The 287,581-nt window shown below is 47.0% G+C and overlaps 2 protein-coding genes across 2 annotated transcripts; one reads left to right on the top strand and one right to left on the bottom strand.

Moving 5' to 3' along the window:
• The first annotated feature begins 5,661 nt into the window (after positions 1-5,661).
• Uggt1 (UDP-glucose glycoprotein glucosyltransferase 1) lies at positions 5,662-134,356 on the top strand. The gene is made up of 41 exons (XM_045148663.1): positions 5,662-5,725; positions 8,382-8,517; positions 13,783-13,865; positions 15,391-15,521; positions 27,963-28,075; positions 31,894-32,068; positions 33,661-33,757; positions 37,460-37,538; positions 43,760-43,860; positions 47,380-47,479; positions 49,617-49,677; positions 55,412-55,503; positions 58,615-58,765; positions 62,080-62,199; positions 64,245-64,330; positions 70,578-70,713; positions 72,695-72,826; positions 76,000-76,164; positions 78,251-78,371; positions 81,465-81,563; positions 84,010-84,033; positions 84,935-85,029; positions 89,299-89,505; positions 90,482-90,613; positions 92,483-92,613; positions 95,137-95,232; positions 101,406-101,508; positions 103,680-103,759; positions 106,497-106,686; positions 109,644-109,802; positions 110,619-110,704; positions 113,973-114,057; positions 116,331-116,419; positions 117,432-117,536; positions 118,623-118,707; positions 120,505-120,687; positions 123,618-123,778; positions 125,843-125,957; positions 129,959-130,075; positions 130,786-130,951; positions 132,852-134,356. Exons 1-41 carry the CDS (start codon positions 5,662-5,664, stop codon positions 132,875-132,877), a joined length of 4,677 nt encoding a protein of 1,558 aa, XP_045004598.1. The 3' UTR covers positions 132,878-134,356.
• A 23,422-nt stretch (positions 134,357-157,778) lies between these two features.
• Positions 157,779-206,026, bottom strand: Hs6st1 (heparan sulfate 6-O-sulfotransferase 1). The gene is made up of 2 exons (XM_004668179.2): positions 205,500-206,026; positions 157,779-159,371 (listed from the first exon to the last, which is right to left on the bottom strand). The coding sequence occupies exons 1-2, from the start codon at positions 206,024-206,026 to the stop codon at positions 158,660-158,662; spliced, it is 1,239 nt and encodes a 412-aa protein (XP_004668236.1). The 3' UTR covers positions 157,779-158,659.
• Positions 206,027-287,581: the final 81,555 nt, after the last annotated feature.

Consider the following 287,581-nt stretch of genomic DNA (forward strand, 5'->3'; position numbering starts at 1 on the left):
ATCGAGCCTTGAACTGGGGTCCTCAGGCTTCACAGACACTAACACTGCTAAGCCATCTCTCCAGCCCACATACCTGGATTTGTACATGGGTGCTGAGAATCAACTCAGGTCCTCAAACTTGTGCAAGGAGCACTTGTCTCCACTGAACCAGCTTTGCAGTCCCAGTCCTTAAGTATCATAAAGGAAAAAAAAAATCTAGGCTGGAGACTTAGCCGTTAAGGCATTTGCCTGCGAAGTGTAAGGAATTTTTGTCTCAGAACCCATGTAATCCTGATGCACATAATGGTGCATGCGTCTGGAGTTCGTTTGCAGTGGATAGAGGCCCTGGCATGCCCATTCTCTCCCTCCCTCTCCCTTTCTTTTTTTTATTAACAACTTCCATGATTATAAAAAAATATTCCATGGTAATACTCTCCCTCCCCCCACTTTCTAATTTGAAACTCCATTCTCCCCATCTCAATCAGTCTCTCTTTTATTTTGATGTCATGATCTTTTCCTCTTCTTTTTATTTTATTTTATTTTTTATTTTTATTTATTTGAGAGTGACAGACACAGAGAGAAAGACAGAGGGAGAGAGAGAGAATGGGTGCACCAGGGCTTCCAGCCTCTGCAAACGAACTCCAGACGCGTGCACCCCCTTGTGCATCTGGCTAACGTGGGACCTGGGGAACCGAGCCTTGAACGGGGGTCCTTAGGCTTCACAGGCAAGTGCTTAACCGCTAAGCCATCTCTCCAGCCCCTTTTCCTCTTCTTATAATGGTCTTGTGTAGGTAGTGTTAGGCACTGTGAGGTCATGGATATCCAGGCCATTTTATGTCTGGAGGGAGCACATTGTAAGGAGTCCTACCCTTCCTTTGGCTCTTACATTCTTTCTACCACCTCTTCCGCAATACACCCTGAGCCTTGGAAGGTATGATAGAGATATTGCAATACCGAGCACTCTGGTCTCTCTTTTTCTTTAAAAAATATTTATTTGCTGGGTGTGGTGGCACACACCTTTAATCCCAGCACTGGGGAGGCAGAGATAGGAGGATCACCCTGAGTTCAAGGCCACCCTGAGACTACATAGTGAATTCCAGGTCAGCCTGGGCTAGAGTGAGACCCTACCTTGAAAAACCAAAAAAAAAAATATTTATTTGAGAGAGGCCAATAGAGAATGGGCACCCCAGGGCCTCTAGCCACTGTAAATAAACTCCAGATTCATGCGCCAACTTGTGCTTCTGGTTTATGTGGGAACTGGGGAATTGAATATAGATCCTTAGGCTTTGCAGGCAAGTGCCTTAATTGCTAAGCCATCTCTCTAGCACCCCCTCTCTTTTTATAATATATAAATAAACAAATTAAAATAAAATAATCAACAAAGAAAATATCGATTCAGTAATCCTGGAGCCTCAGGGCTCAAGCCTGGTGCTCAGCATGCCCTGGGGGTCCATGTCACATTCAATTCCTCACAGCTGACCCACATGCAGACCAACAGACACTGTCACAAAGAAAACTGAGGTTCCCTTATGTGGGTTCTTAGTCTTATTAAGAATTTTGAGGGCTGGAGAGATGGCTTAGCGGTTAAGCGCTTGCCTGTGAAGCCTAAGGACCCCGGTTCGAGGCTTGGTTCCCCAGGTCCCACGTTAGCCAGATGCACAAGGGGGTGCACGCGTCTGGAGTTCGTTTGCAGAGGCTGGAAGCCCTGGCGCGCCCATTCTCTCTCTCTCCCTCTATCTGTCTTTCTCTCTGTGTCTGTCGCTCTCAAATAAATAAATAAAGAAAATTAACAACAACAAAAAAAGAATTTTGAAATGGCCTAGCATGATGGTGCACTCCCTTAGAGGTAGAGGTAGGAGGATTGCTCTGAGTTCTGGCCTCAGAGATGAGTGCCTGACACCATGGTTATACTAAATGCTTTCTCACAAACCCAATGGTGTGATGCCCATTCAGGCTGTGGAATCAGGACTTTTTTTTTTTTTTTTTTTTTTTTGTCGAGGTAGGGTCTCACTCTAGCCCAGGGGCTGACCTAAAATTCTCTATGGAGTCTCAGGGTGTCCTCAAACTCATGGCAATCCTCCTACTTCTGCCTCCCAAGAGCTGGGATTAAAGGCGTGTGCCACACCTGGCTCAGGACTTTTTTTTTTCTTATAAAAAATTTTAAACAACTTCTATGATTATAAAAAATACGCCATGGTAATACCCTCCCTCCCTCCACTTTCCCCTTTGAAACTCCATTGTTTTTTTCAGAGAGAGAGAGAGAGAGAGAGAGAGAGAGAGAGAGAGAGAAGGAAGGCGGGAGGGAGGAAGGGAGGGAGAGGGAGGAGAACAAGCACACCAGGGCCTGTAGCTACAGTGCAATTGAATTCCAGATTCATGTGCCACCTCGGGCATCTGGCTTACGTGGGTCCTGTGGAATCGAACCTGGGTCCTTTGGCTTTGCAGGCAAGTCCCTTAACCACTGAGCCATCTCTCCAGCCCAGGGCATGTGAGCATGATATGTGTGCATGTTTGTGTGTGAGAAAGCACATGTGTGAGTGTAGAGGTAAGAGTCAATGTCAGATGTCTTCCTCAGTTCTCTATTACTTTTTGTTTGTTTGTTTTTTCAAGGTAGGGTCTTGCTCTAGCCCAGGCTGACCTGGAATTCACTCTGTAGTCTCAGGCTGGCCTTGAACTCACAGCGATCCTCCTACCTCTGCCTCCTGGATGCTGGGATTACAGGCGTATGCCATTGTGCCTGGCCATTTTTTTATTTTATTTTTTTGCTTTTTGAGGCACACCTGACCTGCAACTCACCCTGTAGCTGAGGTTGTCCTCATACTCACTGTTATCCTCCTAACTCAGCCTCCAAAGTGCTGGGATTAACAGCATAAACTACCATGCCTGATTTTATTAATTTATTGTAAATTAGTAATTTTATCATTTCTTCTCTTAGTTGCTCTTATCTTCTAATTAAAATAGACTGCCTAGGGTTGGAGAGATGGCTTAGTGGTTGAAGTGTTTGCCTGCAAAGCCAAAGGACCTGGGTTCAATTCCCCAGGACCCACATAAAGCCAGATGCACAGGGGCACCTGCGTCTGGAGTTTGTTTGCAGTGGTTGGAGGCCCTGGTGTGCCCATTGTCTGTCTCTCTTCTCTTTATCTCTCTGCTTGCAAATCAATCAATCAGTCAATCAATAAAACAGACTGTCTGTTTCTGATCTTTAGTTCTACTGCTAGGACTTCTAGTTTAGTGTGCACACACACAATTTGTACTATTATTCCCCTTTGAGAGAAATATAAATCCAAGTTATCTTCAGTCATATTTTCTTATTTTTCCAAATACTTGCAAGTTGAATTACCATAATTATACAACAGGAAACCAGTACCAGATGACAGTTTATCACAGTTTATCAGCAAATAGTTCTTTTCTTTCTTTCTTTTTTTTTTTTTTGAGGTAGGGTCTCTCTCTAGCTCGGGCTGTCCTAGAATTCACTATGTAGTCTCAGGCTGGCTTTGAACTTACAGCAGTCCTCCTACCTCTGTTTCCTGAATGCTGGGATTAAAGGTGTGTGCCATCATACCTGGCAATCCTTTGAATTTCTATTTCCCATTTTGGAGGAGGTATCATTATTTCTGAAAACTGCAACTTTCTTTACTAGCTGGGGAGATTTATAGTTTAGATCAAATTTATGTGCTGCTTATCAGAGTGGCTCCTGGAGTCACTTCACCCCATTATATCGAGTTTATCTTGTATATTTATGGCAATGTAAGGGTGGCTCAAGACACTGTGTGTCCTCCTGGTTAAACCAACAATGTTCCTTCTAACCCTTGACTTGGGCTTCCCTGTAAGGTCACTGCATATCTTGGGGAGTTTTTCCAGGCCCTATACCCTGCTGTGTAGGAGGGAAAAATGCCTTTTATCTTTGAGGTCTTCATCATCAGGCACACCCAGAATTTCTAAACTAAAAGGAGCAAGGGGCTGGAGAGATTGCTCAGTGGTTAAGGCACTTGCCTTCAAAGCTTAACGACCTGGGTTTGTTCCCTAGGACCCACGTAAAGCCAGATGCACAAAGTGGCATATGAATCTGGAGTTCATTTGCAGTGGCTGGAGGCCCTGGTGCACTCATTCTCTCTCTGTCTGCAAATAAATAAGTAAATATGGGGCTGGAGAGATGGCTTAGCGGTTAAGTGCTTGCGTGTGAAGCCTAAGGACCCGGGTTCGAGGTTCGATTCCCCAGGACCCACGTTAGCCCGATGCACAAGGGGGTGCACGTGTCTGGAGTTCGTTTGCAGTGGCTGGAAGCCCTGGCACGCTCATTCTCTCTCTCCCTCCCTCCCTCCCCACCCTCTCTGTATCTGTCTTAGTCTGTGTCTGTTGCTCTCAAATAAATAAATAAGTGAACAAAAAAAATTACTGCTTGCTTATGCAAGTGTGACAACCTGCGTTTAGATCCCCAGAACTCAGGTAAACCTGGATGCAGTAAAAACATAACCTTCAGGGCTTAGAAGATGGCTCCATGGTTTAAAACACTTGCATTTCAAGTCTGACAACCCAAGTTTGGATACAAAGCGCCCATAAAATAGTAGACACCTGGAATCCTAAGCAACTGGAGGAGTGAGAATACAGAAAAGCTTAGGGTCAGCTTATTTGCAGAGGCAAACAAGAGAGACCTTGTCTCAAGCAGTGTAGAACATGAGGCCTGACACCCTGAGATTGTTCCGACACAAGTATGTACATGTACATGTACACACGTACACACACGCACACACATACACCCTCCAAAGAGGCATTAATTTTGTCTGAGCAACATTATTTTTTAAAGTTTTATTTATTTATTTGTTTGAGAGCGACAGAGGCAGAAAGAGACAGAGAGAGAGAGAGAGAGAGGGAGGGAGGGAGAGAGGGAGGGAATGAATACGGGCATGCCAGGGCCTCCAGCCACGGCATACGAATTCCAGGAGAGTGAACCCCCTTGTGCATCTGGCTTACGTGATTCCTGGGGAATCGAACCTCCAACGGGGGGTGCTTAGGCTTCACAGGCAAGCACTTAACCGCTAAGCATCTCTCTCCAGCCCCCACAACATATATATATATATATATAAAGTTTTTTGAGGCAGGGTCTCACTCTAGCCCAGGTTGACCTGGAATTCACTATGTAGTCTGAGGATGGCCTCGAACTCACGGCGATCTCGTACCTCTGCTCCCCGAGTGCTGGGATTAAAGGCGCGCGCCACCACGCCCGGCCCCGCAGGGTTTTTCACAGAAGACAGTAACTCGGAGTTGAAATGCAGACAGACACAAGGACGGAATCCGCTTCTGGTGGCACCTTTTTTTGGAGACGCGCTCGGGTCTCAGGCGTCTCCCCCGGCCAGCCCCAGGGCCTCGACAGCCCGCGGCGGCCGGCACGGGGCGGGGCGGGGCGGGGCGGGGCGGGGCGGGGCGGCCCCCAACGACGGCGGCCGGCGGCGCTCTGCCCGCCGCGGCCCTCTCTCGGTGGCCGGAAGTCCTCCGGCCTGCGCCTCGCGGAAGCGGAAGTGGAGGGGCGGCGGGCCGCGTGGGGCCGTGGCTGCGAGAGACCGGCTGGCCAGCGGCGCCGCGGCCGGGCGCGTGTCGGCTTCTCACTGGCGCAGCCTGGGCCGCCGCCGCCCCGCCCCGCCCAGGCGTAGTCGCAGGCGCCGTCGCGGACCGAGCGGGCCGGGCATGGGCGGCCGGGGGCGTGCGAGCGGCGCGGGCGCGGGCGCGGCGGGCGCGCGGCGGCTGACAGGTAGCGGCGGGCGGCGGGCGGTGGGCGGCGGGCGGAGCGGGCGCGGGCGAGGCGACCCTCGAGGCCGGGTCACCTTGGGCCGCCTTCGCCTCCACAGGGCTGGGTTTCCCCCCGCTTCCTGGGTCCTCCTCGTCGTCGTCGCCGCCGCCGCCGCGAGCGCGCCAAGTTGTCCCCGGAGCTGTGGTCGGAGGCGCCCGCCGGTCGGTGGCCGCGGGCTCCCCGCCGCAGCCCTGAGCTTTCGTGCCGGAGCAGGAAGTGCCCTGACTCGGATTCCCATCCCACCTGAGCCTGAGCGGGCGGAGGGCAGCGCCGTGCTCCCCTCTCGCTGCAGGGCTGCTTGGTTGGGGCTTTGTGCAGGTTTCTGCCTGCCCTAAGGTGCATCTCTGCGCGAGCGGCTGCCTGGAAATGGCATGATACGCCTCCACTGTTAGCGCGTTAACTAACCCGCCGGTGTAGATCTTCTTGTGTGCGGCGCCAGTAAGCGCCGGGTGTGCGCTGTTCTTGTTCCTTGACCAAAATCCCTGATCTCGTTTTGCATTTGTTGCCAGATTTGAGGAGATTATTTTCTTCATCCTAAGACCTACTGTAGTTCCTGTCCTTACCTTGCTTTGGTAACCCATCATGCACTTTATAGCCAATTTTAGTATAGAGTTCGCTTTTTTTTGGTAGCAATATCTGGCACACTGCAAAACATTTGAAGATGCTTTACTTTTAATTTTTTAAACAATATTTTATTCGTTACACGGAATGAGTGTGCCAGGGCCTCTAGGCACTGCAAACAAACTCCAGATGTATGTACCATCATGTGCATCTGGCTCCTGTGGGTTGTGGGAAATCGAACCTGGGACCTTAGGCTTCACAGGCAAGCACCTTAACCACTAAGCCATCTCTCCAGCCCTGTTTTATTTAGTTTTTTGTTGTTGTTGTTGATTTGAGACAGGTTTTGATTTAGCTCAGGATAGCGTTAAACTCCTGATTCTCCTTCCTCTGTCTCCTAAGTGCTAGGGCCTGCTCACACCATTATCCCCTGCTGACTTGAAGACATTTCACAGTTTTGTTTTTTTTTTTTTTTTTTTGGTCTTTCAAGGTAGGATCTTGCTCTCTAGCCCAGGCTGACTTGGAATTCACTATGTAGTCTCAAACTCACAGTGATCCATCTACCTCTACCTTCCACGTGCTGGGATTAAAGGCATGCTGATCACCATGTTTAGCTTCTTCTTTGCAGCCGCAGTTAATCCCAGCACTCGGGAGGCAGAGTTAGGAGGATCACTGTGAGTTTGAGGTCACCCTGAGACTACGTAGTAGTGGTGAGACCCTACCTTGAAAAACTAAAAAAAAAAAAAAGATACTGAGTGCTTCTCTCAGTATGACTTGCCTCCTACTTTGATAGATTTCCATTTTTGATACTTTGATAGGTTTCCGTGCCTAGAGGCCTTGGCACACTCATTCTGTGTAATAAATATTCTGACAGGGTGAGTTCTGTCAGAAACCAACACTTAAAAAGCGTATAGGTTGCCAAGGCCACCCTGAGCCTACATAGTGAATTCCAGGTCAGCCTGAGCTAGAGTGAGACCCTCCTTCAATGCCCCCCCAAGAAAAAGCAGCATACAGGTTGTTTAGAGTTAAACATACTCCTACCCTCCTGCTTACCTTAGAATGGTTGGAGCTTGGATACAACTTTTTTTTTGGAATATGTATGTGTGTGCGAGTTTGTGGGTGCACATGAGTGGAGTGTGTGTGCCCACATGTTCTTGTGGAGGTCAATGTTGGTGTCTTCCTCATTCATACTCCACTATATTTAAAAAAATATTTTTTGTTTGTTTTGTTTTTTTTGAGGTAGGGTCTTGCTCTAGACTGACCTGGAATTCTCTGTGTAGACTCACAGTGGCCTCAAACTCAACAGCAATCCTCCTACCTCTGGGATATTAAAAGCATGTGCCACAACGTCTGGCTTATATATGTGTAGTTTGGAAGTTATAATTTGACCTGTCATTTATGTTTATTCTTTTGTAGCTTTATTTGTGCTCATTCTTTATTTGTTTACTTTTTTATTTTTATTTTTTGGTTTTTTGAGGTAGGGTCTCACTCTACCCCAGGCTGACCTGAAATTCACTATGTCATCTCAGAGTGGCCTCGAATTCTTGGCAATCCTCCTACCTCTGCCTCTCTAGTGGTGGGATTAAAGGCGTGCACCAGCACGTCCGGCTATTACTTTTTGTTTTTTGTGGTAGGATCTAGCTCTAGCCCAGGCTGACCTGGAATTCACTCTGTAGTTTCAGGCTGGTCTTGAACTCACAGCAATCCTTTTACTTCTGTCCCCTGAGTGTTGGGATTAAAGATACGTGCCACCATGCCCAGCCTTATGCTTATGCTTTATAAAGTATGGTGTGTTCAGCCTGCTGTGGGACTGGCTGACTTGTATACCTTTGTGGCATCACTCCCTAGAGGGGAAGTAGCTTCTTTGTAGGAAAGAATGTAGCCAACTTCCTGCTTCTCCTGTGTCAATCAGCAATGTCTGTTGAACTCTATAGGGATTAAGTGTTTCCGAAGCATTTCTATTTCTATACTGTAATATCATTTTGTGTCCCTGTGTGTTACGATTGCTTTGTGTCTCTCGTGAACATTTAAATTGTACCTTTTCTTTTTCCCTTTGTAGGACTTTGCTGTAACATGGGAGTTGTGACTGCATTGGCTGCACTGTGGATGTTCTCCTCAGTGAAGGCAGATTCTAAAGCCATTACAACCTCTCTTACCACAAAGTGGTTTTCCACCCCACTGTTGTTAGAAGCCAGGTAACAGACATTTTTCTTGTTTACATATTTGTGTATATACATCAACTCTGCCAGTAAATGGATATGCAAGAGTGAGATTTTGCTTTTCTGGTGCATGTATTAAGCACCCCTTTTATTGTGCTTGCCCTGTGCCATACCAAGGCTATTAGTATGCAGGGCCTCTTCAAGCAGTCCAGGGCTGATTGATTCATAGTCAGGTTTAGGAACTTTGCTCTAAGATCCCAGGAGCATAGCATTCTGCGTGTAGTGGGAGGGAGTTGAGGAAACCATCAGATCTTACCTGTTCTAAGGTACATGTATTCTATATGTAATATCTCCTAGGCTCACAAAATATTTGGTCTCATTGTGACATTTTCTCTTTCTTTCTTTCTTTTTTTCCTTTTTTTGGTTTTTCAAGGTAGGGTCTCATTCTAGTCCAGGCTGACCTGGAATTCACTAGGTAGTCTCAGGGTGGCCTTGAACTCACAGTGATCCTCCTACCTCTGCCTCCAGAGTGCTGGGATTAAAAGCGTGCGCCACCATGCCCGGCTTCATTGTGACATTTTCATATGTTTATACAGTGTATTTTGATCATATTCACTTCTCCATCAGAAAGCATTGAATTAAATAATGAAGGCTAGGGATGTAGCTAAGTTGTTAGAGTGCTTCCGTAGCATGCAGAAAGCCCTAGGTTCTATCCCAGTACCATACACACTGGGTATGGTGGTTCATACCTGTAGTTCTAACACTCAAGAGGTAGAGGCAGGAGGTTAACTCAGTTACATTTTGAGTTTGAGGCCAGTCTAGGACACATGAAGCAGACACTGTCTCAAAAAAAAAAAAAAAAAAAAAGGCTGGAAAGATTGGCATAGCAGTTTAGGCGGTTGCCTGCAAAACAGCTAAAGGACCCAGGTTTGATTTTCCAGAAGATGCACAAGGTGGTGCATACATCTGGAGTTTGTTTGTAGCACATGGAGGCCCAAGTAAGACCATTCTCTCTCTCTCAAATAAATAAACAAAATAATAATAATAAAAGGTATTGCTAGGCATGGTGTGGTACATCTAGCACCACTTGGGCTGTGGCATTTGTTTGTTTATTTTTTTAGTTTTCCAAGGTAGGGTCTCCCTTTAGCCCAAGCTGGCCTGGAATTTACTATGTAGTCTCAGGGTGGCTACAAACTCATGGTGATCCTCCTACCTCTGCCTCCTGAGTGCTGGGATTAAAGGCGTGCGCCACCACACCTGGCTTAATATATATTTTTTATTGACAACTTCTATGCTTACAGGCAACAAACCATGGTATTTCCTTCCCTCCCCCCACTTTCTCCTTCATAACTCTGCTCTCTGTCATATCCCCTCCTCTCTCCATTAGTCTCTGTCTTAATTTTATGTTATCATTCCTTTTCTCCTATTATGATGGTCTTGTGTAAGTATTGGTAGGCACTGTGAGGTCTTGGATATCAAAGCCAAATTCTGTCTGGACGACCGTATGTAAGGAGTGGTACTCTTCCTTTGGCTCTTACATTCTTTTTGCCACCTTTTCTGCAATGGACCCTGAGCCTTGGAGGGTGTGAGATGTTTCAGTGCTGGACACTCCTCCATCCCTTCTTCTCAGCACTACGTTGCCTTTTGGGTCATCTCAGTGGTCATCACCATCTGAAAAAGAGAAGCTTCTCTAACCAGAAGTGAGAGTAGCATTAATATATGAGTATGAACACTAAGTGTAGTGCTTTCAGGGCAATTTGGTTAGAATAATATGTGCATTTATCTAGACAAGATCAGACTTTATGGCTTTATACCCCTAAGGCTCATGACCTCCCCTGCCATAGGCTTTTGATTAGGTTTTCAGTACCAGGCACGTATTCCCTCCCATAGAGTGGGCCTTCAGTCCAATTAGAGAGCAGTTGGTTTCCCCCAGAGTAGACATGCCACTATTGCACTTGTTCAGTCATTTGGCCTATGTGGCCAAACTTGAGGCTTCCAGTGTCCACTGTTTTCACCACTGATGACTTCTGTCTCCCATAAGAGACAGAAGAGCTGCACATACAGCAACTTTTTCCAGCTTTCAGTTGGCTGGACTACAGGGAGAAGGTTTTCTGCTCAGCACCAGCTTGATTTCTCAGTGACTCTGCCACTCAAGCATGTGGAGTCTTCAGCAGTAGCGCCTTGGCAATAGCCTGTAATGTTTTGGAGGCAACAGGGACCTCCCTGGCCAACAACTCACTGGAAAGTATCTCATCCCTGGCACTGAAAATTTTCTTGTAACAATCTAGATTTTTATAAGCCTTATTCAGAATATTTTGAATTTTTTGACCCCCTCCCCCCGCCTTTCTTTTGTACAGTCTCTTCCCCTGACCTTGCTTAGGCCTTTCCCCTCCCTGTAATCTGTTCTTCTACTTATATACAATGCCATTCCCTTAAGACCTTCCCTCTCCTCCCTCCCTTATAGCCTTTTTCTAGGTTTTGGGCCTCTGCTACTGATTTTTGGTTCTAGATCACACACAAGTCTATATACATTTGTAGCTGGGATCCACGTATAAGAGAGAACGTGCAACATTTGGCTTTCTCGGCCTGGGTTACCTCACTTAGTATAATCCTTTCCAGATCCATCCATTTCCCTGCAATTTCATAATTTAATTTTTCTTCACCTCTGAATAGAACTCCATTGTGTAGATGTACCACATCTTTATTATTTATTCATGTGTGGATGGACATCTAGTCTGGTTCCATTTCCTAGCTATTGTGAATAGAGCAGCAATAAACATGGTTGTGCAAGTATCTCTAAGGTAGTGAGAAGAGTTGTTAGGATATATGCCAAGGAGTGCTATAGATGTATCATATTGCAAGTCTGTCTTTAGCTGCCTCAAGAACCTCCACACTGATTTTCACAATGGCTATACCAGATTACATTCCCACCAACAGTGCAGAAGTGTTCCCCTTTTACCACAACCTCGCCAACATTTATTGTCATTTGTTTTCTTGATGGTAGCCATCCTGATGGGAGAGAGATGTAATCTCAAGGTAGTTTTAATGAGAGAGAGAGAGAGAGAGAGAGAGAGAGAGAGAAAGAGAGAGAGAGAATGGGCACACCAGGGCCTCCAGCCACAGTAATCGAACTCCAGGTGCATGTGCCATCTTGTGCGCACATGTGTAGCCTTGCATGCTTGTGCTGCCTTGTGTGTCTAGAGAGTAGAACATAGGTCCTTAGGCTTCACAGGTAACCTCCTTAATCTCTAAGCCATCTCTCCAGCCCTGGTCCTTAGGTTTTGCAGGCAAGTGCCTCAACCGCTGAGCCACCTACCTCTTCAGCCCTGGAGTCACTATTTTTAGGTCATTCCTGTTTGCAAATAGGTGGCTAATGGAACTCCAAAAGTAGCTCTGCTTATTTGAGGCTTCTCTGTATTCACTACTAGAGCTAGCTGAGGCCACAATTCTCTCCTGTGTCTATGATGGGTTTTGGCACTGTCATTCTGGTTGATGATAAAGGGCCAGAGTCTCTTCCTACATACTGAGACACGTAGCTTCTAAAAAAATAAAAATAAGTAACTACTACAATCTAAATTTCCATCAGAAAGCAAAAAATCTGATAGTCATCTTACTTTCTTAGATTTTTATTTCATTTACTAATAAATAAAAAGGCAAGAATAAATCTGGATGTGGTAGCGCATGCTTCTAATCCCAGCACTTGGGAGGCAGAGGTAGGTGGATTGCTGTGAGTTCAAGGCCAACTTGAGACCACATAGTGAACTCTATGTCAACTTGGGCTAGAGAGTGAGACCCTACATCAAAAAAAAATATATATACACACACACACACACACACACACACACGTGTGTGTGTGTGTGTGTGTGTGTGAGAGAGAGAGAGAGAGAGAGAGAGAGAGAGATATCTTTTTTTTTTCCTTTAAATCTTTTTGGTCTGACCTGGAATTCACTGTGTAGTCCCAGGATGGCCTATATCTGAAGTTCTCCTGTGCAGTGGCTGGAGGCACTGGTGCACTCATTCTCATTTTTTTTTTTCTCTCTCTCTGCTTCCAAATAAATCAGTAATTTTTTATTCTTTTTTACTATTTATTTTTATTTATTTATTAGAGAGAGGGGAGACTGGGAAAATGGGTGCATCACGGCTTCTAGCCACTGCAAACAAACTCCAGATGCATGTACTGCCTTGTGCATCTGGCTTACATGGGTCCTGGAGAATCGAACCTAGATACTTAGGCTTTGTAGGCAAATGCCTTAACTGCTAAGCCATCTCTCCAGCCCTTCTAATAATATTTTTAAAAACTTATCTGAGAAAGAGAGGGGGAAAGTGTGTGCTTGCCTTCAAAACCTAAGGACCCATGTTTGACCCTTCAGATCCCACATAAGCCAGACACACATGGTGATGCAAGTACACAAGGTTACACACGCACACAATGGTGTATGTGTCTAGAGTTCAGTCACACTGGAGGCCCTGGCATACCCTGCATTAACCAGATGCACAAGTTGGCACATGCATCTGAAGTTTGTTTGCAGTGCTTAGATGCCCTGGCTCACCCATTCTCTCTCTGTCTTTCTCTCTCCCTCTCTCTGCCTCTAATAAATACATAAAAACAAAAACTTAAAAAAAAAAGCCAAACAGTGGGTCTGGAAAGATGGTTTAGTGTTTAAGGCACTGGCCTATGAAGCCTAAGGACTCATGTGCCACTCTCCAGGTCCCTTGTAAGCCAGTTGCACATGTACACAAGGGGGCACATGTGTTGGGAGTTAGATTGCAGTGGATGGAGGCCCTGGTGTGTCAGTTTTCTCCTTTTCTCTTCTTCACTGTCTGACTCTTGCATAAAAAAAGGGAAAACTAGGAATATTTGAAAACATATTCTTTTTTGAAAAAAAAATGTATGTATTTGAGAGACAGAAAGGAAAAGGAAGAAGCAGACAAAAAGCAGGAATGAGCTTGCCAGGGCCTCCTGCCACTGCAAACAAACTCCAGATGCATGTGCCCTTTGTGCTTCTGGCTTTACATGAGTACGTGATGATTGAGCCCAGTCTGTGAAGCTTTGTAAGCAAGTGCTTATGACCACTGAACTGAACTATTTCTCTAGCTCCCCCATCCCCTCAAGGTAGGGTCTCGCTATAGCTCAAGCTGGCCTGGAATTCACTATATAGTCTCAGGGTGGCCTTGAACTCATGTTGATCCTTTTTCTTCTGCCTCCTGAATGCTGGGATTAAAGGTGTGCGCCCCCATGCCTGGCTCTTGAAGATTTTGTTAAGTCTTGCTGACATATTCATGTTTTTTTCTTTTTTCCAGTGAATTCTTAGCAGAAGACAGCCAAGAGACATTTTGGAGTTTTGTAGAAGCCAGTCAAAATATTGGATCATCAGATCATCATGGTAAAATTCAAACAAATAGTTCTTTGATTTTTTTTTTTTTTCTGGGTAAATATTAGAAGAAATGGTCTCTTTATAGGATGTCTGACAGGACAGCTAATGGAAAACATGTTTATCTTTAATGCTTAGCATTGTGATGCTTGCCAGGAAGACCCAATGAGAACCCAAATGATAGGTTTGGTTTTTTGGTTGTTTTGAGGTAGGGTCTCACTGTAGTCCAGGCTGACCTGGAATTCATTATGTAGTCTCGGGGTGCCCTCAAGGTGGTCTTCCTATGTTTGCATTCCAAGTGCTGGGGCTAAAGGCATGTGCCACCCAAATAGTAGTTTTATTTACCTAATTGCTAGACTGCCTCATACATGCTAAGAATATGCCGTGCCATTGAGCTATATCCCCAAATTTCCATTGACTTTCACCAGCAACTATTTTATTTAATCTTTTTCTATTTTTTGGTATGTATGTATGATCTATGTTCTTTTATTTTTATTTTTTTAAATTTTTATTAACATTTTCCATGATTACAAAAAAAAAAAAACCCATGGTAATTCCCCCCCCACACTTTGCCCTTTGAAATTCCATTCTCCATCATATTACCTCCCCATCTCAATCATTGTACTTACATGTATATAATACCAACCTATTAAGTATCCTCTCCCTTCCTTTCTCTTCCCTTTATGTCTCCTTTTTAACTTACTGGCCTCTGCTACTAAGTATTTTCCTTCTAACGCCCAATCATCTGTAGCTAGGATCCACATATGAGAGAGAACATGTGGCGCTTGGCTTTCTGGGCCTGGGTTACCTCACTTAGTATAATCCTTTCCAGGTCCATCCATTTTTCTGCAAATCTCATAACTTCATTTTTCTTTACCGCTGAGTAGTACTCCATTGTATAAATGTGCCACATCGTCATTATCCACTCATCAGTTGGGGGACATCTAGGCAGTTATATAGGTTATATAGGTACTCGAGTATGAACTGAGGTCCCTAATGCTTGTGTGGCAAGCACTTTCCTGAGTGAGGTATTTTCCCAACCCCATTTTATTTATTTTTTTCTAAGAGATTGGATCTTGCTGTGTTATTTAAGCTGGCCCTAAACTATTTATTTATTTACAAGCAGAAGACACACACACACACACACACACACACACACACACACACACTCAGAGAGAGAGAGAGAGAGAGAGAGAGAGAAAGAGAATGGGCATGATAGAGCCTTCTAGTCTCTGCACACTCCAAATTCACGTGCCACTTTGTGCATCTGGCTTTATATAGTTACTGGGGAATTGAACTCAGGTTATTAGGCTTTGCAGGCAAGCACCTTAACTTCCCCAGCCATCCATTTCTCCGGCCCCAATGTGGTCCCCCCTCCCCCCCAGGTAGGGTCTCACTGTAGCTCAGACTGACTTGGAATTCACTATGTATTCTCAGGTGGCCTTGAACTCACAACAACCCTCCTACCTCTGCCTCCTGAGTGCTGGGATTAAAGGCGTGTGCCACCACGCCTGGCTCCAATGTTCTTTCTTTACAGGAACGGATTATTCCTATTACCATGCAATATTGGAAGCTGCTTTTAAGTTTCTGTCACCTCTGCAGCAGAATTTGCTGAAATTCTGTCTGTCCCTTCGCTCCTATTCGGCTACAGTGCAAGCCTTCCAGCAGGTGAGTCCGCACCGCAGCAGCAGCACTTCGGAGGCTCGCCACACACTCGCGATCTTGGAATGTGGTCATGGAGTTACTGCTCTTTTTAGTCGAATATTTTCTGGTATTAAGCCTTCAGAGTATTACCCCCCTTTTCTCTCTCCCCTTTTTTATTTCTTCCCCAGCTCTGGGGATGGATACTGTATCAGCAAGCCATTCATCCCCCAAATCACACATTTTCAGTTACATAGTTTATGCCTAATTCCGTATGAGAAATGAAAAGGATACCTGCAGCACAAGAAGTGACAGCCTGACGTTATTCATGGGAGAAGATGTGATCGTGCTAAACTAACTTTTCATGATCCTGAATCTTTGTTTTTTTGAGGTAGGGTCTCACTCTAGCCCAGGCTGACCTGGAATTCATTATATTGTCTCAGGGTGGCCTTGAACAATCCTCGGACTTCCTCTTGAGTGCTGTAATTAAAGGCATGCACCACCATACCTGGTGTTTTTGCTTTTTTTCTAGGTAGGGTTTCACTGCAGCTCAGGCTGACCTAGAATTCAGTTTGTAGTCTCAGGGTTTCCTCAAACTCATTGTGATCCTCCAACCTCTGCCTCTCAAGTTCTGGGATTAAAGGCATGTGCCACCACGCCCAGCTCCATGAAAAAAAAAGTAACATATATAGATAGATAGATTTCTTTTTTTTTCTTTTGGTTTTTCGAGGTTGGGTTTCACTGCAACTCAGGCCAACCTAGAATTCACTGTAGTCTCAGGGCGGCCTCCAACTAATGGCAGTTCTCTGACCTTTGCTTCCCAAGTGCTGGGATTAAAGGCGTATGCCTGGCTTCATATTCTTTTTTTATTGTACAACTTGGATGGTACTGTAGATACATTTTATGAACCATGTCTTGTTTATTGTATACTCATGATGTAAGTAGCTCTGTTTCCTATACGTGGGTGGCTGGTTCCAGAGGCTTGATCAGAATTGCATTTCCTTCCTTTGGCAAGTCTACTGGTTGTCCATTAAAGACACCTAATATCTGCTTTCTTTAAAACTTCTCTTCCTCCCACTCCTCCATGCAGTCAGACTTGCATTACTGGCAGAAATCACTGTACCATGAGCAGCTTTCAGGAATAAAGGATTTATTTTGGCTTACAGACTTGAGGGGAAAATGATAGCATAACTGGAGGGTGAACGTTACCCCCTAGCCAGGATGAGGTGGACAATAGCAACAGGAGTGTGTGCCAAACACTGGCAAGGGAAAGCTGGCTGTTATACCCATAAGCCCACCCCCAACAATACACCACCTCTAAGAGGTGTTAATTCCTAATTGCCATCAGCTGGGGAGACTAGCATTCAGAATACCTAACTTTATAGGTGTTGCAGTCAGGTTCTCAGTGCTGGTAGGAATCACCCAACTAAGAGCAGCTTGTGGGAAAAAGAGGTTTATTTTGGCTTACAGACTCAACGGGAAGCTCCACGATGGCAGGGGAAAATGATGGCATGAGCAGAGGGTGGATATCACCCCATGGCCAACATAAGGCGGACAACAGCAACAGGAGAGTGTGCCAAACACTGTCTTGGGGAAACTGGCTATAATACCCACAAGCCTGCCCCCAACAATATGCTCCTTCCAGGAGGTGTAAATCCCCAAATCTCCCATCAGCTGAGAACCTAGCATTCAGGACACCTAAGTTTATGGGGGACACCTGAATTAAACGACTATATTCTGCCCCGGCCCCCATAAACTGATAACCATATGTGATGTAAAATGCAATGCGTTCAGTCCAACTTTAAAAGTCCCTGTAGTTTTAATCAGTCTTAACGATGTTCAAACAGCCCCATAATTCAAGGTCTTTTGTCTTTTTTAACTGAGCCATAATACCAAAAAATTCCCCCAAAACCCATAATAGCACAGAATAAACACTCACACTGCAAAAGATGGCATTAGCCAGCTGTTTTGGGCCAAAGATTTCATTTTTTGTGCCATATATATCCCTCTGCTCACAGCAGTTCATTTCTACACAAAGCAACCCTGCTCAACTACTCAGGACATGGGCATGACAGCAGTCCTCACACAAACTGCTAGCCCAGTCCAAGCAAAGCTCTTTCTCACCCCCATAAGCCAAACCTCACAGTCCATAGTTACTACTGCATTCAGGTCTTTCAACTCTGACCAGAATAGTCCTTCAAGCCATACTTATAGCACTGTAAGGCGTCTCTTAGGCCAAGGTTTCAAATCCTTTTACATTCCTCTTGAAAATCAGCTCCAGAAAGCCACACACACGGGCAGGTGTCTAGCAGCAATCCCACTCCTTGGTACAACTTTACTGTTGCAGTCATGTTTGCATTGCTGGCAGAAATCACCCTAGGAAGAGCAGTTTTTGGGAAAAAAGGATTTACTTTGGCTTACAGGCCTGAGGGGAAGCTCCACAATGGCAGGAGAAATGATGGCATGAGCAGAGGGTGGACATTACCCCCTGGTCTACATAAAGTGGACAATAGTAACAGGAGAGTGTGCCAAACACTGACATGGGGAAACTGGCTGTAACATCCATAAGCCCGCCCCCAACAACATGCTCCCTCCAGGAGGCATTAATTCCAATTTGCCATCAGCTGGGGAGACTATCATTAAGAATACCTAAGTTTAAGGAGGACACCTGAATCAAAGCACCACACCCTCTTGTGTTTTGATTTAACAGCCATTGGTGCTACATGCTTAGTCTGTTAATCCTTCAGGAGTTGTAAAGTGGTGACTCATTCTGTCATTTCTAATGCCTTCGTTTTGTTTCTGGATTGGGAATAAAGCACATTGCTTTATTTAGTATTGTTTGGTGATACTCTTCACATAGCTGAGGCAGAACATAGGCTTGATTCGTTGCTTTTGTTTACCAAGATTCTGAATAAGTTTAATTTCCTAGCATCTTTTTCCTTTGAGCAGTAGGTTTTTGTTTGTTTATAGATGGGTAATTCAGTGGTATTACATGTATCCATTCATCTTCAGAACTTTTTTCTTTTTTTGAGGTAGGGTCTCATGTTGCCCAGGCTGGCCTTGAACTCAGTATGTAGCTGAGGAAAACTCTTGAACTCCTGATTCTCCTGCCTCCTCCTCCCATACACTGCGATTACAGTTGTGCCCTACAGTATAACTATCGGAACTTTTTCATCTTGTAAAACCGAAGCTGTATACACATAAAACGTTAACTGTTTGTTTCCCATCTGTGTTTCCATTCTCTTAGTAACCCCCTTTCTACTGCTGTGTACTTGTCCATTCCTGCTCCTCATATGTGTGCACATTTTCAGTAATTGCCCTTTTGTGATGGGTTTGTTTCATGTAGCACAATGTTGTTAAGGTTCATGCATGTGTAGTGCATTCCAGGATTTCATTCGTTTTCCCTGCGTAACATCCTATTGTATGTATACATCACATTTTGTTTACTCATTCTTTCCCCAATGGACATGGGCTAGTTTCACTTTTTGGCTGTTATCAGTAATGCTGCCATGCAACATTGGTGTACACGTGTCTGTTTGAGTTGCTGCTTCAGTTCTTTTGGTTTTGTGTGTGTGTGTGTAATTCATGCATCATATGGTAATTGTTTTAACTTTTTTTTTTGGCAGTGCTGGGGATCCAACCCAGGACTTTGCACATGCTAAGCAGGTACTCCACTATTGTACTACCTCCCCAGACTCCTGTGTTTAATATTTTAATGAGCCGTCAACCTATTTTTCTTAGTGGCTGCTCTTAATTTTGCATTCCTATCAGTAATCTACAAGGGTTTTAATTTCTGCACCTCTTGAGACACTTGATATTTTTTTTCCTGTTTTTTAAAAATATTTTATTTATTTGACAGGGAAAGAGGGAGAGAGGGAGAGACGGGGGGGGGGGAGAGAGAGAGAGAGAGAGAGAGAGAGAGGGAGGGAGAGGGAGGGAGAGAGAATGGGTGCTCTAGAGCTTCTAGCTACTGCGAGAGAACTCCAGATGCTGTGCCCCCTTATGCATCTGGCTAACATGGGTTGTGGGGAATTGAACCTGGGTTCTTTGGCTTTGCAGGCAACTGCCTTAATCTCTAAGCCATCCCTCCAGGCCCCCCCCCTTTTTTTTGAGGTAGGGTCTCACTCTAGGTCAGTTTGACCTGGAATTCACTTATTTGATCTAAGGATAGCCTCGAACTCATGGCGATCCTCCTACCTCTCTGCCTCCTAAGTGCTGGGATTAAAGGTGTGCACCACCATGCCCGGCTCTAATTTTTTAATTATTTATAAGCAGAGAGAGAGAGAGAGAGAGGGACAGAGAAAAAGAGAGAGAGAATATGGGTACTCACAGGGCTTCTAGCCACTGCAACCCCAGATGCATGTGCCCCTTTGTGCATCTAGCTTAATGTAGGCATTGTGGAATTGAACCCAGGTTATTAGGCCTTGCATGCAAGTACCTTAACCATTGGGCCATCTCTCTAGCCTGACTCTTAACTTTCAGTGTTGGCCATTTTAATGAGAGTGCTGTATCTTACTGTGTGATTCTTTTCTTTTTCTCTTTCTTTCCCTCTCTCCCTCTCTCCCTTCCTCCCTCCCTCATCATCGTTTTTTTTTTAACCCTCTTTTAAAAATGTATTTCTTTGTGTGTGTGTGTGTGTGTGTGTGAGTTTGTGTGTACATGTGGCACAGCAAGCATATGGAGGTCAGAGGACAACCTTGAAGTGCTGTGCTCTTCTTCTACCTTCTGTGAGATAGGCGCTTGCTCTCTCTCTTTTTGTGACTTTCAGGTGGGGTCTCACTCTGGCCCAGGCTGGCCTGGAATTCACTCTGTAGTCTCAGGCTGTCCTTGAACTCACAGCAACCTCCTTCCTCTGCCTCCCTATTGCTGGGATTAAAAGTCAGAGTTTCTTGTTTTGGTTTTTCAAGGTAGGGCTCACTCCTGCTCAGGCTGACCTGGAATTCACTATGTGGTTTCAGGGTGGCCTCGAACTCATGAAGATCTGAGTACTGAGATTAAAGGCATCCACCACCATGCCTGACCAAAAATATTTTATTTATTTGAGAGAGAGTGAAAGAAAGAAAGAGACATAGATTGAGAGAGAATGGGCACACCAGGGCCTTTAGGCACTGCAAACAACCTCCAGATGCATGGCCACCTTGTACATTTGTTTCACATGGGCACTGGGGAATTGAGCCTGAGTCCTTAGGCTTAGCAGGCAGCAAGCACCTTAACTGCTAAGCTATCTTTCCAGCCGCCTTTTTTTTTTTTCTTTTCTTTTCGGTTTTTCGAGGTAGGGTCTCATTCTAGCCCATGCTGACCTGGAATTCCCCATGGAGTCTCAAGGTGGCCTCGAACTCACTGCGATCCCTCTACCTTTGCCTCCCAAGTGCTGGTGTTAAAGGCATGTGCCACCATGCCCAGCTTTTTTGTCTGTTTTGTTTTGTTTTTTTGAAGTATGGGCTCTCTCTAGCCCAAGCTGACCTGGAATTCACTATGTAGTCTTAGGGTAGCCTCAAACTCACAGCGATTCTTCTACCTCTGCCTCTGGAGTGCTGGGATTAAAGGCTTGTGCCACTATGCCTGGCTCAAAGTTGTCTTTTAAAAAATATTATTTATTTATTTATTTATTTGAGAGAGAGAGAAAGAGAGAGAGAGAGAGACAGAAAGAGAAAGAGACGGATTGAGAGAGAGAGAGAATGGTCACATGAGGGCCTCCAGCCACTGCAGGCAAACTCCAGACACGTTCACCACCTTGTGTATCTGATTTATGTGCGTCCTGGGTGATCGAACTTGGGTTCTTAGGCTTCAGGCAAGAAACCTAACTACTAAGCCATCTGTCCAGCTCTCTCTCTCTTTTTTTTTTTTTGCATGTGGCTTTATTTGGGTATTGGCAGGCAAGTGCCTTTTAAGTGCTGAGCCATTTCCCAAGTCTTTTAATTTTATTCATTTATTTATTTGTAAATATTTCATTTATTTGCAAGGAGAGAGGCAGAGAGAATGGGAGCACCACATATGTAGCTACAGTGAATGAACTCCAGACACAGCACCACTTTATGCATCTGGTTTATGTGGGTACTGGGGAATCCAACCTGGGTTGTTAGACTTTGCAAGGCAGAGAGAGGTAGAAGGATTACTGTGAGGTCCAGGCAAGCCTGAGACTACACAGAGTGAGTTCCTGGTCAGTCTGGGCTAGAGTGAGACCCTACCTCAAAACAACAAAAAACAAACAAAAGAGGTAATGGCTGGGCGTGGTAGAGCACATCTTTAATCCCAGCACTTGGGAGGCAGCTGTGAGTTCAAGGCCACCCTGAGACTACATAGTGAATTCCAGATCAGTTCGAGCCAAACTGAAGCCTTACCTAAAAAAAAAAAAAAAAAAGAAAGGTAAGGGTTGCAGAGATGTTGGATCAACGGTTAAAGGTACTTGCTTTCAGTGGCAGGAGGCCCTGGCATGCCCATATCACTCACTCTGTCTAGTAAAAAAAAAAAAAAAAGGGTACAGTGGTGTGCTTCCTGCTTATTTTCCTGCACTTTCATTAAGACTTTTTTTTTTAAATTTTTTATTTATTTATTTGAGAGCGACAGACACAGTGAGAAAGACAGATAGAGGGAGAGAGAGAGAATGGGCGCGCCAGGGCTTCCAGCCTCTGCAAACGAACTCCAGACGCGTGCGCCCCCTTGTGCATCTGGCTAACGTGGGACCTGGGGAACCGAGCCTCGAACCGGGGTCCTTAGGCTTCACAGGCAAGCGCTTAACCGCTAAACCATCTCTCCAGCCCAAGACTTTTTTTTTTAAATGTTTTTTTTAAATTATTTATTTATTTGAGAGTGACAGACACAGAGAGAAAGACAGAGGGAGAGAGAAAGAATGGGCGCGCCAGGGCTTCCAGCCTCTGCAAATGAACTCCAGACGCGTGCGCCCCCTTGTGCATCTGGCTAACGTGGGATCTGGGGAACTGAGCCTCGAACCGGGGTCCTTAGGCTTCACAGGCAAGCGCTTAACCGCTAAGCCATCTCTCCAGCCCAAGACTTTCTTTTCTATTGTTTCTGTCTCTTTTCTATTCGGAGGTGTTTCTTCTTACCATGGGTCTCTGTCCTGGCTTTTGCACTTTGAGGGTACTGAGCAACTACATAACCTCCTTACCCTGAATTTTACCGTGGATAGCTGCTACTCCTTGGATGCTGAATTGGACAGAAGCTGTTGGTTTACTCTACTTTGCAGTAGTGGTTGGTCTGTTCTGAGGCCCTCTTGTTCTGAGGCTCCTCACAGCCTCTTTGCTTCTTCTGTGTGTTCTTGGCATACCTGCAGGTCTTTTGTTAGTATTTCATGTCACAGAGCTCCTTTTTTACGGACTTTTGTGAAATGCAGTCTTTGCACATTTGGATTTTGCATTCTAATTCTATATTCATGACAGAACTTGGAAAGATTGAAAAATATGGGATTGATTACTATCTTTGCAGAATTCTTTTTATTTTAATTATTATTATTATAAAATTTTATTTATTTTCAAGCAGAGAGAGAGCCTCTGGCCATTGCAAACAACTCCAGAAAATGTGCCCCTTCTGCATCTGGCTTATGTGGGTCCTGGGGAATCAAACTTGGTTCCTTTGGCTTTGTAGGCAAATGCCTTAACCAGTAAGCCATTTCTCCAGCCCATATTAAAATTTATTTTAAAAAATTTATTTATTTATTTATTTGAGAGTGACAGAGAGAGCAAGAGGCAGAGAGAAAGAATGGGTGCGCCAGGGCCTCCAGCCATTGCAAATGAACTCCAGACATGTGTGGCCTTTGGGTATCTGGCTAACATGGGTCCTTGAGAATTGAGCCTGTAACCAGGGTTCTTAGGCTTAACAGGCAAGTGCTAAACTACTAAGCCATCCCTCCAGCCCTTTAATTTTTTTTATTTTTGAGATGGGGTTTCACTCCATTCCAGGCTGACATGGATGTAGCTTAACGTTAGCCATGAAGGTGTCGGGCACTGTACCTGGCTTTCCAGAATTCTTTGGATTTCTTTCCCCCCTTCACACTAGTTGGGATTGAGCCTAAGGTCGCATTCAGGCTGGTTGCTAGGTTTGCTCTGCCACTCTACTGCTGAGCTATATAAACCTCAGCCCTATCTTGATTTTTAATTTTTTTTCCCGACGTAAGGTCTCACTCTGTCCAGGCTGACCTGACTTTACTGTATCATTTCTGGGTGGCCTTGAACTCACGGTGATCCACCTACCTCTGCCTCCCAAGTGCTGGGATTAAAGGCGTGTGCCACCACAACTGCTGATTTTTGTTTTTAAGTGTGATAATGATATATTTTTAAAATATTTTTAATTTTTTTTGTTAAATTTTATTTAGTTAGTTGAGAGCGACAGAGAGAAAAAGACAGATAGACAGAGAGAATGGGCATGCCATGGCTTCCAGCCACTGCAAACGAACTCCAAACGCTTGCATCCGTGCATCTGGCTAACGTGGGTCCTGGGGAATTGAGCCTCAAATCAGGGTCCTTAGGCTTCACAGGCAAGTGCTTAATCGCTAAGCCATCTCTTTAGCCCATATTTCTTTTTTTTTTTAATTTTTAATTTTTATTTATTTATTTGAGAGCGACAGACAGAGAGAGAGAGAGAGAGGCAGAGAGAGAAAGAGTGAATGGGCGCACCAGGGCCTCCAGCTACTGCAAATGAACTCCAGACACTTGTGCATCTGGATGACGTGGGTCCTGGGGAATCAAGCCTTGAACCGGGGTCCTTAGGCTTCACAGGCAAGCACTTAACCGCTAAGCCATCTCTCCAGCCCCCATATTTCTTTTTTTGATGTGTATTGAAACATTACAAATGCAGTGTTATTTTAAGTTTTTATTTTTATTTATTCATTTGACAAGAAAGAGTCAGAGAAGGAGTGAGAGAGAGAAAGAAAATGAATGAGTGTGCCAGGGCCTCCAGCCTCTGCAGACGAACTCCAGATGCCTGTGTCTCCTTGTACATCTGGCTAACATGGGTCCTGGGGAATCAAATGTAGGTCCTTTGGCTTTGCAGGCAAATGCCTAAACTGCTAAGCCATACCTCCAGCCCTGCAGTGTTATTTTAAATTTGTGCTAGAATGATCCAATGAAATGTGGTAGAAAGATAGATGAAATAAAATTGACCACAAGTTGGTAATTTGATGGAAACAGTAGTTTATTATTGTATTCCTTTAACTTACCAAAAATGCAGAGATGTGATGAAAAAGTTTTTTTGTTGTTGTTTTGTTTTGCATTTTTAAGGTGGGGTCTTGCTCTAGCCTAAGCTGATCTGGAATTTACGATGTAGTCTCAGGGTGGCCTTCAACTCACTGTGGTCCTTCTACCTCTGCCTCCCAAGTACTGGGATTAAAGCCATGCACCACCATGCCCAGCCAAAAAATTTTAATTTTTTTTTCTGATTTATTTTTTTAGTGAGAATGGGGGAGAAAGAGAGAGAGAGAAAATGGGCGTGCCAGGGCCTCTAGCCACTGCAAATGAATTCTATACGCATGTACTACCATGTGCATCTGGCTTACTTTCTTACAGCAAATTTTCTAGCACTCTCCACATTTCCTTAATTATTTGCATTATATACATTAAAAGAACACATTAGGGCTGGAGAGATGGCTTAGTGCTTAAGCACTTGCCTGTGAAGCCTAAGGATCCCAGTTCAAGGCTTTATTCTTCAGGACCCACATTAGCCAGATGCACAAGGGGGTGCATGCATCTGGAGTTCGTTTGCAGTGGCTGGAGGCCCTGGCGTGCCCATTCTCTACCTCTCCCTCTCTCTCTCTGCCTCTTTCTCTCTCTATCACTCTCAAATAAATAAATAAATAACTTTAAAAACACGTAAAAAAAGAGAACACATTAAAATTTTTTTATTCAAGATAGAGAAAGAGTATGGGTGTGCTGAGGCATCTTGCCATTGCAAACGAACTCCAGATGCATGTACCACTTTGTGCATCTGGCTTTACATGGATACTGGGGAGTTGAACCTGGACAGTTGGGCTTTGCAAGCAAGCGCCTTTAATCACTGAACCATCTCCCCAGCCCTGAAAAGACAACTTAGTATCAACACATTAAATGAATGACAGTGTATATGTCAGTGCTTGTCATACATTCTTTTTGGTTCCTATTGAATACTCACTTTTCTCAAAGTACCTGTTCTTAAAGTTGCAAATAGACTTGTCATCATTTTTCTTGACATTAATAATTTGATTTCATAAGCTGGGCGTGGTGGCGCATGCCTTTAATCCCAGCACTTGGGAGGCAGAGGTAGGTGGATTGCCATAAGTTTGAGGCCACCCTGAGACTCCATAGTGAATTCCAGGTCTTCCTGGGCTAGAGCGAAACCCTACTTTGAAAAACCAAAAAAAAAAAAAAAAAAAATTGATTTTATGTATAAATTCACTTTATGCATGTAGCTTTATGTGGGTACTAGAGAATCGAACCCAGGCTGTCAGATTTAGCAAACACCTTTAACTGCTGAGCCATCTCTCCAGTCCCTGTATGCAAGCTCATATCTCATTTTGCATTTCCCTTGTGTACCTTTTGTGTATGTACTATATAATTTTACATTTCCTTCTGAATTCTTTGTGTTTTTTAGGCTCAGTCATATATATTTATTGAGGAATGGTTTTACTCTAGCCTAGGTTGACCTGGAAATCACTCTATAGTATAGTTCGGCCTTGAACTCATTGCACTGCTCATGCCTCAGTTTCCCAAGTGATAGGATTAAAGGCGTTAGTCACAATAACTAGCCTGTTTTTATATTCATTCTTTTGTTTGTTGTTTTTTCGAGATAGGGTTTCACTCCAGGCTGACCTAGAATTCACTATGGAGTCTCAGGCCGGGCCCCCTACTTCTGCCTCCCGAATGTGGGATTAAAGGTGTGTGCCACCACGCCTTGCTTATTTTTACTTTAAGATGATAATTATTTTTATATGAGACAAGGTGTTCCATGTAGCCTAGGCCTGCCTAGAACTTGTTACATAATCTGTGCTGGCCTCCTGAGCATTGGGGTTCCAGGCAGGTGCTACCATGCCTAGTCCCCCCCAGGTAGGACTTCATTCTAGCTTAGGCTGACCGTGAATTCACTTTGTTGTCTCAGGGAGGCTTCCAATCCATGGAGAGCCTCCTGTCTCTGCCTCCAGAGTGCTGGGATTAAAGGCATTCACTACAATGCCTGTTTTTTTTTTTAATTTAAATTTTTTATTATTGACAACTTTCATAATTATAGACAATACACCATGATAATTCCCTTCTCCCTCACTTTCCATGACTAGGTTTTTTTTTCATTTTTGGCTTTTCGAGGTAGGGTCTCACTCTGGCTCAGGCTGACCTGGAATGAATTCTTAAATTCTAGGCAATCCTCCTACCTCTGCCTCCAAAGTGCTGGGATTAAAGGTGTGAATCACCACGCCTAGCCTCATGACTAGGTTTTTTCAAAAAAAGTATTTCTTATTTAAATGAGGAACTAAATGTCAATTTGCATATTATCCTTAATCTGAACAATGTAGTTATACCTCTGAGTTTAAAATTGACATTTTGAGCTTAGGTTTTATTTGATTTATTTATTTATTTGTTTTTGTTTTTCAAGGTTGGGTTGTGCTCTAGTTCAGACTGACCTGGAATTCACTATGTAGTCTAAGGGTGGCCTTGAACTCACGGCGATCTTCCTGCCTCTGCCTCCCGAGTGCTGGAATTAAAGGTGTGTGCTACCATGTCTGGCTATCTTAGATTTTTAATTTTATTTATTTGAGAGAGAGAGAGGCAGATGTAGAGAGAAAGGGCATGCTAGGGTCTATAGCCACTGCAAACAAACTTCAGATGCATGCACCACTTTGTGCATCTAGCTTTATGTGAGTACTGGGCAATCGTACTGGGGTCATTAGGATTTGTAGGCAAGTGCCTTAACTGCTGAGCTCTCTCTCCAGCTCTTGAGCTTATGGCTTTATAAGATACACTCTTTATTCCCTGGATAACTTTTGATAACCTCATAAGATACAGAATTTTAGCTTTCTGGTGCAGAATAGCGTCACCCACCTCCTGGAGGGACTTGGAAGGGACTGAGTGCCGTAATCAAGGAGAAGACAGGCCTGGAAAACTGACCTGCTTGACCCACAGTGGGTATCCCATGCATGTTAGTTTTTGCCTTTATTATTGGTGGATTACTATAACTTAGTCACATGTTTAAACCTATGTTTAAATATGTTGCTTAATTATTTATTTGAGAGTGGCAGAGAGAGAGACAGACAGAGAGAGAAAATGGGTGCACCAGGGCCTCTATCCACTGCAAATGAGCACCAGACGTATGTACCATCTTGTGTATTTGGCTTATGTGGTACTGGGGGATCAAACTTGGGTTCTTAGGCTTCTCAGGCAAGTGCTTTAACCAGTAAGCCATCTCTCTAGCCCTGACCTGTGTTTAGAACATATGTTTTCATCTTATTTTTATTAGAAATGGTGAACAATGTGTTTTTTGTCTTCTGTGCAGATAGCAGCTGATGAGCCTCCACCAGAAGGATGCAGTTCCTTTTTTTCAGTGCATGGAGAGAAGACATGTGATATTGAAACCCTGGAGACTCTTCTACTGAGTGCATCTGAAAGGTAGGCTGTATTTTTTCATTTAAGTGTCATGCATTTCTCTGTGCTTTTCTGTAGTAGTTAGCCTACCTTCAGGTTGGTCCCTCCCTCCTTTATTTCTCCCTTTTCTTCTTTCTTTTTTTGGGGGGCGCAGGGGGAGGTTCACAGTAGGGTCTTGCTGTAGCACAGGCTGAACTGGAATTCACTGTGTAATCTCAGATTGGCCTCTAACTCACGGAGATGCATCTACCTGAGTGCTGGAATAAAGGCATGCAGCACTATGCTTGGCCTTTTCTCTTTTTGCTTCAAAATGGAGATAAGTGTATTTGATGTATCTGTTGAGTTATTGTTCTGTCTGAGAAATGATGTAGGCTTTGTTATTAGCTTTTGAAGTAGTGATCTGTCAGGATATTATTAGTTTTAGACAAAGGAGAATATGTACAAATAAGTTCAAGCTCATTTTAATATTAAATAGGTAACGGGTGTGTGAGCTTTTTTCTGGAAGAAGCTTAGGTTTTCTAGAGGCAGCTAGCAGAGATACTCCTGCGGGGAGCTTTAACAGCAGCTTCTATGTCTTCCTCTCACACTGCTGTCAGTGAGCTGTGGCATCTGCTCTGCTAGAAAGGCTAACAGCAGTTTTGGTGGAGTAAGTCTTCTTTAGGGACATGGTCTGGCCAGCAGTGTCCTCTCTGCCAAGTAAATGGCATTAGTTCCTCTTACTCAGGGTGGCAACCAATAAATACACTGTACATTCTAGTCAGCTCAGAGTCACGATTGGATATCTGTGCATGGTTATGTGGTAGTGTGTTTCTCCTTTGGGTATAAACACAATTTGTGGTGGGCATGCTGGCACACACCTTTACTCCCAGCACTTGGGAGGCAGAGGTAGGATTATTGTGAGTTTGAGGCCATCCTGAGACTACAGAGTGAATTATAGGTTAGCCTGGACTAGAGTGAGTCCTTACCTCAAAAAAACCAAAAAGAAAAAAGTAAAAATAAATAAATAAAAGCTACTTTTTACAACTATAATGTAGACTTACAAAGGAAGAATGATGGCATCTCTTCTTCTGAAATGATACCTACTTTTTTAACAGTCTGCCATTTATCGTGTTATACTTGTTTTTTTGGAGGTCGGGTCTTGCTGTAGCCCAGGCTGACCTAGAATTTACTGTGTAGTCTCATGTAGGCCTCGAACTCAATGCAGTCCTCCTCCTCCCTCCCAAGTGCTGGGATTAAAAGTATGTGCCACCACACCTGGCTCTTATACTTTTTTATGGTTTTCAATTTATACATGTAAGGAGATTTCTTTTTTTTTTCTTTATTTGTTTCTTTTTATTTTTTTCTCAATTTTTATTAACATTTTCCATGATTATAAAAAATATCCCATGGTAATACCTCCCCTCTACTTTCCCCTTTGAAATTTGGAATTTCAAAGGCGATTTCTTTTTGTTAGGAAGCATCTTTCCATTTAGTACATGTAAACAAGTGTCTTAACTGCTGAGCCATCTCTCCAGCCCTCAGTATTTTTTAATGTATTTTTTATTTGTTTTTGTTTGTTTGTTTGTTTATTTGCAAGAAGAGAGAGAGAGAAAAAAGAGAGACAGACATAGAGAATGGGCATGCCAGGGCCTCTAGCCACTGCAGAGAGACTCCAGATTTATGCACCACTTTGTGCATCTGGGTTGTTAGGCTGTGTGGACAGGCACTTTAACTACTGAGCCATCTCTTCAGCCCCAGCATATTTTTTTAAAAATGTTTTGTGTTAATTTTTTTTTTTTAAATTTATTTGAGAGCAACAGACACAGAGAGAAAGACAGATAGAGGGAGAGAGAGAGAATGGGCGCGTCAGGGCTTCCAGCCTCTGCAAACAAACTCCAGACGCGTGCTCCCCCTTGTGCATCTGGCTAACGTGGGACCTGGGGAACCGAGCCTCGAACCAGGGTCCATAGGCTTCACAGGCGAGCGCTTAATCACTAAGCCATCTCTCCAGCCCCAGCCCCAGCCCCAATATTTTTAACATAGACATAGTAGCCTATGTATGAATGTCTTACTGGAGATTTTAACATTGTGTCAGCTTTCCTATTATAATGCTATAATGACCAACTTTTATTTTTATTTCTGAGAGAGAGGAGACAGTGAGACAGGAGAGAGAATGAAGAATGGGTACACCATGTCCTTTTGCCACTGCAAATAAACTCCAGATGCATGTGTCCCTTTGCATCTGGCTTTACATGGGCACTATGGAAATGAACCCATGGTGGTAGGTTTTGCAAGCAAGTGCCTTTAACTGCTAAGCTGTCTTTCTCTCCAGCCATATCATGAACATCTTTATTCATGTGTTATCTTCTTTTAAAAAAAAATTTGGTGGGGGGAGAGAGAGGGAGGTAGGGAGAGAGAAAGGGAGAGAGAGGGAGGACATACCAGGGCCTCTACAAATGAACTCCAGACACATGCTGCGCATCTTGTGCATCTGGCTTAAGTGGGTACTGGAGAATAATCAATCCTGGTTTCTTAGGCTTTGTAGTCAAGTGACTTAACTGTTAAACCATCTCTCCAGCTCTCATGTATTATCTTTTGTTGAATAGTTTATCACAGAGGAGATTGGTTTGGGTCAGGCATCAAGATCTTAAAGATCTTAAAGTCTCTTCTTTTTTTCAAGGTAGGTTTTCCTTCTAGTCCAGGCTGACCTAGAATTCACTACAGAGTCTCAGGGTGGCCTCAAGCTCATGGTGATCCTGCTATCTCTGCCTCCCTGGTGCTGGGATTTAAGGTGTGTGCCACCATGCCTGGCAAGATCTTAAAATCTTTTCTTTTTTTTAAAAATACATCTTTATTTCCTTCAAGCAATGCAACAGATTTATCTTTATTTTTAATACTTTTTATCTTATTTTTAAAATTTGCATTTATTTATTTATTTGAGAGAGAGAAACTGGTGGGGGAGACAGAGAGGTAATGGGTGTACCAGGGCCTCCAGCCACTGTAAACAAACTCTAGATGCATGCACCCCTCTTGTGCATCTGGCTTATGTGGGGCCTGGAGAATCGAACCATGATCCTTAGGCTTTTCAGGCAAACATGTTAACATTGAAGCCATTTCTCCAGCCCCAAGATCTTAAAATCTTATGACACCCTTAGGAAAGTTTTTACTTTTATTTTAGAAATTTAAAAAATGCATGAGGGTGACTTTTTTGTTTCTTTTCTCTGTCTCTCTCTAATGAAATAAAATAAATACATGAGGAAGCTGGATTTGGTGGGGCAAGCTGTAGGATTGCTGTGAGTTTGAGGCCAGTGGGGGATCACAGAATTCCAGGTCAGCTGGAGCTACAGTGAGACCCTACCTCCAATTAAAAATAATAATAACAATAATAAATAAAACCACAAAAGCAAAACAAAAAATGCATAAGATAAGCTGAAATGTTAAATTCATTAATAGGACGATTATAATAATAAAAACGGCAGAGGAGGGAGACTTATGGTGATTGACAAGTTATATGTCCAGAATCATCCTCTACTTTTTGTGTTACTTGTACTCACATTTCCAGATAAAAGTACAGTCATACTCTGGTAGAAAAATATACTTTAGATTTAATACTGTGATATTTGGCTATATATTCTCCATTAAGATAAGTCTTAATTTTGTAAATAGTAATTATGTAATTTGCTTTTTTAATAATCGTGAACAAGACACAGTTGCAAATATTCTATGTGGAAAGTATTTAAGACTGTGAAACCGTTGATACTAAGATACTTTGCTATTTACTGAAATTATCATAGGTATGTTACTTATTTGTGTTTAAATATTTATTAAATTGAAAATTTTAAACTTGTAATATTCACTTGCAGACCAAAACCTTTGTTGTTCAAAGGAGATCACAGATACCCATCATCTAATCCTGAAAGTCCAGTGGTGATTTTTTACTCTGAGATTGGCCATGAAGAATTTTCCAGTATCCACCACCAACTTGTATCAAAAAGCAATGCAGGCAAAATAAATTATGTACTCAGACATTATATATCTGTAAGTATAGATTTGTTGAAATTTTTTGAGTATTATTTGTCCCTCATGACTTTAGAACATATTCTATTTTTTAAAAAATATTTCACTTATTTATTTGCAAGGAGAGAGAAACTGAGAGAATAGCCACTGCAAATGAATTCCAGATGCATAGCCACTTTGTGCATCTGGCTTTATGTGGGTACTGGGTCGCTAGGCATTGTAGGCAAGTGCCTTACCTGATGAGCCATTTCTCTAGCCCCATGGTTTTTTTTTTTGTTTTGTTTTTTTTTGACACAGTGTCTGATGGAGCCCAGGCTGTCTTCAAACTTGTTATGTAGCTGAGGCAGGTTTTGAACTCCTGCCTTCAATTCCCAAGCTCTAGGATTACAGGACTGTGCCACTATGCTTGTCCCTGAACTGTGCTTTTGAGAAATCCAGCACTTTTCATAAGCTCTTTTATTGTCACCTAAATATGGTCTTGCTTGGTTTATGAAGAAATGTAAAATAATTACACTAGCTGGGCATGGTGGTGCAAGCCTTTAATCCCAGCACTTGGGAGGCAGAGGTAGGAGGATTATTGTGAGTAGAGGCCAGCCTGAGATAACAGAGTGAATTCCAGGTCAGCCTGGGCTAGAAGGAAACCCTATTACGAAAAAACTAAGTAAAAATACTAGACCGGGGCATGGGGACTAGAGAGAAAGAGGGAAGTCATCAAAACTAGATTTTGGAGCCAGGCATGGTAGCTCATGCCTTTAATCCCATCATTTGGGAGGCAGTGGTAGGAGGATTGCCTTGAGTTCAAGACCACCCTGAGACTACATAGTGAAATCCAGGTCAGACAGCGCTAGAGAGAAAAGCGGGGGGGGGGAGGGGGAAGGTCTAAAAAAAAATCTCAATTTTAGCTAGTTGTGGTGGTGCACACCTGTAATCCAAGCACTTCGCAGATAAAAGAGAATCAGGAGTTCAATGCCAACCTCAGCCACATGAGGTCAAGGCCAGTTAAGACTACATAGTTAATTCCAGGTCAGCCTGGACCAGAGAGAGACCCTACCTCAAAAAAACCAAAAAAGGGCTGGAGAGATGGCTTAGCAGTTAAGCGCTTGCCTGTGAAGCCTAAGGACCCCGGTTCGAGGCTCAGTTCCCCAGGTCCCACATTAGCCAGATGCACAAGGGGGCGCACGCGTCTGGAGTTCGTTTGCAGAGGCTGGAAGCCCTGGCGCGCCCATTCTCTCTCTCCCCCTCTATCTGTCTTTCTCTCTGTGTCTGTCGCTCTCAAATAAATAAATAATAAAAAAAAAAGAAAGATTTTCTAGTGGGGCATGGTGGTGCAAGCCTTTAATCCCAGCACTGGGGAGGCAGAGGTAGGAGGATCTCCTTTAGTTCAAGGCCTCCCTACGAGTACATAGTGAATTCCAGGTCAGTCTGGGCTAGAGGGAGACTCTGCCTTGAAAAACAAAAACAAAAAAGGAAAAAAAAGAAAAAGAGTTTCATAATTTCTTTTGTGCAGAATCTTAAGTGTTGCTAGATGGAACATTGCTAACAAGGCCGTTTTGAATATGCTGTGACCTGCATTGAGCTGTGTGGTAATGGTGGAATACTTGCTCTGTTTGCAGAACCCTGGGAAGGAGCCAGTTTACCTTTCTGGCTATGGCGTGGAATTGGCAATTAAGAGCACTGAGTACAAGGCCAAGGATGATACTCAGGTGAAAGGTGAATTTGTAAAAATAAGACCAATGTGTTTGCTTTAAATATCAGTTAATGAGGAATTTGTGCCCACATTGAAAATATGTCTCGGAGTATGATGAAGATGTAGAGAATCCTAGTTCTCTTTCTGTCTGAATGGATGACCTTTTAGTACATTTGTAGTTCCTAATTTTTTGTTCTCTAAAGTTAAAGCAACTATATATTCTTCTTTAAATATCTGGGAAGAGCAAGAAAGATACTTAGGTAAAGAATTTAGTGTGGTTGCTGAGGCACACATCTGTAATCTAAGTACTCAAGAAAGTGAGGCAGGAAGATAGTAAGTTTAAGATCAGCATGACCAGGTACTGACTCACATACTGTTTCTTACTGTTATGCTTTTTTTTTTTTCTACTACACTTTTTTGTTTGCCTGTTTGGGATAGTATCTCACTCTACCCTAGGCTGAATTGGAATTCACTATGTGGTCTCAGAGTGGCCCCGAACTCACACTAATCCTACTTCCTCAGTCTCCCGAGTCCTGGGATTAAAACTGTACACTTTTAACTTGTGAGCCATTTCCCCAGCCCACATTGGACATTTTAAGTGGTGTAATTTTCAGGTGCTTCTTACATTTTCTTTCTTTCTTTTTTTTTTTAAAAAAAACTTTTTTATTGACAGTTTCTATAATTATAAACAATAAACCATGATAATTCCTTCCCCATCCTCATCTTTCCACACATATTTCCACCCCTGTCTCATTTTATTTTGATGTCATCCTCTTTCTGTCCTATTATAAAGATCTTGTGTGATAATATAAAGATCTTCTGTGAATAGTGCCAGACACTGCAAGGTCATGGATATCCTAGCCATTTTTTGTCTGGAAGAGTGCATTATAAGCAGTACCACCCTTCCTTTGGTTCTTACATTCTTCCCACTACTTCTTCTGCAATGGATCCTGAGTCTTAGTAGGTATGACTGAGATGTCTCAGTGCTGAACACTCCACTGTCATTTCTTAGCACTATGGTGTCTTTTGGGTCATCCCAAAGGTCACCATATCTTTTTTTTTTTAATTTTTATTAGCATTTTCCATGATTATAAAAAAAATATCCTATGTTAATTCCCTCCCTCCCCCCCACTTTTTCCTTTGAAATTCCATTCTCCATCATATTACCTCCCCATAACAATCATTGTACTTACATATATACAATATCAACCTATTAAGTACCCTCCTCCACATTTTCTTTCTTTATTAAATTTAAATTTTTATTTTTATTATTATTTTTTATTAACATCTTCAATGATTGTAAACAATATCCCATGGTAATGTCCTCCTTCCCTCCACTTTCCCCTTTGAAACTCCACTCTCCATCATATCCCCACCTCCTCTCAGTCAATCTTTCTTTTATTTTGAGGTCATCATCTTTTCCTCCTATTATGATGGTCTCGTAGCATCAGGCACTGTGAGGTCATGGATATCCAGGCCATTTTGTGTCTGGGGGGAGTACATTATAAGGAGTCCTACTCTTCCTTTGGCTCTTATATTTTTTCTGCCACCTCTCCCGCAATGGACCCTGAGCCTTGGAAGGTGTGATAAAGATATTGCAGTGCTGAGCTCTCCTTTGTCAGTTCTTTTGAGTACCATGATGCCTTCTGAGCCACCCCAAGGTCACTGTCATCAGAAAATTCTTACATTTAAAAAAAAATTTACAGTTTATTTACTTATTTTTAAAAATTATTTTTATAGGCGAAAGACTGAGATTGAGAGAGAAAGAATTGGCATGCTAGGGCCTCCAGCCATTGCAGTTGAACTCCAGGTGCATGTGTCACCTTGTGGGCACATGTGACCTTGTACGCTTGCGTAACTCTATGTGTCTGATTTGCATGGAACCTGGATAGTTGAACGTGGGTCCTAATGTTTTGCAGGCAAGCACCTTAACTGCTAAACCATCTCTCCAGCTCTAGTTTGTTTGTTTATTATTTTTTAGAGATAGACAGAGAGAGAGAAAATTGGTGCACCAGGGCCTCAGTCACTGCAGTCAAACTCCAGATGCACCACCTGTTGCGCATATGCGACCTTGTGCTTGCATCACCTTTGTGTGTCTGGCTTATGTGGGATTTGGAGAGAGATCAAACATGGGTCCTTTAGGCTTTACAGGTAAGTGTCTTAACCGCTACACCATCCCTCCAGCCCTATTAATCTTTTTAAAAAGTATTTTTTAGGGCTGGAGAGATGGCGTAGCGGTTAAGTTGCTTGCCTGTGAAGCGTAAGGACCCAGGTTCAATTCCCCAGTACCTACCAAAGCCAGATGAATATGGTGGTGCACACATCTGATATTTGTTTACAGTGGCTAAAGGCCTGATGTGCCCAATTCTCTCTCTCAGTCTGCTCATTTTTCTCTCTCTTAAATAATTAATAAATAAAATATTTTAAAAATGTATTTTTATTTACTTATTTCCAAGCAGAGAGAGAGGGAGAGGAAATGGCACTTCAAGGCATCTAAAGGGACTCCAGATGCATGTGCTACTTAGTGCATGTGGCTTAACGTTAATCAAACCAGAGCCTTCAAGCTTAGTGAAAGGACCTTTGACTGCTGACCATCTCTCCAGGCCTTTAGCTTATTTATTAATTATTTATTTTGAGGCAAGACCAATAGACTGGCCTTTTTATGCAAGAGAGTGAGATTGAGAGCAAGACAGAGAGAAAATTGGCATGCCAGAACCTCCAGCCACAGTAATCAAACTCCTGATGCATGTGTCACCTTATGTGCATATATGACCTTGCATGCTTGCATCATCTTGTGCATATGGCTTATGTGGGATTTGGAGGGTTGAACATGAGCCCTAGGCTTTGCAGGCAGCACCTTAACCGTTAAGCCATCTTTCCAGCCCTAGTCTTCTTTTTTTTAAGTGTTTGGAGGTAGGGTCTCACCTCGCTGTAGACCAGACTGACCTGGAATTCACTGTGTAGTCTCAGGGTGGCCTCCAACTTTTGGTGGGTCTCTGCTTCTGCCTTCCAAGTCCTGGGATTGAACATGCACTGCCACACCTGCCTTTTCTTAGGTTTTTTTTTTATTCCATTATTTGAAAGAGAGAGAGAGAAAGAGGAAGATAGAGAGAATGGGTACACCAGGGCCTCCAGTCACTGCAGACAAACTCCAGATGGATGTGCCACCTTGTTCATCTGGCTAACGTGGGTCCTGGGGAATTGAACTGGGGTCCTTTTCCTTAGTAGGCACACACCTTAACTGCTAAGCCATCTCTTCTGCCCAAGATGTTTTTAAATTTTAATATTTCTATTTATTTATTTGCAAGGAGAGAGGGAGAATAAGGGAAATGGAATGGGCATGCCAGGGCCTCTTGCCACTGCAAACGAGTGCCACTTTGTGCATTTGGCTTATTTAGGTACTGGGAAATCCTACTCCGGCTCTCATGCTTTTTAGGCAAATGCCTTTGACTTCTGAGCTTTTTTAGTCCCAACTGACTTGTGTTTGTTGTTGTTTTTCAAGGTTTTACAAGAGTCTTACTGTAGCCCAGGCTGACCTGGAATTTACTATGTAGTCTCAGGGTGTCCTTGAACTTGGTGATCCTCCTATCTCTGCCTCCTGAGTGCTGGGGTTAAAGGTGTGCACATCCACCTGACTCTTTTTAAGCAATTAAATTTGATGAGGTTTATAACATTCTTATTTTCATTCTGAGCCTGTAGATAATGTGTTTACTACATTTTTATAGGAGCTGAGGTAAACACCACTGTAATTGGTGAAAATGATCCTATTGATGAAGTTCAGGGATTCCTTTTTGGAAGATTAAGGTATGTATGTGTATTCATTTCAGGACATCTCTTTCATGCTCTTTAACCCTTCAGCTTTCCTTACATTCTTAGCATCATCTGTGTCATTACTGTCTGAGAGATCTAAGAACACTTTATATGTAATCTACTCCTTTATCTTGTTGTTGCTAGGGATTGAACCCAGGGCCTCTTGGATGCTGCATAAGTATTCTATCTCTGAGTACCATTCCCAGTGCAATGGATAAACTCTGTAGTAGTTACTTTATTCATTCATTGCTATTACCAGATTTCTGACAAACTTAAGGAAGGGTTTAGTTCAGTTTACAGGGAATACAGTTCATCATGGCAGGGAAGGCTTAGCAGCAAACAACCAGCTGGTCACATTGCATTCACAGTCAGGAAGCAGGGTGTGAACAGGAAGTACAACTGGGCTATAAAGCTAGAAGGTCTCCCCAGTATTTTCTCCAAGTCTCTACCTCCTAAAGGTTCTTTAATTTTCCAAAGTAGTGTCACCAGGTGGGGACCAAGTGTTCCAGTACATGAGTGTAGCACACATTTGTTATTGAAACCACAACAGGCATGCTTTGTTACTTCTATTTACTCTAAGACACATTATTATGTATATGCTGTAAGCTACCTGCCTACATCTTAAATTGATTATCTTCTCAGTTGGTGGCATAAAGTAGCATACCATTTTTTTTCTTTCTTTTTTTTTTAAGTAGGGTCTCACCATAGCTTAAGCTGACCTGGAATTCACTATGTAGTCTCAGAGTGGCCTTGTATGGCTATCCTCCTACCTCTGCCTCCCAAGTGCTGGGATTAAAGGTGTGTGCCACCACACCTGGCTCCATTTTTTCTTTGTTTTTTGATTGAATAATAGGATAAATCAAACTTTTTCACTTAATGTTTTTCAAAATGGGAGGGTTTTTTTTTTGTTGTTTGTTTGTTTTTACCATTTATTTATTTTGGATTTTCAAGGTAGGGTCTCAACTCTAGCCCAGGTTGACCTGGAATTCACTCTGCATTCTCAGGGTGGCCTAGAACAGAGATCCTCCTACCTTTGCCTCCTTCGATTGAAGGTGTGCATGTCCGTGCCCGGCCAAGATGGGAGTTTTAAAGTTAGAGTGAACATCGTAATTTCCTGTGTTAAATAGTCCTGTGGAAAAAGACGGCAAAAGTTGTGTAGTAACCTTAAACATTCTTTTTTTCCCCTGAAGTAATGTTTCACATTAGCCGAGGTTGACCTGTAACTCAGTATGTAGCCTCAGGGCAGCCTCGAACTCACGGTGATCTTCTTCCCTCTGCTTCCTGAGTGCTGGGATTAAAGGCGTGTACCACTATGCCCAGCTAACCTTTAAATGTTCTTAATTAGAATATATTTTATTAGACTTTGCTTTACCTTATGAAATGGGCTGGGAAATTTTTGTTTGTTTTACAAAGTAGGGTATCGCTGTAGCCCAGGCTGACCTGGAATTCACTCTGTAGTCTCACTCTTGCCTCCCGAGTGCTGGGATTAAAGGCATGCGCCACCATGCCCATCTTAGATTAGGTTGTGTTCATCTTAGATTAGATTGCTGCTGGTTCTCCTCCTTTTCTTCTCCTGCTCCTTCATTCCTGTTTTCTCCTCCTAAATAGAATGGGGTCATTTAGAAACAGTATATGCTAGACTGAGTTTTATTTACTTCAGCTCTGACATCTGTCTGAATGAAATACCTAATGTAGGAAGTTACAAATGAGTTCAGTGTTGAATTGCAGTTGATAATTTTTTCATTATTTATATTGTGTGCATGCATGTGTGTTTTTGTGCATGCACATGAGTGGAAGCCATAGGTTGATATATGGTAATGTCTTCCTCACTTTCTGCTTTTTTTGTTTTGTTTCTTGAGGTAGGGTCTTGTTCTAGCCCCCACGTAGTCTTGTGCTGGCCAAGAACTCACAGTGATCCTTTGCCTTCTTGCCTCTTGAGTGCTGGGATTAGAGGCATGTGCCACCATCCCCAGCTCCACCTTGTTTTTTTAGTTATTTATTTTTTTAACTTACTTGAGAGAAAGGGGGGGGGGGGAGAGAAAGGAGAATAAGTAGAAGGGAGAGAGAATGGGCATACCAGGGCCTCCAGCCACTACAAATGAATTCTAGACACATGTGCCCCCTTGTGCATCTGGCTTATGTGAATACTGGGGAATCAAACCTGGATCCTTAGGCTTCATAGGCAAGTGCCTTAACTCCTAAGCCATCTTTCCAGCCCTTTGTTTGTTTGTTTGTTTTCAAGGTTTTTGAGGGTTTTACTATAGCTGACCTAGAATTTACTCTGTAGTCCCGGGCTGCCTTCAAAATCACAGTGATCTCCTACCTCTGCCTCATGAGTGGTGGGATTAACGGCATGCACCATCAAATTTTCTTTTTGAAAAAAAAATTTTTTTTTTTGAGGTAGGGTCTCACTCTGTCTCAGGCTGACCTGGAATTCACTATGTAGTCTCAGGGTGGCCTCGAACTCACGGCGATCCTCCTACCTCTGCCTCCTGAGTGCTGGGATTAAAGGCGTGCGCCACCACTCCCGGCTTTCTTTTTGAAATATTTTATTTATTTATTTGAGAGAGAACGACAGACATTGTATGCCAGGACCTCTAGCCAGTGCAAACGAACTCCAGGTGTATGTGCTAATCTGTGCATCTGGTTTTACCTGAGTACTAGGGAATCGAACCTGGGTGCAGTTTCTTTCTTTCTAACTTTTTTTTGGTTTTTCGAGGTTAGGCCTAGCTCTAGCCCATTCTGACCTGGAATTCACTATGTAGTCTCACGGTGGCCTCAAACTTATGGCGATCCTCCTACCTCTGCCTCCTGAGTGTTGGGATTTTTAAATGTGTTAGGGAGAAACCTTAGGCTAGTGCTGCAAGCATTTTTACTTGCTGAGTCATCTCTTCAGCCCCCTCATATTCATTTATTTTCTCTTTCTTTCTTTCTTTTCCCTCCCTCCCTCCCTCCCTCCCTCCCTCTCTCTCTCTCTTTCTTTCTTTCTTTCTTTTTATTTTGTTTTTTTGAGGTAAGGTCTCACTCCAGCCCAGGCTGACCTGGAATTCACCACTAAGTAGTCTTAGGGTAGCCTTGAACTCATGGCAATCCTCCTTCCTCTGCCTCCTAAGTGGTAGGGTTAAAGGGATGTGCTATCACAACTGGCTTTCATTTTCTTAGTTTTTTTTTTTTTTTTTAAGATGGCATTCTTTTATATATATTCCCACCCCAAAGGCTTCATGTAAAATATTGAAGATGTTTTACATTTTGGACATTCAAAATAGTTAATTAGCTACTTAAAGTGTGTTGACTGTTTTTAGTGTATTTTCTATGGTGAAATTTGTAGTAGTTGATTAAAAATGGATTTTTTGTTTTGTTTTTTCGAGGTAGGGTTTCACTCTAGCCCAGGCTGACCTGGAATTCACTGTCTTTTCCCTGGGTGGCCTTGAACTCACAGTGATCCTCCTACCTCTGCCTCCCGAGTGCTGGCATGAAAAGCAGTAATGGATTTTTTTAAAATTATTAATTTTTTTAGTTTTATTTTTTGAGGTAGGGTCTCACTCTATCCCAGGCTAACCTGAAATTCACTATGGAGTCTCAGGGTGGCCTCGAACTCATGGCAATCCTACCTCTGCCTCCCGAGTGCTGGGATTAAAGGCATGCACCACCAAACCCGGCTTAATTTATTTTTTATTTTTTATTTTTTTTTAAATTTTTATTTATTTATTTGAGAGTGACAGACACAGAGAGAAAGACAGATAGAGGGAGAGAGAGAATGGGCGCGCCAGGGCTTCCAGCCTCTGCAAACGAACTCCAGACGCATGCGCCCCCTTGTGCATCTGGCTAACGTGGGACCTGGGGAACCGAGCCTCGAACCAGGGTCCTTAGGCTTCACAGGCAAGCGCCCAACCGCTAAGCCATCTCTCCAGCCCTTAATTTATTTTTTATTAACAACTTCCATAATTGTTAACAATATCCCAGGGTAATGCCCTCCCTCCCATAGTAAGGATTTTTTGGGAGCTGAAGGATATGAGTGGAAATTTTTATTCATGTACGTGGTATTTAAGAAACTTAACTAAGATTTTTTAAAAAATGTATTTTATTTATTTATTTATTTGAGCCTGGTATTTAAGAAATTTGTGGGCTGGAACCTGCTGTTAGGGTGTATACCTTTAATCCCAGCACTTGAGAAGTGGAGGCAGAAGTTGAGGCCAGGAGAACCTGTCTCAAAAAAAAATAAAACAGGGCTGGAAAGATGGCTTAGCGGTTAAGCGCTTGCCTGTGAAGCCTAAGAACCCCGGTTCGAGGCTCGGTTCCCCAAGTCCCACGTTAGCCAGATGCACAAGGGGGCGCATGCGTCGAGTTCGTTTGCAGAGGCTGGAAGCCCTGGCGCGCCCATTCTCTCTCTCTCCCTCTGTCTTTCTCTCTGTGTCTGTCGCTCTCAAATAAATAAATTTAAAAAAAATAAAAAACAAATAAAAGATCTGGGCTGGAGAGATGACTAAGATAAAGTGCTTGCCATGCTAGTGTGATGACCAGAGTTTGGATACCCAGCAATCTCATAAATGCCAGTAGCCATGGCTACCCGTACTCCCACAGTTGAAGAGGTAGAGATAACTTCTTTCGAGTTAGCTGGTGTTGCACTCAGGTTCGCACTGCTGCTAGAAATCACCCCACCAACAGCAGTTTGTGGGACATAGAAGTTCATTTTGGCTCACAGGCTTGAGGGGAAGCTTCCCGATGGCAGGGGAAAACGATGGCATGAGCAGAGGGTGGACATCACCCCCTGGCCAACATCAGGTGAACAGCAATGGGAGAGTATGCCAAACACTGGCAAGGGGACACTGACTATAACACCCATAAGCCCACTCCCAACAATACACTTCCTCTAGGGGGTGCTAATTCCCAAATCTCCAGCTGGGAACCTAGCATTCAGAACACCTTAGTTTATGGGGGCCACCTGAATCAAACCGCTATAGCTGCCTGGCTAAGCTATATGAATTGGTAAATTATGGGTTTAAGTGAGAGACCGAGCTTCAATAAAATTGGTGCAGCATGATCAAGAAAGGCACCCAGGTCAAGTGTGGTGGTACATGTTTTTAATCCCTGGGAGGCAGAGGTAGGAGAATCACTGTGAGTTTGAGGCTCCTCTGAGACTACATAGTGAATTCCAGGTCTGTCTGAGCTAGACTGAGACCTTACCTGGAAAAACAAAACAAAACCAAAAACAAAAAGGAAAGGCACCCAATTTCAACCCCCTCTCCCACATGCATGCACATTGCACATACCAGCATACCAAACCATTAAGTTACAGGGCTGGGAATGTAATTCATGGTAGAGTACTTGTCTAGCACGCACAAGGTCTTGGATGCAATCCCTAGTGCTAAAGAGAAAACTGCTTACGTTTGTAGCATGTAAGTTAACAAACTCAATCTCCCAATTCTACTTTCATTCTATCCTGTTTTCCCTTATACCCTCTCCCTGTCCTTTTGGAGAGTCTTCCATGAGACTGTCTGCTATGGACCTCTGAGATTACAGGCATGAGCCACCGCAGTTGACTCCTGATACTGTATTTCAGGATAAAACTTATAAAAGTGGTTAGTCTGAGTTGTACTCATGTGACAAAGCATTTCAGCATTTAAGTTGAAATAAATTATCTGTACAGTTCTTTTGGTATTTTATTTTGAGAAGTTAAGAAGATCCAAAAAACTATTTATGAAGTTTTCTTTCAGTCCCCAAATATAGCCTCTTAAAAACAAACAAGCCAGGTGTGGTGGCACACACCTTTAATCCTAGCACTGGAAAGCCAGAAGTAGGACAATCACAATGCATTTGAGGCTACCCTAAGAATACATAGTGAATTCCTGGTCAGCCTGAGCTAAAGTAAGACCCTGCCTTGAAAAGCCAAATCAAATAACAACAAAAAAATCAAATAGACTGGCAAAAACACAGCTGGGCCTGGTGACATGTCTTTAATCCCAGCGCTGGGAAGGCTGAGTGAGGTAGGGGGATTGCTGTGTGTTTGAGGCCAGCCTGAGACGAACGAATGAATCTGTACAACTTACAATTTCTGTATTAACTTATTTTTAGAGACAAACAATTATACCTTAAATTTTTCATCTATATTAAATTTCCTTTATGGTTGGGAGGGATAAAGTAAGATAAAATATGAGTCCCTCTAAGTATCCTGTGACAAAAGGCAGTGAGAATGATTCATTTTATCTTTTTGCCAGGGACCTGCACCCCACCTTGAAAGAACAGTTGAAAGAGCTCAGAAAGCATCTTGTAGAAAGCACCAATGAAATGGCACCTTTGAAGGTTTGGCAGTTGCAAGGTAAGAAATTCAGAGATCATTGATGTTTTTTCAATAGATTTTTGTGGTATTAAAAAAATTATGCCAGACTTCCAGGCGTGGTGGAGCATGACTCGAATCCCTGCACTTGGGAGGCAGAGGTATGAGGGTTGCCTGGACTTCAAGGCCACACTGAGATTACAAGGTGAATTCTAGGTCAGTCTGGGCGATAGCAAGACCCTACTTTGAAAAAACAAAACCAAAAAAAACAAATGCAGGGGAGATGGCTCAGCAGGTACTTGCCATTTAGCCTGAAGGCTTCAGAAAGCCTGAGACTGGCCAGGTACATATATTTCCCTAGTTGGTGCAGGGGAAAGATGGACACCCTTGAACCACTGGGGTACCCTAGCTTGGCGTTGTGGTAAAGATTCTGGCTTAAGGAGATACATGGAATGAGGGGTGGAAGAGGACACCCGATGCTCCCTTCTGGTTTATTCAAGTATGCACACAGGTTGTGTGCATGTGCACACATGCATGAATGTGTCACACACATTACACATATTCTACACACACATAAACATAGGGCTGAGGATATATCTCCATTGATAAAGTAATTGCCATGTAAATATGAGGATTGAGTTTGTTCCCTAGGACCCATGTCTAATTGTTGGAAGTGGTTGCATGAAACCTGGGCTGGGGAGTCAGAGACAGGAGGCAGACTCCTGGGGCTGACTGGCTAGCTATTCTTATCTAATTAGCAAACTCCAGGGTAGCGAGAGACATTGTTATCACAAAGGTGTGGGTGGTGTTTTTTTTTTAAATTAATATATTTGCTTGTTTGTTTAATTATTTGAGAGGATAGTGAGGGCAGGCTGATAGAGAGGAAGAGAATGGGTGCACCAGGACCTCCAGCTGATGCAGGTGAATTCCAGACATGTGTACCACCTTGTGCATCTGGCTTATATGGGAATCCAATCTAGGTCCTTTGGCTTTGCAGACAAGTGCCTTAACCACTAAGCCAGCTCTCCAGCTCTAATTTTTATTTTTTTTGTTTTCATTAGCATTTTCCATGATTATAAAAAAAATCCCATGGTAATTCCCTCCCTCCCCCCACACTACTTTTTTCTTTTAAGATATTTATTTATGAGAGAGTGGCAGACACAGAGAGATAAGGAGAATATGGGCATGACAGGACCTGTAGTCACTGCAAACGAATTCCTGATGCATGTGCTTGTGCATCTGGCCTTATGTGGGTACTGGGGAATTGAGCCTGGGTCCTTAGGCTTTGCCAGCCAGGATCTTAACTGCTGAGCAATTTCTTCAGCTAGGTGTATTCTGTTTCTGAGGATAATACCAAAGGTTGTCTTCTTGGCTTCCATACACATGTGCATGGACATACATACATACACACACACACACACACACACACCCAAAGAGGTACACACATGCACAAATGAAAAATTTGGGCTGGGGATGTAGCTAAGTTGGTAGAGTGTCTAGCATATACAAAGCCCTCAGGTTTATCCCCAGTGCCAAGTAAACCAGACATTGGGGTACATGTCTTGTAATCCCAGCACTTGGGAAGCTAAGGAAGTAGTATACTGTCAATTCCAGGTCAATCTAGGCTTCAGAAGGGGAATCTGTTTCAAAAACAGAAAGGGGCTGGAGAGATGGCTTGGCGACTAATGCACTTGCTTGCAAAGCCAAAGGGCCCAGGTTTGACTCCCCAGTGGCTGGAGGCCCTGGTATGCCCATTCTCTTCTCTCTGTCTCTACCTGCCTATTTCTGTATCTCCCTCTTGCTCAAGTAAATAAAAATGAAGTATTTTTTAAAAAAACAAAGAAAATGCAGAACTTGAATTAAATTGGTTATATCTACATGAATCTGAGGGTACCACAAATTTTAAAAATAGATTATGTTAATCAGAGAAGAATGGAAGTCTTTATTATGTTGAAAGTTATATATACATACATACATAGATATTTGTCTGGAATTAGACACATAATCTTATATATTAGGTATATGTGTCTGATTTTTCTGTTTCTATACATATGTTTTGTTTGGTAAAATTTAAATGTAAATATTAAAGTTTTTTTTTTTGTTTGTTTTTCAAGGTAGGGTCTCGCTCTAGGCCAGGCTGACCTGGAATTCACTATGCAGTCTCAGGGTGGCCTTGAACTCATGGCGATCCTCCTACCTCTGCCTCCCAAGTGCTGGGATTAAAGGCATGCACCACCATGCCCAGCTTAATATTAAAGTTTTTTATAGTTTTCTTTATTTATTTGCAAGTAGAGAGTAGTAGGTTTTTTGTTGTTGTTGTTTGTTTTTTGTTTTTGTTTTTCGAGGTAGGGTTTAACTCTAGTTCAGAGTGACCTGGAATTCACTATGTAGTCTCAGGGTGTCCTTGAACTCATGGTGATCCTCCTACCTCTGCCTCCCAAGTGCTGGGATTAAAGGCATGTAATAGAAGAGAGACAGACAGATTTTGGGTACGCCAGGGCCTCTAATGTTTGCTAATGAACTCCAGATGCATGCACCCCTTTGTGCATCTGAGTTTATGTTTGTACTGGGGAATTCATTCATGGTTGCTGGGCTTTTCAGGCAAGAGCCTAAACTGCTGAGCCATTTCTCCAACCCAGTTTGTTCTTTGTCTTTCTCAGATAGGGTTTCACTCTAGCCCAGACTGATTTGGAATTCAGTATTTAGTCTCATGGTGGCCTCAAAAATCACTGCACTCCTCCTACCTCAGTACCCTGAGTGCTGGGATTAAAGATGTGTGTCACCACACCTGGTCTAATTTTTCAAATTTTAATTTGATGTTTTCTTTTGATGGTTCTGAGAGTTAAACCCAGGGTCTCACATGTGATGCAAGCTCTCTACTATTTAACTATAATTATACTTTTTTTTAAAATATTTTTTGTTCATTATTTATTTATTTATTTATTTGAGAGCGACAGACACAGAGAGAAAGACAGATAGAGGGAGAGAGAGAGAATGGGCGCGCCAGGGCTTCCAGCCTCTGCAAACGAACTCCAGACGCGTGCGCCCCCTTGTGCATCTGGCTAACGTGGGACCTGGGGAACCGAGCCTCGAACCGGGGTCCTTAGGCTTCACAGGCAAGCGCTTAACCGCTAAGCCATCTCTCCAGCCCTAATTACACTTTTGTATGCACTTCTCAAACTTCTTATGTCTAGCATATTGAAGGCGTGTAAGAAGCTTTTATGTGTACTTTTTTGTTGAAGTTACTTTCAAGGGTAATTTACAAAATGACTTAATGCTGTGTTTTGCAATATATTGTAATTCCAGGAAAGGGGAAAGGTTGAGGCTCAGATTTGCTTCTGCTGCTAGCATGTTTCCTGGTGTCTTACGCAGGTAGACCAGGAATGGCTTAGTGAAGACTCTAGGGGTCCAGGAAGTGACTGCAAACCATAGACACTCTGGAATGGTTGCATCCTAAGATATTCTTTATTACCACCCACACAGTGGCTACTAAGTGTAACTTGAGAGCTGAGTGTTGTTGCATTAGGTTCTTACTTAACATGACACTTGGCATTGTTGCAGATCTCAGCTTCCAGACTGCTGCCCGAATACTGGCTGCTCCTGTGGAGTTAGCTTTGGTGGTGATGAAGGATCTTAGTCAGAATTTTCCTACCAAAGCCAGGTAATAAACAATAAGGTTCCTCTGCATTCCAAGTCATGTAACTAAAATATAAAAATGCATGGAAAATGAAAGTTCTCTATTTGTCACTAGACACATAGTAAGGGGAGAGAGAGGTCTTGTCACCATTACTTATTGGTGGTGTGATCTTTGCAGATGAACAGGCTCTGTTTACTTCACTTCCCTCAGCAGAGAAATGGAAATAATGATACTTGCCTTTCAGGACTGGATGAGTCACAAATGCAGCATGTCTCAGTGTAATTGGTTTAGAGTCTGGCATGGAGGTAGCTTCTCAAAGGCTGTATTTGGAGATTATCATCTTTTGAATACTGATAAAGGAACTGAGAGTCAGAAGGGTTGAGTAACTGTTCATAGTGACAGGATAAGATCTTGAATTTTCTGACATTGTCCTGTCTGGTCTATAATGTTACTCTATGTTTCATGAATACAAGACAAAATTGTCTTTAAAGCAAAAATTTTAGCAACTGTTGACAGCATTTCCAGTCATTGTTTTGAGTTACTGAATACAGTGTTTTCACTTCTGATGTGAGATGTTTTATAAGAAAGCTTATTTTTCCCCAAGTAGTTTATAAGTCCTAGCCTAGAGTTCTTAGCCCCCCTGCAACTTGAAGACATGCATGGAGGGTTCCTCCTCTACCACAAGTGCTTGCACAGAACCAGCACTCTGCCTGTTGCAGGCAGGTTCGCATTGCTGGCAGAAATCGCCCAACCAAGAGCAGCTTCTGGGAAAAAGAGGTTTATTCTGGCCTACAGGCAGGGGAAAACCACAGCATGAGCAGAGGGTGGACATCACCCCCTGGCCAACAAAAGGTGAACAATAGCAACAGGAGAGTGTGCCAAACACTGGCAAGGGGACACTCGCAATAACACTCATAAGCCCTCCCCCAAGAATACACTGACATCAGGAGATATTAATTCCCAAATCTCCATCGGCTGGGAACCTATCATTCAGAACACCTGAGTTTATGGGGGGGGCACTTGAATCAAACCACAACACTGCCTTAGCCTGTTTTACACCATCCGTTTGTCTGCAAGGAGTAGGTGCATATATAGGGTTAGCTTTCCATAGTCAGTGAAGAAAAAACTTCACTTGCTTTCAAATAGTGCTCTTTAGTTATTTATATATACATTTTTTGTTTGGTTTTCAAGGAAGGTTCTTGCTGTAGCTCAGACTTAACTGAAATTCACTGTTTAGTCTCAGGGTGGTCTTGAACTCACAATGATCCTCCTACCTCTGCCTCCTGAGTGCTGGGATTAAAGGTTTGTGTGACCACATTTGGCTACTTTTTATTTTTAATGAATTAGTTAATTAATTTTTTTGGTTTTTTGAGGTAGGGTTTCACTCTAGCTCAGGCTGATCTGGAATTCTCTATGTAGTCTCAGTGTAGCCTTGAATTCATGGCGATCCTCCTACTTCTGCCTCACGAGTGCTGGGATTAAAGGTGTACCACCCCGCCTGGCTTGGCTACTTGAAAAAAAAATATATATATATATTTAATTAATTAATTAATTAATGACAGAGAGAGGCAGATAGAATGGGCCTGTAGCCATTGCAAACATATTCCAGACTTATGTGCCACCTTGTGCATGTGGCTTATGTGGGTACTGGGGGATAAAACCAGGGTCCTTAGGCTTTGCAGGCAAGCACCTTAACTGCTGTGCCATCTCTCCAGCCCCTGTCTTTTTATTTATATTTATTTATATACATATATGTATATGTATATTATATATACATATGCATATATATAGTATTTTTTTTTCTTTAGTGTTTCAAGGTAGGTTCTCACTGTAGCTTAGGCTGACCTGGAATTCACTATATAGTCTCAGGGTGGCCTTGAACTCATCGCGATCCTCTTACCTCTGACTCCCAAGTGCTAGGATTAAACATGTGTGCCACCATGCCATCTCTGTCTTGCTATTTTTTGTTTTGGTATTATGTCTTAGAATGATAAAGCTATATACATCTGATGGGAGAGATTGATTTATCAATTGTATAGGTTTGAGGTTTTGTCTGTTATTTCCATTTTATTGATTATTATGTTTCATACCTCAAATAAGGAAGTTGACAACCTTTATATCATATGGCAAACCAAGCATTGCTCATTTGTTTATTCTTTAGAGCAATAACGAAAACATCTGTGAGTTCACAACTTAGAACCGAAGTGGAAGAGAATCAAAAGGTATTGATCATGGAAAATATGGATGAAGTCTGATGTAATTATGGCCTTGGATAGCATTAATATTCTTTGATCAAAGGTGGTAATGTTTTGTTCATTCCTATAATTTGTGTGTATATATTTTTAAAAATCTTTATTTTATTTATTTACTTTGGGAGACAAAGAGAGAAAGAGGCAGATAGAAACACAGTGGGTGCATCAGGGCCTCTAGGTGCTGCGAATGAACTCCAGACGCACGTGCCATCTTGTTCATTTGGCTTGCGTGGGTCCTGGGAAATTGAACCTGGGACCTATGCCTTTACAGGAAAGTGCGTTGACCATTGTGCCATCTCTCCAGCGCCTGTGCCACTTTTTTGCATTGGGCTTTATGTGGGTTATTAGGGAATTGAATTTAGGTAGGTGGACTTTCAAACAAATGCCTTTTACCACTAAACCATCTTCCAGGCCCGTAGCCCCCCCTTTTGTTTTTGGCTTTTCAAGGTAGGGTCTCATTCTAGTCCAGGCTGACCTGGAATTCACTTTGTAATTTTGGATGGCCTTGAAATCACAGTGATCCTCCTATCTCTGCCTCCTGAGTGCTGGGGTTAAAGGCGTGTGCTACCATGCCTAGCTATTTTAAATTTATTTATTATTATTATTATTATTATTTGTATTGTTTTACTTGAGAGAGGGAGAGAATGGGTGCTCCAGGACTTTTAGCCACTGCAAAGGAACTCCAGATGCATGTGCCAACTTGTGCATCTGGCTTATTTGGGTCCTGGGGAATCCAACCTAGGTCCTTGGCTTTGTAGGTAAGTGCCTTAACTGCTGAACCATCCCTCCAGCCCTGTTTTTAGTTTTTAATCAGGGAATGTAAATTGAAAGTGACACCTTCATTAGGAAAACTGCACCTCCTCAAGTTTTCCTTCCCAGACGCACTTACTTTCAATTCCTTTTTTTTCTTTCATGAGATAAGAGAACTGGTGCACCAGTGCCTCCCGCCACTGCAGTTGAACTCCAGATGAGTTCGCCCCCTAGTGTGCATGTTCGACCTTGCACTGTGTCACCTTGTGCTTACCTTGGAGCTGGAGAGTCGAATGTGGGTCCCTAGGCTTCGCAGGCAAGCTCCTTATCCCCAAGCCCATTTCTCCAATCCTAAGCAGTCGTTTGTTAGCCTCTTAAAAAAAAAAATACACACACACACACATTTTTATAAGTGTGTGTGTGTGTATGGCAGGAGAGTTGGCTTGGCGGTTAAGGTGTTTGCCTGCAAAGCCAAAGGATCCCAATTCAATTCTCCAGGACCCATGTAAGCAAGATGCACAAGGGTGCATGTATCTGGAGTTTGTTTGCAGTGGCTGGAGACTCTGGTGTGCCCATTCTTTCTCTCCCTCTCTCTTTCTATTTCTCTTTAGTTTTCTCTCTCTCTTTCAAATAAAAATAAAGTTAAAAAATATATAACTAATTTATTAATTTGAGAGAGAGTGAACATAAGTCTACCAGGTAGGTGCTCCAGCCACTGCAAACAAACTCCATATGCATGCACTGCCTTATGCATCTGGTTTTGTGTGGGTATTGGGGGAATTAAACCTGGGTCCTTAGGCTTTTAACTGCTAAGCCATCTCTCCAGCCCGACACCCCCCCACCAACGTTTCTTTCCAGATAGAGTCTCACTTTAGCTCAGGCTGACCTGAAATTCTCTATGTAGTTTCTATGTAGTCTCAGGTGGCCTTGAACTCACTGTGATCCTCTTACCTCTGCGTCCCGAGTGCTGAGATTAAAGGAGTGCGACACCATGCCCGGCTTCCCTTTTTTCTTTTCTTTTTTTAAAATTTTTTAAAATTTTTATTTATTTGAGAATAACAGAGAGAGAAAGAAGCACAGAGAGAGAGAGAGAGACAGAGGGACAGAGACAGAATGGGTGTGCCAAGGCTTCCAGCCACTGCAAATGAACTCCAGATGTGTGTGCCCCCTTGTGCATCTGGCTAATGTGGTTCCTAGGGAATCGAGCCTCAAACCAGGGTCCTGAGGCTTCACAGGCAAGCGCTTAACCCCTAAGCCATCTCCCCAGCATCCCCCCTTTTTCTTTTGATATAGAGTCTTGGTCTAGCTAAGGCTGACCTGAGATTCACTATGGAGTCTCAGAGTGGCCTCAAACTTCCATCAATTCCTTTATCTCTGCTTCCCAGGTGCTGGGATTAAAGGTGTATGCCACCATGTCCAAATCAATTTTTAAAAAGAATTTTTTTTGTTTTGTTTTCAAGGTAGGGTCTCACTCTGTCCCAGGCTGACCTGGAATTCACTATGTAGTCTCAGGGTGGCCTCGAACTCATGGTGATCCTCCTACCTCTGCCGCCTGAGTGCTGGGATTAAAGGTGTGTACCACCACACCCGTTTAAAAAGAAATTTTTTATTTGGGAGAGTGACAGAAAGAAAGAATGAATATGATTGGGTAAGCCAGGGCTTCTTGCATCTGCAGACGAACTCTACACGTTTACACATTTGTGCATCTGGTTTTATGTGAGTCCTTGTGTGAGGAATTGAACCAAGGCCTGTAGGCTCTGCAAGCAAGAGCCTTTAACCACTGAATCATCTTTTCAGCCCCTCAGTCGAGTTTTAGGGACAGAATATGAACTTTATTCACCCCAGACTTTCTTTTTCTTTTTTTTAAAATTATTTATTTATTTGAGAGAGAAAGAAGCAGATAGAGAGAGAATGGGTGTGCCTGGGCCTTCAGCCACTGCAAGTGAACTGCAGATGCATGTGCTACCATGTGTATCTGGCTTACATGGGTCCTGGAGAACTGAACCTGGGTCCTTTGGCTTCGCAGGCAAGTGCCTTAACCACTAAGCCATCTCTCTGACCCTTTCCCAGATTTTCTTAGTCTGTATGTACTAGCTAATGAAAGCAATCTGAGCAATGAATAGCCAACATTTCTTCAATACTTATTAAGTTAGCAAAATTTAGTAGCTTATTTTTAATTTCCAGAAAAACAATTTTATTTACTTTTAGTACTTTATTATTCCCCAAGGAAGGAAGAACATTTCATTGTGCAGAAGACTATATTGCAATTTCATGGATTCTTTTTTTTTTTTTTGCTTTTTGAGGTAGGGTCTCACTCTGGTCCAGGCTGACCTGGAATTAACTCTGTCATTCTCAGGGTGGCCTCGAACTCATGGCAATCCTCCTACCTCTGCCTCCCGAGTGCTGGGATTAAAGACGTGCGCCACCACACCCAGCTTGCTTTCTAAGTTTTTAATAAATATATTTTACTCAAAAAGATTAAGAATCCAGGAGGATTGCCATGAGTTCGAGGCCAGCCTGAGACTACACAGTGAATTCCAGGTCAGCCTGAGATAGAGTGAGACCCTACCTCGAAAAACCACACACACACACACACAAAACCCATGTAGAAAGCGGATGTAATGGCACATGTCTTTAATCCCGGTACTGGTGAGGCTGAAGTAGAAGATCACTGTCAGTTTGGGGCCAGCCTGAGAGTATGTAGTGAGTTCCAGGTCAGCCTGGGCTCGAGTGAGACCCTACCTCGAAAAGAAAATGTAGAAAATTAAAGGTTGGGGAGGTCATTAAGAGCACTTTGCTCTGCAAGCCTGGGAAGGCCTGAGGTCAGTTTCCAGTTCCCACATCGACAGCTAGGCCTAATCATGCATTCTGCAACCCGGCTCTGTGGTGTTGGAGGGAGTAGAATAACTGGGACTTGCTGACAAGACACACATCCCAAAGAAGAAAAAAGAAAAACCAGCTGCAAGTGTTAGCTTTGGGTTGAGAGACTCTTTTCCAGTACAAAAGGCAAGTAAGTGAAAAGGACATGTGATCCTTCTCTGTCCTCTGTACATGTGCACATCAAACGTACATGCATGCATGCAAAAACAAGAATAAAATGCATACATACAAAATATAAGTACAAAACACAGAAGTGTGCCTAAGTCTTGAGTGTGGTGGACGTTCACAGAGTGCTGGCTCTAGAAGCAGATAGAGCTAAATCTATAAGCGGTCTTTCTTATTTACCAGCATTCAACTGCTTGAGGGTGAAATTTTTGCATAAGTGTCAAGTTTTATTTATATTTTCTTTTTCTTGAAATTCCAGGTGTTATTTATTTAATTGACAAGCAGAGGGAGAGAGGGAGAAGGGGCATGCCAGGAGCCTCTAGTCATTGCAAACAAACTAGATGCATGTACTATTTTCTGAATCAGGCTTTACCTGGGTACTGGGGAATTGAACCTGATCCTTAGGCTTTGCAGGTGTCTCCTTAACTGCTGAGCTGAAATTCCAATTTTTATTTACTTCAGCCCTGACATTCCAGTTTTTAATGAATACAACTCTCCATTATTCTCACTGTAGCCCAGACAGCTGACCTGGAATCACTATGTAGTCTCATGGTGGCCTTGAACTCACAGCGATCCTTCTATCTCTGCCTCCCAAATGCTAGCATTAAAGGCATGCGCCACTATGCCTGGCTTCTTGTCTTTTCTTTATTTCATGTCCATTCTTTTTATTTATTCATTAGAGGGTGAAGGGATAGAATGCGCACACCAGGGCCTCTAGCCACTGCAAATGAATTTTGTGTATGTGTATATATATATATATATTTTTCTTTTACTTATACTGAGTTTGTTTTTCTACTGATGGTTTCTTTCTTTTTCTTTTTCCTTTTCTTTTTTTTCCCCAAGGTAGAATCTTGCTGTAGCCCAGGCTGACCTGGAATTCACTATGATCCTTCTCATGGTGATCCTCCTCCTCCTTTTTTTTAAAATTTATTTTTATTAATTTATTTGAGAGGGTCAGAGAGAAAGAGAGAGAGATTGTGTGTGCTAGGGCCTCCAGCCACTACAGATAAACTCCATTGGTCATCCTGTGCGTCTGGCTTACATAGGTCCTGGGGAATCAAACCTGGGCCCTTTGGCTTTGCAGGCAAGCACCTTAATCACTAAGCTATCTCTCCAGCCCAATGGTGATCCTTCTTACCTCTGCCTCCAGAGTGCACTACTATGCCAGGCTCCTCACTCCTCCCTTCCCTCCTTCCTTTCTCAAATAATTTTTATTTATTTATTTGCAAGCAGAGAGAGTGAGAGAATGAATATGGGCACATCTGGGTCTCCAGCTGCTGCAAATGAACTTCAGATGCACATGCCACCTTGTGCATCTTGGCTTCATGTGTGCCTGGATACGAACTTGGGCAGTTTCGGGTCCTCATTCTTGTACAGCAAGTGCTATTAACTGCTGCACCATCCCCCTACACTTTGTTCTGGTGTTTTGAAGCATGATTCTTGGCATATCCTTCCATACCAACATTACAGGAAATAGTTGTGTCATCATAAGAGTAAAGGAGGAAAGAGAGGGAAGTGGCTGTCCTAAAGGCCAGCAGCTTTATTCAGTGTAGAAAATGGCCTGGGGAGAACATGGAAGGAAATAGAAAGTGAAGCTAGAGTGTCAAAATGTATGTAGATGAAAAGCCTAGAAACTCAGAAAGCTTTGTTAACATCTTCTCACTGCTTTATTTATTTTAAAATATTTTATTTATTTATTTGAGAGAGAGAGAAAGGAAGAGGTAGAGAAAGAGAGAATGGGCACCCAGGGCCTCCAGCCACTGCAAACGAACTCGACACACGTGCCCCCTGTGCATCTGGTTTACATGGGTTCTGTGGAATTGAACCGAGGTCCTTAGGCTTCGCAACCAAACACCTTAACCATTAAGCCGTTTCCCCAGCCTTTATTATGTTTATTTATTTTTTTCAGTATTTCAAGGGAACTCTAGGATTACAACCTGGAGATTCAGCTCTCTTCATCAATGGACTTCACATTGACTTAGATACACAGGATATATTCAGGTGAGGATAATATTTTTTTAATTCTCTTTCTGTAAGGTTTTATAATGTATAGTTCCTGGTGATGTTTTCAGCTTGTTATTCCTCCTTGATTTGGAATGAGCAAAGGCTCATGGCATGTGGAACCTTACCAAGTGTCTGGAAGTGGACTGAGGAGGGCAGCATGTTCTATACACACCCTGTAGAAGGCATTTGTGAGGTTCAATTGTTTTTCTCAGATGTCTCTTTGGAGATGTTTTCCTGTTAACATAGAATTATTACAAAGAGTCGGAGCTGGGCGTGGTGGCGCACGCCTTTAATCCCAGCACTCAGGGGGCAGAGGTAGAAGGATCACTGTGAGTTCAAGGCCACCCTGAGACTACATAGTGAATTCCAGATCAGCCTGAGCTAGAGTGAGGCCCTACCTCGAAAAAAAAAAGAAAAGGAACTGGGCATGATGGTGTGCGCATTTAATGTCAGCACTCGGGAGGCTGAAGTAAAATGATTGTCTTGAGTTTGAGGCCACCCTGACACTATAGAGTGAATTCCAGGTCAGCTTGAGCTAGAGTGAGAACCTACTTTGATTAAAAAAAAAGTATTATTAAAAAGAATGGATTCATTTGCTTCTAGGAAATATGAAGTAGGTTTATTCATACTATCTCTGGTGTTCCAGAAGCCATGAATTTTTGAATCTCTGCTTTTTTCCCTCATTTTAAAAAATACTATTTTGTGTAACTCAGGCTGACCTCTAATTTGCTATGTAGGTGGGTAGCTGAGTATGTCCTTAAATTTATAATCCTTCTTGCCTCTACCTCCTAAGTGCAAGAATTATAAGTGTGTGCCACCATGCCTGACTCTGAATACTTGCTTTTTATTGTTTTTCTTAAAATGTAGTTCAAGATTTAAATAGCCCTAAATTGTCATTTTTTTTGGCGGGGGGAAGAATCAGTATAGTTGATATTGTGGCTTTATAATAATGAAAATAAAAGCTGTTGCTAATGCTGTAGGAGAAGTAGTTTCTATAGTAAGATGCTTTAAAGTGATTTTTTAAAAATTTTTAAATTTTTATTAACATTTTCCATGATTATAAAAAAAAATATCCCCTGGTAATTCTCTCCCTCCCCCCTGACACTTTCCCCTTTGAAATTCCATTCTCCATCATATTACCTCCCCATCTCAATCATTGTACTTACATATATACAATATCAACCTATTAAGTACCCTCCTCCCTTCCTTTCTCTTCCCTTTATGTCTCCTTTTTAGCTTTTAAAATTTTTTTATTTTTATTTATTTTTTTAAATTTTTATTAACATTTTCCATGATTATAAAAAACTATCCCATGGTAATTCCCTCCCTCCCCACCTCCACACTTTCCCCTTTGAAATTCCATTCTCCATCATATTACCTCCCCATTACAATCATTGTACTTACATATATACAATATCAACCGATTATTAACTTTTTTTTTTTTGAGGAAGGGACTCACCCTAGGTGCACTCTAGCTGAGGCTGACCTGGAACCTGGAACTCACTCTGTAGCACGAGGCTGACCTTAGACTCACAGTGATCATACTTCTGCCTCCTTCGTGCTGGGATTAAAGATGTGTGCCACCATTCCCAGCTGCTTGCTTTTTTGTTTGTTTGTTTGTTTGTTTGTTTGGTTGGTTTTTTTTTGAGGCAGAGTCTCACTATAGCCCAGGCTGACCTGTCTCAGGGTGGCCTCAAACTCATAGTGGTCTTCCTACCTCTGCCTCTCAAGTGCTAGAGTTAAAGGCATGAGCCAGCATACCTGGCTATTTGAATTGTTTTAATCAAGGCTTTTATCTGTTTTTTTGGTTTTTGAGGTAGGGTCTCACTGTAGCCCATATTGAACTGGAATTCATTCTGTAGTCTCAGGGTGATCTTGAATTCACAGTGATACACCCACCGTAGCCTCCTGAGTGCTGGGATTAAAGGTGTGCACCAAAATGCTCAGCTTTTATGCCATTTATTCTTTTTTTTTTTTTCCTTTTCCAAGGTACGGTTTCACTCTAGCTCAGGTTGACCTGGAATTCACTATGTAGTCTCAGGGTGGCCTCGAACTCACGGCGATCCTCTTACCTCTGCCTCCCAAGTGCTGGGATTAAAGGCGTGCGCCACCACTCCTGGCCCATTTAATCTTTTACCTACCTATGACTGTTAATATTTTTTTTTCATTATCGTGTAAGTTTATTGAAAGGTAGGGTTTCATAGTTATTCTTATTTATTTATTTATTTTTATTTATTTGAGAGCAACAGAGAGAAAGAGAGAGAGAGAATGAAAATGGGCATGGAAGGACCTCCAGCCACTGCAAACGAACTCCAGATGCATGTGCCACCTTGTACATCTGGCTTATGTGGGTCCTGGGGAATATGAGCCTTGAACTGGGATCCTTAGGCTTCACAGGCAAGCGCTTAGCCACTAAGCCATCTCCCAGCTCCATTCCTTCTTTCTTAAACTGCACTTATACTTAGAGATAATATACATTGAAAATTTAAATAAACAGGAGTCAGGAAGTACTTCCTGTAACTGTCTTGTGTACTATTACAAGGTGAAACAAGGAAGAAATTCAGTTTTCAGTTCAACTGGTCCACTTTGGCATTTCGTTTGAATTAATTTTTTTTCTGAGGTAGCATCTCACTCCAGCCCAGACTGACCTGGAAATCACTCTGTAGTTTCTGGCTGTCCTCACACTCACAGAGATCCTTCTACCTCTGCCTCCTGAGTGCTAGGATTAAAGGTATCTGCCACCATGCCTGGCTGAACTAATGAAAAAACTGATAAAAATTTTTATTTATTTGTTTATTGGTTTGTTTGAAAGAGAGGTGGGGAGTGAGTATGAGTGCACCATGCATGTACAGTTTGTGCATTTGGTTTTACATGGGTACTGTGTAATCAAACCTGGGCCATCAGGCTTTGTAAGCATATGCCTTTAACTGTTGAGCTATTTCTCTGGCTCTGAACTGATGAATTTCAAAAGTTTAGTTTTTCTTTACTAAATACTATCAGATTTGTCTTGGTGCATTGGGGTTTGAGTCCAGGGCCTCACACGGGTGCGCTGCCACCATATGAATTTCAAGCCCTCAGCTAATGATGCTTTGTTTGTTTGTCTTTCAGTTTGTTTGATGTGTTGAGGAATGAAGCCCGAGTAATGGAGGGCCTGCACAGGCTGGGGATAGAAGGACCTTCTCTACATAATATTTTGAAGCTGAACATCCAGCCTTCTGATGCTGACTATGCAGTAGACATTAGGAGCCCTGCCATTTCAGTGAGTATGCCTTTGGGGTGGTCCAGATGCATCTGGCCGAACATCTTACTATAGCTTTGTAAATTGTGTTTGGTAACAATTATTTCCTTCTCTTTTGATGTTATCAAAGAGTGTCCCTGTACCTGTCCCGGGTTTCAGCACCATATTTTAGGGAACAAAAAAGGGAAATGAAATGAGAGAAGACTCAGCTCAACAGCAGAGATAGGCTTTAGACAGGAAACCTGATAGAGGCTCTGGCCAGGCATGTCAGAAGTAACTTCCCTTACAGTCTAGGGAGTACTTAGGAGGCAGTGGGGTCAGTGGAATTCTTTGGTTGCAGAGCAGTCCACCTTGCTCAGGGCTTCGCCCACTATAGAGAAGTGGTAGTTGTACAGGTGGTTTGGGCCATTTCAAGAAAGTGATAATGGAGATGGGTGGTCTGGGTCATTCAAGAAAAGTGATAATTGGGAGAGGGTGATCTGGATCATTCTTGGGAAACAGAGAGTTACAACGAAATGACACTCAGAGGCTTAAAATGGAGACATTCTGATTCTGACATTAATTTATTATGGTCATGTTCATTACCACTCTCATCACCATTCCACTGTCAGTGAACCCTTCTTCCCAGCTAGTCTCCTTGTGTTTCCCTCTGTTGCGTGACCTAGTGGTCTCCCTCCTATGTTCACGTCTTTTTCTTTTGAGTGACCTCTGATTTAATTAATTACGAGCATGTTTTGGGGCATTTTTACTGAATATGGACAACTTACCAGTGGTTAAACCAGGAGAAAGGACCCTCCCTTCCCGGCAAACACTAGCTGCTGATAGCTCCTGTGGCAGGGTGGGGGCTCGTGATGAAATGTTGATGGCCCCAACCTTGTGCCTGTCTTGTGCAGGTAAACAAGCCTCTTCATGAGCGTGGGGACACGTCATGTCCAGAATACAGCATTTTATAACTCTTCCCTATTTTCTCCCTCTCAAATTCTTCCCTTTTCTGTGATGTCCCCCGAACCTTTGAGGAGATGATACAGATGTCCTATTTAGGGATGAACACTTTGACCCATTATGATTCTCTGCACTGTCACCCACTGCAAACCAAGGCTGAAAGTAACGTTAATTGATAGGCATAAAGACACTTATTTAAAATTTGTTATTGTTAACTTCCATAATTATAGATAATAAACCATGATAAGTCCCTCTACCCCCCACCTTCCCTTTCACAACTCCACTACATCATACCCCCTTCCCTTCTCCATCAGTTTCTTTTTTTTATTTTGTTGTCATCATGTTTTCCTCCTCTTATAATGGTCTTGTGTAGGTAGTGCCAGGCACTGTGAGGTCATGGATATTGAGGCAGTTTTGTGTCTGGAAGCATGCATTGTAAGGAGTCCTACCCTTCCTTTGGCTCTTACATTCTTTCTGCCAACTCTTCCACAATGGACCTTGAGCCTTGGAAGGTATGATAGAAATGTTTCAGTGCTGAGCACACCTCTGTCACTTCTCAGCTCTGTAGTGCCTTCTGAGTCAACCTAATGTCACTGCCATCTGAAAAGAAGCTTCTGTAATCAAAAGTGAGAGTAGCAGTAATATATGGGTATGAACATTATGAGAAATGCTTACCAGGCTGTTTGGTGAGCATAATATATGCATTTAGCCAGACACCAGCAGGCATTACACCCCTAGGGCTCATGACTACCCCTGTTGTAGGTTGTCAGTATCAGGGATGTATTCCCTCCCTTGGAGCAGGCCTCTAGTCTAATTAGAGAGCAGATGGTTTTCCCTATAACAGACATGCCACTAATGCACCCGTTGGCTCATTTGGTGTGGTTGGCCAAATTTTAAGGCTTGCAGTGTCCTTTATTATCTTCACTAATGACTTCTCTCTCTTCCATGGAGCTGCATGCAGTGTAGCTTTTTTCCAGCTGGTCTACATGCAGGAGGTTTTTAGCTCAGCTCCAGCAAGATTGCTTCGTGACCTTGCCACATAAGCCTATGGAGTCTTCAGCAATAGGGTTTTACCATCTATTCCTGTGGGAAACCAAGAGCCTTGGCAATGATGTGTAATGTTTTGGGGGCATCAGGGACCTCCCTACCCAACAACTCACTGGAAGATATCCCATCCCTGGCACTGAAAATTTTCTAGTAACAATCTATGTCTGCTGGGTGTGCCATTGTCCAAACAAGTGGTTTCCATATGACTTATTCATACCCTCTTAGGTTTTGAGTAACCTTCCCCCTACCCTTCCTGTATTCAGTCTCTTCTTCAGACCTCACTTAGGCCTTTCCACCCCCAGTAATCTGTTCTTCTATTTACGTATATACGATGCTATTAACAGAGATATTTAGGAGGCAGTTTGACATGTCCATTTAGTAAAACAACAGTAGTAGATTTCTTCCTAAGGACCTTTGATCTCTCCAGGTATTGACTGTCAGTCAGGCTTGCAATACCAGGCATGAATTCCTTCCTGTGGAGTTGCCCTCAGATCCAGTCAGAAAGCAGTTAGCTACCTCTGTATCAGTTATGCCACTACTGCACTAATGCAGTTTTCCTTGCAGGTTGGTGTTGTGGCACGCGGGTGCTACAGCTGGGTAAAGACTGTTGATGATTGTTTTTCTTGTTTTCAAAAGACTGTCATTATTAGCTGGGCGTGGTGGTGCACACCTTTAATCCCAGTACTTGGGATGCAGAGGCAGGAGGATTGCCAGTTCGATGACACCCTGAGACTACATAGTTAATTCCAGGTCAGCTTGGACCAGAGTGAGACCCTACCTTGAAACCCCCCCCCCAAAAAAAAGTCATTGTGTATTTATTTATGAGAGATTAAGTGTGTGTGTATGGGTGCACCAGGGCCTCTTGTTGCTGCAAACAAACTGCAGACACATGTGCAACGTTGCTTCTGGTTTTATGTGGGTACTGGGAATTGAGCCTGGGTTGGCACCTCGCAAGAAAGTGTCTTTAACTGCTGAGCCATCTCTTCAGTCCAATTATTTGTGTTGTTGCTATTTTCTTTTGAAGTAGGGCCTCACTGTAGACCAGATTGACTGGAATTTACTCTATAATCTCAGGGTGGCTTTGAACTGTCAGTGATCCTCCTACCTCTGCCTCCCAAGTGCTGGGATTAAAGGTGTGCATCACCATGCTCGGCTTTTTGTTTCATTTTTGTTTTGAGACTTCAAACTGTATATAGTCTAGGTTGGCCTTGAACCCGTGGTACTTCTATGCCACCACACCCATCCCCTCATGTGCTTCTTAGTATTATAAAAGTAAGAATTGGCTACAGATTTTTCATTTACTATTGATTAAAATGTATGTACCATGTTATATTATTTTTTTCAAGTGGGTCAACAATCTGGAAGTTGACAGCAGATATAATTCATGGCCTTCTAGTCTACAAGAGTTGCTTCGACCTACTTTTCCTGGTGTTATACGACAGATCAGAAAAAATTTGCATAATATGGTGAGTAGAACTTTTTATTCTCTGTCTGTAATTGTTTCTCTCCCTTGCTCTGTTGTCTACTTTTTCAGTCACATAGAATATACACTTCTCTTTTTTCCTACCTGCCCCTGTTTACTTCCACTACCACATACACCCCTTTTTCATACAGAAGGGCTTTGGAATGTGTTGACTTTTGTGGGTGGCGCTGTGACTGATTCTTATAGTGCTGCGGCATGCGTCGCTGTAGGAAGAATCACTCTCCATCTGTAATGAGGGTTTAGACTGTGCCATTTTAATTTTTCTGTTTGTTTTTTTCTTTTAATATCTTTAGACTTTCTTTTTTTTTTTTTTTTTTGGTTTTTCGAGGTAGGGTCTCACTCTGGTCCAGGCTGACCTGGAATTAACTCTGTCATCTCAGGGTGACCTTGAACTCATGGCAATCCTCCTACCTCTGCCTCCCGAGTGCTGGGATTAAAGGTGTGCGCCACCACGCCCGGCTCTAGACTTTCTTTTTCTAGAGTAGTTTTAGTTTTACAACAGTGTTATGTAAATAAGTTTTAAGATCTTTCAAATCAGAAAGCATATATTAATAGTTTTTCTTTCTCCTTTTTTTTTTTTTGGTTGTTCAAGGTAAGGTCTTACTCTAGTTCAGGCTGACCTGGAATTCACTATGGAGTCTCAGGGTGGCCTTGAACTCTCGGTGATCCTCCTACCTCTGCCTCCCGAGTGCTGGGAAACAGTTTTTCTTTAATATCTTAATCCCTCAAATTTAATGGTTCAACTTTTTTTTGTGTGTTTTGTTTTTTTGAGGTAGGGTCTCATTCTGGCTCAGGCTGACCTGGAATTCACTCTGTAGTCTCAGGGTGGCCTCTAATTCACGGCGATCCTCCTACCTCTGCCTCCCAAGTGCTGGGATTAAAGGCGTGCGCCACCACACCCAGGTAATGATTCAACTTTTATTCTTTTTTGTTAACAGTACTTGTTTTTCCTGCTTTAAGAGACGTTGGGAAAGAAGTTTCTTACCTGGTCCACATTCTCCCTCTCATTTCTGTCTTTTCTCATAGCTGTAGAAGAGTACGTGGAAGCAAAGACAGCTGGAATGTGCATGAGAAGCAGTCTTCTGTTCTTTTCCTCATTCTCAAAAGCCACCTTTCAGCCTACAAGACATCAGCCTCTCTTTCTTACCATATTAAATGAGGGGGATATACAAATTGCTTAGCACACCATGAGGGCTTAATACATAATAGCTATTGTTATGCCCTACAACTTAAATTCTAAAACAATTCTTATTTATTTATTGTTGTTTTTTTCAAGGCAGGGTTTCACTCTAGTCCAGGCTGACCTGGAACTCACTCTATAGTCCCAGACTGGCCTTTAACTCATGATGATCCTCCTACGTCAGTCTCCTGAGTGCTGGGATTAAACAAAGTGTACCCCCCATACCCACCTAAAAGAATTCTTAATTGAGAGATGTTTAGAAATGAATGTACGAAAAAGACCATCTCTGTTTTCTAATGTGGGAGGCTTGATGAAACTTGGGCTTTGTTTCATTTATTAGAATTGGTGTCATCACATAAAAATAAAAGAGACTGATTGAGAGGGGAAAGGGATATGATGGAGAGTGGAGTTGGAAAGGGCAAAGTGTGGAGGGGAATTACCATGGGTTATTGTCTATAGTTATGGAAGTTGTCAAGAAAAAAAAAAGCTGGGTGTGGTGGTGCATGCCTTTAATCCCAGCACTCAGGAGGCAGAGTTAGGAGGTTCACTATGAGTTTAAGGCCACCCCGAGACTACATAGTGAATTCCAGGTCATCCTGGGCTAGAGTGAGAGCCCAACTCAGAAAAACAAAAACACAAACAAACCAAAAGTCCATGGGTAAATCACCTCACCTTTTACCACCACATTCTTTGAACATGGAAGGAGGCAGCTGTTGTTTTCCTAGCCCCTCTTTTTTATGTAGTTCTAAGAATGTTGGCTTCTTGTTCAAGGCTAATGGCATTTCTCTTGGCCTAGGAATGCCTGAATTAATGTCATCTCATGGGTTCTTTTTCTTTTCCCTTGGCAGGTGTTCATAGTTGATCCTGTACATGAGACAACTGCAGAGCTCATTAACATAGCTGAGATGTTCCTCAGTAATCACATACCTCTAAGGTAACATTGGGATTGATTTGATAATTTAGCTCATTTTGGTGAGGTTTTCTTTGTCATTCTGAAGTACATATCTGGCTTTACTGATATGTAATATAATTAATAGTAGGGATCACTAGTGGCAGTTTTTTTTTTTTGTTCCGTTTGGTTTGAGTTCATTGTCTTTCATGCTGAGAATTTAATTCCTAATAAATAGACACTACCATTGATTTTTATTATTTTATTTTTAATTTTTGTATTTATTTATTTTGAGAGAGAGAGAGAGAGACAGGTGGGGGAGAGAATGGGCATGCCAGGGTCTTCATCCACTGCAAACAAACTCCAGATGCATGCGCCACCTGCATCTGACTTATGTGGGTACTGGGGAATTGAACTGCGGTCCTTTAGCTTTGCAGGAAAGCATCTTAGTCACAAAGCCATCTTTCCAACCCTATATTTCTTGTTTTTTTGAGGTAAGATCTCACTCCAGCCCAGGCTGATCTTGAATTCACTGTGTAGTCTCAGAGTGGTCTTGAACTCATGGTGGTCCTCTTAGTTCAGTCTCCCAAGTCCTACTGGAAGAGTTGCATCACCATTCCTGGCCCTCACCATTGAATTATTAATAACTAGTCTGTATAAAAATAGTTTGTGGTCTTCACTGGTTTCCTAATGGGAGTTTTCCTAGTTGTTTGTCAATCTCACAAAATCTGTTTGTACTTTCAGCAGCGATAGAATGCTTGTCAGTGGCTGCTGTTAGATTGTCAAGGACTAACTTTGAAATCTTGCATAGACCCCTGTTGTGTGTGTGTGTTGTATGCACATGTGTATATGTGCAGATGCACTTACTCTATATGCACATGTGCAGAGTCCAAGGAAGACACCAGGGTCCTCTTGTCGCTCTTCTGCATTATTTCCCTGAATCAGGGTTTTTCACTGAACCTGAAGCTCATACGGGCCCCAGAAATTCTGTCTCTGCCTTCCTCACCACAGTGTTGCCGACTCGTGCAGCCATACCTGGCTATTATTATTATTAATATTTTCATTATTTAATATATTCATTATTGTTATTATTATTTAATATTTTCATTATTTGTGAGCAGAGAGAATATGGGTGCATTGGAGCCTCCTGCTGCTGTAAACTACAGACACACATGTTACTTTGTACATCTGGCTTTATGTGGATATGGGGGAATTAAGACCAAGCCTTCCCCCAGCACTCGGGAGGCAGAGGTAGGAGGTTCACTATGAGTTTAAGGCCTCCCTGAGACTACATAGTGAATTCCAGGTCATCCTGGGCTAGAGTGAGAGCCCACCTCAGAAAAACAAACACAAACAAAAAGTCCATGGGTAAATCACCTCACCTTCTACCACCACAGAGGGGGTGTTTGCAAAGAAGTGCCTTTACCCACCGAGCCATCTTTCCAGCTCTCCCCCCGCCCTATTTTTTTGGATTTTTGAAGTATGGTCTCACTGTAGCCCAGGCTGACCTGTAATTCACTATGTAGTCTCAGGCTGGCCTCAAATTCCTGATGGTGGCCAATCTGACAGGAGTGAGATGGAATCTCAATGTAGTTTTAATCTGCATTTCCCTGATGACTAGTGACGTAGAACATTTTTTTAGATGCTTATATGCCATTCGTATTTCTTCCTTTGAGAATGCTCTATTTAGCTCCATAGCCCATTTTTTGATTGGCTTGTTTGATTCCTTATTATTTAACTTTTTGAGTTCTTTGTATGTCCTAGATATTAATCCTCTATCAGATATATAGCTGGCGAAGATTTTTTCCCATTCTGTAGGTTGCCTCTTTGCTTTTTTCACTGTGTCCTTTGCGGTGCAAAATCTTTGTAATTTCATGAGGTCCCAGTGATTAATCTGTGATTTTATTGCCTGAGCAATTGGGGTTGTATTCAGAAAGTCTTTGCCAAGACCAATATGTTGAAGGGTTTCCCCTACTTTTTCCTCTAGCAGTTTCAGAGGTTCCGGTCTGATGTTAAGGTCTTTAATCCATTTGGACTTAATTCTTGTGCATGGCGAGAGAGAAGAATCTATTTTCATCCTTCTGCGATATATGTCCAGTTTTCCCAACACCATTTGCTGAAGAGTTTGTTTTTGTTTTGAGGTAGAATCTCACTCTGGCCCAGGCTGACCTGGAATTCACTATGTATTCTCAGGCTGGCCTCGAACTAATGGCGATCCTCCTACCTGTGCCTCCCAAGTGCTAAGATTAAAGGTGTACGCCACCATAACCGGCTTGAAATTTTAATTCTTTGCAATGAGAAACTAAAGAAGCAAAGAAGTCTTCGGTGAACAAAAATTCCCATATAGAGCTGGAGAGATGGCTTAGCAGTTAAGCACTTGCCTGTGAAGCCTAAGGATCCCGGTTCGAGGCTCGGTTCCCCAGCTCCCACGTTAGCCAGATGCACAAGGGGGCGCACGCGTCTGGAGTTCGTTTGCAGAGGCTGGAAGCCCTGGCGCTCCCATTCTCTCTCCCTCCCTCTATCTGTCTTTCTCTCTGTGTCTGTCACTCTCAAATAAATAAATTTAAAAAAAGTGTGGACCTAGCTAAGAACATCTTAAAAAAAAAAAAATTCCCATATGTCAGGGCTGGAGAGATGGCTTAGTGGTTAAGGGACTTGCCTGCAAAGCCAAAGGACCCAGGTTTGACTCCCCAGGAACCACTAAGCCAGATTCACAAGGGAGCGCACATATTTAGAATTTCTTTGCAGTGGCTGGAGGCCCTGGCATGTCCATTCTCCCTCTCTCTCTACCTTCCTATTTCTGTATCTCTCTCAAATAAAATTCCCGTGTGTTCCCTGACTAGCACTGACCAAAAGAGATGCTATGGGTATTAATTAAGTTATGTACCTTCTTGGAACCAAACTTATGAACACTTCATGAAGTTATTGATCAAGTCTTAAGTTACAAGTGCCTTATCAGGGAAACTAACAAGCATAGACTGATTTTTTAAGATATACAATACAAAGTGAGCCAGGTGTGGCAGCCCATGCCTTTAATTCCAGCACTTGGGAGGCAGAGGCAGGAGGATTACTATGAGTTCAAGGCCACCCTGAGAGTGCAGAGTGAATTCCAGGTCAGCCTGGGCTATAGTGAAACCCTACCTTGAAAAGCCAAACAAGGAAAAAAAGGAGGGACCTGAATATAAAAGCAAGCATCAAGGACTGGAGAGATGGTTCAGCAGTTAAAGGCTCTTACTTGCAAAGCCTGATGGCCCTGGTTCAGGTCCCAAGTTCCTATCTAAAGTCAGATGCACAAAACGACACATGCATCTGAAGTTCATTTGCAGTAGCAGGAGGACACTGATGTGCCCATTCTCACTTTCTGTCTATCTCTCTTTCTGACTCTTTCTCAAACAAATAAATAAAAATATTTTTAATGTTTATTATTATTAACCTATTTTATATGGAAAAAAATTGTTTTTATTTTTACTTATTTGATAGTGACAGACAAAGAGAGAAAGAGGCAGTGGGAGAGAGAGAGAAAGGGCACTCCCAGGCATCCAGCTACTGCAAATGAACTCCAGATGCATTGTGCATCTGGCTTACATGGGTACTGGGGAATCGAGCCTCAAACCGGGGTCCTTAGGCTTCACAGGCAAGCGCTTAACTGCTAAGCTCTCTTTCTAGCTCTGGAAAAATATGTATTTATTTATTTTTATATATTTCAAAGCGACGGATAGAGAGAGAGAAAGAGGCAGATAGAGAATGGGTGCGCCAGGGCCTCTGGTCACTGCAAATGAACTCCAGACTCCTCCGCCCCCTTGTGCATCTGGCTAACATGGGTCCAGGAGAATTGAGCCTCGAACCAGGGCCCCTAGGCTTCACAGGCAAGCTCTTAACCACAAAGCCATCTCTCCAGCCCTGGAAAAATATTGTTTTGAAAAAAAAATATTTTTTTAAGCCGGGCGTGGTGGGGCACGCCTTTAATCCCAGCACTTGGGAGGCAGAGGTAGGAGGATCGCCATGAGTTCAAGGCCACCCTGAGACTCTATAGTGAATTCCAGGTCAGCCTGGGCTAGAGTGAAACCTTACCTCGAAAAACCAAAAAAAAAATTTTTTTTTTTTATTGTTTGAGAGAGAGAGGGGTAGAAAGAGAGAGATAATATGAATGAATGGTTATGCCAGGGCCTCCAGCCACTGCAAACTCCAGACACTTGTGCCCCCTTGTGCATCTGGCTTATGTAGGTCTGGGGAATTGAACCTGGTTCCTTTGGCTCTGCAGGCAAGCACCTTATCTGTTAAGCCATCTCTCCAGCAGCCCCCCCAATATGTTTATTTATTTATTTATTTGAGAGCAAGAGAGAGAGAGAGAGAGAGAGAAAGAATGGGCGTACCAGGGCCTCCAACCACTGAAACAAACTCCAGATGCCTGCACCCCCTTGTGCATCTGGCTAATATGGGTCCTGGGGAATCGATCCTCAAACTCGGGTCCCTATGCTTCACAGGCAAGTGCTTAACTGCTAAGCTATCTCCCCCCCCCAAAATACACACACACACACACACACACACACACACACACACACACACATATATTCGAGGTAGGGTCTCACTCTAGCCCAGGCTGACCTGGAATTCACTATGTAGTCTCAGGGTGACCTCGAACTCACGGCAATCCTTTTACCTCTGCCTCCCGATTACTGCCAAAATAGTTTTTAAAGAAAGCAAGAATTAGCCAGGCATGATGGCACATGCCTTTAATCCCAGCACTTGGGGGGCAGAGGTAGGAGGATCACCTTAAACTGCTCAACATATCTCTAATTTGCATACAGCTCAAGTACCTTCTCTCCTTGCCTTTGTTATCTGAGGAACACATCTTTCCTGTCCCTCAGAACAATTCAGTAAATGTTTCACCAGTCCTCACTGTATACCATAAACCAACTTACATGTTCTCAGATTTCTCTTTCAACCAAAGCATAACTATGGCTTTAATTTAGCAATGTATTATTCTTGCATCTTACCTGGTAGCATTCTATCATATATATATAAATTTCATTATGGGCTAGAGAGATGGCTTAGCGGTTGGGGCACTCAAAATACCTGCTTTTTTGGTAGTCAAAACATTGCTCAGCCAGGCATGGTGGTGCACTGTCTTTAATCTTGGGAGACCAAGGTGAGAAGATTGCTTTGAGTTTGAGGCCAGCCTGAAGCTACAGTCAGTGTCAAGTTATGCTGGGCTAGAATAAGACCCCACCATGAAAAATAAAATAAAAATAAATATATTAAAAACAACCCTTCCTCCATTTTCTTCAAAGCTTGAAACCCAGCTTCTTCCTCAAAGCTTTGTGTGTCTTTCTTTTTCTTTTTCTATTTTTTAAAGGTTATATATAGGTATTTGAGCACATATGTGCCATGGTGTACATGCAGGTCAGAGGACAACCTTGGGTTTATAATAATGGGGAATTAAAACAGGCTGGCAGGTTTGCAAGGAAGTGCCTTCAGTCACTGAGCCATCTCCCTAGGTCTCCCATATTAAAAAAATAATTATTTATTTTGAGAGATAGACAGAGGCAGAAGCAGATAGAATGGGTGTACCAGGTCTTCCAACCTCTGCAAACAAACTCGGCACATGCACCACCTTGTGCACATGGCTTTATATGGGTACTCAGGAATCAAACCTGGGTTGTGAGGTTTTATAGGCAAACACCTTAACTGTTAAGCCATTTTTCCAACCCTGAATTGTGTTTGCTCAAATTTTTGCTTCCTGGCAGAACAAAATTTCTTACTACAGCTTGAGCAACAATTTTCATGTCAGTAACAGAATCTTTTCAACACTCATTTTGGCTTACATTATTGAAAATCCTGAACTGCTTTGAGAATCCTTCCCCTTTCAGAATTTATTCATTTATTGAGAAAGATAAGATAATAGATGGATGGATGGATGGATGGATGTGGGGGTAATATCCCAGGGACTCCTGCTATTGCAAACAAATTCCAGACACACGCACCACTAAGTGTGTCTGGCTTTATGTGGGTACTCGGGAATCCAACCCAGGGTATCAGGTTTTACAAGCAAGTGCCTTAAGCCCCTGAGCCATCTCTCCAGTCCCCAAAACCACTTTTTTTTTACCACTTTTTTTTTTTTTAAATAAATGATGTGTATTTCCCTTTGCCAGCCTGGCCGAGTTGCCTGGACGCTCACTGTGACCCCAGGCATGGTTGTCCTGTCAGCCGCAGCACACGGCGGGCGGCGCGGTGCGAGCTCCCTTCCGTTGTTCCGTTCTCTGAGATGCTCCCTTTCCTTCTCCCTCTCCAGAGTTGGTTTCATCTTGGTGGTTGATGACTCTGAAGATGTTGATGGGATGCAGGATGCTGGAGTGGCTGTCCTTAGAGCATATAATTACGTTGTTCAAGAGGTGGATGAGTACCATGCCTTCCAAATTCTCACACACGTATGTCTTCGCTAAAAGTGGCAAATGATGTGGTAAAAATTTAACTTATGCTAGAATTTGTAGAGAGGTTTCTATGCTATCAATAGCAAAGGTAAATTTTTTAATATAAACTCTTTTTTTATATTTATAATTGCTTTTCCTTTACTGATTCACAGATGTAAATATTTTGTACTTTGTCATGTTTCAACCAAGATGGGCATGTCTTACTCTTCTGCCCTTTTGTGATTTGAAATCATTAGCTAGTGCCTTTAGGCAAATGTTCTATTCTTTTCTTGTTTGAAATTAAGTTTACTTTTTTTTTGTTTGTTTTTTTGTTTTTTGAGGTAGGGTTTTGCTCTAGCCCAGGCTGACCTGGAATTCACTATGTAGTCTCAGGGGGCCTTTGAGCTCATGACCATCCTCCTTTCTACCTCTACCTCCCAAGTGCTGGGATTAAAGGTGTGTGCCACTATGCCCAGCAGTTTTTTATCCTTTTTTAAAAAAAATTTTAATTTTTAAAAAATTTTTTAGAGGTAGGGTCTCTCTCTAGTCCAGGCTGACCTGGAATTCACTATGTAGTCTCAGGGTGGCTTCGAACTCATGGTGATCCTCCTACCTCTGCCTCCTGAGTGCTGGGATTAAAGGCGTGTGCCACCATGCCCGGCCTCCTTTTTTTTTTTGTAAATCTCCTTGAGAATTAAATTTTTTTTTGGTAGTTGTTGAAGCTCAGGCTGTCCTCAAACGTATGTCCTGACACCCTGGTGGATTTTTTTTTGTTGTTCGTTTTTCTTCTTTCCTTGAGTTGTGGTCTCACTATGAGGCCCACACTGTATCTCAAACTCTGGGTCCTCGTGCCTCAGCCATTCTGGTGCCAGGATCACAGGGGCCACCATATCTGGCTTCTGATATTTCTAAAAATTTTCCCGTTTACATTTGTCACTTAATATAACTCAGTTCTTGTTAAGAAGTCTTGAGTTTCTGGGACTGGGGAGATTGCTTAGTGGATAAAGTGCTTGTGTTGAGTATCTGTGCTGAGATTCCCAGACTCCATGCAGAAGCTGCAGCAGGCTTCTATGAGTCTAGTGTTACTTTGTCAAGAGGGAAGGCGGAGACAGGAAAATTTCCTGGAATCTCACAAGCAGAGTAGTGACCAGTGAGATACCCTGCCTCAATCTAGGTGGAAGGTTAGGCCCAACCCAGAGTTGTCCTCTGACCTCCACGCCTGGGCAGCGGCATGTGCACACCAGCAAATGCACACACACATAAATAAATACTTTTTATGTGTGTATAAAAAAAGAAAGAAATATAAGCCAGGCATGGTAGTGTATACCTTTAATTTCAGCACTCGTATGGCAGTTAGGAGTATCACTGGAGTTTGAGAACAGAAGAGGCCCTACCTCGAAGAAACAAACAGACAAAGAAATATTTCTGGGCATGTTGATGTATGCCTTTAATACTGGCACTTGGGAGGCAAGGGTAGTAGGATCTCTTTGTGAGTTCAAAGACAGTTGGGCACTACAGAGTGAGTTTCAGGTCAGCCTGGGTTAGAGTGAGACCTTATTATTTTTGAGGTAGGGTCTCACTCTAGCGCAGGCTGACCTGGAATTCACTGTGTAGCCTCAGGGTGGTCTCGAACTCACAGTGATCCTCCTACCTGTCTCCCAAGTGCTGGGATTAAAGGTGTGTGCAACCATGCCTGGCTTCTAAAAATTTTTAACATTTGGCCTTAAAAGTGAGACCCTACCTTGAAAAACCCAACAACCACAAAAAAAAGAATTAAACTGGGTGTGATAGTGCAAGCCTTTAATCCCAGCACTCAGGAGTCAGAGGTAGGAGGATTGCTGTGAATTCGAGGCCCTCCTGGGACTACCTAGTGAGTGCCAGTTTAGCCTGGGCTAGAATGAGACTTTACCTCAAAATAAAACAAACAACAACAACAAAAATTAAAGAAGAACAAAAAAAATTAAAAGTATAGTTCATTACACTGTTTTTCTTTCTTCAGATCTATAACAAGGTGAGGACTGGTGAAGTGGTTAAAGTTGAACATGTGGTCAGTGTTCTGCAGAAGAAATACCCGTATGTGGAAGTGAACAGCATTTTGGGGATTGATTCTGCTTATGACCAGAATCGAAAGGTAGAAAACATTCTTTGGTACTTCTCATTTGACTGCTGAATTGTACTGTGGTTACTTTGCTTATAATGGGTGATGGTTAAACCATCAGGAAAAAGTGTCTATTTCATATCCTTTACTAGTTTGTTTCCTGGCACCTTCCTGCTAAGAAATCTCTTTTGTCCTAGAGAAGGAAAAAGATTGGATTTAGAATATTTTAATCCCCCCCCCCCCACTTCTTAGAGTAGTTTGTGCATGTTCATGGTGTGGGTATTTGTGTAGGCTTGTGTGTATGGTTGCATGTGCACATGTTGGTGTGTGGAGGCCAGAGGTTGATGGCTGGTGTCTTCCTTGATTGCTTTTCTTCTTCCAGTAATTTTCAAACACTGCTTCCTCCCAAACCTAAAATTTATTTTCTACATATGTGGTTTCTTTTTTAGTGATATGTATCCTTATTTATTTATCTAGGTACAAGTATTTCAGAGCATTCTGCCTAGGAACAAGTTTTTTTTTTCCTTTTTTGAGGTAGGGTCTCACTGGCCCAGTCTTACCTGGAATCACACTGTAGTCCTAAGCTGGCCTTGAATTCACAATAATCCTCTTTCCTCTGCCTCACAAGTGCTGGAGTTAAAGGCATAGGCCACCATACCTGTTGTTATTGTTTTTAAATCTGTATGTGTGATATGTGTTTGTGAGTACAAACGTGCATATGATGGCAAGTGTGGACATTAGAGGACAACTTCTAATATTGGTCCTCACCTTCTACCTTGTATGAGACAGGGTTTCTTGTTAACTGCCGCAGATGCCAGGCTAGCTGGCTTGTGAACTTCCTGGTTCTCCTGTCCCTGCCTCCATCAAACCGGAGGAGCCTGTGATTACAGACGTACTTACTGCTCATGCTTGCATGCTGAGTCTTTATCCACTGAGCCATAGTTCCAGCCTTTCATTTTATTTTTTTAATATTTTATTTTTATTTACTTGAGAGAGCTTCAGAGAAAGAGAGAATGGGCACGCCAGGGTCTCCAGCCATTGCACACGAACTCCAGATGCACGTGCTACCTTGTGCATCTGGCTTATGTGAGTACTGGCAAATTGAACCGTGATTCTTAGGCTTCGCAGGCAAGTGCCTTAACCAATAAGCCATCTCTCCAGCCCCTCATTTTATTTTTTGCAACTGAGTCTTGCTGTGTAGTCCAGATTGACTTGAAACTCATGATCCTCCTTCCTCATCTCTAGTGCTGGAATTATAGGTATGCATCTCCAGTGTCTGGCTCTAAGAGCATTATTAATTTATAGTAACTGATAGCTGATCTGTGCTGCCTGGTATCATGGTCACTTGTTTCATGTGTGTATTTAAATGGAAATTAACTAAAATTAGCTGAGAGTAGTGGCGCACACCATTAATCCCTGTACTCGGGAGGCAGAGGTAGGTGGATCACCATGAGTTCAAGACCACCCTGAGACTACATAGTGAATTCCAGTTCAACCTGAGCTAGAGTGAGACCCTACCTTGAAAAAATCAGAAAAAAGGGCTGGAAAGATGGCTTAGCAGTTAAGCGCTTGCCTTTGAAGCATAAGGATTCTGGTTCGAGGCTCAACTCCCTAGGACCTATGTAAGCCAGATGCACAAGGTGGCACATACAACTGGAGTTTGTTGCAGTGCCTGGAAGTCCTGATGCACCCGTTTTCTCTCTCTTTTTCTCTCTGTCACTCTCAAATAAGTAAATAATTTAAAAAAAAAAACCAGAAAACAAAAATAAATAAATAAAAGGTTCAGTTCTTTTTGTTTTGTTTTGTTTTTTTCGAGGTGGGGTTTCACTCTAGCTCAGGCTCTCCTGGAATTCACTGTGTAGTCTCAGGGTGGCCTTGAACTCATGGCAATCTTCATACCTCTGCCACTTGAGTGCTGGGGTTAAAGGCGTGCGCCACCACACCTGGCTTCAGATTTAGTTATTTTGTTACAGTAGCCAGATTTAGGTGCTCAGTGTTCACATGTGGTGAGTAGTGATTACTGCAACAGGAACTTATTCTGACATCTACCCAGTAGGGTATTCACTATATTAGTTTACTTTTGTTTTTATTTATTTATTTTTAAACGTTTTTATTTATTTGAGAGCGACAAAGAAGTGAAGAGAGGAGGAGTGAGTATGGGCATGCTAGGGCCTCATACCACTGCAAATGAACTCCAGATGCATGTGCCGCTTTGTGCATCTGGCTTTATGTGGGTCCTTGGCAACTGAACTTGGAATATCAGGCCTTGCAATCAAGCACCTTTAACTGCTGAGCCATCTCTCCAGCCCCTATTTTTATGTTTAAAAAATACTTGTCTATTTGCACTTGTGTTTGCACCAAGGTCTCTTGTTGCTTGCTGCAGATGCACACCAGATGCTTGAGCCAGTTTTTTCATCTGGCATCACATAGGTGTAGGGGAACTGAACCCAGACTGCAGGCTTTGGAAGCCTTTAACTGCTGGGCCCTCTCCCAACTCTAATAGCACTTTTTTTTCTTCCTTTTAAAAAAATATTGTTTTTATTAACATCAAAATAAAAGAGAGACTGATTGAGATGGGGAGGGGATATGATGGAGAATGGTATTTCAAAGGGGAAGGGGGGGGGGGAGAGGGTATTACCATGTGATATTTTTTATAATCATGGAAAATGTTAATAAAAATTGAGGGGAAAAAAAGGGAAATACCAGGCTGGAGAAATGGCTTAGTGGTTAAGGCACTGGCCTTTGAAGCCTAAGGACCCAGGTTTAGTTCTCCAGTATGCACTTGAAATCAGATGCACATGGTGATACATGTTTCTGGAGTTCATTTACAATGGCTAAAGGTCCTGGTGTGCCCATTCTCTCTCAAATAAATGATAAAATATTTTTTAAATGGGAAGGGCTGGAGAGACGGCTTAGCGATTAAGGCACTTGCCTACAAAACCTAAGGACCCAGGTTCAACTCTCCAGAACCCACATAAGTCAAACGCACAAGGTGATGCATGCATAGACGTCACACATGCGCACAAGATTGTGCATGCATCTGGAGTTTGATTGCAGTGGCTAAAACCCTGGCGCGCTAATTCTTTCTCATTTCAAAAACAGAAACACCCTTCTTTCCTTTTTTAAAGTTTTATTTCCATTGAATTCAATTTCTCTTTGAACCAAGCACATCAGAAAATGTGCTGTTTTTGTCCCTTGTTTCCTAGGAAGCAAGAGGCTACTATGAGCAGACTGGCATTGGCCCACTGCCTGTGGTTCTCTTCAACGGAATGCCTCTTGAGAAGGAGCAGCTTGACCCTGATGAGTTGGAAACCATCACAATGCACAAGATCCTGGAGACGACCACCTTCTTCCAACGAGCTGTGTACTTGGTGAGTGGCATTGTAAGGCTGAATGTGAAAGCCAACAGCCTGCTTATGTTTTTAGTGTGTGTAACAGGCCATAAAATTCTTCCAAGTATCAATACCTCACTAGTGATAGGTTTTTATGCTCTAGAAAGTTTTTTGTTTGTGTGTGTGTGTGTTTTTTGAGGTAGAGTCTCACTTTCTTTCAGGCTGACCTGTAATCTGCTCTGTAGTCTCAGGGTGCCCTCAAACTCATGGTGACCCTCCTACCTCTGACTCCTGAGTGCTCGGATTAAAAGTATGTGCCACCAGGCCTGTTTTTTTTTTTTTTTTGGTTTTTTAAATTTATTGTTTTTTTTTTTATTATTAACAACTTCTGTGATTGTGAACAATATCCCATGGAAATGCCCTCCCTCCCCCGACTTTCCCCTTTGAAACTCCATTCTCCATCTTATCCCCTCCCCCTCTCAATCAGTCTTTTTTTTTTTTTTTTGATGAGAGAGAGACTAGGTTTGGTGGTTCATGTCTATAGTCCCAGTACTCAGATGGCTGAGGCAGGAAGACTGCTGTGAATTCAAGGCCACCTTGGGCAAGACCTTGTTTCAAAAACAAACTTCAAAAAGTCCTTGGCTGAATGCCACTGTGTCTTCTAAAATGTATAAAAATAGATCTTTTTTTGTTTGTTTGTTTGTTTTTGTTTTTCGAGTTAGAGTCTCACTCTAGCCCAGGCTGATCTAGAATTCACTATGTTGTCTCAGGGTGGCCTTAAACTCTACCTCCTGAGTGCTGGGATTAAGGGCCTGTGCCACCACACCTGGCAAGAATAGATCTTTTGCACAGATGGCGCATGTATCTGGAGTTCGTTTACAGTGGCTGGTGGTCCTGGTGTGCCCATTCTCTGTCTCAAATAAATAAAGAAAAATAAACAAAATAATTTAAAGAAAAAGAATGGATATTTGTACTTAACTCCTTTGTATTAAGGAATTTATTTTGTGTTTCATAGAGCTACTGGAATGAGCACAGAGGGTTGTTGTTTTTTTTTTTTTTTTTTTTTTGTGGACAGGTGTCAAAATATTTTATGTAGGTTGGACTAGAACTTCCTAGATGCTCTATGCTGGTCTTGTACTCTAAGTACAAGACCAGGATAGAGTGTCTTTTTGCCTTAGTGCTAGAAGTATATACAGGTACCATCATACCTGGTTCCAGATGTTTTTTTTTTCCCGAGGTAGGGTCTCACTCTGGTCCAGGCTGACCTGGAATTCACTGTGTAGTCTCAGGGTGGCCTCGAACTCAGGGTGATCCTCCTGCCTCTGCCTCTCCTCCCAAGTGCTGGGATTAAAGGTGTGCGCCACCACACTTGGCTGGCTCCAGAATTTTTAATGAGTTTGAATTAATTTTCTAAAGTTACAATAGACCTAGAAGAAATGATAATTATTTTCATTTAAGTGATATAAATTGACAAACTGTGTTCTATCCTCCTTTTTAAAAATTAATTAAAAATTTTTAAATACATATTTATTTGAGAGGGGGAGAGAGAATGTTCACACCAGGAACCTCTAGCCACTGTAAAGAAACTTCCAGATGCATGTGCACCTGGCTTTACATGGGTACTGGGGAATTGAATCTGGGTCCTTAGGCTTCACAGGCACCTTAATTGCTAAGCCATCTCTTTACCCCCTAAAAAATTCAATTTTTATTCAGTGGTCTTATTTGTTTTGGGGTTTTTCTTTGTGGGTGGTTTTTTTTTTTGAGGTAGAATCCCACTCTAGCCCAGGCTGACCGGGAATTCACTATGTAGTCTCAGGCTGGCCTTGAACTCATGGTGGTCCTCCTACCTCTCAAGTGCTGGGACTAAAGGTGTGTGGCACCACACCAGGCTTTTTTTGAGACAGGGTCTCATGTAACCCAAGCTAACCTTGTACTTATGTAGCTGAAGAAATTCTGCATACTGTTTCTTAGGTTTCCTTGGTTCTGGCTAGGTCTACCTGTAGCATCTGTCTTTATTATCAGATAAGACTGTTATAAAGCTGATATATTTTTTTTTTCCTCCAGGCAGTTACTGTTGATGATACTCATTTAATCCTCCTGTACTCTCCCCACTTTTTTTCTATAGGGTGAACTGTCACATGATCAAGATGTGGTAGAATATATCATGAATCAGCCAAATGTCGTGCCACGGATCAATTCGAGAATTCTGACAGCTGAGCGAGATTATCTGGATTTAACAGCAAGTAGTAAGGAGCCTTACAGAAAAACCTTTTGACTTTCGGATTTTGGATTTGTGCTTCACATTCTTTGCGTTTATTATATTGTAATGTTAAGAATATATAGTGCTGGAAGGATTGCTTACCACTTAAGGCGCTTGCCTGCAAAGCCTAAGGACCCAGATTTGATTCCACAGGACTCATGTAAAGCCAGATGCACGCAGTGGTGCATGCATCTAGAATTTGTTTGCAGTAGCTAGAGGCCCTGGTGTACCCATTCTGTCTGTCTGTTTCTCTCTCTCAAATAAATAAAATAGAAGTAAAAGTTAAGCTGGAGGTGGGCATGGTGGCTCACCCCTTTAATCCTAGCACTCGGGAGGCAGAGATAGGAGGAACACTGTGAGTTTGAGGCCAGCTTGAGAATACAAAGTGACTTTCAGGTCAGCCTGAGTTAGAGTGAGATTCTACCTCGAAAAACTTAAAAAACGAAGAAGAAGATACACCTGAGGGGCTGTGGGCATGGCTCAGCAGGTAACAGCGCTTGCTGTTCAAGTGTGAGCTCCTAAGTTTCATCCCCAGCACCCAAGTTAGAAGCGGGGCATGGTCCTGTGTGCCTATGAGCCCAGTGCTCAGAGGGGAGGACATAGGAGAATTGCTGTTTCTCCCTGATCAGCCATTCTTGCTGAAAAATGAGGCATTGCAGGTTCAGTGAGAAACTGACGCAGGGAAATAAGGTGGAAGAGAGATAGTGGACGTCTGACATTCTTTTCTGGACTCTGCACAGATGTGCATATACAAACTATACACGTTCCACTTTGTGCATCTGGCTTTATTTGGGTACTTGGGGACTCAAACTTGGATCATTAGGCTTTACAGGCAAGCACGTAACCACTGAGCCATCTCTGCAGCCCCTTTCCAAAAGTTTTGGTAGACCAAGGCAGACAGTCCCATTATGATTTGTCCCAGTGCTGTGTTGTTTCCATAGGTGTTTTTGCTTTTTCTAGGTGGTGTCTCACTCTAGGTCAGGCTGATCTGGAAATCACTCTGTAGTCTCAGGGTGGCCTTGAACTCATGGCAATCCTCCTACCTCTGCCTCCCGAGTGCTGGGATTAAAGGCATGCACCACCACGCCCACCTCGTTTCCATAATTCTTAATTAAGCTCGAAGGGGAGGCTAGGTGGTGGTGCATCCCTGTACTCCCAGCACTCAGGTGTAAGAGGCAAAGAAAAGACTGAGAGTTGAGGCCCAGCTAGGCTACACATAAATGACAGGCAAGCCTGGACTACATCATGTCATTTACTTGTCTTCCAAAACAAAACAAATGCGGCTGGAGAGATGACTTAGCAGTTAAGGTATTTGCCTGCAAAGCCAAAGGACCTCAGTTTGAGTCCCCAGGACCCACATAAACCAGAGCACATGATGGCGCATATGTCTGGAGTTTGTTGCAGTGGCTGGAGGCCCTGACACACCCATTCTCTCACTCTTTCTGCCTCTCTTTACCTTGCTTGCTCTGTCAAATAAATAAGAAAGAAAAAGAAAAGCCAAAATAAACAAAAATCTTGAAGGATAGTCTTCGGAGTGCCTGTGCTTATGGTGTTTATCAGCAGTGATGTGCATTTGGTTGCATTTCCCATTGAGTGCTGTCATTTTGTGCCACAGGGTCATATCTGCTGACTGTTACTGAACCTGGTGCAGAGATCACTGGGGAAGACCAGACAGCTATCATGTGGTCTTCTATGGCCTTCATCGCCCTCACCCCAAGACCTTTTTTTTCCCCTCAATTTTTATTAACATTTTCCATGATTATAAAAAATATCCCATGGGGGCTGGAGATACGGCTTAGCGGTTAAGCACTTGCCTGTGAAGCCTAAGGACCCCAGTTCAAGGCTTGATTCCCCAGGACCCACGTTAGCCAGATGCACAAGGCTGCGCACGTGTCTGGAGTTTGTTTGCAGTGGCTGGAAGCCCTGGCATGCCCATTCTTTCTCTCTCTCTCTCTGTCTCTCTCTCTCTGCCACTCTGAAATAAATAAATTAATTAAATAAAGAAAAAAATTTTTAAATTAAAAAAACAACAACAAAATCCCATGGTAATACCCTCCCTGCCCCCAAGACCTTTTGAGAAGTGTTAGATTTGGGTTGGAGAGATGGCTTAGTGTTTAAGGCACTTGCCTGTAAAGCCAAAGGACCTAGGTTTAATTCCCTAGAATCCACAATAAGCCAGATGCACATGGTGGCACATGTGTCTGTAGTTTGTTTACAGTAGCTGGAGGATCTGTTGTGCCCATTCTCTTTCTCTCTGTCTGGTTCTCTCTACCTCTTTAAAAATAAACAAAAAAAAGTGTTAGTTTTGCATTGCAAATACTTTAGAACTATCAATTTAAAGAGAGGAATGGATTGTTTTTGTTTAAGGATGCTGCTGAGGTTTCATTTTGTGGCTGGTTGGCTTCATTATTTTGGGGCCTGTGGTAAGACCCAGCATTATTACTGGGAACATGGGGACAGCAATATAATGGTGGTTAGAAATCAAAAAGAGGGGCAAATAGCTTGCTGTGGTGGCACATGCCCTTTAATTCCAGCACTTGGGAGGCAGAGGTAGGAGGATTGCTGTGAGCTCGAAGACAGCCAGAGACTGTGGTGAATTTCAGGTTAGACTGTACTAGAGGGAGACCCTACCTTGAAAAACCCAGCATCGCTTTCAGGGGTACGCCCCAGCATTCTAACTTCCTCCCAGTAAACGTAGAACTTAATATACTTCCCTTACATTATTATGTTTCATTTTTTTAATGTCTAAAAGAAGTTTTAAAATTTATTTTTATTTGAGACAGAGAGAGGGGGAGGGGCCAGAAGGAAGCGAGAGAAAGAAAATGGGTGCTACAGGGCCTCTAGCCAGTGCAAATGAACTCCAGATGCATGAGCCACCTGGTGCATCTGGCTTTTCATGGGACCTGGAAAATTAAACCTGGGTACTTAGGCTTTACAGGCAAGTATCACTAAGCCATCTCTCCAGCCCTTTTGTTTCTTATAATAGGGTCAAACAGGCTGTCAGTTGAATATTAACAGTAAGTGGATTGAACTGGGACATTACTTGTGCGTTTATTTACTTATTTTTCTTTTTTCCCAGATAACTTCTTTGTAGATGATTATGCCAGATTTTCTGTTTTGGATTCCCAGGGCAAGACTGCTGCAGTAGCCAATAGCATGAACTACCTGACAAAGAAAGGTAATCTGCTTGGGGCATATCTTTGATTTAGTCTTTTATTTTTATTTAATTTTGATTTTGTTTATATTTATTATTATGAGAAAGAGAGGAGGAGTAGGAGAGAGAGAGAGAATTGGCATGCCAGAGCCTCCAGCCACTGCAATCAAATTCCAGATGTGTGTGTCACCTCATCCTCATGTGCAGCCTTGCATCATTTTGTGTGTCTGGCTTATGTGGGACCTAGAGAGTCAGACCTGGGTTAGGCATCCTAGGTCAGCACCTTAACCACTAAGCCGTCTCTTCAGCCCCAATTTTGTTTTTGTTGTTGTTGTTTGTTTTTTTGAGATAGGGTCTCACTCCAGCCTAGGCTGATCTGGAACTCACTCTATAATCTGAGGCTGATCTCAAATTCAAAGCTGTCCTCCTATTTCTGGGTGCTGGGATTAAAGGCATGCACCACTATGCTGGCATCATTGCCTTTTTTAGCAGGAGAATATTTAATCCATTCAAAAAACACAAAAAAACAAAAGAGGTGAAGGAGGTCATTGTAGAAAAACTATCTACCTATAACACAGGAAGTTACTGGCTCCATGATTTTATTCCTAGAATTCTAAGGCTTGATATTTGGAAGGAGTTACTGTCCTTCGATACTCACAGCAACTCAAATGAGTTGCATCCATCTTTCAGAGTTCTGCCTGCTAAGGTGGGAAGGGAGCTAGAGGAGAGGGGAAAGGAGCACCTTCTAAGCAAGCACTGAGACCACTGAACAATCTCTCTAGCCCTTAATGAGCAGCTATACTGCACTATTCAAAGAACTGGGGACAGCACTGGGCCACAGTCGGCAGCTGAATGTTGTGGTGTAACCAGAATCTAGAACAGTTGGGCTGGCTGGGGATCTCATAGCCAGGCCATTTTTGTCTGTGGCTTTGGTGGGTTTTTTTGTTTTGTTTTTTTTCCAAACAGATACCTTTAACTGTTAAGCTATCTTTCCAGTCCAATTTCTGTTTTTTTTTTATTATCATTATTATTATTATTGACAGCCTCAATACTTACATTTTGTTTTTGAAGCAGGGTCTCACTGTAGCCCATGCTGGCCTGGAACACATAATGATCCTCCTACCTCAGTCTTCTCAGTGCTGGATGAAAGGTGTGTGTGCTATCACGCCTGTTGGATTTAGCATTTTTATTATTTGGTGTTTTCAAATATGATTCAGTCTTTTTTTTTTAATATATGCATTTTTTTATTTTATTTATTTATTTCTTATAAGCATTTTCCATGATTATAAAAAAAAATCCCATGTTAATTCCCTCCCTCCCCCCCACACTTTCCCCTTTTGAAATTCCATTCTCTATGATATTTCCTCCCCATCTCAATCATTGTACTTACATATATGCAATATCAACCTATTAAGTACCCTCCTCCCTTCCTTTCTCTTCCCTTTATGTCTCCTTTTTAACTTACTGGCCTCTGCTACTAAGTATTTTCCTTCTCACGCAGAGGCCCAGTCATCTGTAGCTAGTATCCACATATGAGAGAGAACATTTGGTGCTTGGCTTTCAGTCTTTTTTAAATTTATTTTTTTATTTTTATTTATTAGAGAGCCAGAAAAAGGGGGCGGGGGGAGAGAGAGAATAGGCATGCTAAGTCCCTCAGCAACTGCAACAGACTCCAGATGCGTGTACCACCTTGTGCATCTGGCTATGTGGGTCCTGGGGACTCAAATCTGGGTCCTTTGACTTTGCAGGCAAGTGCCTTAACCATTAAGCCATCTCTCCAGCCCTATAATTCAATCTTAATATATTTTGGGGAAAGAAGTTGCATAATGCCTTTTATTTATTATTTATTATAATGCTTGAAGTTAAGAAAATACCTAAAGTCTAATTCTTTATATATACTTAAGGATTCAAATGTTTCCTTTATAAATTTTATATTAGCTATTAAAGTTATAAAAAAAACTTCCATGGTTCAAAATGGAAAAACATTTATTAAATGAAAATGGGTTAATGGGTTGAAAATTGATTTTGTCTGTCTCTTTGGTGAAAACATAGGGCTAATTTTAGGGTTTATGAGATGAACTAAATTCTAGAAAGCCTTGCGTAATTTTTTGAGTTCATTTTTTGTCAAGAGTTACTTAGTTAAGCTACAGGTGTGTAAAGTGAATCTTCTCAGTGACAAGCAGGTCTTTCCCCTTCTCATGCTTACTAATAAAGCACTGGCCATCCTTTACCCTTGCTCTGGTCTTTTCCTGGGTGGAACTTCTGATTACCCAGGTCCACATAAGTTAGACAATTAGTCAGCTGGGTTTCTCAAAGAAGTTGTTTCTGAGGGATCCTGGTACAGTGCCAGAGCATTGCTGGCACCAGAGCAGAAAGAAGCAAGGTTTTATTAGCCATGTGTAACCTTTTGACTCTTCCAGTGGGCATTAATAATAGAAATGACATTCTCTTTTCCCTTGCCTTTGTCCAGGAATGTCCTCCAAGGAAATCTATGGTAATTTAAAACTTCAGAAAGATCTTTTCTTTTTCTTAATTATCTCATGTAGTTTCAGGGACCATTGTTATTCAGAATTTATTGACACTTAATTGTGATGTTATTGAAACCTGTGGGTAATGGTAGAGCATCTCAGTTCAGATAAGATTAGTTTTGCAAGCAGTACTTTTTTAACCACTCACTCATCTTCCCACCTTAAATTTAATTTTTTCAAAGCCTATTCGTACATGTGTATACGGGTGTTTGTGCCACAGTGCAATATGGGGGTCAGCTGACAGCTTCAAGGTGCCGTTCCACCTGCTTTGAGTCAAGGACTCTTGCCACTGCACATGAATAGCAGACTAGCTGATCTGTGGGCTTGGGATTTTCCTAGCTCCATTCTGTCTCTATTGCTCCCATCCTTGTAGGCACAGTGGAATACAAGTGCATGTAGCCCTGTAACATGGGTACTGGGGAATTGAACCCAGGCCAGTAGGCTTTATAGACAAGTGCCTTTAACTGCTAAGTCATCTCCCCAGCCCCAACATAACTTTGTATAAATGATTGCAAAGACTACTTCAGAAAGTTAAAAATTAATGTGATTAATGACTATACTATATTACCCATATGTTTCATTTTATATACTAACAGATCCCTAGATCTTGGGGATCTGTTAGTTAATGCATGTTCCTAGTTTCTAATTGAGCTATATGGGAAGTTATTTTGCTTCATTTTAGTAGAGAAGTTTCACTACTTTTGCTTTGTATTTTTATTAACTGGTCATTTTCTGTCTTTTCTTATCTTTTTTTTCTTTCTTTTTCTCTTTTTTGCATGGTTTTTAGATATGATTTGGCTCAGCAGAAATCTTAAAACATAGGTTGTTGCTTTTTCTCTCAGTCAACTTGTTTTTGTTTTTCTACAGATGATTCTTTTATTAGGCCAATAACCTTTTGGATTGTTGGGGATTTTGATAGCCCTTCTGGACGGCTTTTACTGTATGATGCTATTAAACATCAGGCGAGTATCTGAGATGTTTTTCTGGGTGTGTTATTGTTTGGCTTCTCTTGAGGCTGAAGTTGTCCTCCTGAGCATGTCTGTGCTGATGTGAGTATTCGGGTGGTTTTGTGAGTTCTGCTTTCTTATTGTGGAGGGAAAGGAACATTGTGTCTTCAGAGGTCTGTCAGCTCCTAAGAGCTTATATTAGTAATGCTTAAAAGCTTTAAATCTGGTGTTTTCTGTACTTGTCACAGTGTTAGACTGTGTCCTTTAAACACCCTCCTGCAACTTTTTCAAACTACTAAATTGATATTTCTTTTTTTTTTCCCAAATATTTTATTTCTTTATTTATTTGAGAGAGAGGAAAAGGCAGAGAGAAAGAGAGAATGGGCACACCAGGGCTTCTAGCCACTGCAAACAACTCCAGACACATGAGCCCCCTTGTGCATCTGGCTAATGTGGGTCCTGGGGAATCAAACCAGGCTCCTTAGGCTTTTCAGGCAAATGTCTTAACCGCTAGGCTATTTCCCCAACCCTGAAATTGATATTTTTTGAAGTCTTTTAAGTTTGTGCTAACAGATCTTCATTTTAAATAGAATACTTTTATTATTTTCTTCTTCTTCTTCTTCTTCTTCTTCTTATTATTATTATTATTATTATTATTATTATTATTTGAGGTGGGGTCTTTAGCTCAGGCTGACTTGTAATTCACTATGTAGTTTCAAGGTGGCCTCGAGCTCACAGCATTTCTCCTATCTTAGCCTCCCTGGTGCTAGTATTAAAGGCATGTGCCACGATGCCTGATGGTTTTATTTATATATATATATGTATTTTCCTTGAGGTAGCTGAAGCTGACCTGGAATTCACTATGTTGTCCCAGGGTGGCCTCAAACTCTTAGCAGTCATCCTACTTCTGCCTCCAGAATGCTAGGATTAAAGGCATGCACTACCAAGCCTGGCAAGCTGCTTTTCTTTCTTTTTCTTTTTTTTTTTTTTTTTTTTTCTTTTTTTGAAGGTAAGGTTTCACTGTAGCCCTGGTTGACCTGGAACTCACTAAGTAGTCTCAGGGTGGCATTGAATTCACAGTGGTCCTCCTACCTCTGCCTCCTGAGTGCTGGGATTAAAGGTGTGTGCCACCACACCCAGAAAGCTGCTAAATTTTAAAGAGAGTTTTTTGGGGCCACCAAATATTTGTATGATGTAACATAATAGATGGGAATGTTAATCACTGCTTGACTATGTTAGTAAAGTTGTTTATTAAAAATAAAAAAGGTTAGAGACTACATGGCCTGGTTTATTTATCTAATAGATTTATATGGAGAAAATATGAGATCCTCATAACTGTTTTTTGCATGACTGTGTGCTTTTGCTGCAGGAACTTGTCATGTGTAGGAAGACACCAAGACATCTTCACACCAAGAGGGTCCCACACGTTGGGCAGAACCATGCAGGGAGGGTGGTGTGTTTTCTGTAGAAGAAATCTAGGCTCTCAGAGGAATATTCACACAGATGCTCTGAAAGACCTTGTACATGGTCAGTGGGATTTGAAGGAATTAAGGTGCTGAGTTGCTGGAAAAAAAAAAGAAAAAGATTCTTTTGGTGAATATTGTCAGAGGATCAGGCATTACTATTATTTTTCCTTGATGTTTTCAGTTTACAACTTCCTATAGAATTCACAATTTTCCTTGTATCTCTGTACACTCTGAGCTCCTAGGTAGCTCGCTCACTGAAATGAGGAAATATCCATGGAGTTTCAATTTCAATTCGATGCCAAATGCTAAGGGAATGGATACTCTGACCAGTTAGCTGTTAAGTCAGAGCAGTTAATGGTGATGGGTGATAGATGCATGAGGTCGTCCAGTGCAGACTGCTACATTGCTCAGATGGTGCTGCAGTGGGGGAACCAGATTGCAGTCTAGGTTTATTTTTTATTTTATTTTTTTTGAGGTAGGGTCTCACTAGCCCAGGCTGACCTAGAATTCACTCTGTAGTCTCAGACTGGCCTCATACTCACAGCTATCCTTCTACCTCTGCCTCCCGAGTGCTGGGATTAAAGGCGTGTGCTACCATGTCCGGCTTAGGTTTCTAAATACACATTTTTCATGGGAGTAAATTAATACGTTCATGAACGTGGTGTTCCAAAGTGAACATATCTGTGTGATCATCACCTGTATCAAGAATTACTCAATCCCGGGCTGGGAGAGATGCCTCAACAGTAAAGCATTTGCTTGCAAAGCTTGACAGCCTGGGTTAAATTCCCCAATACCCACATAAAGTGATATGTACAACTTTGTGCATACATCTATAGTTCATTTATAGTGGTAAGAGGCTCTGGTGTGCCCACTCTCTGTCTGTCTCCCTGCTTGCAAATAAGTAAATAAAAATATCTTTCAAAAAAAGATTTGCTCAGTCCCTGAAAACCCTTTCCTACCCATTCCCTGGTCACTGTCCCCTTCTCATGTTATGGAGTAGGTATGTATTCTGCTTTATTTAATTGGGTTATTGGAATATGTATTTGTATTTGGTTTCTTTCTTTTTGAAGTTTTATTTTTATTTTTGAACTGGGCTGGAGAAATGGTTTGGTGGTTAAGGCATTTACCTGCAAAGCCTAAGGACCCAGGTTTGATTCCCCAAAACCCACATAAGCCAGATGCAAAAATAGCTCATGTGTCTGGACTTTGTTTGCAGTGGCTAGATGCCCTGATTTGCCCATATTCATTCTCTTTCGTAAGTAAGTAAATATATATACATACATATATATGTATACATAGGTTTTTTGAGGTAGTGTCTCACTCTGGCTCAGGCTGACCCTGGTATTCACTATGTCGTCTCAGGGTGACCTTTACCTCTCGGCGAGCCTCCTACCTCTGCCTCCCGAGTGCTGGGATTAAAGGCGTGCATCACTATGCCCAGCTTCCAAAAATATATATTTTTTATTTGAGAGAGAGAATGAGTGCACCAGGATCCCTAGCCACTGCAAGCGAACTCCAGATGCATTCTCCACCATGTACATCTGGCTTATGTGGGTTTTGGGGAATCAAACCTGGGTCCTTAGGCTTCACAGACAAATGCCTTAACCGCTGAGCCATCTCTCCAGCTCTGGGGTTTTTTTTTTTTTTGGGGTCTTTGTTTTCTTTTGTATGGAATGTGTTGTGTGCAGATCAGGTGTCCTGCTTCATTATGCTTTTTACCATTCTTACTTGAGTTTGAGTCTCGTACTGATCTCATATCTTAATATTTTTTCATGTGCTCTGGAGAATTTTCTTGGAAATGTCTTTTGATGTCCATTTAATATAAATTTATGTTGCTTATGCTCTTGATACAAGCCCTGTGTTGTTTTTATGGGTTCCAGATTATCTTCTCTCACATGTGCTCCTGTTTATTTATTTATTTATTTTTGGTTTTTCAAGGTAGGGTTTGGGTAGTCTAAGGGTGGCTTTGAACTCACAGCAATCCTCCCACCTCTGCCTCTTGAGTGCTGCGATTAAAGGCGTGTGCCACCACTCCCAGCTATTACTGTGTTTTTAAAAAATGTTTTATTTATTTATTTGCAAGCAGAGAGAGAGAGAGAGAGAGAGAGAGAGAAAGAATATGAATGGGCATGCCATGGCCTCCTGTCACTTCATATGAGCTCCAGGCACATGAACCACTTTGTGTATCCTTTCCAAATTCCTGTGTGTTTAGCCAGCGGGAGACTTGTTAATAGACAGCTGGAAAAACCAAGTCACTAATGATTGGTGTGAACAGTGCTCTGAGGAATTGTTATAACTCCAGATAGGTAAGATGGGCTAGGGAGATGGTTCAGTCTTTAAAGGTGCTTATTTGCAAAGCCTAACGGCTTGTGTTCAGTTCCTTGGTGCCCACATAAAATCAGATGCGCAAAGTGACATATGCATTTGGAGTTCATTTGCAGTGGCAGGAAATCCTGACACAATGCACCCATACACACAGACACATGAAGGTACAAATAAATAAATAAAAATGGACTGTAGTTAAGGTCTACATGCCATCATGACCTGTTAGAAGGTAGATAAGGCTTTGGTGATTTGGAGGTCTGCTGTATTGACAAGGTGATATGAAATGAAGTTAGAAAGGAAGGTTAGAGCCATTTCATGCAGGATTGTGAAGGCCTTTCTGTACACAGCATTTGCATTTTATTTTGAACACAGAACAACTGAAGACTTTTAGTAGCTATTATTTGCTATGTATGGAACGTGACTGTTGTTAATGTTGCCCTTTTAAAGTTGAAAATATCTACCATATAATTGTTATGCCCCATCTTGTACATAGAAATCCAGTAACAATGTTCGGATAAGCATGATCAATAACCCAAGTCAAGAGATAAGCTATGAGAACACTCCAGTATTCAGAGCAATCTGGGCAGCTCTCCAAACACAGACGTCCAACTCTGCTAAGAACTTCATCACCAAGATGGCTAAGGAGGAGACTGCAGAGGCGCTGGCTGCAGGAACTGACATTGGGGAGTTCTCTGTTGGGGTAAGGCTCTGTGTGTTTTGAGGCTGTCCCAATCATTTGTTTGCCATATTGTTGCCTCTCTGGGCTGATGTGTCCTAGTGCCTAGTTCTGAGTCTAGCCTCTGGGTTGTTTTTTTTTAAGTTGTCAGAATCTGTCAAAGAAATAATTCTGTATTACCTTTTACTTTTGAACTTGAGTAGGCTTCAAGAGCTCGAGAAAAGTCTTAAGTACATGGCTTTTGGTTTTATATGGTTTTTAGGACATAATATTTGCTTTAGTTATAGAATAATTACACAGATTTGAGCCATCTATGAGTTTGGGTGTTCATGTTACCAATAAAGATCCGTGTTTATTCATTTATTTTAATATAACTTATTTTTGGTAGTAGTATATAGTTTTAAAATCTTTTAAAAATCATGAGTATTCCCATGGAGCCATGAAGAAATTGGAAATTAAAACTTCCTGGAGGCAGTGTATTGTTGGGGGTGGGTTATGGGTGTTATAGCCAGTTTCCCCATGCCAGTGTTCGGCACACTCTTCTGCTTCTGTTGTCCACCTTATGTTGGCCAGGGGGTGATGTCCACCTTCTGCTCATGCCATCGTTTTCCCTGCCATCATGGAGCTTCCCCTCAAGTCTGTAAGCCAAATAAACCCTTTTTTCCCAAAAAAAAAAAAAAAAAAAAAAGAATCATGAGTATACAGTTTCAATTAGGGAAATGGCTGTCATTTGAAATCAGCAAGATATAAAAATGCAAATGAAAGTTATAGAAAATAGTGCCAGTTGGGCAAATCATTGGTAAAATAGGAAGATGTAATAAGCAGTTATTTTATAAGGAAGGGAAAAGGGAGGGAGAACAAGGAACTGAGACCTTGTAATGTAATTATGAAATCAAGTTATCTTTGTAAGAAGCATTTTATGGCTTAATCATTATGATAATTCATTTATATGGTTTGCTTAATAACAGTGACTTTTCCTTAAAAATGATTACTCTCCTAGGGAATGGATTTCAGTCTTTTTAAAGAGGTCTTTGAGTCTTCCAGAATGGATTTCATTTTGTCTCATGCCATGTACTGCAGGGATGTTCTGAAGTTGAAGAAAGGACAGAGGGCCGTGATCAGCAATGGAAGGGTGAGGATTGTCTAGCAGAGATGAGCTTGACTTCAAGTGGGCGCTGTAGTGGTCTTTGTTCCTTTGAGGCAAAGAAGTCTTCCCATAGAGCCCCCTTCTTTCAGAGGTGATTAGGGCTTCTGAGTGCCAGCGATAAACAGTTCTGTCCTTTCTATTCCAAGGATGTGTACTTTTTGACACATCTTTCATGGGGAATTCCCTCCTGCCTTTTGTGTCCTGCAATTGTGGAAAGTAGTGAGTGTGGTGGCTCTAAGCCAGAAATCAGCAGAGCTCCTTATATGCAGAGTGCGCTTTGTTATTGATACCCAGGGAGAGTTAGTAAAAGCTGTATTGCTAAATTTGTGTCAGACTTTGCTTGCTTATAAAACAATATATGATGAACAAGTGTGGCCGGGCGTGGTGGGGTACGCCTTTAATCCCAGCACTCGGGAGGCAGAGGTAGGAGGATTGCTGTGAGTTTGAGGCCACCCTGAGAATACATAGTGAATTACAGGTCAGCCTGAGCTGGAGTGAGACCTTGCCTCAAAAAAGGAAAACAATAAACAAAACAAGATGAACAAGTCTGTACTTTTATCTGTGAGAATTACTAGGTAAAGAAATAACTAAAGCTGGGCGTGGTGGCGCACACCTGTAATCCCAGCACTGGGGAGGCAGAGGTAGGAGGATTGCCGTGAGTTCAAGGCCACCCTGAGACTCCATAGTGAATTCCAGGTCAGCCTGAGCTAGAGTGAGACCCTACCTCGACAAACCAAAAAAAATAAAAATAAAAAAATAAATAACTATGTTGGACTGGAGAGAGGGCTTAGCGGTTAAGCGCTTGCCTGTGAAGCCTAAGGACCCTGGTTTGAGGCTTAATTCCCCAGGACCTACATTAGCCAGATGTACAAGGGGGCGCACGCGTCTGGAGTTCGTTTGCAGTGGCTGGAGGCCCTGGCGCACCCATTCTGCCTTTCTCCGACTCTTTATATTGCTCTCAACTAAATAAATAAAAGGTAACAAAAATTTTTTTTTTATTTATTTTATTTTTTTTTAAATATTTATATATTTATTTATTTATTTATTTATTTCTTTGAGAGAGACAGACACAGAGAGAAAGACAGATAGAGGGAGAGAGAGAGAATGGGCGCGCCAGGGCTTCCAGCCTCTGCAAACGAACTCCAGATGCGTGCGCCCCCTTGTGCATCTGGCTAACGTGGGACCTGGGGAACCGAGCCTCGGACCGGGGTCCTTAGGCTTCACAGGCAAGCGCTTAACCGCTATGCCATCTCTCCAGCCCGAGGTAACAAAAATTTTAAAAAAATTACTATGTTGTTTCTGGCTGTACTTTTTTTTAAGGTGAGCCCAATAGACCTTTTTTTTTCTTATGTATATGAGAGAGAATTGCCATGCCAGGGGCTGTAGCCACTGTAATCTAGCTCCAGACACTTGCACCATCTTGTGTGTATGTGTGACCTCGTGCACTTGCATTACCTTGTGGGTCTGGCTTATGTGGGACCTGGAGAGTCAACCATGGGTCCTTAGGTTTCGCAGACAGCTGCCTTAATCACTAAGCCATCTCTCCAGCCGTACTTTATATTTTTTTCATTAATTTTTTTCTTTTTTTGGTTTTTCAAGGTAGGGTCTCACTCTAGCTCTGACTGACCTGGAATTCACTGTGTAGTCTCAGGGTGGCCTCAAACTCATGACAATCCTCCTACCTCTGCCTTCCTAGTGCTGGGTTTAAAGGCATGCACCACCATGCCCGGTCAGCTTTTTATTACTTTTTAGACATTATTTAGACATGTTCCAGGCTTGGGTCTGCCAGCAGAGGGTCATGCTGGCTGGTGCTGGCTGTTCTCCTACTGTGACCCATTCTTCTTTACCTCACAGATCATTGGGCCACTGGAGGATAGTGAGCTCTTTAATCAAGACGATTTCCACCTCCTTGAAAATATCATCTTGAAAACTTCAGGGCAGAAAATAAAATCTCATATCCAGCAGCTTCGGGTAGAAGAAGATGTGTAAGTTTTTCTGTAGAAAAAACTAATTATTTCATATCATAGAAGTTGTATCAATTCATTTTTCCTCACTGGTCAAGGTGAGGATTATTTATATATTGTCATACTACCTAGTCCAGTAGGTTTTACTTCTAATATTACTATAATAATACTCAAGTTTTAATTTATGTTTCTATTGAAACAACCTCATGTGTTTGTAAACTGCTATTTAAAGAACTGAACTAGGGTCAGGGGAGATGGATTTAATGGGTAAAGAGCACCAGGGTTTGGATCCTCAGTACCCACATGAAAAAAACGGATTCTGTGGCAAGTGTTTGTAATCACACCTATGCCTATAGGCAAAAAGGGAGACAGGAGAATCTGCTGGAATATCAGGGGCCAGCCAGCCTGTCAAAGACAGCGGTGAACAATGTGAGATCCTGCCTTAAAGGAGGTGGAGGGCCAACACCCACATGTTGTTATCGGACCTCCACATGCCTGCACTCACATGAATGCCCTCACCCAGTGCAAAAACACACAAAGTGCCAGGTGTGGTGGTGCATGCCTTTATTTCCAGCTCTTGGGAGACAGAGAAGTGGTAGGATTGCTGTGATTTTGAGGCTACCCTGAGATGACATAGTGAGGTGTTTGTGTGGATCCCAGCTCCCAGGTAGCTCACTTTAGCTTTGCAGGTTTTAATTTGATTATTTTTACCATTGAAATTTTTCACATTGCTTTAATGCATACACAGTATATAATGGAATATGGCGAGGACTTCTGTGGTGACCTGCCAGGCAGTGTGATTCATGGGGATGCCATACTTCATGCAGCTTTGCCCTCTAGTCAGAGGGTTCCCCACTTCATAGGTGGACATAGCTGCACTGTTTATCCTCCAATTATCTGAAACATTTGCATCAGTTACTAGTTTTCTGAAAACTAGGTGACCAGTAAATGTTCCCCAGACACATGAATAGAACTGACTTTGGTCCAAGCTCAGCCATTTTCCTGCAGGGACCCAAGATCTATATTTTAATGACTTATGCCATGTGTTACAGGGAAACATTTGTGCTGTGCTGGGGGTGGAGTTCAGGGCTTCTTGCATACGAGGCGAGTGTTCTACAACTGAGCTGCCTGCCCATCCCCTGAGAAGAGATCATTTCATCTGAGTCCATATGGGGGTCACTGATAAAGGGGTTCCTGTGACTGGGGAGATGGCTCGATGACTAAAGGCACTTACGTGCAAAGCTTGTCAGTCCAGGTGCAAGTCCCCAGCACGCAATGTAAAGCTGGAAGCAAAGTGGCACCTGCACCTGTGACCCTAATGACAGTGGAAAACAGCACCAGGAGAGTCATAAGCCTGTGGGCCAGCCAGTCTGACACTGCTTTACAAGCCTTCTCTTCATTTGCATCAGTGAGAAGCTGTGTCTTGGGGCTGGGAAGATGGCTCAGCAGTTAAATATGCTTACTTGCAAAGTCTGACAACCCTGGTTTTGTTCCCAAAGCACCCACCAAAAAGTGGCAAAAGTTTCTAACATTCATTTGTGGTGACAAGAAGCCCTGACATCCATACACATACACACATACAAATAAAGAATTTAAAAAGTGATCCTGTCTCAGAAAAGTGGAGCACAGACACCTTGGAGTTTTCCTCTGATCTACACACATGGACCTAGCCCATGTGCCCAAATACACACACACACACACACACACACACACACACACACACACACACACATACAAATTATATACTTTTATAAAAGAGGTTGGCTCTTGTTCAGTGGCTCTCTAGTGCTGCTCCTTTTCCTAGCCTGTGAAATCCTTCTCTGATACCAATAGGGCAATTTTGCATAAATTGAAGCAAGTATGTCACGATGGCCTTGGGCTCTCTTTCTGTGGCTCCTTTGACTTGGCTACAAGACTTGGTTTTTACTGACCAGAGATGATAATTGATCTATCTTTTTCTCAAGAACTAAGGTATCACAGAGCCACCAAGAGGTTGATGCTAAAACTCATAAAGTTCTTAGAATTTTTTTGCCTGGATTTTCATTTTTTATTTTTGGATTTTAAAAATTATTTATTTATTTGAGAGATCAAGAGAGGGAAAGAGGCAGACACAGAGAGAGACAGTATAGGTATGGCAGGGCCTCCAGCCACTGCAGATGAACTCCCAGATGCATGTGCCACCTTGTGCATCTGGTTTATGTGGGTCCTGGGATATCGAACCAAGATTCTTATTTTTCCATGAAAGATTACTAATTCCAATAAGTGATATTATTTAAAGAGGATGAAGACTGTAAATACCTGTAGCCTGTAGCAGTCAGCTCTGAAATAGATACTGGTATGTTTAGCAAGTACAGTATGTACAAGAGTGCAAACTGGGTATTTTCTGTCTTTCATATATGGTAAAAGAGTATATGAAAGTTGTTAGACCTGAAATAAAAACAGTTCTTTTCTTATGCCTGTTGGTGTTCAGGTTGATGGCTTGCTGCAGTATTTAGAAAACTGTCAGTTAAATTGATGCTAAGATTTCATAACTTCATCTTCCAGAGCAAGTGACTTGGTGATGAAGGTAGATGCTCTCCTGTCAGCTCAGCCCAAAGGAGACGCAAGGATTGAGTACCAGTTCTTTGAAGACAGACACAGGTATGCGCACATTACTGCAATTAGGCTTCTGGGTTTGCCTTTGTTTCACCTCTTATTTTTCCATATAAAGTTTGTATACAGGGCTGGAGAGATGGCTTAGTGGTTAAGTGCTTGCCTGTGAAGCCTAAGGGCCCCAGTTTGAGGCTCAATTCCCCAGGACCCACGTAAGCCAGATGCACAAGGTGGCGCATGCGTCTGGAGTTTGTTTGTAGTGGCTGGAAGCCCTGGTGCACCCATTCTCTCTGTCTTTCTCTCTGCCTGTTTCTCTCTCGGTCACTCTCAAGTAAAAAAAAAAAAAAAAAAAAAAAAAGTTTGTATATAGGCTGTTTACAGGAATGGGAAATTTGGTGTGCAGTTTTGTACACATGTTAGTGTTCACATGTAAAATTTACTTTGTTTATAAAATTCAGTTGCATTGGGCACATTGGTGCATGCCTTTAATCCCAGCATTCGGTAGGCAGAGGTAGGAGGAGTGAGTTTCAGGTCAGCCTGGGCTAGAGTGAAACCCTACCTTGAAAAACAATTCAATTGCATGAAAGTTGACATTTATTTCTAAATAACATGAAATAAATCTGAATATATCCTTTATTATATGATAGCATTTGATTAAACAGACCACTTGTGAGTTTCTGATATTTTTCCCCTTCTCCTTCACTTTCTTCCCCTCTCTGCTCCTTCCTTCCAACCGAAAACCTCATGCATGCTGGGCAAGTGCTATACCACTGAACTACATCTCATCCCCAGCACCTCTCTTAATTTCTTATGTCACCATTGAGTGGAGACTTCTGTGGCTGTCAGTAATCCTTCTTGTGTTTTGCCCTCCACACCCAGACTGTACCAAAACTGCACTTTTCTCTCAGTATTGCATACTTTTAGAAAATAACTAACTATCTACAGGGCGTGCTGGCACACACCTTTAACCCCAGCACTTGGGAGGCAGAGGTGGAGGATCAGGATCACTGTGAGTTAGAGGCCACCCTGAGACCCCGGGTCAGCCTGGCCTAGAGTGAAACCCTATTACCTTGAAAAACCAAAAGAAAAAAGAAAGTAACTAATTAAACCAGCCATGCTGCACACCTTTAATCCCAGCACTTGGGATTCAGAGGTAAGAGGATAGATGTGAGTTTGAGGCCACCCTGAGACTACATAGTGAATTCCAGGGCAGCCTGGACTAGAATGAGACCCTATAAAACCAAAAAGGGGAAAAAAAAATACAAAAAAGAACTAATTATCTAAGCAAGAATTGTATTTTTTTTTTAGGATGTTATTTTCTCTATGAGCTCCATGAGTTTTACATAATTAAAATGGCTCAATTACAAATTCTGTTATGACACAAGGGGAAGTGTTACTTGTCTTAGTTAGTTGAATGTTTGATTGATGGATTATTTTTGTTTTCTGAGGTAGGGCCTGGCTGGAATTCACTATGTAATCTCAGGCTGTCCTTCTGTGTTCTTGGAGTAAAGACATGCACCACCACACCTGGAAACCAATATTCATTTATTTTGTTTGTCTGGTCCCCTTCTCTTGTTACAGAGTGTGGGGGTGAGATGCTCTTCTAGTCTGGGCATGCCTAATATGGGGGTCACCTAAAAGTGCCATATGGACATAACATGAGCATGCCATGTGAAACTGCCCAACCCTGGAGTGGCCAGATCATTGAGCCTTCCTGGAGAGCGGGCTCGTGTTCCCTCTAAGAGTCCATAGATACACTTCTCTAATGAACTCTTCTCTTAGAATTCTAGAGTAGCCCAGAGCTACAAATTATATATTAGCGTGCAGATTTTGGCTCTTTCTTAAGAGTTTGAGTGCAGCTCATTGGCCCCTGCCCCTAGAGTGTTTGGGTTGGGCCTGACACTTGGCTTGTAGCAACTGTGCAGGTGAAGCTCATTCTACTTGTCTGTTAAGAACTATTTGTTGTTGTTTTGTTTTTCAAGGCAGATTCTCAGTGGAACTCATGGTGATCCTCCTACCTCTGCCTCCCAAGTGCTGGGATTAAAGGTGTGAGCCACCATGCCTGGTTTAAGAACTTTTTTTTTTTTATTGGAGTAATCTCTCTGGCAGCCGATTGAATCTGGGATTGTTGATTTATTCATTATGTTTTTTCTTTGTGTTGTACTTTTCACCCCCACTGGGAAAATGCTCTCCCGCTATAAAACTTAATGTCAAACAAAGCTAGTTATGCTTTTGGAAAAGTTTTAAATATTTCTCAGTTAATGTCATTTTGTAGTAGAAGCCCTGACTGATTTAAGTCTTTTAAATCTGAGGGGTCCTTGCAACAGGGAGTTTCATGTGCATAAGCCATGCTGGTCTTCCATAGGACAGCTGTTTGTCATTGAGGAATGCACTCCCAGCTTTCAGAAGGCTGAGGAAGGAAGATTCCAGTTCTATGCCAGTTTGAGTTATATAACAACACTCTATCTCAAAAAGTCAAACACTTTTTTTTTTTTGAGGTAGGGTCTTACTCTGGCCCAGGCTGAAAACTTAAGCCGGGCGTGATGGGTCACGTCTTTCATCCCAACACTTGGCAGGCTGAGGTAAGAGGATCACCGTGAGTTTGAGGCCCTCCTGAGACTAGAGTGAATTCCAGGTCAGTCTGGGCTAAAGCGAGACCCTACCTGGGGGGGGGGGGGAACACCTTAAAAACTCAAATAGACAAAAGTAAATAAAAAGAAGACAAAGTGTGTGGCTGCAAGCATGATGAGATAATGAACAAAACGCTTTGGGTTGTGTAAATAGTTTTAGCTGTTCAAGAAAAACCATTGACATCACATGTCAGCTTCAATAGTATTTGTATCCTAGAACAGTGATTTCCTGTCTAACATGTCTTTGAATATGGGAGAAGTTGGATGTACAAGTTGTTGACAGGTTAAAAGCTATTTAGAGCCAGGTGTGGTGGTGCAAGCCTTTAATCCTAGCACTTGTGGGGCAGAGGTAGGAGGATCGCTGTGAGTTGGAGGCCACCCTGAGACTACAATGTGAATTCCAAGTCAGCCTGGTCTAGAGTGAGACCCTACGTCGAAATCCGCCCCCCCCCAAAAAAAACTATCTAAATGCCTGTCAATTAAAAAATAGTTTAAGGGCAGAGTAAATGGCTTAGCACTTAAAGGCACTTGCCTGCAAAATCTGCCAGCCTGTGTTCTATTCTCCAGTTCCCATGTAAAGCAAGATGTATAAGAAATTTATTTTATACTATTTATTTATTTATTTGAGAGAAGGTGGGGGAGGGGGAACAGAGGTAGGGAGAATAGGTGCTCCAGGGTCTCTGTCCATTGCAGATGAACTCCAGATACATGTGCCTTCTTCTGTATCTGGCTTTATTTTGGTACTGGGGAATCAAACCTGGATCCTTTGGCTTTGCTGGTGAGCATCTTAACCACTAAGCCATCTCTAGCTGGATTTTTTTTATTGACAACTTCCATAATTATAGACAATAAACCATGATAATTCCCTCCCTTCCTCCACTTTCCCCTTCACAAATCCATTCTCCATCATATCCCCTCCCCTGCTCAGTTAGTCTCTTAATTTGATATCATCATCTTTTCCTCCTATTATGAGGGTCTTTTGTGTAGGTATTACCACACACTGCCAAGTCATGGATATCCAGGCCATTTTGTGTCTGGAAGAGTGCATTATAAGCAATCCTACCCTTCCTTTGGCACATTCTTTCAGCCACCTCTTCCACAATGGACCCTGAAACTTAACAGATGTGATTGAGATATCTCAGTGCCAAACACTCCTCTGTCACTTCTCAGCACTATGGTGCCATTTTAGTCATCCCAGTAGTCACTGCCATCTGAAAAGAGAAGCTTCTCTAGCCAAAAGTGAAAATAGCATTAATATATGGGTATGAATTTTTAAAAAGTGCTGATAGGGCTGTTTGATGAACATAATATATGCATATAACCAAGCACCAGCAGGCATTTCACTCCCAGAGCTCATGACCTACCTACCATAGGATTTTGACTGGTTTTTCAGCACCAGGCATGTATTCCTCCTGTGGAGTGGACCTCCAGTCCAGTTAGAAAGTGGTTGGTTTCTCCCAAAACAGATGTGCCACTATTGCATCCATTGGCTCATTTGGCCTGGCTGTCTAGACTTAATGCTTGCAGTGTCCAGTGTCCACTGTTGTTTATCACCAGTGATGACTTCTCTCTTCCATAGAGTTGCATGTTTTTTCCAGCTTTCTGTCAGTTGGCCTACAGGGAAGAGGTTTTAGCTGATCTCCAGCTTGATTTCACAGTGTCTTTGTAGCCCAAGCATGTTTAGTCTTCAGCAGTAGGGTCTTACCATCTATTCCTGGTGAGAAACCAAGAGCTTGGCAATGGCCTGTAATGTTTTGGGGGCATAACAGACATTCCCTGCCCAACAGCTCATAGGAAGGCATCCTATCCCTAGCACTGAAATTTTTCTAGTAACAATCTATGGCTTCTTTGTGTGCCATTATCCAAAAAAGCAGGTTTCCATATAGCTTATTCATAACATCTTAATTTTTTTTTTATTTTTTTAATTTTTTTATTTATTTGTTTGAGAACGACAGACACAGAGAGAAAGACAGATAGAGGGAGAGAGAGAGAATGGCATGCCAGGGCTTCCAGCCTCTGTAAATGAACTCCAGATGCGTGCGCTCCCTTGTGCATCTGGCTAACGTGGGACCTGGGGAACTGAGCCTCGAACCGGGGTCCTTAGGCTTCACAGGCAAGCGCTTAACTGCTAAGCCATCTCTCTAGCCCAACATCTTAAATTTTGATTAATCCTCCCCTCACCCTTCTTTTACTCAGTCTTTTCCCCTGACCATTCTCCCCCGGTAATCTGTTCATCTACTTACATATATACGATATACCTGTATATAATACCATCCCCTTAAGACCTTCCCTCTCTTCCCTCCCTTATAGCCCCTTTCTTGTTTAGGGCTGGGGAGATGGCTTAGTCGATAAAAGATGCTTGCTTGCAAAACCTAGCCTGGATTTGCTTCCCTAGCCACCCACATAAAGCCAGATAGGCATTGTTTGCAGTGGCAAGAGACCCTTTTTTCTGATTTTCAGAGTTGTTTTTATTGTATTTCATTGTTCTTTTGTTTTGTTTTTTGAGATAGGGTCTCTGTAGCCTAGTCTAACCTTGAGTTCACTATGTAGTGTCAGGCTAGTCTCAAACTCACAGTGTTCCTTCTACCTCTGCCTCCTGAGTGCTGTGCCACCACCCTGTTTTTTAGGTTTTCTGAACTATTATTGCATTCAGTTTGTTAATTAATTGATTGTACTGTTGGGGATTGAACACAGAGCTTTGTGCATACTAGGCATACACTCTACCATTGAGCCACATCCCCAGAACTTTATTACTGTTACTTTAATGGTTTATTACTCCTCGTGCTCCCCTTACCTGGAAATAAAAAACGGGTATAATGTTCAATAAATGTCAGAAGGTTGGGCTGGAGAGATGGCTTAGCGGTTAAGCACTTGCCTGTGAAGCCTAAGGACCCCGGTTCAAGGCTCGGTTCTCCAGGTCCCACGTTAGCCAGATGCACCACAAGGGGGCGCACGCGTCTGGAGTTCGTTTGCAGAGGCTGGAAGCCCTGGCGCGCCCATTCTCTCTCTCTCCCTCTATCTGTCTTTCTCTCTGTGTCTGTCGCTCTCAAATAAATAAATAAATAAATAAATAAATAAAAATAAATTAAAAAAAAAATGTCAGAAGGTTATATCAGGAATTTTTAGCATCTGGGCTCAGTGACACAAACCTGTAATTCCAGCTAAGTGAGAAGCTGAGGCAAGAGGATTGAAAGTTCAAGGCCAGCATGAGCAACTGATTAAGATACTGTCTCACAATGAAAAATGAAAAAAGGGTGTTGCTTAGTGGTAGAGTCAGTTGCATGTGCAGAACCCTACATCCAACTAGAAAGGAAAGAAGTTTTTAGCAGTTTGTTTTTTTAAATACAGTTTCAACCTAATTTTCTTGTTTCACATTAATTTTTCAATTCTTATTAGGTGACTTTGAGTGGTCCTGGGTTTTATTAGCTTTGGTTTTAATCTTCTAGTTGACCATTATTGTAGCCAATGCTAAGAGGGATAGAGAGCCTTAGGTTAAAAAAAAACAAAATAAAACAAAAAAAAACCCCACAGCTTAATTTTGTTTTCTGTATGCTAATGTTTTGTTCTTTTGATTTTTTTTTTTTTTTTTAGTGCAATTAAACTGAAGCCCAAGGAGGGGGAGACGTATTTTGATGTGGTGGCTGTCATTGACCCTGTCACAAGAGAAGCACAGAGGCTTGCCCCCTTGCTCTTGGTAAGACTGCTGGAGAGGCAACTCTCATCTTTCTCTGTATAAATAGTCAAATGCCCTGTGATTCTCTGGGCACTTTGTCTTATAGCCATCTTCCTAGAGGCATTAGGAAATGCCTCTAGTCCTCCTCATAAAAATTGATAAGCCAGGCGTGGTGGTGCACACCTCTGATCCCAGCACTTGGGGGGCAGAGGTAGGAGGATCACCATGAGTTCAAGGCCATTCTGAGACTCCATAGTAAATTCCAGGTCAGCCTGGCCTAGAGTGAGACCCTACCTTAAAAAACAATACCAGGGCTGGAGAGATGGCTTAGCGGTTAAGCGCTTGCCTGTGAAGCCTAAGGACCCCGGTTCGAGGCTTGGTTCCCCAGGTCCCACGTTAGCCAGATGCACAAGGGGGCGCACGCGTCTGGAGTTCGTTTGCAGGGGCTGGAAGCCCTGGTGCGCCCATTCTCTCTCTCTCCCTCTATCTGTCTTTCTCTCTGTGTCTGTCTCTCTCAAATAAATAAATTAAAAAAAATTCTTTAAAAAAAAAAACAATACCAAACAAACAAACAAAAAGAGCGATAATGGCTCTGAAAACAACTTTATTACTTTAGCAAACTGATACAAATTGTGTTAGCTATGAATGTTTGATATTTATACATTTAGAGCAAAATTTAAGTTGATTCAGGCTGGAGAGATGGCTTAGGAGCCATCTCTTGCCTGCAAAGTCTAAGGATCCAGGTTCAATTCGCCAGGTCCCACATTAGCCAGATACACATCATGGTACATGCGTCTGAAGTTCATTTGTAGTGGCTAGAAGCACTTCCATTCTCTTTCCCCTCCCCCTCTCTCTATTTCTTTCTGCCCCTGTCTCTAATAAGCAAATTTTTAGAAGAAATTTAAAATTTTAAATTGATTCATGCTATAATTTAGTTTATAATGGTAAAGAGATAGGCCAAAAGGGTAGACAAATTCCCCATTTTTCATTTTCCTTATAAACATCATGGGCTTTTTTTGGTAGCATATATTTTAAGTATGTATAAGATGTTACCATTTTACATACATTTAAAAGAACTTTAGGGGCTGAGGAAATGGCTCAGTAGTTAAAAGTACTTGCTTGCAAGCCTACCAGCCTAAGTTTAGTTTCCCAGCACCTATGTAAAGGTGGATGCAAAATGAGTGGCACATGTCTGTGATACCACCATGCTATGGCAGTATGGGTCACAGTCAGGAGAACCTGGAAGCTCATGGGCTAGCTAGGCTGACACACAGAATACAGCAAGAGCAGGATAGACCCTCTCTCCAGCAAGGTGGAAGGAGACAGGCACCCTGAGCTTTTCCTCAGACCTCCACCAGTGTGCTGTAGCATGCTTGAAGATAACACTGCCACATTTAGTTTAGTGATTTTTTTTTTTTTTTTTTTTTTAATGCTAGGGAATAAGCATAGGACCTTAAAATGCCAGGTGGTCATTTTATTGAATGAGCTATGTACCCAGCCCTAGTTGGTTTTGGGGAAGTGGTAGTTTTTTTTTTTTTAAGTGGTAAATATTTTATTAAAGTATCATCTCCTAATCTTTTTATTTTATTTTATTTGAGAGGGAGAGACAGGAAGAGGCAGATAGAGAGAATGCCAGGGCCTTTAGCCACTGCACATGAACTCCAGATGAATGTGCCACCTTGTGCATCTGGCTTACATGGGTACTAGGGAATCAAAGATGGGTCCTTAGGCTTCCCAGGCAAGCACCTTAACTGCTAAGCCATCTCTCCAGTCCCACCTAATCTTTTTTGTAGATACTGTTTCCTATAGTTTTTCATACATAGCAATATGAATAGCCACAATGAACCCTTGCATTTTCCTCTTTAGCAAGATGTCCCATCATTTACTTTGTTTCCTATCTGCTGTGGGTTAAACTTTATGTAAGGAACAATGATCTGCAGTAGCCTACTTCCCTTTTCTTTGTAGCCATATATATGATTTAGATTCTGAATTGAAGGTGTGGTTTCCAGAAACTTCTTCAATGTAGACTTAAGGCCATTCATTATCTTCATAATCATTCTTAAGAAATGTTCTTGAGCTGGGCATGGTGGCATGTGCCTTTTATCCCAACACTTGGGAGGAAGAGGTAGGAGGATCATGGGGAGTTCTAAAGAGAAAATTTACATCTTTTGCCATCTGGTTTGTTCTTTTAGGTCTTGACGCAGCTGATAAACATGAATCTAAGAGTATTCATGAATTGCCAATCAAAACTTTCGGACATGCCTTTAAAAAGGTAAATAAGACAACAGTGAAAAAATGGCTCCAAATGCAAAATTTAGTCCTGATGGCTAAAGAGGTAGCTTAGTGGTTAAGGCACTTGAATATGAAGCCTAAGGATCCAAGTTTGACTCTCCAGAACCTAGTAAGCCAGATGCACAAGGTGAAACATGTGTCTGGAGTTTGTTTGCAGTGGTTAGAGGCCCTGGTGTGCCTATTCTTTCCCTTTCTCTCTCTCTCTGTCTAATAAATAAAAATAAAATACAAACAAGAATTTTGAAAAAAGCTTAGTACTGAATGCTGAAGAATTTAGTGGATTTACAAGGTTTTTGAAAAGTCATTTGCTAAATATTCAGTTATGTCAATTTTTGCTCTAGTCATAAGTTCTAATAACATAGTATAGGAGAGTTCTCATGAGTCCAGGCAACTTGCTCATGTGCTTGTCACTTCGTCAAGAAGAGTGGTAACAAGCTGCCGTGTACAGGAGACTTGCTTGTGTTCATTATCATGTTTCTAGAGCAAGTGGAAAGACTTGACCGGATCTGCCGTGAGCACTGGGTGACCATGTATGAAAGAAGTAGCATCCTGATAGTGGTAGTAGCAGTTCAGTGCATTTTCTGTTAGTGATAGCAGCTTTCCTTATGTTCTCTTCATTAAAAAAAAACAAGCTGGGCTTGGTGGCGTACTCCTTTAATTCCAGCACTTGGGAAGCAGAGGTAGGAGGATCACAGTGATTTCCAGGTCAGCCTGGATTAGAATGAGACCCTATCTCACAAAAACAAAAACAAACAATAACAAACTACATATATGCTCTGGCTATTGAAAATTCCTTAATTGATGATATGCTGTGTACTGTAGATTAGATTCTAAATGGGTTAAAAGTTTTGCAGGGATGGGAAGACAGCTCAGTCAGCAGAGTTCTTATGCAAGCATGATCCCCTGAGTTTAGATCCCCAGCACCCACACAAAAGCCAAGGATGGGAGTGTGTATCTGTAATCCCAGCACTCAGGAGACAGAGACACCAGGATCCCTGGGCCTTGCTGGCTTGCTAGTTTAGCTGAATTGGTGACCTCCAGATTCCGTAAGAGACGCTGTCTTGAAAAATGACTTGGAGAGCGACTGAGGGAGACACTCAATATGACCTCTGGCCTCTACATGCATGTACACCCTTATGCATGTGCACCTACACTTACATGCATTCATTTTCCACATTCACCAATACATATGTAACCCTATACCACACCAAAACAAACCCACAAAGAACACACCTTTAATCCCAGCACTCTGGTGGCAGAGGTAGGAGGATTGCTGAGAGTTCGAGGCCACCCTGAGACTACATAGTGAATTCCAGGTCAGCCTGGGCCAGAGTGAGACCCTACCTTTGAAAAAACAACCCCCCCCCCCAAGAAAAAAACCCACCCAAAACAGAAATTGCAAATAACCAAAGGAACCTCGGAGTTTGCATTATTGTTTTATGAAGATTTTTTTTGGGGGGGGGATTCCCGAGTGCTGGGATTAAAGGCATGCAACACCACACCCGGCTTTCTGAAGAAATTATTTTATTTTATTTTAATTTTTATTAGCATTTTCCATGATTATAAAAAAAGTCCCGTGTTAATTCCCTCCCCCCACACTTTCTCCTTTGAAATTCCATTCTCCATCATATTACCTCCCCTTAACAATCATTGTACTTACATATATACAGTATCAACCTATTAAGTACCCTCCTCCCTTCCTTTCTCTTCCCTTTATGTCTCCTTTTTATCTTACTGGCCTCTGCTAGTAAGTATTTTCCTTCTCACGCAGAAGCCCAATCATCTGTAGCTAGAATCCACAAATGAGAGAGAACATGTGGCGTTTGGTTTTCTGGGCCTGGGTTACCTCACTTAGTGAAGAATTTTTTTTTTTTAATTTTTAAATTTTTATTAACATTTTCCATGATTATAAAAAAAATCCCATGGTAATTCCTTCCTTCCCCACCCCCACACTTTCCCCAAGAAATTTTTTAAAAAATATTATTTGTTTGTTTATTTGCAAGCAGAGAGAAACAAAGAAAGGAAGGAAGGGAAGAAGCGAAGGGAAAGAAGGAAGGAAGAGAATGAGCACAACAGGGCCTCCAGCCACGGCAAATGCACTCCAGATTCATGCACCACTCTGAGCGTCTGGCTTTATGTGGGCACTGGGGAATTGAGCCTGTGTTGCTGGACTTTGTCTGCAAGCACTTCAACTGCTGAGCCATCTTTCCAGGCCAGAAAATATATAAATTACTGCATATGGTCTTTTCCAGGCTAGCCTAAGAACCAAGCTCCATTTATGACTCAAATTTTAAGAGTAAATTGGAGGGAGGGTAGTGCTGAGGACAGTGCCTCCTCCTTTCTTCACTTGTGTCTACAACAGTCCTTGGAGACATCACTTGGCCAAGAGATAGTCAATATTTTCCCAGTCTGGAAGGATACGTCTCCAAATATAGTTTTCTTACTTACGAAGATACTTGTAACGAGTTGTGATTGCATAGAAAAAAAATTTAACCCTCAAGCTGGAGAGATGGCTTAGCAGTTAAGGTACTTGCCTGCAAAGCCTAAGAACTCAGTGCCCATGTAAAGTCAGATGCACAAGGTGACACATGTGTCTGGAGTTTCTTTGCAGTGGCTGGAGGCCCTGGTGCACCCATTCTCTCTCTGTGTCTGTCTCTCTCTCTCCCCTTCAAATAAAAAAAAATTTTTTTAATCAAACACTTTTATTTTTATTCTAGCTTTTACCGTTACGTCTTAGAACCGGAGATTTTTTTCACCCCGGACAATAGCTTTACTAAGGGTCCAATCGCAAAATTTTTGGATATGCCACAGTCTCCATTGTTCACTTTGAATTTGAACACACCTGAGAGTTGGATGGTGGAGTCGGTCAGAACGCCATATGATCTTGATAATATTTATCTGGAGGAGGTAAGCATTTTACATTTACTTTTGTAAAGTCCTAGTGTATAATAGGGCTATTGGTGACCGATGCTGATGGACTAGTGGTGGACATCATTGTTTGCCTTCTACGTACTTTGTAAAGCAGCTTTGTTCAGAGGAATTCATGCTCAGTCAAGTTTACCCTTAGACATGTAATGCTAGAAGTTTTGGTACTCATAGAGCTGCTAGTCCCACTGTCTCAATGTATTTTGTTCCCATCACCCTCAGAGGAACCTCCATGCCTGTGTCATTACTGTTCTGTGTCTAGCCAAATCCATGACAAAAGAAAATGTAACATGAGGGAGGGAAGGTGTCTTTTGGTTCATGGTTGATGACATGGTCATGACAGTCTGTCATGGCAGGGAAACACAGTGGTGAGAATGGCTTGGTCTCTGGTGCCAACCAGGAAGCATATAGAGGGGAATGCTGACATTCAGTTTGCTTTCACCTTTGTCCCTTTTTAATCATTCCAGGACTCCAGTCCATGGGAATGGTGCTGCCATGTTCAGGGTGGGTCTTCTCTCTTTAGTTAAACTGTCTGGAAATACCTTCACAGGCATGCTCAGAGATGTGTCTGCTTGGTGATTCCAAATCTAGTCAAGTTGACACTGAACATTAACTATCATAATACTAATTGATAATCATTCACCATGTACTTTGATAGCCACTGATGTGGTTTCTGTCTCTATCTGATATTGTGCCTGAATACAGTCACATAATATATGGACTTTTGTGACTGGTTTCTTTTACTTAACAAGTTCTTTTTTTTCTCTTTTTGGTTTTTCAAGGTAGGGTCTTGCTCTAGCTCAGGGTGACCTGGAATTCACTATGTAGTCTCAGGGTGACCTCAAACTCACCTCAATCCTCCTACCTCTGCCTCTCGAGTGTTGGGGTAAGGGTCATCCATGTAATATAAATCAGTATTTTATTTTTCCAGATAACATTCCATTGTATGGATGAACCATATGTATCAGTAATGATGATATATTGTGCACAAATTTTTTTATTTTGTTTTTTCCTCTTGTTTTTCGAGGTAGGGTCTCACTCTGGTCCAGGCTAACCTGGAATTAACTCTGTATTCTCAGGGTGGCCTTGAACTCACGGCGATCCTCCTACCTCTGCCCCCCTAGTGCTGGGATTAAAGGCGTGCGCCACCACGCCCAGCATGTGCACAAATTTTTATATTGATCCATTATTATAGGATGTAGATTCTTTTCATTTATTTAGGACCTTAATTAAAAAAAAATGTGTAGAGTCTTCTCACCTATATTTTTGTAGTGAGTTTAAATCCTTTCTCCCTCCAATCCTGTTTTGTTTGTTTGTTTACAAGCAGAGAGATAGAGAGGTGGGAAGAAAGACACACACACAAACACACACACACACAGAGAGAGAGAGAGAGAGAGAGAGAGAGAGAGAGAGAGAGAGAGAGTGTGTGTTTGGACACACCAGGGCCTCTCACCACTGCAGACAAACTCCAGATGCATGTGCCACTTTGTGTATCTGTCTTTTACATGGGTACTGGGGAATTAAACCCAGGCAGTTAGGCATTGTAGGCAAGCACTGCTGAGCAGTTAACTCTGTGTTTTGTTTTGTTTTTTGCTTTGCTTTGCTTGTTGTGTTTTGTTTTTGGAGGTAGAGTCTCACTCTAGCCCAGGCTAACTTGGAATACACTCAGTCTCAGGGTGGCCTTTAGCTCACAGTGTCCCTCCTGCTTAGGCCTCCTGAGCTAGGATTAAAGGCATGTGCCACCACACCCAGCTTCTCAACCCTGTTTTTATTTTTTATTTATTTATTTTATTTATTTATTTATTTTTGGTTTTTCGAGGTAGGGTCTCACTGTAGCCCAGGCTGCCCTGGAATTCATTATGTAGTCTCAGGGTGGCCTCGAACTCATGGTGATCCTCCTACTTCTGCCTCCCAAGTGCTGGGATTAAAGGCATGCGCCACCACGCCTGACCTGTTTTTATTTTTATTTATTGTTTTTATTTTATTTATTTGAGAGAGAGAATGGGTGTTCCAGGGCCTTCAGCCACTGAAAATGAACTCCAGATGCATGTACCCCCTTGTGCATCTGGCTTATGTGGGTCCTGGGGAATTGAACCTGCTTCCTTTGGCTTTGCAGGTAGATACCTTAGCCACTAAGCCATCTCTCCAGCCCTCAACCCTGTTTTTGTAATTAATTACCATCCTAATCATGATGCAGAACAGAGGCTGGAGAGCCGGCTTAAGGACCCAGGTTTGATTCCCCAGAACCCACATAAGTCAGATGCATATGCTGGCATATTTGTCTGGAGTTTGTTTGCAGTGCCTAGAGGCCCTCGCATGCCCTTTCTCTCTCTCAATAAATAAAAGTAAAAAAATTTTTTTTAAAAAAAGATACATAACAGGGAGAGATAGCTTAGCGGTTAAGGCACTTGCCTGCAAAGTCTAATGACCTGGATTCAATTCCCCAGTAACCATGTAAAGTCAGATGCACATCAGTGCATGTGTCTGGAGAGCAGCTGACTGGTGGCACGTGCCTTTAGTCCCAGCACTTGGGAATCAGAGGTAGCAGGATCACTGAGTTTGAGACCAGCCTGGGACTACAGAGTTCCAGGTCAACCCTGGCTAGAGTGAAACCCTACTTCAAGGGAAAGAAAGAGAGAGAGAGAGAGAGAGAGAGAGAGAGAGAGAGAGGGAGGGGAAGGAAGGAAGGAAGGAAAGAAGGAAAAAGGGAAAGGGGAAAGGGAAAGGAAGAAGAGGGAAGGAAAGGAAAGGAAGAAGAGGGAAGGGAAGGGCGAAGGGCAAAAGGCAAACAGGTTCTGTATCATCTTTGCATGAATTTCTTAAAATAAGATCATATAGGTACAAGTCCTTTCTTTCTGCTTCACTCCCTTGGCAAGGTGCACTTTGAATTTATACACATTGTTGAATAGTCTTCAAGTGATTTAGTTTTGATCTTTCAGGTGGATGGCATCGTGACTGCTGAATATGAGCTGGAGTACCTGTTATTAGAAGGTCATTGCTATGACATCACCACAGGCCAGCCCCCAAGAGGACTGCAGTTTACATTGGGAACCTCAGCTAACCCGGTCATGGTGGATACAATTGTTATGGCTAATCTGGTAAGTAGTTAGTCCCTCCAGCGATAGTGCAGTCACTACTTTATGATGAACTGTCAGTGTTCTGACTCTAAGAGTGAAGGCAGAATTCAAAATTGACTGAATTTGATCAATGTAAAAGTCATTAACATGGTTAAATTTGGAGATTCTAGCTACGTGCCCACTTCAGCAGTAGAAGTGCCTCAGCGCTGTACTGTATCTGAACCGGCCCTGAATGTGCGAGGCCGCTACACTATTTAGTCTCCAGTTTACTCACCTCACGCTCTGAATCTCCCCGAAGCACTCGTTTAACAGGCAGGCTTCAGGGCTTGGCTGTGTTGTACTAGAGGTTTTAGAGTGTTTCATTTTTCTAGGTAGGGTCTTGTTCTAGCCCAGGCCGACCTGGAATTCACTGTGTAGTCTCAGACTCACTGCCATCCACATACCTCTGCCTCCCGAATGCTGGGATTAAAGGCGAGTGCCACCACGCCCAGCTTTTTATTTATTTGTTTGTTTGTTTTTACTTATTTATTTGGGAGCAGCACAGAGAGAGAGAGAATGGGATCATCAAGGCCTCCAGCCACTGCAGATGAACTCCAGATGCATGTGCCACCCTGTGCATCTGGGTTACATGGGTACTGGGGATTAACCGCTAAGCCATCTCTCCAGCCCCTTGTTAATGATCTTTCAAATTATCAGTGCAGCAAGGCCCTGAGTTCCATCCCTACCACCACCAAATAAGCACTGTCAGATATGTCATATACTTCAAAAGATGTCTTTCAGGGAAAATGTCTTGATATTCTAAAGAGAACTAAATTTTGACTTTTCTTTGTGTCGTAGGGCTACTTTCAGCTAAAAGCCAACCCAGGAGCTTGGGTCCTGAGACTAAGGAAGGGACGCTCTGACGATATTTATAGAATCTACAGGTAGGAATAAATGATGTAGCTGCGTTTTAAAGAGAATTAGCTCTAATGAATACTATCTGACATTTCCCCAGGCATCATGCATTCAACTTATAGCCATGTGTATAATAAAAGCAAGCTTTCCAGTAAAGTAAGTATAAACAAATTGCTAGAGAAGAGTGGATAATATGAGATAAATGCGTTTATTCTCCAATGGTTCCTTTGTGTTAACACTGTCCCAGAGTGAAATATTTCTGTCACACTTGACAGATAAGACATTTTGTCTGCTTGATCTTGTCAGAGCTCAAAAGCTTAGCAGGGTCAGGCCTCACGGTTACTTAGATGAGACAATGTGTGTCTTGATCTGCATGGATCAAGCTTGTATAATGCATGTGAGCTTTGGCCAAGAAGCCTTTTAGTTAACAAAAACACCATTAAAAGAGCTTTGATCTTAATTGTATTTAACACAATTTAAGTTAGTCCTAAGCTGTATGTCAATTTATTTAAAGCACGTGGATTAGTGCTGTTTACTTTAAAGTATTTTTATTTGTTATTTATTTGAGAGTAGAAAGAGGAGGGAAAGAGAGGGAGAATGAGAATGGGTGTACTAGTGTCTCTTTGATACTGCAAACTACAGACACATGCACCACTTTGCTTATCTGGTTTTATGTGGGTGGATACTGGGGAATTGAATCCGGGCTATCGGGCTTTGCAAGCAAGTACCTCTGATTGCTGAGTCATCTCTCTAGCCCCGACCCACTTGCCTTTTCTTAAATATAAGATTTTGTAGCCGGGTGTGGTGGCGCACGCCTTTAATCCCAGCACTCGGGAGGCAGAGGTAGGAGGATCTCCGAGAGTTCGAGGCCACCCTGAGATTACATAGTGAATTCCAGGTCAGCCTGAGCCAGAGTGAGACCCTACCTCGAAACCCCCCTCCCCCAAAAAAAAGATTTTGTTATGTTGCCCAGTTTAGCCTTGAACTCCTAGCCTTAGGTTGTCTGTCCTTCTGCCTTAACATCCTGAGTAGCTGGCTAAAAGTACAGACATGTGCCACATGCCTGGCTGAGAGTAAATTTCAGGAGACTTTTGTGTTATAACAATGTCTTTATTGTAAATAGTATATATTCCTCCAAACAAGTCTTTTTCCAGGTAACAGGTCACAAAATTTTAATTATATTTCTAAATTCTTCTTTCTTTGTGGCCTTGTCCACCCTCCTCCTCCCCTAGGCCTTAGTGTCCATATCTTCTTGCCTGTCTAGGGTTCTTGTCCACCTGTGCCACAGGACTATCCTCTAACTCAAGAATGTCTCATACTTCATATATTTCCCCATCAGAACCCTCCTTTTGCCTGAGTAGATGCAGTGATTTCATGTTATTATGGTGACTTTCTGTACCTTGAGATTTGGTGACTGGGAATTATAATTAGTAGGAAAATGTTGCTGTGAGTTTTTCCCTCTCCTGCTATCTGCCTACAAATAGAGCTGTTTATAGTCCTTTCTAACAAAGGTACCACATGGAGTCCAGATCAGATGTCTATACTTGGCTGATTGTGTCTGCCTTCAGACAAGGATGGATTTTACTTTTTTGGGTTTTTTGAGGTAGGGTCTCTCTCTGGTCCAGGCTGACCTGGAATTAACTATGTAGTCTTAGTTGGCCTTGAACTCATGGAGATCTACCTACCTCTGCCTCCCAAGTGCTGAGATTAAAGGCATGTGCCACCACGCCTGGCTTGGATTTTACTTTTTTATTCCAGTTTTGTTTTAAATTTTTTTCAGTGTGTCTGTCTGTGTCAGTGTGTATGCTTATGAGAGTCAGAGGACAACTTTTGGGGCTTAGTCCTCACTTTCCATCTTGTTTTGAGGCAGGGTCTCTGGTTCTTGTTGTTCACTGCTATATTCACCAAGACAGGTGTTTCACGAAGTTCTGGAAATTTTTCCTTGTCTGCACCTCCCATCTCACTGTCTAAGCTGGGATTACAGAGTTCTGTCTGTCATAGCTTCTGCCTTTTACATGAGGTCTGGGGATACAAACTCATACACACTTTCATAGCAAGCCCTTTATCCACTGTACCACCTCCCCAAGTCCCTCCCCCACTTTTAAGTTATTTTGTCTTTAATATTTTATTTTATTTTTATTTTTATTTTATTATTTATTTGAGAGCAACAGACACAGAGAGAAAGACAGATAGAGGGAGAGAGAGAGAATGGGCGCGCCAGGGCTTCCAGCCACTGCAAACGAACTCCAGACGCATGTGCCCCCTTGTGCATCTGGCTAACGTGGGACCTGGGGAACCGAGCCTCGAACCGGGGTCCTTAGGCTTCACAGGCAAGCGCCTAACCGCTAAGCCATCTCTCCAGCCCTAATATTTTATTTTTATTTATTTGAGAGAGAGAGAATGGGCACTCCAGGGCCTCCAGCCATTGCAAACGAACTCCAGAAGCCTGTACTCCCCTCCTCTTTGCATCTGGCTTACATGGGTCCTAGGGCATCAAACTTGGGTCCTTTGGCTTTGGAGGCAATTGCCTTAGCTTCTAAGCCATCTCTCCAGCCCCACTTTTAATTTTAAAAGTAAGTTTTATACTGTACCCCAGACTGGCCATGAATTCACAGTACTCTTAGTACTCATAGTACTGCCTCAGCCTCCCACTGGTGCTGGTATTATAGACAGGTGTGAAGACCCACCTTTGGCCTAGAGTAGATTTCTTTGCACAACTGTTCCAGTTAAGGAGTAGAAGTGCCTGATGTGGTGATGCATGCACATCTTTAATCCCAGCACTTGGGAGGCCGAGGTAGGAGGATCGTTGTAAGTTCATGGCTAGCCTGAGACTCCGTAGTAGATTCCAGGCTAGAGGTGAGAGCAAGACCCTACCTTGAACAAAAACAAAAACAACAATAAGAAGAGTAGAGGTGACATGGTTCCAGGTGTTGGTTCCGAGTGGCCCAACCCCTCTTGCCCTTCTGTACTCGAGATGGTATGTGTGGCCCAGAACTACAGACAAAAGTGCTTGTGTAGGGCCTGCAATGTGCTTGTCATGCCTGGGAGGCTGACCTGAGGGTCCATAGACATGGCAGGTAATATGAAGGAATCTTTGGGAAGAAAATCAGGTCACTCATCTTACATACAGACAGATTGCTACGAGTGCTGTGTACTGTGAAGGGGCTTCCTTCAGGTTGTGAGTAAACCAGGGGCTCTGAAAGGCTCCTTTATGAAACAGATTGCAGTTGTAGTTTGACCATTTACTTAAAATGGGGGATTGTGATTTGTAATGTCTGTCTTGTCTTTCTCTCTAAGCCATGATGGTACAGATTCACCTCCTGATGCAGATGAAGTTGTTGTCATCCTCAATAACTTCAAAAGCAAGATTATTAAAGTGAAGGTGAGTTTGCCATTGCACAGCAGCCTTTTGGTAGTTAGTAAAGCAGCCTCATTAGGTAGTTATGATATAAGAATATAGACAGCAGCCGGGCGTGGTGGCGCACGCCTTTAATCCCAGCACTTGGGAGGCAGAGGTAGGAGGTTGCTGTGAGTTTGAGGCCACCCTGAGACTACACAGTGAATTCCAGGTCATCCTGGGCCAGAGTGAGACCCTATCTTGAAAAACCAACAAAGAAAGAAAGAGGGAGGGAGCAAGGGGAAACAAACGAAAAAGAAAAAGATTTCTTCTGTTTTCCTCAGCATTTTAAAGTTTTCAGTGGCTTTAAATATTTCAAGAAGGGTTGGAGAGATGGCTTAGTAGTTAAGGCACTTGCCTGCAAAGCCAAAGGACCTAGATTTTTTTCCCCAGTACCCACATAAGCCAGATGCAGAAGGTAGCACATGCTTCTGGAATTCATTTGCAGTGGCTGGATGCCCTGGTGTGCCCAGTCTTTCTTTCCTTCTTTCTTTCTATTTCTGTTTCTCTCTTTCCCTCTCTCTCTCAAATAAATAAATAAAAAATAAAATATTTTTAAGGGCTGGAGAGATGGCTTAGCAGTTAGGTGCTTGCCTGTGAAGCCTAAGGACCCCAGTTCGAGGCTCAATTCCCCAGGACACACGTTAGCCAGATGCACAAGGGGGTGCATGCATCTGTAGTTCGTTTGCAGTGGCTAGAGGCCCTGGCACGCCTATTCTTTCTCTCTCTACCTCTTTCTCTGTCACTCCCAAATAAATAAATAAATAAATAAACAAACAAACAAACAAACAAAAAACATTTAAAAAATAAAATATTTTTTAAAAATCAGAAAAACAAAAAGAATAAGATGATTTCTTCTGCTTTCATCAGCATCTTGAAGTTTTCAGTGGCTTAAAATATATCAAGGAGGGTTGGAGAGATTGTTTAGTGGTTAAGGTGCTTTCCTGTAAAGCCTAATGACCCAAGTTCAGTTCCCCTGTACCCAGAAAAAAACAGATGCACAGGGGCGCATGTGCCTGGAGCTCATTTGCAGTGGCTGGAGGTCCTGGTCTGCTGCTCATTCTGTCTCTCTCCTGGGTGTGGTGGAGCACATCTTTATTTATTTGAGAGAGAGAAAGAGAACCAGGTTCTCCAGCTGCTGCAAACTCCAGACACATATGCTACCTTGTGCATCTGGCTTACCTATGTCCTGTGGAATCGAACCTGGGTCCTTCGACTTTGCAGGCAAGTGCCACAACCACTAAGTTATCTCTCCAGCCCTGGAGCACACCTTTATTCCCAGCACTTGGGAGGCAGAGGTAGGAGGATTGTTGTAAATTCAAATCCAGATTGGAAGTAGAGTTTCAGGTCAGCCTGAGCTAGAGTGAGACCATACCTCAAAAAAACAAAATATAGTATATATAAAAGTAATCATTCCACATAGTAAAACTTAGTGTTAGTAATTTTTTTTTTCAATTTTTTATTTATTTATTTTAGAGCAACAGACACAGAGAGAAAGACAGATAGAGGGAGAGAGAGAATGGGCGCGCCAGGGCTCCCAGCCTCTGCAAACGAACTCCAGACACGTGCGCCCCCTTGTGCATCTGGCTAACGTGGGACCTGGGGAACCGAGCCTCGAACCGGGGTCCTTAGGCTTCACAGGCAAGCGCTTAACTGCTAAGCCATCTCTCCAGCCCGAGTGTTAGTAAATTTTAAAAACAGGCCATGACTTGAAATGCTTTTCCTGGCAGCTCCATATATTACACTCTTTCCTAGAAACACTGTTAACTGGATGAAATGTGCTTCTGGGTGTACTTAGTGTTTTTATTTGTTTATCTTTGTGTTTTGGTTTTTCTAGGTAGGACCTTGCTCTGTAGCCCAGGCTTAGTTGGAATTACTATATAGTCTCAGGTTAGCCTCAAACTCACAGTGCTTCCCCTACCTCGGTCTCCCCAAGTGTGAGATTAAAGGCGGGTGCCACTGTACTTGGCTCTTACTCCGTGTTTTCTATATAGCTGAATTTATGGCCCTTTGCTCTTGTGTCAAATGAGCATTGTTATTAGAAGAGATGGCTAGCTCCTCCCTGAGGGCTTTAGTTAGGGCTTCCTATGGCTCTTCTGTTGAATGCTGGCCGACTCTGAGCGGGTGGCGCTCTTGCTCGTAGGCGTGCTGGTTGGGTGTGTCCTGTATTGGCAGTATTCAGTGTACATCCAGTGCAGGTCAGATCCGTTCCTGTTAGGCCTGCTAGGAGGAATAAGATCTGCTTTATGCCATTGCAGGTTCAGAAGAAGGCAGACATGGTGAACGAAGACCTGTTGAGTGATGGAACCAGTGAGAACGAATCTGGGTTTTGGGACTCATTCAAATGGTAAATTGGCATCATAAACCGAGTTACATTTTAAGGAAAAGCTGAGAAAAAGTGCCATCTACCCACCCTCCTTTTGAGTATAGTAATCCTTTTTGGGCTCTTCATTCTGCCTCAGGCAGCCAGTTTTGCACTTAAATTGGGAGTACAGGAATGTTGTCCAGTTGACTACCTAGAATCGGGTTACATGGCCTGCTCACTTTGCATCGGCTCCACCCTCCCTACTAATTGGGCTGGGCCTGCTCTTGGGAGTAGTGGTGTTAATTGTCAGCTTACTTCCTAAGGAACAAATCCTGTTCTGAGGAGTAGCTGTTTTCCAACTGGCCCTAAAATAACATAGCTTGGGTGAGCATCCTTCTGGTTTTCCTGTGAGGTGGCGTTATCATCCCTGTATCTCCCAAAAGGCTACTAGGGAGCTTAATGGGAAGGCACTGTTGTCTCTCCTCTCTCCCTAAAAGGCTCTGTCTAGCTGGGTGTGGAGGCGGAGATAGGTGGATTGCCATGAGTTCTAGGCCACTCTGAGACTACACAGTGAATTCCAGGTCAGCCTGGGCTACAGCAAGACCCTACCTCAAAAAAAAAAAAAAAAAAAAACCCAAAAGGCTGTGTTGAGGCAACATTGCATTGTAAGTGGTCCCCCCCTGTGGTAGTTTGATTCAGGTGTCCCCCATAAACTTAGGTGTTCTGAATGCTAGGTTCCCAGCTGATGGAGATTTGGGAATTAATGCCTCCTGGAGGGAGTGTATTGTTGGGGCAGGCTTATGGGCTTTATAGCCAGTTTCCCCATGTCAGTGTTTGGCACACCCTCCTGTTGCTGTGGTCCATCTTATGTTGGCCAGGGGGTGATGTCCACCTTCTGCTCATGCCATCGATTTCCCCTGCCATCGTGGAGCTTCCCCTCGAGCCTATAAGCCAAATAAACCTCCTTTTCCCAGAAGCTGCTCTTGGTTGGGTGATTTCTAACAGCAATGTGAACCAGACTGCAACACCCCCTTTTTTATATCTCTGGTTATAGGGGCTTTTCGGGAGGGCAGAAGACTGAGGAAGTGAAGCAAGATAAAGATGACATCATCAACATTTTCTCTGTTGCATCTGGCCATCTCTATGAAAGATTTCTTCGGTTAGTTTTGTGAACTATCTGCTATATGTAAATGAATTTGTTGCAATATTCTTGGGAGAAAATGTTTGCTCATTTTATTTGTGTGTACTTGGATTACTCTAAGGGCTATGATTGTCTTGCCACACATAATCTTACAGTTTCAGTCTGGTCATCTCCATGAAGCCAAGCTAGTTTGTGTGTCTGTGTGATTGTTACAAAGCTACCTGCCTTTAATGTCTTTTGCACACCTTGTAGATAATAGATGTTACCTGGCCATCGAATACTGCTTAAAATAGAAAATAGGGGGTTGACATAGAGAGTAGACCAGAACCACCTATACCTGACCTCCTTCTACAGGGTCAGGAGGACCTGCCTGGGTCTTGTTGCCAGAGGGAAGATAATGGCGTAGGGTAAAGCTCTCAGGAGAGGCTTGTCACCATGCTAGCAGCTCAGCTTTGATGACACAAGATTAGCTGAAAACCATTGTCCCAGTTTCCATAGCTGTTTTTTCTTGTAGTTTTCACTATAAATCTGGTAGGAAAAAAAATCATCAGAATGTCATTTTACTTATTTTTTTTTTGTCCTCCTGTTTCCAATAACTATCTAACTGAAAATGACAATTGTAAAGTAATTAAGTGGATGCTTTGGCCCACAAATCTTGAGCCTGTGTGTGCCCTGTAGTCTCTTCTTAACCTTTCCTATCCTTCCTCAAGGGCCGAGGGAGGCCCTGTGTATATCCAGTCTTTCCTTAGCACTAGATGTTGCTGTGGCTGGAGGGGTATTTGGAGATGGACATTGTCATTTCTATAACCTCTGGTACTAGCTAGCACTCTAGTTGATATATCAGTTTATAAGGTGATTTATTTAAAGGTAGAACACAATATCTTCCTCTGCTGGTTAGGAATATGTTTATAGAGAGATTTGTCTTCATCTCATTCACAGATAACTTTATAACTGGAGTAAGTGCATTTTCCATTATTTAAGGTCTCCTTTGCTTAACTGAGCCATGAGCTCTGCAGTCCATCTTGTGACTGACTCTTTAGTTAATGCTGAAGTTTAGTTAATGTTGAAGGCATTAAACAAGTGTCACTTCTTTTTGTCTGGCAGCATAATGATGCTATCAGTGCTGAAGAACACCAACACACCTGTGAAGTTCTGGTTCTTGAAGAATTATTTGTCCCCTACATTTAAGGTTTGTTTCACAGGAAAAAGGGAAACATTAAGGAAATGTTTAAACTATAGTATATCCTTCACTACTTTCTTTTTTTTTTTTTACCTGTACACTTATTTCTTCCCCTTTTACTTAAACACCCTAATTCAATTGTGTTTTTAATTATCTTATTTTGTTGGGGTTTTTTATTTTTATTTTTCATTTTTTGGAGTGAGAGAATGGGCACACCAGGGCCTTTCAGCTGCTGTGAATGAACTCCACAGATACGTGTGCCCCCTTGTGTGCATGCATGACATTGCATGCTTGCATCACTGTTATATCCTGCTGTAGGTGAGATCTGGAGGATTGTAACAGGAGTCCTTAGGCTTTCGGGCAAATGCCTTAACTGCTAAGCCATATCTCTCCAACCCTGTTTGTTTGTTTTGTTTTCTTTTGTTTCTTTGTTTGGGTGGGATTTTTGTTTTGTTTTGGTTTTCTTGGAGGCAGGCAGAGTCTCCCTCTAGCCCAGTTTGACCTATAATTCACTCTATAGTCCTGGCTGACCTCAAATTCACAGGGGATCGTCCTACTTCAGCCTCTGGAGTACTAGGATTAAAGGCATGAACCACACCACTCTAGCTAGTTGTATATTACTTTTTTTTTTTTTTTTTTGAGGTAGGGTCTCACTGTAGCCCATGCTGACCTGGAATTAACTATGTAATCTCAGGGTGACTCATGGTGATCCTCCTACTAATGCTTCTCCCCCCACCCCCCCCGCCCTCCAGTGCTGGGATTAAAGGCATGCGCCACCATGCCCAGCCTAATTGCTATGTTCATTTTTCTTACAGATTGCTATTAGGAGTAACAGTTGTTAGAAAACCAAACACAAAATCAGAACCTATTTGAAACTTGGATAGTATAGGATACCTTCTCTAAGAAGCAGTGTTTTAATGAAAGAACATTTCCTTGTACTACTTTGATTTAGACAGCACGGAAGTGGTTAATTTTCCCATGACCTGCCTTGAAACAATGTGTGGAAGTGCTGCTTCCTCTGTGTCAAACAGAAAGCACACTTGCACACTGTCCTGCCTTATTGTATCAGCAAGGATGGATTTTTTTCTTTACATCTTTTTTTTTTTTTCTTTCCTATACAATTTAGTGAACCTTTATGTGCTTACTGGTATCTCTTCTAGATAAGTCATTTCTTTCTGGTACCTTGAAGGTAGTGGTATTTGATATCTGCAAAATGTGTTGATAGCAGCAAATTTACCTAGAGTTTTAGCTTGGCCTGGATTAGACCTAGCCTTAAAGCATGTGTGTGTGTGTGTGTGTATGTGTGTGTGTGTGTGTAATCAACCTATAAAAGATACTTTACTACAAATACGTTTAGAGGGCTGAGGAGAGGGCTCAGTAGATGCTCAAACAAGGCACTTAGTTATGAAGCCTACTGGCCTGGGTTCAATTCCTCAGTGTCCCCATAAAAGAGGTCCTGGTGTGTGTGTGTGTGTGTGTAAATAAATAAAAGGCCTCACTTACTGATATCTGTCATTTTATGTGGTAACCAGAAGTCATGATTCAGGCCTGGCATAGTGGCTCATACTTGTAACCTCAGCATTAAAAGTCACATTTGAGCTGGGTGTAGTGGTGTACCTTTCTTTAATCCCAACACTTGGGAGACAAAGGTAGGTAGATTTCTGTGAGTTTGAGGCCACTCTGAGACTACATAATGAGTTCTAGGTCAGCCTGGGATAGATTGAGTGAGACCCTACCTTGGAAAAAAACAAACAAACAAAAATGTCAATTTTTTAAATGATTATTATTCCCTGTTTCTAAAAATAGGAGTTTATACCTTACATGGCAAACAAATACAATTTCCAGTATGAACTGGTTCAGTACAAATGGCCGCGGTGGCTTCATCAGCAGACTGAAAAGCAGCGCATCATCTGGGGGTACAAGATCCTCTTCCTGGATGTCCTTTTTCCACTGGTGGTCGACAAATTCCTGTTTGTGGATGCTGATCAGGTAAGCTCTTACTGGCCGGAACTTAACAGTTTGTATTAAACACAACAGGCTGCATTTGCCTTTTCTGTTTTAAGTGTGATTTATCCAGCTGTGGACAAGCTATGAAAAAGTACCTACATGTGTCCACTCATATTTCAGAAATATGTAAAGATGTTACTCAGATGTGATAGCTACTTTTTAAAGCAAATTTAATTTCCATCAATTCACCTCTTTTTTGGTTACTCTTCTTAACAGTTATATCATCTATGCAAAATGATATCTTACTTAATACATTTAATATAAAAATTAAGAATTAGAAAATTAGGGGAAGGGGATATGATGGAGAGTGGAGTTGTAAAGGGGAAAGTGAGGGGGGGAGGGAATTATCATGGTTTATTGTCTGTAATTATGGAAGTTGTCAATAATAAAAAACAATTAAAAATAATTAGAAAATTAAGATGGTTTTGTTTGTTTGGCTTTTTGTTTTTTGGAATAAGAGGTTAAGTTTTTTGAGGTAGGGTCTCACTCTAATCCAGGCCAATTTAGAACTCAGTAGTCCTAGGCTGGCCTCAAACTCTCATCCTCTGTTTCTTGAATCCTGGGATTAAAGATATGCACCACCCCACCTGGTGGAAATTAATGTTTAATAATACATGACTATCATCTTTAGTTATGTGTGCACAGGTTAGGTGTTTCATTGTTTGTTTGTTCATTTTGACATTTGTTTTTTGTTTTTGTTTTTTCAAGGTAGGGTCTCACTCTAGCACAGGTTGACCTGTGCCATTCTGTAGTCTCAGGCTGGCCTTGAACTCATTGTGAGCCTCTTACCTCTCCCTCCCAAGTGCTGGGATTATAAGCATGAATCACCACACCTGACCTTCATTCATTCATTTTGAGACATCTTACTGTTTTTTGCAGGTTGGCCTTGAACTCTCCATCCTTTTCCCTCAGGCTTCCTGAGTGCTGGGATTACAGGCTTGTTCTATCATACCCAGCTAAGATAGGTGCTGAGTTCAGGGTAATACTTGCTCTGATGATAAGGAATAGTGTAGATAGTTTTCTGGCTTTCAGAAATTGATTTCATTACACTCCAACAGTATGTGCACTTCCATCCTGCTGCTTCTACCTCATTCTTAGCCGGAAGCCTGAGTTAATTGCTGCAAAGGAATTGATGTCTTATGTATAAAAGTCATCTGGACAAAGGTTTTGCTTACCACTTTGTAATCCCTGCTTCAGGTGGATGTCTCCACTCAGTGCCTGCAGCTTTCCGTAGCAGCCATCCCACACTCCTGTGGGCAGCCGTTGCAATTTAGGCTTTACCCCGTCAGCTTTATGTTTGCACAGCAGCTCCATGCATGCAGTCTGACCCTGCTACACATTACCTAGTCTCACAGACTCGTTTTTCTAGAATCTTGATACAAGCCTCCATGGTCTTGTAACTCTTCTGTTCTTGCACGGTAGTCCGGGTTGATGTTGACTTTCCTAGGTAGCCTAGGCTGGACTTCTCTTGCTCAGCTTGTAGCATGCTGGGATTACAGGAGTGGCCAGCACACTGAGTGTAGGCACTCTCCATTCAACTGAAAGCCTCACCCCTCACACCCTATTCTTTCCTGAGGTAGGCTTCACTGTAGCCCAGCGTGGCCTTGAACTCAGGGGTGCTGGGATTAAGTGCCACCACACTCAGCTCAACTGAGTCTTTTAAATATGTTTCCCTTTTTATACACTGGAGCCTTTGATGGGCGGGTTTTTATCCTCAGGGCAGCTTTCCTATTGTCCTAGCTTAAACTGTATATTTTCTCCTTAATGTCATTAATCTGTTTAACAAATGGCCACTTCCTTGTGCACCAATTTAAGTGTTATGTTGTCTTGAAGTTTCCTCTGCTGATAGTTTGTCCCCCCCCCCCCCCAAGTAGGGTCTCATCTACTCTAGCCCAGGCTGAACTGGAATTCACTATGCAGTATCAGAGTGGCCTCAGACTCACTATGACCCTCCAATCTCTGTGTCCTGGGTGCTGGGATTAAAGGCATGCGCCACCACACCCAGCTAGTTCACTACTTTGCATTCAGCTAACACAGGAACAGCATAGGTAGACTCGTGGCCAGAGTATCTCATAAATGCACTCTACTCCCAGTTCCCTATAGGGTCATTGCTTCCATCTGAAACCTTATGAGCACTGTCTTTACTGTTCATATTTCTGTTGGTATTTTGGTCTTTCCAACTACAACCAGAATAGCCCACATCTCCAAACTCTTCCACAAACCTATGTTAGAGGCCTATGAGCCACATGTCCAGTTTTAATTACAGCAACATCCCACTCTTTTTTTTTTTTTTTGTAAATTATCTATTTATTTAAGAGAAAGAAAGAGCAAGAGAGAATGGGAGAGAAGGGAAGGAAGGAAGCCTAGTAACCCAGGTTCAATTCCCCAGTGCCCCATAAAGCCAGATGTACAGAGTGGAACATTCATCTAGAGTTCATGTGGAGTGGCAAGGTGCCTTGGTGCATCCATTCTTTCTTTCTCCCATTGGCTAACAGATCCATAAGGGACAGTGTGGTGAGGAGGCAAAGTGGAATGCCCCAGTGTATCGGTGTGTGGAAGTGGGAACATGGCAGCAAACCAAGAGTAGAAAATGAACCTTAAGCGAGACCAGGCTATAACCTTCAAAGGCTTAACCTGAAAGACCTACTTTGATCAGCTAGGCCCTTGCTCCACAGCTTTCAAAATAATAACATAGCCACTTGGGGACCAAGTATTCAAACCATGTGCCTGTGAAAGCCATTTCAGATTAAACTGTACCTGTGAGCAACTCCAAGGTTGTATACTGGAGTCTGATTTGTTACTCATCAACATGCCTTCTCTTCCACCTTACATAATACACTATGTACTGGAGCGTTTGCGTTGGAGCTGTCTGCATGCTCATCAACAAATGATTTGACTTTTCTTTCCTTCAGATTGTACGGACAGATCTGAAAGAGTTACGGGATTTCAACTTGGATGGTGCCCCTTACGGTTATACACCTTTCTGTGATAGCAGAAGAGAAATGGATGGCTACAGGTTCTGGAAGTCAGGGTACTGGGCCAGTCATTTGGCTGGGCGAAAGTATCATATCAGGTACTGAAAAAGAAATGTTTCTAGTAACCTTGTTTTTTTCTGTTTTTTAACATTGTATATTTAGCATGGTGTGGTGGTGCACGCCTTTAATCCCAGCACTTGGGAGGCAGAGGTAGGAGGATTGCCATGAGTTTGAGGCCACCCTGAGACTACATAGTGAATTCCAGGTCAGCCTGGGCTACAGTGAGACCCTTCCTCGAAAAAAAAAATTGTATATTTAAAGTTGTGAGATGATTGGGCTTCTGCATGAGAATGAAAATACTTAGTAGCAGAGGCCAGTAAGGTAAAAAGGAGACATAAAGGGTAGAGAAAGGAAGGGAGGAGGATACTTAATAGGTTGATATTGTATATATGTAATTACAGTGATTGTAATGGGGAGGTAATATGATGGAATTTCAAATGGGAAAGTGTGGGGGTGGGGAGGGAGGGAATTACCATGGGATATATTTATATATTTTATAATTTTATATTTTATAATTTTATAATCGTGGAAAATGTTAATAAAAATTAAAGAAAAAAAAGTTGTGAATGGAGGGCTGGAGAGATGGCTTAGCAGTTAAAGTGCTTGCCTGCAAAGCCTAAGGACCCAGGTTAGATTTTCCAGGTCCCATGTAAACCAGATGCACATGGTGGTACATATGTCTGGAGTTTGTTTGCAGTGGTTAGAGGCCCTGGCATTCCCATTCTCTCTCGCTCTCTCTTTCTCTCCCTCTCTCTGTCCCTGATAAATAAATAAGAATAAATCTTAAAATATTTAAAGTTGTGAATAGATGTGTTAGTGTGGCTCAGAATGGAAAATACTTCGATCCCTAAGTATTTGGTCTTATTGAAGCCAACACAGAACTTGCTGCTGTTTTTTTTTCTTCTTAGTGATAAAAATAAAATACTTACAGAACTAAAAAAATATACTTCAATCCTGTCTGTCCCTTTTACCCAGAACCCCCCCCAGCCAATAACGTCTATTAATTTACTATCTGTCCTGCTGACATAAGTAACTCCAGATGTATATTTTTCATATAAACACATACCATTTTCTTTATACTGTTATATTTGAGCTTTTAAAGATTTACTCTGGGGGCTGGAGGGCTGGCTTAGTGGTTAAGGCTCTTGCCTGCAAAACCAAAGGGCCTTGGTTCAATTCCCCAGGACCCATGTAAGCCCTGGTGTACCCATTCATTCTCTCTTTCTCTCTCTCTTTATCACTCTGCCTCTTTCCCACTCTCTAAATGAATAAATAATAAAATAAAATTAAATTTTAAAAAATACTCTGAGCTGGAGAGATGGCTTAGCAGTTAAGGCACTTGCCTGCAAACCCAAAAGACCCAGGATGTGTTCGTCAGGAGCCATGATGTACAAGATGGTACATGTGTCTGGAGTTCATTTTCAGTGGCTGGAAGCCCTGGTTTGCCCATTCTCTCTGTTTCTTTCTCTCTGTCAAATAAAAAATTTACTTTTTGGTCATGGTGGTGCACACCTTTAATCCAAGCACTCTGGAGGCAGAGGTAGGAGGATTGCTGTGAGTTCAAGGCCACCCTGAGACTACCAAGTGAATTCCATGTTAGCCTGGGCTAAAGTGAGACCCTACCTTGAAAAAAAACCAAACAAACAAAAAAAAAAAACAAAAACTTTTTTTTTGTTGTTGTTGTTGTTCTCATTGTAGCATTGGATTTTTTTGTTGTTGGTTTTTGAGGTAGGGCCTCACTCTAGCCCGGGCTGTCCTGGAACTCTCTCTGTAGTCCCAGGCTGGCCTCAGACTCATAGCAATCCTTCTACCTCTGCCTCCGGAGTGCTGGGGTTAAAGGCATGTGCCACCATGCCTGGCTCTTCTAAATTTTCTAGAAATCTTTTCTCAGAAATTGTTCTTTGGAAGGTAATTAAATAAGGAACAGCCACCAAGGCAAACTGTTACAGCAGTTTGAGGTTTGTAGACTTCTTAAGCAGTCATACAACCTTCATTTCTATTCTTCTGCTTGCCTTTGCAGAGAAAAGTTCCCAAGTTTGGTTCAGTTGGTTTTCTTCCATAAATCCATGGTTTGTTTTAACAAGTGGGTCTTCTCTGTTCAGTGCACTCTACGTCGTGGATTTGAAAAAGTTCAGGAAAATAGCTGCTGGTGACAGACTCAGGGGACAATACCAAGGGCTGAGTCAGGATCCCAACAGCCTTTCCAATCTTGATCAAGTAAGTGACCATTTTTTTATGGTTAATAATTTTGGACATGAGTATAATTTTGTACCATGAGATGCAGTATTGTGTCTCATGGGGCTCTACCCCCCACAGAGGTGTTTCTTCACAGGAAGGGGTGTGATCTATATCTGACTGGAAAGAAGTATTAGAGACTGTTGCTGGCTAACTAGAGACAAAGGAAGAATGTGCCTTTCTGAACCTTGGCCTTGGCTTTTCCTTTTGCTCTCAACCTCTTCTGATAAGTTTGCTTCCCTTTGCTTGCAGGGTCATTTGTTATAGTTTTAGAAATTAGCCTCAAATTTACAATATGGAATATAACAATCACAATTCTCATTCTCTCTCTGTCTCTCTCTGTCTCTCTCTCTCTCTCTCTCTCTCTCTCTCTCTCTCCCTCCCTCCCTCTGTGTGTGTGTGTGTGTGTGTGTGTGTCAAAAACCTTGTCTGCTAAATGACTTTATTAATGCTAAGCATTTTTCAGAGTTTAAGACTATAACTTTAGATATTTTAGATGCATAGTTTCACATACTTTAAGCATTTGTTTTATGTCTTAAAAATCTTAAGGTCTTTACTGGGATATATAGCATCTATAAAAGGTGCATAAAAATATGAAAATGTAGTTGGGCATGGTGGTGCACACCTTTAATCCCAGCACTTGGGAGGCAGAGGTAGGAAGATCACTGTGAGTTCTAGGACACCCTGAGACTATGTAGTGAATTCCAGGTCAACCTGGGCTAGAGTGAGACCCTACATTGGAAAAGTAATATACGTATCTTCCTGTATATATCCAGGCATTGTTACAAAGCAAATGTCTATAAGCCCAGCCCTGCTGAGGAAGTAGAAAAGTACTAGCATCACGGAAGCCGTCTTCTCTGACAAAAGTGTCCAGCTGCCCAATTTTTATGGGAATCTCTCCACTTGCTTGTCTTTATAGATTTACTAAGGGAGCATATATTCTATACTTTTTTATTTTATTTTATTTGCATTGCTGGGAATCAAACCCAGGGCCTTCTCTTTTTCTAATATAACTTATTTATTTGAGACTGAGAGTAGGGAGAATATGGGCACACCATGGCCTCCAGTCACTGTCCCAAATTCCAGACCCATGCACCACCTTGTGCATCTGACTTATGTGGGTCCTGGGGAGTCGAACCTGGGTCTTTTGGCTTTGCAGGCAAGTGCCTTAACCGCTAAGCCATCTCCCTAGTCCTGCCCAATATAATTCTTAATGAGACAGAATTTACACCTACCATTTCCTGTTTATTCTCCCTATTATTGTGTTGTATCTTTTGTATCTTCAGTTCCTATATTACTTACTGCCTTTTTTGTATAAATAGGTATTTTCTAATCTATCATTTTAATTCCTTGGTATCTAATAAAGATAATAAATAATAAATTTGTGTTTGTGGTGGTAATTGCCATTAGTATATTCGTTATGGCAGTAAATTGCAGTAGTCTATAAAACTATACTCCATTCTGTGAAGCCATTGATTAACTACACAGAAGCTACCAGGAAAAGGTAGAAAGCAAAGTAAGCAAAAAATCCTTATTTCTCTTATTCTGTATCTAAAATGTATTCAGTAACATATTCCATAAGGATTTAAGGTGTGCTAGCTATACTAAAAGACTGTGATTATGGGTAATCATAGGGAACTTTTTGAATAAAATGTAGCTGTTCTGAAAAGAAAAAAAACAAAACAAAACTATACTCCATTCTGTTATCACCTTATGTCTGTATTCATTATATACCGATCAACATAGATTTGTAAGTACATTTTGTATTGTCTTTTTTAAAAAAAAAAAAGTTTTTGTTTATTTTTATTTATTTGAGAGTGTGTGAGAGAGAGAGAGAGAGAGAGAATGGGTGTGCCAGGGCCTCCAACCACTGCAAATGAACTCCAGATGTGTGCTCCCCCTTGTGCATCTGGCTAATGTGGGTCCTGGGGAATTGAACCAGGGTCCTTAGACTTCACAGGCAAGCACTTAACCAGTAAGCCATCTCTCCAGCCCTTGTCTTTTATTTTTATTTATTTATTTATATTTTTGGTTTTTCAAGGTAGGGTTTCACTTTAGCCCAGGCTGACCTGGAACTCACTGGGTAGTCTCAGGGTGACCTCAAACTCATGGCAATCATTCTACCTCTGCTTCCCAAGTGCTGGGATTAAAGATATGTGCCACCATGCCTGGCTTAAATTTTAGAAGTTTTTAACTGGGTATAGTTGTGCACACCTTTAATTCCAGCACTTGGAAGGTAGAGATAGGAGGATCACCATGAGTTCCAGGCCAGTTTGGGCTAGAGTGAGAGACTTCCTTGAAAAAAGGAAAGTTTTCATTATTCATATTCTCTCAACACTTTTTTTTTTTAAATTTATTTATTTGAGAGCAACAGACACAGAGAGAAAGACAGATAGAGGGAGAGAGAGAGAATGGGCGCGCCAGGGCTTCAAGCCACTGCAAACGAACTCCAGACGCATGCGCCCCCTTGTGCATCTGGCTAACGTGGGACCTGGGGAACCGAGCCTCGAACCAGGGTCCATAGGCTTCACAGGCGAGCGCTTAACCGCTAAGCCATCTCTCCAGCCCTCTCTCAACACTTTCTTACCCTGTTTTACCCTTCCCCTCTCTCTCTGTAACTCCCTCCTTTTGGGCTCTCCCATTGTTTTTTGTTTTGTTTGGTGAGAGGGTCTCACTCCAGCCCAGGCTAAACCTGAACTCACAGTCATCATCCTGCTTCAGTCTCCCAAGTACTGAGAGTAAAGGCGTAAGCCACCATGCTTGGCCTCTCCTGCTACTTCTGTGTGGCATAGTTGATGGTGGATTGTCATGTGTCCCTGAAGCTGTGTCATCCTCCCACCTTTCCTCTCCTTTTGCCCACCTCTGTTCCTTCATCTTTCTCCTTCGATGCCGCTGATTTCACCCTGGCCTCATGCCTCCAGACAGCTACATCCAGCTCTTTCCTCTTGCTTTCTGCCCTTGGGCAGACCTGTCTTCAGGCTTGCCCATTGTCTTCTGCTTCTTGTACTCCTCAGTGAATTGTTCATTTTAGTTACTGTGTTTTTCAATTTCAAATTATGTTTCTTTTTTTTTAATCTTATGTAAAACTGTCAGTTATCAGAACTACCTATTTCTACCTAGCTGAGTTTCAAAAGTGAACAGAGGTCAGGCATGATGGCACATGACTTTAATCCCAGTACTAAGGAGGAGGAGGTAGGAGGATCACTGAGTTACAGGCCAGCTTGAGACTACAAAACAGAATTCTTGTTTATTTTATTATTATTATTATTATTATTGGTTTTTGAGGTAAGTTCTCACTCTAGCCTAGGTTTAATTGGAATTTACTGTGCAGTCTCAGGCTGGCCTCAAACTCAAAACAGTCCTTCTACCTCTGCCTCCCAAGTGCTGGGATTAAAGGCGTGCACCACCACGTCTGGCTTCAGAATCATTTTTAAAACAATATTTTTACTTATTTTATTTGTCAGAGAGAGAGAACAACAACAAAAAAAGAGGCATATATGAGAGAATGGGCGTGCCAGGGCCTCCAGCCACTGCAGACAAACTCTATACGCAAAGCACTACCATGTGCATCTGGTTCTGTGTGGATACTAGGGAATTGAAACTGGGTCCTTAGGTTTTGCAGGCAAGTGCCTTAACCTCTAAGCCATCTCTCCACCCTGGAATCTCCTTTATAGTTGCCTTCATCCAGGGAAGTCTCCTTGAGTTGTTTGTTGTTTTTTTTTTTTTTAGTTTGAGTGGTAAGATCTCACTCTAGCCCCGGCTGACCTGGAATTCACTATGTAGTATCAGAGTGACCTTGAACTCAAGGCAGTCCTTCTATCTCTGCCTCCCTAAGTGCTAGAGTTAGAGACTGCATGCCTAGCTAGCTGGTTTTAGTTTTTCTAACTCTCTGGTTGCTTGTTATAAGAGAAGAGGCTTGGGTTGCTTATTTAAATCTCCTCCAGAGCTGTAGATCCATGTGTTTTATTTTCTCTACCAAACAGGATTTGCCCAATAACATGATCCATCAGGTGCCAATCAAATCACTCCCACAAGAATGGCTTTGGTGTGAGACATGGTGTGATGATGCCTCCAAGAAGAGGGCAAAGACCATTGATTTGGTGAGCTGCCCGCAGTTGCTGTCCCGCATCATCCGGCTGTGGCGTGTGCCTGAAGGCTTGCTGACCTCAGAGCTTCTCACAGCCTTTTCTGTAAATATATGGGGCTGTGACCCCTTCCGCTCCTCTCCTCTGGGCTCTTGGCTTGCCACTGGAAGCCCAGTCCGTGAGCAGCAGTGCGGGCAGGGAGCTGCTTTCACCACTTGCTCTGCCCACTCACTGCTTGTCTCCAGCTCATCTCTCTGCCCTGCATTTTCCATTTAGTCACTTGCTATTTGTGGTTTGTTTGCTTGTTCGTTTTTGTCCATTTAGGAATTTTGGGAGCGGGGGGTTGAGGTAGCCTAGGCTGACCTGAAATTCACTATGTAGTCACAGGGCATCCTTGAACTCATGACTATCCACAATCCGTCTGCCTCCCGAGTGCTGGGATTAAAGGTGTGTGCCACCACGACCAGCCCATTTAGGACTTTTAATCCCAAAACGGTTATATTTGCCACACATACTTGGTTGTTTTGAAAATGTGTCTAGTACTGGCTGGCATTAAAGTCCCCATCTTCCTGCCACAGCCTCCTGAGTAGCTGGGATGACTGGCCTAGAGCACCATGCCTGCCTAGGAACAAACACCTTGAGTTTTGTACAGTGGATATTTTCTTCCACATGCCTGAAGTGTGCCTGTGTGTGTGTACGTGTGCGCGCACATGTTGTTTTCACAGTGTAATAATCCAATGACCAAAGAGCCCAAGCTGGAGGCGGCTGTGCGGATTGTCCCCGAGTGGCAGGACTATGATCAGGAAATCAAACAGCTGCAGATTCTCTTCCAGAAGGAAAAAGAACTGGGAACACTCTATCAGGAAAAGACAAGACAGCCTAGCCAAGAAGGTAAGTGGGAGCCTTTAGCTTCAAATAAGTCCTTCCCTTTGTGTTTCTCATTGCCAAAACAAGAAAATAGTGAGTAAAAGGGCTTAAAAAAAAACTTTAATCCTAACACCAACCCGGCTATACTTTTTACTTTACTTTTGGGGCTGGTCTAAACAGTACTTTTACCAGGCATGGTGGTGCATGTTTTTAATCCTAGCCCTCGGGAGGCAAGAGGTAGAATTCCTGAGTTTGATTTGAAAAAAAAGAAGTAACTCTGTAAAGCAGGTATATTTCTTTTTTTGCATGTGTGTGGTATACACGCATGTGTGTGCAAACATCCTTGCACATGTGTGGTGTAGAGGCCAAAGGTCGATCTCAGTTGTCTTCCTCTATCATTCTCCACCTTGTATTTTGAGACAAAGTCTCATGCCACCACACCCATTTTTTTATGTGGATGCTGGGGATTGAACTCAGGTCCTCATGCTTATGTGTCAAGCATTTTACCCACTGATGCATCTCATGGAGCTTGGGCTAGCCTTCACCTCCCAGTTTTCCTGCCTCTACCTAATCAGTTCTAGGGCTGAGGGCATGCACCAGCACACCTAGGTCCCTGGAGCTGGGGATAGAGCACTGGGAGATGGAGCCAAGGGGATCCAGAAGCTTGCAAGTAGCAGCAGCAAAAGAGACCATGTCTCTCTCAGGAAAGTAGAAGGAGACACCCTGCATGTCCTCTGACCTCCACACACATGTGCACCCATACACACACACACACACACACACACACACACAAATGTGCATACTCAAATAATGTGCATACTCAAATAATGAAAATTGAATATATATATATTTGGTGGGGAGTATTTCAAGGTAGTGTCTTGCTGTAGCCCAGGCCTTTAATCCCAGCTCTTGGGAGGCATAAGTAGAAGGATTGCTCTGAGTCTGAGGTCACCCTGAGACTATAGAGTGAATTCTAGGTCAGCCTGGGCTACAGTAAGACCCTACCTTGAAAAAAACAAAACAAATGCAATAAAACAGAGTAGACAGGACTGGAGAGATGGTTTAGCAGTGAAGGCTCATGCCTGTGAAGCCTAAGGATCTTGGTTCAATTCTCTAGGTCCCAAGTAGGCCAGATGTACATGGTAGCACATGCGTCTGGAGTTCGTTTGCAGTGGCCACAGGCCCTGGCATGCCCGTTCTCACACACTCTGTCTCTCTCCTTCTGTCTGTCTCTAATAAATGAATAAAAATAAAATCTTAAAAAAAAAACACAGCTGGTCATGGTGGTGCACCCCTTTAATCCCAGCACTCGGGGAGGCAGAGGTAGGAGGATCACTTGGAGTTCGAGACCACCCTGAGACTACATATTGAGAACTGGCAGTCATTGGGGCTGGAGAGATGGTTTAGCGGTTAAGTGCTTGCCTGTGAAGCCTAAGGACCCTGGTCTGAGACTCGATTCCCCAGGACCCACATAAGCCAGATGCACAAGGTGGCACATACATCTAGAGTTCATTTCAGTGGCTAGAGGCCCTGGTGCTCCCATTCTCTCTGTCTCTGTCTGTCATTCTCAAATAAATAAAAATAAAAAATTTTTAAAAGCATTGAAGGGGAAAAAAAGGCATTGCATTACAACATGGGTTTTCTCTTCTGTTAGATTTATATTTATCTACTTATTAGAGACAGACAGAGATGTGGGAGGGAGAGAGAGAGAGAGAATGAGCGCAGCAGGGCCTCTCGCCACTGCAAACAGACTAGATGCATGTACCACCATGTGTATCTGCTTTATGTGGGACTTGGAGAATTGGTCCTGGGTCCTTAGGTTTCACAGGCAAGCTACCTTAACCACTAAGCCATTTCTCCAGCCCTTCTCTCTGTTTTTTATAGCTTGAGTTCCACGTGTCTTATTTTCTATTCTTTTTCATAGGATTTCAGAAACGTGAAGAATTATGATCTCTGGAGGAAAATAGGAAATTATACTATTGACAGTTTTTATACTAAATGCTAGATTTTCTGATCTGCCTATACAACTGCTGATGAACTGACTGGGCAGGTGTCCACACCTTTTGATTCTGAGCATCTGATTTTGACTTCTGCACACTGGTGGGTGCTGGATCTTTGGGGTGAAGGCTCTGTTGGATTTGTACCTCAGAGGAAGACAAGTGACTCATCTTTTGTAACTGTGAAGAGTGCTCTTCTCATTAGAAGGAGAAATGGCAGCAGCAACTGGAAGAAGCCGGGTCCTTAGGTGCCCATATCTGTGAGCACACATTGGCTGCACTGTTACGGAAAGCTGGACAACAGAGCCACCATGTTCTTCCTTACCTCAGTTTACCTGCAGCCCCTGCTGTGCTGCAAATTCCCACCTTGCACTGGGGCAGGCCAGCAGAAGCTTCATTCAAGGTCCACGCCTGGAGGTCGAGGCCAGCATGCTTCTCATGTGCCTGCCCCACCCTGTTCCCAAGCATTTGATTCAGTTTTTAACTGAGAATCAACCAATAATCATGCGTCTTCAGGGTTGGCTCGATGCAGTGGTTTGGGGGAGGGGGAAGAACAGGTATTAGAGGGCTCTGGGGTATTGGAGTGTAGAAGACTAAAACTTGTCCATTCTCTTTTATAAACCATCAGTACCACTGTGGCTGATTTGAAAGGAAAACATTTCTATTCCCTACCCAACCCCAATGAACTTTCTAGATAACTTTTGTAAACAATGTTTGTATTTATGAAAATGTTTGCTTTCTCTTCCTGCTCTCTAAAAAATAATTGGTTATCAGTATCCTGCCTGGGTACAGGCATACTAACCCCTCAGTGATCCATCTCGGGAGGGCTCAGGCTCCATGGAGATGCCACTACACAGTTGCCCTTTGTCTTATAGTTTTCTCTCAGACCCAGTAGATAGCTTGCCTTGTTCTCATCCCTGAGACCAGCAGGGACTGACTCAGAGCTCATGCTTTCCTGTGTGCTGTCCTGGGTCCTCTGACTGCAGCTCTGTGAGCTGCCGTGTGCTGGCAGGACTTGCCAGAGCCCACTGCGGTTCTGACAGGACACTGCTGCATCGTGCAGTGCCTCGGCCCTTTAGTCACCGCTTCTTGAGTCTTCTCGGTGACAGCACCTCATCACCCTTTGGGACCAGCCTAGACTATGGACTCCAGGGCTCTTGTTCGCCTGGGCAGACATGTGGCGCCGTCTCCATCCAGGCTGCAGGGTTTTGTGGCATGAGAACTGGCAGGTACCACCCCTGCCTCCCAGTGCCCAGGTCATTTTTCTTTCCCATTTTACTGTTTGTGAAAATAAGAAGGGGTTGGGAATGGCTTCGTGGCAGAGTGCTTGTCTAGTGAGCAAGTGTAGTGGATGGCCAAGTCCTCACCCTTCTAAGCCAGGTGATGCATCGATACGCCATCTTGTTAAAAAATAAAGACCTTAATACAAGTATATCAAGTAATTAATTTTTTCCCATTTTCAAATGCAAACGTTAGCATACAAGCCAACATTTGTTTGGGCTTCACCTGCAAGTTTAAGCTTTCAGAAATGATACTGCAGCTGCTGTCTACAACTGTAGGCAGGAATGTACATTTTCCCAGGGTGCCACCTGGGCTGTTGAGCATGTCACTGGCATGTGCTTTTAAATGCTGGGTCTCACAGCCAGTTTTTTCCTTGTTGTTCAACCAAGACTCATGCATGCTCTGCAGAAACGGAAGGTGCAGAGTGAGCGTGTTATCTGCTAGGTGCAGAGTTGCCCTGTATCCCTCAGCTCCTCCTGTGCCTCCACCTGACAAGTTGTTAATGGTTGATGCTGAATGATGCAGGACCTCTTGCTTTTGAAGTGGTCTAGGCTTTTCCTTCTGCTATTTTCTTTCCTTGCTTTGTATGGCTTGATCGCCTCTCCCAATTAGCTCACTGTCCTGGGAAATGGTGTTGCTAATGTGGCCCAACCAGCTTTAGTTTCTACTAGGAGAAAGCACACCAGGGGCTCAGGAGACAGCTGTTGTCTCTACTATAAGAAAGCATACTGGGGATGTGGAGATGGCTTGGTTAGTAAAGTACTTCCCCTGTAAGTTGGGGACCTGAGTTCAACCTCAGTACCCATGTAAAAATGCTGGATGAGGATTGCGTGTGCCTATATTCCTGGTCTAAGGAGATGGAGACCCGAATCTCTGTGGGCTTACTGGCCATTTAGCCTAACCCATTTAGTGAGCTCCAGGCCAGTGAGAGACCCTATCTCAAATGAGATGGGTGGTGTTCCTAGGGATGGCTTCTGACTTGCCCTCTAGCCTTCACACACATGTTCATGAACATGCACGTGCACCCATACACACACATATGCCAAAGGGGAGAGTGTATGTATGTGTTTTTGTGATGAAGAAGAGAGGAAAGGTAAAAGAAATGTTTTCAAGAAGCAAGAACTAACTAGCTGGTTACATAAATGTTCAAGTCAGTGAACAGCTTAGTGTGCTGGGCTTCACCAGCTTGTTTACATCATGGATTTTTTTTTTTTCTCTCTCTCGTCATGCATTAGTAGAAAGTTTCCTGTCTGAATCAGTTAGTACAGGAATATGAAATAATATGACATGTCAAAATGACTTGTATCAGTGTGAGCCTATTTTTATGTTCAGTGAACAGTGGCATTTGATTGAGAGCTGGGGTTGTGATGGCATACCATAGTCAAGAGTGTCTGGTCTCCTTGGTTTGGTTAGAAGTGAGCTGAATGCTCTTCACTTTAAGAGTAGTGGCTTTTCCATAGATTGGGGACAGTGAATCTATCAGAATGTTGCTGGGGTTGGGGCTTAGTTGATAGAGGGTTTACCTGCTATGCACAGAACCCTGGGTTCAATCCCCAGCAGCACATAAACCAAGCATGGCAGCACAGGCCTGTAATCCCAGCACTGGAGAGGTGTAGGCAGGAGGATCCGGAGTTCAAGATCATCCTCTGCTACATAGAAATTAGATGCCAACCTGGGCTACATGACACCCTGGCTCAAAAATGAGTTTAGCTGGGCATGGTGGTACCACTTTTAATCCCAGCACTTGAGAGGCCCAGGTAGGAGGTCACTGTGAGTTCGAGGCCACCCTGAGACTACATAGTGAATTCCAGGTCAGCCTGGGCTAGAGTGAAACCCTACCTCGAGAGAAAAAAAAAAATACAAACAAAAAACTTGTTCCTTTTTTTTTTTAAAGAATACAATGGATAAATTTAACCACAAATTAGACATTTTAAAAGATAATTAACGAACAAAGAGGCAAGTTAAAAGAAATGTTTGGCCTGGCGTGGTGTTGCACACCGCTAATCCCAGCACTTGGGAGGCAGAGATAGGATTGCTGTTAGTTCGAGGCCACCCTGAGACTACATACTGAATTCCAGGTCAGCCTGGGCTATAGGGAGATCCCACTTCAAAAAAGCAAGACCAAAAAAAAAAAAAAAGACAAAAAAAGGAACATCCGAATGTGCATCTACCAGCATACGCCTCGTTCTGGGCTGCGTAGCCAACTGTTTCCCTGTCCTGTAAGGGACCTCCTTAAGGCTCTGCTGACACCTTTTGTCTACTTTTGGGACTGAGTTCCTGAATAAAATGCTGGGACCTAGGGACGGGTGTAGTCTTTGGAAGGGATTAGCCCTTTGTTTTTTTTCAAGGTAGGGTCTTAACTCTAGCCCAGGCTGACCTGGACTCACTCTGTAGTTCTAGAATGGCCTCCAACTTATTTTCTAAAATTGCTGTTCTTAATTTGGTCTGAGTGATTCAAATAAGTAATTCAACTGGGGAGTTGGGAGAGAATTCTAGTACATTTCTGGACGGATTTCATGAAAATGACTATGCATTGTGACAACCTTGAGCATATAAGGGGTGCCAGTTGCTTACACATGTGTCCATTGTTCTCAGCAGGCTTTTAAGTGATTGTGCCAGACATCATTGTGGTGTGATCAGAGCTAGTCAAATACAGCTTATGTTTCTACTTAGGTGGGGTAGCAAGTTTTTTAATTTAAATTCATCAAGTCCCATACTCTCTGCCTTAAGGTGGTGAGGAAAAAGTCTTATTTAGGACTTTGGTAATTACTTGATTGATTCAAGCACATTAGACATTAATTGCTCAGGAAGTTACTGAAATTTCAGTGTCTGGAGGATCCTCATTTCTCACTTGTTACTGGGGCTTGGTTTCTCTCTCTAATGCAGAAATAGTGAGGTGATGAGCAAGGGCCCTCATTCACTCAGGGTCCTGGTGCGTGTTGGCAGTCTACAAAATAAATTGCCAAGTAGTGTGAAGCAGAAGTCTTTGTATTTTAAACGCCGTGGCAGTGACTGCAAGCAAGATGTCCTTGCCCGAGCCTCCTAGCTCTCCAGCAAGGCCAAGAACAACGTGGAGGGTCTGAGTGGGTCAAGTTAGGGCAAGGAGCTGACGCCTTCCTCCCACTTACCTTTTATGAATTTCCTCACTTGTCCCCATTTAAAGTGGCAGAAATGGGCAAGATTCCTTTATCGAAATGCAAATGCATTAACCTAAGATTGGCAATTTGGAATTAAAGATTATTAAGTACTGCTTTCCACACAATACTCCATGGAAATGAGGGAAAATGGAGACAAAGTTTAGGACTTTTAAAGAAGCCATGTAGTTAGAGAAGTGTCCTACTTCGTAAGTGACCTACCGCGCTGGGCTCTCCACTCAGTGCAACCCTGTGTCTGGTGCTGCCCTGCTTGGGACCTGCATTGGGGTTCAAATGTCTGCAAACGCTGCCTCCAAAGGAAATTGAGAACAAATTTCCTGGTACTACCGTGAAAATAAGGTCTGCTCAACACAATAAACTTTTTCCTCTCTTGAAAACTGTCTGGTCAGTCGTTGAGCTTCTGTGTGTAGGAAGGGAGATGGATAGAGGGTGAAGCCCAGCCCTTCGTTGGCAAAAGTCACAAATTCTGACAGGTTGGAGGGGTTTCCCTGGAGAGCTGCCCCAGTCAGAGCTTGAATGACAAGCTAGCCCTGGCGGCACCAACCATGATGGGGGAGAGGGAGGGACCTAACTGAGTTCTTCACAGACACATGGGCCAGTTCTCTGAGGAGCTCTGGAGCGATATTTAAGTACTCAGTGGCCACTGGCCTGGTGGGACAAGTGCTGCTGCTGAGGTGGATGCCTCGTGGCTGCGTGGAGGAGGGACACAGTACTTCAGTGGAAGCCTGAGGAGGACATGGGAGCTCTCTATCAGTGTGAGGGGGGGTCATGTACCTGTGTGGCCAGTCAGACTGGGAGGGAGTTGGGAACATGAGAGCCCTGAGCCTTTAAACAGGATGTTTATCTAATTACAAATTTTGGGAGGAGGCGCTGGAGAGAGGCTCAGTAGTTAAAGGTGCTTGCTTGCAAAGCCTGACAGACTGGGTTCCACTTTTCAATACCCATGTAAAGACAAATGCACAAAGTGGCACTTGTGTTGAGCTTGCAGTGGCAGGAGATCTGGAATGCCCATCCTTACTGATTCCTGTAAACAAAAATAATAGCTGTGATGGGCTGGAGAGATGACTTCGCAGTTAAGGCACTTGCCTGCAAAGCCAAAGAACCTTGGTTCGATTCCCAGGACTCATGTAAGCCAAATGCACAAGGGGGTGCATGCATCTGGTGTTCAATTGCAGTGGCTGGAGGACCTGGCGCACCCATTCTCTCCTCTCAAATAAATAAAGTACTACTAATAATAATAGCTGTGTAAAGTCCTTAAATTCTCTGTGAACTGTTTTATGGTAACAGAAGAAAAACTCTAATAAGCCAAGACAGCACTGTTTTCCCAGAGCGACCCTAAGGAGAAATGTGAAGGGCTGCTGCCAAGAAGCAGAAGAGGTAGGAAGGAACGCTTACATCTGATGTTAATGAAATCTCCAGATGTAAATATCGATGATACGAGGCAAGAAAGCAAGCTTAAAAGGAAGAATGGAATCTGGGGATATAGTTCAGGTGCAGAGTGCCTAGCCTGCAAGAGGGCCTGGCTTCAGCCCCAATGCCAACACTGCCAACTAGGTGGTGGGATGCATGCCTATAACCTCAGCATTTGGGAGGTACAGACAGAGCAGTCAGAGGTCCAAGGCCAGAGTTGAGGTTCCTGGCACCTATGTGAGTGCCAGACGGCTTGCTGGCCTGCCCATAGGGCCCACGGTCCTACCTCTGCCTCCAGAGTGCTGGGTTAGAGGCGAGGGCCACATGCAGAGTTGTAGGTGCCCAATGCCCGTGGGATGTGTGGTGTGTGTGTGGTGTGTGTGTGTGTGTGTGTGTGTCCATGCAGCTATGCTCACCTGGGGCAGAATAAGCGTGCCTGTGTTGGTTGGAGGGGAACGTTGTGTGTCTTGCTTCATCGTTGTGCTCTTTTTACTTGAGCCCAATTCTCACACAGATCCCAGAACCATCTTTTTCAAGTCCAGTTTCTGCTCCCCACAGGATTGGGGCTACAAAAACGTCTGACCATGCCCAGCTGTTTTTTCAGTCCCTCAGGTTCTCATGCTGGCCCAAGAAATTCCTTTTTTTTTTTTTTTTTTTCCCTTTAGTTTTTTGAGGTAGGGTCTCATTCACTCTAGTCCAAGCTAACCTGGAATTTACTATGTACTCCAGGGGTGCCCTCAAACTCACAGCGATCCTCCTACCTCTGCCTCCCAAATGCTGGGATGAAAGGCATGCGCCACCACACCTAGCTTGCCTTTTTTTTTTTTTAATGAGAGAGTGAAAGAGATAGAATGATAGAGAATTAACATGCCAGGGCCTGTAGCCACTGTAATTGAACTCCAGATGTTTGTACCAACTTGTGCACATGTGCAACCTTGCACGCTTGTGCCACCCTGTGTCTGGTTTATGTGGGACCTGGATAACCAAACATGAGTCAGGCTTTGTAGACAAGCACCTTAGCTACTAAGCCATTTCTCCAGCCCAAGAATTTTTTTGTTTTGTTTTGTCTGTTGGTTTTTCAAGGTAGGGTCTCACTCTAGTCCAGGCTGACCTAGAACCCACCCTAGTCTCAGGGTGGCCTCAAAGAACTCACAGTGATTCACCTACTTCTGCCTTCCAAATGTTGGGATTAAAGGTGTGTGCCACCACACCCCGCTTACAACTTAATATAGACTGTTTTAAATTAAAAATTAATTGTTTCATTTTTGGCTTCTGCTTATTGTCAACAGAAAACACAATTCACCTCAAAGAGAATAAGAGGCAAATATGAGTGACTGCGGTCTAGCAACACAGATTTAGGTTACCCCAAATTTTATGTTCTGAAGTGTTAACAACTTCATGAGTTGTTTTTTTTTTTTTAATGTTTATTTGCAAAGAGAGAATGGGTGCACCAGGGCCACCAGCCTTTGCAAACGAGCTCCAGATGTGCCACTTTGTGCATCTGGCTTTATGTGGGTACTGGGGAATTGAACCTGGGTCCTTAGGCATTGTAGGTAAGGACCTTAAACATTGAGCCATCTCTTCAGCTCCTTATGAAGTTTTTATAGTTACAGAACAAAAATCATAAGCCAAGGCACTTTTCAAATACATTGGTCAAAACATCAGATTACAGCAAAACAGGGACATCTCTGTTGTAGTCCCGAGGCTAACTGATGACATTTTTTTTTTTAAGCCCTTGGGTTGATGGAAACTAAAACTGGTACATTCCAAAAAGGTTTCATCTGATAGTCACCAGGATGTTAGATCACACAGAGGTAAGCAATAAATAAGGGGCTAAAGGTGATTTGGCTCTGATCCTGCAACATTCCATCACTGTGATCAGTCCATTTGGCATTGTTCAAAGCAGATACAATGCTTTTCGAGAACCTTAGCTTACATCATGTTGTCTTAGGAAAGGCTCCCCCCTTGGAACTCCCACAGGACATAAAGCATCTCCCTAGTCCTTTGTTTTAGTCTGCTTTTTATGCTTGGAAGAGTCTTGACACAGTTGAAGTGTCCCCAGCCCTGCCCCTCTGTGAGGCTGGCTGCAGCCGCTGTTATGCAGAGCAAAGGTGGTCCTGGCGCATAGCCTCTTGGCCCCCCAGGCATCCCACGTGCCAGCCAGTGTTTTCTGGCCTTGCTAACCACACCCACCTTTTGTGATGGTTAAAGGTCCCCCTGTGGCTGGAGAGATAGCTCAGCGGACAAAATGTTTGCTCTCAAGCATTAGGACCTCAGTTTGATCCCCGGAACCCACGCTCGCCATCCCAGCCAGGACAGCCAGTCTAGCCAACTTGGTGAGCTCCAGGACAGCGAGACCCTGTTTAAAAAAAGGCGTACATGAGGAACAACATGTGAGGCTGTCCTACAGCCTCCACACACATTGCACCTCTGTTTGCCCATGTGCAAACACACCCAGATGCTGATCAGATGCTCCAGTGATGCAGCCACTGGAGATGGGAGGCTGCGAGGCAGCAACTTTCTTCCAAGTTGGAAGGTTCTCTGCAGTCCTGGGTACTGCTGCTGCCCTCCTATTCCATCTGGAGGCCTCAGAAGCCCTGCTTCAGAAGTCAGCCATCTTAGAGGAAGAGGAACCCTGATTTGAGAAACATCTCCAGGCCAGGCGTGGTGGCACACGCCTTTAATCCCAGCACATGGGAGGCTGAGGTAGGAGGATCGCTATGAGAGTACATTGTGAATTCCAGGTCAGCCTGGGCTAGAGCAAGACCCTACCTAAAAAAAGGGGGAAGAGGTCTGGAGAGATGTCTTAGCGGTTAAGGTGTTTGCCTGGAAAGTCAAAGGACCCAGGTTCGCTTCTCCAGGGTCCATGTCAGTCAGATGCACTAGGTGGCACATGCATCTGGAGTTCATTTGCAGCAACTAGAGGCCTTGGCACACCCATTCTGTCTTTGCCTTTCTCTTGCTCAAATAAATAAGTATTTGGAAAAAACAGTGAAGTGAGCATGGTGACACACATCTTTATCCCAGCACTTGAATACGGAGGTAGGAGGATCGCTGTGAGTTTGAGGCTACCCTGTGACTGCATATTGAATTAGGTCAGCCTGGGCTAGAGTAAGACCCTACCTCAAAAAAACAAAAATAAAAAAGTGAGTTGTGTATTTTCCCTTTTTTTTTTTTGGCATAGCCCATTCTTTCAAACGTCTTCATAATGCATCTGGGGGTTCCCAGCTCCCTCCAATGCCTCTCTAACCCTAACCCCGGGGCTGTGCACAGATCCGTAGCTGCATGGTGTGCCTGAGGCCGGTCGGGGTCAGCTCCTGGCCACTACCGGCCCCCTGCCCGTCCCAGCGCCGCGTCCTGCAGCACCGTGGACCCACGCGCTCTCACGGGCATCGCCGCGCGGCCGTGAGTGACAGCCCTGTGTCCCAGGCCTGGGGTCTCTGGAGCACGGCTCCTGCTCCTGTGGCTCTGCCAGGGCCAACCACAGCCAGGCTCCTGCCTGGGTCCCGGGCCCGCCTGGAGTCCTCCCTTTCCTGTCTCCAGCGGGCCCAGGGGGACAAGGTCCGAGGGCCAGCACCGCAGCTGCCGGAGGTGCGCAGGCGCCGTCTGGCCGGGCGGGGCTCTGTTCCGAGGGGCACCCGGCGCCCTCTGCCGGGCGCGGTGGGGACGGCTGGCACCCGCCTAGGTCGCTTTGGAACCTGCAATGAGGGTGGCGCCCACCGGGACCCTCGCATCCCACCTAAGCGTAGTGAAGGGATGAAATCGTTCTCTTGCAACCCACGCAAGCGGCTTTCTCAAACAGCTGCCGTCACTGGCTTATCAGTTGCTTGTGAAGTGATGTGGGCCCAGCTACTTAACTAACGAGCCTGTGCGTGTGTCCTGTGTCCTAAGGTCTGACATTGTTCTGCAATAGCAGAGCTCCAGGAAGCGAGAGAGTGTGAAAACGTCAGTTCCCTGCAGCCCCAGCTTCTAGTCTCACCGCCCCCCCACACCAGGAGAACTGAAAATTATCATTTGTCCTCAGAAGAGGAGTGCCACAGTTGTGTGGTCAGCAGGCAGCTCCCCAGGGAGAAGCGGACAGCAGAGCTACCACCTAGGTTTGGGTTGTCTCCGCTGTCCCTGAACTGAACGACTGCGGTGTGTGTGTGTGGTGGATCGGTGGTGGTGGTGTGTGCATGGTGCATGCGTGTGCCTATTAGCACGCTCTACATCCATGGAGTGCGAGGGCCTGTGTGCCTGTGGAGGCCAAAGGTTGACGCCAGAGCACCTCTTTATCCCGTTAGATGGCATCTCTCCGGCAACGCAAAGTTCACCAATTTGGCCATACCAGCTAGCCAGTGAGTCCAGGGATTACCTGTGCCCCCGCTTCCTGGTGCTGGGATCACAGGTGGCCACCATGGTGCCCTGTGTTTACGTGGGTGCTGGAGATCTGGTCTTGGGTCCTGGTGCTTGTGCTGCAAGTACTTTTCCCATGGAGCTGTCTCCACGCCCTTCGCAGAGATTTCTCTGCAGCCAGCAGAGTTAGGCGGCCCTGAAGCTGAGCTGAGCTTGAACAAGGGGAAGACAGACAGGCGGTAGATGAGTCAAAGGCTTCACATTGACCTGTGCTAAGTGCATGGGGCCTGGGGCACACTGGGTTCCTTGCAACCAGTGACAGTCCTGGCACAGGGTACAGACCATGTATCCACAACAAAAAACAGCTCAGGTCTTCCCTGGGCTGTGCGTCAGGCCCTCTGCCAAGCCGTTGGGCAGCATCTGTTAAAATTTAAGTTGCATCTATCCTCAGGCCAGCAACACCACAGTACATATGGATAAATTCCAAACGAGCAAGGTTGCATGTGCAAGGACTTACTCCTGGCCGAAATGGATTAACAGGATGGCCTAGGACAGAGAACTGGGTGAGTCAGTTACTGTCACCTGCACCGTGGATTATTATATAGCCATGACAAGACCCAGAGAGGGCCAGGTTTTGGGAGGCTTTCTACAAGGCATCATTTAGTAGGGAGATCTAGAGGCAGAAAAGTAAGTAACACAGGCTTCCACCCAAGCCCTCCGCGTATCGTGCAATCAGGTGGCCACTTTAACCACTATGCGTGTTGTAGACAGCTTCACGTTGCTGGGATGAACATCCAAACCAGACACGTTTATGGGAGGAAGGGGTTTAGTTCAAACTTACAGATCCGCAGGAAGTTCCCTTCATGGCTGAAGAAGCTGGCTCCCACTCCCACTTCCAAGCAGAGAGAGAAACCAGCAGCCGCGCCGGCACACACCAAAAGCAGCAAGCAGGAGTCCAGGGTTCAAACCTCTCTGCACACCCTTGGGCTGGAATTCAGATTCACCCCAAAACATTTTTGGACTGGACCCTGGGATCTGTTCCTAGTGATACTTCCTCCAGCCAGGAGACTGAAGACCCAAGTTACAAGCTTTAATAAAACACCTGAGAGCTGGGCGTGGTGACGCATGCCTTTAATCCCAGCACCTGGGAAGCAGAGGTGGGAGAATCTCTGTGAGTTCAATACCAGCCTGGGACTACATAGTGAATTCCAGGTTAGCCTGGGCTAGGGTGAGACCTTGCCTCGAAAAAATAAAAAAAAAAACACTTGAGTTGAGGCTGGAGAGATTTCTACTGGTTACGGTGCTTGCCTGAAAAGCCTAACAATGCAGGTTCAATTCCCCAGTACTGATATAAAGCCAGATGCACAAAGTGACACATGCATCTGGAGTTTGTTCACAGCAGTTAGAAGCCCTAATGTGCCTATTTGCTCTCTCCCTCACTCTCTCTCTCTGCTTACAAATAAATAAATAAATAAATAATATTTTTAAAACACCTGAGTCGAGCTGGGCATGGTGGCACACACCTTTAATCTCAGCCCTTGTGAGGCAGAGGTAGGAGGATGGCTGTGAGTTCGAGGCCACCTTGAGACTATGTAGTGAATTCCAGGTCAGCCTGAGCTAGAGTGAGACCCTACCTTGAAAGCCAAAAAAAAAAAAAAAAAGAAACTGAGTCTATGGGGAACATACATTCAAACTAGCACAATGCACCTACGAGCTTTGCTGTTGCCGCATGTGAGTGTGGAGGAAATCATGGACAGCATGTAGACTAAAACTGAGGTTATGATCATGGGACACGTGAGAGCAGGAGGTGAAGCTGGCGTGGCAGTCAGACCTGTAATCTCCGCTGCTCAGAGGCTAAGGTGGAGGATGGAAAGGTCAAGGGTGGCTTAGGCTACAGGACTAGAGAACAAACAGATAGATGGTAGAGGAAGGGGAAGTGTGAAACTAAGCAAAAAGGAAACAGGAGGGCTTAGGATATAGCTCAGTGGTAGAGTGTGTTCTTTGAAGCTAGATGCAGATCAGATGAGTTAATTAGCTTAGAAAGAAGCATAGGGAGCTGGAGAGATGGCTTAGCTGTTAAGGCCCTGGAGTTCATTTGCAGCAGCTAGAGGTCCTGGCATGCTCATTCTCTATTTGCCTCTCTCTCTCAAATATATACATATACATATACATATACATATACATATACATATACATACATATACATATACATATATATGTATACATATGTATATACATATGTATGTGTATGTACATATACACATACATATACATATATATGTATACATATGTATATACATATGTATGTGTATGTACATATACACATACATATACATATATATGTATACATATGTATATACATATGTATGTGTATGTACATATACACATACATATACATATATATGTATACATATGTATATACATATGTATGTGTATGTATATATATGTATATGTATGTATATGTATATGTGTGTGTATATATATATATATATATATATATATATATATATATATATATATATGTCAAACGGTGTGATTCCAGCACTTGGGAGGCAGAGGTAGGAGGATCGCCATGAGTTCGAGGCCACCCTAAGACTACATAGTGAATTCCAGTACTACCTGGGTTACAGTGAGACCCTACTTCCAAAAACCAAAAAAATAAAAATAAATGGGGGGGGGTGGCTGGAGAGATGGCTTAGTGGTTAAATGTTTGCCTGTAAAGCCTAAGGACCCCGGTTTGAGGCTCAATTCCCCAGGACCCAAGGTGGCACATGCATCTGGAGTTCATTTGCAGTGGCTGGAGATCCTGGCTTGCCCATTTTCTCTCTTTCTCTCTCTCTGCCTTTCTCTCTCTGTCACTCTCAAATAAATAAAAATAAACAAAATTTTTAAAAAAGATAAAAAACAAAAAAAGTATAGATCAGCACATCCTGTTAGCACTCAGTCCTGTGGGGCAGCCCGAGTTAAAAGGCTCTGGGGTTGATCATTCTGACAAGGTGGTTATAAGGCTGGAGCTGGGAGGAGAAAATTCTAACCGAGAGAGACAGTGTGCTCAGACAGAGGCCCGGGGGACAAAGCCTGGCTTCCCAGGCATGTGTCCTTATACAGGGGCTAGGGAATACTGTGGCCACTTTTGTAAGAGCCAACCCCTTGGGATCCCTCAAAGAACAATGACAGAACTCTCTGACTTCGAGAAGCCAAAACTGGCTGATCCCTGACCCTTGGGCACAGTTCTGTGAGAAGGAAGTTGTAGATTTTGCAATGCAAGCTGAGATCCTCTTTGTTTGTTTATTTTTCTTAAGTAGAAACTTTGTAAGGACCCACCATGTGTAGGTACCATCATTTTCCTCCCCCCTACCCCCACTTCACTGAGGGCTGTCCTCAGGGGGAGTCATGAGAGCAGCAGTCAGTTATTGGAGGGGAGTCAATGCCTCTGTTAGTGCTTTTATTTTGCAGCAAGAGAAATGTCAGCATTTTTGTCTTCCAATTATCTAGGATTTTGCTCCTTTGTAAATCAAGCTTGTAGGAAGCCAGGAAGCTGAACGATAACCCAGGAACACCAGCGTCCAGCAGCCAGGACTCCGTAGTCCCTGCATGGTGGAGCTGCCCTTCGCCACTGACATCCGCCATCCGCCGGTCTTTGAGCTTCTGCCCAAATGCCCTAGTTACTGCTAGCTCTGAATAGACAATCTTAGCTCTTCTCATATGGTTCTAATTACAGGGTTTGTGGGGAGTTCAGGACAGTCCTTGAACTCCAAACCCTTAGTTCGTGTCTGCTTTTAACCAAAGAACTGGAAAAAATAAGACTGAGGAAGATATTTATTAAATTATTATATTTATTTAGAAAAGTACAAAATTAAGAGAAGGAAAATAGATACTCCCACATGGTGGTCTGAGAGCCCACATGGTGAGCCTGGAAGAGATGTAAAAAGAGAGTTAGAAGGGTGGAGAGATGGTTTAGTGGTTAAGGTGCTTGCCCGCAAAGCCAAAAGACCTAGGTTCAATTCCCCAGGACCCATGCAAGCCAGATACACAAGGGGATGCATGCATCTGGAGCTCGTTTGCAGTGGCTGGAGGCACACCTTCTCCCTCTCTCTCTCTACTTGCCTATTTCTGTATCTCTCTCTCTCTCTCTCTCTCTCTCAAATAAATAAATAAAAATAAAATGTTTTTTTTTTTTTTTTTTAAAGAGAGAGTTAGAGGGGAAAGAAAAGAAAATACAATGAACTTCTGCCATGTGAGGGCAGGAGGGGGTACAGAGCCCATGTGTGGGGGGCCGGGGAGATTCACCGGACTTGGAGGTTCAGGAGTGATCAACTGGCAGCCACGAGAGCTGAGCTCCCACTTAGACATATTTGTAACCTTATGATGTTGGAGCCTGCCTTTCGGCTCAGGTGAGACAGAGAGACAGCTGAGTGGTCTGGGCTAGCCGCTGGTTCAGGAAGACGCTAGCCATGAGGCCAAGTTCTGGGGGCTGAACTTGACCAACCATGACGTCAGGATTAGATTTAAATTCTAGGAAAGGAAACCTCCCTACCAGGAGGGGCTCAGGTTGTTGGTGGAAAAACAGATCTAGGGAAGAGATGAGAAGTCAGATCATATTTTGATTTCTAACAAAGTATAGTCTTCAAGGATAGGCTTAAAGACATTCCTGCTTTTTACTTTCAGGGGCCCAGTCACCCCAACTGCCAAACAAAGCTACCTCACTCCCTCTTAGTTCATCTTTGTTTATTCCCTCAATGTGATGAATACTTCCTTCTCGGGCTGGAGAGACGGCTCAGTGGTTAAAGGCATTTGCTTGCAAAGCATGATTCACCTGGTTCCCCAGGACACATGTAAAGCCAGATGCACACGTGACACATACCTCTGAAGTTTGTTCAGTGGCGAGAGGCCCTGGCACGCACACTTCCTCTCTCCTGCTTGCAAATAAATAAATAAAAATATTATAAAACAAAAAGGCTGGGCGTGGTGGCGCACGCCTTTAATCCCAGCACTCAGGAGGCAGAGGTAGGAGGATCACCATGAGTTCGAGGCCACCCTGAGACTACATAGTGAATTCCAGGTCAGCCTGGGCTAGAGTGAAACCCTACCTTGTAAAAACAAAAAAGAAAAAAAAAAAAAAACAACTTTCTTCTGCCAGTTGTGGTGGTACACGCCTTTAATGCCAAAACTCTCAGAGGTAGGAGGATTGCTGGGAATTCAAGGCCACCCTGAAACTACATAGTGAATTCCAGGTTAGCCTAAGCTAGAGTGAGACCCTACCTGAAAAAACTAGAAAAAAAAAAAAAAGGTAAAAGGAAAAAACTAGCTGAGCATTGGCATTCTCTGTTTCCTGATTCGATGCAGTGCGACCAGATGCCTCACACACCTGCTGCTTGTTCTCCTCCTCCTCCTCCCCTGCAATGTGGGGTTATGCCCTCAAACTGGGAGCCAACATAAACCCTGCCTTCCTTCCTTCCTTAAGTTTTTTTTGTTGTTGTTCGTTGTTTTTTTTTTTTTTTTTTTTTTTGCCATTGTTGTTTTGTTTTTCGAAGTAGGGTCTCCATCTGGCCCAGACTGACTTGGAATTCACTCTGTAGTCTCAGGGTGGCCTCGAACTCACGGTGATCCTCCTACCTCTGCTTCCCGAGTGCTGGGATTAAAGGCGTGCGCCACCATGCCCGGCTTGGATCTCTCTATTTTTTTTTAAGTTTAATTTTTAATTTTTATTTATTTATGTGTGAGAGAGAGAAGGAGAGAGAAAGAGGCAGATAGAAGAATGGTGTGTTCATTCTCTTATTCTCTCTCTCAAATAAAGAAAAATTAACAAAAGAAAGAAAGAGCAAAAGAAAACCAAACCCTAAATCCAACCTCGGGAGGACAGATAAATAACTGACAACAGCTTCTAATAGCACACAAGTCCCTCGTCATGAGCACGTTTGTGCTGGAATTCAAGGTGTGTGTCACTATGCTTGGCTGCCCGCCCCGACCCCCCCCCCCCCCCCCGCTAATGCCAAAAGAGTGTTCCATCTGCCAGCACAGAGCACTCTTGGCAATGACCACGCCAACATCACCACAGAACAGCCCGGGGCTCCAGTGCCTCCCCACTAGTAAAGGCGTGATGGGGGTCCACGCTGATGGGGTGGGTGAGCGAAGGCGCAGCAGGGGCTCGGGGGTGCTCCCCCGCCGTCTGGCTGCGCGCGTGGGTTTCGACCTCTGCCCGGCAGGTGTGAGCTCCCTCCACTTCTGTCAGCAAGCGTTGGGAAGCACAGGCGGTTTCAATGAGATCCAGAAGGGAGGCAAGCAGTTCAGCTGATGGAGGGCTTGCCTGCCATGCACCAAGTCCAGGGTTCAAGCTCAGGGTTTGCTGTGATGCCTTTAGAGTGGAAATCCCTTTCTTGGTAGACTGCCAGCTGCAAACGGGCAGAGACCTCAGGTCCAGTACATTGGGAGAACAGACTTAGCCTGCGCTGCCAGCTGTTCCTAAGTCAGCGTGGAGCTTTTCCTAGCTTGAAAGCCCAGGGCCCCAGGACGGCCCCGCTAGGCAATTCTGAACGTGGCTTTGTCCCATCCCAGCTTTTCCCTGCGTGTGAGAGCACCCTGAATCTAGCCAGCTTTTCCCTGCGTGTGAGAGCACCCCAAATCTAGCCCTCCAGCCCTCAGGAGCCGCTGGCAGGCAAGCACTCCCTGGCCAAGGCACTGGAGAGGGCGGGGTGCCAGCAAGACAAAGAAAGTTCCAGAGCTGAGGCCAATTCTCTGAGGCACAGGTTTCTGTGGCTTGATTGCTTGACTTTTCATTGGAGAGAGAAAAGTGCTTTCCAAAGTCCTTTTAGGCTGCCTGTCACGCACACACTAAAATCACAGGGTTCTGAGGAGCCAGAGAGGTGCCAGGGGCATGTGGAGTCAGGATTGCCAGAAGCCATCAGGGGGCAGGGAGCTAGGGCCATAGGCAGTGAAGAAAGGATGTTGGGGAGCCTCCAGGCCCTGCCAGGGCTAGGCACCCAGAAAGATACTGGGTGGGGAGGGAAGCCGAGAGGTGAGTCGCATGGTGCTCTCTGGAGGCCCGGGACTCTGGCAGGCCATTGGCAGAGCAGACAGGTGTCAACTTTGCTTGCCCAGCTGAGCCCGTGGGGTGGGAAGATCTCTGGGAAATTGAGCTGAGGTCGGGGCTCCAGGACAGAGCATCCAAAGGGCCAGGTCATGTGCTTCCCCTGAGCAGAGCCCCACCGCCTTGACATCCCCGTCCTCAGCGAGTGTCCGTCCAACCTGGGGGCACCCTGTCCCTGCTGCGAGTGTCCTCTGGGGTCAGCTACTGAAGAGAGAGGGGACATCGACGCCCCGCACTGGGTCTGACCACTTGAATGGGTAATTAGCAGCAAGCAAAGCAGGGAGTGCGGCAGTCTGAAGCTGACGGGGAAGGGGAACCGCTTGCCACAGGGTGTGGCTTGGCCCGCCTGGGTGGGTTCCCGTGAGATTGGCTGCTCCAGTAGGCCTGCTTCAGGGACCCAGCTCTCATGGTGGCTGAGGCTGGGTCCCCCTGGGGGAAAGTCAGAAAGTAAGCTGGCATGAGGAGATGGGAGCCGCCTCAGCGGTTGATGAGGATGTGGGAAGAGGAGGAGGAGGGCCCTTCGTGGGTGCCCACAGGAGAGACTGGGCCTGCGGGGTTTGCTGCCCAGTGGGCACGCGGCAGGTATGATTTGGCTCCTTGGAGCTTGTTTGTCCCCAGTTGAGGTTGGCAACTGCCTCAGGGTGAGTGGGGCTCAGTGAAGGTCTTACCAGGGCCTGGCTTCTACTCGGGACACAACCGCACCCCATTTGACAGAGGAAGCCAGCAGGAAGCCAGGTCCAAACCTGTGCCTGGCGGAGCTGCTCTTGAAGGAAGGGTCTGTGTTGTCATAGCATGTATGGGGTGAGCCTAGACCTCCCTCCCGAGAAGAAGGGTGAAGCCTGATGAACTTTTCTTTCGGAAAGAAAGAGATTTCACACGGTCCTGACAATTTGTCACCTTGCAGGGGAGACTGGAGCTTAGACTGATGCGTCAATGGTGGGTGGGACCACGCCAGGACCGGGGCTGCTTCACTATGGATATCTCCTATCCTCTATTGAAACCCTCAGCCTGGGCGAGAGGGACACTGTTTCTCAAAAACAAACAAATGAAACACACCCAAACCTGTCAGGACCATGGACTTTGGGGAGGGGGTTGTCACTGGTTCTTTGTCCCTTTTCCCAATGTGGCCACATTAAATAAATCTCGTTTTTCTGTTTTTTGCTATTAATTAATGTACCTTTAATTGTACTTTAAAAATTATATATATATATGCTTTAGAAAGAGCAAGGGAGAGACAATTGGCATGCCAGGGCCTCAGCCACAGCAATGGAATTCCAGACGCTTGCATGTGCGACCTTTTGCTTGTCTCACCTTTGTGCGTCTGGCTTATGTGGGATCTGGAGAGTTGAACATGGGTCCTTAGGCTTTGCAGGCAAGTGCCTTAACTGCTAAACCATCTGTCCAGCCCTACATTTTTTTAAGGTGTGTGTGGGGGGGTTCTCACTTTAGCCCAGGCTGACCTGGAACTCTCGATGTAGTTTCAGGGTGGCCTCCAACTCATGGTGATCCTCCTGCCTCTATTCCCAAGTACTGGGATTAAGGGTGTGTGCCGCAGCACACCCGGCTAATTGTACTCTTTTTAAAATATTTTTTTGTTTATTTTTATTATTTATTTATTTGAGAGTGACAGACACAGAGAGAAAGAGGCAGAGAGAGAGAGAGAGAGAGAGAAAGAGAGAGAGGGAGAATGGGTGCACCAGGGCCTCCAGCTACTGCAAACGAACTCCAGACGCGTGCGCCCCCTTGTGCATCTGGCTAACTTGGGTCCTGGGGAATCAGGCCTTGAACTGGGGTCCTTAGGCTTCACAGGCAAGTGCTTAACCGCTAAGCCATCTCTCCAGCCCTAATTATACTCTTGAGGATGGGTGGCCTGAGGACTTGTTAGAGGGCTCTCAGGGCCCAAGCTCTGACCCCTAACTCCGATAACAAAGCTAGGAGATGAGGTGGAGAGGAAGGAGCAGGAAGGAGGCCCAGCAGACCCCTACGGCCTGGTGGCAGCAGGCTGGGATGCTGGCCGCCTAGCAGCTGGCCTTGAGGAGGCGCAGGCGGAGGTGCCTTGGCCTCGACACAGGGGCCAGGAGGCATGGCTCCGCCCGTGCCGCAGGCGCTGCACCCTGCCAGGCCGCACTGGCCTCGTAGGTTGGCTCATGTAGACTTCGACTTTACCTTCAGCTTCTTAGAAAATAGAAAAGATAAACATTCCATTTTCAGGGGAGGTGTTTTCAGTACTGACCTCCCCTTTGATCACAGCCCTTGCTCTACAAATCCAGTTGGGGCCACTGAGATGTGGAGGCCACTTCCCTCCTGGGCTCTCTGAAGGGAGCCAGGCCGAGGGCTTGTCCATGGTACTCCAAAGAAATCTGTCAGTGAAATGTTTGGGTGAAGGGCAGAGCTGATGGGAAACTTGAGATCTTTCTAGACGTATTCCTTTTAGATTCTTGCTGCTCCTCCCTCATGTGGATTCATGTGGTCAAGAACAGATGTCTGAGCCCTTTAATCCCAGCACTTGGAGGCAGAGGTAGGAGGATCACCATGAGTTCAAGGCCACCCTGTGACTACTCCAAGTTAGCCTGGGCTAGAGTGAGACCCTACCTTGGGGAAAAAAAAAAAAGTGAGATTGGAGTCCTACTGGGCCTGGGTCTGGAACTTTCCAGAAAGGTTCTGGTCAGTATTAAAGGGTTACCATTTACCAATGGAGCTACTTACGGTACAAACTGCCAGCTGATTAGCTTCTGGGGGTTCTGTGGGGTGGCCTGGGCTCCCCATGGGAGGACTCTGCTTCTTCCTGCCTTAGGACAGAACCAGCACCCGGCAGCTCCTGACTGGTGCCAGGCCCAAGAAGGTTATTAATCCAATCACATCAGGAGGAAATCTTTTAAGACACTGGTGCCAGGTGCAGTGGGTGGCTCACATCTGCAATCCTAGAATTCAAGAGACAGAGGTAAGAGGGTCATCATGAGTTCGAGGCCAGCCTGAGACTACATAGTGATTCCAGGCTAGCCTGAGCTAGAGTGAGACCCTTACCTTGGAAAACCAAAAAAGAGCTGGAGAGATGGCTTAGCGGTTAAGGTGCTTGCCTGTGAAGCCTAAGGACTCAGATTTGGCTCCTCAGAACCCACATAAGCCAGATGTACAAGGTTACGCATGTGCACAAAGTCACACATGCACACAAGATGGTGCACGTGTCTGGGGTTTGACTGTAGTGGCTACAGGACCTGGTGTGCCAATTACCTCTTTCTCACTCACACATAAGAAAAAATCAGAGAGAGCGTGTGGGGTTCTATCAGTCAACAATAATGAGACGTAAACTGCAAGGTGTGTGGGACTCTGGTAAAGCAAGACGGGTGAGCCCAGGGCGCACTACTTGGTCCTAGGTTATAAAAACCTGAAGCCAGGCATGGTGGTGCGTGCCTTTAATCCCAGTACTCAAGAGGCAGAGGTAATAGGATCTCTGTGAGTTCAAGACCACCCTGAGACTACATAATAAATTCCAGGTCATGAAACCCTACCTTGAAAAACCAAAAAAAAAAAAAAAAAAAAAGTACTTATGTGGATGGAACAATGGGAAACAAAGCGGACATGTCCCATTCCATAACACCCCCGCATCATGTGAGGTTTGGGGGAAGGCACAGTTGATGTTATTCTCAGGAGGCACACGTGCAAGTGAAGAGATCTAATGGCTATACAGTTTCAAATGTTTTAGGAAAGTTTGAGTGTGCATGTTTGTGCAGAGAAATGAGAATAAAGTACAGTGTAAACTAATGTGCAAAAACTTTACCTCAGCAGGGCGTGGTGACAAACACTTAAAAACATTATTATTTATTTATTTGAGATGAGAAAAGATACTAGGGGTGGGGGCTGGGGAGACAGAGAGAGAGAAAGAGAGGGAGGGAGGGAAGGAGAGAGAGAATGGGTGCTCCAGGCCCTTCAGCCACTGCAAACAAACTCCAGACGCACACGCCACCTTGTGCATCTGGCTTATGTGGGTCCTGGGGAATTGAAGTGAGGTCCTTTGGATTTCCAGGCAAACGCCTTAACTGCTAAGCCATCTCTCCAGCCCTGGTGGCAAACACTTCTAATCCCAGCACTCAGAGGTCAGAGGTAGAAGGATCACTGTGAGTTCAAAGGCTGCCTGAGACTACATAGTGAATTCCAGCTCAGCCTGGACTCGAGTGAGACCCTGCCTTGAAAACCCAAAAAGAAAAAACAAAACAAAACCAAAAAAGAAATCTCCAGGTAGCTGTTAAGAGCTCGCTATGGTTTGGGTATGGATGGAGTGTCCTCTAAGGCTTCGTGTGATGGAGTCTAATTCCCAGTGAGTGGTCATCACAGGTGGGGACTCAGCTCACAAAGAGCAGAGGTGGCTTCACTTGGGATGTTACCAGGACTAGAGAAGGTGATCATGGAGTCTCATGATGGAATCCTGGTGGCTTTATTAGACGGAGAATAGACACACACACCTGTGATTCCTTTCATTTTCATTTTTTTTCCCTTTTTTGAGGTAGGGTCTCGCTGTAGTCCAGGCTGACCTGGAATTCACTCTGTTGTCTCCAGCTAGTTTCAAACTCATGGCGATCCTCCTACCTTGGCCTCATGTAGCCCAGTTTGGCCTACAACCTTGATCTGTTGGTCCTCTAAATTCCATCTGCCAGATGCAGGGATTACTGGGATATACCCGCATGCCTGTTTTATGTGGTGCTGGGGATCAACCTAGGGCTTTGTACTTGCTAGGCGGGCAGTGTATCAACTGAGCTACTCCCCCGGGCCCTCATTTGAAATTTTTCCAAATTAAAGTTTAGGAAGAGGTCACTGTTGATGGCAATGCCATTTCCTGTTGGTATAAATGTTGGTAATAAATGATTCATTAAAGTCACTAGTATTTATAATGATGACTGTTTTTATTTATTTATTTATTTATTTATTTATTTATTTATTTATTTTTTGTTTTTCGAGGTAGGGTCTCACTCTAGCCCAGGCTGACCTGGAATTCACTATGGAGTCTCAGGGTGGCCTCGAACTCACAGCGATCCTCCTACCTCTGCCTCCCGAGTGCTGGGATTTATTTATTTCGTTTTTTGAGGCAGGGTCTCACTCTAGCTCAGGCTGACCTGGAAATCACTATGGAGTCTCAGGGTGGCCTCAAACTTATGTGATCTTCCTACTTTGATTCAGGTGTCCCCCATAAACTTAGGTGTTCTGAATGCTAGGTTCCCAGCTGATGCATATTTGGGAATTAATGCCTCCTGGAGGGAGTGTATTGTTGGGGGCGGGCTTATGGTATTAAAGCCAGTTTCCCCTTACCAGTGTTTGGCACACTCTCCTGTTGCTGTGTCCACCTTATGTTGGCCAGAGGGTGATGTCCACCCTCTGCTCATGCCATCGTTTTCCCCTGCCATCGTGGAGCTTCCCCTCGAGCCTGTAAGCCAAAATAAATCTCTTTTTCCCAGAAGCTGCTCTTGGTTGGGTGATTTCTTACAGCAATGCAAACCGGACTGCAACACTACCTCTGCCTCCCCAGTGCTGGGATTAAAGGTGTGCGCCACCATGCTCAGCATCTCTTGGGTATTTTGCCACAATGACAGAAAGTGGATTATTATAATATAATATGATCTATTTTTCTGAATCATTTTAGGAGGCTGTGTGCATCATGCCCTCAATACTTCTGGGTCAATTTTCAAATATTATTTATTTATTGTTTTTCTGAGGTAGGGTATCACTCTAGTCCAGGTAGACCTGGAATTCACTATGTAGTCTCAGGGTGACCCTCCTACCTCTGACTCCCAAGTGCTGGGATTAAAGGCGTGCACCAACATGCCCTGCCTTTTTTGAGGTCAGGTATGTAATCTTAGGTTGGCATCACATTCAGTGATCCTTCTACCCCTGCCTCCTGAGTGCTGGGTTTAAAGGCATGTGCCACCATGCGTGGCGATAGCCTTTTTTCTTTTCAAGGTAGAGTCTCATTCTTAGCTCAGGCTGACCTGGAATTCACTCTGTAGTCTCAGGAGGGCCTCGAATTCTCAGCAATCCTACCTCTGCCTCCCGAGTGCTGGGATTAGAGACGTGCGCCACCACGCCTGATGATCCATTTTGACTTGTCCAGTTCCTCACGTTAGCGCCGGCCACCTCGATGGGCTGTACTCACGCAACAACCCGCTGTCACCCATGCCCAAGCTCAGGGACACTGTTTGGAGGACTGCAGACCACCCAGCAAGGCTACGCACCACAGACCACAGCACACAGTGTCCTTTTCAGTTTTTATTTCATCTGCTAAGGTTCATTCTCCACCTAGACAAAAACAATTCGACGACGATCACCTGCCTTTCCATCAATTCGTGGGTTTTTTTTTGTATGAATAACCAAAAGATTTCTCAACACTTTTTTTTTTTTAATAAGAAGCTATAAATAAATAAAGCTTTAAAGCTCCTGGGTTCAAGTTAAACAGTTCCAGTTCCGGAAAGGTTCACAGTTCCACAGCCCCTGCTGCCCCCAGGGGCAGGGGTGTCCACATGGCTGCAGAGCGCCTGGTGACTGAGTTGTTAAGCTTGCTGCCATGGCCTTTTCCCTCAGCCCCGGGGGAGGGGGTGGTGATGGTGCTGGGAAGAGTCCTTGGAACTGGGGGGAGGGGCACCCCATCCCGACTCCCTATGAGATGCTGTGGGCACAAGGAAGCTTTGCCCCTCAGTGGGTGGCCTGAGCGGAAGTGCGGGCTAAATAGCTGAGGGACTGAGGGCACCTCAGCCTGGCATTGGCCTGAGACGGGACTAGTTTCCAAATGCAGCAGAGAGACTAAGAAGAGACCCGTGCTTCCGTGAGAGTTGGGGTGGCGGGGCATAAGTTAAAACATTTCAACATGTACAGAACAGATCCCAGGTTCGGGTCACATATACAGGAAGCCGTGACAAAGGGTCACCTGAAGACAGGGTGCCCATTTCCTCCCAGAAGACCCCACAAAGCCTGTGAAGACCTCAGGGCTCCCCAAAGACCTCGCTCTCTTCCCAGGAGCGCAGGCACTCCAGGAGATGAGCATCCCGCCAGCTTTCCCTCTGGTGACCTTGACTTCCTTTTATAAGCGCTGGACCACTGACTCACCTCAGGGCCTACCTTCTCAGTGGGACCACTCACCAGGGAGGTGGCCCTGGACTGGCCAATGCCAGTGTGGGAGGCCTGAGTGTGGGACCCTAAGTGACAGAGACTGGTGAAGGCAAAGCCGCTTGCTCCAGGGCACCCTGGGCCACTGTTGTGCTAGATGCCCCCCCCCCCCCCCCCCCCGGTCTGTGGTGATGACCCTTTCACAACTAGTGTGGCTGCAAGTGGGAGCAGGGAGGAGGCCCAGTTCTGCCTCAAGAGTCAGCTTGTTGCCCTTGACCACATGCACATGGCCTATGGGGAGCCAGGGCACCCTCACTCCAGGGTAGGCCCACCCAAGGTTTCCTAGAGTGCATGTGGACAGGGTGCCGTGCAAGTGCTTACAATGGATATACAACATGGCTTCTAATAGGACCACTGGCCACCTGTGGGGCTGCTGGAAGCAGCTTGACCATCCTCTGTGAGGGGCAGAGATACAAAAAGAGCCAGAGTGGGTGGGCTAAGCATATGGGACCCAGAGGGACCACCCAGAGATTTTTATTCCAACCTCAGAAGAGAATCTGAAAGCCCGAGTTTACTTTCTGGCCACCCAGAACCACCATGGCACTAGGGCACTGCTGACGGCAGCAAATGTGGTCCCAGCCAATGGGCACGCCTACCACGGGGCTATGGGGTTGCTGGTATGGTGGGATTGGTGCTACATGAGCCCTTGAGTGCATGTCCCAGCGATGGGGTTAGGGGCAGCAGATCAGAAAGAGTAAGGATCAGGGTTCTTGGTGTTCATCCCCCTCCTGTCTGAGCCTGGGCACCCCAAAAGCCAGGCTGGATTGTGGGTTTTGACCATGGCTCAAAGAGTGCAGTGGATTAGTCAGTGGCCAGTCAACTTGCTTCAGCTGGGGTGGTCCCTGACCTTCAAAGCAGTTTCGGATGGCTGAATGAGGCCCGAGAACACCTCACGGGCCCGCTTGTATTCTTGGGGACAAGGCTTCCCAGGTTTGGGGTCTCAGGGTCTCCAGAGGCCAGAGGGGCTTGGATGGGCTGTTTGGAGCCGGTCACCGAGGGAGCGGGGGTAGTGTGTGCATAGTAGGTATGGGACTCGCTGCGGGACAGGCACGTCCTCTCCAACGTTGGTTTCAAACCTTCAGCTGCTCTTTGCCAGTGACACGGGGGCCCGGGGAGAGCGGGGATGTCACTTGCCCCACAGGTCCTAGCCAGCCCACCATGTCCGGGGGCGGGAGGCGGTGGGAGGCCGTCCCTGCAGCGTCCTTCACCTTGGGCTGCGCACGTGGGGGAAACAGCCAAGCATGCCGCCGCCCCCTCCCCAACCCTTCTCCCCGTGGAGAGGCCACGGCCCGCCCCCTCCGCGACCCTCGCGCCGCCACTACCACTTCTCGATGATGTGGCTCATGTAGTCCTCGGTGGGCACGCGGCCCGGCTCCTCGGCCGCGTCGTCCCGCCGCAGCGCCTCCTGCGCCCGGTGCAGCAGGCGCTCCTCGCGGCTGCGCAGCCGCTGCTCCCTGCGCTCCAGCTGCCGCTTGTACTGGTAGCGCTGCTGGAAGAGGTCCTTGGCGTAGTCGTAGAGCTGCATGTCGAGGTCGTTGAGCTCCTCGATGCGCCGGATGGTGTCCTCGCCCACCTCCACGCCGCCCGCGCGCGTGCTGTTGTACTGCATGAAGGGCCGGATGAACTTGAGGTTGAACGTCCGCTCGAACAGGTACTGCGTCTTGCGCTGGAACTCGGTGAGGCCGAAGAAGGCCATGCCGCGCAGGTTCTTCTTGGCGCTGTCCAGCAGCAGCTGGGCGCGCTTGCCCTCGGGGATGAAGGACAGGTTGTAGCAGCCCACCAGGCTGAGGTCGGCCAGCATGCGCACCTGGCGGTTGCTGGCCAGGTTGTAGGGGCAGTCCATGAACTCCTGCAGCGTGCAGCCCGACCAGTCCGTGCCCTCGTAGCACGGCGGCAGCTCCTCGGGCGTGGGCGTGCGCCCGTCGCACATGTGCAGCGACGTCTTCCACGTGGCCCCGCGCTGGACGTGACGCCACTCGCTCAGGTAGCGCGACACGGGGTCTCGCAGCAGCGTGATGTAGTAGAACTTCCTGCAAGGAAGGGCCGGGAGGACAGGTCAGGGTGGTAAAAGGGCCGAAGCTCTGCCTGCTGACACGCTCCCCGGACAAGGGAAGTCACCTGGTGCCACTTGCCCAGTGAGCCATCAACCCTGGGAGAAACCCTCCAGGTTGGGAACCACGAGATGGATGGGTGCCTTTTTTTTTCAGAAGTAGGGTCTCACTCTGGCCCAGGCTGACCTGGAATTCACTATGTAGTCTCAGGCTGGCCTCGAACTCATGGCAATCCTCCTACCTCTGCCTCCCGAGTGCTGGCATTAAAGGCGTGTGCCACCACGCCCGGCTGAAGGGCGCCTTTTGCAGTGCCTGCCCGCAGTGCTTCCTGCCCCAGCTCCCCAACCTGTCCCCTGCTGGGGAAGTAGGGCTGCCGTGTTCTTCAAGCCCAGGGCGTGCCCAGCAAAGCGTGGGTAGACGGGGTCGCTAGCCACTGGACAGACCCCCACTTCAGGGGCCTGCTGGTCTGGTGGGGAACTGGGCACCACAATTCACGGAAGGCTGTAATGCATACATGTATATATAAAAGCCCACTCATAGATACATGTAACTCATATGCCTTCCTAGGTGCACTATACCCGCCGATTGGCCTGCGGCATCACAAGCAGGTAAGATGTGGTGGCTCCTTCCACCGCAGGACCCCCCAACAGTGAGCGTAAGTGTGCCCACATGGCTTTTCTCACCTAATCCCTGTGTGTCCCCCTCCTGTCACCCAACTCTGCCTGGAGAGAGCTGTGGGAGCACCGCGCACCTTGAGGGATGGACTGGTGGGCGCCGGGCCGCACGCTGTCCAGGCTCTCTAGTGCCTGGAACACTACCTCTGCCAATCATCCCAGTTTGGCACAAACAGCCTGAGCGCCCCAGAGCATGGCAGCTTTAACAGAGGGGTGAGCCCCTCTGATGTGCAGAGGAAGACCCAGAGCAGTTCTTGAGCCCCAGTGTTGCTCAGGGCCCCTGTGAGTGGGCAGACCCAGGCCCTACCCTTGATAGGCTCCCAGGGAGAGGACCCTGGGCAGAGTATCCCGGGAACAAGGGCTTCCGAGGTGTGCATGAGCCATTAGAGGGCGTGGATGCCTGCTCCTCCCTGGGGGTCTGCTGGTGGCTGCAGCCACAAGAGGCTGGGACTGCGCAAAGCCCATCTGGCCCGAACTTGGGTTCTATGCACTTTCCTGTTTCCTGGTATGTCCCATGGTGGGTGGGAACCTTTTGAGGATGACACTGTCAGGTGCCAGTGAGAACCAAGCAGGTGGTAGTTGTCCAGGGACCAGACTGCCTTTTAAAAAATTTTTTACACACACACACACACACACACACACACACACACACAGAGAGAGAGAGAGAGAGAGAGAGAGAGAGAGAGGGAGAGAGAGAGAGAGAGAATTGGCATGCTAGGGCCTCAGCTACTGCAATCAAACGCTAGACACTTTTTCCACGTAGTGGGCATGTGCGACCTTGCACTTGCCTCACCTTCGTTTGGCTTAGGTTGGATTTGGAGAGTGGAACGTGGGTCCTTAAGGCTTCTCAGGCAAGCACCTTAACTGCTAAGCCATCTCTCCAGCGCAGGCCTGCCTTTGTTAAGAGCCAGCAGTGCCCGGCCTCTGTGCTCTACGCCTGAGCTTCCTCACCCCAGGGCACCCAGGTCCCTCCCTGTGCATCTTAAACCCACTGTCTGCTTTCCATGCCAAAGGCAGCTGCTACTGGGCACATGGAGCCCCAAGGACCAGGAAGGCAAATCATCTTGTTGGTCCATCCTGGTTACCTGGGGCAAAGGTGCCCTTCCCGACTTCAGAGGAAGGCCGGATTTGGAGACCCAGACCAAGCCAAGAGGAAACAGCACACTGGCGAGGGTGCTGGAAGGTGCCACAGCCGCTGGATGGGTGTCCTGCCAGCTGCCGCGAGGCGGTCCTGAGCCAGCGGTCACAGCTCAAGGCCTTCCTCCAAGCTGTCCCGAGGAACCGGCGTAACAGTGCATCGGGGGTCCTGACCTGCCAGGCCCACTCATGCAGGGTGGTGGCACCCTACGTCCATGGGGTCAGTGTCCCTGGACTGAAGCGAGTCACACCTATGGCCTCAGGCACTGTGTTGACCCTGGTGGGGAACTGCAGCTCAGGGCCGGGCAGGAGAAAATACTTGGAAAGAGGGTGCATGCCCTAGACTGGCCAGGCAGATCTCTCTGCCCCCCACCCCTGGCTGTTTTCAATCACCCTGAAGATGTCCATCGGGCCCTCTGGAGGATGGCAGGGACATTGCAGTGGCCTTGGGATACCTCTTGTCTGCCCTATTCAAGAACAGACCCTGTGAGCCACGGGTAACTTGAGACTGGCTTTGCCCAGCTAGAATGCGCAACAGCTGCGGGTCAATACCCTTGCCCAGGACTGGGCTGAAGTAAGAACTGCTAGGCTGGCAAGTGGGTCCATCCATGATGTTGCCAGGAACTCATGGCCACAAGACCTGCTGGAGATTACTGACCTCTTCTTATATGTGTAGCCCAAGCCTGAGGCTCAACCCAGCTCTGCCCCTTCTAGACAGGCAGCCTTCCTTGATCCCAGGGCCAGTACTGCCCCCAGGTCCATGTTTGCATGCCCCACAGGCTGGCCTGTCCCCTGGGTACTGAAGCCTTGCGATATCAGCACCAAGGTTGGGCACTGCCTGTCCATTTCTCACCAGCTCCAGCTGCCCAAGGGAAGCCTCAGTTAAGACCGGCCTCTGTGTGTGTGTGTGTGTGTGTGTGTGTGTGCTGGTAATAGGACCAATCAGGAGTAGGCAATGCCAGAGGGTGGTGGACAGGGAGGACCTGGGGGCTGGATCTTGACCAAGGCACATGACGAGCCACGCCCACTTGCGTGTCACATGGGGCCATGCTGTGTAACAGAGCCAGCCCTTTATGGCAGCTTGGAGGTGGCCCTGTGGGCGTTGCTTAGGAGTGTGGGTCTGAGCTCCCACGGGACTATTTGTGGTACAGTGGTCTCCTCCGGATGGGGGCAAGCCCTCTTGGAGGGAAGGAAGGCTCCTGAATCTCACAAGACTTTCCAGGTCCCCAGGGTCACACAGGCAGTAGGCACTGCTGGGGGAGGAGCCGCCGACCTTGCCCAGCTCTGCACAAGCCGATGGGTGAGCTCGGCAGTGGCTGTGCAGCTCCTGTGAGTCACCAGCGATGCTGGGGTGCAGCTGCCCTTGAGTCATCCATGCGCCGGTAAGTAACCCCAGAGCACACTGTTGTAACCCAGCCAGGTCTCTGGCTCTCCAGGTTGGTGTCACCTGTGCTTACCTGGGGCAATTGTCCTGTGTGCATTTGCGTCTCCCCGGGAACAGGCTGAACACATTAGTCCACGTCTAGTGTGGTGGCGGCTGCCTGCTGCTCCCTGCCTCCTTCAGGCTCCCTGCTCGCTCCCTAGCTCGGTGACTGATGCAAAGAGCATGCGGGCTGCAGAGATGGCTTAGTGGTTAAGGCGCTTGCCTGTGAAGCCCAAGAACCCAGGCTCAGTTTCCCAGGACCCACCTAAGCTAGAAGCACAGGGTGGGCGCACGCGTCTGGAATTTGTTTGCACTGGCCAGAGGCCCTGTTGTGCCCATGCTCTCTCTCAAATAAATAAATGAATAAATAAAATATTTAAGAAAAAGGAGTAAGTGCTGCAGCCTGCTGGGAATGCCATGCCTCGCACACGGCCTGGGCACCCGTGGAAGACCCGTCCTCCCAGGATGGATGGGCATGACCGATGAGATGTGTGGAAGCGCAGGCCAAAGGTCAGCTAGCACTGGTGTGCTCTGCGGGTGTAGGAGGCTGGGAAGACCCCAGGGTGCCTGTGGGGGCTCCGGGCAGTGACCCCACCCTTACGTTAAGGTGGACAGCAGGGCTACAGGTCCTCAGTGCTCTGACTTCACACAGACGTGATGCAGGTTTGTCTTTACTTATTTCTTCCACACGTGTGTATTGTCCATGTATGGATGTGCATGGGGGCCTGAGGACAACCTGGGGTGGTGTTCCTCAGGCAAAGTTACCAGTTTTTTTTTTTGTTTTTTTTTTTCCGAGGTAGCGTCTCACTCTAGACCAGGCTGACCTAGAATTCACTATGTAGTCTCAGGGTGACCTCGAACTCACAGCCATTCCCTACCTCTGCCCCCAAGTGCTGGGATTAAAGGCATGCACCACCACATCTGGCTCTAAATTTAACAATTTTCTGCTGCTTCCGCAGTGCTGAGAGTATAGTTGCCTCCCCCCCCACACTTTTTTTTTTTTTGGTTTTCCAAGGTAGGATCTCACTCTGCTTCAGGTTGACCTGGAATTCACTATGTAGTCTCTGGGTGGCCTTGAACTCATGGCAATCCTCCTACCTCTGCTGGGATTAAAGGCATGTGCTACCATGCCCAGCTCACACCTGACTTTAAAAACATGTATTTATTTATTGGGGGGAGGGAGAAGGTGGGTGCAAATGGGCCTCTAGCCACTGTAAACGAGCTTCAGGCATATGTGCCACCTTGTGCATGAGGCTTACATGGGTACTGGGGAATCGAGCCTGAGTCCTTAGGCTTCCCAAGCAAACACTTTAACTGAGCCATCTCTCCAGCCCCACACCTGGCTTTTTATTAAGTGGATTCTGGGGATTAAACTCAGGTTCTCATGTTGTGAGGCAAGAACTTTACTCACTGAACTATCTCTCCAGCCTGCAATACACTTTTTTTAGTGTGCCCCAAACATTTTGTGACAAAGAAGGCATTTTAAACAAGGGGAGAAAGACAAAACCAGAGTTCTCAAAGGCAGAACCAGCCTCCTTGCCAGAGCAGGAGTCTCAGACGCCACAGCTCCCTCCGCCCACACTACCCTCCACCATATCGTATCTCACCCTTGTCTGCCTCCCTCCTCCCCCTCCATGACGGCTCTGCTGGGGAACGCCAGAGCTGCTGTGGGTCTCAATGCGGATGGACATCGCCCTCTGGGGACAGTGAAGGTGGCTGGTTTCCAGGCTAGTGGGGCTGTTTTGTGGTTTGTTAATCTGAGTGCTAATGAGCCTGGCTGCTCTGTGGCTTCCCTGGGAAGGAACCACAGGTCCGGCTGAACCCCAGCATCCGGTTGGGGGTTGGCATTGTCATTCCTGTTAGGTTGGGACAGGCTCCGAAAATGGAGTCACCATGTGGTGACAGAGACATAAGGAAGTAGGTTATCCACATTCCTCAAGAAGCTGCCCAGCCATTGTCCTTTCCTTGCCTAACAATGGCCCACCCCAACCCAGGTCATGATTTCCTGTAAGTCACCAGGTCACAGTTCTGGCGTCACACCCTGGCTATCTCTGATCTCCCCTCAAGAAACCTTCCTCACCTCCCCCCACTGAAGAGCCCTGTACGGCGCATGATCTAGAATCTCAGGCTGGCTGTGCCCGCTCTTGAGAGTCAGTCCTGGCAGCTTGTGCTTTTCCCGAATAAAAGCTTCCATCTTTGCCTGGAGTGGTTCCTGTGGTCGTGGTCACGCCCGAGCCTGACATTCTGAGGGTGCGAACAGCAGCAGTCTTACCCCTGGGGCTCCTCCACAAAAGATGCTTGCTTAGGGTACTCCTGTGAGCAGTATTAAACTGTGGTTCTGGCCTACAAGATGCCAGACGCTTGACGACCTCCAGGGCAGGTGTCTGTGGACACCTACGTACCCTGCACTGGGACGGGCAGGCGTCAGCAGACCTGGCACGCTCTGGTCACCTAAGGGTGACAGGGAGACCTTAGCGCTTCTCCGTGAGGCAGTGCTCATAGCTGTGACTGCCGCTGGGGGCCCGAGTGCCCTACCCCTTGCCTTCTTGGAGGTCCTGGTAATTCCAGAACAGTTCGCACTGCCCAGGGCCACGGGGCGAAGAAACTGTGAGACTTCTCGCCATCTTCAGAGCCCTCCCCGTGCCATGCTCAGCAGGACCACCGGAGAGCATGTCTGGTGCCCGCGTGAGGCACAGGGCCGGGCAAACGTGGGCTAAATGGCAAGGGAGCTTCAAAGGTGATCCTAGTTGGGACCCTTGCGAGGAGAGTCCCATGGGAGTCCATCCTTCCCAAACTTCCACAGCTGTGCCTCACAGGTGCCACTTAGTGTCTGACTGCTGCTCATGGGAACCTGGGTCAGATCCACCGGGAAGGGCCCAAAACTCTACAGAACCCTCAAAAACGGACACGAGCCGGGCATGGTGGTGCACGCCTTTAATCCCAGCACCCTGAGATGACATAGTGAATTCCAGGTCAGCCTGAGCTAGAGCGAGACTGTACCTCGGGAGAAAAAAACAAAAACAAACCCCACAAAAACAGGAAAAAGGGACACAAAATGACATCCCCTACTCCCTAACAGCAGTTATGGTGACTCTGGTCCACAGCCAGCCTCAGGAGGGGCACAGGGCTCCATGCCGCCATCTCAAGTATTTTGGCCTGGGTGGGTGGGGCCAGGGAGGTGCCATTTCCAGCAGTCCCAGAAAAGGCAGGGCAGGGTGGCTTCTCAGAGGACAGTGTGCACACGGCTTTGACTCCAGAGGGGGTGTGGTGAAAGGCTCAGGCCAGGCCAGACTGGGACTGAAGAGTCGGCTCATGGAGACAGGGCACAGGGATCGCTGAGAGCTTGAGGCAACACGGAAACCACACAGTAATTTCCAGGTCAGCTTGGGCTAGAGCGAGACCTTGCCTTGAAAAGCCAAAAAGAGGGCTGGAGAGATGGCTTAGCGGTTAAGTGCTTGCCTGTGAAGCCTAAGGACCCCAGTTCGAGGCGTGATTCCCCAGGACCCATGTTAGCCAGATGTACAAGGGGGCACGTGTGTCTGGAGTTTGTTTGGCTGGAGGCCCCGGCGCACCCATTCTCTCTCTCTCTCTGTCTGTTGCTCTCAAATAAATAAATAAAAATAAACAAAAAATTAAAAAAAAAGAAAAACCAAAAAGATTAACATATGGAGAAGGCAGTTGAAGCCCCTTCTCACCTGGGTTCCCTGTAACAGGAGAGCAGGCTCCAAAAAAACCAGACTCATGGCCGAGAGTCTTCAGTGTGTGCTCCCAGCTCACCAACCCATTCCTAGTGCTTATTTATTTACATGTAAGCAGAGAGGAGAGAAAGAGAGACTGAGAGAGAGACAGAGAACACACATGCCAGGGCCTCCAGCAGCTGCAAACCAACTCCAGACACATGTGCTACTTTGTGCATCTGGCTTTACACGTGGGTACTGGGGAATCAAACCAGGGTCTTAGGCTTTGTAGGCAAGTGCCTTAACCTTTGAGTCATTTCTCCAGACCATCCGTTTCTATTCTTAGGAGTGACTTTTCTCTTTCTTAGTAAACTATATCTATTTCTACTAACTTAACATGTGTCCGAGGTACAATCTTTGTTCTGAGACATGAGAATTGGAAATAAAAACAAAAGAAAAAAAACCCAAATAATTGGGAATCCTAGCATCCCTGCCCCAGCTCAGACCTGCACCTACTGTGCAATCATAGGATCTTTCGAGAAACTATCTTCTGCGCTGGAGAGATGGCTCAGCAGTTAACTGTGTTTCCTGCACATGCATGAGGGCCCGTGACTGGCCAAATTTGAATCTCCAGGTCTCTCTTGAACAGCCTGGCCTGGCCATGCATGTCTGTAACCTCAGGCCTGTGCGGAGCAAAGACCAGACAATTACTGTGGCTTGTAAGCGGCATCAGTAAGTCACTCCACGGCAAGGAAAAACAGACAGAAGGGAAAACAGCCAGGTGAGTACATAGGAGGGAAGGGGACATCTGACTTCTGTGGCCACCGCAGGCAAGCCCACAGGGCACATATACGTGTACAAACACCACACCCACCACACATACATCCTATGCACATGGTGGGGGGAGTCAAAGGATTCCTGCTAATAACAGTTCTACCCTGTGGAGTGGGCTGCAGCTTTCTGACAGCCCCTGGGACTTGCTGCCTGGATTGCTCATTTGGACGTCCAATTATGGCTGGCTTAATGCTTTTTGAGACACTCAACTGCTCTAATGTTTCTGTGGGCACTTGTTTGGTGGGCCCAACAAATCATGTACCATCTTAGGGGGCCAGAAAGGCATTTTCTTCTGGAGTCTGTTCATAAAAACAATGGGAAAAGCCAGGTGTGGTGTGGTGCATGCCTTTAATCCCAGCATTCGGGAGGCAGAGGTGGGAGGATCAGCGTGAGTTCAAGGCCACCCTGAGACTACATAGTGAATTCCAGGTCAGTCTGGGCCAGAGTGAGACCCTACCTCAAAAAACAAAACCAAACGACGGGAGAGCTTTGTTTTGGATTGGGCCCCTGCACTGGACCCAACTAAAAATCACAATGGAATCTAAGGTGTTATACTGGTGATCCAGTAAACACATTTCCCTAACCGGTTTAGTCAGTGGGCAAGATAAAGTTTTCCGTGTCTTAAAACTTGCAGAAAAGTAACCAGAGGCTCTGACTCCTATCCCCACCCTACAAGGAAAGCAATTTTGTGCATTTGGCTTTGCATGGGCACTGGAGGATCAAACCTGGGCCAACACGCTTTGCAAGGAAGTGCCTTTAACTGCTGAGTCATCTGTCTAGGGTCGTTTGAATAAATGTCCCCCAGTAGATTCAGGAGTTTTTTTTTTTTTTTTAATTATTTATTTATTTATTTATTTATTTTAGAGTGACAGACACAGAGAGAAAGACAGATAGAGGGAGAGAGAGAGAATGGGCGCGCCAGGGCTTCCAGCCTCTGCAAACGAACTCCAGACGCGTGCGCCCCCTTGTGCATCTGGCTAACGTGGGACCTGGGGAACTGAGCCTTGAACTGGGGTCCTTAGGCTTCACAGGCAAGCACGTAACCGCTAAGCCATCTCTCCAGCCCAGATTCAGGAGTTTTAATAAAGCTTCTTAGATTTCCAGCTACCTGGCTGGAGGAGGTGTCACTGGATCCTAGAGTCCAGCCCTGAGGTGTGGTGGTGGATTTGGAATTCCAATATAAAGATTGTGAAATGCCTGAGCTCCGCCTGGAATTCCTAAGTGTGCTTGTGTGTGGTGTGGCTTTTTTTTTTTTTTTTTTTCCCCTTATGGCTTCTCTCTCTGTTTGGACCTGTGAAAGCAGGCCAACTTTTTCTGCCATTATGGAACTTCCCCAGGGTCTGTAAGCTTCAATAAATGCCATTCCTCTCATAAACTGTGTCTGGTTTGGAGGTTCATCTCAGTGATCTGAAGCTGTCTGCTACAGTAAGCAATTAAAAAATATAGTTTAAGCCGAGCATGGTGGTGCACGCCTTTAATTCCTTGAGAAACCAAAATATATATATATATATATTTTATTTATTTGAGAAAGAAGGAGGGAGGGAGGGAGGGAGAGGAGAGGGAGGGAGAGAGAATGGGCACACCAGGGCCATCAGCCACTTTAAGTGAACTCCAGACTCATGAACTACCTTGTGCATCTGGCTTAAGGGGGTTCTGGAGGATTGAACCTGGGTCCTTTGGATTTTCAGGCAAGCGCCTTAACCACTAAACCATCTCTCCATCCAGGGAAAGCAGTTTTGAGAGGCTGGAAAGATGGCTCAGCAGTTAGAGGAAAGCAATTTTGAAATGAGCAGTGGGCTGGGGAGATGGTTGGTAAAGTAGTTGTCTTGCAAGCATCGAGGACCTGAGTTTGATTCCCAGAATCCAGGTAGAAAATGTCAGGTGTGATAGTGCATGCCTGCAATCCTGGTCTTAGAGAAGTGGAGGCAGGAGGATCACTGCAGCTTGTTGGCAGACAGTCTAGGCAAATGAGTGAGCACACCTGCACACGCATGAACACACTGAGAAGTCCCCTGTGCCTTCATCCCTGTAGAAAGTGATGCCAGGGGCTATGGAGATCGCTTTGAGAATAAAGAGCTTACTGCACAGCTCCGAAAAGCTGAATTTGGATTCCTAGGCCCCGTGCAAACCCTGGAAGCTGCGGCAGGCTGCTGTAATTGCAACGTGGCCGCAGCAAGAAGGGAGGCAGAGACAGAAGAGTTTCCCTGAAGCTCATGAGGGAGTGATCCTGCTCTGCCTCAGAGCGGTGGAAAGTGAGGACATATCTCAAAGTCGCCCTCTGACCTCCACGGTGGGCCATGGTACCTGTGCACCAGCACCCACACACGTGACCATGCACACCCAATAATTCCTTTTTTTTTAAAAAAAAGAAAGAAAAGGGATTAGGAAGATGGCTTGATGGCTAAAGGTGCTTGTTTGGAAAGCCTGCTGGCACCCGCATTAATTCCTGTTTGGTCACTGTGGGGCTGGGAAGATGGCTTAGTGGTTAGGGCTCTTGCCTGCAAACTCAAAGGACCCAGGTTCGATTTCCCAGGATCCACATACGCCAGATGCATAAGGTGGCACATGCGTCTGGAGTTTGTTTGTCGTGGCTGGAGGCCCTGGCATGCCCATTCTCTCTCTATCTGCCTCTTTCTGTCAAATAAATAAATAAATAAATATTAAAAAAAAAGTAATCCAGAGTTATTCAAATATTTTACTGTTCTGTCTCCTGTCTGTCTCCACCCTACAAGGAAAACAGCCTGGACATAACCACTACCCTCTGTTCTGTTTCAGCTTTCTTCAGTCCTTTGCTGTCAGATCACGAGAACATTCATTCCATTTACTGGAATGAAGGCCCGTCCCATTAGAGACTGAAAAATAAGCCCAGTGGAGAGGTTTAGATTAGATTAGTTGTACTTTTGTGTCTTGGTAGTTCTGAACACTTACGTTAGGGAGTGACTGGCTTTAAAAATTTGAGTCTATTCTGTTTTTCTTTTCCTTCCATTCTTTTCTTTTCTTTCTGCAGTGCTGGAGATGGAACCCAGGGCCTCAAGCACCAGTGCACCGTGAGCCACACCCAAGCCCTCGAGGTTCTGTTTTTTTGGGGGGGGCAGGTAGGGTCTCACTGTAGTCTAGGCTGACCTGGAATTCACTATGTATTCTCAGGGTGGCCTCAAAGTCACAGTGATCCTCCTACCTCTGCCTCCCGAGTGCTGGGATTAAAGGCGTGCGCCACCACGCCTGGCTCGCCAGGCTGTACTCTTACAGGACAATTTCAGTACTGGCCAGGGACCCATTCCACTGAAAATAAACACAGGGAGACTCTGGGGACATCACGCAAGTGGGTGAGCTCTGTGCTTGTGGTGGTTTGATTCAGGTGTCTCCCATAAACAGGTGTTCTGAATTCTAGGTTCCCAGCTGATGGTGATTGGGGAATTAGCGCCCCCTGGAAGCAGTGTACTGTTGGGGGCAGGTGTTATGGCTAGTTTCCCCTGGCAGTGTTTGGCACACTCTCCTGTTGCTGTTGTCCACCTGATGTTGGCCAGGAAGTGATGTCCACCCTCTGCTCATGCCACCGTTTTCCCTGGCCATCATGGAGCTTCCCCTCGAGTCTGTAACCCCAAATAATCACTTGTGTCCCACAAGATGCCCTTGGTCAAGTGTTTTCTGGCAGCAATGAGAACCTGACTGCAACAGGGCTCTTCCTGGGAGGGCGTGGTCGGCTCACTATGAGGCCGTGGGCCGCAGTCCCTGGCCCTCGGGGCTCTGCGCTCAAGGAGGTAGTAGAGCCTGGGGTGGCGCTGTCCTCCCGTAACCCCAGCACTGGGGAGGATCACGAGTTTCAGGTCATCTTCAGCTGTCTAGCAAGTTCCAGGCTAGTCTAGGTTATAGGAGGCCCTGTCTAAAACAAACAAGGGCTGGGGAGATGCGCAGTGGATAACGCGCTTGTGTGTAAGCGTGAGGAGCCCCGGCAGCCACGTCAAATACTGGGCGCAGTGGTGCTCATCTGTAATCCCAGGGCTGAGGAAGCGGACACAGGAGGATTCCCAGCTCTTACTGGCTGGTCTAGCTGCGTTAGGTTCAGTGAGACCCTATCTCAAAATGTCAGTGGAGAGTGACTGACAGACACCTCAGTTGACCTCTGCGCTACACACACACTTTTACCTACCACTGACCTGTGAGGATAGTGCAAGACAGAGCCCAAGACATGAACCTATTTAGGTGACGCTTGCATTACTCGTAAATGTCTGGGACTGTGCTCAGAAAGGACAGAGAGGCAGGGGACTGATCTTGGCTAGAGCAAGGCCCCCGTGCTGATAACCGCTTAAAAAAAAATCAGACACAGTCTAAATGTAATGACAAGGGCTGGAGGGATGAGGGTATGAGCGATCAGAGAAAAAAAAAAGTTAATCAGTTAACAGTTTAGGGCCAAGGGCCAAGTCTACAAGGGACTACTTTCGAGGTCCTGAACATTATGTTAACACCCTGACTCGAGTCTCAGCGTATTAGCAGCAGACACCTGCCACCATGCCTCGTTTACATATAAACTCCCGGCCCATCATCCAATCCAGAAACAACGCTCACTTCTCCCTATGACGCATGGTTCTCTTAGCCCCAACCCCCCCCCACAAGCACAACCCTGACCCTCTCGCGTACACACGGTGGAGGTTCCGTGCAGACAGTTTATGGCTCCCTCCCCAGTGTTAGGATCGCAAACACACGCCACACACAGAACAAAACGTGAGTTCTGGGGACCGAACTCAACTCCTTATGCTTGCAAAGCTCTCTCTCCAGCGGTGTCCCTGCTCTGAGACAGCAAAGCGAAGCTAATGAGGCTGGCCTTGGACTTACAGTGCCCCTGCCTCGCCTCGGGCGTGCTGGGATTCAAGGCAGGGGCCTCCGTGGCCTGATTCCCTTACGTATTCCCGTGTTGTTTGCCATCACTCACTGGGAGCTGAACATCCCCAATATGAAAACCTGAAGTCTGAGACAGCATGGGCGTGAGGCCACACATCCGACCGCAGGGGACAGGCTGCAGGCGCGCCCAGGCACTGACAGCGACAAAATCTCCTTTATCCCCTGTGCACGAGGTGTGTCCGTGAGTAACCGAATTCTAAAAATCTAATAATAACTTGAAGCCCAAATATCCCAAACCTTTGTATAAGAGATCCTCAACCTGTACATACATAATTAAAATCATGTCACGGTTGCAGAACGTCCATTTCCTGGGATGGGGTGTTGGGGTACAAAAGGGCCCCTCAAGAAGCAACATGGCAAGTTCTGCCTGCATTTCTCCTGCGCGAGAGAACACGTTTCATCAGGACAAACACTTTGTCAGCCTCTCCCAGGCTGGGCCACTCTGCAGGACCAACCGGAGGCGTTTAACAAAGAGGGTTATAAAGAGCCACAAATCTTGGGCTGGGGAGATGGCTTAGCAGTTAAGCACTTGCCTGTGAAGCCTAAGGACCCCAGTTCAAGGCTCAATTCCCCAGGACCCACGTTAGCCAGATGCACAAGGGGGCGCACACATCTGGAGTTCGTTTGCAATGGCTGGAGGCCCTGGCGCGCCCATTCTCTATCTATCTGTCTCTTTCTCTCTGTTGCTCTCAAATAAATAAATAAAAATAAACTATATTAAAAAAAGAGCCACAAATCTTGAATTCAGACCCTAAAACGAAGGTGGGGTTTTCCTCCGGTGCCAACCCAACTATAGCTCCTGCATCTCTCTGTGAGTGAACTGATGATGCGAAGTCTCGCTGTGCAGCCAGGGCTGCTCTGCAGCGCCCTCTGTATGTAGCTCAGCTATCTTCTTGCCTCAGCGTCCTGAGTGCTGGCATTCTCGGTGTGCCCCCCGCAACTGTAACTCGTTTTTAAGCCCATATGACTGCATCAGTACTGCATCCGTTCTGCATTAGCAGACAGCACGGCTCAGGAGCAGAGCCCCTGGCACTGGCTTCAGCGCAGCAGCGCAGTAATGAGTGCACCACCGCTTGCTACCCCCCAAGACAGGCTCTGCAGGGCCAAAGTGGTGGGGGGTGTGTGGGGGGCTACATGAGCCCCCCACTCCAACTGCACATATACTCTGGTCTCCCAAGTTCCTTCATGAAGACAAGGCTGGATGTAGACAGTTGCTTTTTAAAATCTGACCCCAGGGCACATCAAGTTCAAGGGGCCCACATGGGCGACCTGAGAATGCCCAGGTAGTCAGAGCTCACAGTCATGGGGTCTGCTCCCTGGCCCCACCCCAGGCTTGCGGGGCGTCACGCAGCAGGGCAGCGATTCTGTGTGTAAAGCAATCAGACCTTGTCTGGGTCCTTGTCAAGGAAGTAAACGGCAACGCTGGGAAGGCTGCCAATGCTGTGGTGGGGGGAGGGGTGGCTGGCATACAGCAAGTTAGCTAATTCGTATCAGCTGCCAGCCCCCCAGGTAGCAGCTATGTCTTTTCTTCCCTTTCTTTCTTTCTTTCTTTCTTTTTCTCCTTCCTTCCTTCCTTCCTTCCTTCCTTCCTTCCTTCCTTCCTTCCTTCCTTCCTTCCTTCCTTTCTTTCTTTCAACTTTTTAAGTATTTCTGAGAGAGACAGAGAGAGAGAGGAATGAATGGGCATACCAGGGCCTCTAGCTACTATAAACAAACTCCAGATGCATGTGCCGCCATGTGCATCTGGTGGGTTCTGGGGAATTGAACCTAGGTCCTTAGGCTTCACAGGCAAGTGCCTTAACTGTTAAGTCATCTCTCCAGCCTGCAGCAGCTATTTCTACCCCACAATGGCCTTGGGTACCCATGCCCCCAGCAGCATCAAGAGTTGGGTTCTTGCTAGTTCCTTTGAAAAATAAAGTGTGAAGGGGCTAGAGAGATGGTTTAGTGGTTAAGGTGCTTGCCTGCAAAGCCAAAGGATTCTGGTTTGATTCCCTAGTACCCACATAAGCCAGATGCACAAGGGGGCACATGTGTCTGGAATTCGTTTGCAGTGGCTGAAGGCCATGGTGTGCCCATTCGATCTCTCTGCTTCTCTCTCTCTCAAATAAATAAATAAAATTAAAAAATGAAAAACATATTAAAAAAAATAAAGTGGGAAGATTGCAAGAGCCACAGAGTGGATAGGACCAACCTGAGGCACAGTGAGCCCTGCCACCCCACAGGGACTGACTGAGGCCTCTGTGACCCTGAGGAGGAACCCCAGGGTAACGGAGACAGGGGCAAGGGGGTAAGAGATTATAACCTGTTCTAGCTCAGGAGGCAAGGTGGGAGGATTGCTGTGAGTTTGAGGCCACCCTGAGACTACAAAGTGAATTCCAGGTCAGCCTGGGCTACAGCGAGACATTATCTTGAAAAAAAAGTATAACCTGTTCTAATATGGAGAATGGAATTTCAAAAGGGAAAGTGTCAGGGGGGGGAGGGAGGGAATTACCATGGGATTTTTTTTATAATCATGGAAAATGTTAATAAAAATTAAAAAAATCAAATAAATAAAAATAAAAAAATATTTAAAAACATATAAGGGCTGAAGGGATGGCTTAGTGGCTAAAGCCTGCAAAGCCAAAGGACCCAGGTTTGATTCCCCAGGACCCACATTAGCCAGATGCACAAGGGGGCACACGCATCTGGAGTTCGTTTGCAGTGGCTGGAGGCCCTGGTGTGCCCATTCTTTCTCTCTCTCCCTCTCCCTCTTTCTCTGTCAAATAAATAAATAAATAAATAAATAGTAAAAAAATAAATCAAATAAAAGTGCGACTTTGGAATCAAGGCCCATTGGGTGGCGGAAGCCATGTGGAGCTGGCTTCCTCCTCCTCTTTCTGGTAGAAGAAAGGGACTCCCAAGGACTGCAGCATCCTGGAGGAGACACCAGCTCTCCCAGAGGCACAAAGAGGTGACTGCCATTTGCCAGAGAAGCAAACAGGCTCCTCAGGCTCTGACCCGATGCCTGCCCCTCCTCTCCTTACGCGTCCCCTGTGCAGACAACCCTTCTCAGTGCCTGCGGGAAAACCCGCCCTGTCAAGTCTGAGCCCTATCAGCAGCTGCAGAGAACGTGGGTCGAAGGCCACCCTCAGCTCACCTCTGCTGAACAGCAGTGGCTGTTTCTGTTGATTTATTAAATCTGTTTCTAAAAATACTTAGGTCCAGCCCTAAGGCCTCGTGGCATCAGGGGTCAGGTGCTGTGTGGGCATAGGAATGGGCAGCCCCCACCCATGGCCTTCCTGGGATGGTTGTCCTGCCTGTCCTTGCCCCAAGGTCTCTCTGGCCCCAGGATGCTGAGGACAGTGCCCATAGTGGAATACTAGAATGGAGGCCTGGCATGAAGAGTGGGCACAAGGGCAGCTGAGGCCTGGGCAGCACTGATCAGTGACCTGTGAAGTGTGCTGATATTCTCAGCTGGAGTGATAGGAAGTCAATAGACATACAGAGAGAGGAATGATTGGGCCAAAGTTGCCTGTCCTCTGAAGGACCCAGCCCCAGCCCAGCCCCGGTACACCGATCCTCCTGTCGAGAAGAATCAACAGGGTTTGCTAAGGCCCTCCAGCAGGGGCACAGGTGCTGTGGGTCAAACAGCTGAGGCCTTGGGCCAGGGTAGGACTGAACAGTTGGGCTGCTTGGCTCCTATTCTCTGCTTCTGGCCCAGCCTGCCTCCAGCATGGTGTGGGAAGAAGGCTTGCAAGGAAAGGCAAACTCTAACAGGGGCAAAAGCAGTCTAGCTATGGGGAGCAATGCTCGTGTGTACCCTTGTTTGAATGTGAAATGCCCCTCATAGGCCCATGTGCAGGTGGTGGTGCTGTTTGGAAAGGGGGAAACTTTAGGAGATGGAGCCCTCTGCAGGGAGCGGGTCACTGGGGAAGGACCTTGAGGGTCCCCTCCTCCCAGGGTAGTCTCACTGTAGCCCAGGCTGACCTGGAACTCATTCTATAGTTGCAAGTTGGCCTCGAGCTCAGTGATCCTCCTACCTCTGCCTCCTGAGGGCTGGGATTAAAGGCGTGCGCCACCACCCCGCTGGACCTTGAGATGGTGTAGCCCGGCCCCATTTCCTGTTTCTTCTCTCTGCGTTCTGACTGTGGATACAACGTGGCCAGTGGCCTCCTGCTCCTGACACCGAGGGCTGTGTCCCCGCAAACTAAGCCTACGTAAGCCCCTTTCCCCTTCAACTGCCTCTTGTCAGGCATTTGGTCACAGCAATGAGAAAAGTCACTAATCTCCAAGGCAAGCTCAAGAAACAGTGAATTCCCAAAGAGGAAATATGCCAGGAGGTGAATCCCAGCCAAGTGTGGCTAAATCTGGTCAGCAGGATGTCATGGGAAACACCCTTCTTTGTCCTCCGTTCCTTCCGCTCTCTAGAGCGTGGACATGACTGCTGAGCAACTTTATAGTCTCCTTGGACCACGACGCAGAGTGGCTCCCGGAGTCCTGTGCCGGGTTTCTTCTCAAAGGGAAGGAAGCTGGCACCCTGGTTTAGTGTCTGAACCTAATCTATCAGCTCAAGGCCAGCGCGTGAAGGACCCGGTGTGTGAGGGTAAGCCCCCGGGGGCGGGGCCACAGGACCTGGGGGGCAGGAAGGTTCCAACAATACCAAATGTATTGATTGACTGAACTGGAGTGGACGACAGGTAGATATGTCCATCTGCAGGGTGTGCCTGGACACCTTGCTGACAGCTGTCCAAATCGCAGTCCATAGTGGCTCACATGAGCCATGCAATGTTTATGAGCCAGAGAGAAGGAAACTTATAGCTAGTCCTGCAGGAGAAATGCACCGTCCTGGGCCCAGGAACTGTGTGTGTGTGTGTGTGTGTGTGTGGGTGCCTGGTCCTCTGTGTGTGGGCTCACGTATGTGCGGGTGACGTCGGGTGTTATTCAGTCGCTCTCACCGATTTGGCCAGTCTAGCTGGCCAGCTTGTTCTGGAGATCCCCGTCTCTACCTCCTGAGCCCGGGGATTACAGGTGCAAGCTGCGGGGTCTGCACTCATGGCCACCTCCCCAGCCCTAGGTGACTATTTAAATTAAATTAAATATTTTTATTTATTTATTTGGCAGAGAGAAAGAGGGAGGGAGGGGAGGGGGGGGAGAGAGAGAGAGAGAGAGAGAGAGAGAGAGAGAGAGAGAGAGAATGACACCAGGGCCTCTAGGCACTGCAAATGAACTCCAGACACTGTCACCACCTTGTGCTTCTGGCTAACATGGGTCCTGGGGAATTGAACCTGGGTCCTCAGATTAGCTAAGCCATCTCTCCAGCCCCAAACTGAGACTTTTTAAAAGAGAAATTAGGGTAAAGCTGTGAGCACATGGACTTAAGAGAATGTGAGTTTTTTTTTTTTTTTTTTTTTTTTTTTGAGAGAGAGAATGGCGCACCAGGGCCTCCAGCCACTGAAACAAACTCCGGCCTGTGCCACCTTGTGCATCTGGCTTACATGGGTCCTGGGGAATCGAACCTGGGTCCTTTGGCTTTGCAGGCAAATGCCTTAACTGCTAAGCCATTCCCCCCCCACCAGCGCCCTGAGTGGCTTTATTTATTTATTTTAAAAAATATTTTATTTATTTGATAGAGAAAGAGAGAGGGAGAGAGAGAGTGGGTGTGCCAGGGCCTCCAGCCACTGCAAACAAACTCCTTGTGCATCTGGCTTAGGTGGGTCCTGGGGAACCGAGCCTCAAACCGGGGTCCTCAGGCTTCACAGGCAAGCGCTTAACCACTGAGCCATCTCTCCAGCCCAGCCCCAGACTCTTATGGCCAGATCGGCAACTCCGCCGGCAGAGGGCAGCCACCGTGGCTCAGGCGTCTTTGTGTGACTGACCCGCCTTTGGTTTCTGTCACTGGGAGACTGACACACCGGCACCCACTCCCTCCAGTCCCTCCCATCTGTTGCCATCTGTCCCCAGTCACACTTGGCCCTCGGTCTCTGCCATCTGTCTTCCACACGACAGGTGTGCCCCAGCCTGTGCCCCGAGCATACCAGTGCCTACTCACAGGAGGCACAGGCAGCGCTCTCTCCCTAATGCTGAGCCATGGAGCAGGGAGAAGCTGTGACATGAGCGGATGTGAGTGAGTGGGCAGATGCGTCTGTGGTCCTTTTGCCCTTGGTGTGCTGGCCAGCCAGCTCTTCCTGAGGGCGCACTGGGATGCCCTCTGGCTATACCTGCCCCCAGCAGCCCTGGCCTGGGAGGAGGGGGATGTACCCAAGACAGCAAACCAAGAGGTCCCAGTGCCAGGATGACAGACAGGACACTGCCAGCTGTCTTCCTGTGTGGCCTGAGGTCAGTCACCCAGCTCCTGTGAAACAGATCTACCTCCTTCTACACAAACACTTGGCGGGGGATGGGTGTTAGAAAGGGCCCAACAAAGCTGGGTGTGGTAGGAGGATCGCTGTGAGTTCGAGGCCACCCTAAGACTACACAGTGAATTCTAGGTCAGCTTGGGGTAGAGTGAGACCCTACCTTGAGAAACCACACACACACACACACAAAGAAGGTGGAAAGTGACTGATTAAGACACTCATGTTGACTTCGGGCCTCTATGTGCTTCATGCACCCACATACATTCACACACACGCAAACACCATATACATTCCACAAAGAAAAAAAAAAGGTGAAAGTACAGTGACCGAGAGGCAAAGGATCTCCTCATGCTGACGCCAGGAGCCCCGGGGCGAGGACAGGTATGGCGTGAGTGGGGGTCTCCGGTCTCAGCTACCTGTCTGCTCTGCCCCTCTGATCCCTGCCTTCCTCATTTGTGCAGGAGAGGGCGGGGCTCTGCCGTAGAAACACGAAGCACCAGGAATGTGGCCACCCAATACCCACCAGAATGAAAGATGCTACAGGCTGGGTCCTGAGGCACGGGGCTGCCGCAGCCAAAGGGCAGGGGGAGTTTTCCAGGTCAAGCCCGGGGGTGAAGTGGGGGGGGGAGGAGAGGCCCAGGCGCTCACAGCAGGTCAATGAGCCCATGACTTCAAAGACAGGACATGGTTATAGTAAGTTGGGGGAAAGATGAAATTCCCTGTCCTAGTTTCAAAATATCACTTTATGAAAAAGATGTGAGAAAGCAAAAAGTCATTCATTTAGGTGTAGGAGACACATGTGCAGTTTCCGTGGGTGGGTGAAAGCTCTGCTCACTTTACAAATGAAGCCTGCTGCTTTACCAAGAGGTCTCACCCCCCCCCCACACCTACCCAGAGAAACTGAGGTCCTGCGTGAGAACCTGAGTGGTCATATGAGGGTCTCCAAATGGGCCATCCCTCTGAATGCACCCTAGGAGCTCAAAGCCCCTCTTCTCACCGGGGTGGGGACAAATGATCAAGGACAGTGGTCCCCCATATGTGGGGGACATCAAAGCTATTTCTGCAAGGTTTGCTAGGATGTCCCTGGCAACTCATCATCCCATAGCTCAGGCCACGCCCACCACACCCTTGACGTCCAAACCCAGCGGGCAGGGCAGGGCTAAGCTCAGCTCAGCTCAGTATGGTGTGCTGGTCGGGTCCATTTCTGACCTCAGTGACGTCCTGTGAGGGCATCTCAGAGGACATGCTCAGGACTCAGGGTCCTTTTCCATCAAGGCAACAGGTGACACACTACCCAGCCTTAGCTGTGGGGACAGACCCTTCCTACCCGGCAGGCTGACAGAGACCCAGAGCAAGTCCCTTGTTGGGGCACAAAGAGGACTGGGCCAGGGCTGGGACCTCAGGCCCATGACTGCCCTATCAGGCAGGTGGTCAGGTGTGGCTGGTGTGACTCAGGGGATGCTCTGAGGAGCCCTCACTCAGGGGGGAGCTGCAAGGAGGTATTGCCAATGACTCCCAGTCCCTGGCCTGGGGTCCAGACTTGGGGTGCACTCCACCAGCTGTCTCCCTGGAGGAGGGCTCAGGTGGCTGGCTTTGAGGGTCTTTCCTGTTGTCTGCACCCAGCTGGGCTGCAGCGCTCCGCCCAGGGCCTCTGGCAAGCACAGGGAGCCCGCGACACCCTCGGCTCTTTGGGCTCCTGCCTGGGGCTCCCGGGCAGGGCTCCAGCGAGTGGGCCCTGGTGAGGAGCGGCTGTCAGGGGCTGGGTGCGAAGGGTGGCTTGCCTGCTGCAACTCATTCATATTTCACACCCACCCTCCTGGTACTTTCTGGCTTCTGATGGCGGCCAGGCAAGATGTCACGTCCGCCTGAACGCACGCACTCACACCTCGGGGGTCAGGAGAAGGTGACAGATCGGAGCTTGGTTCCGTGCTGGGGAGGCAGGGCGGAAACCCGCCTCCAGAGCTGCCTTTGTCCCTGCCCGGCTCCCTTTCTCTTTTTTCTCATCTCCAGGCCCCAGGGGCTGACTGTTCTTTTCTGCATCCTCACTGCATGCACCGCACCGAGCTCCCTTGCCCCCAGGCTGCCAGGCCACCGGGGAAGTGGCACTGGGCCCTGCAGGGTGTGCACGGCTGGGTGGAGGCACCCCACTGTGGCCAGCCTCCGCCTGCTCCCGTCCCTGGCCAGGCACATATATGCTCCACCCAGAGCCACGACCACACAAGGCACTGAGGAGCGTGCCACAGCTTGGCGGACCCTGCCCCTTGCCAGGGCCTACATGCTGGAGGCTGGAGCATAGATTTATGCCCCGTGATTCCATGGCAGTTGTGAGGCACAGGCCTCCTGGAACCCCTGTGGCAGCATAGGAGTCTATTTTGTTTGCACTGTGAGCAGAGACACCACCTCAAAGTTCTTGGGTACAAGCAGTGGCCGGCCTGGAAAGCAGAAGAGCCAGAGAAGGGATGGAGCAGGCTCACGGCACAAGCCGGTGCCTAGGAGGCTGTGGCCTGATGCCCTGGCATGTTCTCCCTGTATGCTTCTAACTTTATATAACCAAATTAAAAATGTCCACAATCTAATTTGATTTATTTTTTTACGTTTTTTATTTTTCGAGGTAGGGTCACACTCTAGCCCAGGCTGACCTGGAATTCACTATGTAGCCTCAGGGTGGCCTCTATTTCCTGAGTGCTGACATTAAAGGTGTGCACCACCATGCCCAGCTTAATTTGATTTTTTAAAAAATATTTTCTATTTATATGAGACAGAGAGAGAAAGAGAGAGAGAGAGAGAGAGAGAGAATATGGATATGCCAGGGCCTCCAGCCACTGCAAACAAACTCCACACATGCACCCCCTTGTGCATCTGGCTTATATGGGTCCTGAGGAATTGAACCTAGGTCCTTTGACTTTGCAGGCAAATGCCTTACCTGCTAAGCCATCCCTCCAGCCCTGATTTTTTTTTTTTTAAGGATAGGAGTCCATTTTTATTTACTTATTTATTAGAAACAGAAAGAAAGAGAGAGAAAGGGAGAATGGGTGAGCCAGGGCCTCTAGCCACTGTAAATGAACTCCAGATGCATACGCCATCATGTGCATCTGGCTTACGTGGGACCTGGAGAATAGACCCGGGTCCTTAGTCTTCGCAGGCATGCACCTTCACCGCTACGCCATCTCTCCAGCCCCTAATTTGATTTTTGAAGGAGGTGTAGGCCCAGAGTCTCTCTAATAGCCGCTCAGCATGTGTTACAAGCCACTGGGCGGCCTGCTCTGTCACCTTCCTGGAGTCAGACAGGCCGGAACGGGTCTGAAAACCGCGTGGGGTGTTCTGGGAGCCCTCTGGGCTTAACCTGGGGAACCAAAGCTGGTGGCTGACTCCACATTGGTAGGGCCACATCACCTCGCCTCTCCCACTATCCCAGAAACACCTCCCGCCTACTATGGTTCTCAAACACAGCTGCAAAAGAGGGCTGACACCTGCTTCCCACAAACACTCACTCGCCACAGGCAGAGAAGGCCAGAAGAGATGGCCCTGGGTGTATATATATATATTTTTTTTCCCTCAGCAAAACTGCAACCTTGACAGCACATTCCAGAAAGAAACCTACCCAGGCCCACATTAACTGCAATGAATGTCCCACTTTCTGCCGGCTGACTTGGCCCTGACCACAATGAGAGTGGCCGCTTTCTGTCTGTGCACTGGGAAAGTGGTCACTTGCGATGACCCGCAGTGCTGGGGACTACTGGCTTCTCTAGGGCAGGACTCCTCCCCCACCCCAGCCAGCCACTTCCGGCCCCCATCCACTACCCTTGCAGTTGGCGTCTCAGAGGCAGGCAGGGCCTGGCAGGGGTCTGCTGGCTCTATTCCTCGTCACCACTCTGAGAACCCCTCTGCGGATGGGCAAACTGAGACTTCCAAAGGCATCTGACATCACAGATCATGCCTGCCACTGACGGAACCCAAAAGGCACCCGTGGGAACCAAGTGTATCACCAAGACAGGTCTCTCCCTTGCTTGAGGGCTCTGCCACTGAACAGCTGTGCGGCTGTGACAGGTTCCCCAAAGAATACCTCAGGCACCTGTTTCCTCTCACAGCCTGTGACTTCTCAGGGCCACAGTATGGCGCCCAGCATAAGGAGGGGCCCAGCCCAGCAGGGAGGGAAGGAGGGGAGACAGCCAGAATGCACTTACCTGTTCTCCGCGGTCAGCAGTCAAGGGGCGAGGCACCAGGAGAAGAACATGAAAGAGACAGAGAGAAGCCATCAGTCAAAGATCTTGCATAAAATGTCCAGACGTAAGAGTCACAAAGGCAGCCAGAGCCGTGGTTAATCTTCCTGCCATCTGCTGGGTGTGGCGATGCATGCAATCCCTGCGCTTGGGAGGATGAGGCAGGAGGATCGCTAGTTCGAGGTCACCCGGGGCAATCTAGGGAGGCTTTTTCTCCACAAACAAAATGACCCACCGGCCCAAAACTTCCTATAAGTTTGGAGGAAGACCTGTAGCTTACTTTCAGATATATATAATTATATATTTTTTTTGGTTTCTTGAAGTAGGGTCTTGCTGTAGCCCAGGCTGACCTGGAATTCACTATGGAGCCTCAGGGTGCTCACGACGATCCTCATACCTCTGCCTCCCGAGTGCTGGGATTAAAGGCGTGCGCCACCACGCCCAGCTACTTTCAGATATTTCTGCTAAAAGCAACCACACATGTGTCTATACCCACACGCATGTGCATTCATAGCGCACATCTGTATTTATAAATGAAGAAAGTACAGCAAAGTATTAACAGCCAGGTGAAAGGTTAAACTCTTTTTTATTGCTATTTCAACTACTTTGAAAAATTTCAATTATTTTTCCTTTTTTTTTGTATTTTAGTTTTTCAAGGTAGGATCTCACTCTAGGTCCAGGCTGACCTGAAATTCACTCTGCAGTCTCAGGCTGGCCTCGAACTCATGCCAATTTTCCTACCTCTGCCTCCTGAGTGCTGGAATTAAAGGCGTGCGTCACCACACCTGGCTCGAATATTTTTCAAAATAACAAAGCAAGTCAGAGCCAGGCATGGTGGTGCATGCCTTTAATTCCAGCACCTGGAAGGCAGAGGTAGGAGGATCGCCGTGAGTTTGAGGCCAGCCTGGGACTACAGAGTGAGTTCCAGGTCAGCCTGGGGTAGAGCGAGACCCTACCTTGAAAAGAAAAGAAAACAAAACAAAACAAAAGCAAGTGGGAGCTGGAGAGATAGTACAGTGATTAAAGGCACTTGCTTGTAAGGCCTGACAGCCGGAGTTAGGCTCCCCAGTTTCCATGTAAAGCCAGATGCACAGAGGGGTGCAAGCCTCTGAAGTGTTTGCCGTCGCGGGGGGGGGGGGAGGGGTTTGCCTAGTTCTCTCTGTCTGTGTCTAGCTCTCTGCTTGCAAATAAATAATGAATAAAAATAGTTTTAAAAAGCAAGTGATAAATTTCCTACAAAAAATGCCAGCCTAGATAACAGAGGAGAGAATGTTCCACAGGCCATTTTACGCCAAACTCACAGACGGAGTGAGATTACAGTCCATTTCACCAGTCAAGATGTCAAACATCCCAAACAAAACTCTCACCCAGTTATCTCACACAGATCACAGTAACAACAATGTCAGGTTACCTCAGGTGAACAAGATGGCTTGGCATAAGACCATCAACAGATTATATACTGGATATTCAGAAGCATTTGCTAAACCCAATTCTGTTCATATTGTAAGTCTTTACTTAGTAAAGCAGGAGCAGAGAGCCCCCTTCATATGTTAAGATATCCCTCAATCTTGGGCTGGAGAGATGGCTTAGTGGTCAAGGTGTATGCTTTGCCTAAGGACCCAAATTTGATTCTCCAGGTCCCACATAAGTCAGCTGCACAAGGTGGCACATAGGTCTGGAGTTCGTTTACAGTGGCTGGAGGCCCTGGCACACCCATTCTCTCTAACTAAATAAAAAGGCACAAGTGACATCGTCACGTGAAGGGTCTAGGGGCACGACTGTCCCCAGGGTCCCTCCTATATTTGGGTACTCCTGGGCTGGGGGCTTTGCACAGAGTCCCCAGTCACGGGGAGGATCACTTCAACACCACGGCCCTTGTCCTGGGTCCCCAGTGCCCAACAGTTGAGGCTGAGGGCATGCTCTCTGAGGGCTGTGGGGCCTGGAAGCGCGAGGTGGCAGTGGGCAACGGGGCCTCTTTGGTCATCTCTCTGTGCTGGCCTCCTGGGCACCAAATAAGCTCAGCAGTGCGTCAACCAGGGCAGTAACTTGGCAGTGCTCAGCAGCCCAAGACTCTCGGCTGCGTGACCCATGGTCTCCAGGGGACGGTGGCCCTCCTGGGAGTCCTGGCACTGAAACGTTCCCTGCCTAGCACAAGAGCGTGTTTCAAGGGCATGCCCATGGGCAGGACCTCTCCAAGCCTTGGCTGCCTCATTTCCTATACCAGCCCTGCCGTCTTTCTCCTTTGGTGAGAGAGGGCCTTGGCTCTGTCGCTTGGCCGCATACTCATTGGCTCTTGCGCCCCAGCACACATTCACTTGTTCCCCGCAGCGGTTCTCGGCCCTTCTCCATGGCTCCACCGCCCACCCCCCCTGGCAGGACTAGAAGAATCTAGACACATTCCTCCTGCTGCTGTCAGGGTGACCCCTCCCTCAAGTTCCTTGATCCCAGGGTGACTGTGGCCCAGGTCCTTGGATGTCAGAGCGGGGCAAGCCTTAGGGGGAATGGCGTGTCGGGAGCTGAAAGAGCCTGGTGGTCCAGCAGGGCTTAGCAAGGTCAGGGATTCCGTCCTGCCCCGCTCCAGGCCCGCCCACTGCCACTGAGGTACCCCAGGGGTGGCAGAGGGGACCCAGAGGGATCCAGGCTGGCCAGGGCAGGCGTGGTTTGGGCAGGTTGGGGCTCTGTGGCCTTGACCTGTTCTATGGAGAGCAGGTAGCTCCTGGGTCCTCCAAACACTTCCTTGGGGACAGATACACCCACACTGACCTGGACAGGGACACAGGCTTGAAACTTACCCAGGAAAGGCATATATGCTCCTCACGCAGCAGGCGTGGGGCTATGTTTTCTGGAAGGAAGCAGGCTCCTTGGTGGGGCCTTTGACCTGAATGCCTCGGGGAGAGTTGACAGTCTCGTAGGGAGACCGGCACAGAGACAGATGGATGTGATAGCGCCAGGGAAGGGGTGGCGCTTTCCTGGGGAGGCGAGGGGCCCCGAAGGCTTATGGCCAAGGCGTGGGGCCTCAGAGTGGGGTGCTGGTGACTCACTAGGGCAGCAGGAGGGGGGTGTCAGCTGATGGGCTCCCACTGGAGAGGCTTGACTCACTCAGGAGATGCCTGAGACATGGGAGGAGGGAAGCGTCCAGCTGAGGGCTGTGGCCCGGCCTTCATCCGTCTCTGTCTGCTGGTCACTACTAATGTGTCTGCTGGGATGAGATCATGGCCACCAGCATGAACAGGTGCCACCGTGCCTTCCGGTGGGGTGGTGACAACAGACGGTAGCTCAGAGACAGCGCGGGTACACGGGAACCCAGCAGCTGGTCCCTGTTTCACAAGGAGGTGGGAAGCCTAGTGGAGGGCAGAGTCCGGTCATGAAGCAGGCTGAGTACCACGGGGCCCGGACTGCGCTGTGTGAAACATCCACGTGTCCACCCCAGGCCGCAACGCCGAGGAGCTGTCGTTCTGGGTCCTCCTCTCTGCTGTGGCCACACAGTCCCTCTGTGGACCTCAATGGACTTGTACAAGTCCTTATGCTTCAGAGCGGGGGGCCGCGGGCTGCTGCTCGTGAGTCCTGGTTCACTTAGCGTAGAGGGTAAGCCCATGGCACACCCTGCCCCCCCAGCGTTTCCGAGAGGCTCTGCAGGGCACGGCTGATTTCCCTTTTGTGCCCCAGCTCTGCTATTGGGAACTACTGAGCCTCGTGTTTGTTGAGGAATTCACATCACTGCTGTGAGGAGGGGGCAAAGTAGGCCAGGGCACTGCTGTCATTGCCCTGACCAGCATGCCGGGCCCACGGGAGGGGCACTTTGGGACCTCCTCCCACCGATCTGCTTCTCCCCAACTCTGCTCCTACTCCTGACGCAGAGGAGATTGGGGGTCTCAGAATGGCCAGAGTGCTTATCTGTGTACACCCATGGTTTCTGTCCTTGGACCCGATGGGGCTGCTTCAGCCTGGTTCGGAGGGCGCCCAGTGCTGTATGCATCACTCCTTGCCACCCTACTGTGGAGCCCGCCCAGGTCATGCTCTACAGTGTCCCACCCCACACGCGGTCCCCTTGTGCAGGAACCTCATTCCCAGGCACAGGCCACCTGAGGGCCATGGACATGCCAGGCAGTGTGTGGCTTGTCTCCCCAGTGGCCTGGCTCTACGGGGTCCGCAGAGCAGTCAGCTAAGGCTTTGAGGCATGGGATGGTGCCACTCCGCGAAACGGAAAGCAGAATTACTGGCAATGACTGCGGGGCCATCATCACCCAGACATGGAGGCGGAGCTCTGAGTGGCCACAGCAGCAGAGATGCAGAGCAGAAGGCACCCTCCTCCCAGGCCAGCAGAGGGTGGGGCCTCTCCAGGTGCTTGGGAGAGCCAGAGCAGCAGATGTGGCAGGGAGCCCAGGCCTGGGGGACAAACCCTCCTTCCTTCTAGAGCCTCAGGGTGAGCGACGACAGCCTGGGCGCACACGAGATGGCTCAGTGGGTAGAGTGGCCGCCTCACAAGCATGAAGACCCGAGTTCAGACCCGGGCTGAGTGGAGTTCCTGGAGACCCCCTGCTGGGGAAATGGAGCCGAGCCCAGGACCTGCTGGGTAGCTGGTTCAGCCAATCGGTGGGCTCTATCTAGGGTCAGTGAGAGCTCCTGTCTCAAAGAACAAGGTGGAGAGGGGCTGGAGGAGGCATGTGCGCACACATGAACCTGCATGCACATGCACAACAGAAAGGAAAATGGCTCTGCAGAATCTCCATGCAGCTTGAAGACTAGAGCACTGAGTGAGAAATCCTCTCTCAAATGAGGTAGAGGGCAAGGACTGACCCCTGAAAGCTGGCCTCTACACGTGGGCATGCACAATCCCCCAAATACATAATAAATAAATAAGAATCTTTGTACATTCCCAGTGGGAATATAATACGGTGTGGTTAGTGTGGATAAACAGATACAGAATTACCGTATGATTCAGCAATTCTCCTTTTGGACACGTGCCCGGCAAGCTGAAGGCAGGGGCTTGAAGAGACATGTGTACACCCAGGTACGCAAAACAGAACCATTCACAGGAGACGACGGCACCCAGGTGACAACTGGTGGACGAATGTGCGCGCAAGCTGTTGTAGACACACAATGGAGTGTCGTGCAGCCTTAACAGGGAATTTCTGGCACATGCTACAACATGGATAAAGGTGCAAGACATTAGACTAAGCCAGACACAAAATGACAAACGCAATACGGTTCTGTTATACGAGCTACTCAGAGTAGGCAAATTCCTAGAGACGGAGTCAACGGTGGTTTCTAGAGGCCAGGAGGGAGAGAGCGGGAGCTGTGGTTTGAGGGCTCGAGCCTCAGTTTGGGAACAGAAGCAGTTCTGGAGGCAGAAGAGCTGAGGGGCACTCCACATGAAGACACTTAATGCCAAAGTGGCTGACGTTAACTTTATGTGGTGCATACCTCATGACAATTCCCACCCAGGGCTCTCCCACAGACCAGCGTCTGGAGCCAGCTCTGGGCAGGGCAAGTGCTCAGGAGCAGAGCCTGCAGGCCGCCAAGGAAAGATAGCTTTCTCTGAGTGATCGGGGAACCCTCAGTGACTGAGGGACATTTGGGGTCTACCTGGTCTACACCTGCCCTTCCTCCTACTCCTGACCTCTTTTGGAAAGAATGAATCACAGAGAAGGCTGAGGGGACACACCCTTCGACTTGGTTCAGGACTCAGTCTGGCGGGACCTGGTTGAGAACGTCATTTCTCTCCCGCCAATGTGCGTGCGGACGTGCACGCATGCGTGCCAAAGGACAGCCTTGGTGTTGTTCCTCAGCAGTGCTGCCCATCTTTTCTGAGAAGGGTCTCTCACTGGCCTGGAGCTTGCCAAGTAGCCTAGACTGGTTACCCAGTGACCCTCAGGGGTCCTCTTGTCCCCCTTCTGCCAAACCCACTGTTGGCCTGCCCCTCTGGACACACTCAGAGTTTATGGGTGGTGGGGTGTCTTCCCAGACACTACGTGCTCGGGGATTCCTGAGGGTTTTGACCCCCAGATGAATGAATGGCTCCTGTAATCACGGGCCTTTATTTACTATCAGGTCACCAGAGAGGGCCCCTTTGGGCATCTGGTCTTATATGGATGCTGCCATCAGGCATTTACAAGCAAGAGTCTTTTAATTGCTGAGCCATTTCCCCAGCCCCATTCTCTAATGGCTCTCTGAAGCCAGAGCTGGCTGGTGCAGGTGGCGGGTACTCTGCCAACTGTGCCCCCTCTCCATGCCCATACCCCAAGTCTCTGTGCTGTGAGCTGACCCCACAGTCATTCCTTGAGGCCACCCCAACAGGAGGAGCCTGAGGTGGGGCCTTGGGCCTGTCCACCCAGTGAAGGTTATGACCGTCAGGGTCTGCCTGTGCCTGCTCCAGTCTTGGTTCACTTCCTTCCAAGGGTTGATCACAGGGGCAGCAGCTGGGGAGGGCAGGTATGAAGCACACATAGGGTCCCATCCAGCACATGCCTTGCTAGCCAGTCTAATAGACGTGTGACGGTTAATTTAGATGGTCAACTTGATTAGATGTAGGGTCACATGGAAACGAACCTCTGGGCATGTCCTTGAGGGCGTTTCTAGAGCAGGGTGACGGTGACTGAGGTGGGAAGACCCCTCACCCTTCGGCATGAGCTGAAAGGAGAAGGTGGAGCAGTGCCTCTGCCTCCTACTGAAGCTGCAGTATGACTGGGGGCATCAACTTCCTGCCAGCACACCTTCCCCAGGATGGACTGGACCCCAGACTGAGAGTCAAAGACAAGCCCTTCCTGCCTTAAGTCGCTTTTGTCAGGTATTTTGTCACAGCAAGGAGAAAAGAGAAGAAATGGCTCCCCCAGGTTATACCATCCAGAGTCTAGGTTCTTGGACATAACTAGCAGTAGCCACTTGGGCTGGCAGGGGACGGCAGCCTCCCTGTCTCTGTAGTGACAGATCGCTCATGAAACACATCTCCTCCCACATCTTGGCTCCCTTCTGAGGGCTTCTGAAGGCCCAGGGTGCAGGAGCAGCCCAGCCACCAAGTGGAAAACGGCTCAGCTCTTAGCGGGTACAAGTGGGAAGGCATTCCAAACAGGAGGAAATGTCTCAGAGTGCCAACCACTTGTAAGAACAAATGCGACTCTCATTCCAGAATGTTTGAGTCACCGCTGGCCGAGGAGCCCGAGCCGCTGTGGGGGTGTGCATGAGCAAGTGCGTGCTACGGTCCGGGTGTGGGCCGGCCCCGCGCAGCTCGGCCGGGCTCTGGGACCTTCCCAGCCTCTTGCCTTGGGGACACACGTGCAGGTGAGACCTGTGGCTGACCTGCTCTAGGTCAGCCCCCCATGGCTGCAGGTCCTCGGTGCTTGAAGGGCCTGTTCCTCTACTGGACATGATCAGGTGGGGCATGGTGCCATGCACCTCTTGGGCCCGAACACCACTGTCCTAGCAAGATCTGGAGAGGGAGAGAGAGGGCAGAGTCCTCTGCATAAGGGAACAAAGGCAAGGCCCTCATTAGAAGACCCTTCTGCCAGAGCCACTGGGCCAGCCCTCCCTGAGGACGCTCAGCAGCCCATCAAACGCCACTGGGCACCCATGTTGCACAGCGAGGCTGCAGAGCCTACCCCAAGCACCGTGGCTCTAGACATGCCTGGGCCACAAGCTGGTGCTATTGTCTGAAGGGCCTGAGGCCTGGCAAGGGAGGACACTTGGTCCTAGTGCCCACCAGTCACTGGCCAGCCGCTGACCGGGAGGCTGAGGATGGTGGGGCAGGCAGGGCTGCCCGGCCAAGCCCACAGTTGAGAACACCTGCTCGTGCAGCATCCCCTGCCCGGGTGCCCGTGGCTCCTCAGGTGCGTGGGTGGCAGCTCCCCAGGGAATAGTCTAAGGCCTCCTCACTGGCCCATGGAAGGCACTACGGAGGTGGCTGGCCCGGGGCTCCCGCACGTGTGCCGTCGCCAGCTCAGCCTCCTTACCCCACTTGTTCTGTTTCCTGTGCCCGTGGGCCACGTCATGGAGAGGCCACTGTTCTACACAAACAGGGCTGACCTCCTGGCCTTCCAGATCAGATAAGCCCGCACGTCAGCGCTTGACAATCTTACGCCATCTCCCAAGTGCAGGGAGCTGCGAGGGAGCTCGAGAAGGAAGGTCTGGGCCACGTTTGTAGAGCCCCTCCCTGTTCCTTCCGGACCCGCTCCAAGTGCTGAGCCACGCCACCACGCTCCCTGGACCTCCAGCCTGCAGAGAGCGCATTTCAAAATGCTACACTGGGGCTGGAGAGATGGCTTAGCGGTTAAGCGCTTGGCTGTGAAGCCTAAGGACCCTGGTTCGAGGCTCAATTCCCCAGGACCCATGTTAGCCAGATGCACAAGGGGGCACATGCGTCTGGAGTTCATCTGCAGTGGCTGGAGGCCCTGGTGCGCCCATTCTCTCTCTCTCTCTCTCTCCCCTTCTCTCTCTGTCTGTTGCTCTCAAAGAAATAAACAAAAAAAAGTTAAAAAAATGCTACACTGTCTAGAATCCCGTGTGTCAGCATCCGTAATTCCCCTTTCTTCTGGTTACCTATCTATAGTGTGCAGGATTTTTAAAAAAAACATTATGTATATTTTTATTTAGTTGAGAGAAAAGGCAGATAGAAAAAGACAGAGAGAAAGACAGAAAGAGTGAGAGAAAGAATGGGCATGCCATGGCCGCCAGCCACTGCAAGCTAGCTCCACACTCACGTGCCACACTGTGCAACTGGCTTACATTGGTCCTGGGGAACCTAACCTGGGTCGTTTGGCTTTGCAGGCAAGTGCCTTAACTGCTAAGCAATCCTCTCTCCAGCCCGAGGACCTTTGGAAGAATGAATGCAGCCACACCTTGGAGATACCACTGGTCACGACCACCTTCCCAAGGGTGCCCGTGCTTCACGTGGGAGCAAACGGGGACAACGGGTGGGCCAGGCTGGCAGAGGAAGAAGAGGGCCATGAGGCCCTCAGGGCAGAGCCCTCTGCTGTTGCAAGCGCGGGTGCAGGTTTGCTGCAAGTGGAAACAGCAAGAACTTGCTACAGGCTACAAAGACTGGGGTCCCTGGAGGGGTGCCCTGGCAACAAATGTCAACACCAGTCTTCACCAAGACTCATGGCCGGGGAATGCTGGCGTCGAGTGGGAAGCAAGGTGCTTTCACCCCAGGGGGCTCAGGGCCGCGGGTCCTGGCTGAGCAGGCACTCACAGCCCAGCAGTGGCCGCCGCCCTCCAAGAGCACCGAGCAGCCCAGCAGCTATGTGCCTCTTGTTCCCTCTCCTGTGACCAAGCGAAGCTTGTGTGGCGCTTCACAGGAAGGGCAAACCCCTTGCACACCTGCTGCTCTGTGAGGGCTGTGTACAGCCAACACCGTCTGTGGCCCCATCCTGGCCAGAAGACACGGGGTAATGAGACCAGAAAACCCAGTGCCCAGTGGTGGAGGAGCCGAGGCTGGAGGAGGATGCAGAGAACGAGGGTGGCACAGCCTGCAGGAGTCTGCCCAGCTAGCAAGTCAGGCCCACCTCTCCAGCCACTCGGTTCCTCACCTGGGAACTCCCCTGCCAGGTAGGCATGGTTCTCCCATTTACTTGCGGATGGGGCCACGTGGAAAGTGCTGAGGCCAGGGGAGGGGGCCACAGCGTGGGAGGGGACCCACAGCCTGGGCTGCATGGCCTCTGCTCCTTGAGTCTTCTAAGCAACCGATGGGCCAAAGCCAGGGACCCCTCAAGGCAAGAGAGGGTCCCATGTTGCATACTGAGTCAAAAGCACTACCCCCAGGATTTTCTTTCCTTCCTTCCTTCCTTCCTTCCTTCCTTCCTTCCTTCCTTCCTTCCTTCCTTCCTTCCTTCCTTCCCTCCCTCCCTCCCTCCCTCCCTCCCTCCCTCCCTCCCTTCTTTCTTTCTTTCTTTCTTTCTTTCTTTCTTTCTTTCTTTCTTTTGAGGTAGGGTCTCACTCTAGCCCAGGTTGACCTGAAATTCACTGTGTAGTCTCAGGGTGGCCTCCAACTCTCAGCAATCCTCCCTCCTGAGTACTGGGATTAAAGTTGTGTGCCACCACACCCAGCTGGGATTTAAAAAAAATATTTATCTATTAATTTGAGTGGCAGAGAAAGACAGAGAAGAGAGAGAGAGAGAATGGGTACATCAGGGCCTCTAGCCACTGCAAATGATCTTCAGATGCATGCGCCACCTTGTGCAACTGGCTTACCTGGGTCCTGGGGAATCGAACCTTGAACCAGGGTCCTTAGGCTTCATAGGCAAGTGCTTAACTGCTAAGCCATCTCTCCAGGCCCACTTCTGGGATTTTTTTTTTTTTGGGGGGGTAGGGTCTCACTCTAGCCCAGGCTGACCTGGAATTCACTCTGTAGTCTCAGGGGGGCCTGAGACAGTGAGAACTGAATGCGGGAGGTCTGGCAGTGGGTCACAGCTTCCACGTGCCTCAGCCAGATGGTTTGCCTCAGTTGCCCAGCTGGCGGGAGGATTTGGTCACACTGTGACCAAGTCTTCCCTGAGGACCAGGATTCAGATAAGGTCTGTGTCAGACCCTTCCTCTACAGAAAACCCTTCCCATGTCTCCGGGGTGACACAACCTCCAAGTTGGCAGTCCCTGTTTCCCAAGGACACCAAAGCTCCAGAGAGAGAAATATTTACGTGTGAGTTTTATTCCTCGTCACACGCGGGGAGATGTTCCCCTGCTGCCCGTGGGCCGTGAGCACACGTTCGCATGTGTGTCTGGGGCCCTGCCAGCCCCACGGAAAGGCTCCCCTGTCCCCGGCTGGCGGGGCATGGCGGCAGGGTCTGGGCACGGGTGGGGTGGAATATGCTCCACAGCCAGCCCGGCTCCCCTCCTGGGCAGGGAGTGGAGTCTCGCCCACACTGCGCATCACGCAGGGGCAGGTCTGGGTGTGGCCTCAGCAGACTGTACAGATGCCCGAGAGGGCGAGTACCAGGTGAGACACAGACAAGCAGTACCCACACCTTGGCCAGGCTGGTGGGCAGCATGGGTAGACCTGCCCCTGGGAAAGGCTCTCTATATCCATAGGGAGGGCCCCTGTGACTTCAAGCTTCCAGGCTCCTGTTTTATTTAATTTTTACACACACACACACACACCCACACACACACACACACACACACACGCACACACACGCACACACACACACGCACACACAGGGAGAACTGGCGTGCCAGGGCCTCAGCCACTGCACTTGAACTCCAGACGCTTGTGCCACCTAGTGGGCACGTGTGACCTTGCACTTGCCTCACCTTTGCATGTTTGGCTTACGTGGGATCTGGAGAGTAGAACGTGGGTTCTTAGGCTTTGCAGGCAAGCGCCTTAACCACTAAGCCATCTCTCCAGCCCCAGGCTTCTGTTTTAGCTACAAGATCCTTTATTCCAATGCACTCCCATAGATGGGGTGGGTGGCAAGAGGCCCTGCCAACTCCGTCTGAGGAAGGCCCCTGAAGTGTCCACATGCTGCAGAGAAGACAGTAATCAGGCAGCCATCTGTCTCCACCCTTTCAGCTGTCTGCAGCGCTGGCCGAGGTCCCTCCACCAGCAAGGTCCCACAGGGGGTGCAGAGGTCAGTGAGCCCCTCCCCCCCAATGTGTATTCACAGTCCCAGAGCAAGGACAGGGAGTGCCTGGGATGGCCCCTACCTACCTACCTGGTGTAGGTACGCTTAGTGAGCCACAGAGTGTATGGACCCATGCAGGAGGTGACAACTACTGGGCAGATAACTCATGGAACTTGGCACAAGGACACCGAGAGAGCTACCAACCAACAGGCAAAGAACAAACAACTCCGCAGACCACAGACATAGCTGAGCAAAGCGCACCAGGCACTGGGCAGCTGTGTACCAGCACACTCAAGTGTGCAAGGCTCACCCACCGGGACGGGGCAGAGGGGCTACAAGGCTGGGGACAGACCACCCTGTGGCCCACAATGAGGGTCACACAGTACTGTGGCAGGCACAGAGAAGCCCCCTCCAGGCTCTCTCAGAACAAAGCTGAGGTAACAGGAGTTAAAACCCGTCTAGACGACCATAAGGCTGAATCCAGTGGTGGGTGGATTAAATATGCGTGTCATGAACCAGCGTGGATACAGCTCAGAAGCCGGCTGAGTGCAGCAGCAGGTTGTAGAAGGTTAAGTACAGTTGGATAGAGATTCTAGGAAGTTTACAACTTCAAAATAGCATGGTGTATGGTTCAAGGGAGACTCTTTAAAAGGAAGTGTAACACGACACAGAAGATACATGGATGGCCAAGACACTGGGGTGGGCGTGGGGGGTCTCCACCCCGGGCCTGCTGTGGGGAGACAGGTGAACATGCCCCAGGTGCCCTGATGCACCCCTGCAAACTCATGTAGCGGAGATCAGGGCCAGGCCTGCCCCACTGCCGATAACCTGAGGAGCAAGGCCTCTATCTCACACCACGGTCACCCCCTCCTCCCCCAGACCTTCAGTTCTTCTCGGTCAGCTAGGGGTGGAGAGGACATCAGGCTAGACAGGCCTGCCTCCACATCTGGGCTGCTTGCCAGTGGGAGCAGGACCTTTCTGGAGACCCAGGACATGAACAGACCAAAGCCCTTCCAGCGAATGGGCAGGAACCCTGCCGCAGCCCCGGGTAAGAAGACCCTCGGGCCCAGAGCAACGGCGCAGCACACCTTACCGAGGCCGTCGATTCGGAAGGCCAGAGTTGGGCTGGGATGCAGGCAGGAGGATCAGAAGTTCAAGGCCATCTTCAGCTACATAGTTTGTGGCCAGCCTGGGTTACATGAGTCCCTGTCTCAAACAAAACAAAACAAAACAAAAACCCCCCCACACACCTGAAAACAAACAAATAATGCTCCCCCCCCAACAACAGAGTTTTAGGCTCAACTGCTGTCCCAGGAGGCCACCAATTCTTGGAGCGAGGTCAAAAACCAGCCTAGCTGATTCTGCAAGCCTCTTCCTTCCTTTCTTTCTCTCTTTCTTTTTTTCTCAAGGTAGGGTCTCGCTGTAGCCCAGGCTAATCTGGAATTCACTATGCAGTCTCAGCGTGGCTTCAAACTCCTGGCGATCCTCCTACCTCTGCCTCCCGAGTGCTGGGATTAAAGGCGTGCACCACCACGCACTGCCTACTTTTTTTCTGTTTTCTGGTGTGTGGACTGCGTGTTTGTGGGCACCTGTATGTGGAGGCCAGAGGCTGATGCTGGTCGTCTTTCTTGCTTGCCTCCTACTTACTGAAACCAGGTCTCTCACTTGAACCCGGAGCTCTCAGATTCAGCAAGCTTGTCTGTGGAACCCCATCTCCGCACCACCATGCCTTCCAGGCATTCACGTGGGTGCTGGGGATACAAACCCAGGTCGTGATGCTTATACGGCACGCGCTTTGCCACCCGAGCATCTCCCCAGCGCTGAAAGCCCCTTTCCTGCCCCTGCAGTGGCGAGCCTCACCACACAGCCTCCTGTAGAAATGATCCTAAAGTGGAACTGCGTTCATAAGCCCAGGCCTCTACCCCAGTGGCAGGCACTTTCAGGGTGCCCACTCTTGGACAGGTGGGCAAGAGAAGTGGCAGAACATGTCAGAGGTAAAGCTGGGATCACGCTCCGTGGCTGGACCAGCTCCAGGCCTGGGCCCCTTCTCTGCTGTCTGTCAGTCCAGTACGATCCTGGGGACGCAGGACTCTGGGGCAACCCACGCTGTTCAGCCTCCTGCTTGCCCATCTCCCCAGCTGGCTCCCCTGCTGCCAGGTGCCCAAGACACTTTCTGTCCTTACTTGGTATATAGAGATGCATGGAACTAATGGAGTGGATCCCCTGTTGGGCTCTGCTACTCCTTAGGAAGCAGGCAGAGAAAGCAGTCCAGGCCACATGCATCCTAGCTGGAGCCTAGATGGTCCAACTCCAGAGCCCGGTGCTGCCAATACCCACCTGACACACTGGCAAACAGGTTCTGAGGCATGGCCTCGCTTGTCTGTAGAGGACCCTAACCCAGGGCAGCCTGACCTGGGAGGCCTAGTCTTGCTACCCCCCCCCCCCCGCCAGGGGTCTTGCTGTGGGGAGGAAAGAAGGGGCCAGCTCCTGCCCTGGATCAGTGGGGGTTGGTGACCCTTGCCACTGACCTCTGTGGGCTCCACAGCTCTGTAAACCATTAACCCTCCACTTTTAATCTTGCCAGGCAGCTACTGATTTGTTCTGATGTCCCCCGTTGGGCCTTTCAACATTCTCCACGTACACAAACCAGGGCAGCTGCGCAGCTCTGGCCCTTCAGCGCCAGGTCAGATGCAGGGCCACGGGGAGGGGCGCTTCCCTGAACGTGAGCCCAGGACCCTGCTCGGCGGTATTTCAGACGAATCTGGTCCTCACCAAGGGGTCATGCATAGCCACAGTTCCCACAAGACGTGGACATAATTTGGGGCAGGAGGCACGCTAAGGTCAACCGATACTTCCCTAGAACCCAGTGGTAGACAAAATCTCCATTCTAGATAGGGAAACTGAGGCACTGGCCATGAGAGAGGAGAGGCGAACTCAGGACTCCTTTATCCTTTCTGAATGGGCTTTGCAACCTCATACCTCAGAGGTCTGAGCAGCCAGTTAGGTCTCTGAGTGTCCCCTCCCCTGACGCCTTGGAGCCTAGTCTCCATGGAGGACTGGGGAACCCTCATGGAACTTGGGGGGCGCTCCTCGCGGCAGCCTGCCCGGGTCGAAGTCCGCGGCTGCGTGAATGGGGGGATGAATAGGTGTGCATAGGGCTGAGCCCCGAGGGAGGCTCAGAAAGGGCGTGAGCCGGCCACGCAGCTAGAAGAGGCCACGGCAGAGGGTGCGTTTCTTCAACCAAGCGCCCCGCACCCACACAACGGGCCTGGCCTCAGAGGAGCTTGTGGCAGGGGCTGAACAGTGTCCTCTCTCTGGGTCAGAGGCTAGGAACAAGCTTCGTGTGTGCATGTGCAAGTGCGTGGGTGTACAGATGTGTGCACATGTGTGTACAGACAAGAAGTCATGGGTCTCAGGAAAGCTGCCCATCCATTTTGAGACAGGACCTCTGTGGTGCTTTTGACAGTCAATGTCTGCATAGCCTCAGGTATTTTTAAATTGAGTTTCTGGCCACAGCTGGGGGAGGCGTGTCACGGGGGGGGGGCGGGGGGGGGGCGTGGATCTTGAGTCTAACTACTTACTGTGTGTTCAAGAGCCAGCGTGGGCTCTGGTTCTCTTTGTCTCTCTGCTGTGCATGTGTGAGGAAGTAAGCCAGCTTCTCCAACCATGAGGAAGCCTCCCCCGGAAACTGTCAGCTTGAAATAAGCCCTTTCCTCCCGTAAGCTGGGTTGTTTGTCTCCGCAACAAGACGGTCACTGCGCCAGCTTCTCACTAGCCAATCAGCCTCCTGCTTCTGCCTCCCCAGTGCTGGGATTACAAGGGTGTGTCGCCATGCCTAGCATTTTTTACATGGGCTCTGGGGCTCAAGTTCAGGTCCTCAGCACTTTGCTAGCTGAGCCATCTCACTAGCCCAGGGGTAACCATTTTAGCTCTTCCTGTGTATGGGATTGTGCATGTCATTCATATCTTCTCAGAATTGACAGACCCTGTGCAACGGGCACTTGGAACCATACCACGCAGGAAGAGAGCATTGTACCCACCGATGAACAGGCCACTCGTGAGACAGCCAGGAAGTGACATGCTGGCATCCAAATGCAGATGGGACCAGTGCCACTGGGGCCTCTGCCAGCCTCTCCCCATCTCTGCTGTTTCCAGGGCCTTCTCTCACTCTCTTTCATCCTTGGGACCAGCTACAGGTCTTGGGTGATGACGTCTGAATCTAACTGGGGTTGCTTCCTGTCTAAACTCCTATTCACCCTACAAAACCCTATAGGTGGGAGGCTTTCCCACTCTGTCAGGCGCTGCACACCTCCCCTCCCAGCATCATGCATGCGCCTGCCTGTCAATGTGCCTTGGATGATATTACCCTGCCTTGGGCAAAAAAGAGTTTTTTTCCCCCCCCAGTCAAACACACAACACATAGGGGGCTGGAGAGATGGCTTAGTGGTTGAGGTGTTTGCCTGCAAAGCCTAAGGACCCAGCTTCTATTCCCCAGAACTCGCAGAAGCCAGATGAACATGGCGGCACACATGTCTGAAGTTTGTTTGCAGTGGGTATAAAAATAAAATATTAAAAAAAAAGATAGGGGCTAGGAAGATGGTTCAGGGGTTAAAGGCGCTTAATTACAAAGCCTGTTGGCCTGGTTCAATTCCCAAGCCACCCAGGTAAGCTGCATGCAGGAAGTGGCACCGCTGATTGGTGTTCATCTGCGGTGACAAGAGGTCCTGGTGCCCACCATACCTGCCTGTGCCTCGTGCAAGTGAAGAAGTACATGAAAAATCCCTAATAACATCTCACCTGGAAGCTGGGAATATGCAAGTGTGAGGACTGGGGTTTGGATCCCCAACACACACACACACACACACACACACACACACACACACCCCTTATTTGGAAGAGAAAAAGGCAACTAAGTTCCCAAAATCAGTAACAACAGTCTTAAGAGATAAAAGCATTTTTTCCCCCTGCAGCATCACCTCATTAATGAGTGTTGGCAAGGAGCGGCAGACGTACCAGTCCCAACGCGTATCCATATAATGTGCCCACTGGTGGCTGCATTGCACAGCCCCTCGGCTGGAGCCCGCCCTGACGGACCCGACCCCTGCATTCTGTCCTGGCAACTGCTCCCCAAAGCATCGCCTCTGCTGCTCAACCCAGATGACCCACCGGCGGAGGGAGGAGCTGGGCCCCAGCCCCTTCCTGTGGCCTCTGCCAGTCCACACCTGCTCCGGAAACACCCTGACATCCTTCACCTGGGGTTCTGGTCCCCAGACAACCAAGCAGGAGCACCAAGGAAGGATGGCAAGGTACCAGGCTTCCTGCCTCACCCACCCAGCACTGCCACCCACATGAGTGATGCCTCTTGCTAGGCCAGAGGGAGGAGGTGACGGTTCTGGGTCTGAGGAGAAGTCTCTGTGCAGGGAAGCCTGGCACGTGCCGGCCATGCTGGGCTACAAGCTCTCCAGCATCACCATGGGGGGTAGAGTCTGCTGACTGCCGCCAGGCCTTGCCAGTGCTCCCTTCTCTGCTAAGAAAGATGCAGCTCACAGTACGTCTGGTGATGCAGGCGTCCTCTGTGTGTGTCTGCCCGGGTCTGGGAAGCCAGCACAGGCTGAATCCTGTGGCCATCTTTTCTCCGGGGGGGGTGGGGACAGTTCTCCCACTGTGTGTGTGGGGGGGGGCAGGGGATGGAATAGCAGAGGATTGGGCCAGGCACAGGATGCCCACATGCTGGTTCCTCGCCCTCCAGGTTTAGATAATCTGACAAGTTCTACAACTTCTTTGGGCCTGTCTTCATATATCTGCTTTACAGGAGTGTTAAGGACTGCCTCAGTCTGTTTTTCATTGCTGTCAGGAAATCCCCGAGGCTGGATGCTTTATAAAGAAAGGCTTATGAAGCTCATGGTTCTGGGAGGTCCAAGGGCGCGGTGCCAGCAGCAGCTTACATCTAACCAGGGCCTCGTGGTGCCTGGATGGCGTCAGCAAGGGAGCGTGTAGGAGACAGGTCACGTGAGCCTCAGTAATCAAGGAAGGGCCAGGCTTGCTCTTGCATAACAATTCTCTCAAGAACACCCTGGGGGGCTGGGATGCAGTTCAGGTGATAGAGTGCTTGCCTGGCAGGCAGAGGTCCCGGGTTCAGTTCATACTGCTGCCCAAGCCCAAGTGTGGCCACAGACACTTGCTCACTTAGCACTTGGGAGGTGAAGACAGGGGATCAGAAGTTCAAGGTCATCCTATATGAAACTGTCTCAAAAAGAAAAACACACGGGGCTGGAGAGATGGCTTAGTGGTTAAGGGCTTGCCTGTGAAGCCTAAGGATCCCAGTTCGAGGCTCGATTCCCCAGGACTCACGTAAGCCAAATGCACAAGGTGGCGCGTGCATCTGGAGTTCATTTGCAGCCCATTCCCTCTCTCTCTTTCTCTCTTTCTGCCTCTTTCTCTGTTTGGCACTCTATCACTCTCAAATAAATAAAAATAAATGAAAGAAAGAAAGAAAAACACACAAGTAACTGGGGTCTCCCTATCCCAGGAGCTGCATCAGTTCTTTATGAGGGCGGGGTCCTCAATGACTAAATGACCTAGGCCCCCCCTTAAATGTTTGCGACCTCAGCACCATACTCCCAGGACGTAAAATCAAGTCACAGCGAGGACAACGGAGACAACTTCTCCTAAGTGTTCATCGAGGGCCTGGGAGCAGGTCGGGCGGCACGGCTCTCAGCCTGTTTGCCTGGAGCCGCGCTCTCCACAGAACAGGAGCGAGAGCCAGACACCCCTGGGCAGTGGGGAGGCTACGAGGGCTGCAGGGCACATGAGCCACTCCCTGTCCCTTCAAGGCTGTGGTTACCCCACTGACACACGAGTGGGGCAAGGCTTTGCAATAAAAAACCGTAAGATAAATACTTTTTGCTGATTAAAAAAACCCAAACAACACCCCCCTCACAAAAAAAAAAAAAACAGAAAAAAACAGGGCTGGAGAGATAGCTTAGTGGTTAAGGTGTTTGCCTGCAAAGCCAAAGGACCCAGATGCACAAGGTGGTACATATGTCTGGAGTTTGTCTGCAATGGCGGAAGGCCCTGGCACACTCATTCTCTATCTGTCTCATTCCCTCTCAAAAATTTATTTATTTTTGTGGAGCCAGGTATGGTGGCTCATGCCTTTAATCCCTGCACCTGGGAGACAGAGGTAGGGAGGATCACACTGCAAGTTTGATACCAACTTGGGACTACAGGGTGAATGTTGAGTCAGCCTGGGCTAGAGTGAGATCCTACCTTGGGGGAGGGGGGGAAGAGAGAAAAAAAAGAAATACAAAACAACAAAAACTCTTTGGGATGGCTGGCTCAATGGTTCAAGGCACTTGCTTGCAAAGCCTGCTGGCCCAGGTTCAATTCCCAGATGCATAAAGTGACGCATGAATCTGGAGTTTATCTGCAGCAGCAAGAAGTCCTGATATCCCATACTCACCCTTTCTCAGATAGAATAAAAATACAAAAAAATTTCTTTGAAACAGTACTTTTCTTTTTGATTTGAGACAGGGTCTTAGGTTTTAGTCCAGACTGGCTATGAAGCCGATGATCACCTTGGACTCCTGATTCTCCTGCCTCTGCTTCCAAGTGCCGGGTGACAGGTATGTACCACCATGACTGGTTTTATGCAGTGCTGGGGAACGAATCCAGGGCCTCATGCACGCTAAGCAAGCATGCTACCAAGTAAACGACTTCCCCAGCCCAAGAGAAGCTTTTCAAAAGCCCAAATTGTGCCCCTCCTGAGGCTGCTGCCGGCCAGACTGGAATGTGTGAAACACAGACCTCCCGGAGTGGAGTGGTGGCTACCGCAGATGCCTGTGGGGCTGAGACACGCCGGGACACCTTGACACACACATTCCACGCCGAGGCGAGGGAATTTTCCAAAGGAAACGAGAGCTATGCAAAATCTTCGCACACAAGGATGTCCACGCAGTGTTCATTCCTCACAAAAGCCAAGGAGTGGAAAACAGGCATGCTCAGTGTGCCAATAGTGGGCACCCAGAAGGGCACAGCTGCTGCAGCTGGAACCGTGAGTTTTTCTCACACCATAGTTTCTACGGATCCTGAACTGGAAGGTTTCTCTTTCCTCCTTTCACATTTTCTCAATCACAACAACAAAGGAAGGCACATGGGAGAAAAAGACTCCAGTCCCTTACTGACAATGCCACGCACCTTCCCTTCCCTCTCTATTGGACCTCTCTCCAGACCCAGTAGGGTGGTGGACTGCCGGCCACTCCCCCGGATGGCAGCCAATCCTCCAGACCTCCCGCTGAGGTCGCTCCTGGATTGAGCCACAATGACCAACTCTGGTGGGCTTCACTGGCTCCCGTGGGAGGGGTGCTGTGCCCACCAGAAATGGCTCTCTGGCCCAGGCTGCACATGGGCATTGCCTGGGAGGGTGGGAAGCCGTGCGTGACCTGTCTTACCATCTGCAATGCCTGGTACCAAGTGGTCCCTGGCTGCTGCCTGTGGGCAGTCACACCCATCCAGGTCTGACAGCAGCCTTCCATCTTTCTGAGCTGCTCTTATCAGCAGCCAGGCTGATGTCAGCGGGACAGACACCCCCACATAAGACCGCAGCCCCACAGGACATAGGACCATGGGGAGCGGCCAACACCTTGCTCACGCACCTGTTTCTCTACCAAGGCGGAAACATTAGCAGCTGCTGGACATTCCAAACCCTATTCCAGAAAGGCGCCAAAAACCTGCCCATTTTCGTTTGTGACTGGAATGTGTGCCCAGCTCAGAGCAGCCTCAAGCAGATGCTATACAATGGGGAGGCTGGAAGCTGGGCAAAGCCCAGTTCACCTCTTTGGGACAAAACGGCTCTGCCCCATGCTGTGGATGTTGGTACCAGCTGTTGGGCGAGGGAGGGCTTAGTGGAAGGGGTCCAGAAATGTGTCTTGGGGTAGACAGGCCTTCTGTCTAAGTCCCCCAGCGTTCTGAGGCACAGTGGAGGGAGACCCACCATACCCCGTTCACACAGGACCCGAGGAGGGAAGGCCAGCCAGGGTGCCATCAGTCTCCTTCCACTGGGCGGCATTCAACACTGCCCGCCCTGCCATCGTGGGCTGGTCCCGGGCAGATGGGAAGAGTCCAAGCCCTGCCTGGGGCAGCCCGCAGCAGGAAGCCAGGTGCAGCTGAGACTAATGGACAAAGCCCAGAGTATTGCATTGCCTTGACACAAAAGCCACCTAACCCAGTGTCTGGAACAGGAGGAACAAAGATGGAGAGGTGGGGGACAGTGAGGTGGGGGCCCCCACTGTCACTTGCGAGGTGGCGCGGCAGAGGCCTCAGAAGGGACCCGGGAGCTCCTCCCCCACGGCTGCTGAGCCAGCAACTTCCCGGCTGTGTGGCTGGCGCGGGCCACAGTCCATGCAGCAGGAAGCTTCGGCTGACCACGCACGGTGAATTTTCCATTCTCTGCCCCACACACCCTTGCCCGGCGGGCGGCAGTGAAGCCCTCCTTCATGGAGCTCCTGGGACCCATCCATCTCCCCTGCGCCTCCCACTGCTGGCTGTGAGGCCACCTGAACCTCTGCTCTGGGATGAACTCTGGAGAAGGGACACTGGGGTCCTTTGCTCTGGAAACCCACGGGCTGCAGGAAGAACACGCTGGCTGTCATTGTGGCCGAGCCGGACCCCGCTGGGTAAGGTTCTCCTCAAAGCTGTTAAGCCTTTCTGTAGCCCCAGAAGCAGTCTGCACACATCCCTGGGTTTCTGAGATAGAAGCCCACTTCCTCAACCCCATCTCCTGCACGGCGGGAGGGCCCGCTAGGGTCTGTGAGTGGCCAGCACCAGGCTCCTGCAGCTTTGGCCAGGCCCAGCTCTGTCTAGCATGGCGTGGCTGGACCACGGGAATCGGTCCTGGACCAGGAACGTGTGTGTGTACACACGTGTGCAGCAAAACCGGTGCTAGGTAGGGAGCCATTTCAAGGGGGCTTTGTAGCCCAAGTTAGGTCCTAGAACATCTCTTGAGGCTGGGAGCACATGGCACAGGCAAAAAAAAAAAAAAAAAAAAAAAAAAAAGAAAAAAGAAAAAGTGGTCTCAGGTTCAGGAACCCAGTGTTCAGACAATCTGAGAAAGACCATGGGAACTGGAGACTTTGTGGTGATGCCTTGCCAGGGGCCTGATGGCTGGACCCTGGAGGATTCTTCCAAACCCACTTGAGAACCCACACCTTCCTGTCCCCAAGAGTGCCAAGCAAAACACCTACATCAGCCACAGACTTGCCCACGCCCCCCAGGCGGTCTGCAAATTCAGTCCTAAGGAGAATATGGAAGAGAAACAAAAGGCAGGCAAGGAGCCCTCGCTCCCAGCCCTTACAAACCAATACATCTGGGAGAAGGTGCCACAGGGGCCATCCGGGCAGGAAGAGTGGGAACCAACGGGAACAGAAGGAAAACAATAACAACTTTAAATGTGGCAGCCCAGGCTGGAAGGTCATCTGTTCCAGCGTGCTTCCCGGGGAACTGTCCCAGGACCCCTACCCCTAAAATACATCAGCCCCGTGGACATGGGGGGAGGATGGAGGGCCTTGGAAGAAGGTATCTGGTTGCACAGGTACCCCCAGCCCCCACCAAGTCAGCTACAGGCAATCTGGCTGGTGGGGTGCATGGAAGCTCTCTAACCAGAGCTTTTTTTTTTTTGTTCCACTGCAGGCTATGGAGCCCAGGTAATATTACCTTCTCCCCACCCCCAGCCCCAGGTCACCCAGGCCTTTGTTCTACCTGCACACACCGGCAGGCAGAGCCCACCCCTTCTCTGGCAGCTCCTCCCCATCCTCCTGGAGGCCGCCTGGCTGGCACTGGAGGACCAGGGGCACCACAGGTGCAGGGGGAAGAGGGGCCTTCGGTCTTCTCTGGCTCCACTTTCGGCTTAGGCAGCAGTAAGCCAGCCAGCCGGCTACTCCTACCCCTACCCAGGCCCCAGAGCTCGAACCCGCTTCTCCACCCAGAAGACCCAAGGCTGGAGCCTTATCCCCCCGAGGTTAGCTAGCTAGGTCTAACGCAGGCCAGCAGGGCACCGCAGGTGGGGCGGCCAGAGGGCGTTGGGCGGTGACCTACGAGGAAGTCCGTGCACTGCACAGCCAGGCTAGCGGGCAGCAATAGCGAGGCACAGACGAGAGGGTGAAAGGAAGGGTCAGAGGTCGGGGGTGACAGCCTCAGGAGCAGATGAGATGGGGGCTTTGGGCATCGGTAGATTGGACGGGGCCCCAAGAGAGCAAGGAGGGCAGGGCTGGCCCTGGCACAGGCCGGGTGCAGCTGTTGGTCAGGGGCTCGGCAGCGGCGCCCCCTTTGACTCGGACCACGCTCGCCCGCAGCGGGCACTCACCTGGGCGTGCGCAACGCGGCGGGGTCTCGGCGGTCCAGCACGCCGGGCACACAGTTGGTGAGTTCGGTCCAGTCGGCGTGCAGCCCGCAGCTCCAGCCGGTGGAGAAGCGGGAGAAGAGCCACGTCTCGCGGCGGTTGGGCCGGTAGCAGGTGCACTTCTTCTGTCCGGGCCGGCAGTCGCAGGGCACCTCGAGGCGCACGTTCTGCACGAGGTGGCGGCCGAAGGTGGTGCCGCCGGTCTTCTGGATGTGCAGGAAGACGATCACGTCGTCGCCCTTCATGTCGAAGTGCAGCGAGCGCTCCAGCTCGCGCACGGGGAAGTAGTACTTCTTCTCGTAGTGGGGGTCGGGCGTGGGGAAGAGGTCCAGGTCATCGGGGGGCGCGCGGCCGCCGGGCGCGCCCAGGCTCAGCCCCGGGCCCGCGTACTGGTACAGGATGAGCATGAAGCACGCCGAGCCCGCCACCACCAGCACGAACTTGCTGGCGCGCTCCACCATGGTCCTGCCGCCGGCGCGCCGCCGCCGCATGTGTCACCATCGCCGGCGGCCCGGGGCGCGGGGCGCGGGGCCTGGGGGGGGGCGGGCGGGCGATCGGGCGGGCGTGGGGTGCGGGGACGCGGGAGCAGCCGCCTCCGCCTCCTCCACCGCCGCCGCCCGCGCTCCGGCCCGGCCCGGCTACTCGGCGCCCAGGCTGCCCGCAGTGGCGCGGGCCCCGGCTCCCGGTGGCGTCATGGCTGCTCCCCGCCCGGCTCCGCTTTCCCCGCCGACCTCCGGCTCCGATCGCGCTCGGCCCGGCTCCAGCCTGCGCCCCGTGCCGCCGCCGCCGCCGCGCGCGCACCCCCTCGGCACCCGCCCGCGCCGCTCCGCGCCGAGAACGCTCTGCGCCCGCCCGCTCGCCAGCTCGCCCGCCCCGTGCGCCGCCGCCGCCGCCGCCGCGTCTCCGCAGTCAGTCGCCCGCCCCGCCCCGGCCCGCCCCCGGCCCGCCCCCGTGGCGCCTCTTCTCGTCGCCGCCCGCTCCGATCTTTGGCTCCGCCTCTGGAGCGCGCCTAGGGGACCCCCCCCCCACCAACACACACCCGGGGCACCCGGAGTGCTGAGCGCCGCGGCGCGTGTCCCCCTGGCCGTGCCAACGCCGACCCGAGGCCGGCTGCTACCGACCGGGGAGCTCGGGACAGCCCGCGGGGGCGGCGACCGGGGAGTGCGGAGTCCTGGCGTGAGCAGATCTTCCAGGCCTGGGGTCACAGCGATCGGCGTCTCTGGGTCCCTGGGTCTCCCCCGCACTTTCCCAGGTCCATTTCGGGCGGTCTGCATCCCGCTCCCCCATTGGAGGAGAGGCCTTGACCTTGCACGCTCAGCGCTCCGAAGTTCCAAATAAGAGAGGGCCGGGCTGCACCACACGGGTTGAGGGCTACCCTCAAGGGCAGAGGAAGGAAAATGAGGATTGGTGGTGTGCCCCACCATCCCGGGGCTTTGGGACAATGACCTCGAACCCCTTAGTGAAGATAACACCGACATGTCTGCAGAGGCCTGTGGACTGACTATGCAGTGCGCATCATTTCACTAAATGTTGGCACGCCATTGAAAACATTGTGACAATTGGGACAACATTTAAAAACCATGAGGGATGGCCAGTGGCCTAGCAGTGGAACCCAGCCTGTGGCACCTGGATGGTTCCACAGCCCAGTCCGGCACTCAGGACTGGGTCCCCTACCTGTACACAGAGCGCAGTCTCTCACAGGAGCAGGGGCCTTTGGGTGTGAGATAAACAGTCCAGAATCCCACAGTGGCAGTGGATGGGCTGTGAACTTCCTCCCTCCCCCAGGTAGGGTCTCGCTCTAGTACAGGCTGACCTGGAATTCACCATGTGCTCTCAGAGTGGCATCCAACTCACAGCAGTCCTCCTACCTCTGCCTCCAGATTGCTGGGGCCAGCATGGCCTCTGGTGGAAATCCTTCTGTCAGGCCTGGTTCAAATGCCTACAATTATCAAGACCTGTTGGATGGCGCCTTGAATTCCTCACCTGGGAAGAGGGAGGGCATTTAGGTATCCTGAAGGTTTATTACATGTCAGCTATTCCTCAAAAATAAGTAAGATCAAACCAGGAAGTCTTCCAGGAAGGAGACCCAAAGAACGGGGTGGTGGTGGGGGAACAACAACAACAAAAAAAAAAAACACCGATTCCCCAAAATCCAACTAAAAGGGATCATGCAGTTTTTCAAAAGAGACTGAAGACATACATTGTGGTCACATGAGTGCACAGTAAACATTGACTTAGAGCCTGAAGAACTATGCGTCCTTGGTGAGATCCAGGGCCCCTAAGCCCCTGTTCAGCTCATAAGCTGCTTTGGAACTGTCTTGGGTCCAGGGAGACTTGAGGACAGCATGGTCAGGCTTTCCAGGTAACTATTTTTGCTAGGCATGGGGATTCAGCCGTGTGCTTGGGGCTGCCTGCCCTCCCCTGACCCTGCCATGAAGGCTGGGCAGTATTCTTGTATGGGGCTGGACATAGCAGCCCAGACCTGCATGATTAGCGTCGCGTTAATTCACCAGGCATCTTTATCCAGATGGGAAAGCGTTGCCAAGAGGCAGATTATAATCAAAGCTTCTCTCTGTCGGGGCCCTGCGTGACACTGCAGCTGTGTCATTCCCAGTCTCACCAGCAAGCACAGTACCCATTTCACAGAAGAGAAAATTGAGGTTCTGGCTCCAGGTCTGGCCAGGCTCTTCTCTTATCCCTGTCTATGTGGGTCTGCCTCCCAGGGCTCCGCCCTTATCTCCTCTGGTTGTTTCAGCTCCCTGCAGGCCAGAAGTAGGAGCAGTGAGGCTCTAGGGGGCCGCCCTCCCACTCCTGAGGATGGTTCCTATTGCCAAGTGGGCCTGTGGGCCCAGAGCACACCAGAGAAAGCCAGCAAAACCATCTGGCTTGACTGTGCCAACGGGGAAACTGAGGCCTCAAGAGAGAAGAAGAGTGTGATGTAAATCTCAGGTAGGTGGCTGCCCTTGCTGTATTGGAATTCAGAGCCGTGAAGGAGTGAGGACGTCTCTCCCGGAGAAGCTATTCAATCAGACTCCATTCCTGCCAGCATGGCAGAGGCCCCTAGGTAGCCAGGAAGCCCTCTCTTTCTAGAATTTTCTTAGGAAGAAGAGCGTTGTCTTAGTTGCCTACAAGGTTTTACTCAATTTTCTACTTTAAACCCAGCATAAGGGCCAGGGGACATGGCTCAGTGGTAAAGATGCTTGCTTGCAAAGCCTGCTGGCCCTGGATCAACTCCCCAGTACCCACATAAAGTCAAACGCACAAAGTGGCAATGGGCCTGGGGTTTGCAGCGGCAAGAGGCTCTGGTGCAGCCATATTCTCTCTCTCTGCTTGCAAATAAATTAAAAAAATATTTAAAAAAGTTAAACCCAGCATGAGGACCGTGAGAGGCCCCACCAGTGTGTGAGTGCTCGTTACCCCTAAGTCATGAAAGCGGAGATCCCAGTCTTTGGTCATCTTGCGACCATGAATACATGATACCGGGGGATGAGATGGTTGCCTGCGCTGGACCTCCGTGGCTGGGCAGCTGTCACCAGGCTAGTCCCAGTATGGAGCCTTTGTCTGCCCCTGAAACAAACACGACACACACGTGCCACTGAAGGACTGCCAGTGAGCTGTCACCTGGCCCTCCGTGAGGCTTCCGTTTGCTGTTTCCTTTCCCGCCCTACTGGACCTGCCTGGAAGCTAAGGTTCCCTAAGAGTGCCCATGAGCTCACGGCAGGCTAAGCGTTTGCTGGAGGCAGCGCCGGGTCCAGTGTGAGAGAGGTCAGAGCCCTTCTGCTCCGTGTCCTCCTTCGTCCCCTAAAGACACACTTCGTCGTCTTTTTTTTAAAATGTAATGATCTCTGAGCTAATGTCAAGGGGAAAGAAAAGAACACAGCTAGTGGCAGGATGTGATGATCCAGTAAAAACGAGTCACTGTAGTACTGCTCCACAAAGTGCCAGCCTTGGGAAGATTGAGCTTTCGGCGAGCAGACCTAATTCCTTACCCACCCCACGTCGTCTCCGAGTCCGAGAACCAGGAGATCAACCGCTGCGCCCCGCTCCCCCGGGCGTGTGTAGTCCCGAGACCGGCCGCGCGGGGGCAGAGTCGCGCCCGCCGCACCGCGCCCCGCGTCCCCGGTTGACAGAGCCAAATTGAGGGATTTTCCACACTTGCCTCCCTAGTTCTCCTTGCTGGCTGTCCATTGTTTCCGCGGAACTGGAGCGGAGCAGCCCTGCGTCTGTCCTCCGAGCCTCTTCTGGGACAGAGAGAAAGAGAGGGAGGGAGGGAGGGGCAGATCTTGGATGAGGACAAATTTTAAAATTATTGAGGTTATTTTTAAGTCTGAGAGGAAAGGAAAAAGTCTCTGTGTGAGCTTCATTTTGTTTGTTTGGTGGATTTTATCACTCACTTTGTCTTTCTTTTTTCTTTTTATTTATTTATTTTATTTTTTCTTGTTTTTCGAGGTAGGGTCTCACTCTAGTCCAGGCTGACCTGGAATTCACTGTGGAGTCTCAGGGTGGCCTATGAACTCATGGTGATCCTCCTACCTCTGCCTCCCGAGTGCTGGGATTAAAGGCATGCGCCAGCACGCCCAGCTTCTTTTTTTATTATTTATTTATTTATTTTTGGTTTTTCGAGGTAGGGTCTCACTCTGGCCCAGGCTGACCTGGAATTAACTCTGTAGTCTCAGGGTGGCCTTGAACTCATGGCAATCCTCCTACCTCTGCCTCCCGAGTGCTGGGATTAAAGGCGTGCGCCACCACGCCCGGCTTCTTTTTTATTTTTATAAAATTTTTTTTAATTGACAACTTCCATAATTACAGACAATAAACCATGATAATTCCCTCCCCTTACTTTTCCCCCTTCCCAACTCCACTCTCTATCATATCCCCCCTCTATTAGTGTCTCTTTTATTTTGATGCCATCATCTTTTCCTCCTATTATGAGGGTCTTGGGTAGGTGGGGATAAGCTTTTAAAGGGGTCTTGAGCCACTTGCAAGTAGAGGGTCCTGGAGGGGTCTACCTGTCCCTAGATCTGGGAGGGTGGGCTTCGAGGGACAGAGCTGGGCCACTTGAGCAATTGTCATGGACCCTAACCCCACACTGCTCAGACTCTTCCCCGCAGACCCCATCCTCCTCTTCTCGCCCCTGTACTGTCCTCTGCTGCCTGGTCACTTGGGTGTCCTTCCTTGGCACCCACAGTGACACCCACCTTCTGCTTCCCTCTCAGCCAGGACCCCCAGTGGCTACACGCCATAGTACTGGTGTCCCTTCCTCAGCCTGCGGAGGCCTCCCGGGCCCTGGGGACACGCTGTCTGCCTGTGCCCTGGGAGAACCCCCGGGACTCTGGTTGCAACCATCTCCAGCTGAGTGTTTGAAGGACCTGCTGCCTCCTGTGTGCCAGCCCGGGCAGGCAGGCTGCCCCCAGGGAGCCACTCTCTCTGCCCTGAGGCCTGACAAGTGTGCTTGAACTGGGGAGCCTGGCTTGGCCACCACACCCGCTCCACCCCACTCTCTTTAGCTGTAGGAAATTTAATTTAAAACCCATTACCCTCACCTTGGAGTGAGAGTGCAGCCCACCCTTCCAGAATGCATTCCTGCAGCTTGTGGTTGGTTGGCTGGACAGTGCCAGGCTGGGTGTGGCAGATGTGGCTCAGTGAGGCATGGCTGGACGTAATGTTGTCCCCGGGCACTGCCCTGGCCCTTTAGCTTGGAACAACTGCCAAGGCACACCTTGTGAGAAACTGCAGAACAAAGTGGGCTCACACTCCCAGCCCTGTGTGTGCATGGTCTATCAAGGTAATCTTCCAGATACCTGGCATTGCTTTCCTCACCTAAAAGGAGCTCTGACCCCCCTAGGGTGGGGACAGCCACCAGAGAGGACAGTGGGTAACTTGGGAAGAAAGTGTCGGTCCTCAAGGGTACAAGCTGAGACCGCGTGCTCTTGCCACTCTCTGGAGACACCCAAGGTTGGGGAAGGAGGCCTCTGGTCTGGTCCGAATGCCACACAGAGTCTAGGGAGGGGTAGTGGCAGTCAGCACCCTACATCCACCTCCATTCACTGTGTGGCTGTGACCAGCTCACCACTTCTGGGTCTTGCAGGCAGCTGACCCCTCCTCTGCCTGTGACAAGAGTCTCACCCTCCAGTGCCTCCCATGTGGTGGGGCGGGCCTTCCTGGAAGATGGCGTGTCCCCTCCCTTATCTGGGCAGCTCTTCTTAGTGTCTTATCTTCACTGATATTAACGATTGTCTATCCTGATAGGTTAATGTCAGCTGGGACAAGTCCTTTGACTTTTCTTTTTTTTAAAAATTCTTTATTCATTTATTTGAGAGAAAGAGAGAGAGAGAGAATGGACACACCAGAACCTCCAGCCACTGCAAACTCCAGAAGCTGCACCACCTTGTGCATCTGGCTTATGTGGTCCTGGGGAATTGAACCTAGGTCCTTTGGTTTTGCAGGCTAGCGCCTTAACTGCCAAGCCATCCCTCCAGCCCCTGTTGACTTTTCCAATGGATACTGTTCCCCTGAGCAGGGCCTAGGTCTCAGGAGCTGTGGGGAGGGGCACACCTACCCTGAGCCCAACCTGGCTGGTCACAGTACTAATGATCACCTACTGTTTATTTACTGAATTTTGTTTTTCAAGATAGAGTCTCACTCTAGCCAGGCTGACCTAGAATTAGACTCAGGCTGGCCTTGAACTCGCAGTGATCCTCCTACCTCAGCTACGCCTGGTTGCCTCCTCTTTTTTTTAAATGTGTTTATGTGTGTATATGTATGTATGTATGTATGCATGTACATAAGGTGTGCCTGTTTGTATGTGGGTGCACATGTGTGCACCTGAGTGTAGAGGTCAGATATGGGTCAATAGAGGTCAGAGGTCAATGTTGGGGAAGTCTTCTTCAGTCGTTGTTTACCTTATTCTTTTTTTAAAATATATTTTATTTATTTATTTATTTGAGAGACAGAAAGAGGGAGAGAGAGAGAGAATGGGCTCGCCAGGGCCTCTAGCCACTGCAAATGAACTCCAGATGCATGTGCCACCTTGTGCATCTGGCTTACATGGGTCCTGGAGGTTCGAACCATGACCCTTTGGCTTTGTAGGCAGACGCCTTAACCGCTAAGCCATCTCTCCAGCCCAATTGCTGTCTACCTTATTCTTTGAGACAGGGTTTCTCATTGAACCAAGATCTCACCTGTCAGCTAGAATAGCTAGCTATCCAGGTGAGTCCAGGGTTCCACGTTTGCACCTCAGCACTGGGATTGCAGGCATATGCCACTATGCCTGGCATTTTACATGGGCCCAAGGGATCCAAATTCAGGTCTTCATGCTTGTGTAGCAAGCACTTTACTCACTGCGCCGTCTCCTTGGCCCTTCAGAGCAGCGTTCTTGCCATTCATTGGTGCATACCTTGCTGCCTTTAACTGCCCTCCCCTTACGAGTGGATTTCACGTGCGGCTCACCTGGCCCAGGAACTCGGAGCAGTTTGAGGGGGCCGCTGGTGACCCACTCTGGGCCAGAGAAAAGACTTGGGCATCTAGGATAATCCCAGCATCTCTTTTTTTTTTTTTAAATTATTTATTTATTTATTTATTTATTTGAGAGTGACAGACACAGAGAGAAAGACGGAGAGAGAGAGAGAATGGGCGCGCCAGGGCTTCCAGCCTCTGTAAACGAGCTCCAGACGCGTGCGCCCCCTTGTGCATCTGGCTAACGTGGGACCTGGGGAACCGAGCCTCGAACCGGGGTCCTTAGGCTTCACAGGCAAGCGCTTAACCGCTAAGTCATCTCTCCAGCCCAATCCCAGCATCTCTTGAGCCCCACAGCCCCCAGGGACAGGTGACTGTAAATATGGGGAATGTCCACCCAACAGAAGGCCTGTGCTGGTGACAGGGCCCTTTCATGGAGGTGACAGGGCCCTGCTGTGTCAGTGGCTAGCCAGCCATGTTCAGCCCTCACAAGCAGTATTGCCTATAATGCAAAGGGCTGCTCTGTGGGTGGGACCTTCCTTTTTTCCTTGAATCCTGGCACTCGGGAGGCAGAGGTAGGAGGATCGGTGTGAGTTCGAGGCCACCCTCAGACTCCATAGTGAATTCCAGGTCAGCCTGGGCTACAGTGAGACCCTACCTCGAAAAACAAAATAAAAAACAAAAACAAAACCCAAAAAACAATAATAAGTAAATAAATTTATAAGAGACAGAATGAGAAAGAGCATGTGGGTACAACAGGACCTTTTGCCACACTGCAAGCAAACTCCAGAAGCCTTCGTCACTTTGTGCATCTAATCAAGCCTGGGCCAGGGCGCTTTGCAAGGCTGCACCTTTAATCGCCGAGCCACCTTCCCAGCCCCCTTATCTCCTCTCCACAGACAGGAAAGTGGCCCCAGAGACTCTGAGTCTTTGATAAGGTCACAAAGCCTGCAGCAGACCCAGCTGTGAAAAGCCGTTGCGATGGAGATGGCAACCAAAGCCTCCTGTGGGTTCTTGGCCACCAGGCTTGGCTATGCTGGACTGTGGCCACCTCACAATGGGGGGCTGTGCTTCTCCACAGGTTCACACCCATCCCTGTGTCTCCTCACGCCTAGGGCTGTGGCCCTCCAGAGGTTCACACTCACCCCTGTGTCTCCTCACCCCTAGGACTGTGCATCTCCACAGGTTCACACTCACCCCTGTGTCTCCTCACCCCCAGGGCTGTGCTTCTCCACAGGTTCACACCCACCCCTGTGTCTCCTCACCCCTAGGACTGTGCATCTCCACAGGTTCACACTCACCCCTGTGTCTCCTCACCCCCAGGGCTGAGCTTCTCCACAGGTTCACACCCACCCCTGTGTCTCCTCACCCCTAGGACTGTGCATCTCCACAGGTTCACACTCACCCCTGTGTCTCCTCACCCCCAGGGCTGTGCTTCTCCACAGGTTCACACCCACCCCTGTGTCTCCTCACCCCTAGGACTGTGCATCTCCACAGGTTCACACTCACCCCTGTGTCTCCTCACCCCCAGGGCTGAGCTTCTCCACAGGTTCACACTCACCCCTGTGTCTCCTCACCCCCAGGGCTGTGCCTCTCCACAGGTTCACACCCACCCCTGTGTCTCCTCACCCCTAGGGCTCTGCCTCTCCACAGGTTCACACTCACCACTGTGTCTCCTCACCCCTAGGGCTGTGCCTCTCCACAGGTCACATTCTTCTCCCTGTTGTGAGGTTCCATGGGGTTTTCCTTAAATCCAGAATTTTTTTCAAGGTAGGCTCTCACTGTAACCCAGGCTGACCTGGAATTCGCTCTGTAATCTGAGTGCCTCGAACTCATAGTGATCCTCCTACCTCTGCTTCCCAGGTGCTGGGATTAAAGGTGTGCACCACCTCGCTCGGTCAATCTGGAAAATTTGTTGCCATAGTTGTCCTTGAATCATTAAAAGGAGACCAAGCGGTTCAAAGGCGAGTTTCGCAGGTCACTCTCAGAGACCAAAGCCAGGTGCTCTTGGCAAGAGGAGTGACATCTTGGCTTCGCTTTAGAAGGCTCGCACGGCGGTCTGGGTGAAACCTGGTGGGTCGCAGCTCGCCGTGGGCACCGAGGAGGAGCAAGTGTGGTCACGATGTCGCCTGCCTTGCCTGTGTGTCCGAGTGACTTTCCACAAACCAAAGCCAAGACACGGAGAGGACGGATCAGGCAGCTCAGCGGGCGGACTGCGCCAGGTTTGCTTTGCTGGTCAGCGCGCGGGCCCGGCTACGCGGAAGCCGATGGAGACAGCGTGGCCGGGGCCCATTTCTGCTCTGGGCAAGGCGCTGTAGGCCCGCGTTCCCTGCTGCCCCTGCTTGATCCTGGACAGGGCAGCAGGCCGGCAAGGCGGCTGCGAGGCGGGGAGCGTGGGGCAGGCCTGGGCCCCGAGGCCTGAAGAAAGGCCGGCCAGTGCGGCTGCGTTTCCACCGGGGCTCCCCGTGCGCCTCCCCGGCGGCCCTTCCTAGGTGGAACCCCGGGGGTCACTCCCAGGTCTCACCAGGGTGGACTTTCCCAGTTGGCTCTCCGAGGGGCATCCCCCGGGCGCGCTTCTCCGTGGGGTGGACCTCCGCAGGTGCCGCGCCCCGAGCGCGTGCTCCCCCTCCTGGCATGGAGCCTCTCCACGCACACCTTCCTCGGTTGCGCCTCACCAGGTAATCCGGCAATGCTGCACACCTGAAGCTCCTCTGAGGAGTTGTGGGAAGAGACCCTGGGTTGGAGGGGGGAGGAAGGGGGTGCACAGAGGCTCCCACTCGGCCCCCTGCTTCACGGGATTGCTGGACCACGTCTAGATAGCGCCCCTGCCCACGCAGAGCGGCTTAGCCACGCATGCGCGGGTGCCAGTTCACCCACCTGGGAAACTCAGCCCTCCGACGCCAGCAGCGACCCTTGGAAGGTCCAACAGAACCAGAGAAGCCACACAGAAAACAAAAAAAATTCTGGAAAGGCTTTGGAAATGAGATTCTTTTATTTACTTATTTATTATTTATTTATACAAAGGTCAAAAATGCGATTCCTATAGAGCCACAGACCACCAAAGTGAGCCATGCTGCCTAATGGGGGGCTACGTCTGAAATAAAATAGTTAATGGAATTTACAGTCTCCTAGCATCACAGAAAACATGCCAAGGATAAAATAAAATAAAAAATCACTCATCATGCCAAAAGCCGGGCAAGTTGCTACTTGAATATGAAAATCAAACCAATCGATGCCCACACAAAGATATATCAAGTGATGGAGTTATCTGGAAAGGATTTTAAAAGTAGCCATCCTAAAAATGCTTCAATAAGTCATTACAAATTATCTTCAAACAAACTTAAAAAAATTGAAAGATACGAGCCATGAAACAGAAGTAATAAAAACTGTAGTTGAAAAAGATACGATAATATGGAGATGGCAGGAGACAGAATCGGTGACCTTGAGGACGAAACGACAGAATGTTCCCAATCTGAATAACAGGAAGTGGATTTCAGAATATAAACAGGCTAGGGAGATGGCGTGTGGGAAGAAATGAGTCTGATGTCCAGAACTCATGCAAAGAGACAGTCACTGGTTAGAATTATCAGTCTTGGAGTCTTGTCACTGATTAGCGCTGTCAGACTTGGAGCTACAGAGTTTGTTTACCCTGCTTATTTTATATCTTGTATTGGTTGAATATTCCTTTGCTATGCCCATTGCCCTTTTGCAGTGTAAATGTTTATTCTGTGCCATTATTATTATTATTATTATTATTATTATTATTATTATATCATTGGTATTATGGCTCAGTTAAAAGACCTTGGACTACGGGGATGTTTGAATATCATTGGGAATGATTGAAAACTATGGGGACTTTAATATATATATTGTTTATTTTATTTGTTTGATAGTGACAGACAGAGAGAGTAAAGAGGCAAATAGAGAGAGAGGGAGAATGGGCACGCCAGGGCCTCCAGCCACTGCAAACGAACTCCAGATGCATGCAGCACCCTTGTGCATCTGGCTAACTTGGGTCCTGGGGAATCGAGCCTTGAACCGGGGTCCTTAGGCTTCACAGGAAGCACTTAACAGCTAAGCCATCTCTCCAGCACACTATGGGGACTTTTAAAGTTGGATGAATGCATTGAACTTTATATCATGTATGGATATCAGTTTATGGGGGTCAGGGACAGAATGTGGTGGTTTAATTTAGGTGTCCTCCATAAACTTATGTGTTCTGAATGCTAGGTTCCTATCTGGTGGCAATCTGGGAACTGGAGCTTCCTGGAGATGATGTATTTTTGATGGCAGACTTATAGGTGTTATAGCCAGCTTCCCCTTGCCAGTGTTTGGCACACTCTCTTGCTGCTGTTGTCTACATGATGCTGGCCAGGAGGTGATGTCCACCCTCTGCTTATGTCATCATTTCCCTGCCACCATGGGGCTTCCCCTCGAGTCTCTAAGCCAAAATAAATCCTTTCTTTCCACAAGCTACTCTTTTGTGTCAGCAACTTGAAGCTGACTGTAACAACTATGTAGTCTCAGGCTGTCCTAGAACTCACAGCAATCCTCCTACCTCTGCCTCCCGAGTGTTGGGATTAAAGGCGTGTGCCACCATGCTCGGCTCCCCCACTTTATTTATTTATTTATTTTTTTTGAGAGAAAGAGACACACAGAGAGAAAGTATGAGTATGTATGTGTCAGGGCCTTCTGCCCCAGCAAACAAACTCCAGACACATGCACCACTTTGTGCATCTGGCTTTACCCGAGTACTGGAGAATCAAATCTGGACCATCAGGTTTTGCAAGCTAGCGCCTTTAACCACAGAGCCAACTCTACAGTTTATGATCCAGTATTTCTTTTTTAAAATATATTTTATTTATTTATTTATTTAAGAGAGAGAAAGATTAAGAGAGAGAGGAAGAGAGAGAGAGAATGGGCACACCAGGGCCTCCAGCTACTGCAAACAAATTCCAGATGCATGTGCCACCTTGTGCATCTGGCTTATGTGGGTCCTGGAGATTCGAACCGGGATTCTTTGGCTTTGCAGGCAAGCACCTTAACTGCTAAGCCATCTCTCCAGCCCTGATCCAGCATTTCTATCATTGGAGTCCAACCAGAGAACAGGGTGAAGCTGAAAGGCATTTGGAGAAATATGTATGGGTAGGAACATTTCACACCCAGTAAAGATTAAATAAATATCCTTCAATGGGTGACCGGTTAAACAAACTGTGGCACATCTATACACTGAAATGTCACTTAAAGAGGAAAAGGAATACATTACAGGTACAAACACCAGCTTGGAACAATCAAAGGAACTGAGCTGAGTGAGAAGAGCCAGAAGTTACTGTATGGTCCCTTAAGTTCTTGAAATGACAAAGTGAGAAAAACAGAACAGAAGAGTAGTTGCCAGTTTGTAGCTGTAAAAACACAACAGAGGAACCCCTTGGGCTAGTGACACTGTTCTGTATTTTGGCGGTGGTGGCAGATTCATTAACTTATTCACTAAAATGTATGAAACTGGCTGGGCATGGTGACACACCTTTAATTCCAGTGGTAGGCTGAGGTGGGATTGCCATGAATTTGAGGCCAGCCTGTGCTGGAGTGAGACCTTGCTTAACAACAGTAACAAACAGCAACAACAAAACTGTATGGGGGGGGGAGGCTGGTGAAATAGCTTAGCGGCTAAGGCATGCGCCTGTGAAGCCTAAGGACCCCAGGTCAATTTCCCAGGAGCCATGTAGGCCAGATGCACAAGGGGGCACATGCATCTGGAGTTCGTTTGCAGTGGCTGGAGGCCCCAGGTGCACCGATTCTCTCTTTTTCTCTATCTGCCTCTCTTTCTCTCTCAAATTAATTAATTAATTAATATTTAGGAAAAGAATAAATAAATAAATAAAAATGTATGGGGTGATGGTTAGGTGGTTAAAAGCACTTGTTTGCAAAGCTGGTTAGCCAGGGCTCCATTCCCCAGTACTCACGTAAGGCCAGATGCATAAAGTGGAGTTTGTTTGCAGAGGCAAGAGGTGTGGTGCACCCATACTTTCTCTCTCTCTGCTCACATATTAAAAAAAAAAATGTTTTAGCTGGGCTTGGTGGTGCACGCCTTTAATCCCAGCACTCAGGAGGCAGAGGTAGGAGGATCGCTGTGAGTTCAAGGCCACCCTGAGACTCCATACTAAATTCCAGGTCAGCCTGGGCTAGAGTGAGACCCTACCTTGAAAAACCCTCCAAAAAATAAAAAATAAAAAAAGTTTTAAAAACTATACGGGACTAAATAGACACGCATAGTGATGTAGAGAAATCACTGGACTATTGATTGTGTCCGTGCTAATGTCCTGTTTAGGGCACTACACCGTACTTCTGCAAGTCATTTCCTATGTTGAACTCAAAGTGCTCAACTGTCTGTGAACCTATAGTTGTCTCAAAATGAAAGGTTTAATTAAAAAAAATTAGTGGGAGTAGGAGGGGAGAAAGAGAAGATAATGTATGACAGTAAATATGATCAAAATATACATATGCACTAAATTGGCAAAAATAAGTGAATTTGGGCTGGAGAGATGGCTTAGCAGTTAAGTGCTTGGCTGTGAAGCCTAAGGACCCCGGTTCTAGGTTCAATTTCTCAGGATCCACGTAAGGTGGCGCATGCATCTGGAGTTTGTCTGCAGTGGCTGGAGGCCCTGGCGTGCCCATTCTGTCTCTCTCTGCCTATTTCTTTTTTAAAAAGTGCATCTTATTTTATGAGAGAGAGAGGGAGAGAGAGAAGGAGAGAAAGAGGGAGAGGGAGACAGAGGTAGGAGGATCACCATGAGTTTGAGGCCACCCTGAGACTACATAGTGAATTCCAGGCCAGCCTAAGCTAGAGTGAGACCTTACCTTGAAAAACAAACAAACAAACAAAAAAACCAAAAAAAACCAAAAAAAATTATTTGAGAGAGAGAGATAGAGAGACAGAATGGGCACACCAGGGCCTTCAGCTACTGCAAACAAACTCCAGATGCATGCTCCACCATGTGCTTCTGGCTTTCGTAGATCCTGGGGAATCAGACCTGGGTCCTTTGGCTTTACAGGCAAGTGCCTTAACTGCTAAGCTATCTCTCCAGCCTGATATTTGTCTTTTTGAGACTAGCTTAATTCATTTAATATGAATATTTCTAGTTGCATCCATTTTTTTTTACAAACAACATAATTTTGCTCTCCTTTATCGCTGAGAAAAATTCCATTGCATATATTGTGATGGCTTATATTGATTGTTAGCTTGACAGCACCTAGAATCACCTGTGAGGCACTGCCCAGAGCCCATGGGCTGGGGTCCTGGACTGTATGAAAAGGAGAGAGCTGGCTGAGCACAGCAGCCACAGCTGTTTCCTCACTGTGACTGAATGTGGCCAGCTCCTGCCACCATGACAGACTCACTGTCACCTGAACTGTCAGCTCAAATAAATCCTTCCTCCATGAAGCTAGTTTCTGTCAGATGTTTTGTCTCAGCAATGAGAAGGTAACACACACACATACACACACACACACACACACACACACACACACACACACACCCCACATATTCTGTTTCCATGCCTCTTTAGCTATTGTGAATAGTAAAGCAGCAATGATTTTTGTTAAGTATGGGAAAAAATTACAGAAAATACAGAAAAGTGAAAACTTCTGGTAAGAAAAAAATGGTAGCCACTTGCAATTCTCATGTAGAAATGAATGGTAATGATTTTATGTCTCTCTGGTCTTTTTTCTTTGCACACATTGAGGCACAAGCTAAGTGTGTGCTGTTCATGTAGAGTGGAGCCCTCCATATCTCTTTCAATATTGTATCCCAAGAATTTGTGTAGCCGGACATGGTGGCGCACACCTTTAATCTCAGCACTCGGGAGGCAGAGGTAGGAGGATCACCAAAAGTTCGAGGCCACCCTGAGAAGACATAGTGAATTCCAGGGCAGCCTGAGCCAGAGTGAGACCCCATTTCAAAAAACCAAAAAAAAACAATTTTTTTTTGTAAATTATCAAGAAAAACAATAGATACAGCCTCTGACGGCACAAAATTTCTAATATCGGCTCTTACATAATTTGCTTCATAGTTTCCTTGTCATTGAACTTTTGACTATTTTTTTATTTTTTATTTTGTATTTCATTTTCTGCTTCTGCTTGTCTGTTTTCCCCTAGCTAAAATAATTAATGTGATGAATGTTTCCATTCACAAATTGTTGTCTGCACTTCAGGCTATCTTCTGGGGATAGTTTAGTAAAATGCATTTGCTGGGCAAGGAGGAAGAGCTGTGTAAGAATCATAATTCATTCTGCCGAGTTCCTCCCAGGGGAAGACCAGCTTCACCCTCTGCCAGCAGTCCAGGACAAGGTGGCACTGCCTTCTGTCCAGCTCTGAACATTGTCAGGGTTTCATTTACTTGGCTCATGTCCTTTTTTTTTTTTAGGTAGTGCCTCTCTCTAGCCCAGGCTGACCTAGAATTCACTGTGTAGTCTCAGGGTGGCCTCGAACTCCTGGCGATCTTCCTACCTCTGCCTCCCGAGGGCTGGGATTAAAGGTGTGCACCACCACGTCTGGCTACTTGACTCATATCTTGGGGGAAGTAAAAAAAAAAAGTTTTAGTTTTCTGTTTAGTCAAATTCATCCATTTCCTTTAGGTTTTATTATCTAAATGACTACCTTTTCAACATCATTAGTATATGCAGGTCTTATTTATGTTCCTTCAATATAATTATCATGTACATATATGTATATGTGGTAAAACCCATGTGGTATATGTGTGTGTGTGTATAACTCTATACTTTTCTGTTCTAGCAATTCAACTCCGTATTTCCTACACTCTAGGTAAGTGCTCCACCACTTAGCTACACCCTTGACTTTATTGTGTCTTTTTATTTTTTATTTATTATTTTCAGTATTTAAAATTTGACTTTAGCTAGACTGTATTTTGCTGTATGAAAAAGTGTCATTTTTTTCCCCCAAGTCATGAGCCACTGTTCTCAACAGCATTTTCTCTTGCTCCTCCTTCTCCTCTTCTTTTTCTTCTACCCAGGCTGATCTGGATCTTCTGACCCTCCTCATTCCACTCCTTGCTTGCTGAGATTACGGATGTTCAGTTTGCTGCGCTGGGACTGAACTCAGGGCCTTGTGCATACAAGGTAACTGAGCTACATCCCAGCCTTCAATAGCGCTTATCAGTTCTTGCTACCAGTGAACATAGAGGACTACAAATCCATAGTTTTAAGAAATCCATCAAGGAGCTGAGGGGCATAAAAAAAAACCCACCAAAAAACCTTAGCCAGGTGTGATGGTGCACACCTTTCATCCCAGCACTCAGGAGGCTGAGGTAGGAGGATTGCCATGAGTTGGAGGCCACCCTGAGACTACATAGTGGACTCCAGGTCAGCCTGGGCTACAGTGAGACCCTATCTTGAAAAACAAACAAACAAACAAACAATCCCCCCACCAAACAACAGAAAAAAAAAGCACCTTAAATTAAATACACTGAATGTCAGAAAGGGAATGAAGTCTGGGACTGGTTCTCTCCTCGGTAGACTGGGGAGGGAGGGGGTGCCTCTTGTAGAGGAAGGACGAAACAGCCAACATCTGCATGTGCCCTGGATAGCCGCACATGGCTAGTCAGTGCCCTGGGAATGCCCACTGCAGGTTGAGCCCATGCAACCTGCCAACCACCTCAGCTGCATGAAATCTAACTCCCGTGGGGCTCTGCGTCTCAGGGGCTGCTCAGAAGAAGGGGTGTCTTTCACTGGGGACGAATGTCGTCAACTTCACTCTCAATATTATTTTCAGACAAAGTCTGGTGAACCAAGTGAGGATGTACACAAATCATCAAATGTGACCACGGCCAGCAGAGGCAGAGGCAGACATGGGTCAGATGTTGGGGTGATCAGAGCTTAGTACAGTTACGGGGAACGTGTTGAAGGGCTCATCAGGAAAGGGAGGCAGAATGCATAGGTGTGTGGACGCACGACAGCCCAGAGCCAAGCCTGGGTATGGAGGTGCTCATCTGCAGCCCCAGAACTCCGCAGGCTAGAGCCAGAGGTTTATGAGTTTGAGTTCAAGGCCAGCTTCGGCTCTACGGTGAGACTCAATCTCGAAAAATAAACACTGGGTTTATTGATAGCTTAGAGACAGCAGAGGGAAGAATCACTGAAATTGAATTCCATCAGTGAATTGAATCAGAAATTATCCAGACCGAAACACAAAAGGGAAAGAATATAACCAGATGTACGTGCAGCACTTCAGGTGAAAGAATGGGCGCGGGATGTACTCACAGTTTAAAAACACCGACGAAAGACTCTCAATGAACTTTAAGTGAGATAAGCTCAAATCAAGCCACTCCTAGGGACTTCTTTCTCAAGCTGCTGAATCCCAAGGACACAGATAAAATCTGGGGCTGGGAAAAATGACTCAGTGGACGAAGTATTTGCTGTGTGACTCCGAGTACCTGAGTTTGGCTCCCCAGACCCCAGGTAGCAGCCGGAAGCTGTGTGGAGGTCTTCTGTTCCCAGTGTGCCTATGGTGAGAGGGAAGTGGGGGAGAGAATTCCCCAGAAGCTGGTGGACCAGCTGGCCTGGTGAATGGGGCAGCGAACAGTGAGAGACCTGCCTCAAATGAGGCAGAAGGCGAGGATGTACCCTGAAGTTCCCTCTACCTCCTAAGTGCTGGGATTAGAGGTGTGCATCTTTACACACACACACACACACACACACACATACACACACACAATTTTTTTGAGAGAGAGAGAGAGAGAGAGAGAGAGAGAGAAAGAGAGAGAGAAAGAGTGGGCATGCCAGGGCCTCACCTAACTCCAGACACTTTTTAGGCTGACTTTTTATTAGAATCAATGTATAATAGCTAACAATGGAACAGGATTAAGTTTTGAATGAAAACCAAAAATCCTTTCTAAGAAACCTACATTCAGAAATAAACATCTTGCTGGTCATGGTGGTGAATGCCTTTAATTTTAGCACTCGGGAGGCAGAGGTAGGAGGATTGCCGTGAGTACAAGGCCACCCTGAGACTACATAGTGAATTCTAGGTCAGCCTGAACTAGAACAAAACTCTACCTAAAAACAAACAAACAAACAAACAGACAAACAAACAACATTTTTCAAAACTGAAAGTAAGCCAGGAGTGGTGGTGCACACTTTTAATCCCAGCACTTGGGAGACTAAGGTAGGAGGATCGCCATGAGTTCAAGGCCAGCCTGAGACTACATAGTGAATTCCAGGTCAGCCTGGACTAGATTGAGATCCTGCTTTGAAAAACCAAAAAAAAAAAAAAAAAAAAAAAAAAAACCCCAAAAACCCCACCAAAACCAAAACCAAAACCAAAAAAATCAAAAAACAACCCCCCTCCCCCGGCAAACCTGCAGGTAGCTGGGGGTGGTTGCACACGCCTTTAATCCCAGTACTTGGGAGGCAGAGGTAGGAGGATCACCATGAGTTCAAGGCCAGCCTGAGACTGCAGAGTGAATACCCAGTCAGCCTGGGCTATAGCAAGACTCTACCTCAAAACAACAATACAAAAAAGAAAAAAAAACAAACAAACCTGAAAGCAAATAAAAAGTTTCAGACTGTGAGAATCTCAAGAAATGTTTAAAGCTTTTGAAGTTGAAGAGAAACAACGAACCTCAGCTCTGCAGGAAGGAAGGACGTGCGGGGCGGTGTGTGTGCACACTGCTTTCGAGATAGAGTAGACGAAGACAGCCCTGTTTTGATGGAAGGAATGCGCAGACTAGTTGGGGCATTGGAAAAACACAGCTATCAATAACACGGCGCAAGTCCTTGAAAACACTGGCCACTGCACATGCACAGAGCTGTGCTCACGTCACCACAGAGCAGAAGCATTCCACATCTACCACGTGGCGCACAAAATAAACAATTTTTTTAAAATTTATTTTATTTTTAAAGTTTTATTTATTTGAGGGAGAGAGAGAGAGAAAGAGAGAGGGAGAGAGAGAATGGGCGGGACCAGGGCTTCCAGCCACTGCAAACGAACTCCAGACGCATGCGTCACCTGTGCATCTGGAGAATCAAACGGAGGTCCTTTGGCCTTGCAGGCAAGTACCTTAACCACTGAGCCATCCCTCCAGCCCAAGGTGCCATCCCTCCCGAGTGCTAAAATTAAAGGCATTCACCACCATGATTTTTTTTTTATTAATTAATTTATTTATTTGAGAGCGACAGACACAGAGAGAAAGACAGATAGAGGGAGAGAGAGAGAATGGGCGCGCCAAGGCCTCCAGCCACTGCAAACGAACTCCAGACGCGTGTGCACCCTTGTGCATCTGGCTAACGTGGGACCTGGGGAACCGAGCCTCGAACCGGGGTCCTTAGGCTTCACAGGCAAGTGCTTAACCACTAAGCCATCTCTCCAGCCCTCACCACCATGATTTTTATATAACCCAGCTATGACATCATACTTAGCAACATAAGAGAATAAACTATTGATACATTCAGTTACCATGGCTGGATCTCAGAAATATTGTGCTGCTGAAAGGAACTAGATACAGAGTTCACATTGTACATTTCCATTCACTTGCTATCTACCATAGATGAAACTAATCTTGTGATAGAAGTCAGATCAGTGAGCAATTCTCTGTGTGGGGCATCAATAGGAAAAGAGCATATGGAAACTTTCTGGGTGTGCTGGGAATATTCTAGATCTTGATTTGGGTGTTTGCAATGGTAAAAATTCACTGAACCCAGCACAGCATACTTATATGTTTTGTTGTATGAAAATTATACTTCAAAGCCAGGCGTGGTGGTGCATGCCATTAATCCCAGCACTCAGGATACTGAGATAGGAAGATTGCCGTGAGTTCGAGGCTACCTTGAGACTATGTAGTGAATTCCAGGTCAGCCTCGGCTAGAGTGAGACCCTACCTCAAAAAATAAAAAAAAATTATGTTTCAAATTACAAATACAAAATTAAAACCGCACCATGGAGGGAAATAAATATCTCTTCATATTTATTTTTATCACTGTTAAATATAATACTTAACTATTATATTTTCTCACTGATGTAAGCGATTTTATTGTTAAAGTCTCTCAAGCTTTTAATAAGACATTTTCTTGCTATCAAAACTTGATAAAACAGGGCTGTAGAGACAGTTCAGTCTGCTAAGTACTTGTGCTGTAAGGGTAAGAACGTGGGCTTGATCCTGAGCACCCGCATAAAATACCAGTGGGGTTGTGTGTGTTTGTAATCCAGGGCTGGGGAGGCAGAGACAGGGGTCCTTGGCTATCCTATCTAGCCTAGTTGGTGAGTTCTAGGCCAATAAGAGACTGTGTTTCAAAAACAGTTGCATGTGTACCTGAGAAACAACACTTGGGGCTGTTCTCTGGTCTTCACATGCAAATGCATGCACACACACACACACACACACACATACACACACCCCTTGTTAAAGACACCATACACTCATACACAAAACTAGAGACTAGGGCTATGGATAGAAAGATGGCTTAGTGGTTAAAGACACTTGCTCTAAGCTTGCCAACTACAGTTCAAATCCTGAGCACCCATGTAAAAGCTGGACTTGCAGTGTCTAGAACTGTAGTGTCTATAATCCCAGGGCCTATGACATGAATCCTGGAACTCTTGGGCTAGCTAGTCTGGTTTTCCCAGTGGCAAAACATCAAGAGAAAGCCTGTTTCAAACAAGCTGGAAGGAGAAAACCAGTGTTCTTAGGTTGTCCTCTGACTTCTGCACCCACTCCATGGCATGTGTGTGTCCATACACACACACACAGTAACACCAACTAGTAGAAAAGTAAACCCAAGGATATTATTTCATGACATAATAGAGCCCCCCACCGAAATGCAAGGAGGAAATGTACACAATTGATTATCTTAACATATACACAATAAGCTTTGGAAGCCGAGCTTGAGCTTTGGAAAAGGACGTGACACGGGGCAGGAGACGTGCTTAATATTTTCTTTGTGTGTGTGTATGGGTGTAGTTATATGTGCAGGTACGTGTGTGTGTGTGAGAGAGTGTGTGTAGATCAAAGGTCAGTGTTAGGTGTCTTCCTCAATCTCTTTCCATCTGATATTTGAGACAAGGTCCCTATCTAAACCTGCAGCTCATTGATCAGGCTGTATTAGCTAGCTCGCAGGCCGTAGGGATCTGCCCATCTCTGCCTCCCTAAGTGCTGGGATTACAGCTGTGTGTTTCCACACTTCACATTTTTGTATGGGTTCTTGGGATTTGAACTCAGGTCCTCGTGCTTGCATGGTGTGGAACTGTACTTGCAGCTGTGAACAAATACTTGACTAGAAGAAACTTAAGGAAAGAAAGGGTTTATTCTGGCCTACAGTTTTGAAGGACTGCATCCCAACAGGGCGGGGAAGTTATGCCGGCAGGAAGAGGAGGCCAGTGGTCATTTGACAGCCATGACTAGGAAGCAGAGGGCGAACAGGAAATGAGGCTGGGCTATAACCCTCAAGGCCTTCCCCTCGGTGACCCCCTTCCCCAGCAAGGCTCCACTCACTAAAGGACCCGTCACCCAGCCGGGACCAGTGTTCGCGGGCACCGGCCTGCGGGGGTGGCTTACTGCTGCTGGCTGCTGTTAGTTACGGGAAGCTGACTGCAGCTCCCTTCGCGCCCGCCTCAAGAAAACCAGGAATTCCCTGGTCCGGCGGTTGGCCCTGTGGCTGTGTGCAAACCAACCTCTCCATGTGCCTCCCTTTGCTGTTTTGTGAGTGGCGATCATGATGGCCCTGCTATCTAACGCTTCTGGCGCCCCACGGGTCCCACTCTAGGGGTGGAACGCTGCAGGTAGGGAAACTGAGGCTCACAGAAGTGAGGTGCTGTGGGCAAAGTCCTCCAGCCCAGCGGAGCCAGGACTGCCTGGGGGCTGCCTCAGCCGTCCCAGGGCCACTCCACGGAGAGGAGGGCAAGCGGCCCAGGAGACGGGTCTGGGCACGGAGGAGGGTCTCTTCATCCGCCCACCGCGGCAGCAGCCAGGGCCATGCACTGCATTATGTGCCAAGGCAGCCCCGTAAGTAGACGGCCCGGGGTGGCCGTGCAGTGTCCCGGGCAGCCTGGGGTCAGGGCTGAGAGCAGTCCCAATCCGAGGGGACAGCAGGCCCTTCTCTTAGCCCCACCAGCCCTTCTGTCCTGGTTCCGCGAGGTTCCTTCTGCCCACCTCCATGCAGTCTAGTCTACCCCTCTGGCTGCCCACCGTGAGTAGGGCTCCTCTGTGCACACCAACCTGGCATCACTGCAAAGGAATTAAAGAACAAAAACCAACAAAACAGAACAAAACAGCCTAGCAATTCCCAGGCAGCCAGGCTTGAAACTGTGGCCCAAACCAACAACCTTTGCTGCTGCCATGATTGGGATCTTAAATGCTCTTCCAAGACCGGCGCACCAAAGGTCTGGTGCGTGGAACTCTGAGAAGGTGAGGCCTATTGGCAGGAAGTCAGGCTGTTGGAAAAGTACCTTTGAAAGGGATATTAGGTATCAGCCCCTCCCTTCTTCCCTCCCTCCCTCCCTCCCTTCCTTCCTTCCTTTTCTTTCTTTTGAGGTAGGGTCTCACTCTGGCCAGGCTGACCTGGAATTCACTATGTAGTCTCAGGGTGGCCTCGAACTCACGGCAATCCTCCTACCTCTGCCTCCTGAGTGCTGTGCCACCACACTTGGGTATTTTTCTTGTTTTTAAGTTGCTTTATATCAGATATTTTATCACAGTGACAGAAAGACAACTAACCACAATTGCTCCCAGTTGTTGAAAGTAAATTCAATTTATTACCATTGAGAATATCACAAAACTTTGTGCTAAATATAGAAATAATAAGGGTTTAAGCATATGAACTTGGAAGTTGGAATGTCCTCTCTAAAGCGACCTAGCAATTCAGTAAGTGAATTTTTCTCCTTCAATGTCACTTGCTGTCTTGTGTTTGACTTTTTTCCCTGTACTTTGTAGAAAGTTGAACTTCTGTGAAAGTCCCAGCGGCGCTTCACTTCCTTCCAAGCAAGTTCTCCGCTTCCACACACCTCCGACAGCCCCAGGTCTCACAGTCAAAACACACCAGAGGCTGCGGTGTGGACACACGGTGTGGACTCTGCTCTTACCAGCAGAGACACAGTCGTATGGCTTCTGGAACTTTCTCATCATCCCAAGACTCATCAACATACCAGGACTTTTCCTTTATTCACATAGAACTTGTGACAAGGCTGAAGTCTTAACGATTTTAAAAGAATTATTTTCAAATAAGGATAGCTTTGCAAGCCAAGAACCGACAGTAAACTTATGACTCAAGCTTTTTATCTTGAGAAATCCATTCTGTAGTCATCAAGCAAACATGGCATATGGTTTGTGTTTTTTTTTTTTAATTAATTAATTAATTTATTTATTTGAGAGTGACAGACACAGAGAGAAAGACAGATAGAGGGAGAGAGAGAGAATGGGCGTGCCAGGGCTTCCAGCCTCTGCAAACGAACTCCAGACGCATGCGCCCCCTTGTGCATCTGGCTAACGTGGGACCTGGGGAATCGAGCCTCGAACCGGGGTCCTTAGGCTTCATAGGCAAGCGCTTAACTGCTAAGCCATCTCTCCAGCCCAGGTTTGTGTTTTAATGATGATTGCGAATATAACTGGAGAATGTGTGTTCATAAGATGGCTAAATGTCACCTCCTCCTGCTTGCTTGCTTTCCTTCCTTCTCCTCTTTGTTTTCCCTTCCTTCCTTCCTTCCTTCCTTCCTTCCTTCCTTCCTTCCTTCCTTCCTTCCTTCCTTCCTTCCTTCCTTCCTTCCTTCCTTTCTTTCTTTTTTTGGTTTTTCAAGGTAGGATCTCGCTCTAGCCCAGGCTGACCTGGAATTCACTGTGTAGTCTCAGGGTGGCCTCGAACTCACGGCGATCCTCCTACCTCTGCCTCCCAAGTGCTGGGATTAAAGGCATGCGCCACCACGCCCGGCTTCTTTCTTTTTCTTTTCTTTTCTTTTTTTTTTTGGTTTTCCGAGGTAGGGTCTCACTGTATCCCAGGCTGACCTGGAATTCACTCTGTAGTTTCAGGGTGGCCTCGAACTCACAGCAATCCTCCTACCTCTGCCTCCCGAGTGCTGGGATTAAAGGTGTGTGCCACCAGGCCAGAGTCTTTAGCAAGCCCTTTAAGTGTACCTTTAGCCTGGAAAATTCTGCCCAAACCCTGTTGCTATCTTAGAATCTTCCAGACATAAGTGTCCTCAGGGGGAAGGAGCAGGGTATCTGGGGGATAGAGGAAGGGAAACATGCAGAGAGGGTCACAAAGGATGGTATGGGTGGCACTGGGTCCCATTCCTGTGGGCCAGTTGTCGTAGACGTGTGGATTGAGACTTCATTCCAACCCTGTCACATTTGCCGGGCACCCGGTCACTCCTTGACTGATTCCAAGAATGGGGCAAAGGCTTAGAGGACACACACCGGAGCACTGTGAACACGAGCTCGCTGCTCATGGCGGGGCTGCTGCTGCTGCTGCTGGTGGCGATGATGGCGGTGGCAGAGGAGGCGGTGGGATGGTGATGGAGTGGATGTTAGAGGTGACGGTGGCGGTGACATTAGAGATGGTCGTGATGGTGAAGAAGGCAGCAATGTTAGAGGTGGTGGTGGTGATGGTAGAGATGGTGGTAGAAACTATGCTGATGCTGAGGGTTAGTGGCTGAGGCGGTGGCTGTGGGTAACGGTCCTGGTGGTGACCGCATTAGGGTGGTAATGATGATGGTGGTGGTAGTTTGAGAAAGCAGGGATCCATGGGGCTTTAGCCTTCACTTTTCTCTACTTCCTTCTTGTAATCACATGACAGCCACCATCTTGTAACCACGGGCATTAAGAAGTAGCACAGTGGTTTTCTGAGAGAGGCTAAGTGAGTGATGAGCGCCTGGGACCTGGACACCACAGATGGGCAGCTGGACCAGTGTGTACAAGAAGTCTGCCTTGTAACCTGTGGGTTTTTTTTTTTTTAAATTTTAAAATTCTATGTGTTAGAAGTAAAGAGAGAGTGAGTGTGAGGGAGAGAGGGAGAGAATGGGTGCACCAGGGCTCCCGGCCCCACTGCAAATGAACTCCAGATACATATTCCACGTTGTGCACCTGGCTTATGTGGGTACTTGGGGAGTTGAACCTGGGTCCTTAGGCTTTGCAGGCGAGTGCCTTAACTACTGAGCCATCTCTCCAGCCCTGTGTTTGAGTTTTTAATTAGAAATTTGTCATTCAACTTTTGCACATTCACCAGTGCCTTACTAAACTGCATTAAAATTATTTTGTAAGTCTGGCGTGGTAGCGCACACCTTTAATCTTAGCACTTGGGAGGCCAAGGAGGGAGGGCCTCAAAAAATTATTTTATAGAAAAATAATCAACAAAATAGGAGAATGTTCCTGATGTACTTTTTGTTCCAAATAACAAGAAAATATGGGGCTGACGAGGTTCAGCAGTTAAGGTGCTTGGTGGCAAAGCCTAATGACCCAAGTTTGATTCCCCAATACTCATGTAAAGCCAGATGCACAAACGGGCACATATATCTGGAGTTCATTTGCAGTGGCTGGAGGCCCTAGCTCACCCATTCTCATTTTCTCTCTCTCTCCTTGCAAATAAATAAGTAAAACTATTCAAATAGAAAATCTTGTAAGAAACATAAAATGACACAAGAAAAATATATGAGGAGGATGAATACAGAAAATACTAAGTGTGGTTATTTTTAGAGTGGGATATAGGTATGTTTTGTTTACTTTTATGCTTTTTAACATTTTCTGATTTTTGTTTTTGGTAGTGCTGGAGATGAACTCCAGATTCTTACACGTGATCAGAAAGTGCTCTGGGACTGAGTTATATTTTTGCCTGTCTAAAGTTTTAAAAATATTTTTATTTATTTATTTGTAAAGAGAGAGAGAGAAAAGATGAGGGAGATGTTTGTGTGAGAGAGAAAGAGAGGAAGAGAGAGAAAGGGAGAAGGCGAGAGGAAGACTGAATGGGCACAGCAGGGCCTCCTGTCTCTGCAACAAACTCCATATGCATGTGCCACTTTGTGCGTCTGGATTGACCTGAGTATTGGGGAATGGGACTCTGGATGTGAGGCTTTGCAGGCAAGTGCCTTTAACTATTGGGCCAACTCTCCAGCCCTAAAAATATTTTAAATTTATTTTATTTATGTGTGTGTGTGTGTGTGTGTGTGTGAGAGAGAGAGAGAGAGAGAGAGAGAGAGAGAGAGAGAGAGAGAGAGAATTGGCATGCCAGAGCCTCTAGCCACTGCAATTGAACTCCAGGTGCGTGCGCCCCCTTGTGTGCAGCCTTGTGCTCATGCATCACCTGTGCGCCTGGCTTATGTGGGGTCTGGGGATCCGAACCTGGGTCCTTAGGCTTTATAGACAAGCACTTTAACTGCTAAACCATCTCTCCAGCCCCTAATTTTTTTAATAGAGATTATGCATGGCATTTATACCACAACTTTAAAAAAAACTTATTTATTTGCAAACACAGAGAGAGACAGGGAGAAGAGAGAGAGAAAAAAATTGGGAGAAAAAGGGAGAGAATGGGTGCACCAGGTCTCTTGCCACTGCCAATGAACTCTAGAAGCATGCACCACTTTGAGCTTTAGGTTGGTTGGTGCTGGGGGGAACTGAACCCAGGTGGTTAGGCTTTGCAGACAAGTTCCTTAGCCACTGAATCATCTCTCGAGGATCCCCAGAACTTGTTTTAAAGATGGTGGACAGGAGCTGGGAAGATAGCTCAGTTGGTAAAGTGCTTTCCTCATAAGCATATGAACCTGGGTTCTGTTCCCACTACCCACATAAATACCAGGCATGGTAGGGTCTAATCCCAGCCTCTAATGTCTAATTCCATACTTCTAATCCCAGCATTGAGGAGGCAGAGACAGACTAATTCCTCGGGCTCACTGGTGAGTCATTCTAGCCTACTTGGTGCATTCTAGGCCATTGAGAGACCCTGTCTCAAAGAAAAATGTGGATAGTAACTGAGACGACACCGATGTTGTCCTCTTGTCTCCACATACATGGGCAAACATCTGCACTCCTCCCCTGCGACACACGTCTTCACATACACGCTAGGAAGGAAGAAGGGCTGGGGTGATGCTCAGTCATGGAAGTGCCTGTCATGCATGCGTGAGGATCTGAGTTTGAACCACCAGAACCCACATAGAAGCCATGTGTGGTGGCACATGCCTGTACTCCCAGCGCTGGGGAGACCGAGACAGAAGAATGCTCAGGGTCAGCTATTCTAGTCAAGTTGATAAGCCCTTAGCTCAGTGAGAGACCATGTCTCAAAACCACAAGGCTGAGAGTGATTAAGGGAGACAACTGAGGTCCACCTCCAGCCTCTCCACACGCTCACATGTGCACATGCACCCACATTCATACAAATATTCATACATACATACACACATACAAAAATAAAGAACTGGGGCTGGAGAGATGGCTTAGTGGTTAAGTGCTTGCCTGTGAAGCCTAAGGACCCTGGTTCAAGGCTCAATTCCTCAGGACCCACGTTAGCCAGATGCATAAGAGGGCGCACGTGTCTGGAGTGCATTTGCAGTGGCTGGAAGCCCTGGTGTGCCCATTCTCTCTCTATCTGTCACTCTCAAATAAATAAATAAAATAAACAAAAATATTAAAAAAAAAAGAACGGGCCGGGCGTGGTGGCGCATGCCTTTAATCCCAGCACTTGGGAGGCAGAGGTAGGAGGATCACCATGAGTTCGAGGCCACCCTGAGACTACATAGTGAATTCCAGGTCAGCCTGAGCCAGAGTGAGACCCTACCTCGAAAAACCAAAAAAAAAAAAAAAAAAAAAAAAAAAAAAAGAACGGGGATGGAGAGATGGCTTAGTGGTTAGCCTAAAGACACAGGTTCAATTCCCCAGGACCCACTTAAGCCAGATGCATGTGGTAGCGCATGTGTCTGGAGTTTGTTTGCAGTGGCTATTCTCTCTCTCTCAAACACAAAAATAAATAAATAAATTTTTGAGGCAAGCCTAACAGATTGGCCTTTTTTTTATGAGAAAGGGGGAGAATTGGCACTCCCAGGCCTTCAGCCACTGAGGACAAGCTCCAGGCGTGTGCGCCACCTTGTGCACGGGCACAACCTTGCTCGCTGCGTCGCCTTGTGTGTTTGGCTTACATGGGACCTGGAGAGTCACAAATGGGTCCCTAGGCTTCACAGTCAAGTGCCTTAACCACTAAGCCATATCTTCAGCCCGAACTTTTTAAAAAGAAGGTTGGCACCAGAGAGATGGCTTAGCAGTTAAGGCGCTTGCCTGCAAAGCCAAAGGACCAGGTTTGATTCCCCAGGACCCATGTAAGCCAGATAGTGGCTCATGCATCTGGAGTTTGTTTGCAGTGGCTCGAGGCCCTGGTGTGCCCATTGTCTCCCTCTTCCTCTCTCTCTCTCTCTCAAATAAATAAGTAAAAATATTTAAAAAAGAGAGCTTGAGAGATAGCTTAGTGGCTGAGATGCTTGCCTGCAAAGCCAAAGGACCCAGGTTTAACTCCCCAGGACCCATGTAAGCCATTTGCGCAAGGTGGCATGTGTGTCTGGAGTTTGTTTGCAGCAGCTGGAGGCCCTGGTGCATCTATTCTCTCTCTCTGCCTCTCTCTCCCTCCCTCTCTTTCTCAAATAAATAAATAAAAATAATATATGTATATATATTTAAAAAAAAGTGCTTAAAACAATTGCCATCAGAGGGCCTGGCTATACCAGCTCATCTCCGGGGCTGACTGTCCCTGGGGGCTTGGTGTTTGTCCTGCACACTATGGGTCCAGCTCACAGCAACTCTACACATGGTCCTCTGGCACAAGATGTTCGCTTTACCTAGCAGTGGCCCCGAGCATACACATCTGGCTGAGTGGTCATGCGCTGCTTGAGCCACCCTTGGGTCCTCTGCTTCTGGGGAGGGTGGTCACCTGTGGATGAGATGGACAGAGATTAGTTATTAGACAGCTCCAGTCTGCACGTAGTCAGGGACTCAGACTCAAAAGAGCATAAAATAGCAGTTTGTCCCAGAAAGGTTAGAGGGCAACTCCAATCTAAGAATTGAAATCCTAAAAACCCCAACTCACAGAGATGGCTGCCTCACACCGGCCCTTGGTTCTCTTTCTCTCTTTACAACTCTCATGAGAAACAAGCGCCTCCTCTGGGAATGGGCCTTTCCAGGCAACAAGACCCTGAACAGCGAGAATTGCAAACTAAGCCAGTCACCATCATCACTTCACATACTCCCTGGGTCCTTTGCGCTACCAGATGCTCTTGTCCAAGAATGTCCTGGTGACTTTCTGAGTGCCTGCTTCTGTCAGAAGTATGAAAACATGCTTCCCAGCTCAGAACTTAATGGACCAGCCTGTCACACTCATCCCAGCTTGGCCCATATGGAAATACCTAATTTCCATATGGGCCAAGGGCAGGCTTATCTTCAGAACATATTAGATGAATCTATCAGACTCATATTTTTTTAATTTTTAATTTTTATTTATTTATTTGAGAGCAACAGACAGAGAAAGAGGCAGAGAGAACAGAGTGGGTGTGCCAGGTTCTCCAGCCACTGCAAACGAACTCCAGATGCGTGCGCCCCTTGTGCATCTGGCTAACGTGGGTCCTGGGGAATCGAGCCTTGAACCAGGGTCCTTAGGCTTCATAGGCAAGTGCTTAACCGCTAAGTCATCTCTCCAGCCCTCATATTTTTTAAAAAAACATTTTAAATAATATTTTGTTTATTTTTATTTATTTATTTGAGAGCAACAGACAGAGAGAAAGAGGGAGAGGGAGAGAGGGAGAGAGAGAGAGAGAGAGAGGGAACAGAGTGAGTGTGCCAGGTTCTCCAGCCACTGCAAATGAACTCCAGACGCGTGCGCCCCTTGTGCATCTGGCTAACGTGGGTCCTGGGAATTGAGCCTCAAACCAGTGTCAGGCTTCACAGGCAAGTGCTTAATCATCTCTCCAGCCCTAAAAAAATATTTTAAGAGAGGGAAAGGATGGGGGAGAGAGAGAGAGATTGAAAGAGAGAGGGAAAGAAAGAGAGAGAGAGAACACCAGGGCCTCCAGCCACTGCAAACAAATTCCAGATACATGCATCCCCTTGTGCATCTGGCTTACGTGTGTCCTGGGGAATTGAACCGAGGTCCTTTGGCTTCACAGGTAAGTGCCTTAACCATTAAGCCGCCTTTCCAGCCCCAGACTCACGTATTTTATTTTATTTTCATTGAGAGAGAGAGAGAAGAGAGAATTGGCACATCAGAGCCTCAGTCATCACAATCAAACTTCTGATGCTTACACCACCTAGTGGTGATGTGAGACCTTGCGCTTGCCTCACCTTTATGTGTCTGGCTAACATGGGATCTGGAGAGTAGAACATGAGTCCTTAGGCTTCACAGGCAAATGCCGTAACCACTAAGCCGTCTCTGCAGCCCTCACCCCATAGTTTTACGTCTGGGAGTGTGAAGGACAAGGGGTCAGGCTGGGACTGGACAGCACCGAGTCATCACTAGACTTCAGGATGCTGGGACTCGGGACTCGCTTTCAGCCATGTCCGTGCATCCACAGAGACCTAAAGATCTCCCTGGCCGGCCTGCACGTCACTTGTGTGTGAAGTCGGGGCTCTTCCTTGGGAAGCTGTTCTCAAGAACATCTGGGAGGTGGTGTTGCCCAGCCCACACTCTGCACGCGTCCGAGAGGAGGAGGTCATTCTCCTTCTCCAGCTCCTTCCTCACGGCGCGGGCCGCGGAGGCTGTGCTCTCGATGGCAGAGTCTGCGCAGCGGGGGCAGAGGTGGGCTCCACCTTCCGGGGGTGGCACTGCCTTCTCTCTGCACAGCCCCTGCAGCCCCGCTGGTGTCTTGAGTGTGGGCACACCCCTCGGTCCCTGCCCATCTGCCCTACGTGCATCGTCCCTGCACCAGAGCTGAGCCAGCGTCAGGCAAGGACAGGGCAGAAGTATAAGGGAGAAAGGGAGGAGGTGGCGCTCCATTCTGAGGATCTCTGGACGGGAAGAGCAGCTGCTGCAAAGATCCTGGGACACACACAAACTTGGTGTGCTGGTTGGAGCACAGTAAGGTAGGGGAGGAGGGTGGGTGTGGTTGGAATGTAAAATGTTCCCATAGCCTCATGTTCCCCCCATCCCCCCAGGGTCTCTCTAGGCCAGGCTGACCTGGAACTCACTATGTAGTCTCAAGGTGGCTTGGAACTCACGGTGATCCTCCTACCTCTGCCTCCTGATGATGATGAAAGGTGTGCGCCACCATGGCCGGCCATGTGTTTGTGATTAAACTACCTTCTTAACCCCCAGCTGGTGGACCTTGCTGGAGGAGGAGGGCCGTGGGTGGTCTTGGGGTATTATAGCCCAGGTGCTCTCTTCTTTTCCTGCTGCTGAGATGTGATACTGGCCGTCTGCTCCTGCCATGCTTTCTCTGCCAGCATGAAACTTCCTCTTGAAACGGGGGCAGAACATGAGGCCCGACACCCCCAAGTTGCCCTCTGACCTCCACATGCGCACCGTGGCTGTGTGCTTGCACTTACCCACACGAAGACGCGCACACACCAACGCCCCTGTGGCTGCTGTGTGTGCAAGCCAAGTGGGATGAAGGAGGGTGAGAGAGTCTGCCAAGTGAGTGGTTGCTGAGGATGCCAAGTGGGGTGCCAAGCGTGGAGGCTCTGGCAGTCCCCGAAGTTATCTGCCCATCTTTCAGACAGAAGGCAAGAGCAAGACCCAGTGTCTATAGCCTTCACCGGGTCGCTGCTGTTTAGGGCATCTCCCCTGCCAACTCCCCCTCATCCTGTGTCACGGATGAGGCAGTCCAAGTTCAAAGGCTGCCAGAAGTCGTAGAGACCCAGCTAGCTCCTGGGGAAACAGGGCTGGGTATCCCTGGATGGGATTACCTGATTGTATCCAAAGCTTTCTGATCCTGCATCTCCCCCACCCCCCAGTAAGGAGGCATGCCCACTAAAGGGCCAGGCTTCTCCCGTTGGCATAGGCACATGTACCCAGAGTACGTCTGCCCCTAACCCTCTCCTGGCACCTTGCAGGCTTTCCACATTACACATTACACATCCCCATCCGACCGCAGGCGTCTGCCAGGCGGCACGGTGTGCTCTCCCCAAAGTGCTTCTTTCTCTGCCTCGTGGTGCCCGCTTGGCTGTGTCTGGCTGCGAGGATTCCTAACTCCGAGCCGTGTTCCAGCACCGTCTGCAGAGGCAGCCCTAGAGCCACCACATTTTTCACTGACAGCGGCCTGGCCAAGAGAAGGAAAGCCAGGCGCGGAGGAGGCGGAGGCGGAGACATTCCAGGCAAGCCTCAGCTCGGCTGGCAGGTTGCCCGGCTGAGCAGGGCCCACCCTCCATCCTGGGCTTCTGGACCCTGGCCTAGCCACGGAGATGAGCTCCATTAGGCCTTTCTGTGCACCCTCTCTTCTTTTTCCTTCTTCCCTTTCCCTCCTCCACTGCCTCTCCTCCTCCCACCTCTCCTCCTGTATTACAATAAGAATAACGAGTGTTTCGGCTGTGTGGACAAGCAGACTACTCACATGGCTCTCAGGCCCAGGGCTGCAAAAGGCTCCCTGTGAAGGGCCCTGCCGCTGGCCACACCACGCAGCCTTTACCTGTAGTGGCCAGCGATATGGATTAGGAGCAAGGTTGCCTTTTCTTCTGGTAGGTGGTTGCTAGGGGCAGGCCCACAGAAACATGGAAGCCACCTTGACTGCCCTGGAAGGATTAGAACTCACACCTGATTCATTCTCCTCCAAGATGGCCACAACTCGCCGCTCTAGGGCCACCTTCCTGCTCTTCATCCCCCTTTCCCGGGCTGAGCACGGCTGTGGACTGGCCCTTCCTGATCAGGCCCTTGAGCCCACCAGCCAACCAGGTTTCTCCCTTACACTAATCTGGGTCTGATGATGAGGCTCATGCCAACTGGGCCTCTGGTTCCTGTAAGTGGACCTGAGCCAGGTGTGATCCCCTTACCTTCCCCAGCTTCTGTTCCCCTTTCCCAAGTGAGAGGGGATCTTCTCGGTCTCTCCTACCCCTTCCCAGCTAGGAGAATTTCTCTTGGCTTGGGTGCTTTCCTGCTTTGCTTTCCCTCTTAATCCCAGCTCTGACTGAAATGAACTTCATAATTTACCCTTTTTCTTGAGTCTTCGCTAAGGTGGGTGAGAACCCACGACGGCAGAGCTGCGGGCGTGGAAGTTCTGAGCCCACGGAACTCTCCCCAGCATCGTCGGTACACGGCTTCCTGCAAGCCCACCAGAGCTGTCTCCCACACATTGCAGCGAGTGTGTGCAAGCGCTCTTCCTTCCCTCCACTCTTGCAGGGAAGGCCAAGTGCGCTCCATGTTGCTCCCCCTCCCACTGTGCAAGAGAGGAGCCACGCCGCGAGGCACAGCTTCCATGCTTGTTGTGGGAGCTCCGTCATACATGGCATGGGAGAATCCTGATTTCCAGTTGTTCAGAAGTCCTGGGCCGGGGAGATGGCTTACTCAGAATAGTGCTCACAAGCATGGAGATCTGAATTTGATTTCCATAGCCCAAGTAAACATGCCAATTATGGTGTCGTATGCCTGCAATTACTGGGGAGATGGAGACAGGAGGGTTCCCGGGACTTGCAGCCCAGCCAGCCTAACTTAATTGACAAGCTCCAGGCCAGTGAGAAATGCTGTTTCAAAGAAGGCAGATGGAACAACATCCTGAGGAACAAAACCCGAGGTTGTCCTCTGGGCTTCACGTGCACACTCACACATGTGCATATGCATCTGTGCACACAAACATGCATTACAAATAACAATGAAAATATAATCCCTTGGGATAGCACCTACCATATGCCCAGGCTGTGCCCAGGTTTGGGGAGGCATTCATGAAAGGCCCAGGCCTTACTGGAAGCCGTCATTCTGATGACAGTGGTGGCCAAGAAAGATCCCTGTTCACGGGCTGAGGCTGTGCCCACTGACAAAACAGCATCCGATGATGGACTAGGGTGAGAAATTGTTTCTTTTTGCTGGTTTTCTGAGACAGGAGCTCATTATATATCCGTGGGTAGCCTCAAACTCAAGATTCTCCTGCCTTAGCTTCCTAAGTGCTGGGATTACAGGTGGGTGCTCAGCTAAGACAGCTGCTCTTTGAAGAGCAATTGTGGCAAGATATGCTAAAGGGGTCTTTTTACAGGATGTTTAGAGGTTAACAAATTAATTGTTTTCTCTTAAAAAGAATATTTTATTTTAAAAAATATTTTATTTTAGCCGGGCGTGGTGGCGCATGCCTTTAATCCCAGCACTCGGGAGGCGGAGGTAGGAGGATCGCCGTGAGTTCAAGGCCACCCTGAGACTCCATAGTGAAGTCCAGGTCAGCCTGGGCTAGAGTGAGACCCTACCTTGAAAAACCAAAAAAAAAAAAAATATTTTTTTAATTTTTATTTATCGGACAGAGAAAGGGGGGGGGAGAGAGAGAGAGAATGGGCATCTGGCTAATGTGGGTCCTGGGGAATCGAACCTGGGTCCTTTGACTTTGCAGGCAAACGCCTTAACCACTAAGCCATCTCTCCATACCAAGTATATTTTATTTATTTAGATAGTTTTTGAGAGAGAAAGAGAGAGGAAGGGAGGGAGAGAGGAATATGGGTGTGTCAGGGCCTCCTTCCACTGCAAATGAACTCCAGATGCAAGCACCACTTTGCATAACTGGCTTTATGTGGATACTGGAGAATTGAACCCGGGGCCAGCAGGCTTTGCAAGCAAGTGCCTTTAATGGGTGAGTCATCTCCCCAGCCCTGATAAATAACATCTTAAAATAACAGGAAGGCTTATGTGCACGGCCCTCCTGGCCCTCTTGACCCTCTGCTGCTGTGGGATTGGGCCTGTCTCCTCTGCAGCCTCCAGCCAGGGCCTGTAGGGGTGGAGGTCAGCTTAGGCACGGCTGCCTGCGTGGTCTGCACTGTGAGAGGCCCTCCCTTCTTCCTTGCCAGGCCTGTGCTTCCTCAGATCAAGCTAGATATCCAATAGCTGACTGCTGGGCCGCTCTGTATTTTCCAAAGCAGAATCAAGGAGACCCCTGGGCTGGAGTGATAGCTTAACAGTTAAGGTATTTGCCTGCAAAGCCAAAGGACCCAGGTTCAATTCCCCAGGACCCATGTTAGCCAGATGCACAATGGGGTGCATGCGTCTGCAGTTCATTTGCAGTGGCTGGAGGCCCTAGTGTGCCCATTCTCTCTCTTTTCTCCCTACTTTCTCTGTCAAATAAGTAAATAAAAAATGTTAAAAAAAGAAGGGGACCCCAGATTTAATGAGTATCTTCTGCATGTCAGAGTAAAGGCCTGAATTACAGGGTGAAACCAGGTTGGTGTTCATGAATCACACCATAAAGTCTGACAACATTATTATGAGTGGGCAGGCAGCAAATTTGGAAATGAAGTTGGACTGAATGTATTTTGTATCACAAGATAACCAGCAGTCACAGAACATGGTGATAAAATATGCCCACACAGACTCATGCGCTTGAATATTTAATCCCCAGTTAAAGGCACTATCTGGGAAGATTGTGGAACCTTTAGGGGGCAGAGCCTTGCTAGAGGAAGTGTGTCACTGGGGAGAGAAAGAGAATGGGCACACCAGGGCCTTCAGAAACTGCAAGCAAACTACAGATGTATGTGCTACCTTGTTACATTTGACTTACATGGGTCCTGGGGAATCAAACCTCGGTCCTTTGAACCTTAAGTGCCTTAACTGCTAAGTCATTTCTCCAGCCCTAACTTCTATTTTATATAAATTATAACAGGTTATTCTCTTTTATCCCCTTACCCCAGCTTCCATTACCCTAGAGCCCCTCCTCCGTGGGGTATTCACTGTGGGGTCATGAAGGCCTCAGTCAGTCCCTGTGAGTTAGTGGGAGACCGTGCCTCAGGATATTCCTGCCCATGCTGTGGCTCTTACAATCTTTCCATCCTCTTTTCTATAAAGTTCCCTGAGCCATAGCATGCCTGCTGGCAGTCTAATTTGGTGTTGAGTTCTCTCTAGCCTCTGGATTTCTGTTTTGATAGGTTTTGATTGGTCACTGTGTTTGTTACCATCAACTTGGGGCTGGTTGTCAGGCTAGCAGTGAGAGCAGTGTTCATGTCATCGCTTCCCCTGAAATTTCTCCTGAGCCATGGCTAACTTCTTGTCTTATCGATGGATCTGGTTCTCCTTTATTTTCTCTGTTATCTGTAAAATAAAGTAGATTCTACAAACAAGAGTGAGAGCAGCTTGAGTTAAAGGGGCATATGCAAAGTTGAGAGATTTTCTTTTTGTGTGTGTATATTCCCATTCTCTTTTCCAGAGAGTAGTGGAGGCCTCTCTCCAGAGTCTATGAGTTTCCTGACAATGGGATTCTGACTTGGTTTGCAGTGCCAGATATGAGTCCTCTCCCACGGAGCAGCTCTCATGTCCAGTCAGAGACTAGGTGGTCACTGCAGAGGCTGCGTGTCGCTGTTGCACAGGCGCTGCAGGCAGGTTCGCATTGCTGGTCGACGTCACCCACCCGAGAGCAGACTGTGGGAGAACAAGAGGTTCATTTTGCTTATAGGCTCCAGGGGGCAGCTCCGTGATGGCAGGGAAAACAATGGCATGAGCAGAGGGTGGACATCACCCACCAGCTAACATAAGGTGGACAATAGCAACAGGAGAGTGTGGCAAAAGCTGGCAAGGGGACACTGGCTGTAACACCCATAAACCCGCCCCCAGCAACACACCGCCTCCAGGAGGCGTTAATTTCCAATTGCCATCAGCTGGGAACCGAGCATCCAGAACACCTAACTTTTTGGGGGACACCTGAATCAAACCACTGTCTGTGTGCATTTCTTGTCTGGCTGGTTGGTTTAGTCTACAAGGTCCCCTGCTTATTCTTGCTGTTAGTGACCACGGTCCTCCACAGGGCTTCCCAGCATCATGAGGGCTGGCCAGGGGGCAGTTAGTTTCTCTTTTGGTTCCAGCTTGACATTCCTGTGTCCTGTGACCACAGGCAGTAGTGTCTTCAGCAGTAGGGTCTTACCTTTTAGCTCTGGCAGGTGATCAAGTGTTTTGGCAGTGGTCACATTGTTTGGGGGACCGTATGGGCCTCCCTGGTCAACAGTTCACTGTAGTGCCTAACAACTTCTACCAACATGCTATTGGCCAGAATGTAGTCACATGTTCACCCCAATCAGCAAAGCAGGCTGGAAAATGCAGTGTTTCTCACGGCCACACCCACATTCATATTGCTGTGCAATGAGGTGTGTCTGTGGCTAAGGAGAGCTGAAGGAAGAATGGTCTATCTCTGTAGCAACCAGTGGTCCTTCGCCACGCTGTCTCCTAGAAGTGACACTGAGAATTCTGCCTCAGTTCTTTGTGATCCTTTCTTTCTTTCTTTCTTTCTTTCTTTCTTTCTTTCTTTCTTTCTTTCTTTCTTTCTTTTTTTTTTTTTTTGAGGTAGGGTTTGCTCTAGCTCTGGTTGACCTGGAATTCACTCTGTAGTCTCAGGGTGGCCTCGAACTCACGGAGATCCTCCTACCTCTGCCTCCCCAGGGCTGGGATTAAAGGCGTGCGCCCCATGGCCGGCTGTCTGTGGTCTTTCTGTATTCAGCTCTGTGAGCCAGGTTCGTCTCAGGCTGGTTTCTATTGTGGTGGCCAAAATGGCTGCCACCGTTCTGGCTTCACCCTGCAGAGACCTGAGGAGAGCCAGAGCCGCACTTAGTCTGAAAGCTTCTGGAAAGTTCCTCAAGGTTTCCCCCTGTGGGGTCAAGTTAAGGCCGTGGTTGCAGCCATCTGCTCATGGAAGCCCAGCTAGCGGATGGTGCAGCGCAGGCCGTGCTGCCTTTGGCTGCACCTCCTGGAGCTGGGACGAGGCAGACGCTGCTCCTCTGCTCCTGCTGGTTCCTGCCCCTCTCTGGTGTTGGGGCGATGCCCCGGCTGCGAGGCTCTGAGCACGGCTGAGAGCTGCCCTCCTCCCTTCGTGCTGAGAGCTGCTGCTGTGCGTCCCCCGGCCCAGCTCGCCTCTGTGCATAGAGGGTCTGCCGGCTCACTCATCGCTAGAGCCAACCCAGAGCCCCTGGACGAAGGCGAGTGTCTCCAAAGCTCAGCTGGAATGAGACAAACTTTGGTATTGGTGTTAGTGTAAGAACTGGAACAGAGACACACGGATAATGAAAGAAATAGAGACAGCTGGCCTGGAGAGATGGCTTAGTGGTTAAAGCACTTGCCTGCAAAGCCCAAGGACCCAGGCTCGATTCCACAGGACCCATGTAAGCCAGATGCAAAAGGTGGTGCATGCATCTGGAGTTCATTTGCAGAGGCTGAAGGCCCTGGTGTGCCCATCCTCTCATCTATTCATCTGCCCCTCTCTCAAATAAATAAGAAAAAAGAGCAATATTTAAAAAGAAAAGAGAAATAGAGATAGTTTACTAACAAACAATGCTCCTGAGAATGGATTTGGGACAGAAGCTGGAAGAAGTCTGAGGCTCAAAGACCTCAGGTCACTGGAGTCTTGAAACTTTTCTTTCTTTCTTTTCCTTCTTTTGTTTTTTGAGGTAGGGTCTTGTTCTAGCCCAGGCTGACCTGGAATTCACTCCGTAGTCTCAGGGTGGCCTCGAACTCCTGGTGATCCTCCTACCTCTGCCTCCTGAGCGCTGGGGTTAAAGGTGTGTGCCACCACACCCGGCCGAGTCTTGAACCTGTATGTCATGTATGTGGGCCTGTCCCACGTTCATACGCCATGGGTTTTCTTGTGCTTGCTTGGCCCTGGTGAGGGTTTCTGGTCTTTCTGCCAACAGATTTCTTCCATGTAGTAATCATGTGAGTGTGGTATGTGTTCCCAAATAGTATGGGTGAACAGATGTACAAGCACACGAGTGTGCACATGTGTGTGAGACCAGCTCTCATCAGGGATCTCCCTCAGTTACTGTTCCCCTTATGTACTAAGGCTGGTCCCTCTCTTAAGTCCCCCCCCAAAGACCCCTACACAGGTCCTGCCTGACCCTCCGGCTCCATCTCGGCTTGCTTCAGCTCACCTCCAGGGACTCCCCACTCTGCTGGGGCTTCCAGAAAGTGGGGTGCACATCCTCAGTGTGGTTCTTATTACACTGCTGGTTGGGGGGTACAGTGGTCCTCACTTTGTTCTTTTTTTGTGTGCATGTGTGCGTGTGCCAGAGGCCAGAGGTCAACTTGGGATGACTCCTCCGTTACTCCGCACCTTACTTTAATGTTTTGTGTTTCTTCTTTTTAACCTGGGGTAGGTGGAGAGGAAAAACAAAACAATAAGAAACAAACAGGGCTGGAGAGATGGCTTAGCAGTTAAGGCGTTTGCCTGCGAAGCCTAAGGACCCAGGTTTAATTCTCCAGGACCCATGTAAGCCAGATGCACAAGGGGACGCATGTATCTGGAGTTCATTTGCAGTGGCTGAGGGCCCTGGCAGCCCATTCTCTCTATTTCTCTCTCTCTCAAATACACACACACACACACACACACACACACGCTTATAAATAAATAAAGCAAAAATCAAAGGGAAGATAAAAAAAAAGAAAAAGAAAGAAACAAACAAACAAAAAATGGGTCCTGTCTTTCAATCTCAGTAGAGATAGGAGGATCACTATGAGTACAGGCCACCCTGAGGCTACATAGTGAATTCCAGGTCAGCCTGGACTAAAGTGAGACCCTACCTCGAAATACCACAACAAAACAAAACAAAACAAAACAAAACAAAACAAAACAAAACAAAAACCCCAGAAAACATTTTATTTATTTATTTGAGGGAGAGAGAAAGAGACAGATAGAAAGACAAAGAGAGAAAGAGATAATGGGTGTGCCAGCGCCTCTAGCCACTGTGAACAAACTTGGGTCCTTAGGCTTTGCAAGCAAGCACCTTAACTGCTGAGCCATCTCTCCAGCCCTTATTTTTTTAAATTTATCTTTTATTTTTGACACTTTCATACATGTACACAATGCATTTTGGTTGTCCCATTCCTTTGCAATTGCCCTCTCTCTTCCTGTTCTCTCTTCCATTAAAATGTTATTCTTCTTATTAAATTCCCCTTCTACTTTCATGCCTTTTGTTTTTTCAACTCACTGAGTATACAGAATCGCTTGCATGATCATAGGTGGGAAGTTATTTATTGGAAAATTGGCGGCTACTGAAAAATAGGAATTCCCCTCTCCCAGCCATCATCCGTTCTCACTATTTTCTTGGGGGTGGGGTCTCATGGGCCCTTCCCTCACCTGTGATGGAATACTAACAGGCTTAGCACCGTCCAGGAAATCCCACCTGCTGTGAAGTCATGAGCGTGCCACTCTCGTGTCCAGAAGACAGCATCGTGTAGCCCCTTTCCCATCCGCCTGCTCTTACACTCTTTCTGGCCCCTCTTCCCAAGTGGCCTGGAGCCTTGGGGGATGTGGAGTAGGTGTCATGTTGAGGACTGAGCTTGCACTAGAGGTTTATTCTTAGTAACTCTGCCAGCTGTGCATCTCTGCATTAATCTTTACACCTAAAGGAAATTCTGTGTTTGAGGCTATGAACAGTACCACGTTCGGGAACAAACGCAGACATATAGAAAGCGGGTCAGCCTGCTGTCCAATTAGTATAACCACAGATGGCCTCCTCACTGGGGCCCAAGTCCCTAGCCACAGGCTTCTGGCCCTATTGACAGTACGAGGCATGACTTCCCTCCTGTGGATTGTGCGTCAAATTCGACCAGGGAGCAGTTGCTAGCTCTCATAACTCTCAGGCTGGGTCGCACCAGTGGGCACGTCCCGTGTTGCAGGCCTATTGCAAAGTGTTCAGGGTCCACAGCTGGGTGGGACCGTTGATGGCTTTTCTCTGCCAGCAGCTCAAGAGCACCTTCTGGTACAAAGCAGGGGGGACGCTTTCTCTTTAGTTCCATCTTAGTTTCAAAGTGTTTGGTGTTTTCAGCACCTAGTTTATTTATTTATTTATTTGCAAGGAGAGAGAGAGAGAGAGAGAGAGAGAGAGAGGGAGGGAAGAGAGATCAGACAGAGACAGAATGGGCACTCCAGGGCTTCTAGCCACTCAGACACATGTGCCACTTGTGCATCTGGCTTACATGGGTACTGGGGAATTGAACTTGGGTTCTTTGGCTTTGCAGGCAAGCACCTTAACCACTAAGCCATCTCTCCAGCCCCTCAGCACCTAGTTTTGCTGGGTAGTTGAGAGCAGCGGCAATAGGTGTGTCTTGTAGGAGCCTCTGTGGACTTCCTGACTAGTAATTCATCCCTGGCACTGGGATTTCCCATTAATACACTCTGAGGATTCTGGGAGCAGCTTTATCCAACCCTGTAGGAGAGCTCTGTTTGAACAGCTTTTTTAAGTTGACTAATCAAGTAGTAGGTTTCTGTGTGGCTTATTCACATGTCCTTAGTTTTGGTTCATGTTCCCATCATCCCCACCCCTCCCTTTCCCCCCATCCCTGCCACTTTCCCTTCCACCACGGCCCCTTGTTTCCATGTCCCATGTGTCCCCCCCCCAACCTCTCCTCCCTCATGGCCCCCTTCTAGGTTCCTGGCTTCTACAAACACTCATTCCAACATATTTAGGATTGTGATGTCCTCTTAGTGGATTGTCCCTTTGATCAAAATGAAGTGTCTTTTATAATTTCTGATGAGTTTTGGCTTGAAATATATTTTGCCAGATATTAAAAGAAAAAACATCTGTTTTCAGTTGGTTCCGTTTGCTCAGAATATCTTCTTCTGTCCTTTCTCCTTAAGGCAGTGCCTGTCTTTGAGAGGGAGGTAAGCTTCTTGAAGACAGCACAAAGATGGATCTTGTTTTCTGATCTAATTTGTTGGCCTATGCCTTTTTTATTTTTTAAATTTTTACATGCACACATGTGCAAGACAGAATTGGTATACCAGGGTCTCCAGCTACTGCAGCAGAACTTCAGACTCATGTGCCACCTTGTGCACACGTGTGACCGTGCACACTGAGTCACCTTGTGAGTCTGGCTTTCGTGGGATATGGAGAGTCATACATGGGTCCTTAGGCTTCACAAGCAAGTGCCTTATCTGCTAAGCCATCTCTCCAGCCCAGCCTGTGCCTTTTGATTGGGGAAATGGAAACATCAATATTCAGTTGTTATTGAAAAGTGTGAGTTAATTTATGTCATGCTGATGATTTTGTGGTGTTTAGTGCTTTCTTTGTCTTCTTTTGCTTAACAACTGATCTAGCATCGATTGTTAGTTTCCCCCTCTAACCTCCTGAATGCGTTTATCCTTCTTTTCAGCCTGAAGTAATCCTTGCAGTATCCTCTGTAGAGCTGGTTTAGTAGTCATAAATTCCCTTTGACTGATTTCCAAGTGCTAGGGTTATGGGTATGTGCTTCTGAACCAGCCTTCTAGACAACAAGCCTCTCCTGTGAACCATTTGCCAAGTTCTGAGGTAGCATAGGTCCCTCCACCACGGTGCACTGGGAGTTGCCAGGTGCTGTCGCTGGGCAGAGGTGGAAGAGAAGGTGGTATGCAGCCAGCCCTGGCCTGCTGGCGACAGATGGTTTGGCCCGCTGCCGGAGAAGTCAGTCAGAAGCAGGAGCTCTTTGGTGCTCCCAGTATTGTTAAGATCATCATGGGATCCTGTGGTCAAATGAGGAGAGGGCTTTGCTTTCCACTGTGTGAGGATTCAGTGATAAGGAAGAGAAGCTTCATTAAAGTCTGGGTCTGATAAGCATAGTATATACATTTTTCCAGACATCAGTAGATGTTACACCCCTAGGGCTCAACTACCCCTGTTTTAAGTTTTCAGTATCAGGGATGTGTTTCCCCCATGGAGTGGGCCTCCAGTCCAATTGGAGGGCAGTTCGTTTCCACCATGACAGACCTGCCACTGTTGCACTCATTGGCTCATTTGGCCTGGCTGGCCAATTATAAAGCTTGTAGTGTCCACTGTTGAGTATCTTCACTGGTGGTATCTCTTTCTCTCATTGAACTACATGTAGAATGGCTTCTTCCAGCTTTCTGTCAGCTGGTCTACATGGAGGAAGTTATCGGCTCAGTTCCAGCAAGATTTCTCAGTGGCCTTGCAGCCCAAGTATGTGGAGTCTTCAGCAATAGGGTCTTACCATCTATTCCTGGTGGGAAACCAAGGGCCTTGGCAATGGCCTATAATGTTTTAGGGGCATCAGGGACCTCCCTGGCCAACAACTCACTGGGGTATCCCATCCCTGGCACTGAAAATTTTCTAAGAATGATCTATGGCTCCCGAGTGTTCCATTGTTTGAAACCGGAGGGTTCCATATGATTTATTTGCATCCTCTTAGATTTTGATTAGCCCTCCCTCCACCTTTCCTTTACTCAATCTCTTCCCCTGACCTCACTGTGGGCCTTTTCACCCCTGTTAATCTATTCTTCTACTTACATATATACAACACCAACCTAATAAGTACCCTCCTCCCTTCCTTTCTCTTCCCTTTATATCTCCTTTTAATGTATATACTATGCTTATCAAACTGCCCAGTAAGCACTTCTCTTAATATTTATACCCTTATATTAATGCTACTCTCACTTTGGGTAGAGAATCTTGTTTTCAGATGGCAGTGACCTTAGGATGACTCAGAAGTTATCATAGCGCTGGAAAGAAGTGACTGGAGTACTGAATAACATCTCAGTCACACCTTCCAAGGCTCAAGGTATAATGTGGAAGAGGTGGCGGAAAGAATGTAAGAGCCAAAGGAAGGGTAGGACTCCTTACAATGTGCTCCCTCCAGACACAAAATGGCCTGGGTATCCATGACCTCACAGTGCCTGACACTACCTACACAAGACCTTCATAAGAGGAGGAAAAGATGATGTCAAGATAAAAGAGAGACTGCTTGAGATGGGGAGGGGATGTGATGGAGAATGGAATTTCAAAGGGGAAAGTGGGGGGGGGGGAGGGAAGGTATTACCATGGGATATTTTTTATAATCATGGAAAATGTTAATATAAAAAATTGAGAAAAAAATAAAGTCTGGGTCTGGCCCAACTTCCAACTTCAGAGCTGTCTGAGGTGATGCGTGTCTGGTCCTTGGCCCCTCTGTGTTGCTAAGACAGCCCTGTGCTCTCAAAGTACCTCAGCACAAGCAGCGAGATATCGGCGGCTGCCGTCAGCCTTCAAAGCTTGTGAAAAGGGAGCTTGCGGGACTCTGCGTTTACAGAATGGAGTTTTCATAGTTGGATGTTCCCAAAGAGAAACTGGACACGCTTGGCCGGACCCCTCCAGCGGTGTTCAGATGAAGGCGAACTGAACACACAACACACAAAACAGGATTGAATGGAGGGCCGGGGGTGCCCTGAGCACCCCAACTCACTGCACTCGCAGCTTTTATTCAGTTTCAGGCAGTCAAAGCTGTGGGGAGTCTGAGCATAAGACAGATCATGAGTTTGCACCGGATCAGATCATGGATTGCTTGTTGATATTTATTACATCAGGAAATCTTTGGAGAAGCTGTGAGTTCCTGCCTTCCAGAAGCTCCACCCAGGTGCACAGCTGTCCATGTCCTCAGGCTTAGCTTGTGCCAAGATTATCCTGTTAGGAATTAGCTTGAGATCCAAACTTGGCTGGAGACAGTGATTGAAGGGCGGGGCGGGGGGCGTCAGGGGGAAGCAGACTTGTACTGAAGCCTCCCATGCTTCACTCCCAACGGAAGGGAAATGTCCTTCATCTTTTGGATTCAAGACTTTAGGAACACCCCAAACATATTCACAGAGTAAAGAGAAAGAGGCATGAAGATTAACATATGAGAGACGGGCATGGTGGCGCACACCTTTAATCCCAGCACTCAGGAGGCCGAGGTAGGAGGATTGCCATAAATTTGAGGCCACCCTGAGACTACATAGTGAATTCCAGGTCAACCTAGGCTAAAGTGAGACCCTACCTTGAAAAACAAAACAAAACAAAAAGTTTGATAAGAAGGTTGAAGAGATGTTTCAGTGATTAAAGGCAGGCTTGCAAAGCCTGCAGGCCTGGGTTTGATTTCCCCAGGACCCACATAAAGCCAAATATACAAAGTGGCACATGCATGCCCATTCTCGCTCTCAAACAAATAATATAAAAAAATCTGACAAAAAAACATGAATAAGATTACAAAGTGCCTGGATACCCGATATGAGAATTGGACTGATCAACTCGGTCCCCATCCAGAAAATTCCCATAAAAGACCCCAGTCAGTATCAACAGGTGAACTTTCCCATTTCTGGGAACCCTCTTCTTTCCTTCTCTTAAGCTCTATGATAAAATCTTCTGAAACTTCAGCCTCTATGGTCAAACTCCTGACTTACAGCCCCACCAAGAGCTGAGAAAAGGCCCCTCACTCTTAACGACACCCAGACTTCCTGTGTCAACGTCGCATCAACCTCTGGCCTCCACATGCACTCACGCATGCATGGGTACCTGCACACGCATGTGTATCCACACACATACACTCTTCATGGGAAAAGGAGATTAACATATAAAAAAGAACACTTACAAAGTAAGACTGGGCTACGTGTAATGAAACAGAGCATGTGCAAAAAACACCCCTCCACTTAGACAGAAATTGGGGTTCTGCCAATGCATCAATAATTTTGGGGAGTCTCCAGGGTCTTATCTTATGAATTTGATGAATGAAATCAACAGACCAAAGGATAAGGTTCCGAAAGATTTTTTTAAAAAATAGGTTAGATACTTAATAGGTTGATATTGTAGATATGTAATTATAATGATTGTAATGGGGAGGTAATATGATGGAGAATGGAATTTCAAATGGGAAAGTGTGGGGGTGGGGAGGGAGGGAATTACCATGGGATATATTTTATAATCATGGAAAATGTTAATAAAAATTAAAAAAAAAATAGGTTAGAGCTTTACGGGGGAGAGCTTTAAGAAAAAGGGAGCTTAAGGGGAGGAAGGAATAAAATGGGGTGCTAGGGGTTCAATAAAGTCCTTGAACCCCAAACGTGGGTGTTAGGTCAGGAGAAAATGGAGTCACCAAAGACAGCAGGCTGACCTGGAATTCACTATGTGGTCTGAAGGTGACCTTGAACTCATGGCGATCCTCCTACCTTTGTCTCCCAAAGTGCTGGGATTAAAGGTATGCACCACCACACTCAGCTAGGAGGTACTGTGTTTTATCTTTTTAAAACATTTTATTTACTTTAAGAGAGAAAGAAGCAGATAAAGAAAGAGAGAGGAAGAAAGGACATACCAGGGCCTTCAGCAGCTACAAATGAACTCCAGACACATGTACCACCTTCTGCATCTGGCTTACGTGGGCTCTGGGGAATCGAACCTGGGCCCTTTGTCTTTGCAGGCAAGTGCCTTAACTGCTAAGCCATCCCTCCAGGCCACCTTTCTTGTTCTTAAACTGTCTCTATTTCTATCACTATCCATGTGTCCATGGTCCAGTTCTTTGTTGTGGGACTCAAGATCTGGGAAACCTCAGCAGGTGACTTTCAGGCTCAGATCTGTGCCAATAACGGGGCCACACGTGGTGTTGCCTGCACCCTGTCTGCAGGGTCCTGTCTCCTGTCCTCTGTCTGCAGGGTCCTGTCTCCTGTCCTCTGTCCCCTGTCTGCAGTGTCCCGTCTCCTGCTCTCTGTCCTCTGTCCCCTCCGTGCAGTGTTCTGTGCCCTTCCCTCTCAGGGTTGGGACCAGGAAGACTTTGGATGGTGTCCCTGGAACCGCATTGTCTGGGTGCAGGAGGCAGACTCTCCCCGTCAGTAGGTTCAGTGGGGCATGCACCACGCTGCAGCTCTGGGGGCAGAGAAAAGCCGGGCTGCATGGAGAATGGAGTCTCAAGGCCTTCGCTCTGTTGCTGGGAGAGGGCTTGAGTTCCGCTTTCTTTCTCTGTCCCCAGATGGTGGGAGGCCCAAGCCCCTCTCTGTGACTCCCTGAGGGTCTGGGGGAGGCAGGCAGAGGCCCCAGACAGGGGCACATTTTTGGAATTCCAAGCATGTCTGCAGGCTTTTCTGGCTCTGCTCTGGGTGGAACTCGGGGCTGGGAAGATTTGCAAGCTGCAGGCTACTCTCACTTGCTATGGGGGGGGGGGGGTGGGCAGATCTCCCAAAAATGTCAGACGAAACCTTCTCCACTCTGCATTCTCTGCTTGGGCTGTGGTGCTCTGCAACCCAGCTCTCCAGCCCGCAGGCACGGGGTAAGGCTCACGTCCCAGGCCAGTGGCCATAAAAGGCCACCAAAGTAATCCCACTTAATTTGGGCCTCAAAATGTTGTAGGTAATTCTTTTAGAGGAGATTTATTTGGGACATTGTAGAGAAATACTGAAAGTTTAAAAAAAAAAAAGTAGAAAGCTCTATTTTTACCATATTTCTAAATTTAGAAAATTATTTACATGTACATGCAGGTCTGTAGTGTGTGTGTGTGTGTGTTTGGGCATGCTAGGGTCTTTTGCCACTGCAAATGAATGCCAGATGCACATGTCACTTTGTGTTCCCTTGAGCACTTCTTTTTTTAAAAAATAATCTTGCTCATGTGTGTTTGTGTATGTGAGTGTGCTACGGAATGTTTGTGTGTGTGAGTGTGCTACGGAGTGTTTGTGTGTGTGAGTGTGCTACGGAGTGTTTGTGTGTGTGAGTGTGCTACGGAGTGTTTGTGTGTGTGAGTGTGCTACGGAGTGTTTGTGTGTGTGAGTGTGCTACGGAATGTTTGTGTGTGTGAGTGTGCTACGGAATGTTTGTGTGTGTGAGTGTGCTACGGAATGTTTGTGTGTGTGAGTGTGCTACGGAATGTTTGTGTGTGTGAGTGTGCTACGGAATGTTTGTGTGCGTGAGTGTGCTACGGAATGTTTGTGTGCGTGAGTGTGCTACGGAATGTTTGTGTGTGTGAGTGTGCTACGGAATGTTTGTGTGTGTGAGTGTGCTACGGAATGTTTGGAGTGCAGAGGGATTCCCCCCGGCCTGTGAATCCCTTCTTTTAGATCCTTGTTCACTTCATCAAAGAATTGAGAAAATGGACTCTGAGAGTTAACTTATTAATTGTGAAGTTTATCTGGGGAAAATGGGTAACCAGGGAAAGACTCAAAAGAGCATATGTGGAAATTTAAACAGTCACACACACACCCATGAGAAGTGCAGCATGTGGGTGTAAGCCTGGTGCCCACACACATGAAGACAGGACCTGAGAGCCCTCGCCAAAAGATGTGGAGGGACACACACGCACACACGCACACGCACACGCATGGAAGTGGAGCATGAGGGTGTGTGGTTTTCTCCTTCACATCAGATCAAGAGGAGCTAAGAAATCAGTCAGTAAAGGTTCTGCAGCTTAAGGGAGAGGAACAAAACAAGAAGGCAGGCGCTTTCCCTCCCCTCCGTCCCAGCCAGGCTGGGCAGGTGGAGAGGGGTCCCCAGAGCAGGGACCCGAAGTCCAGGCATCAGGAGGAGAAAATGGACAGCCCAGCCCCTTGCCCACCTGGCAAACCTCCCTTATAGTTAGTTAGGATGGGCTTCGCTGTCAGGCTCAGGTGAGTGAGGGAGAGACCTGACTGGTCGGTTTGGACTCGAGGGTGGGCCCGGGAGGTGGCCCGAGCGTAGGTGTGTCAGATTGGGGAAGAAGTAGCTGCGCTGTCACTGAGGGCTAAGGCTGGACCAGACGCTGAGTTCCAGTTTTGTCAAGGCAAGTGGGGTGACATCTCTTTGTTCCCTCTCTGTGGCCTTTTCCCTGGCTGAGCACCTGCGCAGACACGCGTGTGCCGCTGCGCCCGTGCGGAGGTCACACGACAGCTTCGGGCGCTGGTCCTCGCCTTCCGCCCTGATTGAAGCCGGTTCTCTGCTCTCTGCTGCAGTCGGCCAGGGTCTACTTCTAGGGTTCTCTGGTCTCCACTTCCCAGCATGCCTATGGACACACATCTACAGACATGCGCAGACGACTCTTACATGGGCACGTCTTCATACTTGCTTGGCAAGCACTTCATCCACTGATCCCTCTCCCCAGTCCCTCTCTCTCCAGTTCTTCTTTCCACTTGTGATGGAGACCTGTCTGGCTCTCTCCTCCTGTCTGAGGCCAGGGGCATCCTTTCTCCCTGCCTGCTTTCCCCAAGTTTAGATCTGAATGTACACGCCATGCAAGGTTCTTCTCCCAGACCTGGGCTCCTCAGCCCACTTCCTTAGCACAGTGTCCCCTGGTTCTGATGTCCTGTCTGTGCTGGTCACTCACCATCCTCTGGAAGCTTCCTTTGGATTCATGCTGAGGCACTTCTGAAGGTGCCCAGAGCTGAGGCAGAGCCCCACCTCCTTGAGGCAGTTTAGAGGTGACAGACCCCAAAATGAATAGCTTTCTCCTGGCTAAACCTGGGATTTATCCTTGGGCCTGTAGGGGGGAATCTTTTATTTATTTATTTTTTATTTTAGAGAGAGGGAGAGAGAGAGAGAATTGGCACACCAGGGCCTCAGCCACTGCAATGGAACTCACTTGTGCCACCTAATGGGCATGTGCGACCTTGTGTTTGCCTCACCTTTGTGGGTCTGGCTTACCTGGGACCTGGAGAGTCGAATATGGGTCCTCAGGCTTCACAGGCAAGCGCCTTAATAACTAAGCCATTTCTCCAGCCTGGAAAAATCTTACGTTACTAACTTTACTACAGGTCAGAAACTTCAGCAGAGTCTGGCCTTTCCTTACTTATCTCTGCCCCTCAGGGAGTGAGTTCTTCCTCTCCCTTCGCAGAAGGCCCATCCTATAGAATTAAGATTTCTAAGAAGATTGCCCTTTTCCAGAAATCCTAACCCCAGACACCTGACATCAAGATTAAACTGGCTAGACCAGCTGTCCATCCATGGAGCTCATAAAACAAACAAACAAAAAAACCAAGTGAATCTCGAGGTGAGCTTCTCAAACCCCTCTTGCCTTCTGGGCAAGAGCTCTGTCTTCCTTCTTTTCCGTCAGCTTCTCTCATGCTCTCTCTTGTAAAGCCATGAGTTATAATAAATTCTTTCTGAACCTTATCCTCTGGTCTGTGGATTTCATTCATCAAATTCATAAGAATCCGAGGGCACCCCAGAATTATTGATGTGTTGTGTATATTGGTGCCTTGACAGAAGAATCCCAAATTTCCCTGTCATCCTCACCTCGACCCCTCGTCTGCCTTCCACCTCACTCTGTCCTTTCCCTTGTGGAGCCTGGACTACATCCTGTGTCTGAGCCACACTGTATCTGCTGACAATTTCCAAATTTTGTCAGTCATCAAGGACCACATGTCTGGGACCTCCTGAGGGGACTTTAATGAACATTTGGAAGGATCCAGGGCCTCCCTGTGGAAAGGTTCTGTGTGTTGGAAACATTTTTTTCTTTTAAGCACCAATTGTCAGACCTCACCTGAGGCCTTGTAATTAAGCAGCTTGTAGTTCTTCAGCTGACTGTGACTTTAAAATCCAACTATACTGTAACTAAGCCAGGCCTTCCGGAATGGGGCGCCCCTCTTTGCAGAGCCGGAGAGCCTTCCACCAAGCAGCTCAGTGCGTGAATGTGCTCAGGGTCCAGGAACCTTGCCAATGTTTTCCTCCCATCATTCAAATGTGGTTTTCATTTCCCTCCTTGCAATTTCCTCTTAGGTGAATGGAAACGTCTTCCGGATCTCTTCATTTCCCTGGTATTTAATTGATCAAACATCCTGCCACTAAAGCTAAATACCTGTGGGGAAGAATCCATTCACATATGTTCAGTGTAGCCCCCCACCCAGAAACAGTGGTGGGGAGGGCCAGGGTCTTCATCTCTTATCGCAGGGGGCTGCAGGCCCTGCCCTGAGGCGCCAAGCCCAGCTCCAATTCAGGAACTCACAGACTACAGTTCCCAGCCTTCTTTGCAGGCAAGCTAGAGTCACGTGACTGAGCTATGGCAGTGAGATGTAGGTAAGACCAGGAGACCATCTTCAAACCTAGGAGCACATTTTTCATGTCTCTCCAGTTCACCTGCATCCACGTTACAGAAGGGGACCCCAAAGACCCTTGAAGATGATTCTCACAACATGGCCGGGGCTGGGATCCATACCCCGCCCCAGCCACAAACCACAGCCCCTTCCTGGGTAGTGCATGCATGAATAGGAAGTCAGCTTCTATGAGGTTAGGCCACATGCTCTGGACCACAGTGCGAATTACCTGAATACGCTGAGGCACAGTTTTATCACCTGCAAAATGGATAGCATAATATATTCCATAAAGTACGCTAGAGAGCTATCGAAAGGCAGACAGGGGTGGAAAAAGAGGTAGAAAAGTAGGCAGAGTGGGTAAACACGCTTTCAGGAGTGACTTGAAGTCTTAGAGGTGGCACTTACACACTGTGTTGTATTTCGTATTGGCATTTTCATATTCATAAATCTGGGGCTCCCCGCACACTGACAGGTGCCCTCTTCTGACCCACTGTGGGGGTGTTGGGACTGTCTGGCATTCATACCCTCAGAGCTTTCTAATGTCTCTGGCAGGCATTACTAATCTACCCCAGAGTATTTGATCTAAACAGTTCTGCAGCCACACAGTCCTTCTCTGTACGTAGTTCTGTTGCAGAAGTTCTCTGGGAGGATCACTCCAACCCCAGTATCAGTGAAAGTAGAGGATTTTATTAACCCGGGGGCCAAAGAGCTTGAGGTAGTTCTCCAAAGAAGCTCTGGCCCCGAGAGGAGATTTTATTTCCCTTTTATAGTTTCCATAGCTGAGGGGAGGGTGAGTGAGCCACCAAGGAGTGGCAAGTTGCCTGTCAGTCATTTCTGTGCTTAGGCCACTAACAATGAACTCCTTTTGACTTTGCTTTAGCCTAAACTGTCTCTCCTTACTGTTTCTCTGGGCCCTTTCTGGACAGTTCTCTCTTTGGGAGTTTTCCATCTGCTGACAAAGATAAGTTTAGCTCCTCATCAATTCACTCTTGCAGTAACTCAGCGGATCACTTCAACCTTTAGCTTCTGTTCTACCACAGTTTCTGGCTTCCATCGATCACTCAGTGACCTTCTGAAACCTAAAAGTGACTTCCCTTTCCTGTTTTTAGCCAGGTTGCCATCTCTGTAGGCTCTGGACCGGGCGGGAGCAGCTCCTGCAGAAACGGCCGTGACTGGCCGTGTGGCGTGGTGAGGGCCCATCGTGCTTTGACAGGTGCTGAGGAGAAGATAAGGTGACTGCGAAAGAATAATCGCTGCTCGTCTTGGCACCAGCGGGGCAGAGCCCCTGGTGCAGACCTCCGCGTTTCTAGCAACGACTTTGGGCACAGCGGCTTCCCACCAGCCACAGCCTGCCTGAGCCAGGGGCTTTTTCACTTGAGCTGAGGAGCAAGGTAGTCTTATTTTACAGGTAGTTAGAGACACTAGCCTCAAAGCACACAGATGCTGCCCTTCCCATAAGGAGCAGCTAGATGACACAGACTGGAAGCAAGTCCGTTTTCTTTTACAGGCAGTCGGGCCCAGAAGAACATAAATGCCGGCCTGCCATACGAGATTAAAGTGGGGTTAGAAGACGCTGCCCCTGAGCCCCCTATGCCCTGCTTCACCCTGAACAAGCTAGACTGAGTCACTGTCTGTCTCCTGAATGATTTTAGGTCTTAACTCCTTTTTTTTTCCTGAGGTAGGGTCTCACTCTAGTCTAGGCTGACCTGGAATTCACTATGTAGTCTCAGGGGGGCCTCAAACTCACAGCGATCCTCCTACCTCTGCCTCCCGAGTGCTGGGATCAAAGGCATGCACCACCACACCTGGCTCTTGGTCTTAACTATTAAGAGGGGAATGTTGTGGACAGAGAGACATTTACCTTAAAAGTCATTGAAGGAAGGACTCCATCTTGTTTCCCTGGTAACATCAGAAAGGGAACAGCACTTTCTGTGGTCCTGGGAGCCTGTCAATCACTCACTTGGTCAAAGGAGCATTCTTCTTTATAGACATGCTAAAGAGGTAGAAGGGCATAGTTATCCCCATAAAGAGATAATGCACTTAAATCTGCAGGACCCCCCCCCCCCCCGCCCGCCAGACCCTCACTGCTGAGTCTGCCTGCTTTTCTGTGTTCTAATTCAAAAAACATAATTTTGCCGGGTGTGGTGGTGCACGCCTTTAATCCTAGCACTCGGGAGGCAGAGGTAGGAGGATTGCTGTGAGTTCAAGGCCACCCTGAGACTCCATAGTGAATTCCAGGTCAGCCTAGGCTAGAGTGAGACCCTACCTCAAAAAACAAACAACAACAAAAAAGCATAGCTTTTGGGCTAGAGATTTGGCTCAGTGGTTACAAGAGCTTGCTTATAAAGCCTGTGGCCCAGGTTTGGTTCCCCAGTACCCATGTAAAGCCAGATGCCCAAAGTGGGACGTGCATCTGGAATTTGTAGTGGTCAGAGGTCCTGACATGTCCATTTCATTTTCATTCTCTTTCTCTTTCTTTCTGCTTGCAAATAAATAATCATTGTTTTTTCTTTTTGGTTTTTCGAAGTAGGGTCTCACTCTAGCCCTGGCTGACCTGGAATTCACTCTGTAGTCTCAGGGTGGCCTCGAACTCACAGTGATCCTCCTACCTCTGCCTCCCCAGTGCTGGGATTAAAGGCGTGCACCACCACACCTGGCCTGCAAATAAATAATAATTTTAAAAAATTTATTTATTTTAGAGAGGAAGAGAAAGAGGCAGGTAGAGAGAGAGAGAATGGGCACGCCAGGGCCTCCAGCCAATGCAAATGAACTCTAGCTGCATGCGCCACCTTGTGCATCTGGCTCACATGGATTCTGGGGGAATTGAACCTGGGTCCTTTGGCTTTATAGGCAAGTGCTTTAACTGCTAAGCCATCTCTCCAGCCTGCAAATAAATAATAAATAAAATATTTATTTATTATTTACTTATTTATTTGAGAGCGACAGACACAGAGAGAAAGACAGATAGAGAGAGAATGGGCGCGCCAGGGCCTCCAGCCACTGCAAACGAACTCCAGACGCGTGCGCCCCCTTGTGCATCTGGCTAACGTGGGACCTGGGGAATCGAGCCTCGAACCGGGATCCTTAGACTTCACAGGCAAGTGCTTAACCGCTAAGCCATCTCTCCAGCCCAAATAAAATATTTTTAAAAACATAACTTTTCCTTTCTTCCTCTTCTTTGGATGCCGGTGGGAACCCTGAGGGCGCTCGCCCTGACGCTTTGAGCTTTTCCACCTTTACGTTCCCAACTCCGAGCCCCAGCGCAGCCACTCCCTCTTCCTTTCTTGTGGGAAATGCTCCCACTCTTTTTCTACATTTCCTTTGATTGAAGTCTACTTTTGTCTGCCTCGCTTCCTTGTGCACATTGCGTCATTCTTTGGCATGTGACATGAACTCTCAAAAGACTTAGCCTGTTTGGGTTGAGTGAGGCGTCCCTGCTCCCCAGACCTTGCGACAGTACTTAATATACCAACGCGGTGGTACTTAGAATCAAGTGGGACAAAAGCCCCTGGTCAGGCCTGTTTCTAGACTCAGTAACTTGAGGTGCGAAGATCCACCCTGTGGGAAGTCCCTCTTGTGGCCTCGGGCCCAGGCCTGAATGTGAACCTCTCTCTGCTTCCCGAGCAGACCACAGATGGACAGATGAAAGGTGGCCCGCTGTCCCACACTCCTGCCCATGTGCACCCCCGCAGGGTGGACTGTGCCCTTGAACTGCGAGTCAGAGTAAACCCTTTCTCCCTGAAATTGCTGTTGTCCCAGCAACAAGAAAAGCAACTAAGGTACTGTTATTGAAATATCATTTTATCAGCCAGGCATGGTGGTGCACACCTTTAATCCTAACACTTGGGAGGCAGAGGTAGGAGGATTACTGTTGAGTTTGAGGTCACCTTGAGACTAAATAGTGAATTTTAGGTCAGCCCGGGCTAGAGTGAGACCCTACCTCGAAAAACCAAAAGGAAAAAAAAAAACAAAACAAAAACCATTTATCAGCAAGGAGACAGAGAGAAAAACAATGACAGTGAGAATAAAAATGGGCACGCCAGGCCCTCTTGCCATTTCAAACAAGTTCCAGATGCCCATGCCACTTTGTGCATCTGGCTTTACGTGGGCACTGGGGAATCAAACCTAGGCTGTCAGGCTTTGCTAGCAAGTGCCTTTAACCACCGCCTCATTTCTCCCCTAATACACTTGTTCACTGTAGTAGATGACGTCACTCCCCACTCACACATTAGGGAAGTGAGGCAGTTGATTAAGCCTTTGCCAATATCACACAGGTGGGTACGTAGAAGGGCAGAGGCGTGGGGGCACCAGAGCTTCCCTCCTCCCAGGTGTTCCGCCTCCTTCTGCCACCTGGATCACAGTGGTGAGGATACTGGCATGGTGTGGATTTGGGGTGAAGTGACAGGTAGGGTACGTAACTATAGCCCAGTTAGGGTGACCAACCTGGATGGCTCTTTGGGACGTGACTGGGGCACAGATCAGCTTTCTCTGGGAGGAGTTTGCTGGTGCTCAGCGGAGTGTGATTCCGGAGCCTCCTTAGAAGGGCTTTTGATAGGGGTTCCTGAGACCGCAGACCTGCCCAGGCTCTGCAACCCTCAGGGCAGGAATGAAGATGTTCTAAACAGACACTTCTGCTCCTCCCTTCAGCCGTCAGACTATTGAACCAACAACCCCCCCAAAAAGCCTGAAGCCTGTTGCCAGCCAAAGGGGCAACTTGTCTCCAGATGCCATATAGTGCTGACAGACCACCTTACAGGAGAGACGGGAGCCCAGACACAGATGGGTCAAGAGCCCATCTTGACCAGGCTGCTCAGTTGTATGTATGCCTCCCTCTATTTAACCTCAACTTCATGTCAGTCAGCACCCCAAAGATGGACTTGTGCTCATTGGACCTCTTTGTTCTTCCCAATGTGGGCACATTGAATAAATTTCTTTTTTTTAAAAAAAATTATATTTATTTATTTATGAGAGAGAGAGAGATTGAGAGAGAGAGAGGAGAGAATGGGCGGGCCAGGGCCTCCAGCCACTGCAAACAAACTCCAGATGCATGTGCCCCCTTGTGCATCTGGCTTACCTGGGTTCTGGGGAATTGAACTGAGGTCCTTGGGCTTTGCAGGCAAATGCCTTAACCACTAAGCCATCTCTCTAGCCCAGTAAATTTCTTTTATCTGCTCTTCAGTAGACTTGTTTCTTTAATTGGCTTGTGGAGGATGGGTCGCCGAGCTTAGCTTGTTAGGACCGCCAGGCTCAGGCTGTGCCCCTGACAGCTCCCGTAGACATGCATTCTCACCGCAGGCAGCGCCGAGGAAGCTCCAGGCCGTCCTTAGCACTGCAGAGCTACTTGCTTAGAGACAAGACAAAACAAAGCTGCCCCATTGTTTTCTTCCCTACTCTGACTTAAAAGAAATACCTACTTTGGAAAAATACAGCAGAAAATAAGAAAGCAAGGAACACTGTGTAAATGCCGGCCTGGGAGGCCAGTGGAGGAAGCTTCCAGTGCGCAGCCCTGAGCTCCCCGGAGCCGGCCTCCCCCCACCGCAACCGTGCATTGGGCTCTGCTGGAGCCCACCGTGGGAACAGGCTGCGGGCAGGCTCGGGAGGGGCAGACATTGTCTGGTGTCCCGCCCATCCTATCAATCCTGCCACAGCCCCACTGCGCTGTGGGAGAGGACTGATGGAGACCCCCATTTGTCCCTGCCCTAGGACACTGGTGATTTAGGATTCTTCCTCCCAACCCTTGCCCCTGCAGCCTGAGGAAGCCTCTAAAACTGTCCCTTGATAAAATAGCATTTTTGACCCTGAGAAGGAGTGGGGGAGAGTTTGGGTCACCCTCTAAGGTGACATATAAGGTCAGGGGTGGCCAGAGGCTAAAGTCTCTCAGAGGCAGCTCTGAGTAAATGAGACATTTTGGAGGTCAAGGGGCAGAGAGGGACTCAGAGCTGGTGAGAGCCATTGTTTCAGACTGGGCCATACCTCTGCTAGCTGCAATTTGGGAGGAATTTCCCAATATTTCAGAAGATGACTATGGGAACGTTAAAAATGCCTTCACTTCTCCCCACAGGCAGTGATTGAGTCAATGCGCTTGCCCTGAGGAAGCAGCTCAGGTAGGACAAACAACAGCGACTCCGGAGGCAGGTGACCTGCTTTCTGTAGTCAACAGGGTTCTCTAGAGGAACAATGGCAGTCCTCTCGGAGGGCAGACAGGCCTAGAATCCAGCTCAGGCCACGAGGCGGGCTGCCTCAGCAGTCCCATTCTGATGGAAGGCTTGGCCAATTTCTGGAGAGCCACTGGTCTTCAGTCCACATTGGAAGGCCAGGGAAGCTGGATTTGATGTCAGAAAGGATGATCGCAGCAGGAGCAAGATGCTTTTATACATCTAGGCTGCCAGTGGGGGAGGGGGGCTGCCCACTCTAGATGACCATGTGCCCCTCGGTTAACCGTCTGTCTTCTGGACTAGCCCAAGCAGCGTGTCTCTTACTTGATTCCCGATTAAATCAAGTCGACAGGCAGGCACATGGCCTTCCCAGCCCGTGGACTTGGGCTGGCGCTAGGTCTTGGATCCCTAGCCACTCTCTCTGTAGAATGGGACTGTCTCCACACCGGAACCACACACACATGGAGACTGCCTTAACTAGGAGCTAGCAGATCATCTCATTCTCAAATGTCAAATTTCACTTTTTTCCAGCAGAAGTACTCCATACAGGGACTCTCAGTCCTGCTAGATGGGTAAGGAAAAGCCAGTCTCAGAGCTGGGTGGCTTGCATCTGTTATAGCACAGGTCTGAATCCAGAGAGCATCTGTTTCAATTTCCTGATTCTTCTATTCCAGAACCAAGAGTTGGACCAGGGCCTCACAGTGACTGATGGAAGTAGACAGTCCATTAAGGAAGAAAAGGGTGGGGGCTGGGGAAATGGCTTAGTGGTGAAGGCATTTGTCCGTGAAGCCTAAGGACCCAGGTTCAGTTCCCCAGGACCCACATAAGGCAGTTGTACAAAGGGGTGTGCATGCATCTGGAGTTTGTTTGCAGTGGCTAGAGGCCCTGGCATGCCTATTTTCTCTCTCTCTCTCTTCCTTTCTCTCTCATAAATAAATAAATAAAATATTTTTAAAAAGCTGGGTGTGTTGGTACATGCCTTTAATCCCAGCACTTGGGAGGCAGAGGTAGGAGGATCGCCATGAGTTCAAGGCCACTCTGATACTGCATAGTTATTTTCAGGTCAGCCTGGGCCAGAGTGAGACCCTACTCAAAAAACCGAAAAAAAAAGAAGAAAGAAAGAAAGAAGCTGGAGAGATGGCTTAGTGGTTGAGGCACTTTCCTGTGAAGCCTAAGGACCTAGGTTTGATTCCCCAGGACCAACGTAAGCCAGATGCCCAAGGTGGCATATGCATGTGGAGTTTGTTTGCAAGGGCTAGAGGCCCCGGTGCACCCATTCTTTCTCTTTCTCTGCCTTTTCCTCACACTCTCTTTTTCTCCTTCTCTAAAATAAATAAATACATTTATTTGTTTTTTTTTTTTTCAAAGTAAGTTCTCACTCTAGCCCAGGCTGATCTGGAATTCACTATGTAGTCCCAGACTGGCCTTGAACTCACAGCGACCCTCCTACCTCTGCCTCCAGAGTGCTGGGATTAAAGGCGTGCACCACCATCCCAAAAGATAACAGGGCCGATGTGTACAAAGCCAGGCCCATAGGCTCGCACCGGAGTGCTAACCTCACCTGTCATGTCAGGGCAGGTTATACATTAGATTTGATTGATGAGATATATTTTGGTGTTGTCTATTGTTGCCTTTGATGTTTCTTGATTAACAGGACTTTGTCTTTTTCTTCTGTAATTATTGGGGGCAGAGTCTCACTCATCCCAGGATGACCTGAAATCCATTTCAGACCAGAAATCTCAGCTTCCTGTAGACAAGATTAAGGGTGTGGGACAACACACACCCTTAGGGACTTTGGCTTTATTAGATTATCTGTTTGTTTAAATCCCCACTCTTGCATAAATGCTCTGTGCTAGTTTTGATTGTGTGTGTATATTGCTCAGTTAAATTTTAGAATTTGCCAGTTTGCTCCACCAAGCCCAATAGAATACTTGCAAAGCAGGCAAGCTCAACTCCAGGGTCACTTCTGCTGTTACCCTGGAGCAATGTAAGAGCCACACCTGGCACCTTAAACTCCTACCCTGAAGATATATAAAGTTGGATTTACATTTCTAAGAATACTGCAGATAATTAGAAAACCCCAAAATCAAATTGACTCAAGATGCAAAAATCTCTACATTATAATACAAGAAACACACAAAAAATCAAGACAATACAATTCCACCAAAATTATAAATCCATCAGAAATGACCTCCAATGAGAATGATTTAGATAAAATGTCTGACAAAGATTAAATGATTATATCTATGTTCAAATAAATCAAAGGAATCAAGGAAACAAACTCCTGAAGGAGAACACAGGAAACCAACTTAATGAAATAAGGAGGTCAACACAACACATGAATAAGGAAATAGAAATAATAATAATAATAATAATAATAATAATAATAATAAAATTGATCAGAAATACTAGAAGTGAAAAACAGAGTAAGTCAATTAGAAAACTCTGTAGAAAGTCTCACCAGTAGAATGGATCAAGAGAAGACAGAATATCTAAACAAGAAGACCAGGTGGCAGATCTAATACAGCCCAACAAAGTGAAAGACAAACTAATAGGAAGGCATGAATGGGAATTTCCAGATACTGGGGACACTATGAAGAGATCAAACACAAGAGTTCAGGGTATAGTAGAAGGAGAAGAATTTCACTCCAAAGACATGGTAGGTATTTTCAACAAAATCATAGAAGAAAATTTCCCCTAAATAGGGAATGTGATGCCAGTACAGCTATAGACTTCCTATAGATGCCAAAAAGACAAAATCAGGAAAGAACCTCTCACTGCCATATAATTAAACACACAAACCAAAGATAATATATTGAAAGCAGTCAGAGAGAAAAATCAAGTCACATACAAAGGCAAGCCCATCAGGATAACAGAAATTATGCAACACAAACTTTAAAAACAAGAAGGGCTTGGAATGATGTATTTCAAGTTTTGAACATTAACAACTATCAACCAAGGTTACTTTATCTAGCAAAGGTATCCATTCAAATTGATGTAGAGATAAGGACATTCTACAACAAAAACATGCTAAAGGAATATATGACAACCAAACCAGCTCTACAGAAAATACTTGATGGGATCCTTTATGCTGAAGAGAAAGAAAAGCACTCACATAAGGAACCAGGGAAAAATAAACCATACTCAAATAATAGTTAATGTAAGAGAGTAAAGGAAAAACAGGAAGCACTACAAAACAAGAATGGCAAGAATAAATACACACCTTTCAATAATAACTTTTAATATCAATGGCCTCAATGCCCTAACCAAAAAAGACACACAGACTTGCAGACTGGGTTAAAAACAGGATCCTTCAATTTGTTGCTTTCAAGAAACTCACCTTTCCATGAAAGATGGACATTATCTGAGGGTGAAAGGATGGAAAATGGTATTTTAAGCAAATGTACCTGGAAAACAAGTAGGTGTTGCTATCTAAATATCTGACAGGATAGACTTCAAACCAACATTAGTGAGGAAAGGTAAAGTCCACCATATCGATTAAAGGAACTCTCCAGTAGTTTTTGTACAGCCAAGGACACTGTGAATAGAGCAAAGAGGCAACCTACAGAATGGGAGAAAATCTTTTCCACCTATACATCTGACAGAGGATTAATATCCAGGATATACAAAGAACTTAAAAAACTAAATAATAAGAAGTCAAACAACCCAATTAAAAAATGGTGTATGGCAGTGCGTGGTGGCGCACGCCTTTAATCCCAGCTCTCGGGAGGCAGAGGTGGGAGGATTGCCATGAGTTCAACGACACCCTGAGACTCCATAGTGAATTCCAGGTCAGCCTGGGCTAGAGTGAGACCCTACCTCAAAAAAACAAAAGAAAACAAACAAACAAACAAACAAACAAAAAACTAAAAAGAGAGTTCTCAAAAGAAGAAATATAGATGACATATAGACATCTAAAAAAAAAGGTGCTACATCCTTAGCCATCAGGGAAATGCAAATTAAAACTACTTTGACGTTCCATCTCACTTCTGTCAGACCAGTTATCATCAAGAAAACGAATGAGCTGGGAGTGGTGGTGCACGCCTTTAATCCCAGCACTCGGGAGGCAGAGGTAGGAGGATTGCCGTGAGTTCCAGGCCAGCCTGAGACTCCATAGTGAATTCCAGGTCAGCCTGGGCTAGAGTGAAACCCTACCTCAAAACCAAAAAAAAAAAAAAAAAAAAGAAAACAAATGACAGTAAATGCTGGTGAGGATATGGAAACACTTCGACACTGTTGGTGGCAATGTAGACTGTACAGCTATTGTGGAAATCAGTGTGGAAGTTTCTGAGACAGTTAAAAATAGATCTACCATATGACCCAGCTATAGCACTCCTAGGCATATATCCTAAGGACTCGTCTCACTACCTTATAGATACTTGCTCATCCATGTTTATTGCCACTCACTCCATTCACAACAGCAAGGAAATGGAACCAGCCTAGATGTCCCTCAACTGCTGTGTGGATAATGAAGATGTGGCACATTTCTACAATGGAGTTCAATTTAGCAGTAAAAAAAAAAAAATCAAATTATGAAACTTGAAGGGAAATGGATGGATCTGGAAAGCATTATACTTAGTGAGGTAACACAGGCCCAGAAAGCCAAACATCGCATGTTCTCTCTCATAAAGTAAAAATTGGTAGCCGAGGCCAGTAAGCTAGAAAGGGGCTATAAGGGAGGGGGGAGAGGGGAGGACTTAAGGGGATGGTATTGTATAGATGTAAGTAGATGAACAGATTACTGTGGGTGGAATGGCCTAAGTGAGGTCAGTGGAAAAGATTGAATAAAGGAAGGGTGGAAGATTAATAAATATTTAAGAAGGTATGGATAAGTCACATGGAAACCTACTTTTGTGAATAATGATGCATCTAGAAGCCATAGATTATCACTAGAAAAGGTTCAGTGCCTGGGATAGGATAACTTTCAGTGAGTTGTTGGCCAGGGAGGTTCCTGATGCCCCCAAACATTACAGATCATTGCCAAGACTCTTGGTTTCCTGCCAGGACTAGATGGTAAGGACCCTATTGCTGAGGACTCCAAATGCTTGGGCTATAAATTCACTGATGAATCAAGCTGGAGCTGAGCTGAAAACCTCCTCCTTTTAGACAAGTTGACAGAAAGCTGGAAAAACCTATGCTGCATGCAGCCCTATGGGAGAAAGAAGTCATCAGTGGAGATAAACAACAGTGAACACTGCAAGCCTTAAGTCTGGTCAGTAAGGCCAAATGTGCCAATGGGTGCAATAGTGGCATGTCTGTTATGGGGGAAACCATAACTCACTAATTGGACTGGAGGCCTGCCCCATGGGAGGGAATACATACATGCCTGGCACTGAAAACCTATGACAGGGGAGCTCATGAGCCCTAGGGGAGTAACATCTGCTGGTGTCTGGCTAAATTATATACTAAGCCAGGCATGGTGGCGCATGCCTTTAATCCCAGCACTCGGGAGGCAGAGGTAGGAGGATCACTGTGAGTTCAAGGCCACCCTGAGACTCCATAGTGAATTCCAGGTCAGTCGGGCCTAGAGTGAGACCCTACCTCAAAAAACAAAAAAATCAAAAAACAACAACAACAAAATTATATACTATACTCACCAAACTGCCCGGTAAGCACTTCTCTTAATGTTCATACCCATATATTAATGCTACTCTCACTTTTGGATTAGAGAAGCTTCTCTTTTCAGATGGCAGTGACCTTGGAATGACTCAGGAAGGGTAGGACTGCTTATAATACATTCTTCCTGACACAAAATGGCCTGGATATCCATTCCTTTGCAGTGCCTGGCACTACTTACACAAGGCCATCTTAATAGGAGGAAAAGATGATGACATCAAAAGAGAAGAGAGATTGATTGAGAGGGGAGGGGATATGGTAGAGAATAGATTTGTGAAGGGGAAAGTGGGGGAAAAGAATTATCATGGCTTATAATTATGGAAGTTGTCAGTAAAAAAGTTAAAAAGATTATTTATTGATTTTTCTCTAATATTTATTTATTTATTTATTTAAGAGAGAAGGAGGCAGAGAAAGGGATAGAGAGAGGGAGAAGGAGAGGGAGAGGGTAAGCGAGAGAGACTGGGCGTGCCAGGCATCTGGTTAATGTGGGTCCTGGGGAAATCCAACCTGGGTCCTTGGGCTTTGCAGGCAAGTAGCTTAACTGTTAAGCCATCTCTCCAGCTATTTATTTATTTGCAAAGGACAGGGGGAAAAGAATGTGGATGGGCGCACCAGGGCTTCTTGCTGCAGGAAACAAACTCCAGATGCATGAACCACTTTGTAAGTCTGGCTTTACGTGGGTGCTGGGGCATTGAAGCTGGTCATTCAGACTTTGCAAACAAGCACCTTAAGCATTGAGCAATCTTTGCAGCCCAGCTCTGCTTTGTTTTATGTTACTCAGGTAAGGGTGCAATTCTCTGCTAACTGTCTTCTTTCCCATGTTAATCTTCTGTCTCTGTGTGTGTGTGCATGTGTGTGCGTGCACGTGTGCACCTGGCTATACATGGATGTGCATATGTGAAAGACAGAGATCAACTTTATGCATCTTCCTCTATAGCTCTCCACCTTATTTATTGCAAAAGGATTCTTCTTGAACCCGGTGCTCTTGGACCCAGGTCAGGAGAGGCCCAAAACTTGTGGGCCAGCTAGCCTAGCACAAGAGGAAGTCCCTGCCCCAAAGCAAGGTGGACGGTGGGGACTGACACCCCAAGTTGTCTTCTGATCTCCTCGCGCACCCATGATGTACCCCCCCACACAGGCGGGCACCTCGAAGCCTCCGTCCAGCTCGCGATGGCACCCCACAGCTGGGAGCTATTTGCCTCTGCCTGCCTCCCCCCATCCGTCTTTCTTCGCAGTCCGCGGTCACACTGTTGTGTGGCCGCCCTTGACCACACTCTCTGTCCCTTGCCAGTTTCTTGTATTCCTAATCTGTGTGTGGCCTCCACGGAGCTTGGGGGTCCTGGGCTCGTCTGGCAGGAGGCCAGTTGTGGGGATGGATGGTGGAGAGGCTGCCCATTCTGTTCCACCATGGGAAATCAGGGTGTTGCCTTTCGGGAGCATTTATTTCAGAGATGGTTTTTCATCTCAGCTGGGAGGTGGTTCCAGGAGCACACCAGATGGCAGCTTCTCGGGGTGCGTACCAGAGACTCCACCTTGTTGGGTGAGAGCCAGGCCCAGGCATTCAGAGACCCATCCATCCTAGCATGGCCCCAGCCTCAGCTCCAGGGCTGGACAAGCTCCTGGAGGGTTCCCCTCTCCCCCCAGCCTGTGAGGTTAGTGGGCTGCACTGAGTTCTCTTTCTATCTGGGCTGTGAACACACAGGTCCTTGTTCCTGTAAGGTCAGTGGACTGAACCTGGCCTGGTTATCTCTGGTATGTCCGTAGATGTCTGTGGGGGCAATTGAGGGCCCAGACATGGTGGCAAAAATTGGGGGCATGCCACCAAGTGTGTGGCTTACAGGGGTACGAAAGTATCAGTTGCTGGGAGGCACGTGTCTGTGTGTCCTAGCCACTGGGGTTTCCAGGCTGAGATACATGTGGGTAGGAGCAGGTCACCTGTGGCCTGGGTGCCTGGCTGGAACCTCCAGGCACTCACAGCTCTATGTTCTTGCCCAGGGTCACCTCTGTACTTCCTCCTCTTCTGCACACTTTGTCCCATGATTCTCACATCTGCAGGTGTCGCCTATTTAAAGGACATCAATGAAAGCCCTGGGTGGGACACGGGTCAGGACCATACCATTCTGGATCCCTTGGAGGCGAATAGAAAAGTCCACGAGGAAAGCCGGGCGTGGTGGCGCACGCCTTTAATCCCAGCACTCGGGAGGCAGAGGTAGGAGGATCGCCGAGAGTTCGAGGCCACCCTGAGACTACAGAGTGAAATCCAGGTCAGCCTGAGCCAGAGTGAAACCCTAACTCGAAAAACCAAAAAAAAAAAAAAAAAAAAAGTCCACGAGGGAAGAGCCAGGTCTCTCTGGGTGCTGGTGATGTGGCTTGGGTCAGGAACCAAAGACTCTGTGGCCCCATGGAAGGAAGCTGGCAGGCTCACTTACGCCTGAGGCACTCTTGCCCGGATGCGATACCGCAGCTCCGGCTTCGTCCCACTGTGCGTGGAATTCTTTGGTCCTGCCTCATCTGTTCCAAGGGGAGCCCGGAGCAGGCAGGAACAGGACAGATGACCCTTGTGCCTGGTTTTCTGTCCACTGCAGGGTCAGGATGGCGTGCCTGGACAGTGCCCAACCTCCCTGTCCCAGCAGGATGACTCAGCTGCAGGGTCACAGTGGATGAGCAGGAAGCAGAGCGGTGGGGGGGGGGGGGGGCGCCTGAGTCCCTGGGGCTGCCACCACGAAGAGAGTATTTATGTCTCCCTCGGCCTTGCCGGCAGCAGGAGAGGAATTGTAAGCATGCGTGCTGTGTAAGCACTGGAACATTCCCGGTGCCGCTGGCTGCGGCCTGCTGACTGGAGCTCAGGGCTTCATGGACAGCCTCTCTCCCCAGAGATGCGGCATGTCTGGAGAAGGCTGGGCACTGGTGCCCCGAGCCCTGCTGAACCAGGCCCAGGGGGTACCAGGCAGATGTGGCCTATGCATCTCAAGGCATCCTGAGACATGCTGCTATTGTGAGGAGGATGTGCCAGGCTCCCACAGCTTGGGACTGTAGGCACCGAGGCTGGCACCGGCTCTTTGCAGTGCTCCCAGGAGCCTCTGCAAGTCCATTCCATCACATCTCTGTACTGGAGCGGATCAAGCGACGCGCGTTTGCAGAGCCGTGGGCTGTGGCCCGGCCAGCCTCGCTTCTGTGGTCCCAGGGCCACAGATACGCCGACGCTGGTTGCTCTCCTCTGTAGGCTGCCTGGCAGGAAGGAGGGTTCCTATCTCTCACCCAAGGGCGAGGACCAGGTGAGGGAGGGGTGCAAAAGGTCCAGGTAGGTATGGGAGGGAGCGGCACATGGCCCTGGTGCCCGCCTGCTAAGGGCTACTGGAGGGCGGCGTGGGTCGAAGCAGGTGGCGGGAGAAGGAACAGCAGCGGTTTACATTCCATCCCAGCGTGTCCATTCTGGAAACTGGAACCCGGTGTCTGTTGGTTGGGTAAGATTTTCTCACGGGCGCCTGAGGCCCTGGGCCACCTCTCCTTTCTCCCTGTGGGATTGGAGCTCATGTCTAGCGCCATGCCCGACCACGTGCCCGGTGGATGCCACAGACCCAGGGAAGCCCATACATCAGCTGCATTCTCTCCATCTTGAGGAATTTGGAGGAAAAAACCAGATGGTTGTAGCTGGACGACATTTACTTTAGTGTCTGTCAATATTTGAGAGGTTTTATTACTTCTCAGTGCCAGGTTTTAGAATAAATTAAATGGCTAATGGAAATATTAAAATGGAATTAATTTAACTAAACAAATAAAACTGGGAGAGTCGGTGTGATTTGTTTAGAAGTTACTAAATATATTTTCAAAGGAAGTCTCAGGGAGGGGAGAATTCCTTCCCGGCTGGGGGAGGCACTTGGCAGCAGACCCGCTAGGGGCCAGGCTCCTGCAGGGGGCACAGCTGAGGCTCACAGCCGGTCTGGCATTCCCACTGGGAACTAGGCACATGCCAGGGCTAGGCCCCAGGGTCTGGACTCTACCTACCACATCTCCATCTGGTGCTCAGTGCCTGGCTGAAGGTTCTAGATTCCCAGCAGAGCAGCTCTGACCTGCCCTCAGCTGGGCCATAAATTAGAGAGGCAAGCAGAGAAGTTGACAGACGACTGCTTAAGGCACGTCCGTGTGCAGGAGTTAAAGGCATGCGCCACCACACCTGGCATAAAATCAGTTTTTTTCTTTTTTTTTGGTGTTTGGTTTTTTGAGGTAGGGTCTCACTGTAGCCCAGGCTGACCTGGAATTCACTATGGAGCCTCAGGGTGGCCTTGAACTCATGGCAATCCTACCTCTGCCTCCTGAGTGCTGGGATTAAAGGCGTGCGCCACACCTGGCTGTTTTTATTTTTAAAAGAAATTTCTTTTTTTCAAGGTAAGCTCTTGCTCTGTCTCAGGCTGACCTGGAACTCACTATGTAGCTCCATGCTGGCCTTGAACTCAGTCATATCCCTGCCTTTGCCTCCCAAGTGCTGGGATTAAAGGCATGAGCCACCACACTTAGCTAAAAAGAAAGTTTTTCTTGGATTATTTATTGCATGGCCATCTTTAGATGCATTTCCTATATAGCTGGAGACTGTCCCATGTCCACACTCCAATATTTTCCTCAGAAACAGAGAGATGGGCTCCTCAGTTTTTGGCTCTAGAGAAAGGGGAGAAGGGTGGAAACAGCTCCCTAGCAGGGGAAGAGCGCTGACCTTTACCGATGGCATTGCAGCTGGGCGTGGTGGCGCACACCTTTAATCCCAGCACTCGGGGGGCAGAGGTAGGAGGGTTGCTGTGAGTTCAAAGCCACCCTGAGATGACATAGTGAATTCCAGGTCAGCCTGGGCTATAGTGAGACCCTACCTCGAAATCCCACCCCCCGAAAAACAATTGCATTCTGGGTGGGTATGGGAGCTCCTCACTTAGCTCTGCCCCGGGGCCGGGCCAGGCGGGCCTTTGTAAGTCATACACTCTTTGGCTGTCATTCCACACATCCTCAACTGCTATGATTTGAACGTGTCCTCCAAAGCTCCCGTGACCGAACACTAAAATTCCAGTCATCATATGTTGAGAGTGAGATTTGTGGGTTTGCCCTGAGAGCAAGAATGGCTCTGTTCACCTCCGAATTCATGGATTAATGGCCCACTGAGAGAGAGGCTTTGTTATATAAGCCACGTTGGCTCCTAGCTTTGCTCTGTGAGGCCCTGTGCCACTCTGGGACTCTGCAAAGTCCCCACCAGCAGGAAGACCCCTAAGCAGATGTCCAACCTCCCAGACCATGAGTTGAATAAGAGCTTTAGTCACTCAGCCTTGGGTGTTCAGTTATAGCAACAGAAAGTAGAGTCAAGCGTCAAGCAGGAACCCAAGGGAGAGAGAGTCTTCCATAGAGGGGATAGTGGACTTCTGCCTTCGGAAGGTGTGGTGTGAGGGCTGAGGAGATGGCTCAGTTGGTAAAGCGCTTGCTGTGTGAGCATGAGGACGTGAGTTCGAATCCCCCAGCACAAATGTAAGAGCTAGGAACATCTTGTGCCTATAATCCCCATGGTTGTTTAATTCAGGTGTCCCCCATAAACTTAGGTGTTCTGAATGCTAGGTTCCCAGCTGATGGAGATTTGGGAATTAATGCTGCCTGGAGGGAGTATGTTGTTGGGGGCAGGCTTGTGGATGTTATAGCCAGTTTCCCCTCGGCACACTCTCCTGTTGCTGTTGTCCACCTGATGTTGGCCAGGGGGTGATGTCCACCCTCTGCTCATGCCATCATTTCCCCCTGCCATCGTGGAGCTTCCCCTGAAGTCTGTAAGCCAAAATAAACCTCCTCCCCCAAGCTGCTCTTGATTTGGTGATTTCTACCAACAATGAGAACCTCCTGACTGCAATAGTAAAGTGGTATCGAGAGTGGGATTGCTGCTAGACACCTGGCTGTGTGGTTTCGGCCTTTTGGAGCTGATTTTCAAGAGGAATGTGGAAGGATTTGAAACCTTGGCCTAAGAGATGCCTTGCAGTGCCGTAAGTACAGCTTGATGGACTATTCTGGTCAGAGCTGAAAGATCTGAATGCAGTAAGAACTATGGACTGTGGGGTTTGGCTTATGGGGGTGAGAAAGAGCTTTGCTTGGACTGGGCTAGCAGTTTGTTGAGAAGCTTGTCCCCATGTCCTGAGAAGTTGTGCAGGGTTGCTTTTCATAGAAATGAACTGCTGTGAGCAGAGGGATATGGCACAGGAAAAAAAAAAAAAATCTGGGTGAACTGTTGCCCATCCAGCTGCAATTGAGAGATTACAACCTTTGAAATTGGGCCAAAAGAGATGCACTGGGGAAATAGGAAGAATGTATACTCTTTTGGAGGGGCCTGAGTGCTCAAGGAGTGTCCCCCCCTGGGTTAACAAATTGGCATCCTACATGGGTGAAGTATAAGAAATGCTGGAAAGAGGGTCATTGAGTTTGCAACATGGTCTTGTGTTTTGGAAATGGCGTGGGCAGTGTGAAGCAGGTTTGCTGGATGCCTTCATGGAGACCCCATGGGGCCATGGGGATGAACCGTGGATTGCAGTGGAGACCCAGTGGAGATGCTGGGACCATGAGATGGTTGCTAAGGAAAGCTGCCGGCCCCGATGAAGTTTTCCAGGATTGTGAGTAGCCTAGCTGGAGGGGAAGAATTGGAATACCAGAGACTTGTTGCTGGTTAGAATTATCAGACTTGGAGATTTGTCACTGACTAGAGTTGTTGGACTTGAAGCTACAGAGTTTCATGTTTGCCCTGGTTGTTTTAAATCTTGTATTGACTGAATATTCTTTGCTATGCCCGATGCCATCTTTTGCAGTGTGAATGTTTCTTCTGTGCCATTATGGTTTTTTTGAGGTTATTTTTTGGTATTATGGCTCAGTTAAAAGATCTTAGACTATGGGGATGTATGAATATCATTGAAATTGATAAAAACTATGGGGACTTTTGAAGTCGGATTGAATGCATTGTATTTTATACTATGTATGGATATTAATTTATGGGGGCCAGGGGTGGAATGTGGTGGTTTGATTCAGGTGTCCCCCATAAATTTAGGTGTTCTGAATGCTAGGTTCCCAGCTGAGGGAGATTTGAGAATTAATGCCTCCTGGAGGGACAGGCTTGTGGGTGTTATAGCCAGTTTCCCCTTGCCAGGGTTTGGCACACTGTCCTGTTATCCAACTGATATTGGCCAGGAGGTGATGTCCACCCTCTGCTCATGCCATCATTTTCTCTGCCATCATGGAGCTTCCCCTCAAGTCTGTAAGCCAAAATAAACCTCTTTTTCCCACAAGCTGCTCTTGTTTGGGTGATTTCTACCAGCAATGGAAACCTCCTGACTGTAACAACCCCAGTGCTCAGAGGATCCTGGGGGCTAGCTGGATAGCTACCCAATCAGTGAGCAATAGGTTCAGTGAGAGGCTGTGTCTCAAAAAGTGAAGTGGAGTGTGATCAAGGAAGATTCTTTTTTTTTTTTAAATTTTTTATTTGTTTATTTGAGAGTGACAGACACAGAGAGAAAGACAGATAGAGAGAGAATGGGCACGCCAGGGCTTCTAGCCTCTGCAAACGAACTCCAGACGCGTGCGCCCCCTTGTGCATCTGGCTAACGTGGGACCTGGGGAACCGAGCCTCGAACCGGGGTCCTTAGGCTTCACAGGCAAGCGCTTAACCGCTAAGCCATCTCTCCCGCCCTCAAGGAAGATTCTTAATGCCACCCTCTGGCCTCCACATGTTCTCACACGTTTGCACGTGCACTTGTGCTCCCATACGTATATGCCTTCACACACACACCACACAGACTCCCAACAGAAGATGCAGAGCAGGGGGCTTGGGAGTGAGAGGAAGGGGACCCGGGTGTGTCCGGAAGTCTGACTCTGGGGACCAAATGGATATCAGTTCATTGTGCATGGCCTATTGGGAGGTGGAGGTGGGGCTTGGGAGGGAAGTATTTTGGATCAGTCTCAATGAGATGCCAGCCAGAGGCTGCAGGAGGTCTGGACAGTGGACATATTAGGGAAACAGCTCACACCAAGGCCTGGTTCAGAAGGAAAGGTTGGGAGAGAAGACAGGAAGAGATCGATCGGGGCCTCAGACTCTCATGTCAAGTGCACTGGAGAACCAATAGGCCAGTCCAGGGACCTGTGAGCCCTGTGAGCCCAGCCTAGGACTCTCTTTTATTTATTTATTTATTTATTTATTTATTTATTTATTTATTTATTTATTTATTTATTTGAGAGCAACAGACACAGAGAGAAAGACAGATAGAGGGAGAGAGAGAGAATGGGCGAGCCAGGGCTTCCAGCCTCTGCAAACGAACTCCAGATGCATGTGCCCCCTTGTGCACCTGGCTAACGTGGGACCTGGGGAAACGAGCCTTGAACCGGGGTCCTTAGGCTTCACAGGCAAGCGCTTAACCACTAAGCCATCTCTCTAGCCCCTAGGACTCTCTTTTGACCTCTGATCGCTCAAAACCACATTGTAATAAAATTGGCACGTGATGGCATGTGGAGCTCCTATGGGGGATCAATTTGGGACAGTCCTAGGACCCCCATTTCCTAGCATTTGTGACCCAAGCAGAAAATGATTATAGGAGCTTCCATGGGAGGATGGAAGACGCACTGTGGCCCTGGCTGCAGGACCATGTGAGGACCTTCCTCCCCGGCCTCATGTCTGCTGCCAGCTGTGGCCTGGGACCTTATCCCAGGCAAGAGGTCAGGACTCTTCCTTCAGGGGTGCCTTTGCCCTTGGTCTCCCCATCTTCCATCTTAGTATGCTTGTGGGGGCATAATGAGATCCTGAATTCTGGGGCTGGAGAGATGCTCAGTGGGTAAAGTGCTCACCACACAAGCACGAGGAGCCGAGTTCCAGCGTCAGGACTTAGGTAACATGCTGGGTGCAGTGGTGTGCTCCTGTGATCACAGGGCTGGGAAGGTGGAGGCAAGAGGATTCCCGGGGCTTACTGTCCAGCCAAGCGAGGCTAACTGGTGAGCTCCGGGTGGACAACATCTCTGAGGATGACGCCCAAGGCTGTCATACACACTCGTGAGCACTTATATACACAAGGAAGCATACACACATAATAAAAAAACAAGATCTAGGGCTCAGGCAATGACTTAGGAGTTTAGGCATTTGCCTGCAAAGCCTAAGGACCCCAGTTCGATTCGCCAGGACCTGCGTAAACCAGATGCACAAGGGGGCGCACGCATCTGGAGTTCATTTGCAGTGGCTGGAAGCCCTGGAGTGCCCATTCTCTCATTCTCTCTGCCTCTTCCTCTCTCTCTCTCTCAAATAAATAAATAAAATATTACCCCTCACCACAAAATCTAGGACTGGAGAGATGGCTCAGTGGTTAAAGGGGCTTGCTTGAGAAGCCTGTAGACCCAGGGTTTGATTTCCCCTCTACCCATGCAAAGCCAGACCCACAAAGTGGCACACACATCTGAAGTTCGTTTGCAGTGGCAAGAAGCCCCGGCACACCCATATTCTCCCTTCCCCACCTCAAATAATAAAGTTGGAAAAAAAAAAATCCTAGGACTGCAAAGTCCAAGTTCAACGTGTGCTGACGGCTGCCCTCTGAACCTTCTGGCGGGCAGGGCCACGGAGGAAAGCAGACTCAGAGAAGCATCTAATGCCAACCGCAAGCGAGGCATCCTCACCGTCTAGTAATCTCTTGAAGGCCCCGCCCCTTGATAGCCTGACATTGGCCAAAGCTGCATTTTGGAGGAAGCATCATCAAACCGTAGCGCCTTCCACCCTGGCGGAGTCTGGTGCGGGAGGGCAGCGCCCTGACCCTTGGCCTGCCGGCGGGCGTGGCTTCTGGAAGCTCCACACCCTGTAGCCGCCGCTCCTGCGCCCCGCCAGCCAGGTGCCCCACCAGCTGTCCCCGCTCTCGCTGCTCATTACACTGGCACACACCTGCGTGCGACTGTGGCATGGCCACTCCAGCTCCCGCTCCCCAGGAGCCCCGCTGCTCTCAGCTCTCAGCGCCCTCTGCCGCTGCCTAGGGCCGGGGTGGTTCGCCACCGGGCTCCTCTCCCTGGAGGACGGGTCGCCGAGCTCTCTGGGGGATGTGGGCACCTGGCAGGTTGCTTCCCTATGTGGCCCACTCACTCGGGTGGTAAATTGCTCTGTCTGCACTATCTAGGGGATTTCTTTGGGTGAACGTGCTTGCGTGTGTGTGTGTGTGTGTGTGTGTGTGTGTGTGTGTGTGTGTAACCCAGATACAACCTCAGATGTCACTCCTTAAGTACATCATCCACTCTAGTTTGTGGCATGTGTGTATGCCTGTTCATATGTTTTGGCGACGCATGTGCACCTGTGTGTATGTGTGTGAAGAGGCCAGAGGACAACTTCGTGTGTCATCCTTGGAAATGCAATCTACTTCTTTTTGAGATAGGGTCTCTCAGCCGGGCGTGGTGGCGCATGCCTTTAATCCCAGCATTCGGGAGGCAGAGGTAGGAGGATCACCGAGAGTTCAAGGCTACCCTGAGACTCCATGGCGAATTCCAGGTCAGCCTGAGCCAGAGTGAGACCCTACCTCGAAAAAGAAAAAAAAAAAAGAGATAGGGTCTCTCATTGGCCTGGGACTTGCCACATAGGCTCAGGGGGCCTCCCTGGGATTGCAGGCGCATGCCATTAGGTCCAACATTTCTGGCATTTTTACGTGGGCTCTGGGAATCAAACTCTGGTCCTCATGCTTGCGGGGCAAGTGCTTTGCCGACTGAGCCATCTCTCCTGCCCTTGGCTGAAGTACTTCTTGCGTCCAGGAGCTGCGTGGGTGTGGGCGTGTGCACACGAGGCCCACGCAGAAGGCGCAAGTGCATGCGGGTCCTTGCGGGACGTCCATGAGCTCCCTCGTCAGGACTTCCCCATCCTTGAAGCTGCATCTCAGCCGTTGGCGCTGTTCCCCGGCTCCTCCGGGATGTGGTGGTTGACCCTGTTGGTCTGTACTGTTGTTCTTCCCTCAGGCTCACCCCCTTCCTGTTAGGCCAGGCCTGGTGTGATGCCAGTACCTGGCAATTTGCAGGAAGGAGTAGGACTCATCATCTTTGATAGTACCTGGGCTCTTTTAGCTGCCAGAGGGTCTTCGTGGCAGCGAGGTTAAATACTTGAGATGCACTCCTCTGACATGCACACACACACTCATCTCATTTTTCAAAGAAAAACTCAACTTTATAAATACAGGGGGCTGGAGAGATGGCTCAGCGGTTAAGGTGTTTGCTTGCAAAGCCAAAGGATCCCAGTTTGACTCTCCAGGACCCACGTAAGCCAGATGCACAAGGGAGCACATGTCTGGAGTTCATTTGCTGTGACTGGAGGCCCTGGCACACCCATTCTCTCTCTCTTTCTCTTTCTTTCTTTCTTTTTCTTTTTTTTTTTTTTTTTTTTTTGAGGTAGGGTCTCACACTAGTCCAGGCTGACCTGGAGTTCACTATGTAGTTTCAGGGTGGCCTCGAACTCATGGTGATCCTCCTACCTCTGCCTCCCGAGTGCTGGGATTGAAGGAGTGCGCCACCACGCCCAGCCCTCTCTCTTTCTTTCTATCTGTTTCTCTCTTTCAAATAAATAAATAAAATAACTTAAAAAATATAGGTACATTGTCTATTCCAAGTAGATCACAACACATATACTCTCAGATTAGATTAGATCAGGTTCGAGAGGCAGAGGGGTGGGCTGTGCTTACCCACCTCTCTTCTCTTTGAGGGGTGCTGGGCTTCCTGGGCTGCAGGAGGCCGTGAACCTGGCCCTTAGTATCTTCACGCTCTCTCAGCGAGCTCAGGGAGATCAGGTACATGAGATCATTCTTGGTCCACGAGCTCAGGGACAGGCTGCCCGGGCACTGAGGTGGGATCACTGAGCGCTGATTCGCACAGGGGTTCCTCAACGCTCAATTCCATCATTAAGCCCCACCCTTATGACCTCGTCCCCACCCACCTCCCAAAGCCCCACCTCCAAATATCATCGGAACAAGCATTTGGAGATCAAGTTTCCAACACTTTTTCTCTTGGCTGCAGAGAGCTGTGAGTATTTGGCCTGTGAGTGGGCAATTCATCTTCTGGGCCTGTCCATTCCATTCTTCACTAAATCAGTTACTTCAGGAAATGTCATCCAGCTCCCACACACCACTCCTGTTGTTGGGGCCAAGGACGTAGAACCAGCCGTACAGTCTCTGCTTCCTTTGGGTACAAATCACACTCCGTGCCAGTACTGCCTGCCCGCATCTCTGCCTCCATCCCACTGACGCTGGGTCCTCATCGCCTGAGTTGGTGGGGGAGCCAGTTCCAGGGTCTTACTTTGGAGCCTCCCAGGCTGGCCCCCAGAGCCAAGACTAGCTTCCATGGGGACAGATTCTAAGCTGTGGAAGGTGGGGACGTTTTAAAGGAATGATTCTAGTAGGTATACATCATGGCGGGCTGAGCTGTGGCCCTCCCACAGAGCCCGAGTGGTGCTGATCCTCCTGAATGGAGGTGGCCGGGTGGCCTTTGCATCCCACACCAGCAGCCACTGGCCTGCAGATCAGCCCCAGGCAGGGTGTGGATGAGCGAAGGGGCCCTGAGCCATCTTTGCAGCAACCGCAGGCAGATGGATGGTGATGAGATCAGCACTTCAGATGCCCAAGGAGCCTTACACTTCTGTGGGGATGGGGACATCTGGTGTATTACTGCCCTGGGGAAGAGCGTGAGACGAGCTGGGATTGTCCCTGTCTCTCTCTTACGTGCACACACTCCCCTATTGTATGAGTTACTCCAGCTGTTGCTAGGACAAAATACCTAAGAAGAAGCAACTAAGCCAGGCGTGGTGGTGCGCACCTTTAATCCCAGCACTTGGGAGGCAGAGGTAGGAGGATCACCATGAGTTCCAGGCCAGCCTGGGACTCCATAGTGAATTCCAGGTCAGCCTGGGCTACAGTGAGACTTTACCTCAAAAAACCAAGAAAAAAAAAAAAAAGAGAAGCAACTGGAGGAGGAAAGGGTTTATTCTGGCTGATCTGTTCAGGGGGACGCAGTCCATCACGGTGGGGAAGACATGGCAGCAGGAGCAGGAAGTCAAGCTGCTCACATTGCGGCCAGAGTCAAGAAGCAGAGGACAACCAGGAAGTGAGGCCAAGCTACAAAAACCTCAGGGTCAGCTGGTCTCCACAATCCACTTCCTCCTAACAGTTTTACAACCGTCCCTAACAGTGCCGCTAGCTGGGGCCATGTGTTTAAGTCCATGACTTTGTGGGTGTCAATTTACCTGAAAACCCCAATGCCCCACAATAAAAGAGGACCTGCCAGTGCCAAAGGGCATCTTGATTCCGTTGAAGTGCATCCCACCCTCTTATCAGTCTGCTTCTTGTCTGCCTGTCTTTCTGTCGTCCCCCTTCTGCTTGGCATCTATCCATGAAGGGGATGGCGCCCAGGACATGAGTCCTCGAGAGGCGAGGTGGAGTCTCCGCAGCCTGCTCTGCAGGAGAAGGTGGTTTTCTCTCCCTCACTGAGTGGGGGCCCGTTCTTTTTGGAGCCATGGCATAGCTCCAGATTGCATTAAATCAAAAGAGGAAAACATTTTTGGAAGAGGGTAAATAGAACTCAATTTGCCATGTGGTCGGAATTAACAAAGAACGCTTCCCACCAGTCTTTGAAGGCTTTGGTGGTTGGAGCAGCCTCTCTCGCTCTGCCCTGGGCCTCAGCGTGGTTCAAAGCCTGCTCTTCAAGGCTGGCACTAGTGTTGGTGGGGGGCTGGGGCCCACGCAGCACATCCTGGGTAAATGTTTGTCTTCGGTGGCTGTGCAGAGAAGGATGCCGCCCTGGAAGGCTTTCCTCTACTCCAGGAAGGCTGCTTTGGATTCTTGGGGTGGAATCCCAGGAAGGGCGATAAGAGGTCTAGACTGGGCAGAGGGGCTTAATGGGGGTCCCTCCAGCCCCTCCTGTCTCCTACATTCTGCTCAGGTTATGCCACAAACAACTGGTAGCCACGTGTTATAGGGGAAGAGCATGTGTGTGGCTTTGCTTAAGTTTTAATGAATCCTGAAAAAGCTCATGTGTTGGGGGCTAGGGAGAGATGGTTCATTCAGGAAAGCGCTGGTCACACAGTTTGGGGATCTCAGTTTGGATCCCCTAACAAGCCACTGAGTTCCACAGAGCCTGGCTGGCTGCTGCTACGTCAGGCTGCGTCTGCAGTGGTATCCTTCCTTTGAGGTTTGCCATAGTCCACGTTCTATTTATGTTAGTTGAAAGACAGAGAAAGAGGGCAGGGGAGAGAGAGAGGAGAGAGAGACAGAGAGAATGGGTGCCCCAGGGCCTTCAGCTGCTGCAAACAAATCCCAGATACATGTGCCATCTTGAGTATCTGCCTTATGCGGGTCCTGGGGAATCAAACCTGGGTCCTTTGGCTTTGTAGGAAAGTGCCTTAACAGCTAAGCCATCTCTCCAGCCCCATAGTCCACTTTCTGTGGCTATCACAGGATATGTGATACTGGGTAATTTATGAGGGAAAGAGGCTTATTCTGGTTGATAGTTCTGGATGCTGGGAAATTCAAGGTTGGGTGGCCATACCTGGTGAAGGCCCCATGTTTGCCCAAGGTGGCTTAGCCTTTCACAGGGAGGAGCTGGGATTTAAACAGAGTACCTTGATGCTGACCATGTTGTCACTATGGTGACCAGTGTGGGGACACCTCCTTTCAGGGGTGGGGCAGGCAGCACTGGGCTGGGCTAGCCTTCAGACGGGGCACTGCCTCTCATTAGTCATATACTCCTGGAACATGACTTACCCTATTTGTATTTCACTTCCTCACCAGGAGCACAGTGTAGTTGGGCTTACGAGGGCTGAGTACTACACTCAGTGCTTCGAGGAGGACCTAGAATGTAGAAAGCGTATCACAAGGGAGATGGCTCATTCCACAAAGCCTGGCCTCGCGAGCATGAGCACTTGAGTTGGTTCCCCATAACCCAGGAACAAGAACTGGGCTCGGTGGCAAGTACTTGCGATCCTAGTGCTGGGGCAGGGGAGATGGGAGGAGCCCTGAGCTCAGTAATTAGCCTGTAGTCCCAGGCACAGGTAGGAGGATCACCATGAGTTCAAGGCCACCCTGAGACTTCAGAGTGAATTCCCGGTCATCCTATGCTAGAATGAGACCCTACCTCAAGAAACGCCCCCCCCCCCCAAAAAAAAAGGTAGCCGGTGTCTGAGGCTGTGTTTGTGGTCTCTCCTCAACACAGGAGCAAGCGCGTCCCTCACGGATCCGTGGCTAACATCGACAGTTCTTGTGTTTACTGCCCTGACCTCAGAGCCTTACGGGGCCAGTGGATGTGCGAACTGGGTCCCTTGAACTTTGGGTGGAATGGAAAGGTAAGGAACCCAGGAGGCGTGGAGCGGGAGTAGGTTCAGGCCTCAGGGGACTGACGAGGGCCAGCAGGAGCTACGGGGTCTCTCAAGGGCTGGCTCAGAGTCTGCAGCTAAGTCACTCCAGGTAGAGGAGCCCAGCGCCCACACTGTGGCTGGGTGCATGCGCATCAGGATGCTGCCAAATATGAGGAAGCATTTTCTTTGGTCATGCCCTTGATTTTGTCTTTTTAAAAAAATATTTTATTTTTATTTATTTATGAGAGCGAGAGGGAGAGAGAGGGAGAGAGAAAGAGAAAGAGAGACAAATGAGCATGCCAGGGCCTCCAGCCACTGCACACGAACTCCGGATGCATGCGCCCCCTTGTGCACCTGGCTTCCGTGGGTCCTGGGAATTGAACTTGGGTCCTTTGGCTTTGCAGCAAATGCCTTAACCGCTAAGCCATCTCTCCAGCTCTGATTTTATCCTAAAAAATGTATTATTTATTCTATTGAGCAATCTATTATACAATCTCTTCAAATGCTACTACTAAAAATTTTTGTTTAAACTATATTTTAATATATTTTATTTACATTATAAATCTATTGGGCTGGGGAGATGGCTCAGCAGTTAATGGCACTTGCTTGCAAAACCTGCCTGCCCTGATTCAATTCCCCATTACTCACATAAAACCAGTTTGGTGGTTTGGATCAGAAGGTTATGTGTTCTGAATGCTGGGTCTCCTGCTGGTGGCACCTTGGGAATGGGAGCTCCTGCAGGTGATGTATTGCTGGAGGCGGGCTTATGGGTGTGATAGCCAGCTCCCCCTTGCCAGTGTTTGGCATACTCTCCTGCTGCTGTTGTCCACCTGATGTTGGCCAGGAGGTGATGTCCACCCTCTGCTCATGCCATCATTTTCCCTGCCATCATGGAGCTTCCCCTCAAGTCTGTAAACCAGACAAACCCTTTCCTCCCACAAGCTGTTCTTGGTCAGGTGTTTCTGCCAGCGATGTGAAGCTGACTGCAACAGCACCACGTGTGTCTGAGGTTTGGATGCAGCAGCACGAGGTCTTGGCACACACTCTCTCTTGCAAAGAAATAAATAAGAATAATTAAAAATAACTTATGAGTATATTGCTTTTATGTAATATACAATATGTACTTTAGAGATCAAATTATTTTATATCAATATATTTTTGTATGTGTGTGAGTGTCAGCATGTGAGTTTTGCATGTATATGAGTGTAGGAGCACATGGATTTTGCATGTGTATAAGTCGTGTGTGTGTGAGCAAGCACACGGGCTCACAAGTACGTGTGAGTGCACATGAGGTGTTCGGGGAGGCGAGTCCATAGACTTTGTCCTCAACTGTTCCCCGCTTCATTATGATTACTATATAAAAATTTTGCTTATTTTTATTTATTTATTTGAGAGCAACAGACAGACAGAGAGAGAAAGAGGCAGAGAGAAAGAGAGAGAGAGAGAGAGAGAGAGGGAGAGGCTTGGGTCCTGTGGAGCTGAGCCTCAAACTGGGGTTCTTAGGCTTTATAGGCAAGTGCTTAACTGCTAAGCCATGTCTCCAACCCCATTTTCTTATTTTTTTAAATTTTTATTTATTTTTTGGGCTGGAGAGATGGCTTAGCAGTTAAGCGCTTGCCTAAGGACCCTGGTTCAAGGCTCGATTCCCCAGGACCCACGTTAGCTAGATGCACAAGGGGGCGCACGCGTCTGGAGTTCGTTTGCAGTGGCTGGAGGCCCTGGTGCGCCCATTCTCTCTTTCTCTCTCTGTCTCCCTCTTTCTCTCTATGCCTGTCGCTCTCAAAATAAAATAAATAAAAATAAACAAAAAAAAAATAAAAATAAGTTTTATTCATTTATTTTTTTATGAGAGAGAGAAAGAGAGAGAATTGGTATACCAGGACCTCTATCTGCTGCAACCAATCTCCAGATGTGTGTGCCATTTTTGGGCACATGCTGGCCTTGCGTGCTCACCTTGTGTGTCTGGCTTGTGTGGGTTCTAGGGAGATGAATGTGGGTCCTTAGGCTTTGAAGGCACCTTAACCTCTAGGCTGTCTCTCCAACCCTCCATTTACTTTTTATTGCTGTTTTTTGTTATTTTGGGGTAGGATCTCATTCCAAGCTCACGTGGATCTCACTCTGCAGCTCAGGGTGGCCTTTAGTTCACGGCAATCCTGCCACTTCAGCCTCCCCCGCTTCAGAGGCCAGGAGAGCGCAGATCAAGGCAGAGCAGATTTGGTGTCTGGAGGGGACCCAGTTTTTGAGATGGAACCTGCTATGTGTTCTCAGATACCTCAGGGCCAAAGAAGCCCCTACAGGTCTGTATTTGTGAGGGTAAACTCACTGCCTTCAAGACCCAGTCAGGCCCCTAGGCAACCTCTTGGCAGGACTGCCTGGCTTCATTAAAGTTTAATGGAAAAGCAGCAGAGTATGCAATGAAAATGCACATGTGGCTGTTTCATGTACATTATATTCGCATTGTGAGCTGATTACACCATTATTTCTTTAACATGTCCCCTCACATGGCCATCTTCTCCTTGGTGGTGAGGATGCCTAAGATCTCCTCAGTCAATTCAAGTTAACAACACACTATTAGTCACCACTTGTTCTGGAGATCTTTGCTTTGTGACTGAAGATCTTTTTTTTTTCCTTTTTTAAAATATTTATTGCTGGGCATGGTGGTGCATGCCTTCAATCCCAGCACTAGGGAGGCAGAGGTAGGAGGATTGCTGTGAGTTCGAGGCCAGCCTGAGACTACATAGTGAATTCCAGATCAGCCTGGGCCAGAGTGAGACCCTACCTCAAAAAACCAAAAAAAATTATCTGAGAGAGAGAGAGAGAGAGAGAGAGAGAGAGAGAGAGAGAGAGAGGGAGGGAGGCAGATAGAGAGAGAATGGGTGCACCAGGGCCTCTAGCCACTGGAAATGATCACCAGAGGCATGCATCCCCTTGTGCATCTGGCTTTTCATGGGTCCTGGGGAACTGAACCTGGGTTCTTTGGCTTTGCCAGCAAGCACCTTAACAGCTAAGCCACCTGTAGCCCCTGAAGATCTTTTTGACCAGCATCTTCTCATTTCTCCATCCCTAGCCCTTGCCAACCCTCATCCACTCTGTAGGCATCACCCTGGTATCACCTGGGTCAGTGAGGCTGCTGGATGTCCAGCAGGTGACAGATGCTGCTGTCGCCTCTACCTGGCAATATGGTAAACCGCATATGTTTCTTCCTGGAGAAATAATGTAATAGGACGTTTTACTCTTTTGATCCTTACGTGTATGGTGTGTGTGTGTGTGTGTGTGAGTGAGTGTGTGTGTGTGTGTGTGAGTGCCGGCACCTGTGCATGCCACACCATGAGTGAAGAGGCCAGAGGACAACGCTGGGTGCTGGCCCTCACCACCCACCTTGTTTGAGGCAGGGTCTCTTGCTGCCCACCACTGCGTACGCCAGGTTGTTTGGCCTGTGAGCTTCTGGGGACCCTCTTGTTTCCAGCTCCCATCATTCTGTAGCAGTGGGATGACAGAGGCTTGATACTGTCTGATTTATGTGGATTCTGGGATCCAAACTCAGATTGTCATGTTTGCACAGTGAGCACTTTATCCACAGAGCCATCTCCCCGCCCACGTATAAATACGAAGCTATGATGAAAAATAAATATGAGGGCTGGAGGGATGGCTTAGTGGTTGGCACATGCCAG

This window comes from Jaculus jaculus, chromosome 5 (genome assembly GCF_020740685.1).
Source record: "Jaculus jaculus isolate mJacJac1 chromosome 5, mJacJac1.mat.Y.cur, whole genome shotgun sequence".
NCBI lineage: Eukaryota > Metazoa > Chordata > Mammalia > Rodentia > Dipodidae > Jaculus > Jaculus jaculus.

Coding starts and splice junctions, on each gene's coding strand:
- Uggt1 (XM_045148663.1), top strand. CDS start 5,662: ATGGGCGGCCGGGGGCGTGCGAGCGGCGCGGGCGCGGGCGCGGCGGGC. Junction 95,233..101,405: donor TTCTTTGAAGACAGACACAG/GTATGCGCACAT, acceptor TTTTTTTTTTAG/TGCAATTAAACTGAAGCCCA. Junction 114,058..116,330: donor GCAAGATTATTAAAGTGAAG/GTGAGTTTGCCA, acceptor ATGCCATTGCAG/GTTCAGAAGAAGGCAGACAT.
- Hs6st1 (XM_004668179.2), bottom strand. CDS start 206,026: ATGCGGCGGCGGCGCGCCGGCGGCAGGACCATGGTGGAGCGCGCCAGC. Junction 159,372..205,499: donor GCCGCGTTGCGCACGCCCAG/GTGAGTGCCCGC, acceptor CCTTCCTTGCAG/GAAGTTCTACTACATCACGC.